Source organism: Rattus norvegicus, chromosome 1, assembly GCF_036323735.1.
Source record: "Rattus norvegicus strain BN/NHsdMcwi chromosome 1, GRCr8, whole genome shotgun sequence".
NCBI classification, from domain to species: domain Eukaryota; kingdom Metazoa; phylum Chordata; class Mammalia; order Rodentia; family Muridae; genus Rattus; species Rattus norvegicus.
Window position 1 is genome coordinate 42,848,910 of NC_086019.1, and position 288,358 is coordinate 43,137,267.

Genomic DNA, 288,358 nt, shown 5'->3' on the forward strand with positions numbered 1-288,358 from the left:
TGTCTCTGAATTCTAGCCTACCTTACTTGGGGACTAACAGAGTTACAATGTTATTCCCACTAGGCTTGGAAATTATAAACTCGGAAGACTCAGTCCTGAAGCCAATGACCTTAACCTGCTTAAGGCTACAAAACCAGCATTGCCTTGCAGACTCCAAAAACCACTTTTAGCCCTAGGCCACCTCCCACGTGATAAACCCTTCCTTCTGAAGGTCTAAATTGGATTTAGAGCCACAACTTCCTGCAGATAAAGTGAGCTTCATTATAAAAACCAAAGGTGGCATCAGGTTTTGATGTAGAAGGGCTGGCCATACAATCTCAGGGCAAAGGCTCAGCACCAAGCTGATGCTCCACCTCCTCTGCTTTGACTTTCTGGCAACTCCAACCAGCAGCCTCGCGTCCGCTGGCCCCCGCCCTCTTAACGTCACGGCCACTAGGTACAGTGCCCCCTAGGGGCCTCAGTTCCTCCCACGAGGAAGAGCCTGGTCGTTCCTGCTGCTGGTCCTTTACTGTGCCGCTTGGTTCTCTCTCTCTACTGCCTTCCTCGCCAACCAGGGGAGGAACTTGCAGCCGCATCTCGGTGCCTCCGGAGGACCAGTCACACCGCGCTCTGCAGCGGCATGAGTGCCCGCCTTCCTCTCCTGCTACGCCAACTCGGCCACCAGCAGCTGCCCCCGGGCCCGGCGTGTCGCCTCCGTGAGCTGTGTCGATCCGGCAGCAGAAGCAGCAGCAGCGGAGGTGGTGACCCCGAGGGGTTGCGCGGGCGGCGGCTGCAGGATGGCCAAGCCTTCATCAGCCATAGCCCAGGCAGTCCGGAAGACCCCGGGATGGACTCAATCGTTAGGTGAGTGTCCGATTTGTCTATGCGCAGGTCCCTAATCAGGGACCCAAGGATGGGACAACGGCACTCTGCGGCTGGGAAACCCGAGGGACCGGTTCGTAGGGCAGGAGGCAGAAAGTGCTTGGTGCGGACTTACTAGAGACGCCTTACGATTGGCAGAGAGGGCGTGGGGGGCAAAGGGAGACATCCGCAGTAAGGGACTCTGTAGATGAGGGCATCCCCCGGCCGGAGCGCGCCTCACGGACCGCACGCCCCACTCCACGTGCACCGCCCGCCTCCGGCTCTGATGCAACGGCGCCGGGCGTGGCGCCGACAGGAAAGGGGCGGTGCGGCCAAGGGCGGGAGAGAGGCAAGGAGGATGGCCCTGCCATCCCGCCACTGCTGCTGCACTGCTACTGGAGGAGGCGCGGGTAAAACCCGTTGCGGAAGCTCTCCAGGTCTGGGCATAGGGTCCGGAGCATCGCCGCTCAGAGAGCACACAGGCTGCGGTGTGGCTGTATCTGGAAAGTTCATTCCCTGTCCAGTAGTGATCTGTGCAGACGCCGAGTCGCCTGGTCAGGCCCTATACCCCGAGTAGTGGGTTTGTTGGGCCACTGCTCTGCAGAGGCACCTACCTGCCAAAGGCGGGAAAGCCATTTTTTCGGTTTGACTCCCAACTGGGGCTATGGAAAAGATTACATGAGCAAAAATTATCTGATCCCAGGGATTGTCACACATCTAGCCCGCCACAAATAGTCATCATTTTTACAATAACCTAAACTGAGCTCTGCACATTTGGTGTAATGGGCATGACAGTAAAAACTTAAGGTTTAGTGAACTAAAAAGCAGGATTTAAAATGTTACAAGGGTACTTTTGTAACAAGGAAAACAAAATTCTCACAGTTTTTTGATAAAATCCAACATTTTATGGACACAGAAGTTTCAGTTTCATGTGGTTTTTCACATGCTGTGAAATAACCTTATTCCTATTTTTTTCTTTTTCCCATTTTTATTGTTTAAAAATGTAAGCCAGGGGCTGGAGAGATGGCTCAGCGGTTAAGAGCACTGACTGCTCTTCCAGAGGTCCTGAGTTCAACTGCCAGCATCCACATGGTGGCTCACAACCATCTGTAATAGGATCCGATGCCCTCTTCTGGTGCATCTGATGACAGCTACAGTATACTCATATACATAAAATAAGTAAGATTTTTTTTTTTTTAATGTAAGCTCAGTCTAGGGAGATTGCCCAGTTAACAAGGTACTGGCTGGAAGAAACATGAGGACCAAGTTCCATCCCTAGTACCCATGTGGACATGGTGGCATACTCTTGACGCCTCAGTCCCTGGGAAGCAGAAACATCTCAAGGCTCACTGGCCAGCCCACGTAGCATGATCCAAGAGCTCTAGACCAATGCCAGATGCTGTCTCCAAAACCAAGGTGAGCAACTGTTGAGGGACAGCATCCAAATTTAACCTGTGGTATGTACAAAACAACAACACACACGCACTGGAACATACATACATGAACCCATAAGTAAAAACATGCATGTGCTTACATAAGTAAGAGTATGCATGTGCTCTTAGCTAAGGGGTGTTAGTTTCCCTGGCTTGGCTTCTGAACCAGAGGATTTGTGCTTAGGAATCTGATGCCTTCCTTTTGCAAGAAGCCTGTATGTAGCATCAGGTGTGTGAGCAGGGACAGGATATTGGTCTCAGCATGTTTAACTGCAAATGGAAACCATAATGCCATCTACCTCACTGAAGCAATTCTAAGATTTATACTAACTCAGTGATCCTAGAGTGTGTATCCTGAATACCTCTGGACCTCATATTGTTTCCCATCGATTGGGTCTTGTAGCTGCTGTAGGCCAGGTGGCCATTTTAGCCAATGTAGCACTGCCTGATAGGATTTGAAAAGTGGAGAAGTGATCAGATTGGATGTCACCTGTTTGAAACCTTAGGGTGGAAGTTCTCACATCATCCATGGGCATCAGAGATGATAATGGCATAAAATCACCAAGAAGCATAGTGACTTTTATACGGGGGCGTGGCTCGATGACTTGTGATTGGAAAAGTCATTTTTGGAAACTTCGTGATCTCTGATGGTTGTCTGTCATCTGATAGAATCCAGAAAGTATCAGCCCCCAAAACTCACCAAGTGGGTGACTGCAGAACTTGGCTGTTCACGGTTCCCCGTGGATTCATATGTTGAAGGCTTAGGCCACAGAATGGTGCTTCTGAGGCCATTCTGGGGTGGAAACTTTGAGAAATGGGGCCTTGTAAGAGACGCTTATTATAATGAGTATTCTAAATCTGCCCTGAAGGGAATGGTAAGGATTTGACTCAGTGTCTTCTCTCCTTTCTGGTTCCTGACTAGATTAGTTTTGCTCTGAGACACACCCCTTGTGACAATGGGCTGTCCTTGCTAGAGGCTACCAGATCTTACTGGAACATCTTCCTGGCCTTGAGCCAAAACAAACCTTTTCTCTACCAGTTAATTGCTTCAGACATTTTATTAGAGTAATGGGGCAGTGACTAATATACCTGTGGACAATAGCATCGTTTAAGGATTGCTATTTCACCAGAATTCTTATGATACACGGGACGATCATATTAAAAAAAACTGTCAAACCATAAAAATGAGATTTTTATTTGTTTATTTAAAGATTCATTTAGGAAAGTCAGATCCTCAATTCGAAGCTTGAGAATTCTTCAGTTTATTGTTTTACTTTTGATACATAGGATAAAACAATTTTTTTTGTCTAGATACCTTTAAAAATTCTTTAATGGAGTTCAAGAGATGACTCATTGGTTAAGAGCACATCCTGCTACTGTGGAAGATCCAAGTTTGGCTCCCAGCTCTCACATTGGTGAGCTGGTTCCCAGTCATCCATAACCTCAGCTCAGGACATGTTAATCCCTCTTGTATCCTCCATACATATACACTTAATTAAAAATAATTTCCATCAATACAATAAATATATTTTGGAAAGAAAAGAGTATGCAGTCATTTAACCAACAGCAGTTTTTTTGGGTTTTTTTTGTTTGTTTTTTGTTTGTTTGTTTGTTTGTTTTTTTAGTGGTTCATAAATTGGTGATGTGGCTTTCCTTGTCCAACCTAGATTTGATGGAATAATGTATATAAGACAACATTACTAATCTCAGATTCAGCTCATGCATAAAACTGAAAAAGAGCCATGATGCCTGTCCCCCACCCCCACCCCCGTTTTGCTGCTATAGCAAAACACCACAGGCCGAATAGTTATAAAGATTTCTCATTCTTTTGGAGGCTGAGAAGCCAAAGGGTTGGCATATGGCAAGGGCTTTGCTATATCACAACAAAGCTGAAGGCAGAAGGGCAAGGCAAGAGAGATGCAGATGTGAACTAGCCAGCCTTTCCATCATCCCATGACAACGGCATGAATCCTTAAGTCTCCAACACATAAGCTTGGGGGAATCCTCTCAAACCATAGCGAAACCCAAAGATAACATCCTAAGCAAAGGCTCCAGAATGGTCCCCAAGGTGGCTACTCATCACTCCTGATCTCTGGTCTTGTCACCTCCGAGCTAGTGAGAGATAAAAGGAGCCAGGTTGTGTGTGGTCCTCTTACTACACAATCCTTCTTGTGGCCAGAAGCTAATCACATGATCCCACCCAGCTGCCGGAGAGAGACTGGGAGACGTGTGTGGTTGAAACTCAGAATCTTATTATTGAAAAAGAGTTCAGAAGACTATCCGGAGGAAGTAGTTGGGGTTAGCTTTATTTTTGAAGATATTATGTAAGTGTATCTGATAATGGCCAAAGCAAAGAGTTATAAACCGGCTCTCCACTCTTTTTTTTTTAACCATGGACCATTTCTCTCAACACTACTGGCCATCTTTGGAGGAGTTGTCTGTGGATGTCAGCTCTGTATTCCTAGAAGGATCCTTCTTTTACCTTTGAAAGAGCTGAGAAGTTAAATGAAGACTTCTATTAACAAGCGCTTGCTCTGGGCACTGGGGGATGAGGATAAGGGTGCAGTGCATTGATGATATTCAGTAATGTGGCCAGCTGTTTTCTCCTACACTCAGGCGTGGTCACAGCTAGCCACAGGGAGAACGAGGAGGAATGAAGTTGTTAGAACAAGGCAGCTTTGTGCTCAGCTTGTAGGCTTAATGCAGTTAGCCAGGCAGAGGCGACTAAGCTGGTGGTGGGGGCAGAATTAGAGACAGATCACTCACAGGGGTCGTGTTAGTGTCATGCTAAGCTTAAACCTTTACCCACCAATCTTCAGTAACAGAAGAAAGGAGTTTTAGCTACACTGTTCCCAGTCAGAATTGAAGTTTTCTCCCCAAGGGCATAGACTCATCTTTGGAAACATTTCTGCTACTTTTTGGATCTTTGGGGCCTGGGAATGCTCCTGCATTGTTTATCTCTGGAAATATGATATACCCAGCCAGTTGCGGGTGGGTACCCCAGCCAATTTTAATGTTTAATGCATTGTTGGGCCGCCTTGTGTAGCTATTATCTTCGTTCTGCCCCTTACCTCATCTATTTTAGGTCTGACAACTGGTTGTTTGTCTTTTTAATTATTTATTTTTATTCTGTGTGTATGGGAGTTTGGTCTGCATGTATGCCTGTGCACCAACAATGTGCCTGTTGCCCTCGGAGGCCCTAAAAAGGGCATCCAAACCTGTGGACCTAGAATTACGGATGGTAGTTAGCCTCTGTGTAAGTGCTGGAAATGAAACAGTGGTCCTTTGGAAGAGCAAGTGGTACCCTTAACTGCTGAGCCATTTCTCTAAGCCCTTGATAGCTAACTTAAACCTAGTGATAATTTATCTATTGTAGTATTCCTTTCATTTTTTAAAATTGGGGCTAGTGATTTTTTTTTAAGTTTAGTTTATTGAGGGTGGGCAAGACTGGAGGGGTTTCTGTTATGAATTCTTATGGTTAAGACCATGACCAATCCCGACAAGGAGCAACAGGAGAGAGCGAGGGTTCGTTTGAGTTTATAGTTCAAGTGGACATTGTCTGCAGCAAAAGTATGGTGCTAGGAGCAGAAGGCACTTGGGCACGTTGTATCTGGAGTGAAGGGAAGCAAGAGTAAACAGAAATAGGGCCAGGCTATAAAACCTTCAGGCCCACTTCCTCCAGCAAGGCTCTGCCTCTTTAAAGGTCCACAACCTTCGAAGACAGCAGCAGCAGCTGGGGGTCAAGGGTTCAAACACATAATTACATGGAGGATGCTGCATATTCATACAGGCAGTTTTAGTCACAGGAAGAAGAAAACATAATAAAATAACAATAACAAAAAGGGGAAGAGACACTGAGATCTACCTGTTATGTAAGTGAAGATATCAGAATCTATAGACGTCTCCTCCACCCCCACGCCCCCCAGTATACTGCAGGCCTGAGTGCCAGGTATGGCTGTTTTCCACGGGCCATGTTCCAGAAACCTCTGGCACTTATTTAAAATGACCCATTCCTGGGCCCCAGCCCAGAATATTGAATCAGACTTTCTGAGATGAACCTTGATGTTGATCATGCTTCCCAGAGGATTCTCAGTCAGAAGTGCTTGGTGTGTTACCTCCTCTGGACCAAGCAAAAATATGGATTCAGCTGGGCCTAGAGTAGTTTAGCAGCAGGTCTGCCAGACTGGGTGACAGCGCAGCATAGAAACCTCGTCACCCATGGCTGGAGAAGTAATCTAATGTTTTCAGAATGGTTTCACGAATTAGCACAATTGAAGTTATTTCCCCAGGGATTGAACTGCCTCCTCCCAAGTGAATGAAACTAGAAACCAAATAATTGCTAACAGTGCACATTAGCCTGGCCCCTGACTCTGTTAGCCTCTGTGACATTACGAAAGTTAACTCCCATGCAAGTTTTGAATTCTTTGTGGTCTTCTGAGCACACCACTCCCTGCATCCCCTTCTTGTTTGGGGGCTCAGCACCTTCCACTCCACAATTCCTCAGCCACCACTCTACAAGGTGGGAGACAGTTGTTTTTTGTGAGTTACTATTAGCGTTACAGAGTAATGATTACTCTTGAAAGTTGTTAGGTGCATGTAATAAAGTTGTCCTGAAGGGCTGGAGAGATGGCTCAGTGGTTAAGAGCACTGGTTGCTCTTCCAGAGGTCCTGAGTTCAATTCCCAGCAACCACGCGGTGCCTCACAGCCATCTGTAATGGGATCCGATCCCCTTTTCTGGTGTGTGTCTGCAGACAGCTATGGTGTACTAGTCAATTAAAGAAAAAATAAAAATAAAAATAAAGTTGTCCTGAAGCCATTAGTCACTTGCAATACTTGTCCAGCTCCTGTTAGACCCCAGGCTTGCCCAGCCATCACTGGAGGTGAATGATGTTTTAACACTGAAACTGGGTGCTGCTTTGAGTAGCTTTTCAGTCTGTTCTGAGAGGCAGAAACAAAAAGCAAGCTGCTGGAGACTATGCCAGTACATGCTGCCAGCATCAGTAGTTCTTGATGCCAGGGTGCCCTGCCTTCCCTCACTCTCTGATCAGTCTCTCTGTTATCTGATTCGCTCCCAGCAGCAAGCTTTGTAAAGACACACATTGTGCCTGTCCTGTCTAATCATCAACAAAGAAATGACTGTGTTGTGTTTCTCTCTCTCTCTCTCTCTCTCTCTCTCTCTCTCTCTCTCCCTCCCTCCTTCCCTCCCTCCGTATAGAGACGTCATTCACAATTCCAAAGAAGTGCTGAACTTGTTGCAAGAAAAAAACCCTGCCTTTAAGCCAGTTCTTGCTGTGATTCAGGTAAGCTGTGAACATGGTGCTCTTTTAGTATTTAGGATGCAATTTAGCAAATGCTTATAAGCAGAGACCAGACGCATGTCCTGTCAGTGGCGAGCACTGTTATGTAGTTTTCTTCTGGTGGATTGTAGGTTAGGCACAGCTCTGTTAAGAGTCAGTTATCTTTCCGAGTGGTAGGTGACTCATTGAGGTCAGGAGGTAGGCACCGTAAATCGTAGGACACAGAGTAGTTACTAACCCACATGTACTTATGTATACTTGATATGGCTGGCAAGTCCGTTTCTCTCTTGTTTATGGGGAAAGACAAGTGGGTAATGGCATCTGCACATTAATGTATGACAACCCACATGCCAAAGGCACGAGTGTGTTGGCATTCTGTGTTTGTCCTTTGGCTGCTGCCCCTTAGTCCTGAGCTGCAGTGTTATTGGCATCCTTGTGTGGTGGCAGGTGCAGGGAAATAACAGCATGAGCCAGGCCTGGAAGCAATTTGGCCCAGTAGCTGATCTATTATTGTGATGCTTGGCAGGCCGGCCCAGTATCAGGATAGCAGCCTGTGGTATGTGGCCAATGGTGCCTTGGTTTGTGAGGTTGTAAGACTGTGTTTATGTAACCTGAATCCTTTGGGAAGCTTCCATATCCCCTCCTAACAGAGGAGTTGCTTTGGGAACTTGGGTTCCTGAGAATCTGGTTACATGTTGCCATTCAACCTAAGTACAAACATCCAAATTCCTGTTTTGTGGTTCACGCAGCACAGTGCTGGCTATGTAGCCATGACGATGTCATTTTTCTATATCCCATGTTTTAGTTACTTTTCTGTTGCTGTGACAAAACGCCATAACTGACCCTGGTAGCTTATAAAAGGAAGTAGTCGGTTGGGGTATAGTTTCAGAGAGTTAGAGCTTATTACCTAGCAAAGACAAGGAGGTATGAACAACTAGGAAATAACATCTTGATCCTCCACTAGGAGGCAGAGAGAGACACTGGGAATAATGCAAGTCTATTGAAACCTCCAGGCCACCCCCAGCAACACACCTCCTCCAACAAGGCCACACCTCCTACTCCTTCCCAAACAGTTCTACCAATAGAGGACCAAGTATTCAAATTTATAATCCTATAGGGGCCATTCTCATTCAAACCACCATAGCTTGTAACATGCAATCTATCATTTTTTAAAGGATATAATTTGTTAGTCTAAGAAGTTTATATGTATATAACTCCAGCTGCTAGCCCAGTTTTGATAGGCAATAAGAGTCTTTTCTGCCATTTTCTTATCTTTTTATTAAGACCACTCCTGTTCATTGTCTTCACAACTGTGATGTCTGTTTTGTGTTTGGTACACATTGTCAAGGTATTTCACACCATAACATTCTCCTTTCTGCTTCTTTGCCTTTAGGCAGGAGATGACCACCTGATGCAGAATGTGAACCAGAATTTGGCCAAGGAGGTGAGAGCCAGCGATTCTAGCAGTTCATTAGAATTCCCAACGGTGTATTCTCTTGTGGTGACCAAGAATCTTGTGTTCCCTTTCAGGCTGGCCTGGACATCACTCACATCTGCCTACCTCCAGACAGTGGAGAGGATGAGGTAATGTTGGCCTAGCTCATTTCCTTTCCTCCTCGGGCCTATGGGCATCTTCTGGGGTGGTGGGCACAAGTCCAGCCTTCTCTTGTGGCCTAGTTTCCATGGAGACATGATCTCCTTTCCCTGTGCTGTCGAAGCTCCTCATCACCTTCCCCTTGCAGTTGGTTTCTACTGGGACGTTATGGTGACTGCGGCTGTTTATATACAGTAGAAGCAGCAGGGTCTCATGAAAAAATTGTTGGGGTCAGGGGGTGTATTGAAACTCAGCTCTGGTTTTATTTACTCTGTTCTAAAAGCATCAACTTGGACCATTCCTTCGACATCTTAGGGTCAGCACAGCATTACTGATACAATATAGGGACAGGACAAGGTGATTGTCAAGGGTCCTCTCTAAGACTAACACTCTGGGACTCCTTCATTGGCATTTTGGAGACAGCTGAAAGACTCTCCATCCTGGATCACACGTTCTAGTCGTGTCTGCCAGCATCATTTCCCAGTGTGCCGTGGTCCTGGGCTGGGGCATGAGACCTTGTGACTAACTTTTTTCTGGCTGATTGCAGCAGGGAGACTTAGGGATAGGGTCAGAGTTAGGGTTAGACTTCCTGGGACAGGATCTGGATTGATAAAGTTTGATGGTTTGTTTGCAGGGATGGGGTGTAAAGATCAGATGGGAATGACGTTTGGAGATCAGTAGTCACTGGCTAGGAAAAGCATCCCAAAGTCAAGAGAGCTGCTGTACTTCCGTCCCACTAGCATCTCTGTAGTGTGCTGCCAAATTGAAGACTCTATCTGTCTCTATCTGTCATAGCCACATTCTCACCGGAGACAAAGCCATTCCGCTAATTATGGGCTAGGTACAGAGACTTATTAGATGAGGAACGACACCCAGCAGATACCTAAAACTGCCAGCCGTACAGACCCTACTACGTATGGCACGGTATGGCTTCTCTCTGGCTTAACTAAGATGGTTGATGCTCTCATGCTTTGGTATTGTTACTCAGGAAAAGAAAAGTTACATAAGCACTGACACTGTGATGCTACAATGCTGACTACGGAGCCCAAGTGACGACGCCCCCATACACAGGTGTAGATGTGCTAGACAAGGTGTCGATTCATGTCCGGTTGGTTCTAGGTCTCATCGCACTACTCAGTGAGGTGTCCAGTTTCAAACTAATGAATTGTTTATTTCTGGAACTTTCCCTTGAGTGTCTTTTTGTAACACAGTTGATGAAGGGTAACTGAAACCTTGGAGTGTGAAGTAACCTGTAGTCCCCTGTAGGGTTGGGCAGAAAGATTTTCATTTATAGGAAGGAATAAAAGCTTATGTGTAAGATGAGATGAGGCTCTCTCATGAGGCCTTGGTGATAATAGATCAGAGAAAGTTGCTACCCAGACCAGCCTGTTCCCAAGGGACACTGTCTTGTGTGTTCAGCCTGAGGGTGTCCCAAAGTTCAGGCATCTGGAGACAGAAAGCTTGACCAAAAGTTTGCTTTCAAACGTTTCTAGGTTTTGCTTGGTTAGTGGGAACTAGCAGTCAGTCCAGCCACGGAGGACATGGGAGTGTGCTTTTGTAGTCTGTCTTCCTGTGTTCTGAGGAACTGTCATGAACTGAGTCTTCTCTAGATCCTATGGGGAAAGATCTATATCTATAGATCTAGATCTATAGGTTGTGGGTGAAGGTCTCCAGTGTCTCTTTCCTAGCATCTCAGGTAAAGTTCATTGCCTGACTAATAAGGCCAGCCCCGCAGATGTTCTTCCCTCTAATGATGTTTTCTGCAAACCACAAATCTGTTCTGCTGCACCTACTTGTCTGGCCACACTGCGAAAAGGAGAAGGGGAAATGAAGTCTTAATGCCATTTAGATCATTTCTAAGGAAGAAGGGAAGCTAAGTATTGAACAAGCAGTTAATACTGTGTTTGACAGTTGTGGTGTGTACCAACCATGAAGGCACCAGCAGAGACAGAATCGAAAGAAGCAGGTCGACCATTTCCAGGACACCCACTGCACACCATCACATCTTCATTTCTTTAGACAGTTTCAGTGGCGTAGCCCAGGCTAGCCATGAAAACACTATGAAGCTCAGTCTGGCTTTAAACTCATGATCCCCCTGCCCCAGCCTCCTAAGATTATGGTTTACACCCAACATATTTTTATAAGGATTTGTCTACTCCCACTCCTTTGGTGTAGGGGCTGAAATTTCAGTGAGTGTGGAATTACTATGTTGAGCATCTTAATTCATTAAGCTTCTATATTCCCCATTTCGTTTTGTTTTATTAGTGCTTTCCTGCTCTCGTTATAGTAATGGCAAGTCCCTTACTTTCTCCTGTACTCTGCTTCCATGGATTCACCGACCACACTCACCCTGTGACTCTTCTCCCTTTGACCTGCTTTTTACTTTTTACATTGCCAATCACGTTCAGAACTTATATTATTACTACAATTGGGATGGGGCTTGCTTCCCTATTAGCAGATCATGTTTTCCACAGCAGGTTTGCTCAGAGCTAGCTGTTAGATACCTTGCTTAGAACTCGTACAAAGCTGATGCTTGGAGCGTTTGTTTGTTTGATTTAAGTATGTGAGTGCTGTGCCTAGGGAGCTCAGAGGTTCCTGAGCCCCTAGAGCTTGCAAGCCCCTGACATGGAAACGTGGGACAGGTCCTCTAGGGGAGCAGCTGAGCCTCTTCTCCAGCTCCCAGCTTCATGCACAAAGTTTGTTTTAGAGGCAAAACAACAACAACAAAAAAGTCGTCAATCCAGGCCCTTTAAAAATACTTTGGTGAAGACAGCAGACCAGTAGGTTGTAGCCAGAAATGCCAGTCTCTGCTATAAACCTCAGAGGCTCTCTGATGGCTGTGTTGAGACCTCTGTGTTGTCTGCTATAAGCCTCTGAAGGCCTCTGGAGTTGTTGGAAGCTACTGGTGTGTTACTACGCTCCGAATGAATGTCACCAGCCAGCCAGTCAGGAGGGTATTAGATGAAATAAACCCGTAGGCAGCAAACGGCTATAAAGGGGATTAAAGACAGCCCAGGATAATTTATCCCCGGATCTATTCCATTCCAATTCTCCACGATCATGACATTCTAACCACCCTTGTAGAATCTTTGACATGTTACTTTTTCCTGGAAACTTCAGTTCACAACTGAATGAATGAGACAAATATTCTTTCTGTACAGAATAACATTCTCCTTCTCTACCAGATGGTAGTAATAACATAGATATTGTTACTAAGCAATAAAATAAAAATGGCAAAGTGACACTTCCTTTGAATGGGACGCACATACACGGGATCTTTCTACTTCTGAGTCAGTTCTTTTGCTAAATGAAGTGAATCAGTCTGAGCGTTTGAGCTTCTTTCGAGGCCTCAGGAAAGGCTCCTTGTGCGACACTTGGACCCAGTGAACCAGAGGTCTGTGACTGGTTGGACTCACTGTTGGGAGACCTCTCTAGATCAAGTGATTGCTTGGACCCCTAGGTTCCATTGGACCTGTTTGGGGTCCTTGGCTGCCTGCTTCCAGATCTCCCTCAACACTGGAATGCTTGACTTCAAGTGGTCATTGGCAGGGAGTTTGGCTTTTGTCTGTTAAACTGAAGTAGCGGTGATGCTTTGGCGTTTTATTCTTTTCTGGCACATGGAGGGACCTTGGGAACTATGAAACCACTGAAAGCTTTATCCATGCAGGTTTCTTTGGGGGCTCCTCTAAGCATTCTGTAAAGAGGAAAACAGACTCTTCTCTGTACCTCATTCCTGAGGAGTAAAAGAAACTAATGGATATATTTTTAGGAATTGGTGTGTATGTGTGTATACACGCACAGGTGTCTGGGTGCACATGTGGCTGCAGGTGCACATGCACACATAGCCAGAGGACAAACTCAGGAGCCACCCATCTCTCTGCATTTGTGGCGCAGGATCTCTCATTGGCAGAGAGCTCACCTTGCAGGCTGGGCTGACTGGTTAGGAAATCCCAAAGGTCTACATGTTCTCACTTCCCCAGTACTGGGATCACAGGTCTATACTACCAAGGTCAACCTTTTTTTGTTTTAATAAAGTCACCAGTGAACACACATTTACCAATGTGCCACCTCTGGGTCTATGAGAAATCCTTTTTCTCCCTTATCAACTCTTTTTACTAGCTCTTCCTTTCACAGAGCTGTTTTCTGTTTAGATCATAGATGAAATCCTGAAGATTAATGAAGACCCTAGAGTGCATGGCCTTGCCCTTCAGATCTCTGAAGATTCATTGTGCAACAAAGTTCTCAATGCTTTGAAACCGGAAAAAGATGTGGACGGGTAAGAAAGGAAATAACCAGTAGTAGTCAATCTTACTGATAAGTAACTGTAGTGATTTTTTTTTTAATCTAAATTTCAATTTTTTGTAACTCGGTAATTAGTTTAAAAATCATTTTAAATAGCTTAGAAGGTAGAGAATTTTTAAGATTCTGTGGAGGAAAGTCATGTATCTTGGAAAATATATGTTTGTTTGGAGATAATCCTGCACCATCATAGCTACTCGAGCAAGCTCCTGTTTTTCTGACTGAGTCTTTAGCCAGAAATAATCTTCCCTAGGTAATTCTACCAAACAGTGAAAGAAAGACTGAAACCTGATTCCCCAGAGCCCCAAAGCATCCTTTACTCCTAGACTGGCTGAGGAAAAATAACAACGCATGCTTTTATTAATAATGCGAGTGTCTAATTAAATTTGAGGTGGGGGCAGGGATTATGAGACTTGGGTGTTTTGTGGAATGCCATGGTAAAATGTAAGTATCGTGGGATAGTGAATGTCGTCAGCCTACAATGGGGAAACAGTGTGTTTCCTAGAGAGTAAACGCTCTATTTTCTTATATGGAGGCACAGGAAATAATCCGACATGTAACTGAACAGCAGGGCTTTTTTCAGATGGTAAGGTTGGAAACAAATTTATAAGGTTAGACTTCTGCCTAATGTATCTCTCAGCAACTGGATTGAATGCTTGGTAATTCACTAAACTATGCTGGCTTATTGTCTTTCATCCTTTTTTACAAGGGCTAGACAGACTCAAACACGAGTTAGAATGTTGTGTAAGGGCTGGGCTGTAATTCAGTGGGAGGACGTGTGCATAGGTAAGGCACTTGAGTTCTCTGGAATGTAGATATGGATGGATGGATGGATGGATGGATGGATGGATGGATGGATGGATGGATGGATTGGATGGTTGGATGGATGGTAAAAGCTCCAATTCTATAGCAGAATGATCATAAAGGAAGAAGATGCGGTAGTGGACCAGGAAGCCCAAGGATATAGTTTCAGACATTTCATACAAAGAAAGAACCATAGAAATCTCCTGAGTGTCTTCGTTCTGTTACTTCAGAATGAAGTAGAGAACATCATCTTGGCAACCCGTGTAAGTTCTTTGTTCTAGACCTGAGTGGAGCAAAGCACACAGAACGCTCTGAATAGCAAGTGTGTGGTTTCTTGATGTTCTCCCTTCATTTTGCAAGGAAATTAATACTGAGGTTATGTGGAAGTTGACCTGCGAGCCTCTGGATTGAGAGACTCAATCCTGAAGTCTGAAAGTAGACAGCTGATTGGAGAGATTGTTGTAGCCATTGAAAGTGTCTCTGGGGGGCTGGAGAGATGGCTCAGTGGCTAAGAGCAGACTGCATTTCCAGAGGTCCTGAGTTTAATTCCCAGCACCCGCACGGCAGCTCACTGTAGCTCTAATTGTCTGTAATCTACTGTCTAGTTCTAATTCTAGGGGCTCTGACACCTTCAAACATACGGGCAAAATGCCAATGCACACAGAAAGTGTTTCTGGAGCTGGGAAGTGCAGCCCTGTGTGGCCTTGTTCTGGGTCCTAGGGAGGTTCCTACATTGAGATGAGAGAGGCCATCCTCCCATTTCCTGCTTCCTCTTCTGTCATGGCTTGCTCCTGTATGCCACCCCTGGATGATTTGTGACTCACATGTTCTCTTCCTTTCAAAATCAGGGTGACCGATGTCAATCTAGGGAAGCTGGTGCGAGGTGACGCTCCTGAATGTTTTGTTTCGCCCTTGGCCAGAGCTGCAGTAGAACTCATTGAGAAATCAGGTCTGAGATGATCAATTCTGTTTCTTGGGGCTTTTGCTTTGTTTTGTTTTTCAATAAGCATTTGTTGGTGGAAGACCCTAAATGAAAAATAGAAGAGAAATGCTATTTTCTACTTATAATTTTTTTTTAATAATGACTTGCTTCTGGAAAATTCTAATTGATGTCTTAGAGTGCAATCTAATGTTGGCTTTATTTCTCTCAGTTTTTAATTTGGATGTAAATGGGCAATTGTACATAAACGAGATGGCTGCAAATGAATGCTAACGTTAACATTGGTTTCTCTCAAAAAACAGTCAAAATAACCACAGTGAAAATGTCTCCTGCTTTAGCATGACTGTCACTGTAGGGTCAGGTAAACCTCACAGTTAGAGCGGGCTTGATTGAGCAGGCAGATTTTGCACGGAAAGATAAGTGGGTCTGTTTCGGTAGCCAGTGCTATTTAATTTCTTACATTCTTTTCTTGACCTCTCATTCTTGTGCCAGGAAAATAGACACAAAAGACGATTCGCCTTTTTTGATTACTGAACTTAATAATTGCTGTGTGTACTGGCTGGTGTGGTGTGTCAACTTGATACAAGTTTAGAGTCATCAGAGAGTAAGGAACCTCAGTTGAGAAAACGTCTCCATGAGACCCAGCTTTAAGGCATTTATTAATTAGTAATCAGTGGGGGAGGACTCAGCTCATGGTGGATGCTTCCATCCCTGGGCTGGGGGTCCTGGGTTTGATAAAAAAGCAGGCTGAGCAAAACCATGGGAAACAAGCCTGTCAGCAGCACGTCCTCCATGGCCTCTGCGTCAGATTCTGCCTCTAGGTCCCAGCTGTGTTTGAGTCCTGTCCTCACTTCCTCCAATTAATGGGCTGTGATCTGAAAGTGTAAACCAAATAAACCCTTTCCTTCCCAACTTGCTTTTTGGTCACAATGTTTTGTCACAGAAATAGAAACCCTAACTAAGACATTGTGGAATAGCTCATGTATTTAGCAGCTTAACGAAGACACTGTGGGACAGATAGTTCACATATTTTATGGCTTCCTAATTTGAGAACACAGGAGCTCAACTTTTCTTGATCCTAATTTGCAAAGAAAAGAAGCAGATGCCCATCTCCTAGTAGGCCTCAAACATTTAATGGTCAAAATGCAAAACATATATGGTGAAGTTCTATTAAAAAGTTAACTTTCAAGATGTAGCTTATAATCAGCAGCGACTGAGGTCTGTGAGATAGTCTGGTATGTCCTGTCCTGTAGGTCTTTGCAGAGACTCCTAGAGGCAAATTACAGCTGATACTATATTTGTAAAGAACTGTAAGTGAGCCATAAGACTCAGAAACAAAGCGTTCGTGAGGAGAATCCGGTTAGTCACGGCCTTCTTTCCAAGTGTGTAGTCAGCACCCTGTTGTTGAGACAACCACGTTCTGTATGTTTCTTTTTCTTCATTTACTTTCACTATCTTTTAATGCTTATTTTTCAAGTCCACCTCTTATTCTGCTCCAACTCCTCACAGACCCTCCACCCTTTAATCTTCCTTTCGATTTCATATTCTTTAAGAAAAGGAAACCTACTGAGTACAATTAGTGTTAACCCAAATGCTCATGGGCTGTCCACTGTAGCATGAACAGCCTACCAGGGCCCCCACTCCTGAAGAATACAGACTTTCTCTATCCTGGTAGCTATCAACTGCCTGTGTCTTCTTAACTAGAAAGAGGGCTTTGCGAGACCCGTTCCATGCTGGAACATTGAGTAGATTAGTCCTGGGCTGGCAACCACAGTTCTTAAGGGTTCCTGGTTGAAACTGTCTGTCACCTCCAGAAGGTACTGTTTTGCAGTAATCCTCTCTGACCCTCTGTTTCTTATCATATTCCCACTCCCTCTTCTGAGGTGTTCTCCAAGAAAAGCCACTGAGACGTTCTTTCTTAGTTAAAGCTACCTGGGCGAAAGTTTTCAGTGGTGTGAATTTTAATATTGACTATTTGGTCGGTAGGGATCACCTTGGATGGAAAGAAGGTCTTGGTCATAGGGGCTCACGGGCCTCTGGAAGCTGCCCTGCAATGTCTTTTCCAGAGAAAAGGATCCATGACAATGAGCTCCCCGTGGATAACACCTCAGCTTCAAGACAAGGTAGGTCTCCCATGGGACTCTATGACCTTGAAATCCTATGGTAAGAGAGGAAAGGCTGGGGGTGTGTCAAGTGAGCACTGAGCAGGATGTTAGAGGTAAGATAGAGGTGGATCCTGAAGGAGAAAGATGGTAAAAAGCAAAGCCTGGTTATGGTGGCTCATTTCTGCAACCCCACCATTTGGAAACCTGAGACAGTAGTTCAAAGCCAACCTAGGCTACTGATGAGGCAGCATCTTAAAAATAAAACAAAATAACAATGAGCAGTTGTTAACATGGTAGAAAACAAATGTCTTAAAAGATGTTCTTTCAGTCAAAGCTATCTGGGAAGAAGTTTTCTGTGGTGTGTATTATTAATTTCCATTGGTTGGTCGAGATCACCAAAGGATCTTTAAGAAAGCCCAGAGTTGGTTCTTGGAAAAGATAGCAGACAGACATACAGCTGACCAACACAAGACACAAAGAACACCAGCTGTAATAAGAAAGAAAAACCCAGCTACTGCTCTTGTCTCATTTCTGTCTCTGTAACAAATGTGCTGAAAAAAAGCAGCCTAGGGAAGAGAGGGTTTGCTTGACTTACAATTCAGGTTTGAGTCCATCACCGTGGGCAAGTTGAGGCAGGGACACTGCACATGATAGGCACAGTCCGGAGCAGAGAGCATAAATGCTTGGATCCTTGCTTGCTAGCTTTCTCTTCTTACAGTGTTCTGGACTCCCTTCTCCCCCTCTGCATAGGTAATGGCACCACCGATGATGGACAGGGTATTCATACACTAAGACTACATTCAAAAAAAGCTAAAAGGTGGTTACAAATTAGGGGTAGCTACAGCAAACATTCAGTTAGCAGTTGCTGTCTCATAAAAGGCTTAGAAGTAAATGAGACATTAACAATCTATAGAAAAACAGCAGATGGCCGTTTAGAGGCATGTGGTGAAAGCTGCCTAGTTCCTTATGATTTATGCTCACCAGCCGTGCTAGCAATGAGTAGTGACAAGTATTGATATTGACAAATTTGTCCGGAGCCAACATATTGCCGTAAAGACTTCAAAGTGAAAAAAGCTTTTCAAAAAGTCCTTTAATAGAGTTTAAGGTACATTTTTGACCCTCGTGTTTTCCTGTCTGAACATGTCATAGACAAATTCTTGGACATACACACAAGAAGCCATAGTCAGGGAGTCGGGAAGATAGCTTAATAGTTAACAGTTGCATTGTGTGCACATGGCCCTAGAACAGCATGTTTACTATAGAAAATAGGAAATCTGAAAGCATGTACTGGGACAAGATGGGCAAGGAGGAAGTCCAAGGGAACATCTTTCCTTTTCCTTTTAATAATAAAATCACTCTTGTTTTTCTGCATTAAAAGTTCAGCTCTAAGGTTGGAGAGAAAAGGTTGGATAGGACCAACTGCTGTGCATGCATGAGGGGGCTGAGTTCCAAACCTCAGGACTCACTTAAATAAAAATCTGGGCATGTTCCCGTGCACCCATCACCCCATTACTATAGTGACAAAAACAAGGGGGTCCTGCAGCTGCCAGCCTGGCTGCAGCTTCATAGAGAGACCCTGTCTGAAGGGAATAAGGAGAGTGATGGAAAGGGACAGCCATCCAGTGTCCCCTTGACTCCAAGTGTGCATAACTGTGTGCTTGAGCCCGCATGCACACACACGTGAACACACACACACACACACACACTCACACACACACATACGCTCACACACACACATCACTCATCTTAGAGTATCAGAGAAAAGAATGGGGTAGCATCTCCACGGGAATTTCTGTAGTCCTGAAAACCATTCACCCTTCAGCGTGGGAGGGAGGACTGGATAAGGCACTTTCCTTCCCCTCTGCGGACTTCTCCCCTCTCCCATCTCTTCCTCCCAGAGTCAGTCAGGTACTCACCCCAGTGGGATCATTGCTGAGCATCCTTCCCTGGGTTACGTGATGGCTGAGGGAGACAGTCAAGTCTATGGACAGCACTTAGCAGACTGCCTGGCTTGTTATGAGGCTCAGAGGGTTGGAACAATCTATCTTTTTATCTTTCCCATTTCCTTCCTTGACTTAGAGAGTTCCGTGTGTAATACGCTTAATATTTAACGTTTGTACATACTGAAGAAAAATATTAAGTGTTTTTTGCATAAGTTTATCTATGTCTGGGGTGAGTAAACTTTAATGAAATAATATCTATTATAAAGGGGAATAAGGGAGAGATGTAACTCAGTTGCTAGAGGGCTAGCCTTCGCCTGCACAAAGCCCTGGATTCGGTCCCCAGTGTGGCGTGCCTGGTGGTGCTTGCTTGCAATCCTAGCTTGCAATTGCTCTGGGGGTGAGAGCAGGAAGGTCAGACATTCAAGATCAGCTAGAGAACCTATCTCAAATTAAAGAAATCAAGCACTGCTATTTTTTTTCTTTCTTTCTTTATTAACTTGAGTATTTCTTATTTACATTTCGATTGTTATTCCCTTTCCCTTCACGGTTTTCGGGCCAACATCCCCCTAACCCCTCCCCCCCTTCTATATAGGTGTTCCCCTCCCCATCCTCCCCCCATTACTGCCCTCCCCCCAACAATCACGTTCACTGGGGGTTCAGTCTTAGCAGGACCCAGGGCTTCCCCTTCCACTGGTGCTCTTACTAGGATATTCATTGCTACCTATGAGGTCAGAGTCCAGGGTCAGTCCATGTATAGTCTTTGGGTAGTGGCTTAGTCCCTGGAAGCTCTGGCTGGTTGGCATTGTTGTTCATAAGGGGTCTCAAGCCCCTTCAAGCTCTTCCAGTTCTTTCTCTGATTCCTTCAACGGGGGACCTATTCTCAGTTCAGTGGTTTGCTGCTGGCATTTGCCTATGTATTTGCTGTATTCTGGCTGTGTCTCTCAGGAGAGATCTACGTCTGGTTCCTGTCAGCCTGCACTTCTTTGCTTCATCCATCTTGTCTAATTGGGTGGCTGTATATGTATGGGCCACATGTGGGGCAGGCTCTGAATGGGTGTTCCTTCAGTCTCTGTTCTAAACTTTGCCTCTCCCTTCCCTGCCAAGGGTATTCTTGTTCCCCTTTTAAACAAGGAGTGAAGCATTCGCATTTTGGTCATCCCTCTTGAGTTTCATGTGTTCTGTGCATTTAGGGTAATTCAAGCATTTGGGCTAATAGCCACTTATCAATGAGAAGCACTGCTATTCTTGATACTCATGAATGACCATGTAGAGTATAAAACTGGAGCAAAAAGGTAGCTAACCATCCACCCTTAAACTGGTAGTGGTTGTCAGCTTAGCCAAGCTCGTTCCCATGCTGAGTCCCACATCAAACATTTGGGGTAGGAACTGACTACCTGCAATTAGAAAGGAATGAAGAAGGAGCTGTGACCCATGGCTGTAACCCCAGTACCCAGGAGGCCATGTCAGGGAGACTAGCTCAGGGTTAGCCTTGGCTACATATATGAGTTTGGAGGACTCGTTTATAAATTTTAATTGAGACTTTAACATTACTAGAGCATATATATTAAGAGAGGAAGCATTTTATTTTTTGAGTCTTTGCCTGGGTGGATGTTTGTGTTCTACATGCTTGTGGTGCCTGCAGAGGCCAGAAGAGGGCATTGGTCTGCTAGGACTGGAGTTACCAATAGTTGTGAATCTCCTTATGGGTGCTCAAACCCTTTGGGAGAGCAGCCAACACTCTTAACTGTGGAGCCATCCTTCCAGCCCCAAGCATTTGGGTTCTGTTTTGTTTTGTTTAAGGTAGATTGATTTATTTATTTATTTATTTATTTATTTATTTATTTATTTATTTATTTTATGTGAGTACACTGTAGCATCTTCAGACACACCAGAAGAGGGCACTGGATCCCATGACAGATGGTTGTGAGCCACCATGTGGTTGTGGGAATTGAACTCAGGACCTCGGGAAGAGCAGTCAGTGTTCTTAACCACTGAGCTATCTCTCTAGCCCTACATTTGTTTCTTTATCTTTTTTTAAAATGTTTTTTAATTGATTATTTTTTATTTACATTTCAAATGTTATCCCCTTTCTGTTTCCGGTCCATAAACCTCCATCCCATCCCCCTCCCCCTTCTTCTATGAGGGTGCCTCCCCACCCTGACATTCCCCTACAATGGGGGGGGTCTAGCCTTGGCAGGACCAAGGGCTTCTCCTCCCATTGGTGCCCAACAAGGCCATCCTCTGCTACATATGCAGCTGGAGCCATGGGTCTGTCCATGTGTACTCTTTGGATGGTAATTTAGCCCCTGGGAGCTCTGGTTGGTTGGTATTGCTGTTCTTATGGGGTTGCCAACCCCTTGTTTCTTTATCTTAAGAAATTGTTTTAAAGTCAGGTATGGCCCTGACGTTTGGCTTGCTTTCTTTATCTGGACATTGAGTTTGTATTATCCTCGTGTCTTTCCATGTGTGAGATACTTATAGAGCTTTTCATTTTAAAACAAGAGCAGTCAGTGATCCCATCAAATACAACAGCGCCAGCAGAATCTTGATCGACAGTTCTAGCTCGCCCGTGTCAGTTCCCAGGATTGTTGGGAAATCCCACAACAAGCTCTTCATGAGTTTTAGACGGCGCCACCCTGAATAGCACAATGAACTCCTGAACCTGTGCTTCCCTTTTGCACTGGTGAATTATCTCTGTCTGACATAGCTTCACATCGTGAGCTTGCCCACCTGCCTGTCACTCAGTGGCTCTGCTGGGCCATCAGATAGTGTGACAGTGTGAAAGCTGAGCATTGCTCTATGTGATAAGGACTCCTAAGACATGAGAGTGGTAAAGCTGGTACTATGGATCGGGCAGAGAAGCCAAAGTAGAAACTCTAAAGAGCTTCCTTTGAGTGAAAAACATGCAAGTTATGAGTGTGCCTGTATACCCATGAATGGTATAAATGGAGTTAGCATAATCTGGCTTCTGGCATCAGCCCAGGATCTTAGAATATACTCTGACCCAGAATAATGGGGACTGCTACGTGCTGAATGATATCTAAAAATACATGTTACTTGTGCTAAGGGATAGGCAGTAAGGGGTAGGTTACAGAGCCCTACATGGAGGGCAGGGTCTCCACTCACCACTAGAATGGTGGCTTGGAAGGTGGAGCTTGGCAGGTTGATCTACCTGATGCTAAGCTTGCTGCTTTTAAGACAGAAATACACACTTAGATGCGCAGGAAAGAAATTTGTGTGTGTTTATAGTAGTCACCACACGGGGGCAGCCTACTCAAGAAAATTAAAAAACAATTGGCTTGCCTTGCCCCGCCCCTCCCTCTCTCAGACTCAAAACTTGTGCTTGCTTAGCTTGGCCATCACTGAGTTACGGCCCCTATTTTGCACACTGAGACCTAGAATTTCTGGTTTGGAAGCAGTCGTGGAAGAGGAAAATAAGCTGTGCCCTGTACTGGGCAGCTGTGGCAGCTAGAGAAGATGCCTTCACCATGGTTCAATGTTTTCACAGCTGTTGGAGACTGTGGCTGGTTGTATGTATATTTTTGAAAAACAAAGACTTTTTTTTAAGTGCTTTTTTATTATGAAAGTAAATCATCTAGACGCTTCTGCAGAGTGAAGCTCATCCCTACTTGGGTGGATGTGTGTGCACAGACTAGAGTACAACCTTAGGTATTCTTACAGGCCATCTGCCCTATGAGATGGGGTCTATCACTGGCCTGGAGTTCACCAAATAATCTGTGCTGGCTGACCATTGACTGCTGGGAATCTGTCTGTCAGCACCTCCTCGGTGTGGGATTACAAGCGCACACCACCTTGCCAGACTCAAGTACTCAAACCCATGAGCCCTTTGGGAGTCATTCTCAATCAAACCACCACAGAGGCCTTCAAAAGAGCTAAGCAGAAGCCAGCACTGAGCTCCTGAACCTGAAAACACAGAACCTGACTCAACCTCTCTTCCAATCTCCGGCGTTTCCTTACAGTAACTGCAAATGAACTGATATGCATTGCTGTCTGTACCTAAAGTCTCCAGGGAACGTGAGCAGGGAGAACTGAGGTCTGACATCATGGAGCCCTACAGAGGACAGAATGGAGCGGCATTCAGTGAGCAGATGGTTATGCACACTGGAGAATGTCACTGAAAGCTTACAAGTGTATTGAACATTCCATAGATATCCCTCAATGGAGGGGTGTGGAGGGAAAGTTAGCTGAATGCTGTCCACATTTCTCATGTGCTAATGAGTGTAGACCTAGGACTTGGCCATGTTCATTTGAGTCAGGCTGAGAAACTTCCTTCACCCCCACCCTGCCTCTTCTCACTTTTCTCCACATAAGTGTATCTTCCCAGGCCCCTTGGCAGCAGAGGAATGGGTTAGACAGACAACCCGTGTGTGTTTGCATGTGTGTAATCCTATTGTTGGGAATTGGCCTTGACTGGTCCCCTCTTTCCCGCTGAGGGTTTCACCTTGGTACCGACCCCATCTGCAGTAAGAGATGCTGGGTGCGGGGTTGGGGATTTAGCTCAGTGGTAGAGCAAGCTGGGTTCGGTCCCAGCTCCGGAAAAAAAAAAAAAAAAGAGAGAGAGAGAGAGATGCTGGGTGCTTATGCATCCTTGGAAGAGAGAAATTGTTAGGCATTGCAGAGCTCTGCTCCCTCGAGAGTCACACTGAAGTCGTGGTTAGAGCACAGCTGGAAGTTGCAACTGGAATAACCCTCAGCTGGCTTGAGTCCACTAGGTCCCAGCTGCATGCAGAAGAAATGGTTTAGAAATCAGAGATGGGTTTGAATTCATTTTTCTCTGAGAGTCTGATTTCTCTTCATTTCACAGAGACACTTATAAACAATAACAACAGTGTTTCTAGAAAAGAGGAAAACGTGGGTCTTTCACTCTTATGGCTGAGATTTTGGAGCCAAACTACATTACCATGTCATTTAAATTTAGCTCACAGTATGCCTAATAAAAGGGCTTTAAAAGTGAGCTGGAAATTTCTAAATGTATTGTGCTGTTTGTGTGTGTGTGTGTGTGTGTGTGTGTGTGTGTGTGTGTGTGTGTGTGTGTGTGTAAAATGGGGATAGATAGGGTTGGGGATTTAGCTCAGTGGTAGAGCGCTTGCTTAGCTCCGAAAAAAAGAACCAAAAAAAAAAAAATGGGGATAGATAGATGGATGGATGGATGGATAGATCGATCAATAGATCAATCGATAGATAGATAAGTAGACCTCCCACCTCCGAGCCTTTTAAGTGGACTGGGTCACCGAATTATACAGACTCACCTTGTAGGGAAACACTCTAAAGGAATAAAATCAGTCATGTCGGTCAATTTTAGTTGAGTGGCTGGTCACAGTCATGTATGCTCTGTCCTTTCCCTGGATTGTCTTCAATGATTTCAAGGCTCATACCCTTTTGGGCAGGACTAGCATGTCCGACGTGAGGAAACTGAGACTCAGAAGAGACTGCTCTAGATCATAACAGTTAAGAGCAGATGTGTGGGGCTGGCAGGATGGCTCAGCAGGTTGAGAGTGTGAGGACTCGGGTTCAGTTCCCCTCACCCCACACTCTCTACTGGCCTCCTCAGATACCTGCACGTATGTGGTGTGCCTAAACTCACACAAGCACATGTGCATACTCATACATAAATAAATAAATCTTTTGGGGAAGAGAAGCGACCATATGTTCCCCCTCTGTGCATGTAGCATTTATTCCAAATGTTCTGTGAGTTCAATCTCTGAACCCAAAACACTGCCCAACTCAGCCACCAGGGCCCAAGCCAATGGCCTTGGGTTGAGCTTACTAGTTTGTCATTCCAGCTCTTTTGGGGGCTCAGGCGGGGGAGGGGGTGGAGTGTTGAGACAGGGTTTCTCTGTGTAGCCCTGACTATTCTAGAACTTGTTTTGTAGACCAGGTTGGCCTCAAACTCAGGGAGATCTGCCTGCTTCTACCTCCTGAGTACTGGGATTAAAGGCCACTACACCCAACTCCCTCCATTCCAACTCTTTGTGATTCCCCAGAGACAACCTTACAAGATACCCAGTCTGAATGAAGTAGACTGAATGCAACTCTTTTTTTTTTCTCCATCTTTATTAACTATTCAATGGAATACTACTCAGCTATCAAAAACAATGACTTATGAAATCCATAAGCAAATGGATGGAACTGGAAAATATCATCCTGAGTGAGGTACCCCAATCACAGAAAAACACACATGGTATGAACTCATTGATAAGTGGCTGTTAGCCCAAATGCTCGAAGTACCCTAGACACACAGAACACATGAAACTCAAGAAGGATGACCAGAATGTGAATGCTTCACTCCTTCTTTAAAAGGGGAACAAGATTACCCTTGGCAGGGAATAGGGAGGCAAAGTTTAGAACAGAGACTGAAGGAACACCCATTCGGAGCCTGCCCCACATGTGGCCCATACATATACAGCCATCCAATTAGACAAGATGGATGAAGCAAAGAAGTGCAGGCTGACAGGAACCGGATGTAGATCTCTCTGAGAGACACAGCCAGAATACGGCAAATACATAGGTGAATGCAACTCTTAACCCCAGGCTTTGGATTTGCCAGAGCTTCCAGACCCCCTATAAGGAAACAGTCATATGTGCCCTTTGCAGGGGTGGAGATTAGCACCTTAGTCAGGGGTGCTGCCATGTTGCCCTTGACGTGCAGAACAGGTACCACATAACCTAGTGCTAAGTGAGGGTTTCTCAGGAGTGTTTGTATTGGTGGACTCCTGGGATAGTGGCCACTTAGCTGTCTTTAAGTGCATTCAGATGTTGGCATCCATACTTCACCCTGCCTTCTGCCTGATCATGTGACTTGTCAACGCCAAAGAAGGAGCTGATTGGTTTTTGTTTTTTTTTTTTTAAGCCAGTGTATCAGCCTGTGTCGAGAAAGGGATTCATGAGCATACTTAAATGAGTTAGCATGAGGTTGAGTGGAACCATGTAAATCAGCAGATTGACACTGAACTGTAGGGGTACTGCCATAGAGATCTGATAAGGAATTTGTGGGGCAAATGTAATGAAACCAGGACCTGTCTCCACTTTACAGTTGCCCCACTCAAATGCCCTCCCCCATCCTACAGGTTATTTTGACATCAGGCTGGGTGGGTGGAGCTGCAGATGCTTGAGCATGGAATGCGTTCTCTCAGAGGTAGTGTTAGCCATGGCAGCATAACAATTCAGAAAGCGGTTGAGCAAATCAGGAGTGTAATTGTGTTGCTAGTATTGTCTCCTTTGTGAGAAACCTGGATGGGGACCGAGATGTTTCTCCAGGCTGTGGTTTTGGTTCAGCTTTCAGACAGCCCACTCTACGGCCACCTGTGGCCAACCTCAGTCATCAGAGTCATCTGTGTCATCAGAGTCCACTGTGGAAGTGAGGCACACAGAGCACAGCAGAGTCCCCACATCAGTCCTGCTGGGCTCTGGGCCTGTGTTCTGCAGAAAACAGGCTGGGTGTGTCACCTTCAGACCACTGGCACATGATTTGTACTTCCCTTCTCCAGTGTGAATGGTTTCTCAGGACAAAATGAGAAGTTTAATGGCATGCTCTTGTACATATCTGTACCATCTATATAGAATATAGAGTCCTTTCCTTCTTTTCAGTATGCCTGTAAGTCACTAGAAACCAAATATTAGGCTCACCATGGGGCCTGGATCCTGACCATTGCTGGTAAGCAGCGTCTAGGCCCAAGTCCAGGTGTTGTGACTCCACCTGCCCTGAGTCTGGATTCCTCACCTCTCAGGGGAAGCAGCTTAGGCCCAGAGAGTTCCTCCAAGAGAGCAGATGCAGAAATCTGATCTGCAGATGTGCCCTGGGAGGCTGGGAATTGGAAAGTCTAAGTGCCAGGAAATGCAGAGCCTTGTTCCCCACAGCCCCAGCTGTCTGTGTACCTGAACTCTGAGCCTATTGTGTGCGTGAAGACTGTGTGGTCCGCATGAAGGTGCGTCTGAGGCCCACCTGCTCTGAAGAGCCTTCACCACAACACCTTCTCTCCCCTCCCTCTCTTCCCCTTTTCCCTCTCCTCTTTCTCACCTCCCCCTCCCTTTCCCCCTCTCCCCTTCCTCTCCCTCTTTTCCCTCTCCCCTCCCTCTCCCTCTTTTCCCTCTCCCTCTTTCCCTCCCCCTTTTCCCTATCCCTTCCTCTCTTCCCCCGCTCGCTCCCCTCCATCTCCCAGTCTCTCTCTTTCCCCACCCCTCCCTCCTCTTTCTATTCCCCTTTCCCTTCTCAGCATGACTTTTTTTTTCTCAAGAGTTGAAGAAAATAGTCATTTTTATAATCTCTGAAAGCATATCTACTACTGAATTTATGGCCATTTTCTTTCTTTTAATCATCTCGCCTGATTTTTAAGGTATTTGTTGTGGTGGTGATGGTGGTGGTGTGTGTTTACAGTCTCATGTTTCCCAGGCTGGCCCCAAACTTGCTTCATAGCAGCAGTTCTCATGACCCCTTTGAGGTTCAAATGACCCTTTCACCGGGGTCACCTAAGACACAGCAGATGTTTCTCATTCATAACAGTAGAAATACAGATATGAGTAGCAACGAAAATAATTTTATGGTTGGAGGTCACCACACCATAAGAAACTCTATTAAGGGATTGGGGATTTAGCTCAGTGGTAGAGCGCTTGCCTAGGAAGCGCAAGGCCCTGGGTTTGGTCCCCAGCTCCGAAAAAAGAACCAAAAAAAAAAAGAAAAGAAAAGAAAAGAAACTCTATTAAGGAGTCACAGCATAAAAAAGTGGAGAACCACAGCTCTATAACCAGGGGTAACCTTAAGCTTCTGATCCTCCTTGCCTTTACACCCCAAGTTTAGGGATTAGAGGTGTGTGCTATCGTGCTTGATCATATGGAACCTGGGTTCCCTGTATGCAGGACAGGCACACTGGCAACTGAACCATATCCCCAGCACTGCCTTAACTTTTGGATATATGATTCACTTCAAAGGAGATTAGCTGTCTTTCCTAGCATTCTTGGACATAACTGAATAACTTAGATATGCAATAGAATCATGAAATAAGGGTGGAATTTGGGAACACTTAGGAAAAGGAAGGTCATTTATTACCCTTCAGGAGATGTTGCTAGATATGTCATAATTCCCTCTTGTCCGTTTGGCTCCCAGTCCTTCTGCTCTATGCAATAAGTCTTAAGATTTTAAAAGCCAATAATGTGTTTTACTGATCACAAGAGAGCGTAGACAACAGAAATACACTCAGTTCCTGAAAGGAAAAAAAAAATTCTTGCAGCATGAGATCAGTGGGTGGACAGGGAGAGAGACGAACAGCTTTGTCCTCTCTTGCGGAAAGCTTGACATCTGAATGGAGCTTCTTGCACACTGACACCCTGACATCTTCATGGAACCTCTTACACACTGACACCCTGACATCTGAATGGAACCTCTTGCACACTGACACCCTGACATCTACATGGAGCCTCTTACACACTGATACCCTGACATCTGAATGGAACCTCTTGCACACTGACACTTTAAGTCAGCTCACTTCATGTTCTGTGCTTTACTAGTGCAGGAAACTGGCTGCTGACACAGGGCATAGACTTAGGGTGCTTACTGAGCCAGTTTCAGATGAGACCAGGCACGTTCAGTGTGGAATGACGCTGGACTCAGCTAATTTCAGATGTTAGCATTCTAAGTTTTAAAGTTTTATGAATAGACAGGGACTCTGCTAACAAAAAAATTGCACCAGAGTGAACGCTCTTTATGTAGCCTGCAAGTGCATGTGCCAGGTGTTGTTGCCATGGTAAAATTACCCATCAATTCCTAGTTGCCAGGAGTAAATTTTTAAATTCTACTCTGTGTCATTATTAGAGATGGTGCACACCTAAGCCACGCCCCTTTTTCTGCCCTGCAGGGTCACATCCTTCCTACCTTCATCCTGTGCTGCACCCTGTACATTTCCCATCCTTAGCTCCTCACTCACTAATTAGCACCAGTGACCCCCCAAAGATGAGCTTGGGAATCTTACTCAGCCTTCTAGTTCTACCTTTGCTCTGTATGGGGTGGGTCCCACATTTCCCTTGGCTCCCTGGTGAGTCTCAGTCTCCTTAGGTGTCTCAGTATCCTGCTCCCCTTACCTCCTTCAGCCCGCCCTAATCTTGCCTCCTGAGATCTTCCTGAGACAAATCGCATACAGTATAAAACCAGTCCAACTGGTTTCTGTTACATTACATTGAAGTTTACTGAGCAACAGTGAAACATTTTAGAATTATACCTTAAGTTTAAAAGAAGCAAGTTTCTAGGCTTTGAAATCCCTGGCTTGTTGCTCTTTGAGATTAGGGAGCAATAAATGAGTATTTATAGAAATTTCAAAATTACTATGTTAAAGCATGACAGTTGTCAAGGAGGCTCAGGTTACAGACCTCAAAGCAACAGCAAACTTGTCTGTTGCTGTTCTGTTATCTATCGGGAGGAAATGGAGTCAAATGAATTGTCCATCAACAGGTGGATGGATAATGAAATCTGGTGTGTACAGAGTGGGGGGAGGAGAGGGAGAAGAGAGTGATTTATTTCTAGATTAAAAGAAATCACAAAATTTGCAGGAAAATGGATGAATTTAGAATAATATCGAGGTCATCCAATCTCAGAAAGAAAAATAAAACACATTTTTCTCTCATGCAAATCCTAACCTATAATGTATAAGTGTATGTATGTAAACAAATGTATGTGAGGAGATAGTGTAACACTTAGAAAGGAGAACAAGAAAAGGTAACAGTTTTAAACAATCTAATGCTAGTATACTTTGTATCAAAAATCCCTGTCCATTGTTGAGAAGATGTCAGCAATTTTGGAAATATTAATATTTTCTAAAATGAAAATGACACTTTCTAGAAAACAAATTTGGAGTTCTTTTTAGGATAGTGCTAAGAGATGGGGAGGGAGCGTCCACACCGATGCTCGTGGGTACTTCGCGTCTCCTTACAATGGAGAGTCCTTATAGACTCTGTAAAGCCACTGAGCCTGCTGTGCCCTCTTTTTGCTAGAAGTTAAAAGACCAAGTCAGAGGCCATATACATTTGGCTGGTCCTCCCTGTCCCCTTGTGACAATTGGTGGCTGCCACAGGTGCTGGCTGGACGCCAATGTCTATCCAAACATTAAATACTGGTGGGTCTTACATTCCAAAATGCCAGGGGGAAAGAAGTCACTACTGAACACCTTTTGTTTCCTTCTCCTAACTCAGTAATTTGCCCTATGTCTCCCCAGTCTGAACACCCCAACTCTGACCTGTACACTCAGGGACTTCACACCCCTGCCTACCTTCAAAAGTGAAATGAGAGAGACTTTTTAATGAAGAATCCTAAATTTCATTTAGTCACACTATTAGTATAACTTCAAAAGTTTATCTTTGCTAGGGAAAGCAGTTATGTTTTAAGTAGCATTCTTAGTTTGAACATCATATTCTTAACTGCTCTGGTTACATTCAAGAGATGTGGAAGTAAGTTTCTTAACTCTCAGGTGCTAAAAAGCACTATTCTTTAAAAAAAAACTTTCAACTTAAAAAATTACACTTCTGTTTACTTATTGGTGGTGACATGGTGAGGGCTAGGGGACAGGAAGAAATCACCGAGCATGCATGTGGAGATCAGAAAACAACCTGCAGGAGTCAGTTCTCTCCTAACACCATGTGAGCACCGGGGCTTGAACTCAGATCTTTGGGCTTGGTGGCAGGAGTGGTTACCCATTGAGCCATCTTGTCAACCCATCAACTGTTTGGGGTTTTTGTTGTTGTTGTTTGGGTTTGGGGTTTTTTGAGGGTTTTTGTTTTGCAGGGAGGGCTAGGGGAGGAGGCAGCTTGTTTAGTTAAGTTGTTTTATTTGTTCCCCCTTTAATCTATCAAACCCAAGACCCATATTTATTCCACCTTCAAAACACATTGCACTAAATGTGTCCAGTCTAGCCCAATGACAGGGCTGTGCTAGCCACAGTCCCTGTCTTTAAATGTATTGCATCTGCTAAATGGAAAAGACCAAACCCTCATGGAACCTTCCAGATCACATCTGCCTTCTTTCCTCCATATTTGATGCCCCCCCCCCAACAGGGATCACTGAAATACTTTTCTTGTTACCTAAACCACACGGCACCCACATGTACCACATGCATGTCCATCTGTCTCTTACTATTGTTTTAACATTTGGTCCTCTGCCTGGGGAGTGGGCGGTTCCCTCTAAGCTACGCCACTCCAGTCTCCACAGAGAAAGCAATATTTTGTTATGAGGTAAAGTTTCAAGCCAGGCCCTGGCCAGAGCCTTTCCCATGTGGGGAGAGAGAAGTAGGAGCAGCCAGGAAGACGATAATTCTCCTTGAGTTTGAGCTCATTAAAATCTTATCCCGTCCTCAGTGGGTAATTTATTGATCTAAGCATCTTGCACTTTTTTTTTTAATTGATCTAAGCATCTCTCACGTTCTCTTTCCAGAATGAGTATCTATACTGCGATCATAGCTGGGGATGGGAGTGGCTTTTGTCCCTTCTGTGTAGGATTAACTGCCCCCTGGTTGCTTATTAGCACAGCTGCTTTAAAGATGTATGTAGGTACGTAGCTGAGGAGACGGAATAAGGTTCTCAAGATTTATAGGTAATGAAGAGAACAGGTTATATCAAAGACGTGACCTGTGGGAACCAGAGGATTCCTAGGGGACTGGATGAAGCTATGGTCCCTGGCTTTTCCCAAAATGAACACTTCATTGTTCTTCTATACATCCTTTCAATATGTGTTTTAACACATTCTGGTCTCGCCGTCTTTGTGCAGAAAAGCCTAGCAAAAATGATATTTCTTATCTGCTGCTCTGGAGCCAGCCTTAAGCATTTGCATTTCCTCTGGGGACCGCTGTGGTTGGATTTATGACAGTCATTTAAGTATGTAAATGAGGAGTGGCTTTTTGAAACAGATGTTTACAATTGTCTTCCCACCAGAACACTTTTCCCCTACACATAACATCACTGGCAAGTCTAGCTGCCTCTCAGATCTGTCTGCAGGGATCATGCACAGCTTGAACCGGTCAGATTCCTGGGGATGCTAGCTACACAGGTCTTGGTGCAGTTTAACTGTATCGTGGCTGCGTAGCCTAGAAGAAGAAGAATGGTTAGTTGGGCAATCGTATCAGCAGAGATATCGCTTATCTTCTTTCTATTTAAGTTTCTATCTATCTATCTATCTATCTATCTATCTATCTATCTATCTATCTATCTATCTCCTTGCCCTCTTCCTCCCTTCCTCCATGAGCATGTGTTGTGGGTGCGTGAATGTGTGTATGCACCAGAGTGTGTTGCGTGCTCATCTGAGTGTGAGTGAAGCCACAGAAAGCATGTGGAGGTCAGTGGCTCAGTTTTTACCTCACTTGACACGGGATCTCTTTGATGTTTTGCCAGTTGCATACCCCAGTCTAGCTCACCCCCTAGGTTCTGGGGAACTCTCCATGTCTCCATCACCGAGCTTGCCATTGGTTCACTGGGGTTACAGTCACACTGTCGGGCTGGTTATATGTGAGTTTGGGGATTTGATCTTTGGTCCCCATGTTTGCACTACAAGTTCTTTACTAACTGAGCTCTCCTCCCAATCCTCTTTCTGAACACAGATAATCCACGGAGAGACAATTCATCGAAATGATGCATATGTGTAGCTTGTAGCATATACACTGAGGTGGTTACCATGACAATATTTTTAAAGTTTCATTTTCTTTTAAGACATGCTAGTCATGTTCTGCTTATACTAAGATATGCTTGAGGACTGGAGGGATGGCTCAGCAGTTAAGAGCACTGGCTGCTCTTCCAGGGGTCCTGAGTTCAATTCCCAGCAACCACATGGTGACTCACAACCATCTGTAATGGGATCAGATGCCCCCTTCTGGTGTGTCTGAAGTCAGCTACAGTGTACTCACACACATAAAATAAATAAATCTTTTTTAAAAAATGCTTGGGTAGAATTGGTCCACAATTTAGAACGAAGCTCAAGGTCTTTTAAAATTAAAAGACTATATTAAAATTACTGTTACTTTGGAGTCATCAGACATCTGAGTTATTCCTGTCTTTATGCTTGTAGATTAATGTGTGTGCTTTTCTCTCTTATTCCTTTTAGCTTCGAGAGGCAGACATTGTGGTCTTGGGCTCACCTAAGCCCGACGAAATTCCTGCTGCTTGGATCCCGTCAGGAGCCACCATGCTCAATTGCTTCCATGACTTCTTGTCAGGTAGATGTCTTCACCTTGGTGGGGCAGGGCAATGAGTGAGGCAGGTTGGATGATGGTCACCTTGCTTCTTTGGGAGACCAAACATTCTTGAAATGCTGACTGCTGTAGGCGTGAGTGTGCAGAACAAGAGGCTGGACTGCTGGTGTGCCTACCTTTGGGGCAGAGGTTGTCAACCTGTGGGTCACGACCCTTTGGGAGTTGTATGACACTTTTTCAAATATCAGATATTTACATTACAATTCACAACAGTAGCAAAGTTACAGTTACAAAATAGCAGTGAAAATAATGTGATGATTGGGGGATCACTACAACAGGAGTTGTATTAAAGGGTTATAGCATTAGGGACATTGAGAGCCAAGGCTTTGGAGTTAATACCAGGTTCATATTATGAGCAGAGAGAAACCAAGAGATCAGTGGAGGTGTTTGCCCAAAATGCCTCTGCTGACCTGATATCTGCCAGATGTGACACTGTGACTTCAAGGGGCAATCTAGACATGGGTGAGGTAGACATGAAATGGTGTTTTTTTATACTCAAAAGCACACACACACACACAAATGTGATTTTTAAAAATGACAGTTAAAAGAATAAAACGCATGTTTCGTGAAGCTGGGGGATGTAGCTCCGTGGTAGAGGGGTTGCCTGACAAGCGTGAAACTCTCATTCCCATCCCTTGTGCTTCAAAAACAAAATCTCATAAAATACATGTCATATTTCCTGCAGATGTACATACAGTTTCATTTGTCCTCCCTAAGAAAACAATCTCTAACCTATAAATAATGACTGAAGCAGATTGGGCTCAGAATCTTAGATGAAGAACTTAGTTGTAATAACCCTCCTTCTCAAAGACTTTTATATTCTTTGCAAGATCATTTACCTGCTGGTTTTTGTTAACGTTTATATTGAGAGTAGTCTGGGCACAATCCTATCTGGAGACAAAATCTACTTCAATATTCTTTTGGACTGTCTTGAAGCTCTGTTTTAAAAAATGATATATTTTGTGTAATGAAAACTTGGTTTTCAATGTTTCTTTTAGAGCTCTTGGTTTTGATAAAGCTTTTTCTAAAGACATCACACCTTTAATCCCTGCACTCAGGAGACAAAGACAGGTGGATCTCTGACTTCTAGATAATCCTGGTCTGCCTACCAAGCTAAAGGCCACCCAAGAGCTATATAGTGAGACCAAACAAATGAATGATGGTAGTGGTGGTGACGATGATGATGGTGGTGATGGTGGTGGTGATAATGATGGTGGTGGTGGTGACTATATATGGACTGACCCTGGGCTCCAACCGCATAGGTAGCAATGAATAGCCTAGTAAGAGCACCAGTGGAAGAGGAAACCCTTGGTCCTGCCAAGACTGAACCCCCAGTGAACGTGATTGTTGGGGGGAGGGTGATAATGGGGGGAGGATGGGGAGGGGAACACCTATATAGAAGGGGAAGGGAAGGGGTTAGGGGGATGTTGGCCCGGAAACCAGGAAGGGGAATAACAATTGAAATGTAAATAAGAAATACTCAAGTTAATAAGGATGGAAAAAAAAAACATTAGGTTTTATTGGAGAGTTTGCATGAGATTAATTGTAAAATTCTCAAAGAAGAAGTAAAAAGTATTTTATTTTTGAACAAAACATTAGGTTTCAATGTTTCAGTACTTGCAAAGGCATAAAAGACTAGCAGCCTTCCACATTGGTTTAATTTGCTCTGTAAATAGACTAATTGCAGCTAGTTTCTTTTCAATTTTTCTGGCCCCTTTTGTTTCCTTGTTGGTTTTGGAATGTCATGTGAACAAGACGGTGCCTGGTCCCGTAGTGAACACTCAGGAGAGCTGAGCGTTGACCACGAGCAGGTAAAGCCACATCAAACCAATGGGTAGATTGTTTGGAATCATTTTTAAAGAGAGCACTCTAGGCCAGAATTTGAATACACTGTGACTGGGTGAAGGTGAGGGTCTTTAATGAGGTTTTTCAACTTCATTGTTCACCCCCACCAAGTCCCCACATAGGCAGGATCTGAGGGTTATGGTGCATTGATACCTAATTGATACCTACTCCTAGGAGAGATTTTCCTGATGGCTGATGCCTGTGACGGTATGCTCAAAAAACAAACCTGATAATCAGGTCTTTCATTCCGGTGTCAAATGAACTGAGTATGTGAAATTTAGACACAGAAATGCTACATTCTCATTCTGGCTATAAAATCCACTACTTGGAACTATTTTTAAAAGAAGAAATGCTGTGATCTTGAAGCACTTTGATTGCTTAAAAAACACACTTTGCCATAAGTGCAGCCATTTTGTATGCCATGTTGGAAGATAGAGGAACCTGTGTCCTGAACGGAACAAAGAAGCTGGTCTTTAGTCTTGGGCACAAAGAGCAGCATCAAACAGCAGCATCTTTGGGTTTCAGTGATGTTTGCAGTGTCCTCATGCCGAGAAAGTGGTGACTAGGGTGGAGAGAGAAAAATCGTGAACTATCTCTGGGGCTCAGGGTAGTAAATGGGGTGATCCAGAGGCATAGAGGGTTTTCCCTTCTGTGGCCCTGAAGGGAGACAGTTTGATGTAACAGAAAGGAAAGGGCGGACCTGGATCTGCAGTTATGTCACTCAAAGCAGAGACAATCATTTCATTAGTTGTGAGATTTTGTTTTTAAGACAGGACCTCGTTGTGTTGCTGGAGCAGGCTTTGAACTCTCAATCCTCCTGCCTCAGCCTCTGGAGGCTGAGGTTATAAGGCTATACCACCAAACCAGACTAAGATTTATTTTTTTTATTTTCCTTTTAATTGTGTGTGTGAGAGAGAGTGTGTGTGCAGGCGCTCCCTGAAGTATGAGACTTTAGATGCCCCTGGAGCTAGAGCCACAGATGGTTGTACGGCGTAATTGTGTGTCCTGGGTACCCCAGTCTTCTGCCAGACTAATACGAGCTCTTAACTTCTGAGCCATCTTTCAAGTTTCACCTGCCCACCAGCCCTGTACCCTGACTTTTGTTTTTTAACTCTTATTTATACTGCCCCTCTAGAATGTGTGGCTTTGAGAAAATCACTTCAGCTTCCACTCCTAGTTTCCTCCTGGATACATAGAACTGAAAAGCTCAGCTGGGAAGGATAAATGAGGTGGTACCTCAGGGCAGTGCCTTTTGCAAACCAGTGAATGTTGGTTTACTTTCTGCACGCCCGCCCACCCCACACACACAGACCCCGCTCACGGCGCCATATTGCCAGTGCACGCAGGCCATGATGTCACAGCTGCAGAATGTATATTCTTGGAAGTTTATGTCAGTGAAGTAAGAAGTGCAGGAGATTCGGAAACAATATGGCAGCCGCTTCAGAGAAGTTGGGCAGACCCGGGATTCAGTCATCCTGTGTGTTTAGAGTAAGATGAGGACGCTTCTTCTGACCCTTGAGCTTTATTCTGAGATCCAAGCCCGCTTTAGCCGGCTCTCCTCCTAGGTCTATCCCTGAGGTATCTCGCCAATTTTCTAGTTCAAATTTTAATTCATTCTCACTACATTTGGTGACTTTTTTTAAGGGTTGGGGATGTAGCTCAGTTAGAGCTCCTTAGTAGCATACATAGAGCCCTGGGTTCGATCCTCACCTTGGCAAAGGCATAAAATCGGACGTGGTGTACACTTGGAATCCCAGCACAGGGGAGGTAGAGACTGAGGATCTGCCTTAAATTTAAGGTCAACCTTAAATACATAAAGTCCTTCTCAAAAAAATTTTTTTTCAGATTATGCATGTAGTGTTTTGATTCCTCCTTAGTTTGTTTGGTCTTAGAGGTTGTAAAGTTATACAGGAAAATTGTAATGTTTACAGTATTTTAGTTCCTTCAGAACGTCCTTTTTTCAGAACCTGAATTGTATACTGCGATGTGAGGGGAGTCACAGTGTAAATGATGATGGCCACTCTCGAGGGCACTGTCGTAAAGTGACACTAGAGGATTTCTTCTGGCTCCCTTCACTGCACATCACCATTTCTCCTCTCAAATGTGCTCTACAGGACTGGGAAAGTAATGACAGCATGCTCTTTTGTTGACGGTTTATCTGTATTAATTCCCAGTTTTTACCTTGTCTGGATTTGGGGGACTAACTTGTCATCCTGGAAGGAAAAACTGTGAGAGAGTTGTCCGTAGAATCATAGGTTTGTAATGGAAAGCTGCCCCTGTGTCAGAGCCAGGCCCTGAACTCGGTATCTTGCTCCCTTCCTACATAACTTAGTGGTCTGCTAGACATCCAACTGTGGTCCAAGAAGGGACCCTTCTGACCCAGAGGTAGCAGAATAACACACATAAGCCTCAACTTTTCTTTGTGCATAAAGTTGTGGTTATCATCATTTTTAAAAATTTTAAATGGAATGCCATCTTTTAAATTGACTCACTCCTGAAGGAGCCATGAGTTAAGTGAGAGGGGTATTTGGTGAGAAATGAAAAGATCCATCTGTGCTTTGGGACAGGACCTACTGTTGGCTGTGGGCCAGGGGAGTCCTTCCTTCACCCCTAAGGAGGCTGAAACAAAGGTTTCCTTGCTCAGACTCATGAGCATTAAAATGTACTGAGAAAGTAGTCCTACTTCCCTGAGCCTCTCATCTTAATGGCTTCAGAGTCTCTGGGATCAATTCTGTCTCAGTATTTATCCCCAACTCCAGAAAGAATACAAAGTTTTATCAGAGCTAATCTGCCAAATGAACAAGTAAGTATACAGAATCAAATAAAAGTATCTTCTGACCCAATCACAAAAGCAAAGGATACCCCAAGCATTGCTAGAAGAGAGGTTCTGGCCTCTGTATGTAAGATTCCTGCAGTGTGCTGGTGTACGTTCCTGTGTGGGAAGGGCCTGCACTGTGACTCAGTAATACTCACTTGTCTAGTGTGTGAGATGGCAAGTCTTAGTCTGTCTCTTAGTGTCTAGAGCCGTGTGTGTGAACACCGACTGTCAGCTTGCCCAGCTGTGTGGGCACATCTGGTGCCCTGACACCTACAGCTTCAGTGGCATCTTTGGGTATTTGTTGAGTGCATTTAGGGTTAGGGTCGGGTCTCTGGATTTGACCTGGCTTCTGTTTTGTTATGTTATGCTGGGGTTTTGGCTCCCTCCACTAGGCTTCTCATCTCTTCATTAATCCCTGCTGGTTCCTTCCACAAATTCCTCCTGAGTTCTGGTCCCATCATGCCACTGTAGTCTCATCTGGGTTCATTTCCCTTCATTCAGCCGCCTGGGGACTGGAAGGTGTTCTGTTTCGCTCATACCTGTTCTTCATATACCTTGAAGTCACTGATGGTCTGGTTTAGGTGTAGCAACCAAAGCAACTGAAACCGCACCGTAGTCTCTCTTTTCCTGAGTCCTGTGTTGTGCAAGAGCCTAAAATGATGATAAAAATTCTTTTCTGTGCAACTGTGTCCCTTACGCTCTGGGAACATGCACTCACAAATTGATACCAGTCCCTGGAATGTAGCTGTCTTGATTCTCCATTGCTAAAAGGCAGGAGGACAAACAGTACTTTTTTCTTTTCTTTTCTATAGTAGTTGGACAGGATTTTAAGAGCAGGTCTCTAGTGGCTAACAGAAAGCAAAACAAATCTCTCCCATCCTTTGACTCCTGTCTTCTGGCCAGATGTGATTTACAGAGCTGCAGTGTTGCTGATCTTTAAACTGTACATAGGGGATGTGGTTTCCCAGCACCCTCACTGCATTTGACAGTAGAACATTACGGAACACATACCCTTAAGTGTTTTGTACGATTTCTTGTAAAAAACTGTCAGCATACTGGATAATTTAGGAGTCAAGTGGTCCAGAAACCTAGAAAAATTGTCTCTTAATTCAAAAATGTTGCTATTAGGAGTATTTTTTTTTTATCCTCTAAGAGAAGATGCACACCAAAGCATCTTAAATATGTGTTTTCTTTTAATAAATGTTATAACTGTTAACTAAAGGAGGGGAAAGGGAAATTCTTATTCATGCTTCCCAAATTTGAAAAATAGATGTATTTGTCAGCTTTCTGCCTCTGTGAAAAATTACTGAGAAAATCAACTGGTAATCATGGCTTGTAAGAGTTTATTCCATGTTGCTGTAGGCCTGTGATGGGGACAGTACATTCGGGCAGGAGTCGGGGCAAGGAAACCAACAGAAACTGGGAGAGTCTATGTCCCAGTGTCGACTTCAGGGCCATGGCCCCAGGGACGTCGCTTCTTCCCACTAGATGCCACCTTCTTAAAATGCCATTCATTGCACTAGAGCCGCAGGCTGATGAACCAGCCCCCTTATACATGTGGACCTTGCTGAACATTCCAGACCCAAAACAGCATCACGTAATCCCGAAAGTTAATGTCCTAAAACAGAATTGCTTTTGGTAGAAATTAGGTCATATTTCTATGACAGGAATTTTCTTCTGATGATTAAAAAAAAAAAACAACAACACTAAAAACAAGCTATGGGGGGCTGGAGAGATGGCTCAGCGGTTAAGAGCACTGACTGCTCTTCCAGAGGTCCTGAGTTCAAATCCCAGCAACCACATGGTGGCTCACGACCATCTGTAATGGGATCTGGTGCCCTCTTCTGGTGTGTCTGAAGACAGCTACAGTGTACTTACATATAATAAATAAATCTTTAAAAAAAATAAAAATAAAAATAAAAATAAAAATAAAACAAGCTGTGGGCTGGGCATATGACTTATTGGATAAAGTACTTGCCATGAAAGCAAAAGAAGCGGAATTCAGATCGCCATCACCCACATGAAAGCCAGGGGGCACAGCAGACACTGTAATCCCAGCAGCACCCTGAAGGCAGGACAGGGGATCCCTGTGGCAAGCTGACTAGCTAGACTAGCAGAATCAGTAAGCTCCAGCATCAACAGTGCACCCTGCCTCCATAGATAGTAACCAAGGAAGACACTTGGCGTCAACCAAGTTCATGTGTGCGTGAATATACACACATGCCCACACACTCGCATACCCATGCGTGAACACATTTGCACACACATTTGCACACACATGTGAATACATATACATACACACTGGAAAAAAAACCTCCACAATTAGAAGGCTGTAGTGGCTTACACCTATAATCTTAGAAGTTGGAGGAAGGAAGGCAGATGTCTGTGAACTTGGGGCCAGCCTGGTCTACATAGTGAGTTCCAGTTCAGCCAGGGCTACACACTGAGACCCTGTCTCAAAACAGAAACAAAATCTACACTTATGAAAATATGAATAGAATCTGCAAATTATACGCACGTCTTCTGACTCGGTCATGTTGTTTGATTAAAGAATCTGCTACATTTAATTTCTTTTAAGTGACTATGTTTGTATTAGATAAACTGACAGGTGTTGTTGTTGTTGATGTTGTTGTTGTTGTTGTTTAATGACCAAAGCTTGCTCTTTTCACAGCTCTAGGTTTATGCTCTGGCTGTTTTTTACTTCTGTCTGTGCCTTGCATTTGCAAGCAAATTCATGTCTACTATTTTTCTAGGGTTATGCTGTAAAGGTTCTAGGCCCCACTATGTCACATATTCAAAGGTTGGCTAACAAATATATCTGGTAATTAGAATGAACATCCTATATGGTACACAGCTCATGGACCATGCTCCATTTCATTCAGTTCACACAGTTCTAACAGGTTGATCTTATCCTTCATAATTAACAACTCATGCAGGGCTGGCTCAGAGGTGGAGGTGTGAACCTGTAATCTGCTGTACAGGCCACACTACCTCTACGATGATTATTGTGGATGTCTGTGGATGGGGGAGGGGCAGAGGTGTGGTGGGGGGCCTTGAACCAAGGGACTCAAGCATGCTGAGCAAACACTCTACCACTAAGCTGTATCTCTGTTCCTCTTACTTTTTAATATTAAGACAGAGTTGGATTCTCTTCCTCAGGCTGGCCCTGAACCTGTAGTGCCCCTGCTTCAGCCTCCTGAGTAACTAGGATTACAGACCACCAGACCAAACTAGAATTATCTAAAGCTACTATTATATCTGTATCTGTTCAATCTTATTGTATATTCTTGAGACAGGGTTATACTGTGGAGCCTAGACTTCGCTGTGTAGTCTAAGATAGTTTCAAACTGTCTATTCTCCTGCCTCAGCTTTTCAAGTGCTGCGTTTACAGGGCTGGGCTACCACATCCAGCTAATTGCATATTTGTTTTCATAGATCATAGTGTCACACATGGGGTTCTTGAAGAGCCTATGCCTAGATGTTTCTGTGTCCTTTGCCTCGGTGTGAGATATCTCCCATGCCTAGTGTGCCTTGTTAAGCCATGTCTCCATGTGTTCCCCTGGTTAACAGTTTAAATGGACATTGACATTCCTCTAATATAAAAATACAAAATAGCCCCAGCTGAGAGTGTCAAGGTTGAGCCAGAGGTGACTTGCCTATAGACATTTTCTGACCTCCCTACTAACTTCTTTGGTGATAACTGATGGACACCCAGATTTTTACACGATGTTGGATTTTTACAGAGGGCAATTGTTTATTAGTGAAAATATGCTTCAAGCCTTTTTCTATTCAATGTTTTTGCAGGGAAGCTGAGAGGAGGTTCTCCTGGGGTCCCCATGAACAGACTCATTGCCGACGAGAGCGTGAGTCTCCTTGCTGCAGCTCTGCGGGTTCAGGTTTGTTTGATGCGGCCATTTGAGTTTGGGCTTCTTAGTAGTAGTTGGTAATGTTTTACGAGTATCTTCTGCCTGTCAGGTAGAGTTTCAGACACTCCACACATAGGGTCAAGGCCATCTGATGGAAGACAGAAACTTAAAGCATGTTTTGTCTCATACATTTTCTGTGTCAGAGACCTGGGAGCTGGCTAGCTTCAAGCCTTTTAAGTGGTTGAAATCAAGATGTCAGCCAGAGCTTGGTTGAGGTTTGAGATGAAGAATCCATCCAAGAGGCTAGAAAGATGGTTCAGTCAATAAAGTGCACAGTCCACAAGCACAGGAGCCCGAGTTTGGACACAACACCCACATAAAAAACTGGAAGGAGTGGTATGAGCCTATTATCTCAGCACGGGGCAGACAGAGACAGGAGGATGTCTGGAACTTGCTGGGGAGACAGTATAGTTCCAGGTGCAGTGGGAGATAGTGTCTTAAAACTAAGATGGTGGGCTAGAGAGATGACTCAGTGGTTAAGAGTATGAGCTGCTCTTACAGAGGACCCAGATTTTTTTCCCAGAGATCAGCTCACATCCATCTGGAACTCCAGTTCCAGGGGATCCAGTGCCCTCTTTTCTAACCTCTGAGACATTCCACACACATGGTGCATAGATGATACATGTAAGAAAAATGCCCATACAATAATAATAATAATTATTATTATTATATAATTAATAATAACAACAGATTATAAAAACATATGTTGGAAAACATTAGAAGAAACCATACCTGATGTCAGCCTCTGTCCTCTATATATAAGCACGCACATACACATAAATAAATCTTTTTAAAACATACATTCAGAACAAATATATGTGCGGACTGGTATCTTTTATGAATAACTAAGCTATGTCTACAGACCCACAACAAAGCATGCAAGGCTAAGTGCATGGGCATCACACTGTTGCTTATATCCTGTGATAATTATCTTACTGGGGGATTCCTTCAGCTCCATGAGCCCCTTGCAGTCTTCCTGTAGTTGACGTGCGTTCCCTGTCACCCTCACATCTCTACCATCTCCCCCCCCCCCCGCCCCCTGAAGAACATGGTGAACAGTGGCAGGAGATGGCTCCGAGAGCAGCAGCATAGAAGATGGCGACTCCACTGCTTGAAACTGCAGCCTCTCTCCCCTGTGCCCAGGTAGGTGACACTGTGCTTGGCTTGTACCAGTGGGGGCTCACCCCACGGACACTATCTCTAGTCAGTCGCAGAATGGAGGCGAAACTCAAGGTTTTGAGTTTTTCTTTTTTTTTTTTTTTTTTTTGTTAGAGATTTTTTTTTCTTTGTTAACGTGAGTATTTCTTATTTACATTTCGAATGTTATTCCCTTTCCTGGTTTCCCAGCCAACATCCCCCTAGCCCCTCCCCTCCCCTTCTATATGGGTGTTCCCCTTCCCATCCTCCCCCCATTACCGCCCTCCCCCCAACAATCACATTCCCTAGGTGTTCAGTCTAAGCAGGACCCAGGGCTTCCCCTTCCACTGGTGCTCTTACTAGGCTATTCATTACCACCTATGAGGTTGGAGCCCAGGGTCAGCCCATGTATAGTCTTTGGGTAGTGGCTTAGTCCCTGGAAGCTCTGGTTGGTTGGCATTGTTGTTCATATGGGGTCTCAAGCCCCTTCAAGCTCTTCCAGTCCTTTCTCTGATTCCTTCAATGGGGGTCCCGTTCTCAGTTCAGTGGTTTAATGATAAAACCTAGTGTTTTATTTATCACCACCACCACCATCATTATCACCACCACCATCACCACCAGCATCATCGTCACCACCACCACCATCATTCATTTGTTTGGTCCCACTATATAGCTCTTGGGTGGCCTTTAGCTTCGTAGGCAGACCAGGATTATCTAGAAGTCAGAGATCCACCTGTCTTTGTCTCCTGAGTGCAGGGATGAAAGGTGTGATGTCTCATTTCAGTGGTTTGCTGCTGGCATTCGCCTATGTATTTGCTGTATTCTGGTTGTGTCTCTCAGGAGAGATCTACATCCAGTAGATGTAGATGTTCTGTCGGCCTGCACTTCTTTGCTTCATCCATCTTGTCTAATTGGATGGCTGTATATGTATGGGCCACATGTGGGGCAGGCTCTGAATGGGAGTTCCTTCTGCCTCTGTTTTAATCTTTGCCTCCCTATTCCCTGCCAAGGGTATTCTTGTTCCCCTTTTAAAGAAGGAGTGAAGCATTCACATTTTGATCATCCGTCTTGAGTTTCATGTGTTCTGTGCATCTAGGGTAATTCGAGCATTTGGGCTAACAGCCACTTATCAATCAGTGCATACCATGTGTGTTTTTCTGTGATGGGGTTACCTCACTCAGGATGATATTTTCCAGTTCCACGCATTTGCCTATGAATTTCGTAAAGTCATTGTTTTTGATAGCTGAGTAATAGTCCATTGTGTAGATGTACCACATTTTCTATATCCATTCCTCTGTTGAAGGGCATCTGGGTTCTTTCCAGCTTCTGGCTATTATAAATAAGGCTGCTATGAATATAGTGAAGAATGTGTCTTTGTTATATATTGGGGCATCTTTTGGGTATATGCCCAAGAGAGGTATAGCTGGGTCCTCAGGTAGTTCAATGTCCAATTTTCTGAGGGACCTCCAGACTGATTTCCAGAATGGTTGTACCAATCTGCAATCCCGCCAACAATGGAGGAGTGTTCCTCTTTCTCTACATCATCGCCAGCATTTGCTGTCCCCTGAGTTTTTGATCTTAGCCATTCTCACTGCTTTGAGGTGAAATCTCAGGGCTGTTTTGATTTGCATTTCCCTTATGACTAAAGATGTTGAACATTTCTTTAGGTGTTTCTCAGCCATTTGGCATTCCTCAGCTGTGAATTCTTTGTTTAGCTCTGAACCCCATTTTTAATAGGGTTATTTGTTTCCCTGTGGTCTAACTTCTTGAGTTCTTTGTATATTTTGGATATAAGGCCTCTATCTGTTGTAGGATTGGTAAAGATCTTTTCCCAATCTGTTGGTTGCCGTTTTGTCCTAACCACAGTGTCTTTTGCCTTATAGAAGCTTTGCAGTTTTATGAGATCCCATTTGTCGATTCTTGATCTTAGAGCATAAGCCATTGGTGTTTTGTTCAGGAACTTTTCTCCAGTACCCATGTGTTCGAGATGCTTCCCACTTTTTCTTCTATTAGTTTGAGTGTATCTGGTTTGATGTGGAGGTCCTTGATCCACTTGTACTTAAGCTTTGTACAGGGTGATAAGCATGGATCGATCTGCATTCTTCTACATGTTGACTTCCAGTTGAACCAGCACCATTTGCTGAAAATGCTATCTGTTTTCCATTTGATGGTTTTGGCTCCTTTGTCAAAAATCAAGTGACCATAGGTCTGTGGGTTCATTTCTGGGTCTTCAATTCTATTCCATTGGTCTATCTGTCTGTCTCTGTACCAATACCATGCAGTTTTTAATCGCTATTGCTCTGTAATACTGCTTGAGTTCAGGGATAGTTATTCCGCCAGAAGTCCTTTTATTGTTGAGGATAGTTTTAGCTATCCTGGGTTTTTTGTTATTCCAGATGAATTTGCAGATTGTTCTGTCTACCTCTTTGAAGAATTGGATTGGTATTTTGATGGGGATTGCATTGAATCTGTAGATCGCTTTTGGTAAAATGGCCATTTTTACTATATTAATCCTGCCAATCCATGAGCGTGGAGAGATCTTTCGATTTTCTGAGGTCTTCTTCAATTTCGTTCTTCAGAGGCTTGAAGTTCTTATCATACAGATCTTTTACTTGCTTGGTTAAAGACACATCAAGGTACTTTATATTATTTGGGACTATTATAAAGGGTGTCATTTCCCTAATTTCTTTCTCAACTTGTTCTCTTTTGTGTAGAGGAAGGCTACTGATTTATTTGAGTTAATTTTATACCCAGCCACTTTACTGAAGTTGTTTATCAGCTTTAGTAGTTCTCTGGTGGAACTTTTGGGATCACTTAAATATACTGTCATATCTTCTGCAAAAGTGGTATTTTGACTTCTTCTTTTCCGATCTGTATCCCATTGACCTCCTTTTGTTGTCTGATTGCTCTGGCTAGAACTTCAAGAACTATATTGAGTAAGTAGGGAGAGAGTGGGCAGCCTTGTCTAGTCCCTGATTGTAGTGGGATTGCTTCAAGTTTCTCTCCATTTAGTTTAATGTTAGCAACTGGTTTGCTGTATATGGCTTTTACTATGTTTAGGTATGGGCCTTGAATACCTATTCTTTCCAGGACTTTTATCATGAAGGGGTGTTGAATTTTGTCAAATGCTTTCTCAGCATCTAATGAAATGATCATGTGGTTCTGTTCTTTCAGTTTGTTTATATGATGGATCACGTTGATGGTTTTCCTTATATTAAACCATCCCTGCATGTCTGGGATGAAGCCTACTTGATCATGGTGGATGATTGTTTTGATGTGCTCTTGAATTCGGTTTGCCAGAATTTTATTGAGTATTTTTGCGTCGATATTCATAAGGGAAATTGGTCTGAAGTTCTCTTTCTTTGTTGGGTCTTTGTGTGGTTTAGGTATAAGAGTAATTGTGGCTTCATAGAAGGAATTCGGTAGGGCTCCATCTGTTTCAATTTTGTGGAATAGTTTGGATAATATTGGTATAAGGTCTTCTATGAAGGTTTGATAGAATTCTGCACTAAACCCGTCTGGACCTGGGCTCTTTTTGGTTGGGAGACCTTTAATGACTGCTTCTATTTCCTTAGGAGTTATGGGGTTGTTTAACTGGTTTATCTGTTCCTGATTTAACTTCGATACCTGGTATCTGTCTAGGAAATTGTCCATTTCCTGAAGATTTTCAAGTTTTGTTGAATATAGGTTTTTATAGTAAGATCTGATGATTTTTTGAATTTCCTCTGAATCTGTAGTTATGTCTCCCTTTTCATTTCTGATTTTGTTAATTTGGACGCACTCTCTGTGTCCTCTCGTTAGTCTGGCTAAGGGTTTATCTATCTTGTTGATTTTCTCAAAGAACCAACTTTTGGTTCTGTTGATTCTTTCTATGGTCCTTTTTGTTTCTACTTGGTTGAATTCAGCTCTGAGTTTGATTATTTCCTGCCTTCTACTCCTCCTGGGTGTATTTGCTTCTTTTTGTTCTAGAGCTTTTAGGTGTGCTGTCAAGCTGCTGACATATGCTCTTTCCTGTTTCTTTCTGCAGGCACTCAGCGCTATGAGTTTTCCTCTTAGCACAGCTTTCATTGTGTCCCATAAGTTTGGGTATGTTGTACCTTCATTTTCATTAAATTCTAAGAAGTCTTTAATTTCTTTCTTTATTTCTTCCTTGACCAGGTTATTGTTGAGTAGAGCATTGTTCAACTTCCATGTATATGTGGGCGTTCTGCCCTTATTGTTATTGAAGACCAGCTTTAGGCCGTGGTGGTTTGATAGGACACATGGGATTATTTCTATCTTTCTGTACCTGTTGAGGCCCGTTTTTTGACCAATTATATGGTCAATTTTGGAGAAAGTACCATGAGGAGCTGAGAAGAATGTATATCATTTTGCTTTAGGATAGAATGTTCTATAAATATCTGTTAAGTCCATTTGGCTCATGACTTCTCTTAGTCTGTCTACGTCTCTGTTTAATTTCTGTTTCCATGACCTGTCCATTGATGAGAGTGGGGTGTTGAAATCTCCTACTATTATTGTGTGAGGTGCAATGTGTGTTTTGAGCTTTAGTAAGGTTTCTTTTACGTAAGTAGGTGCCCTTGTATTTGGAGCATAGATATTTAGGATTGAGAGTTCATCTTGGTGGATTTTTCCTTTGATGAATATGAAGTGTCCTTCCTTATCTTTTTTGATGACTTTTAGTTGAAAATTGATTTTATTTGATATTAGAATGGCTACTCCAGCTTGCTTCTTCAGACCATTTGCTTGAAAAGTTGTTTTCCAGCCTTTCACTCTGAGGTAGTGTCTGTCTTTGTCTCTGAGGTGTGTTTCCTGTAGGCAGCAGAATGCAGGGTCCTCATTGTGTATCCAGTTTGTTAATCTATGTCTTTTTATTGGGGAGTTGAGACCATTGATGTTGAGAGATATTAAGGAATAGTGATTATTGCTTCCTGTTATATTCATATTTGGATGTGAAGTTATGTTTGTGTGCTTTTCTTCTCTTTGTTTTGTTGCCAAAACAATTAGTTTCTTGTTTTTTCTAGGGTGTAGCTTGCTCCTTATGTTGGGCTCCTTATTATCCTTTGTAGCGCTGGATTTGTAGAAAGATATTTTGAAATTTGGTTTTGTCATGGAATATCTTGGTTTCTCCCTCTATGTTAATTGAGAGTTTTACAGGATACAGTAACCTGGGATGGCATTTGTGTTCTCTTAGGGTCTGTCTGTATGACATCTGTCCAGGATCTTCTGGCTTTCATAGTCTCTGGCAAGAAGTCTGGTGTGATTCTGATAGGTCTGCCTTTATATGTTACTTGACCTTTTTCCCTTACTGCTTTTTATATTCTTTCTTTATTTTGTGCATTCGGTGTTTTGACTAGTATGTGACGGGAGGAGTTTCTTTTCTGGTCCAATCTATTTGGGGTTCTGTAGGCTTCTTGTATGCTTATGGGCATCTCTTTTTTTAGGTTAGGGAAGTTTTCTTCTATGATTTTGTTGAAGATATTTACTGGTCCTTTGAGCTGGGAGTCTTCACTCTCTTCTATACCTATTATCCTTAGGTTTGATCTTCTCATTGAGTCCTGGATTTCCTGTATGTTTTGGACCAGTATCTTTTTCCATTTTACATTATCTTTGACAGTTGTGTCGATGATTTTTATGGAATCTTCTGCTCCTGATATTCTCTCTTCTATCTCTTGTATTCTGTTGGTGATGCTTGTATCTGCGGGCTCCTTGTCTCTTCCTTTGGTTTTCTATATCCAGGGTTGTTTCCCTGTGTTCTTTCTTCATTTCTTCTATTTCCATTTTTAATTCCTTCAACTGTTTGATTGTGTTTTCCTGGAATTCTTTCAGGGACTTTTGTGATTCCTCTCTATAGGCTTCTACTTGTTTATTTATGTTTTCCTGCGTTTCTCTAAGGGAGTTCTTCACATCTTTCTTGAAGTCCTCCAGCATCATGATCAAATATGATTTTAAATCTAGATCTTGCTTTTCTGGTGTGGTTGAATATTCAGTGTTTGCTTTGGTGGGAGAAGTGGGCTCCGATGATGTCATGTAGTCTTTGTTTCTGTTGCTTGGGTTCCTGCGCTTTCCTCTCGCCATCAGATTATCTCTGATGTTACTTTGTTCTGCTATCTGACAGTGGCTGGACTGTCCTATAGGCCTGTGTGTCAGGAGTGCTGTAGACCTGTTTTCCTGTTTTCTTTCAGCCAGTTATGGGAACAGAGTGTTCTGGTTTCGGGCGTGTAGTTTTTCCTGTCTACAGGTCTTCAGCTGTTCCTATGGGCCCGTGTCCTGAGTTCACCAGCCAGGTCACTTGGAGCAGAAAAGTTGGTCTTACCTGTTGTCCGGAGGCTCAAGTTTGCTCGTGTTGCTTATGAGCTCTCCGCGGGGGCAGCAACCAGGAGGACCTGCGCTGCCCTTTCCGGGAGCCCCCATGCACCAGGGTCCCAGATGGCGTTTGGTGTTTTCCTCTGGAGTCAGTAATGTGTGCAGAGTGTAGTCTCTTCCGGCTTCCCAAGCGTTTCTGCCTCTCTGAAGGTTTAGCTCTCTCTCCCATGGGATTTGGGTGCAGAGAACTGTTTATCTGGTCCCTTCAGATTCTGGCGGTGTCTGGGCCACAGGGCTTGAGTTTTTCTTTATCTGCAACATGGGCTGATCTTGAACTCACTGTTGTAGCCAAGGATGCTGTGAACTCCTGATCCCCTTGCCTCTGAACCCCAAATACTGGGACTCTATGTGTGTACCACCTGGTTTTATGCAGTGCTTGGGTGCCAGAGATGAAGTCCAGGACTTCCTGCATGCCAAGCGAGCATGAAGTAACTGAGCTACGTTACCAACGCCAGTATTTGAATTTTGGTCATAGATAATTTTCTTTAATCGTCAAATTGAGGTGTCATTTTCACAAGTCCCCCCGATTATATCCTGGTGAAACATTCACCATAGTCTCTCCGCATTTTGTTTTGTCTCAGTGGCGTGTCCTATTATTAAATGGACACATATCGATTTCTTTCCTTCGTCATGTGAAAAGCAGTGCCTTTATGTCTGACGAATATGTGTCATGCAGCATTTGGAAAGTGTTGACGAGGTTAGTGACGCCCAGAATACGGAGCAACTTAGTGCTAAAGGCAGGTATTTTTCTAGTGTTAGGAAAATGACCAGATATGCCAAGGGCCATCACATGGAAGCTGCATTCAGCTTTCTTGTGGTGATCGGAATGGGCTTTTCCTCCAGCATCTTAATGAATCTAAGTTACCGATTCTATCTGAGTAATTTGGAAATACAGATATAACCTTAATATGTGATTTAGAATAATTGGTGTGATACCACATATGAGCCAGGGTCATTGCGACCTGCTTCATCCCAATGAGTTGGCCACACAGCCTTATCCAGGTGTACAATGTCAGAGCCCCAGGTCATTCCATTCCAGCAAAGATGGGGTAATACTGAGTATTAAATAGATAAAACCTACAGTAACCGGGTGAGTGTTTCACTTGGCTACTAACTCTTCGGGGGTTAGGGATAGCGAGGAGAGACAAGTCTTTCTGTGTAAGCCTAATCTTTCCTAAGTAGGTCAGGTGATCTCAAATTCACAGTAACTCTCCTACCTCTGCCTCCTAAGTACTAGAACCACAGGCAAGGGTGACTGTGCCCAACTAACAGTTCCTTTTCAGAAACCTCTTTCTCCTTGTTCAGTCACTGATTACTGTTTCAGCACATCCATGAAATTGTTTTCACTTTCACAATAGACTGTGTATCATAGACCTGCTTGCTTTGAAGCATTAACACAAAATCCAAGAAGGAATGCTATTCTTTAATCTTATCCCTATCAGTACAATCAATTTTGTAAAATATCTTCTTCGTTTTGTTGCTTTTTACCTGCATACAAATACAGTGTACTTGGAGGGTGGTAATAATAATGATAGACAGACAGACGGACAAATAGATACACAGATAATAGGTAGGCAGATAGATAGATTGATTGATTGATTGATTGATTGATTGATTTTTATCAGATTTTGTACCAAAATCTTCTATTTAGGGAGGGATACTTTATTTAGCCAATTGTGATTTCTATAGCCACAGAGGAAAGGAAGGCAGACTGTATAGTTTATAAATCACTAAAAAGTCAAAAAGAACCTATAATCCCAGCATATAAGACTGTTGGGGTCCAAGAATCAAATAGTATGCAAACGCAAAGAATGATTATTCAGGAAAACAAACCTGCATGCAGGCAGGAGTTTCCCCATTCAGGAATGGAGACCACAGTTGCACTCACAGACCTAGCTTTTATTGCCAATTAAGGGAATTCCGGGGAGGGATGTGTGCTCTTTACCTTGTTGGTCAGCTCTATCTCTAGGGGGTCTGACTGATTCTACAATTGGTTAGGTTCTGGCGACTTCCCAGGGGGTTGCTCACTTGTTCTATTTACCTATTCTTGCTTCAAACAAGATGACAAGGTGTCCTCAGATTGGCTGCCTGAGGCTGTGGTTGACTGACCCTGGGTTCCTGGACTGGGGTTTCATTTCTGGGAAAATGAAACTTTGGCCTAGTCTACCAAACTACCAGTTTGCAGCCTGTCATGGAGTCAGCTCGGTGCTGGCTAACTCAGTCCTCTCAAGATAATGAGGCAGGAGAACTGAGGGTTTTAGAACCAACCAGGTTCCCATCTCAACTAAACAAAAGTCAAAATAGATGTCACTGTGGCTAAGCTAATAAAAGGGAGAAACAAGAAAAACATCCCCAAGATTAAGATTTAAGCATTCTTCAAGAATGATCAACTGAGAGAAACAGGAGAAAAACTATAGTGTACTGACTGGTTTTGCCTGTCAATTTGACATAAGTTAGAGTCATCAGAGGGGAAAGAGCCTCAGTTGAGGAAATGCTTCCATGAGATCCAGCAATAGGACATTTTCTCAATTAGTGATCAATGGGGGAGAGCCCAGCCCATGGTGGGTGATGCCATCCCTGGGCTGGTGGTCCTGGGTTCTATAACGTAGGCTGAGCAAGCCAGGGGAAGCAAGCCAGTAAGCAGCATCCCTCCATGGCCTCTGCATCAGCTCCTGCCTCCAGATTCCTGCCCTGACTTTCCCCAATGATGGATTATGATCTGGAACTTGCTTCCCAACTTGCTCTTTGGTCATGGGATTTTGTCACAGCAATAGAAACCCTAACTGAGACACTGTAGCCAGCAAGACGAGATAAAACAAAATTCTAGAAGCTAAGGGTAGGTGAGAAGAGAAATAGAGAGCTATGATGGTGACCTGGGTAGGGAGTACCCTACAGGAAGCTCAGAGTTTAGGCTACACTGGCCTGAAGCATCACTTTCTCCTCCAAGCAGGAGAGAATTCCAAAGTCAGACTGCCCTGGTCCTCTGGTCTGAAGAGAATTGTAGAGTTGTATTGGGGTTGAGCAGGTTGTCAGCAGTAGCAACAGAAAACATTTCTGCCTTTAGCAGTTGGGGTGGTTTCCTGCCATCTTCAAAGACTGTTGTGTGTCCCAGGGTCATTGTCCTCTCTCATGCAATGCTCAAGGCTCTAGGAATAAGTGTGTCTTCAGTTCTCCCTCTCAGGCAGGTGTTTAGTGGGATAAAAGAACAGGCTGGCCCCAAATCATAGAGATATCTGGGCATGTTGGCCACGGCAGTGTTCTCTGGGTGGTCCACTGTACACATATGGGTGCTGAGAGCCCCTGTAATAACAACAACCGTGTGCTCACCTCAGTCAAGTCTGATGCCCAGTCATCCTCCAAATGAAGGTCCTGACTTTTTTTCAGTCTGAGATTGAGTTTCGGGTACTGCATCCTTTCACGGGCCATTACATAATTAATAAAATACTCTGCAATATTATTTTTGGACTGGAAATGGGAGAGAGAGAAAGTCTGGATGGAGATGAAACAAAATAGCATTTCCATATCTCTGAATAGCCAAGATACTTTGGCTAGCCGGTTGAGAAAGCATCGCGAAGTAGCCATTCTATCCTCCCCTCCCTCACAGAACCGCGTGCCCCGTAATGAGTTTGCCATAGCCACAGCATGAAGAACACAATTGGCCTCTGCGTGTGACATGGGTGTTAACTCTGTGCCTGACGCCGTTCTAGGGTCTTGGTGTTTTTGTAATAATATCTCACAAAGAAAAGGGGGGAAAGTCACTTTCTCATGCATCTTAATTGTTAGCAGTTGTGTTTAATTCTGCCTGGGAAAAGGGACCACAAAGCAGTTGGGTTGATTTAATGGTTGGCGGGGTGTGCGAATGCTTTTCCCTGGAGCTCCGACCACCTAAGCTGAGGCAACTGCCTCCGTCACGCTTCTTTTCTCTCCCTCCAGTGATATTGAGATCTCACGAGGACAGACTCCAAAAGCGGTGGATGTCCTTGCCAAGGAGATAGGATTGCTTGCAGATGAAATTGAAATCTACGGCAAGAGCAAGGCCAAAGTCCGCTTGTCCCTGCTGGAGAGGTTAAAGGATCAAACAGATGGAAAATACGTCTTGGTTGCTGGGTAAGACTTCACATTGACTCTACTGAGAAGACATGTTTCTAGAACTGTCTTCCATTTTACCTCTGTCCATATATATCCCTTAATTAAGTATATTGCACTCTCAGTTTTGACCTTGTCCTTCCTTTTTCGTCTCGACTGACAAGCCTCCATGTGCTGTGAGGTAAGTCTCCTCAACACCCATGGCTGAGCGAATTGACCTCTGTATTGTGCATAGAGTAACAAGCTATTAATTTTGCTGTTCTACTTTTAAAGTTACTTTTTAACTTGTGATGCTGGGGCTCACACCCAGAGTCTGGCACGCAACAGGCAAGGTGTCTACCACTGAACTGCATCACCAGCCAAAACAGGAGTTGGGGTGGCTTCTTTTGATGGTGCTGGAGAGTACACTTAGGACTTCCTGTATGCCAAGCAAGTGCTGTACCACAGAGCTACCCTCTCAGCCCCTGGTGCTTTGTTCTTCTACTTTATTCAGTATTACTACCCGAGGTTCAGTCCCCCTCACACCAAGTCATATTAAGTAGCCTGGGATGCCCTTGAATTCTTCATCCCCCTGCCTCTAACTCTTAAATGCTAGGATTACAGGCATGTGTGACCAGAACCAGCTGTCCTAAGCATTTAAATTCCGTTTTCCATGATTAAAATAACAATTAGAAGCACATTATTTTGAACTGAGTAAGTGCTTGAGGAACATGTCATTTTGTACTCTACCTTCAATTTAAGATATTTTTGTGAAATGTACCTTCTCTTGGTAATGTCCTTGGTAGTTCATTGTCCTACGTGGACCTACAAAACCTCATTATGTTTCAAACTAAGGTTGGGCCATTTTCAGTTGTATTGACTATTACATGAAAAGCAAATTGGTACTCTTTATGAAAAGGGGAGGGCTTTGTTGTTTTCTTTTCTGTTTTTTAAAAACATATTTGCTAGCTGAACTACTCAGTCAAAGATTTGAACTATTCTGCCATTAGAAACCTCAACACACATCTAGTCTTGCCATTGACTGTCGCAAATGATAGGTAGGTGGATAAATGGGTGGGTGGGTGAGTGGATGGATGGATGGATGGATGGGTGGGTGGGTGAGTGGGTGGATGGATGGATGGATGGATGGATGGGTAGTTGGATGGATAGGTGGATGGATGGATGGATGGATGGATGGATGGATGGATGGATGGATGGATGGATTGATGGATGTGTGGGTGGATGGATGGATGGATAGGTGGATGGATAGATGGATGGATGGGTGGATGGATGGATGGATGGATATGTGGGTGGATGGATGGGTGGGTGGGTGGATGGATAGGTGGATGGATGATAGATAGATAGATAGATAGATAGATAGATAGATAGATAGATAGTTAGATAATGGTGAGGCTTGAATCACAAAATCCATTTATCAGGCAGAGACATTTCTTAGCTGCAGACTTGACTCCTAGTTAATTTAGATTAACATAGTTGTCCGTGTGATCGCTTTTTGTTTTCATGTTGTTGGTTGTCCTGGTTGAGTTGGTTGGTTGGTTGGTTGGTTGGTTGGTTTTAGGGGGTGTTGTTGGTTGGTTTTGTTGGTTTGGGGATTCTGTGGGGGGGATGTTCGTTTTTTTGGGTTTTGTTTGTTTTTGTCAACTTGACACAAGCTAGGGTCCTCTGGGAAGAGGGAATCCTCAATTGAGAAAATGCCCCCATCACACTGGCCTATAGGCAAGCCTATGGGGCATTTTCTGGATGAATGATTGATGTGGAAGGGTCTAGCCTACTGTAAGGGGTACCAACTCTGAGCCACGTAATCCTAGACTGTGTAACAAGATGGTGGGAAAACCAGTAAGCAGCATTTCTCCATGGTCTTTGGTTCACTTCCTGTTTTGAGGTTCCTGCTTGAGTTCCTGCCCTGCTTCCTCGGTGATGGGGTGTGCCTGAGAGCTGTAAGATGAAGTAATCCTTTCCTCCCCAAATTGCTTCAGGTCGTGGGGTTTTATCATAGCAATAGAAAGCAAACTGAGACAGTTATAAAAATAATGCAGTCTTCTTTTTTAAAAAAATTACTGAAAATAAACAAGAGAATAAAATATCACAATTTCCCCCGTCCAGAGGGAACAGTTTCTCGGGTCAGGATAGTGTTCACACTGATAGGCCCTTCCTCAAATGATGTCATACCATATGTGTTCCATGGCTCACTTCTAGCAGTGAGCTCATGCACATTTCTCTTCTCAGAGCCCCATGACAAACATCCCAGTGTTTACATCTGAGGTTCCTAAATGCATGTGACACATCTTTCCATTGCCTCTGAGCTCCATTGTTTCCAATGGAGAACACGTATTAATGACGGCTCGCAATTACTAGTAAAGAGTGTCACTAATTCTAGTACACCCATTCTCAACCTGGGTGTCAAGGCCCCTTTGGGAGTCAAACAACCCCTTCATGGGGTCACCTAAGACTATTAGAAAACAGATATTTAAAGTACATTCATAATAGTAGGAAAATTAGAGTTATGAAGTAGCCACAAAAGTAATTTTATGGTTGGGGGTCCTCACAACATGAGGAACAGTGTTAAAGGGCCGCAGCTTTAGTGAGGTTACAAACCACTCTTCTAGTAGATTGAAACAGGAAGATGGCCTGAGAATGTGTCAAGGATGCTCTGCAATTGGAATGATACACGTTTCCACTGTTTCCAAGTTTGGGGTCACTGTAAACTGCTAAAATTAATAACCTTGGATTCCATATCTGTGTCTTCGCCCCTGTTGGAAGATTCTCCAGAATCTTCTGGATTCTCCAGAGGGGAAATAAGTTGTAATCAACCTTTACCCTCTGCCAGGGGATTAGTTCCAGGTGGCTAGAAGCAAGGAAGTCTAAAGTTCACATCCCTCCCATAAAATGTCGTAGTGTTTGTATATAATTTACGTATAACCTATTATAAACATTAAGCCATCACTAGATTGCTTCCAGGAGTTAATACAGTGTAAGGGCTATGCAAATATTTATTATACTATCTTGTTTAGGGAGTAAGGACAAAGAAGTCTTGGTCCATACAGATTTCCTTTTTCCAAATAATTTGCCGTAGCCCCTCATTGTCTTCTGATTAAGTGAGGCGGCTCAGGCTGCCAGAGTTTGCATCCCCACAGGTTCCTTTCTAACCTGAGAGCCCAACCCTTAAATTCTTACACCTGGGCATAGAGATGTCGGTCCTAGCCTCAGGTACCCTGTAGACCCTACCACCGAGAGAAGTGGCAGGAAGGACACAGTCATGTCTTGCTCCTCCATCTCAGTTTGGAGCGTCTTCTACTCAAGGTTGCTTTTAGGCAAGCATGCTTGATGCAAGCTTGCAATGAGCAAGCACATGTTTGGACACTTAGATATTTCAGAGCATCCTAGAGCTGGGAAAGGAGATGTGTACCTGCAGTGTATATGGTCGTCAATGGTCAAATGCCACTTTGCATAAATGTCATGTAAAAAAAAAAAAGAGGCAGAAGCATATTTAGGGCCATTTCAGAAATTGATGGAAATTCTGTTGTGATCCACAAAATCTAATGACTGTTTTTAAGTGAAACTCATTAGCAACTCAAATAACAATTTTAAAAATCACTCTTAACACAATGCAACCTAAAGATATACCAAGTTGCTACTTGTATGCTAAAAATGACCACTGAAGTAGATGGTCTCCCTAAAGAAGCACATGCACCCTTTTAAAATGTATCTGCTTAATACATGGATTTGCCTCCCTTCCCTGGGATTTCGGTAGTCTTGGCGGGTTTCACTGAGCTTTCTCACCATGGTTCAGTTCAGAAGACGGGGGACAGGAGTTGTCCCACAGTTATAGAGCCCTGGCCTAGCATGTGTGAGGCCTTGGGTTTAATCTCCAGAACCTTTAGGATAAGATCCAAGGATCTCAGGAGAAATGTGTCATCTGATAATAAAGGAAGATTCATGAAGCATTTTTTTTTTCATGAAGTGGTGGCGATATTCTCCATCTGGGGCTTGTCTAGTTTAGAAATAAAGCCCAGATCTGGACATGGCCCTGCCTTGAGCTAAGAACAGAGTTGACATGTCTTAAACAAAAGCTATGATGATATCGTTATCAAGTTCCCTACGTGGGAGTTAAACCATTAAGGCCTGGCCTCTGGCCACATGCTACATCTTAAGTCTGGAGTCATGTCTCCAAATGTAGTTTTTTAAAAAAGGACAAAAGTAAAGGAATTTTGAATGCATAGCCATTAGAAATTAATTCAGCACAAAGCACATAATATACCTGACATGTCCTTGGCAGTGTATACCCTTACTCATCATGTGTCTTGAATGTGCGACATCTGTGCTGGGCACACCATCACACCACACGACACCAATTAAAATTCCTGAAACATATGAGCTCACACTCACACTTTTAGCTATGTATACAGAATTTAATGTTCTGATAGAAATATGCTGGTTGAATGACTGGGGAAAGAAGACTTTTGATATTCAATACTTTCTTCCCAACATTTTAGCTTGTAAGTATCGAGTTGGTGTATCTTTAGGTTGTATTATATTAGAGGGTTTGATTTTTAAAATTGCTATGTGAGTTGCTAACTTGAATTTCATTTAAGAACAGTCATTAGATTTTGAGAATTAGACCAGACTTTCCCTCAGTTTCCACAATGGCCCTAAATACACTTCTACCAGGTTTTTTGTATGACATTTATGCAAAGTAGCATTTGATCATTGATGGTTATTAAATGTCTTTCAACTCTGAAAAATATTAAAGATGCTTTGTGTTCTGTAGTATTAAATATTCATCCATGGTTTAATTCTCATATAAAAAATTTGCACATCCATCATAGTATGCTAATTTGCTTTTCTTTTTATTAAATAGTAAACTTATATATTCCAAAGAATTAAGTTTTAAATTTATAATTTATTATTAATGTTTGAATTGCATACCTATCTTTTAAACATAAGATTGTACAAAAATGTCTTGGTTGAATGAATTCACAACAAAAATAGCATTAAGAAGCCCTGTGTTAAGCCATGCTTGGTAGTATGCACCTTTAGTCCAGCACTTGGACTACAGAGGCAGGCAGATCTCTGAGTAAGTTCCAGGACAACCAGGACTACACAGAGAAATCCTATCTCAAAGAAAAAAGAGAGAGAGAAGAAAGGCAGACCCTGTGCTAGAGACTGCTGGCCAGCATGGCTGACGGCACATTCACTTCAGTCCCTACTCATTAAAATATTGCTCCACACTAGCCCCTTGCTGGCACAATTATGTGTAGCCTATCTGTAAATACCTTGTAAATACAACTAAAGGCTAAACTTTGAGTCCTCAAGAGCAGATTAAGCAGCAGAAGAGCAATTGTTCTTTTTCTGAAACTAAGCCACAAGTAAAGTGGTCTTCCTTTCTCCTCTATTGAAAAACCACACAACACAGCAAAAAGCAAGCAGTGAAATGATAATGTTGAGCTCAAAGTATCCCTGGCATAAATCTACATTGTATTCTCTAAGAATAAACAAATTCAGGAGCCAGGTGTGGGGCACGCCTTTAGTCCTAGCACTTGGGAGACAGATGCGATAGAGTGGAAGCTTAAGGCCAGCCTGCTCCACACAGTGAGTCCCAGGCCAGCCACAGCTGCATAGTGAGTCTCAGTGAATTACTTCTCCTTTAAATACAATGTATTTACAATGTCGATGTGTTACATAGTTTTGGCAGCTGGTTGACGGACATCAGACACAGTTATAATCTAAAAAATAAAAACTAAATTTAACATAAAAGTCACCCCTCTCCCCCTTTTACTTCAAGTCAGATGAAAAGCCAGAGGAAAGTGATTATCAACTATTACATGCACTACTGCTTTTTTAAAAAATATAAATGACCCCTCAGTTTAGAGAAAAACTATTTCCCCCTTTTTGAAAGTCTCTTTTTATTCTGAAAATAATATTGGCTTATTGCGTAAAATGCAGCATAAAGGAAAGTCAGAAGGAAATAACTTATCTCATTACTCAGAAGTAGATTTCTTTTCTGTTTCCTCCCAGGATTTTACCTTTGTACCCACCCTGTTTATACTTAAGGATCGAGCTATAAATATTGTTTGTGTCCTGCCCTTTTCTCCAAACCCTATAATGTAAACATTCTCCCATGCTTTAGAAAATTTAGATATCCAGGGAATTTTTCAAAAAACCTAAATTGCCATACATTTGAAGGAAGTGTAAATGTGGGTTAGAAGAGGCTACACTGGGGTATATGAAAGAGTGAAGGTTTTATTTTTTTAGTTGTTGATAACTCAAACACAGAACAGATTAACACATACACCCTTTTTAAGCTGTTCTTCAGACTGTAGGGTTTCATCTTCTCTGGAAATCATGTCTCTCAGCTACACATAGCATGCTGTTTATACCTACATGCGGCTGTATTTGTTTTGCCTGACAAAACTAAAATTATTGGGAATTGCCCAGGGAAATATGCCAGAAGATTCTTCGATTCTTAGGGGCTCTTGAGTTTTACGTATTTTCCCAGTTACACTAGTGAAAAGGAATTTTGTGTAAGGACTTAACATGGGTTATAGCTCCTGGCCTTTTGAGTGTGCCTTGGGCCCTGTAGAAGATTCTAGAATTTCTGTGAATTCATCGGACAGAGTAGTTTTTAAAAGTCCAAGCTGCTCTGTGAATATAGACTGAATTTTCACTGGAGGGAAAAAAGATCCATCGCCTAAGTCTTGTTTTCCTTTTAGAGTGCCAAATACCTGATTTAAATTTGTGTGTTGCAATTTAGAAATAACTGTGCTGACTTTGTAAGAGTTTCCCTTTCTCCCTTAAGTAGCCATGTGAACATCTGTGAGGCTTTGTTTTGTTTTGTTTTGTTTTAAGTTGTACTAATGGCAGAAAAGGACATGGGTCATTAGGAGAAACTAGTACCAACAGAGCCTTTGAACTCTTCCCCTCAGTCAGCTGTAATGGGAATCACAAGCAAATGAGCTGTCACATTTATTGTCAGATAGTAAAGGCCTTTAAAAACCTTCCAAATCATAAAGGTACCTGGGGTGAGTGATTTATATTTTTTGCATGTTTGCGCATGTAACTTTGGAGTTCATGGCCAAGCAATACAAGGCTGGTGGTGCCCTGTTTGATATTGTTTGACAAAATTCAAGTTTTTAAATGTGCCTCAAATCTTAACCTCCTGTCTCTGCTTAAGAAATCCCTTTGACTTTCAAATAAACTTCTTTCCAGTTGCCACCAAACAACTTGGTCATTCACAGTGAGCAGTACTTATCATAAGAAAAGGTTTGGGCTGGAGAGATGGCTCAGCCTTTAAAGGCTAGGCTCCCAACCAAAAATATAAGAAAAGGCTTCATGGTAATGTCAGGTGATTTTTGTTGTTCACGGGTGCCCGGGACAAGAGACAGCAATGCAGGAAGTATGGCCACTTTTCTTCCCCTTAGCAACGGACATGTCAGAATTCTTATTATAATGTCATCTGAAAGGTCATAAAAAAAGAATCACGTGATAAACGTTGTAGATTCAGTCTGGCCACAGGAGTTTGGAGCCATTGAGAAAAACTCACACTCTCATTCCCATTAAAAAAAAAGAAAATAGCTTCACGGAGGCAGAAAAGAAAACTTAGCTTGGAGTTATTCCTTTTGAGACTTGATGCTTTGCGCTCTGAGCTAAGGATATGGGGAAAGAATTAAACCCAGTTTTGATATCAAATACAGAGATAGAGCAAACTAGAATTGTATTGTAGCCCTCCTTTTATTGCTTCCAATAAATACTTCCTACTTTGTGCTTTTCCTGTATTGTATTCGTTGGCAGTAAGCTGAGTAGTCCTGTGTTTCCAATTAAGAATTGGATAGATGGCTGAAGCTTGAGGTCATCGCTGGGCTTGTCTCTTTCAGCTCTGCCAGCATACCCTTGGGAGAGAAATGGAATCCCCCATGTGACATAAAGCACAGTGCTTATCCCTTGCAGCATCTTTAGGTGCATGCGCACCTTCTGCAAGATGGTGGCTCTGCGTGCTCCTTGCCGCTCTTATTACTATTGTGTCTACAGAAGTATGAGGTCAGCTCGGGGCCTTGTGTTGCAGTTTTCACTTTGACTCCACTCAATGCTGTGCTATTTAGACAGTAGCAGGGGGGCCTGATAAGCCCTCTTCCTGTGACCTGGGCATTTCCGGCTTAGTTCTTCAAGTAGTACATAATTGGTTCATCCATCTCTCTGCTAGGTAGTGGTTAGCAGCGGCTGCCTCCTCACTAAGTTCACCAGCGCTTCTTTGTCCTCATCTTTCTTCAATCCTGGGTGGCTCTTCATCTCTCCAGTGTATTCTGTCTTTCTTGCCTCCTTCTGAGCTATGTCATGACCTGTTTCCTTCTCCATGTTTCTGTCTGACTTCTTTTGGTCTCTTCCGCCTGTTTCCTAAAGGAAAACTCACCCAGTGTCTCTAGCCTTACCTTTATTCTTGCTGAGCTTGCTCTCCCCAGGGTCATCTTGCTTGCCCCTTCGGTCCTTTGAACTGTTGACTATAGCCACAATTTCCATCTGTAGGAAAACCCACTAAGGCAGATGAGGGCATAGAGAGCAGTGCCTTGTCTTCAGCTCACTGTGCCTTTCGGCTAGGTAAATACTTTTCTGGTGGTCATGTCCCAGCTTACATGTCAGGTCTGGAGGAAGCTTCTCTTGATGTTCCAAAGCAAGTGAAGCCTCATCGTGCATGCTCTTAATACGGTGCCTGCCCCATTTCCCCAACTTGGTGTTTATCACAGTTGCTATAATCACTGGGTTATCTCTAGTTCCCATCAGTTAGAAGTCCTGGGAGGGAGACACAGAGTCTGACATGGTCGTCTTTGTGTTCCAGGGTCTGGCCCAGTCCCTGACTCAAGAGAGTAGTGAGTAAATATTTACTGTAAGAGCGACTGACTGATTGTGACACAGGGGCGTTCTGAGTAGCTGGGGATAAAGATGGATCCAAAGGCACGCCTTCCTCCTTTGATAGGAGGTTTTGTAGGTTGGAAAACTCTGTCGTTAGATTTGCTGTGGCTAAGTTTCCTAGACACCCTGGCTCACACCATTTAACTCATAAAAAAGGAGGTTTTTGGCACTGAGGAGAAATTTAAAGAATTTTAATGATGGTTGAAGTGTGCTGCAGAACGGCGCTGTGGACAGTGCTTGGGAATGACATATCGCAAAAGCAGCAATTGAAACACAACATTGTCCTCTACAAAATTTAGCAAAGCACATAATTTAATTAAGCAATAACAATAATAAAACTCAGAGTGGTAAGGAAGTTCATGATTTTGTGCTGAATATGTGTCTATTCTGAGTAGGCAGTTACAGAGATTTGATGTCTCCTTAGGAACAAGAGATTTAACTATAAAATCTGTGGCTAAGGGCTAGAGGGATGGCTCAGCAGTTAAGAGCACTGGCTGCTCTTCCTGAGGTCCTGAGTTCAATTCCCAGCAACCACATGGTGGCTCACAACCATCTGTAGTAGGATCTGATGCCCTCTTCTGGTGTGTGTGAAGACACCTACAGTGTACTCACATACATAAAAGAATAAATAAATTTAAAAAAGAATTCTGAGGGGTTGGGGATTTAGCTCAGTGGTAGAGCGCTTGCCTAGCAAGCGCAAGGCCCTGGGTTCGGTCCCCAGCTCCAAAAAAAAAAAGAATTCTGTGCCTAGAAATGTCACCTGTTAGTGGTAATGAGCTTATGTCTGCCTGTTAAATATTGTGGCCTGAGCAGAAGCTGTGGGCGGATGGGGACTTTGGGATCCCTTCTAATCTGGAGAATCTGTCCCTGTCTCACTCACATAGCAACATCAGGTCAAGCTGGTGGTTCCAACTTTTTTTTTTTTTTTTTAAGATTTATTTATTTTAAGAATACATTGTTGCTGTCTTCAGACACACCAGAAGAGGGCATCAGATCCTATTACAGATGGTTGTGAGCCACCATGTGGTTGCTGGGAATTGAACTCAGGACCTCTGGAAGAGCAGCCAGTGCTCTTCAACCGCTGAGCCATCTCTCCAACCCTGGTTCCAACTTTTTTTTTTTTTTTTTTTTTTTTTTTGGTTCTTTTTCGGAGCTGGGGACCGAACCCAGGGCCTTGGGCTTCCTAGGCAAGCGCTCTACCACTGAGCTAAATCCCCAAACCTGGTTCCAACTTTTTTAATGACTAGCTGTGTGTCACTCCCTAAAATGAACCTCATCAACACCGTTAACCTAGTAACATTCCTTTTGGTTACATTGTCTTTCATTTTTTTATACCTGAGGCATCAGCTCAAATGTGGCCTGTGTGCTCTATCTGGGAACAATCCAAGAAACCATGGTAGCAAATATGTTGGGAGAATGTTGCTCACTGCCTATAAGATCGAATTTAGATTTGAAGTCTTAGTTTGGCTTTATTTACTAAAGTTGTCTTAGAAAGATAGTTAAATTCATCCCTCTCCCCCTCCCCCAAATTAGGATCACACCCACCCCACTTGGAGAAGGGAAGAGCACAGTCACCATCGGACTAGTGCAGGCACTAACTGCTCACCTGAACGTCAACTCCTTCGCCTGTCTGAGACAGCCTTCCCAGGGACCCACTTTTGGAGTGAAAGGTACTTTCCTTCACAACTAAGCTATTTCTCAAAGAAAAATTAGGGGGCGATGGGAGGGTGATAAAAATTCAGATTCAACGTAAAGAATAAAGATGGAGTCAAATGCTTTGCAAAAGAGCTGGCTGTACATTCATACCTCTACAACCCCTGAACACTGAGGACATAGCAGTCATGCCCTGTGTTGAATCTCTGTAAGAGGTTTCTGCAAGGTCAGGGCATCTTCCATGGAGTCCCCGCCCACCCACTCAGGAAGCTGGTCCCTTGGCTTGGTCACTCAGGCCTCCTGCCTCCAGCAGCGTCTTCTATCACCCCACCTCCTTCGCTAAGCGACTTGAAACACTGCCCGTCTTATCAGTGTTTTATCATCCCAGCCTCCATGAAAGGCCTCTTCCTGTACTCATATGAGCTCTTCGGGTCAGGCCCCAAGCTGCAGCCTGTGGGAGTTGTTGTGTGAGGCCAAGGAGCTCTGGAGACGAAGCAATTGGCTGCACACAGAGCTGTGAGGAAATTTCTCCCTGGCTTAGCTAAACTGATGTCTGGCATCTTCCCCTTCCTTGCGCTCCCTTGGCTGATTTATCAAGTCACTCCTCGGCCCTCGCTGTGGCAATTACCGCGTGTTCTTGGCAGTTTGTGGTCTTTAACTATATTTTATTTATATTGCTGATACAAATATTAGTAACTCCTAAGCCATTAAAAAAAGCCTCCTGGTGGGCCATGCCTTATGGAGCCGACTGCAGGTGAGACTTAGTGCAAAGAGGCAGTGGTTTTACCCATGGCTATGTCTCTGCAGGGTTGACAGCCAGTCTTAAAGTCGGTGAACCACATCTGTAAGTGTAAAAGGCCTCTAGTATCAGACACATCTGGCTATTATGAGACTCAGGATAACAGGAAAGAACAGGGCGCATTATAAAATGACATCTGCTTGTGAAAAACAAGTGTCTTCGGTAGAATTATTAATATACTTTTTGTCTAAGGTATTCATGGGTAAGTATTTTTTGGTTTTGTTGTGGTTCGGTTCTTCTCTTACTGAGGACTGAACTCAGCAACTTGGGGTATGGTCTCACTGTGCAGACCAGGATGGCTTGAGGTTTGTAGTACATCCTTCTGATTCTGGGTCCTGAGTGCTCTACCAAGCCTAGCAAGTAGTCTGCTTTATTTCATGTATGGTTTATAGCAAACATATAAGTATTCTGAAGTATAAACATTTTTTTGGTTTTGGTTTGGGTTGTTTTTGCTGTGTCACACAGCTCTGGCTGTCCTGGACTCGCTTTGTAGACCAGCCTAGGCTCAAACTCACAGATCTGCCTGCCTCTGTCTCCCAACTGTTGGGATCATATGCACCCCACACCGAGCCTTTTCCTTCTGGGTTTGTTGTTGTTGTTAATTGGGGGCGAGGGTTAGGGAATAAGTGCAGGTGCTCATAGGGCCAGAGGTATTCTAGCTTCCTGAAGCTGGACTTTGAGCCAGCTGGAGGAGGTGCTGAGAATCAAATTCAGGTCCTCTGGAAGAGCAGTGCATGTCTTAACCCCTAACCATCTCTCCAGCCCCTTCACACATTTTTTTCACATTTTTTTTAATAGCACTGACATTTGCTATATAGGACTTCATGCATACTAGGCTAGTACTCTACCACTCAGCTATATCCCAGCCCTTTATTCACAGTTTTAAAAGCAGACTTCTTGCTAAATTGTCCACACTACCCTGGTACTCACTCTGTTGCCCAGTAGGTCTTGAATCCATGATGCTCCTTGAAGCTTCCCTGCTAGTTGTGATTGGAGGTCTGCTTCAGCAAGCACAGGTCTTAGCCTTTCTTTGTAAACAAAGAAATAGAAGACCTAAAATGGCATCACTGGATAGAGTGCCCTAGTTTTGTTTTATTTCTGTTTTGGTTGGACAGAATCTCTGGACCTTAGCAGGCCTCATTGTTGAGTGCAAGTAGCATCCTTAGGTCTGTGTCTGTCCTGCAACTGAACATGGGGACTCACTTCACTGTACTTGCTGTGTTCTCTAGGAGGAGCTGCAGGTGGTGGATATGCTCAGGTCATTCCCATGGAGGAGGTAAGGCCATGAAATACCCACCTGGACACCTGATACTGGTGGCTACGTACGAATATGTGTGTGCCATTTGGTGTGAATACTCGTGTTCCATTCATATGCATATATTTTCCTGCAGCAAATAGGTGCTAACCTAGTCCCTGGATTCGTGTGTGTGTGTGTGTGTGTGTGTGTGTGTGTGTGTGTGTGTGTGTACGTGCGCACGCGCGCACATATCAAATCATTCTGCCTTTCTAAATTCTAAAACAATTCCATATCCCCAGGCTTCTGTGGACTCAAGGCCATCTTAGATAAGACAGTGTTGTCCTGGGTCCCCATCAGTCATCCCTTAGACTGCTAAATTCAGAAAGACATGAATGATTTGCTCTACTAGCGAGACCAGAAGAAAATCATCCCAGAGGAAGTGGGCAATAGAGTGGATGGTGTTGATTCTTATTTCTCCAAGAGCTCTTTCTTCATCTCCCTGGCCTCCCGTGCCTGACCAGGCCTTGTTTCCCTCAGCTGTGCCCTTTGCATCAGCATCACGGGTCAGTCCTGAGCTCTACAACTCTGGTCTGAGCAAGACCCTGTCCATCCTACCTGTCACTTCTCAGACCTGGCCTGAGAGGTCCTGGCAGGTCTTGGCTCCTGCTTTGTAGCTCCTTGGAAGTGCCTGACCTGTTTTCTCTTATGCATGGCGGCTAGTCTGCAGGGTCCTGTGAGCGCTAAGCATGCCTCATACCGTTGAGCTATACTGGCTCCCTGATTCTTCTTGACTAGAAGACTCTCCCATGCATGGGATTCTCTGCCCTTCCTGGTTCTCACTACACTGCCTGAGATTATGCTTCACTCCAAAATCCCCTCATCCCCGTCACAAGGTAGGAGAATCCAAGACCTGGGGGCCTAATCAGGATGAAGAGTGAGGAACAGGCCAGGGGAACAGTTTGAGGTTCAGCGCAAATATGGACACAATAATGGTGTACCTCTGATGAGTCTTCAACTCCATGGCTCAGTGTAGGGGTAACTGCCCTTCCACACATAGAGGGAGGTGGTTTGTCCCTTGAAGCTGGGACAAACTGTGTGTCTGCTCCATCTCTGTCCACAGTGCCTCCCATGTGGTGGGTGTTGGACAAACCAGGTGCCATCCACAGGCAGCAGAGACTCATAAAAAGTTGTATGGAGAAATGTCACAAGGAGTTCTAGGTGGATTGAAGGTATTTGAGGGAAGGCGTTCCCGGCCAGGGAAACTCTATAAGGAAAGCCCTGAGATAAAAAAGAGCTTTGCCTCTTCAGAACATCTGAACATGACAGAAAGTAGAGCCAGGACAGACAGACTCGGTAAGCTGAGACAGAGGAGCCAAACTTCTATTGATAATCACAAGGTTATGTTTGATTTGAAGTGTCATACTCAGCCATTAAAAGAATCTTGGGAGAGTAATAGGGTCGCACTGCGTTTTGCGTGACATTATTAATGACTTCAATCATGAAAACAAAACATAGGGTGGGATTTTCTACTTGTGGCCTCATGTGGATGTTTAAAAGTGGTACAAAGTTTGGAGAACTTTGGACTTCAGATTTGGAGGTTAAAGATGTGAAACCCATAACTTCCTCGAGGGTTTACAGAAGGCCAGTAAGTTGGCTCATCAGCTAACAGCACAGGCCAGCCGAGCCCAGAACCCAAGTAAAGGTAAAAGGACAAAACCAATTCTACAAAGTTGTCCTCTGACCACCGCACGCATACTTTGACATGCTCTCTCCTCTCCCTCCGCCATCTATACATTATATACCCATGTTAATAAGTAAAACTTGAATGAGTTCATTTTAAAACTTAAAGCCTCCAAATGATGGGGCATGTCAATTCTATAAATAGTAATTGTGTGTTAACACGAAGCTAGAGTTCAGTAGTGTTTGCTCTTATTCCATTTTTACTGTTTAAGCCTTGTTTCCTTCCCACATGTTATTTGTTATAGCACAGTTCCCCAAATACAAATAAATAACTGAAATGAAGAAATCATGAGAAAGGAAGTTTTAGGCCCATCGGAATGTGTCATCTTTAAGCAGAGAATAGAAGAACTCCTCTTGAGTTCTTTATTGTCAAGTTGGAGGCCTTGACCTTGATTTTCTGATGTAGGCCATCTTGTCTCAGCTCATGGTACAGACAGATAATTAGTGTACTGTTTTATTCATTTAAAATGTCCCTGGCTATATGATACAAGTCGAAAGATGTGACATTTGATTTCTAGTTCAACCTTCACCTGACTGGGGACATCCACGCCATCACTGCCGCTAATAACTTACTGGCTGCTGCCATCGACACGAGAATTTTCCATGAGAGCACTCAGACAGACAAGGTAAGGAGGGGCCCTTGTTAGCCATCTGAGGATATTTCCCTGGACTCTGTGAGAGATTCTTAGAGCCCATCTGCTCTCTAAAATTGTATTAAAAATTTGCTGAATTTTACCCATATCCTGACTTCCAGAGGAGGACAGCTACACTTTAATCAGATTCTCAGACTTATGATTGTTGCAGAACAATGGGAGAACTGTGACGTACTGACTAAGACATTATTCGAGATGAGTCTTTTCAGTCTCAAAGATCAGTGGCACAAGTGTTTGGTTTTACTGTGGTCATAAATACTTAGGTCCATTCTAAAGGAAATTGAACTTGGGTTTGTTTGTTTGTTTGTTTGTTTGTTTGGGAAGCAGTTGGGGCTTCCAGTAGGGGGACTTGAACCCAGAGATTTGTGCATGCTATGCAAGAGCTGTGGCATTAAATTGCCAGCCATCTGTAATAGTGAACTCACAGTCAGAAAACATGAGCCAGATTCTAGCTTCACATGCATGATATCCAGGAGCCAGCTCACACGAAAGTGACAGGATTCTAGGTTATTAATTCTTTACAGGCATCGGTCATAGATGAGAGAGGTACTTCCTGATGATCTGCAATAAAGGGCCTGACTTTTTCTATTACAATACCAATATTTATCTTTCATACAGATTTCAGATAACTATTTGATAGGTTGTAAGCCCACAGATCAAATAGACTTGCACGAAGTGGTTGTAACGTGAATCATTCCCACTAAGATTTATTAAAATGACAGAATTTAAGTCTAGGCTGTTTATATTAGCCTTATATACTAATAGAGCCAATTTGGTTATAAATGTAATGAATGATCCATTTATATGTAAAGAACATGTGCAGTTATCCAAGTTCATGGCTGAGCCTAAAGTTCTGGTGGATGGGTTTTTCCCCCTTAGGCTCTATACAATCGACTGGTTCCCTTAGTGAATGGTGTCAGAAAATTTTCAGAAATTCAACTTTCTCGGCTGAAGGTAAGGTTCCACTTAATAGTGCTTTTATTTTATTGTTTTTAAGAAGAGAACATTCTAGAAACTTGACTTGATCTGGATTTTCATATACTCCTTTGGTTATTAAACTCTAACTGGTTCTCAACCATCCTAATACCACAACTCTTTATAGTTCCTCCTGTTGTGACTCCCAACTATAAAATTAACTCATTTGCTACTTTGTAACTTTGCTACTGTCGTGAATCACAATGTAAATATTGGCTATGCAGGATATCTGATATGGGATCCTCCCCGACACAGGGTCAGGACCCACAGGTTGAGAACCTCTGTGTATTATTAACTCAGACTATCATGGTGAGATCCATAGATAAGTCCCTACACCAAAGTGCCAAGGAAGCAATTACGATCATGTGGTTAAACAGTTGTTTATGTTTTGTTTTACTTATTTTGTGTGTATGTGTAGAGGTCAGAGGACAGCTTACAGAAGTCAAGTATTTCCTTCCTCCAGGCCTTGAACTTGAGTTGTTGGATTTGGCAACAAGTACCTTTGCCAGCTAATCCACATTCCCATACTCCCACCCCAAAGAGTCCACTTTCTTAGGGCTTCATTTCCTGATGAGTGAGGTGGGAAGGCTGCTTTGCTAACAGTCTACAAGCACCCTTGTTAACCGACACACCTGTTCTTGCGTAGCCTTCCGTCTCCCTCTGAACACAAACGTTTTCCTGTTTGTAAAAGTTCTAAAGCAGAGGTTTTCAATCTGTGGGTCTTGACCCCTTTGGGGATCATGTATCAGGTATCCTGTATCTCAGATGCTTACATTACAGTTCATAACAGTAGCAGAATTATAGTCACGAAGCAGCAACAAAAATGATTTTATGAAGGGGGCGTCACCACAGCATGAGGAACAGTGTTAAAGAGTGCAGCATTCGGGAGGTTGAGACCCACTGCTCTAAAGAAAGATGGGACAACTTTGGGTCGCCATTTCTCTTGGGGTTTTTTGTTTGCTTGCTTGCTTTTATTTTCCTTCCTGGGCAATTGATACCACCCTAAGTTGAAAAGGCCATTTTATCTTAATTCTTCCCCTGTGCTTTCTGGTGCTATTCACTGCTTCTGTCCTATTTCATTATTTCTTTTCAAAAGATAACTGGGGTGGGGGAGGAGCCATCTTTATGGTATAATTTATAACCATTGGTTGTAAATATTAAAATATACATATTAATATATGTATTCTAAGTACATGTATTCTAAGTATATTAAATATATTAAATATATTCTAAGTACTTCTTAGAATATTTTCTTTACAGAATTTAATTGATTAAATCTTTGTGTCTTGTTTGTTTGTTGGTTGGTTGGTTGGTTGGTTGGTTGGTTGGTTGGTTGGAGGGATTTCATGTAGCCTTGATCCTCCTGCCTCTGCCTCCCAAGTGCTGGGATTGCATGACTGCATCGCCAACCCCAGCTTAATTTTTTAATTCATTTTTTCCAAGTAGAATGTATTCCTTTGGAACTTAGTATACTACTAAGTATAACCGAATATACCACTTCACTTGTTATCCACATGAAAAGGCTGATGGATAACATTTTTCTGGGTGACAGAGGGTTTAGCACCTCTGAGCTTAGTATGCAGGGCCACCAATTGGTAACACGAGCCACCCGGCACCAGGCCCACGTGTTCATTGCTTGCTCCTGACTGGACCCCATTTTCAGATGGGGTTTTAGGGCATTCACAGATCCCTGCTGTCTTCTGCTTGTAGAAGGCATTTGCTAACATAATTTCACTTAAGTCACAGTTCTGTGTTTTCAGGACCTTCCCTAATTATGGAGATAATTTTGTTCAGGTCTGTCTTCCTGTTTTTTCCTGTTCTTATGACATGTCTCCCCAATTACTAGAAACTGGGGATACATAAGACTGATCCCACCGCTCTGACAGAAGAGGAAGTGAGGAAGTTCACCCGCCTCAACATTGACCCCTCTACCATCACATGGCAGAGAGGTAGGTACTGGGGAGATGGGGAGTGGGGGCATTCAGATAATGAATGGATTTGAGCCCTATCTCTTAAAATACAAGTCCATCATCAACACTCAGTCTTCAATTAATAAAAACTCCAATCCTTGCAGCTGCCTCTCCTGGCTTCAGAACCTTACCATCTGGTTTCATTACTCTTTCTTTCCACTGCCTTTCTCTGGGCGAAGTCCCATTCCCTCTATCCTCTTTCAAATGGCTGAGGATGGGCTGCGGGGAGCTCAGTGAGGGGTTCTCATCTGGCACATGCAAGGCTAAACACCACAAAGCAACACTGCCTTTGTCCAACTGTGTAGGAAAATTCTCTCTCCCTTCCTCTTTCCATTTTTAAGACAAGATCGCTTCTTATCACAGTGAGTTCTCTTCCCCCAAGTCTGGTTTTTTTTTTCTCTACTTTTTTTTTTTTTGAGCTGGGGACCAAACCCAGGGCCTTGCGCTTCCTAGGCAAGCACTCTACCACTGAGCTAAATCCCCAACCCCTTTTCTCTACTTTTTAAAAAGAATATTTTAAATTATATATTATTCCTTTATTTACTTGTTACATTCAGGATCTCAATGTGGGAGGAGAATTGGGAATAAAGTCTACATTCTTTTTTCTTCATTTTTTTTATCATATGTTTTGCCTACATGTATGTGTATGCACCTTATATGTTCAGTGCCCATGAACACCAGAAGAGGACATCAGATTTCCTGAGACTGGAGTTAAAGGTGGTTGTAAGCTACCATGTGGGTGCTGGGAACTGAGCCTGGGTCTTCTGCAAGAGCAGTAAGCACTCTTAACTGCTGTGTGACCCCTCTTTCTAATTTTTGGTTTTTTGGTTCTTGATTTTGGTTTTTTGGGAGGTGTGTGTGTGTGTGTGTGTGTGTGTGTGTGTGTGTGTGTGTGCACGCGCGCGAGCACACATGGAGGCCAACAGTTGACATCCGACGTCTTTCTGAACCTACAGTTAAATTGAATGGCCAGAAAGCCCAACTGTTCCTTCTTTCCCTTCTTACCTAGTGCTGGGACATTGCTGGTTTTGGTTGGGTGCTGGGGATCAAATTCTGGTTCTCATGGTATGAGGGGCACTTTATCAACTGAGCCATTTCCCCGGTCCCTTTAGGTTTGAGACAAGTTCTTGAGATATAGCTCTGGCTGGTTTAGAACTCTTATGTAGACGAAGCTGGCCTTGGGTTTGCCTCAATCCGTCTTCCTCTGCCCTCCAAGATATCTACCACTGCACTGACTGGTTTTGTGTGTTACCTTGACACGAGCTAAAGTTATCACAGAGGTGATAAAGGAGCCTCAGTTGAGGAAATATCTCCATGAGACCCAGCCGTAAGGGATTTTCTCAACTAGTGATCAAGATGGGAGGACCCAGCCCATTGTGGGTGGTGCTATTCCTGGGCTTGGGTTCTATAAGAAAGCAAGCTGAGCAAGCCAGGGGAAGCAAGTCAGTAAGAAACACCCCTCCATGGCCTCTGCATCAGCTCCTGCTTCCTGACCTGCTTGAGTTCCAGTCCTGACTTCCTTTGGTGATGAACAGCAATGTGGAAGTGTAAGCTGAATAACCCTTTCCTCCCCAACTTGCTTCTTGGTCATAATGTTTGTGCAGGAATAGAAACCCTGACTAAGACACTCACTGTGCCTGACTGTCTCTCTACTCGTTTCCCAGGAGCTCTGAGCTCTCTAGTCCTCATGTACAGTGCTGGCTTTTTCTCCACATCTGGCAAGTGTCTCCAGCTGGACCCTCCCTGGGTGTGTATCACTATGGCAGTCACACTACAGAGAGCGGCTCAGTGCTCTCTCCAGACTTCCCTGCCTCTCTCTCAGTACTGATATCCCTTCCTTTCCAACACTGTCATTAAGTCACTTCAATGGAACGTGGGCAAAGGATCAACCATGGAATTTGGCTTAGAGAATGGCCCCACCACCCTGCTTAGCTCTGTGGCCTTGAATAGGTGTCGGTGGTCTGTGTTCATGGAGTTGATGGTGTCTGTACTTTACAGGAGTGTGGCAGTCATACCTATGGGATACAGAAATGATGGATGACATATATTCAGATCTATCCCCCGTTCTCCCACTTCTAGCCTCTTTCAGAATATATTTAACCAATGCCTGAATTAGCACATTCTCCTGTTCCCATGTCCGTTCCTTAATTCAGTAGGTTCCTAATACAGAGATCCTGGCTTATTGCTTCCTCAGTCAGCAGCCTCAGGAGCCCCCATCCTAGGCCTAGAATCGCCTGTAGGCAATTTGCCTTTCACAACTACTGGTGCCTAGTTTCTGTCTTCTGCCCACCAGGGGGCCTGCTTCATCCTTTGCCAGCCCTTTCTTGGCCATGGCCAAACCTAGCCTATCTCCTTCCCAGGCCAGTCTTCCTCCCAGGTTTAGCCATCATCCCACACTTCCTGAGCTTTTCCCCCAATACCCTATTCAGCCAAGCCAATAGCTGAGCCAAGAACTGAGTGTCTCCCAGCAGCAGACCTTGCAGCCAAGAGACAAACACCAAGCTACTTCAGACAAACCACTTCCTATGTTTCCCCATCTAGATAGAGTAGCCCTTATCCAAAGCACCCAAGACGAGCAGTGTTTCAAACTTCAGAAGTTTGGTGGTTTGGGCAGATAGCACAGTAATGACAGCCAAGTCTGAACACAAAGTTCATTGTTATATTTACATCTTCCACAGGTAGCCTGAAGGATATGCTATATAGATTATTTAAACAACTTCGTGCATGGAGCTGTTTCAGGATGTGGGATTTTTTTTCCCACTAGCAGTATTGTGTTAACACCCATAAAGTTTTGGATTTTGGACGCAGAACCTGTAGTAATACCAGCCACCCTTCGGGGAGGCTCCACTGAAATGTGAACACGCGCACTCAGACGTGCCTCCCCCGATCCTTAGAGCATAGCAGCTGTGTTATGTTATTTCTCTGCAGCCTTTGTCTCCTCCTGAGATTGAGTTAAAATTTCCTTGAGTGCTCTTGCAAGGATCCATTTTATTATTTTAAAACACAGAATACTGTTGTAAAGATCTTCATCAAAGTGCAACTTTTCACAACGCTAATAACTGCTAATCATAGTTTTTGGATCATCTGATTTTTCTGTTCAGCTCTATTACCATTTGTGTGTGTGCAGATTTTATTTCCTGCCCAATTCAATTATATCCTAAGGACGTTCTCCTTGGTTAGCTCTTTCTTAGGTTATTTTTTTTCACTTATTTATTATTTTTCATGGAACTAGAGATTAAACCACAGCCTTTGGCAGGCAAAACACGGGTGCTTCACCTTTAAGCTATATCCCCAGCATTTGAAGTAGTCATTTTAAGTGACTCTAGAATATTCCTTTGCAGGTGAGCCATGACTTGTATATTCCACAAGTCTAAATTAGACCAACATTCTGTTTAACAGCTGGCATGAATATTTTCTTTTCTTTTCTTTTTTTTTTTTTTTTTTTTTTTGGGTTCTTTTTTTCAGAGCGGGGGACCAAACCCAGGGCCTTGCGCTTCCTAGGCAAGCGCTCTACCACTGAGCTAAATCCCCAACCCGAATATTTTCTTTTCTAAGTGTATTTTTCTTTTAACCATAAAGATCCCGTTATTAGAATACCGTTGTTTGCAAAATGCGTAGTCAGCCTTTCAAGGCCCCTCTCAGCTCATGTTACTTTGTAAATTGGTCTAAGGGGCCTTTTTGGTCAAAAGAAAAATTAGGCATCGGAGATGAGTATATTTTCAACCATACTGAAAGAGAAACTTTCAGACCAACCGGCATCCTTGCACCTCCGCTCTTGGGCCCCATCCTCCAAAATCATGGCATATCACCTCTTCAGGGAGGGCCAACGTGCAGTTGGAACCTGTGTGCAAAGACAGGAGGGACTGGAATGCTCTGCGGTTACAAATCAACTTTAACGGATGTGACAGCTTCAAAAAGTTATCCCAGAAAAATAACAGACTTACATTACTGTTTGGGATGTTAGAGGAAAGCAAGCTTTATTGCTGAGGACAAGCCACCTGGGCCAGAGGAATTCGGGCTGAAATTTGATAGTAGTTTTGTTCTGATGAATGGGTTGGTATGAAGGGAGTGCCTGTATGGGCAGCATTTTCTGGCTTTGACTGAGAACTAGTATAGCCTAGACAATGAGTGCAGCTTACCATACTCATTCCAGAAACAGGTCACAGGCAGTGGGGAAGAATATCTACAGGAATGTATTGTCCCCTAATGGATAAGAAATAGGCTTTACAATATTGGACACCTCAAAACCCCAGTCGTTTAGGGAGCCCAACTTCCCAGAAACTTATAGACCTGCCTTCTCCCACACATGTCCATCTCTTTGTCACAGGCTAAAGGCCCACTATCCCTGTTCATTGCCAGTCCCTAGTCTCTGCTTTTCAACACTAAACCCACGCCACTCTGAGAAAGGGATGCCATGACTTCTACAGAAGGCAAATGGTGGGCCTGTCCTGGTATGGCACCAGGACCTGTGCTCTAGCTCTTGGCTGGTGCACTATCAATCAATACCATGGGCTAAAGGAACTACTTAGAACAAGTTACAAATAAACCAGTCCACCCCTAAGTTCCCCTGCCTTCCTTCCATGCATGCGCGCTGGTGCTTTCTCCATGTCCTCTGAGGACATGGAGAGTCAAAGACTGGCCCCTTGGGTACCTTCATGATCCTGCCCAACCAGTACAGGACTGAGCACAGAAACAGCCTTCAGTACCTGCTGCTCCAGGGAGGGATGAATCGGGAGTGTAGTTCTACCACTTAGATACCAGCTGTGTGTGTTCCTGTTGCTTTCTTTGGGCTCTGGCCACATCTGTCTTGAAGAGTGGGTTGAAGTGTATGTCTCTTGTCAGTGTCACTGGTGCTGAATTCATATAGCTCTTTCCCTGTGTGTATATATCCTGGTAGATCACAATGTTCTACTGAGGCATTGAGAAAGACTCCAAATCCAAGTGACATCCCAAGTGCCATTTGGATGATGCTGTAGTTTGATCTTACCTTGTTTGCTTATCTTCCCTTTGTCAAACTAAAATTTGAATTGTCTGCGATAGACTTAAAATACATCTGATGGGGAGGTGACCTCAGTCAGTAGCCAAGGGTGTGTCTATACTACACAGCTCCAAAGGAGATGTTGTATTTCCTGTGGTGGAGTGCCTAGCATCTTAGAGTGAAGGTAGTAGATGTTGATACTATGGAGGTGCAGCCTGTTAATCTTGTAGGTGTTAGTCTATCTTGAAAAATGAGTTGGGGGCTCAGCAGTTATGAGCACTGTCTGCTCTTCCAGAGGACCCAGGTTCAATTCCTAGCACCCACAGGGCAGATCACAGCTGCTATACTTTAATGCAGTTCTTCCTGTTGTGGTGACCCTTGACCATAAAATTATTTTTGTTGCTACTTCATGACTGGAACTTTGCCACTGTTATGAATCACAATGTAAACATCTGATATTCAGGGTATCTGATATATGCGACCCCAGAGAGAATGAAAACCACATGTTGAGAAGCACTGCCCTAGACCTGTGACATAGTAACGCTCTTCTGCTGTTGGCCACGCTGCTCTGGATTTGCCTACTTTAGATCCCCCACGGAGGAAAAACCAAACAGCATTTGCCCTTGAAATCTGCATAACATTTCAGATGTGAAGCCTGTCTTTTATAGCTGTGTAATGTTACATTGTGCGTTAGTCCAGTCATCTATCTATGGGAACTTTGGTTCTTTCTACTTTCTGGCCATTGCAAATGGAGCTGCTGTATGCCTGAGTCTGCTTAGGTTTTTTGCCTAACACCTAAGAGTAGAATTACTGGGCCATTTGGCTTTCAAATGTATGAGAAACTGAACTGACTTCTCCACGTGACTTAGGTGTCATTGGAAAATACACTTTCAGAACTACTTGTCTCTAATCAACTGCCCTAATCAAAAGTACCTCAGCCCAGCCCATCCTCGCCTGATACACCATCATTAAGACACTTGTCACTGGCATGTGTTTTGATTCCTCCAGTGAAGTCAGACCTTAACTCTGGTTTTCTGCTCCTTCCTCAGCGTCTCCCAGCACGGCCTATCTGTATTTGTTGATTAAATAACTTGCCCGTTCTCTTTCAGTATTGGACACGAATGACCGATTTCTGAGAAAAATAACTATTGGGCAGGGAAGCACGGAGAAAGGATATTCCCGGCAGGTAGGTGGCGCCATATTCCCGGAAGCGTCTGCTCTTTCCTCCTCACCTTGATGTGCACAATCTTTGATTTTTGCTCTGGTCCCCGGCTTGCAATGCTGGTGGCACTCCCAGTCTCTCTGGGTGGGATTCCAGCTGCTCTGATGACCTAGGAGTCAGGAGTGCATCAGGATTGGTCTGGAAGTAACAGTATCAGGAGACAGGAAGGTCCCAGTGTCCTCTTCTCTGTGTTTCTGGCTATGTTTCTGGGTGGACTCATTCAGGGAAAGTCCTGTAATAAAAGAACTGTATAACAATGGAAAAGTGAAAGTCTCCAGTTTCATAAACACTTACTAGGTGTAATCACACAGAGAATTTTTCAAAGGATCACAGCTTATAACTCAAAAGCAGACGATGTGGGGGCAGGGGAGTTATGAGCTCTGCCTTCCCTTTAATAGGTCTGTCATGTGGGATAGTGGCACTTAGGAAATATAAATTCATTCCATGATTTTTTTTAGCCAGGCTCAAAAGCCCTCTAATTTCCCTTTTTTAATAGTAAACTCTTTCTTTGGAAAGTTTTTAATTTATGGCCTTTTCATTAAATTTTTATTAGTGGAAAAGGTTACTTTTATGATAATAGCCATTTCTCATACTAAATAGGTTTCGGGAACTTCTGCTCTACTTTGTATTAAACAGTAAATGTGGGGAGATTGCCACACAAGTGTGAAGGTCAGAATTTGGGTTCCCGCACCCATATTTATGTTGGATGGACATGGTGAACCACCTGTAACCCAAGTACTTAGGAGACAAAGATGAGATACTCTGGGCCAGCTAGCTATAGTTGATAAGCTCTGGGTTCAAGTGATGGAGCGTGATCAAGGGAGACTCTCCTTATTTAACCTCACACATATGTATGTACGCATGCATAACGCGCGCACACACACACAAACACACACACACACACACACACACACACACGAAAGGAAGCTGACTTGTCTGACATTGTGTCCTCACATATATGAGAGAGAGAGCCTCAAGCTAGCCATCACCTCACATCTAAAGAAATAGACAGAATAAAGACAGACCAGGCCCAGGAAGAGGAGCTCATGTACCCAAGGAAACAAAATATGAGACCAATGGACAGAGACTGAATAGAGGGTGAATTCTCAAAGGAGTTAAAGAGCTGTAGAGCCCGAGGAGACTTCACTGGTGCTTCAAAAACTGTGTTAAGATCTAAGAACTTATACCATAGGATCATAGGGTTAAGTACACTAGAGAGGTACTTCTAGCCGAAGAAATCTTTAGAAGTGATTCTTAGAGGGAAAACTATACGAAATTTTGAGAAACATAAAGCACATATCTGAAAATCTTGAAGGCTGTAGGTCTGATTTCCAAACATTCCCACCCCTTCGTTACAAAGGTTCTAGCAGGACGTGACAGCACAGGACTATAATGCCAGTACTCGGGAGGCTAAGATAGGAGTGGTGCAAGTTTGAGGCCAGCATTGGCTACATAGTAAGACCCTATCTCAAAAATAGTCTGATGGACCAGGAAAGTGGCTCAGTGAGTAAAGTGCTTGTTATATATTTAATCATGAGGGCCTGAGTTCAGGCTCCCAGTACCCATGTAAGGAAAGTCAGGGGAGAGGACATGAACCTGTAATCCCAGCATTGGGGAGGCAGAGGCAGAGGAATCCTTGAGAACTGCTGTACAACAAGTGTAGACTACTCATGGGTAAAAAACAATTGAAGAAGACACTGATGCCAGCCACTGGTGTATGCACATGTACATGCATACACAACCACACACACACACACACACACACACACACACACACACACAAGCAAAAAGGTTTGGGTCAGAGAACTGAACCTCAGAACAGAAAGGGCACTCTATTCAAAGAACTAATGAGAAGGGATCTTCTCAGTCTGAGGAAAGCAGCATTTTCATTTTAAAAACAAATAGAAAACAGAAAGTGGGGAGGAAACATCAGGCTGAAATTTCAGAACATGAAGAAGAAACTCCTAAGTGCTGCCAGTGAGAAAATGTCCTGATGACTCACAAAGGAATAAAAAAATTCTCAATCAACAGCACCAACTGCCAGGTGGCCTTGGGGAAATTCATTCAGCATCCTGCAGGAGATGGATAATGGAAGCTTCGGCAGGAAGAGGAAACAGCAGCGCTGATATGGAAGACATGGAGAACTTCAGAGAATAGGGGACACTCCTCCTGGACCAAGACGGCCATTGACGGTCACTATAGAGAGGGGCTGTTGCTGACAAAAGGCAGAGACTATGCAGGAAACATCACTTTTGATGTGTCTAAACATTGAGCATAAAACAAACATTAAGGCTAGTGGTCATCTGGGACATGTGGCAGTTATTGTACCTAAAATAAGGACATTCAACAAGTAATACTCAGACAGGGCTCGTCCCCTGGCCATCTTATATCACACCAAAGGGTCCTATCCCCAAACTCGCCTCTCTTCCCCAACTAAGTCCTGCACCTGAATCCCTTCCTATCATGCTGGATTTTGTCCCCTCCTTAAAGCAGAGTTTTGGGTTCTGTATTCTATACTTACGGCAAACATTTGACACAGTAGGTGGTTGGTGTCAGTAGATTGTTGAACAAATAAAACAAATGACAGTTGACAGATATGAAAATAAAATAACACTGTAAAATGGTATCTATATTGCTACAAAGTAAGACAGTCGTGGGAGCTACCTGTGGTGCGTGCCTGTAATCCCAGCATTAGGCGGCAGAAGCAGATGGATCCCTGTGTTTGAGGACAGCCTAGTATACATAGTACAAGTTGAGATTACTTTGCCAGGCTGCTTATATTTTGTATTGCGTAAAGTAATGAAGTGTTATATTAGGGTGTTGGTTGCTTGGTATGGCCCTTAGGCCCTGTAGATCAGCGTCCTACATTAATAAAGGTAGAACTATATGTCACTGGTTTTATAGGCTACATCAGCTCATATAGATATGTCAACCAACTCATCATTTCTCTTAAGGACATGTGGGCTATTCACAGTGGTTGTCTCTCCTAAATAAATAGGCCATACCAAGCATGTTTGTGTTCAGATGTGTACTTTTCTGGTATGATTTTGAAGGTAGATTTCCACGGATGTAATTGTAGAGTTGGTGTACAAACCGTGTGGATTTCTACATTGCTTTCCAGAAATGTTAAGTCCACTCACAGAACTAGCAGTGTTGTCCACTGTCCTTTGTGTTTAAACATGTGGCTAATTGAGAAACAGTATGAACCTCATCCATTTATCCATTGTCAGTAGGTAGCTCAGGATAGCCCCAAATTCATGATCCTCCTGCCTCAGCCTCCCAAATGCTGGAGTTAGAAGAATCCACCGTGAGGCTGGCTTATAGTTTTAGAAATAAAGTAATTCCAAGTGAAGTACTTCTACACACATTGTAAATTCTACAAGATGCTTTCTACATAGCTCAAAATGCAAAAATATTTCCAGGCTCAGGTTATGCAGAGAAAACTGTACAATTTTTGTCATTTTTTTCATGTGATATTTACAGTGCTATTGGAACCTAGAATTCACGCAGTGAAAAATCACTTATGTTTTACATTGAGAGTATAATCATTTAATATAGCTGTATTTAACTTTCAGGCAATATTTTTTTCAGTAAATCAATAGTTAATACAATCTCAATCAGGAAGGAGCCAGCAAGCTCCTTCCTTCCTTCCTTCATTTCCTCATCTGTCAGTGATAGAAGTGAGTAATAAAATGTCTTATGAGGTGATCCCACATGGGTAGAGCCATTCTGTGTCTGTGTATCTGTGTGTGCGTGTGCATGCATGTGTGTGCGTGTGTGTGTGTGTGTGTGTGTGTGCGTGTGTGTGTGTGTGTGTGTGTGTGTTTGAGCCTGTCTGACTCACACTCCCCATGGGATCTGGAGAATTAAGCTAGAGCTTAAGGAAGTGGCTCTGTGCAGAAGTCCCCCAGTGTCTGGATTGCAAGCAGAAAGAAGTACTCATTCCTTGTCTCCACTCTTTGTTCCCATTGGACTCCGTACAACCTGCTGTTGAGCCAAGAGGAGGGAAGAAGAAGCCCTGGGAAGTTTTTGAAGAAAGTTAGAGCTCTCTGGCTGCCATTGCCAGATATGATGTGGCCATATCGTCAGAGAGCAGAACACAGAATGGTTCCTTGCCCTTCCTTAGCTGCTAGGCCAAACCTATGCTGAAATTTAACTGTTTGAGAAATGGGCCTCATGCACAGGAACTGTTATCCAACTCTCTTCTCATCCCTCATGGACACGTTTGCTTGTAATTACATATCAATGGGCCTGCTGCTGTGTGGTAGAATGCTCTAGTGGACATAAGATCCTGGGTTTAATTCCTATCTCAACAAAAAGAAGAGAAACAAGATCAGCAGAGTGGAGGGGAACAGAATGACAGACTGACTGCTGTGAATAGAGGTAACTATTAGGTCACTGACTAGTTCATTCAGGGTAGACCAGAAACCCCCTGGGTATTACAGACTGATGTCCCTGCTGGGCATCCAGAAGCAATCTTTCTGTGGTCCCCACCTTTGTGGCCAGACATTCTAGTGATAAAGCTCAGAAGACAGATAGTGACAATAATACTTTTAGGGATGAGAAGGAACCAAACCTGGGGCTTCATATGTCCCAGGTAAGAACTCCACCATTGAGCTGCACCCCTGTCCTCATAAGTACTCAACTGTTAGACCGAAGCAGACTGCAGTTATGTGTTCCACTGAGCAGCAGGTTTCATGGGCCTGACCCGGGTGACTCCTACTCAGCAGCAGACAATGTGAGCAGTCTACAGAGGCCACATGCTGTGCACTCTAGGAAAACCGCTATGAGTGTGAGCTGTTCCACAAGGGATAGGCCCCAGCTATGATTGCTAAAACCCTGCTCCTTGTGGAAGTGTCTAGCCAATGTCATGCCTCAGCTGACCATAGGATCTGCTTTGTGGTCTACAGGCACAGTTTGACATTGCAGTGGCCAGCGAGATCATGGCCGTGCTGGCCTTGACTGATAGCCTCGCAGACATGAAAGAGCGGCTAGGAAGAATGGTGGTGGCCAGTGACAAAGATGGGCAGCCTGTGACAGCTGAGGACTTGGTGAGTATCGCTGGTAAGCCCTGGGGAGCTTGCAGTCCATCAGGAGAATTAAGAGCCCGTGTAGAGTGGGGATTCTGGAAAGTTCTTCACTGCCCATTAACCTCTTCACAAGCCTTGTTGCTTCTTAATGTCTCCATTTGTATCAATAGGAGGTCTGAACCTAGCTGGGACCAGAACACACAAAATGTATTTTATAAGCATTTCATTCTCACCTGTCGTGATGCCTGGTTTGCCTTGACCAGTCTGGGTGGGGCAGACATTGGCAAAGATAGCATTCCCAGGGGCAGGGCCACCTAGAAACAGGATGGGGGAAGGGGACAAATCAGTCATGGCCCCAGTTCTGCTGATTTATGTATCTTTTTCTCACCTGTAGGGGGTGACAGGTGCTCTGACAGTTTTAATGAAAGACGCCATCAAGCCAAATCTAATGCAGACCCTGGAAGTAAGGAGTTTCCCTTTTTTTTTTGTTTATTTATTTTTATTGATTTATTAATGTGTATTGTTAGGACAGGGGTGCCACATGTACATATATGCATGCTGGGGAAGCCAGAGGCCAACCTCTGATATTATTCCGTGATTTTTGAGTCAGACTCTTTTCACTGGCCTGGAACTCACTGGCCGGCCAGCACCACAGTCTCCCAATCTCTCCCTCTCCAACACTGGGCTCTTTCTCTCTCTCTCTCTCTCTCTCTCTCTCTCTCTCTCTCTCTCTCTCTCTCTGTCCCTCCCTCCCTACCTCTCACCCCCCTCTCAAACTTCCATTGTTCAAACTCAAATCGTTCAGGGCAGGGACCCTGTTGACTGAAGAATCTGACCAGCCCTGATTTTTTTTTTTTAAATGATTGTTTATAGCGTAGCATTTGCCTTCATTAGACTGATGTTAGATTATAAGGCAGTATGAACTTTCCCAGCCAAGGAGAGTCTAGGAGGATGTCATTATAACTTCTTGGTCTTCTGTAAATACATACATACATACATACATACATACATACATACATACATACATACATACAAAGTTAAAAGTAAATTCGTCCATTCTTAGGTGTGACTTATATCTTGGCTTTGACTTACTGACTAGAAGTAGGAGCATAGAAATTAAATATCTGCCTAATACATCCACAGGCGGTACTGCCACATTGGCATGACTTTGCCTACTTCTTAAGCTACTTAATCTATCATGTTAATTATAAATTGTTTGCTTTGTAACTAAATTTTTTTACAGTAAATACTAAGAAATGATTTCTAAGATTTATTTATTTATTATACATAAGTATGCTGTAGCTGTCTTTAGACACACCAGAAGAGGGCATCAGATCTCATTACAGATGGTTGTGAGCCACCATGTGGTTGCTGGGATTTGAACTCAGGACCTCTGGAAGTACAATCAGTGCTCTTAACCGCTGAGCCATCTCTCCAGCCCAAGAAATGATTTCTAAGAACATGTTTTCACCTCACTTTTGTGGTGACACTAGTTTTGTAATCTTGTATACAAACAGTTAAATTTTGTCTTGGCCCCTTTGATTCAAATTGTTCTCTCTCTCTCTCTCTCTCTCTCTCTCTCTCTCTCTCTCTCTCTCTCTCACACACACACACACACACACACACGCGCGCGTGCGCGCGCGCGCACACACACACACTCTCACTCTCACTCTCTCACGTGTGCGCACGTGCACACACACACACATTACAATCTAGTTTCTATGTTCTGGTCTTATTCATTTGACCTAGCTGTTGTCCAGTCCTTTTCTTAGCTATCAGTTTCTAAGATTTGGACTAAAAGATGTCTAAGTTGGGAGGGAGTATCTGGATGATGTTGAACAAAGAGACATGTATTAGGCTTGTGAGGTGGCTCAGAACAGCACAGAGCATGATCTGTGTGTTCATAGACTACCTGGCAAAGATGTGAGAAAGGCTGGGGAACATTGGAAAATACTGCTCCAGGCAAGGAGACTAAACCCAGAGGGACCCACAGCCATGGCTCTCGACCTTTCTAATACAATTCCTCACACAGTGGTGACTCCAACCATAAAATAATTGTCATTGCTACCTTATAACTTCAATCGATCCCTGAAAAAGTGTTGTTCAACAACCTTTAGGGTTGGGACCCTCAGATTGAGAACTACAGGCCTAGGGTGAAACGAAAGTTACCAGCCAATGTGGCAGGCCTGTGAACCTGAGCTGGTGCTGACAAGTTGTGAGATGATTAGAAGGCATCCCTGGGCTTGGAGACAAGGGCCAGACTCCCATTCAACAGATGACTGTAGCCCCAGTTGAACAAGGAAGAGTCCTGAAAGTACCAGGCCTGCCCCCCAACTCTTCTATACATATACACTCCACTCTGCCCCAACCCTGTCACCATAGCCTGAACTCTTTCTCATGAGCACACAGATGTGCTTTAGTATGTTGTCTTTAGTCTTAGCAATCTCTGGATCTGGGGATATGCACCCGTGATCCCAGTACTTGAGAGGCAGAGGCAGGAGGATAAGAAAATTGAGATCAGGGACTGGAGAGATGGCTCAACAGTTAAGAACACTGGCTGCTCTTCCAGAGGTCCTGAGTTCAATTCCTAGCAACCGCATGGTGGCTCACAACCATCTGTAATGAGATCTAATGTCCTCTTCTGGTGTGTCTGAAGACAGCTACAGTGTACTTACATATAATAAATAAATCAGAAAGAAAGAAAGAAAGAAAGAAAGAAAGAAAGAAAGAAAGAAAGAAAGAAAGAAAGAAAGAGAAAATTGAGGTCAGTGTAGACTGCACAAAGAACTCCAAGTCAATCTGTTGGTTGCTGTTTTGTCCTAACAACACACTGTCCTTTGCCTTACAGAAGCCTTGCAGTTTTATGAGATCCTATTTGTCAATTCTTGATCTTAGAGCATAAGCCATTGGTGTTTTGTTCAGGAAATTTTCTGCCATGCCCATGTGTTCGAGATTCTCCCCCACTTTCTCCTGTATTAGTTTGAGTGTATCTGGTTTGATGTGGAGGTCCTTGGTTCACTTGGACTTAAGCTTTGTACAGGGTGATAAGAATGGATCGATTTGCATTCTTCTACATGCTGACCTCCAGTTGAACCAGCACCATTTATTGAAAATGCTGTCTTTTTCCCATTGGATGGTTTTAGATCCTTTGTCAAAGATAAAGTGACTATAGGTATATGGGTTCATTTCTGGTTCTTCAATTCTATTATACTCATCTACCTGCCTGTCTCCGTCCAATACCATATAGTTTTTATGACTATTGCTCTGTAATACAACTTGAGATCAGAAATGGTGATTCCCCCAGAAGTTCTTTTATTGTTGAGTATAGTTTTCACTATCCTGGGGTTTTTTTTTATTCCAAATGAATTTGCAAATTACTCTTTCTAACTCTATGAAGAATTGAGTTGGAATTTTGATGGGGATTGCATTGAATCTGTAGATTGCTTTTGGCAAAATGGGCATTTTTACTATATTAATCCTGCCAATACATGAGCATGGGAGGACTTTCCATATTCTGAGATCTTCTTCAATCTCTTCAGAGACTTGAAGTTCTTGTCATACAGATCTTTCACTTGCTTAGTTAAAGTCACACCGGGGTATTTTATATTATTTGGGACTATTGCGAAGGGTGTCATTTCTCAGCCTATTTATCCTTTGAGTAGAAGGTTATTGATTTAAGTTAATTTTATACCCAGCCACTTTGCTGAAGTTGTTTATCAGGCTTTGAGGTCACTTAAGTATACTATCATATCATCTGCAAATAGTGATATTTTGACTTCTTCCTTTCCAATTTGTATCCCTTTGACTTCCTTTTGTTGTCTGATTGCACTGGCTAGGACTTCGAGTACTGTATTGAATAAGTAGGGAAAGAGTGGGCAGCCTTGTCTAGTCCCTGATTTTAGTGGGATTGCTTCAAGTTTCTCTTATTTAGTATGATATTGGCTACTGCCTTGTTGTATATTGCCTTTACTCTGTTTAGGTATGGGCCTTGAATTCCTGATCTTTCCAAGACTTATGAAGGGTTGTTGAATTTTGTCAAATGCTTTCTCAGCAGCTAATGAGATCATCATGTGGTTTTTTTTCCTTGAGTTTGTTTATATAGTGGATTACATTGATGGATTTCCATTTATTGAACCATCTTTCCATCCCTGGGGTGAAACCTACTTGATCCTAGTGAATTATTATTTTGATGTGTTCTCAGATTATGTTTCCGAGAATTTTTTTTTCTTTTTTTTTTTTTTCTTTTTTTTTGAGCTGGGGACCGAACCCAGGGCCTTGCACTGGCAAGGCAAGCGCTCTACCACTGAGCTAAATCCCCAACCCCTATTTGCGAGAATTTTATTGAGTATTTTTGCATCAGTATTCATAAGGGAAATTGGTCTGAAGTTCTTTTTATTTTGGGGTCTTTATGTGGGTCTGTGAAGCGTACTGTGGCTTAATAGAAGGAATTCGGTAGTGCTCCATCTGTTTCTATTTTGTGGAATAGTTTGGACAATATTGGATGAGGTCTTCTATGAAGGTCTGATAAAATTCTGCACTAAACCCATCTGGTCCTGGGCTCTTTTTGGTTGGGAGACTTTTAATAACTGCTTCTATTTCTTTAGGAGTTATGGGGTTGTTTAGATGGTCTATCTGTTCCTGATTTAACTTTGGTACCTGGTATTTGCCTAGAAAATTGTCCATTTCATCCAGATTTTTTTTTTTTTCCGGAGCTGGGGACCGAACCCAGGGCCTTGAGCTTGCTAGGCAAATGCTCTACCACTGAGCTAAATCCCCAACCCCTCATCCAGATTTTCTAGTTTTGTTGAATAGCATATGTACCAGGGGAAGGCCTTGTTGTGCACTAATGGAAGGAGAAGCTCTTGGTCCTGCCAAGGTTGGATGCCCAGTGTAGGGGAGTGTTGGGGGAGGATGGGGAGGGGAACACCCTTATACAAGAAGGGGAGGGGTATGGGATAAGGGGCTTATGTCCAGGAAACCGGGAAAGGGAATAACATTTAAAATGTAAATTAAATAAACAAACAAACAAATAAATAAATAAATAAATAAATGAAAAAGAACTGCAAGTCAGCCTGAATTCTATAATGAGAGTCTGTCTTAAAAGAATCACAGTTCAGAGAGGTAGCTCAGTGGTACAGTGCTTTCCTGGGCCTAGCAAAATGATAGTAATTAAGTAAATAGATATTATTAAACCTTTAAGATATCTTCCACTCTGCGAGTCTAATTCTTTAATAAATGAGTTTGTTCTAAGCAATGCTTAGGACATTCACATCGTGTCTAATTTTCATCTATGGTATTGGCTGTTTTAAGATTACTTAAATAGATAATGTATATTAAGAACAAAGCATAAAATTTGATTAAGATGTTTGCATGCATGAACTCTTGATTCTTAGATACACATTTGGGAGAGGCTTCTGGAATCAGTGACACATCTGCATCCATGGACAGCCTAAACATCTCACTTGCAGGCAATATCTTGTTTTGGATACACCTATTGCTAGTGTCGTAGGAGAGCGTTGGGTACCTCCTACCTCACTACAGGTGGCCGATGGCAGTTTTTCATTGAGCTGTTCCTCAGAAGACTTTGGTAGATTCCGGGACACTGAATGATACCAAGTTCCGCCATAGACTAGGAAAAGCAGGAGTCTGGGTGACGAGGGTATAAGGCATGGATGTTCCTAGCAAACCTCTTCCAGAGCCAGACTGAGAACCTACTGATGACTTAACACGGGAAAGTAATCCTAAGAACTCAAAATATTCCCAAGCCACATAGAGCATTGATGAAGTCACCAAATATCTAGGGCTGTTGTGGCTGAAGACTGTATGCATTATTCCAAATTAAAGTTTAATAAAATTCAAAACACAGTCTTTTGGTTGCTTTGCCACATTTCTACTGTCACATTTATTTAGGTTTGGGAGAAAGGGGTACTAACTACATTTTAAGTCCTTTGCAGCCACACATGGCCAGAGGCTACAGTATTGGACAGTACAGTGGTCTAATACCCTGTCAATGTTCTGGTATCAACCAAGTAAGTCATTGAAGTAATAAACTTAGGAGCTTTCTAGAAAGACCCTTATGGAGACTATACATCAGGAGAAGCCAAGGTAGTCCCTATGTTACATTCCCAAGTATTTTGTGCACGAAACAAAAATCAAGTAAATACACTTATAGATTGTACTTTTTGTAGACAATATGTTTTTCTCAAAGTGGTTTATTTTATAGCTGCACCCACCATTAAATACGTGTCTTTGTCCTTCTGTTTGAGTGTCTGATAGCACCATGGTGATCTTTAATCTGCTCAGGACTCCAGACTGGGAGTTTCAAAAGCAGGACAGTAATCTTATTAAGGTTCTCAGTCTTCTCCTTGGCTTTGGCTACTCCTTGCTTCCCTAGACCTTGGGTTTCTCGAGTCAGGAAGAGGTCAGCTCTTGCCCTCACATTATTTGGTTCTGGGATTTCCAACTAAAGTTCCATCTACACAGAATTATAAAGGGCGGGGAGAGTGGGATGCAGGAAGTAGAATTGTGATCACCAGGCTGAAGAGAAGTTGATCAAATGGTTTGTGTTCAGTTAGATGGGAATAATGGGTTTTCCACATCTGTCAACTGTGATAACAGTTCATGAAATAAGAAACAGGAGGGGTGTCTTGCAGGGTGTGCCAGAGGACCTAATATAACCTGTTAGCTTTCGTTACTGTAACAACTATGTAAGAGTTTCCTCTAATATAGACGGAAGAAAGCTTTCTTTTGGCCCACCATGTTGGCCTTTTCCATCTGTATCTGATTGCCCTGTTGGTTTGGGGCTGAGTCAGATAGCACAGTTCTGATAATCAGATATTCTGCTCAGAAAATACATCAGAATAAACTTTTCTCCTCAAACGCAGCACATGAAGGCTGTACAAGAACAGGGTCCAATAGTCCTCTTCATGGAGATGCCCCTTCCCCAGGACCAAAATCCTCCTACTGGGCCCCATTTCTTTAGGCTTTTACTACGATTCCTTGTTGCCAAGACTATCACAGAGACTTTTGGAAGATAGTCAGGACCCAAACTGCAGCAACACATTTTATATTGCACACATATCAAAGTTGGACTCCTGAGTTTGCCAATTAAAATGTAAAGGCTGGAGACATGGCTCAGTGAATAAGAATGCTTGCTCTGCCAGCGTGGGGGCCTGAATTGGAATCATCACTGCCCACATAAGAAGCTAAGTGTGGTCATGCACACCTGTAACCTCAGCACTCCTGTGTGGGACGCAGAGAAGGGAGGATCCGGGGTCAGCTAACCTGGAATGTAGGCAATGAAAAACAAGAACCCCTGTCCTGAATGAAATGGAAGGCTAGGACCCAAACGTGAGGTTGTCTTCTGACTGCCACATGCGGACTGAGTCCTGCATGTACGTGCAGACACACACACACACACACACACACACACACACACACACACACACACTTTAGAAAGTGAAATAAAGACTTAAACCCTAAAACGTTTTTGCGGACAGATGAGTCATATAGCCTGGGTGATAAAGTATAGCTCTATAAAAAGGAAGATTTGGTTTAAACAGCAGCGCCCCCCCCACCCCCACAGGATTATTCCAGAATCCTAAAGCCTGTGCTTGTTCAGCCACAACCTGTCACCTGTGTCCCCTGGAGGCCAGGCCCACTACCTCCCTGACAGATGGCAGCAATGAGGGTTACAGTCTGTTGAGCAGACGAGCTGGCGGCCATCCAGGGATACTCTGTGACTTTGTCCTCGTTACATTTCTCCAGGGCAGAAGCATGCCCCAGGCAGCAGGGTTGGAAGCCAATGGAGACTTCAGGGTCTTTGTGAGATGTTTTTCTCTGAGCACTTGAAAGGTTTGTGTAGAGAGAAGAGGTGTTAATAAATAGTTCGGGAGGTGGTGTGCAGATACTAGCTGTGCATACGTGTCAATGAGCATGCTTGCTGGATTTTTTATAATCCTCATATGTTCACATCACCCTGACCTTCTCAGGACCTGTGTTACTCTCTCTCTCTCTGGAGGACTTGACAGAAACGCTCGGTTGTGAACTCACATGGTGCCTTTGAGAAGCTTTCTTCGTCTCAGACGGTCTTCCTGCTCTTGTCCAGCTTCTGTCTCGTCTTTGAACCATGTTCAGCTAATAGCCCATCATAGTTCATGGGAATTTTCCACACTCCCTGACTGCCCTGTCCCCGCCCCACATTGCTCCCTGCTCTCCGCTCTCTGCTATGTCAGCAAAGGGGCAGGCTGTATTTTCACAGGTGGAGCCAAGCCTTGCCTGAGCAGAACTCCAATAACCCAATGGGCAGTAATGAAGCCTGAACGTTTTCATGAGAAAATTATTTTCAGATAGATCTAAAGTCTGTTTTTATCAATAAAGAAGAAATAAAAAAAAAGAAAACACTCTAGAAATGACTATACTGGGGCTGGAGAGATGGCTCAGTGGTTAAAAGCACTGACTGCTCTTCCAGACTGGGTCCTGAGTTCAATTCCCAGCAACCACATGGTGGCTCACAACCATCTGTAATGGGATCTGACGCCCTCTTCTGGTGTGTCTGAGGACAGCTATGGTGTATTCATATAAATAAAAATAAATCTTTTTTAAAAATGACTACATTAACAAAGTTGGTTTTAAGGCTTTGAAAGCCTAGAATTTTTAATTAGTTCCTATTATTGATTTTTGTTTTATTTGTAACTAGGCTGATTGGTTTTATGTCAACTTGACACAGCTAGAGTTATTCTGGAAGAGGGAACCATGCCCCCCACCAGATCGGCCTGTGGGCGAGCCACTGGTTGATGTGGGCAGTACTCGTTGTTGATGTGGTTACTGTGGGTAGCATTAGTGTGAGTAGGCTGAGAACGTCAAAAGAGCAAGCTAGTAGGCAGCACCCCTCGTGACATCCGCAGCCGTTTCTGCCTTCAGGTCCCTGCCCTGACGTCCCTCAGACCTGAGAGTTGTGATCTAAAATAAGCCTTTTCCTCTCCAGGTTGCTTTTGGCTGTGGTGTTTTATCATAGTAATAAAAAATTAGTAAGAACTGCTCATAAACAAAGTACTACAGTGCACACATATTAAAGCATCACGAGGAGACCCATTGTTTTGCATGCTTTCTTTTAAAAAGATTTAACTTTAGTTGTGTGTGGTGGGTGCTTGGCTGCGATCCCAGGGTTTAATAAATAAAGACCAAGTGTCATCAGTTCAAAGATATCCTTGACTGTAGAGCAAGTTTGAGGCCACCCGGGGCTACATAACACACTGTCGAAACAACCACAGCAAATCGCTTCTCTCCTTCGTATACTTCACCCATGGTGGGCTGTCTTTTTCTTTTTGTTATCTTAATTGCCGGACTTCTAACATGTAAAATAGGCCATTTTAAAACATTTAATCAGACTTTATTTTAGTGAGAAGACAACTTTAGCCTAGAAATTGAAAACAAACGTAATAACCTAAGCTTGTCCTTTATATGTAATTGGCCTGTCCGTTTTTCATAATTCATGAGTTATATTATTTTTGTGTGCTCAGTTCTTTGTTAGGTTTGTTTGAGACAAAATCTCATATAAATCTAAACAGACATTGAAGTTCTAATCTTTCCTGCTTTAACTACCCAAATGCCAGCACTGTGGGATTTTTCTCCCTGCCTTCCTCTTCTCCCCTTCCTCTATCCCCTCATCCTCTTCCTCTTCATCTTCTTCCTCTTTTTTCCCCTCTTCCTCCTCCCCTTCCTCCTCCTCTTCTTCCTCCTTCTCTCCTTCTTCCTCCTCCTCCCCAGTCCACTATTCCTCCATCCCTCATTTTCTGCCTCGCTCCCCCTCTCCTCTTCTTACCATGTCGTCCTGATTAGCCTGGCACTCACTGTGTGGACCAGACTGGCCTTGTATTCACTGAGATCTGCCTGCCTCTGCCTCCTGAATGCAGAAAGAGTTTTGTTAACTTGACTAATTGTTCGCTGGAAAAAAAAAAAAAGCAGAACATTGAAGATATTGCTTAAACTATCTCGGTTTGATTAAATTATTTTTTAAATATATAGTGTAGAAGAAATGAGATGCAAAGCTTATTTTGTAATAAACAGGCAATGAACTTCAGCTTATCAAAATTATAATCAGAGGTGACTGCATTCTTAGAGATTTTATCTCTTGCTCAGCGTTAACATTAGGTTAATTCCGTCTAAGGAAACTTGAGACAGCACTTGGTGTCTGAGTCAATCAGGGTGTCTTTGTTTAAAGGTTTAAAGGTTTGTCTATTTGTTTAAAGGTTTTTGTTTGGTCTTTTTGTGTGTGTGTACTCACGTATTGATGGTGTTTATGTGTACATGTGTACATACATGGAGGCCTCAGTTTGACATTGGGTATCTTCCCCTGTTCATCACCACTTTGATTTTTAGTCAGTCTCCCACTAAACCCAGGGCTCACCGATTGGCTAGAGCAGCTGGCCTGCAACCTCCCTGGATCCACCTGTCTTGACCTCCATCCCCCTCCTCACTTCTCAGATGCTAAAGTTACAGGCAGACATCATCATACCAAACTTTTACTTGAGATCTGAGGATATGAAATCAGGTCCTTGTGGTTTCTTGGCATGCACTGACTGAGTCATCTCCCCAGCCCTGCTTTTATTTTTGGGTACCCTGTTCCCCAGGCTAGTTTCTAACCCTTTTGTAACTTGATGTGACTTTGAGCTACTAATCCTTGTATCTCTACCCCCAAGTGTGGAAATTACACCTTACCTAGCTCATGGTACTTTTAAATTTCTTGGTGTGCTTTGACTATGCAGTAAAAATTTGGTCTCCCTTCTTCTGTTTCCTTTGAGACTCTAATTTGTCCTCTTTCTTCTGCAGGGAACACCTGTGTTTGTGCACGCTGGTCCCTTTGCTAATATCGCTCATGGCAACTCGTCGGTGTTAGCTGATAAAATCGCACTAAAACTGGTCGGCGAAGAAGGGTTTGTAGGTAAGTGGTTTTGTTTTAAATTATTGATTATAAAATATTGATAAAATTGAAAAGATAGTGGCTGGGATCAAATTTTGACATGAAATCTCATCCTCTACACTTTCCTTTGTAGAGGGTCTCAGTGCTGGAGAACTCTTGTTCTAGAACAGTTACATTGTGTTTGACTGCAGTCAAGCACATATGCCTTTGATGGTCTAAGACTCATCGACTAGATGACCTTGGACATGGTTTTAAGTATACTGAATCTTGGTTTTCTTATTTGCAAAATGGTGCTAATGAAATTATTTTAATTAGTCATCCAATGGGTATATATTCAGAACCTACCACATTTGAAGCTGTGTGATGCATTGGTTAGCAGGACAGGTCTAGCAGCAGGCCTTGTGGAATCTCCTGTCAGTGGTGTATGCACAGGAAATTATGGTCACTGACTGAGCTATTAGCAGCCATCATAGGACTAGCATTAATTAAAATGGTTGTTTTTTTGTTTTGTTTTGTTTTGTTTTTCCTGGAATCCTGGTGTGTTATTTTTGTGATAGAAGTTTCCAGCCAATCTCTCAAATTGTCTTTGGTAGATTTATACTGTCTAGCGGTGTCAGGAGGGGGCATCTGCCACAGTGGTTGCCCCATGGTTGATAGCCATAATCTTAGGCCATAATGGTAAAGCTATGAAGAAATGAAAAACCCAGCAAGGACTGTAGAAGAGAACTTCCTGTGACACTCTGATGGTTTTGATATCATGATGGTTTTGTTATCAGATTTTCCCCTGCCAGCAGACAGTTCCCATTATCATGTAAATGCCCATAATCAAGTTTAACACTTACTTCCTGCATCCTTACCATCAGTCTTGTATCAAACTCAAAATTCAGATTTTTATTTATTTATTTATTTATTAGTTTAAAAAAATCTGCTGGGCAGAAGAACCTAGATTCTGTGACTTCCTAGGGTTCGTTTGGGGTCATCAAGACTGACTTAAGAACCCGTAGTAGACACAAAGACAGGGTCAAATGAGGATTTATGTAGTTCCACCCTTCAAAGATCTATGTAATTCGGCAGTCATGTACTCTGCTGCTTACCTACTAAGTCAGCGGTAGCGAGGCACGCTGTCTGGGTGGATTTGCTCTGCTGAGCATACGTAGCAATAGAGCTAATGGCTGAGGAGGCTGGCAAAAGGCAAATACTGAAGAGGTGGGCACTTCAGTGAAAAGCGTCAGAGATCTCGACTGTGGATAAAGGGCTTCCAGGATAAAGCACTCCGTTTTACGCTGACGGAGCTCTCTGCCCAATATTATCAAGCAAGTATTTACAGAGTATGCATCACCCCCCGCAAAATAACTTTAGAGATGCATATTGTTGGGGTCTGCAAAGCACATTAACCCTCCTGCGGCCCAGGCGAGACATTAGCCTCTGGGAGTGTTCTTTAAAGGCTTTCTTATTTAGACTCTGTGAAGGTGGATCAGATGGGGGCTGGGACACTGAGAGGTGGTGCTCATCCAGGCTTTGTGGTTGTGGAATAGGAGCCTTTTGGTAAGCATGAAGTAAGAGCTTTCCTAGGGCCCAACTCCCCCTTTGCTCTAATATTCAGTAATATCCAAGGGAAAATTGATTTGTAAAATAGAGGGAATTACGCTTATGTCCCCCATGCTATTTATTCCTCTGATCCCTTGTAGCCTGAGGGAAGATACCCGTAGTAATCATCCTGCCCGTAGGGAGAGTCAGAACTCTCTTAAAGTCGTGTTAACTCACTGTGCCTCAATTCCTTGTCTGTAAAAAAAGGTCTTTTAAAATATATATCATAATTGTGTGTGTGTGTGTGTGTGTGTGTGTGTGTGTGTGTGTGTAAAAGTGAGAGAGATAGGTGGAGGGGGTAGGAACAAGGCCATGACACAGATGTGGAGGTCAAAGGACAAGTTTGTGGCATTGGTTCTCTTTCCTCTTTAGTGAGGGTCCTAGAGTTTCAAACTCAGGTCACTAGGTTGGCTCAGCAAACACCTTACCCACTCAGCCATCTCACCAGCCAAAATAAGGCTCTTCAGAACGCTTTCTGAATGGATTTTAAAAGATTGTGTGTGATGTTGTGCTTGTCAAGTTCTGGCTGGACACCCACTAATCTTTAGACATTGTCTATCTTCCCCGTTATTGACACATGGCTAATAAAAGTTAAAGTCCTGTTTTAAATTGAGTTTATTCTGATAGTGATAACAACTTTCATTTTAATTTTTGTATAGTATACTTAGAGTGGTGTTTTCAACCAGTGGGTCATGACCCCTTTGGTAGTCAGACTACACTTTCACTGGGGTCCAATATCAGATATTTATATTCAATTCATAACAGTAGCAAGAGTGCAGTCATGAAGTAGTAATGGAAATAATTTTATGGTAAAGGATCACTACAACATGAGGAACTGTATTAGAAGGTCAAAGCATTAGGAGGATTGAGAACCAATGACGAAAGAGCCTGCTATTGGAACTGCACAGAAATATAGTCAGCTACTGCACACCGATTTGCAGAACCCTTTGTAATAAAACATGCCTGATTCCAGGTACGAGCCATCTGCTTCCAGTTTGCAGACAGACACATGGTTTACCCTCTAGTAAATAAGGATGTGGTAGGAAAGACAAACCGGTAGAGTCTCTGCAGACAGCGGGTTGCACTGGGGGAGCTGAGTACTATACTGATTAACATGGAACCTGGAAAAAAACAGGGCTGTCTCCTTTGTTTACTGCCGTTCAATATCACTTTCAGTTCTGCCCCAACATCCAGGCAAGGAATCCTTTTGTCTACCCAGAATAATTACTCTGAGATAATGGAATCAACAGTCCATTTGGCCTTACAACAGGGTGGTGTTTATTTAATTAGCTGCATGAATTTGTCAGATGAGCGCAGAGTGCTTCATAAGAATTTTAGAGGAAGCGCAGCGGCGCTTTAATGGCCTCTCTTCATGAGCCAGTGGTCCCCATGGGCGTCCACTCAACCTCTGTGTACTTTGAAAAGGCAGACTCCTCTTGGGCATCAAAACAAGTCTAGAGTTATTTTTTAAAAAAGGAAAAGTAACATTGACATTCTATGTTCTTAATTATTATCTCATTTAAAGTATTTGTAAGAATCTCAAAATTGTTACAAACCTTAGCTCGCTCTTTCTTTCTTCCTTTCTTTCTTCCTTTCTTTCTTTCTTTCTTTCTTTCTTTTGACTTCAATTTTGAGCTCAAGACTCACCTCTCCTTGAGAATGTGGACCTGAAATTGTACATGATCATCTCTAAGGGCCCGTTTAGCCAAAATACTCACAGCCACAGGAATCCATAGATAGACTTTGAAGGTCTACTTCTCCCCTCCTGTACTTAATTACTGATAAAATGGACCAGATGTCATGGCGAATGCCTGTAGTCTTGGAAGGCCAGCCCACCTCTCAATGACTCAACCATCCTCTACCTAAATCAATAAATAAATCAATGTAATTGTGATATGGTACTTTGCCAGTACATCTTCATATGTGCAGTAATAGGTCATATTTGTATCACCCCCAATGGTTCAGGATTCGCCATTTTCTATCACTGTAGTGCAGTGCCACAGACTGCGTCTTAAAAGAAGTCTGATTCGACTTTTGTTCTCGGCGTAGGATGGTTGAGGACTTATATCTTCTGATGCCCTTCTAACTGGCAGAGTTGGGAGGCCACATAAGAGACAGAGAGAGTATACAGGTGTGCATGTTGTGTGTACATGCACATGCCTGGGTATGGTGTGTGTCCGTGTGTGCATGCACGGGTGTGGGGTATGTGGGTTCCACTATGTACATGCATGGAGTGTGTGTGTGTGTGTGTGTGTGTGTGTGTGTGTGTGTGTGTGCGCGCGCGCGCGCATGCATGCATGCATGGGTGTGGTATGTGTGTGTGCATGGATGGGGAATGTAGGGCATATTTACACGCATGTATGGCTGTGGGGGGATACACATGCACTCATGTTCTGCCTGCTCTCGCTTGCTCACTCTCTTTTTTAAGTTTGTTTTATCTCTTGTTTTGGCGGGGGTGGGGGATGCCTTTTGCACATGTGAGTGGAGATGACTTAGGAGTCCAGAAGAGGGCATCAGATCCCATGAGCAACAGGTGGCTGTGAGCACACATGGTATTGGTACTTGGAAGCAAACTCAGGTCCTCTACCAGAGCAGTACACCAGAGCTCTTACTAAGGATCCATTTCTCAATCCCAGGAGAGAGCCTTTTGAGACAGGGTCTCGCTTGGAAGCTTTATTTGGCCTGGAACTCACTGTGTAAACTAGGGTAGCAGAGACTCTCCTAGCTCCGCTTCCTGAGTTCTGGATCACAGGCACCTCCTCATCCCTCTTCTAAAAAACCCACTAGTATTCCATCACAAGACACCCACCCTGGTGACCTCACTGAGTCCCCATCAGCTCTGAACATCAGAGCTTGGGTCAGGCTTCACCCTTTCATGCCTCATAGTGTCTATTCTAATAAAATGTAGGAAGGAAGTCTTGCCTCGAGTTTCAGAAGAATCCACTAAATAGTTACACCCAGCTACTGGCCTATTCTCAACATCTGTTTTATTGCAATGAAATGTTAAATACTCCATCATTTAGGTAGAAGAAAGCCAGACCAAACTAAACATTCCTATAATTTTGTCCACCCTTTTAAGAAAAAAATATCTGAGATCTAAGTTGAAGTAGTGTCCAGCTTCTGAGCTGAGTTTCCTGGAGCTCACCCTGTTGACATATAAAACTTTGCTCTTGGTCAGGGGCCTCGCTCTGTTATGAAGTTCATTCTTAGGTCTTGAGTAATCCTATATACATAATCACACCAGGGGTAAGAACTGGATTATTAGCGATCTGACTGGTGGGGATGTGCAAACCCAAGCAGCTGTTGAGTCCAGGGAATGGATTTTTAGACCGTGTACTTAGCAAGCCTCACTGTGGCAATGTTGATTCATGGTGTCCCTGGATAGCTTAATCCTGGAACTCCTCACCAACTCCCATTCTCCCACCTCTCTGTGCTGACCTCTCCCTGCCACACATGCTTCCATACAGACTAGACCTCTTTGTGGTTGATTTTGGTTTTAGTTTCTAACAGGTAGTCTTCAGCCTTTAAAAAATAAGAGAAACATTGAAGGAAGCCCAGTGCTTTTCCAGCGTAGCCCTGGGTTCATCCTCGGCACAAAGGCAAGACAGATGGCTTGATGGTTAAGAGCAACTGCTGCTTACACAGAGGACCTGGGTTCAAATCTCAGCACCCACATGGCAGCTCACAGCTGCCTTCAACTCCAGTTTCAAAGATATGATGCCCTCTTCTGGTATCACGTGGCATCAAACGTGTGGTGCAGGCAAACACTCATGTGGGAAAATGGAAAATAAGTAAATAAGATTGGAATATTCTAGTTATCTGCTACTTGGGAAAGTATTCAGATTAAGTTACCTGATCCCCGTCTTCCAGTCCACTTCACTAAGTCTTTGTTAGTTTGTTTTGGTTCTCTGTGTAGCTCTGGCTGTCCTGGAACTTGTTTATAGATCAGACTACACACACACACACACACACACACACACACACACACACACACACACACACACACACACACACGGGTTGTTATAAGACAGATGGAGATGACCTGGAAATAAGATTCCATGGCAAAGTCTAGCATGGGTAGAGCCTTAGCATCAATTCCTAGCACTCCAGAAGACATGAGAGGTTATCAACCCTCTGTGACATTTTGCTGCTGTGACTTGAATCATTGCTGCCTAATTCCTCCTTGCAACAATACTGGAAGGCAGAGCCTAGTGGTGAATGGATTAAAAAGCCTTGGTTTGAAGTTAGCTCCCGAGCTCAGAGACAGACCTGATTCCTCTGAGGTCACCCCTCCTGTCTTAGCTGTGTCAGGAAGTTGCCTTCTATGTGGGTCACCCTTCTACTGTGTCCCAGGAGATTCTCACATAAGCAGAACAGATGGTGACAGCATGCTGTTTGACTTCTAGGACTGTCAGCCAAAATAAACCGATTTTCTCTAAAAAATTTACCCCATCACAAACGTTACAGCAACAAGAAACTAAATGTGCCTTAGCTGCATCTATTTGTCTGGTTCTCTAAAGAAAAGCACTCTCCAGGTACGGAAGAGGTCGTGTTTCCAGGTGTGCAGTAAGACTTTTACCACAAAAGATGTACATCAATTAAACTTCTGAAACCTACTATGTTTACATTAGGGTACAATAAATTTTTTTCACAACAACCTAGACAGACCCAGAAATACCAGACATCTCCATTTATTATGTAACTAAAGGTCAAACAATGTAACAGCTATTTGTTACCTAATAATTTACTGGCTGTCTGATGGAATAACACATAGCAGTTGAAAGTAATACTGTATCATTCTTAAATAACCTCGGTACCTTGTTAAGAGGACACCTGCACCAGTCAAGTGCCACTGAGCTTCTCCATACAGGGCCTGCATTATTCCTAGGGCAACTGATCTTAGATTCACAATGAACAGGGTGTTGTTTAACAGACACATCTCTTGAATCATCAACCAACATCACAATAGTAGTGCTTGTCATGCCCAAAAGATCTTGCATACCACCTTCTTACCCTCAAACGTAAAATATCCTGGGCTGGAAACGAGGGCTCAGTGGTTAAAAGCACTTGCTGCTCTAATAGACCTGGGTTCAGTTCCCAGCACCCACATGCTCACAACTATCTGTACAACTCCAGTTCTAAGGGATCTGATGCCCTTTTCTAGCTTCTGAGGGTACCAGCATGCATGTGATATACAAAATGCAGACAAAATTTCTATCCACATAAAATTTAATAATAGTAGTAAATTATAGGGTTTTTCTTAATGTGAAGTATGTCAAGATGAGCTAACACCCACCTATCATCCCAGAACAAACCTCAGGCAAACTACCAAGGCCCTAGCTAGTCTGAGAATGAGGGAGGGAGTAAAAGTATCTCAATATTCTTTTGAGTTTTTTGAGATTTTTTTTTAATTTTTTATTTATTTATTTATTTATTTATTTATTTATTTATTTATTTATTTGAGGATGACAGAGATGGTACTTATAAATCAAACAGGCAGTTTCTGGCATTGATACATCTTTGCTGAGAACAACTTAGATCCTGAAAGCCCACCATGTGCCAGACACTGGATTAGAGCTTTGTGCCTGAGAGCTCACTGGCTGTCAGTAAGAGTCTCTGAAGGAGTTTAGCACTGCGCATGGCTTCCACATGAAAGGACTGAGGCCCAGAGTGAAAGAGTTTGTTCCAAGGGGACAAGCTTGGGCTAAAGGAGCAGCAATTTGAACCCAGTCCTCTGCCCCTGACCTGAACTCTTGCTTCTAGGTCTTACTGCTTGTGAATGTATACCTCTGGTCACCCCACCATCATCCAGCCCTGTGTTTGCACACAACAGGACTGTTTGTTGGATGAAAACCTAATAGAACACATCAGGTATATGAAAGATTTCTCCAATGGCAGGGTTGTCTGCAATACCAGTGGACTTTTTAATGGTGAACGTAAATGTACCTACCATGTGGTTTATTGAAGTAGCAAATAACTAAATTAGAAGTAAATGAAGCCTGCTGTAGTGGAAGGTGACTAAGGTCCCAGCTATTCAGGAGGCTGGAGCAGAAGGATTGAGTTCAGTAGTTCAAGGCCAGCCTGGGAAATAGAATGAGCTTCCTAAAGACTCCATGGAAGGAAGGAAGGAAGGAAGGAAGGAAGGAAGGAAGGAAGGAAGGAAGGAAGGAAGGACAGAGGGAGGGAGGGAGGGAGGAAGGAAGGGATGCAGGCAGGCACTGGAGATATAAGCAGTTGATACAGTGTTTACTTAACATAACTCCATGGGTAGAAGCCCGAGAGCCCCATAAAAACTAGATCTAGTGGCGCTTGCCCGTGTCATTGGCCTCAGGAGGGTGGAGGCTCAGAAGTTCGGCATCAGCTTCGGCTACACTGTGGTCCTAGGAAGGCTTGGTCTGCTTGAGACCCTGTCTCATTAGTTGGGAGCTTAAGAGACAGCTCAGTGATCAAGAGCGCTTGCTTCTCTTCGAGGGGACCCAAGTGGGGTTCCCAGCCTGCAGGGCCAGTGGTTCACACCTAACTCCAGCTCCACAGGATCCAACACCCTCTTCCGGCCTCTGCAGCAGGCATATGTACCCACATACACACTCACAAACACACATAGCCTACAAATAGAATAAAAATCATCCTGTTTTTAAAAGACATTTTGAACCCCAGGAATGCTCAACCTGGCCTTGACCAGTTTCTTCATGCCCGACATACTGCAAATGTGTTTAAAATAAGCTCTGTGACTCGTCCCTCTTTGGATTTTTATTTATTTATTCATTTATTTATTTATTTATTTAAACGTTCTCTGCCAGAATTTCACATTAGCTCAGAATTCAATTCAGTCTTTACACTTCTGAGGTTGTCACCTCATGCACTATAAACCCCCTCCTTTCTCCATCAGTCAGTGTGATGGCATCCACATGAAGAGCCCCATGGTTGGCCTCTTGTTCCCCTGGTAAACCAACTAGATGTCGATACTCCGCTGCTATAAGGCAAAAGCTGGGCTGGAGAGATGGCTCAGTGGTTAGGAGCACTGACTGCTCTTCCAGAGGTCCTGAGTTCAGTTCCCAGCAACCACTTGGTGGCTCACAACCATCTGTAATGGGATCTGATGCCCTCTTCTAGTGTGTCTGAAGACAGCTACAGTGTACTCGTAAATAAAATAAATACATACATCTTTTTAAAAAAGGCAAAACACCTAACTCAAACTCATCAGAAAAGGTGAGACTTCTGCAAAGTGCACTTTGAAGAAGAGGTACTTTTTGCTTATGAAAAGAAACCAGTGAATCCTCTAAGATTACTTACTAAAAGGGAGGATGTAACCGTTAACCACATGATTTAGAGTGAAGACTTTGGATGTTGCTCTGCTGATCCAGGCTGGTTAATACTCTTCTTGTTCCTCCTGTGGGCCCCCTTCACTGGGTATCACAAAGCCTTCATCTGTGGCATAAAGAATATCTACAGTCCTCTGCAGTCCAGGGTCATTTTCCCCCTCACTCTCCTGGCAAATCAGTTCACTGTTCCTTAGCTTTCCGAAGTAGAAGCCTCTCTCCTTCTCCAAGTCTTCAACAGTAAGCATCAACACTTGGACCTGCTGCTTCCATTCAGCTGCTTCACCATCTCCATTGCCCACGCCAGGATTCCTTCACAACATCCCCAGGCCAGCCTTAGGAGCTGCTGTAGTCCTCTGTGTTGCCATGGGTCTCTGTGGGGCTGCACTACCAGAGCCGAGAGATTTCTTCGGTTTACTCAAAGCTGGAGCAACAGGAGTCGCCATTTTTCTTTACCTTGTCTGGCAGCTACAGGATCAAACTCTTTTCCATCATAATTTAAGTCAAAAAAATTTTTGAACCATCGAACAAATTCAAAATTGTCCTGAAATTTTCCTTTTATTAATTTATCCAGGAATTATTTTGTCAACACCCATCCTCTTGAAGCCTGCTTGTAGTATTTTCAAATTCTGGATATATTCATTTTCTAGTTTAGCCTAAGTGATGGTTTGCATATGCTTGGCCCAGGGAGTGGCACTATTAGAAAGTATGGCCTTGTTGGAGGAAGTGTGTCACTGTGGGGGTGGGCTTGGAGACCTTCCTCCTAGCTGCCTGGGGATGCTCAGTCTGTTACTGGCTTTCGTAGAACTCAGCCCCTCGTGTACCATGCCTACCTGGATCTGTGGTGCTGCCACGCTCCACCTTGAGAATAATGGACAGAACCTCTGAACCTGTAAACCAGCCCCAATTAAGTGTTATCCTTTATAAAACTCATGTCGGTCATGGTGTCTGTTCACAGCAATAAGAACCTAACTAAGATAGCCTGGAATTTCACTTTCTTCAAGGCAATGGAGCTGGGGAAAAACATGTCCATGAACTGACAGTATGGAGCCCCTGAACATAACCGTTCTTGTCAGATTCAACTGCAGAGATTCAATGATCCAAGCCTTAGGATATCAACTTTGGTTATCACTGGTAACTGACTGGTGACTGATGTCAAGTACACATTCACTGCAACCTTTGGCTCTCACAGGACCCGTGTCCGCTGTCCGCGCGCCCAGCTCTGCTTACATCTGGGTCGGGTTCAAACCAACCGACCCTGCCTGCGCGGGATGACCTCACACGCAACCCACCATGACGCGCAGGCGCAGGGGCTCCTCCTCTTGAGATTTATGTGTATTCCAAACAGTGTGCTTGGAATATCGTCCTGCTTATCATCATAAAATGTGGAGTTCAAATACAGCCCTTGTCAAAACATCGTGATGCAGAGATTAGTGCTGTGGCAGTTGACATAAAATGACTTAAAAGTGCTCCTGAGGTAAGCTAGAGTTTTTTTAACTCGCAACTGCACGGACCTTCTAAGGGATTTTCTTTAATGTCCGTTGCACAATAGGTTTTCGTATTACGTTACACGACTGCTATCCTAGCCCATCTGGGCCAAGATCATCTGGCCTCGGGATGCTGGACAGGGGCCAAATTGCCTTTTATAGTTTCAAAAATTGCAATTATGTGAGGTTGTTTTCTACAGTTCTTAAGCAGTATTTGGTGCCATTACAATATTGTACTGTTCCTGTACAAGTCTTGTAATAGAATTTGGGACATGGAATGTCCAGAAACTTAGAATTCCTGCAGAAGTATAACTTAGTGTATCTTGTCAGGGATTTCTTTGCATCTTTAGGGAAGGGCATTCTGGAGCAGGCTGCTAGTGCTTTCTAAAAGCTTCAGGCCTCTCTCCACCTGTAACTGTAAATGTTCTCGTCATTCCCATTAATGTTTCTGTACAGAGGCTGTTGCTGCAAAGTCCACATAAGGGTCCGAGGTCCTGTGGCCTACTTGTCTTGCTCACCGCAGAACAGAGTTTAAAACATTTTGGAGGCAGAAGAGGTGTCTGAATGAAATGATAAAGGCAGACCTTCAGCAATAGAAAAATAAAACAAAATCAAAAGTAGAAACTAGCAAACGGCATCACAATGGATAGATATCACCCCTCTCAGGCAAACCTAGTCACGTGCCCAGAGGCTGACCAGGATGTCCACAACCACTGTTGATAAAGGAAAGGCCAATATGAAAGGCATAGTGTTTCTATTATTTATGTATGATCATATAGAGATAAAATTCAAGAAGCCAACTGAAAAATTTATCATAAGTAATAAAAGTTTTAGTTGGCCCAGTTGGCTATAGTATAAATATGGACAAGTCAATAGCCTTCCTTTATGTCAGGAATAAACATTATAATGTACAATACAATCCTATTTATCCATACCCGCCACACTATAAAGTACCTAAGAATAAATTTAGCAAGACATGAAGGCCGGGGGGGGGGGGGGAATACAGTCGTTTTTGAAACTGAGAGTTACAGATACGATAGGCCAGAGTGAAGAGTGATTCCCATCATTCTCCCCGGCAAACTAATCCCCAGGACCGAGCTGTGTTGCAAGACAATGGCAATGAGAGAACGAGAGCCTTTTAAAAGGGACTCCTTTTAACTCTTTAAAGGGGTATTTTATGAATGTTTTCTTTTTCTTAACGATTTATTTATTATTTTTGTTTTTAAGAGTACACTGTTGCTCTCTTCAAACACACACCAGAAGAGGGCATCAGATTCTATTACAGATGGTTGTGAGCCACCATGTGGTTGCTGGGAATTGAACTCAGGGCTTCTGGAAGAGCAGTCAGTGCTCTTAACTGCTGAGCCATCTCTCCAGCCCTTATGAATGTTTTCATCACATGACATCAGAAGCTCCTGAATCTCTTCATTTGGTATCTTTTATATCTGTATTTGTGGGTGCCTGCTTGTCTGAGGACTGAATACAGTCAATCCTCTAGGAGAATAGCAAGTGCTTCTCACGTCTGAGCTCCCATTTTTACACTTGATCTTAGCCAAAAGGCCGAGAAGCGATCCAGGTCCCATTTTTAATTTTTCTTTTAGACCCAGAAGTCCATGTGGCCCATGCTGGCTTCCAACAGAAGCTAGCCAGGAGCTGCTGACCCCCCTCCTCCATCTGCTTCAATTGGCTTCAATTGTCTAAACTCTAAGAGAATTGGGTTTATATGAAAAAAATAAATACAAAGAACAAACACTAAATTTACTACCTTTGGAAAATTCTCAGCCTGGTTCTTGTCTTTATTCAGGACAAGTGAGTCTGGCATGGGAAAATGGCTATACCAGTGGTTCTCAACGTTCTTAATGCTGTGACCCCTTAGTAGACTTCCTTTATGTTATAGGGACCTCCAACCATCAAATTATTTTTGTTGTTACTTCATAACTGAGATTCTGCTACTGCTATGAATCATAATTTAGGTCGGGCATGGTAGCACATGCCTTTAGTCTTCTTTTTTTTTTTTTTTTTTTTTTTCGGAGCTGGGGACCGAACCCAGGGCCTTGTGCTTCCTAGGCAAGCGCTCTACCACTGAGCTAAATCCCCAACCCCCTATGTCTTTAGTCTTAACACTTGGGAGGCAGAGGTAAGTAGAGTTCGAGGCCAGCCTGGTCTACAGAAGGAGCTGCAAGACAGCTAAGACTACAACAGAGAAATTCTACCTCAAAAAAATATATACACAGACATATACACAACAACAACAACAAAGTTAATTGATTAATTATTTGAAATAATAAAAATTACTATGATTCATAGCATTAATATCTGATAGTGCAGGATATCTTGACATGCGACCCCTCTGAAAGGGTTGTTCAACACCCCAAAGTGGACAGCCTGCAGGTTAAAAAACACTGGGCTATACAAATATTATCTGTGTGGCACAGAGCATGTCATGTATATATAACATTTTATTATACTTATTAGATCAGCAAAAGGTGTATATTACAAAGCTTTTCTTCTCTCCCTCCCTCTTTTCCTTTCCATACCTTTTTTTTTTTTCTTTTATTTTCTATTTTTTTCCAATTGGAGCCTTGTGGTATCCGGGCTGGCCTTAAATTCACTGTAACCAAGGAGGACCTTGAGCTTTTAATCCTCCTGCCTCCACCTCTTGGGTGCTAGAATTGCAGGTGTATCCAGTTTATACAATAGTAGTTAGGACCAAACCTGGTACCTTGTTCATCCTAGGTACCAACCTACCTACTGAGCTACATCCCTGGTCCCCAAATCAATGTTTCAGCATGCCTGTTGGCCTTGCCAAATCTTGGAGCAAGGTTCACAAAGGACAGGTTGAAGTTGTTCCCACAAAGATTGTAATTTCTTAGCTATACATTCCAGCTTTGGCATAATGAGGTCACCGTAAAGGACAAGTTCACATCCTGATCTTTTCAGTTAACTCAATGAGAAGAACTCTCCCTTGAGTCAAACATTTTTTAAATAAATCTCTTCTTTTAAGATTTATTTATTATCTATAAGCACACTGTAGAAATCTTCAGACACACCAGAAGAGAGCATCAGATCTCATTAAATATGGTTGTGAGCTACCATGTGGTTGCTAGGATTTGAACTCAGGAACTCTGGAAGAGCAGTGAGTGCTCTTAACCACTGAGCTATCTCTACAGCCCACATATTTTCTTTTTAAACGGGCATTCCATCATGGAACATTCCACTGTCAGAATAAGAAGTCTCCAACTTCTGCCATGCAGGCCCGATGCTTCTCTTCAGAGCCTCCACTTTGCTGTCTGCTCCAGTGGTGGGACATGTGCTCCCCTCAAAGTACCTGTCATGTTCTTCTTTGTCTGTCCATAGTGTTTAGTAATAAACCCCATGTCCCCCACAGTTTACCTCAGTGGCCCTCTTGAGTGCCATAAAAAACCTTTCAGAGTCAGAGGTCCCACCTCCTGGCCTCAAAACAAACCTTGCAAGGCAGCTGGAGGAGAGAAGGGAACAGATCAGAAAGATTCAGGAAGCTAAGGCAACTTACAGGGATGCTCTGGACTCTCTCAGGAAGCCGAAAGTTTCACCAAGCCCCTCCCTGGGATGACATCTGAGCAGTAAACAACCAGACTCTGTGGTGGGTGTCTCTTTAGAAGAGCTGCCAAGAAACTGGACGGTGAGCTCCAGTGATGCAGTTGTTCTTAACGGTCACTCACTCATGCTGGGGGTGGGAATGGGTGCTGCTCATTGATGCAGCTGCTAGAGAGTCCCCTGCGTTCCTCTCAGTAGCCACACCCAACACTTTGTTTCACTGACACAGGCTAGATTCCTTCTTTGGTTTACAGCCAGTGCCCTACCTAGGGTGGATCCCTCTTTGTTGACATCTCTTCAGGAAAAGGCACAAGGCAGATAGTCACACAGGTGACATGGCGTGAGTTTACTTCTGCCTGGAGATGCTTTCTGAACCATGCTACTTTCTGCTTGAGGGTGATCAGGGAGAATCACCAAAGGTTCTAACTTTCCCAGCCTCCTATCCCCCTCTCTCTGCACCTCTTTCCCTTTTTGCTCTCTCTGCCTCTTTCTATTTTCTATCTCTCAGTGTGCTTCTGTGTGTGTGTGTGTGTGTGTGTGTGTGTGTGCCTGCCTCTCTATGTGCCTTTCTCTCCTCTCTTTCTCTGTCTCTCTCTCTCTGTCTCTCTCTCTCTGTCTCTCTCTGTCTCTCTCTCTGTCTCTCTCTCTCTCTCTCTCTCTCTCTCTCTCTCTCTCTCTCTCTCTGTCTCTCCCTTTCTTCCTCCTCTCCCTCCTCTCCTCCTTCCCCAAGGCTGGCCTTGAAGTCATGCATCTGAACACGACCTTGAATTTCTGACTGTCCTGCCTGCACCTCTGGAGTGCTAAGATTAGAGACATGTGCTAGCCTCGCCCAATTTATGAGGTGGTGGGGCTAGAATCCAGGCCCTTGTGCATGCTAAGGCTCTACCAAGTGAGCCACATCCCCAGCCCATCCAGCATCTCTTCTGAAAAGGCCTTTCGTCCTCTTTCCCCACTCTTAGGACATTCAGTTATGATGGCCGGGGCTCCAGCAATCATTGTGGACCCTTGGGTTGGAGCAGCTGCCAATGATGGAGAAACTGGCGTACCAGTGCCAAGCGCCAACTGTGATCTTCTCTCAAGTGAGAGAAAAGTACGCTTTCATTGGAATTGAACCACTTCTTCATGTCTCCTTGTAATTGTGGGCAAACATCATTCCAATGGGTTCACTTGTGAAAATGGAGCCTACTTAACAGACATCCTAGCATTTTTTTTTTCATTTAGAACATTTCTCTTGTGCATTACTTGCAGGCTATGCAGGGTTTTCTTTCAGTGCAGAGCATTGACTCTGGGACTGAAGTCGAGGTGGCATGGCTAATTGAGGAGAGGTGTGGAGTTTACCCCAAGTTTTCCTGATGAAAGAACTGAACTTCTAGAGGCTGGAATGTGGTCAGAACTCTATGGGATGTGTGAATCCGTGTAGAGGTAGATGTTCCGTGTCTTCCCCTATTGTCCCCAATACTTAGTTTTAGAGGCAGGTTTGTGGGGGAGGCTGGACCTCACCCTTCCATCTAGATTTGCTGGCCATTGAGTCCCCAATGATCTACCTAGCTTGGCTCTTCCAATGCTAGGGTTACAAGCATACATGCCCAGCTTTGATATAGTGCTTGGGAACCAAACTCAGGTCCTCATGCTTGTGAGGGGTGAAGCATGCCCACTGAGTCATCTCCCTAGCCCCAGAACTCTAGGATTGATGCCTCAAAGCTCTGGATTCAGAATCAGAAATTTGAATCAAGAAAGCAGAAACTACTATTTCATATCAGCCTGGAGAGGCACAGGATAAATGTGTAGGACTCTGAAGGGTTTTCTGTCCCTGGTGTGTGAAAATCATTTCCACTCTATCTCTTTTGTTTATATTCTGAATGCAAGAAGTGGTTTTCAGAAGCAAACTATTTTCATGGTTATTTCAAATATGTGTAGAGGTTACACCGTGACATTGTTGCCTACTCTTTAAAATGAAAAGTTATCTACACTCATCTAAGATATTCATACAATTTTATAAAGCAAACCAAAAGAGGAGAAATCCACAGATGTGGGTGGAGTTGAGATTGCTCGCATTTGGAACTCAGAATGTTTGTACACATAAACACCCAAACACCCAGCATCTGGAAACTGTAGAATGTAGTTCTCATCTCGGTGCTGAGCCAGGAGTTAGAGGGGCACATCTGCCACTGTCATTGCAGGCTACACTGGAAACCAGTGAGAAATACCAGCCAGCCAGCGTCATTTCTGTTTGCACAGGAAGGCCTCAGCCCTGATCATACCTGATGCCTTTAGCTGGTTGGCTGTTGTCCACATCTGTTCCGCTCCTCCCAGGGGAAATGCAAGTCTGAACTGCTGTCCATGAAACCCAACAGCTTATGAAGCACCCAGCCTACTAATTCCTTGCTATTAACATTTATATTAAGCTCTGTGGACAACAGACAACAGCCACGCCCTCTGAAATTACCATCTGTTTTCCTCCTCTTCCCCTTTACCAAGCACACCAGACTGTGTCCTTGTGCTGTAATGCACCAGGCACTTAATTCTGGTCCTTCCCAAGTCACAGCCCTTGGAACCACAGACCCTGTTCCAATTGTGTTCTCATACATTTTGAGCATATACACTCAGGAAGAAATATGATTTGATATTGTATGCTGTATAGTAGACGTACAGATTGTCCCTGACTCAGAATTTGACACAAACTTTGTAATAGTACAAGAGGACCAATATTCACTGGACAGCATCCTGGAAAATTCAGGATCTCCATATTGGGGGGGAGGGGGGCTGGTGATAAGTGGCATGATGTTAGGCAGTCATCCCCACCATCACCAAGGAAACGGCTGATGGGCTACATTGTGCTGTGCTACTCCACTAGATTAGGGGCATGAATGAATGCACTATCAGCTCAATGTATTGGTAACTTAGCCTGTGTATATCAGGACAAACGAGGAGAGTCTTCGTATACACAGTGCTCTCCTGTCATGCATCTCTAAGCTCTGGCCTTGTAGCTTAACCCCCCAGATTCTGGTGTGAGCCCCTCTAACTGCCCAGTAGTCTTTTTCTGAGGACAGAACCCGATTATCAGCCAATTGTCACAATATTACTTAATCAGAACCCCCTACCCGCACACTCACTACCATATTGAAATACCACCTTTACTGGTCTCCATATCACAGCCTAAACGTTAAGGACAGAAACTCTTGCATGCGTTTTTCTGTGGCCCTCTTATTGCTGTGGCCTATTATCCCATATTGAATAGTGTTACCTGTTTTGCTACATAGTCAAGTAAGTCATCCATTAGTATTCTAGAAGTTCTCCTGGAAGTCAGCTGCTTGGCTCTGTTCCCTACTGAGCTGTAAAGATAAACACAGATTATGCTAACACTGGAATCACTGATGCTTCATGGCTTCCTCTGTCCTGGTACCAATGCTGAGCGGAATAGGCCTACATTCAATGGACAGCATCCTGGGATACTCGGAGTCTGCACTTTTCTTTTGGCTGGTGATAAGTAGCGTGATGCTAAGCAGTCATCCCCAACCATCACCAAGGAAACAGCTGGCGGGCCACAGTGTGGTGTACCAGGGTCTGCTGCAAGAAATGGGCAAGCCCAGCTCTTTTTCTCCTAGATAAAGATCACGTGTAGTAAATCTTTTTCCAGAGAAGATTTGACTAACCTCCAGAGGCAGAAGTAAATTCTCCTTCAGCCATATGTGTTCAAGAATCATCCCTAGGGTTCAGAGAGAGAGTTCCACCAGCAAAGCACCTACCATACATGTATGAAGATCTGAGTTTGAATCCCCAGCATGGAGGGTGGGGGAGGAAGATATGGCAGCCCTCTGGTGCTCATTCACCAGCTTGCCTGAGTCAATAAGTTCCAGATTCAGTAAGAGGCCCTGCTTCAAATTTAGGGTACAGGGGAACTAAAGAGATGGCTCAGCAATTAAGAGCACTGACTGTTCTTCCTGAAGTCCTGAGTTCAATTCCCAGCAACCACATGGTGTCACAACCATCTATAATGAAATCTGATGCCCTTTTCTGGTGTGGCTGAAGAAAGCAACAGTGTGTGTACATATATATATATATATATATACACACACACATATTTTTTTAAAAAAATAGGATACAGAATAAACCAAAAAGACCCCCAACTGAAATCACCAGCTTCTGTGCACACATAGACATGTATATACAAGCACATAAACACATATGCACTCCACACATGTGTAAATAAAAAATAAAAACTATACCCTTTAGAATTTACGTTTAAAGTATTTCCCTTCTGTCTTCATGGCTTCTGAGAATCTAGCAACTGTAAAAGGAACTTCAAGAAAAGCCAGTCTGTTTATTTGGTTTTCAGACTCAGTGATCAGAGTTTCTCTTGATACATTAATGCAGTCAAGTTATCCCAAGTTAGAATGACGGTGACTTTCAGCAGGGGCTTTATGGTAAGATGTGAATACCTCCACATTCATCCATTCATTCTTTAGCCATACAATGATAAGCTACTCTTAATAGAAAATGTTCTGTCCCGTTGTTAGGACATATTTGCTAGTAGCCAAGCCAGGTAGAATTCTTCGTTTTATTCTAAGACACAGCCTCACTGTGGAGCCCAGGCTGACCTGACTGGCAGTCTTCCTGCCTCTGTCTCCTGGGTGCCAGAATTATTGGTATGCCCAGCTTCAGAGCTCATCTCTGTGTGAAGAAAGCATACGTTCACACTTCTCACAACCTGCAAGGGGAAACTTTTGCCCCATACAGTCATCCAGAAAGCTAACTCTTCCAAGCCAGAGCACAGAATTTATTTAATGTGAGAAATAAAGCTAACACATAACACTGAGCACCATGGCACACACTTTTAGTCTCAGCACTCTGGAGAGAGGTAGATGGATCTCCCTAAGTTCAAGGCCATCTTGGTCAGTATATCAAGTTCCAGGCCAGTAAGGGTGACACAGTAAGACCCTGTCTAAACATTTGGTTCCAAATTTAAATTTCTCTTTGGCTAAAATCAACTTACAAAACAAGTTCCTAAATGAACTAACTATAACTAATTCTGGGGATGGTGAAGAAGGGGCAAGTTCTGAATCCTTCTTCTAAAGTACATTGGTATTTTTTTAAATTTTTAAATCATTGTTATTCTGTACACACATTTATTCAAGTGTCCCTGTGTCCTATTTATTTATTATTGGCTTTTTGATACTGGATTTCACTTTGTAGATCAGGCTGGCCTTGAACTTCCCAAGCACCTTGCCTCTGGCTCCCCAGTCTGAGATAGAAGGCATTCTTGGCCCTGTAGACTCATTATATGTTGTTAATGTCCTCTTCCCCTTCCCCAGAGTACACCCTGAATACTTTCCTCATGCTCTCTGCAGCAACCCCAACCTTCCCCAGTTTGTATAAATCTGGTCATCGGGCAAGAGGGACGGGTCTTCAAAATGATGTTAATTTGTGGTTTTACCCATCTCTTACTTCAGCTTCCAAATATGCACCCACTAAGTTGATTTTTGTATTCTCTATGGGAATTCAACTTTATTACATTAATAAAATCAAGGGGCCATGGATTGCACAAACAAACCCTACAGAGCAGAAAGGATTTTTGTTTTTAGTAAAATTTCATAGACCTAAGATGAGTTAGATCCTCATAATTCATGCAGTTTAAAGCAAGACCATTGTTGTTTTTTAAGCTGTAACAATAATGCTGAGCTTCTCTTGTGGTTCATCTGACAACTCCTCCCCGTTTACTTAGGTTCCCTCTAGTCACTGAAAAAATAACTAAAAGATCCTCAAAGCCTAACCCACCTTGAGCTCTAGTTCAGCAAGCATGTGCTTCACGGTGACTTTGAACTGACTCTTCCTGAGTTCATCTGCAGGCAGCTGCAAGGAATAACTATGTTTACACAGGGGCAGGGTAAAGGCTTTTCTCTGTTTCCTTTAGCTCTGCACAGAAAGTATAACCCACCGTGCTTGAGTGAAGCCTAGCTCCGCGTCGTGCCCCAGGTCTTTCTACATGTGCCTCCCTTGCAATCTCTCATTCGTCCTGAGAAAGTAAACCGTGGAGTGAATGCAGTTTCATTTCCCTCTCTGTTTATAAGAATTCACTTTGAGAATTAACCAAATCTGTCCTGTGCAGACATATTTCTTTAGCTCATTCTGAGCTAAGCTGGTTGCAAGGACTAGTACTATTAGAACTCAGTTCATAAATCCAAGCTTCATGTCCAGGAATAATGGGGGTCTCAATATTTTCAATATTATATGACTGCATTGTGTGCATCACACAGAAAAGTGTATCGCTATCAATCATAAAGTAGCTATGGAATTTGACAGTACCGATTTCTCATTTTATTTTCTGAGTGAATATGGGACAAAGGGCACTTTGGTGACATAACAAGGAGAAAATTAAATTCACAATTCTGTTGATAATCTTCGGGTGTTTCAAGTATGAGAAACTCAAGGAAACCCTGTTTTGCTTAAGAAGGGTTTCCTCAGTTGGAAAGCAAAAAATGAGGATTTCCTAACTAAACCGGTTTCCTTTTCCCCAGCCTATCTGCCCATTGGGTAAAGATGATCTAAGCTAGAAAATTACAATCACCCACTTCTCCAGCCAGTGGTGAGGAATCTGATGCCTGATTTAGGGAGATAAGTGGCTCTGGGAGACCACTTGTTTTTAAGGAGAGAACACCACAGTGTGCTTGTATGGCCTGTGTGCCTGGTGAAGTCCAGACAGACCTGGTGCCTGAAGAGTCCTCTCTGAAACCTTTCTTGATTCATCCAAAGTCTCATCCACCACCCCCCTGCCTAAGTCTCTCCTCTGTTGGCATGGCAACCAACAATTAGGAGAGTAAATGGGTAATCTGTACGTGAATTGCTCTAAGAGAAAGCAAATTTCCGAATCCAGAGAATGAAATACCCTTGAAGCACAAGGTGTTTGGACTTTTTGTTGCAAGCAATTCAGCTAAAGAAATGGATCAGCATGTTGGTATGGAGGAAACACATGAGCCTGGGTTTCAGTGCAGCTCAATACCAGAGTAACCTCAAGAACAATTATTGAATCCATCACAGGCTTTAAGCAAAGAGCTATGCTGGTCATGTGGCTAGAGGAAAGGAATTACCCTGATCACATTTCCCTGTGCTCATTGTCTTGATGCCTGAGGGCCCATCCCACTGTGGGCAGCACCATTCATAGGCAAGTGAGTTTGAGCTACATAAGAAAACTTCCTGAGTGTGAGCCAGCGACTGAGCCAGTAAGCAAGCTTGACTGACTCCTCTATGGCCTGTGCTCCAGTTCCTGCGTGAGTCCCCATCCTGCCTTCCCTCAATGATGGGTTATGACTTGGTATTTGTAAGCTGAAATAAACCCTTTATTTCCTAAGTTGCTTTTGTTCCAAGTGTATTAGCACAGCAAGAGAAGAAAACTGGAAAACAATGGCCAGGTAGAAATGTTCAATAAATATTCCATTTAGCCCCTTCTCATAACCAGTTTTTTTTTTTTTTAAATAGTCTCATACCTCCCAACAAATACACATTCTAACCATAAGGCTGACAACCATAGTCACCTGCACCTTCTGTGCTGAGTGGTTGCCCCTGGCCCCTCCTTCCTCCTTAGGCAAAGTCAGGACTCACCTTAGTCCCAAATTGCCAGTTGCGCTGACCCCATTGTTGTTGCAATACATCAAAGCTGTGCTGAGCGAAATTTTTCATGCGGATAATTCAGACCCCAGGATCTCAGTGGATGAGGTTACAATGATTAACATAATAAACTTGCACGATCCTGTTGGCTAACCTCTGGTGCATTCATAATATTCTCAGAGGGAGTGTCTAGAAAGTCCAGCGTTCCTTTGTTCTGCTTGACTCATAGACAGCAGTGAGCTTGCTTGTTTTTTGTTTTGTTTTGTTTTTGTAGTTTTGAACATTATAAGAGCCCTAGCAGTGTGTCTTAGTGAGATGCCAGTGATGACCACAAAAATATCTCCAGAAACTGCTGGGTTTCCCCCACCCCCACTAGTTGGAGAGGATGCAGGCAAGAGTTCACTCAAGAAGAACTCAATGTCAGTTTATGGTTTGTGATGCCACTGGGATAGGTAAAGGGGGTAAGGCATGAGAACAGCCAGCTCTAAGGATGACACGGGGTGGAATTCAGATTCACCTGCATACAAGTAAATAAGTAGGATTTCAATGCCAAGTGCAGGCCTTTTAATCTCAGCACTTGGGAGGCAGAGGCAGATGGATCTCTGTGCGTTTGAGGCCAGCTTAGTCCACATAGTGAGTTTTAGGCCAGCCAGGGCTACCTAGTAAGACCCCCCATCTAGGGGAAAAGGGGAAAATTGAAATGCAGAAGTCGTTTCAAGAAGAAAAGGCCACAGCAACATTCCATCACAGATGGGTTAGTGACCCGTGACAGCCCCACACAGGAGGCCTGTAGTCAGTTAATGCTGGCCTTGGAGGAGGTATCATATCTGGGTGGTATAGCTACATCACCGTTGCTTGCACAGCAATCATAATTAAATGTGGTAGGCCCCAAAGCAGATCCTAAAAATGATAACAAGACATGAAGAGAGGAAGGCTTGCTGGGGAGGAGTTTGGTGGGAAAGCAGAAAGGGGGGAGGTAGATAACAGGGAGGGGAAGAATATGGGAATTTGAAAGCAGAAGGAAGGCAGAGTCATGCTGCTTGCCCATTGGGTAATTTAGCCTCCCTACTTCATCACAGCAGTAAGGGGCAGCTGCAGGCCTACTTGCCTCAATAAATGAGGACATCTCCGGCAGGCAAGTGCATAGACACACCACAGGGCAACAGAGGCTCAGGACTTGTCAAGTAAGAAAAAAAAAATGAAAGTTTTTCCAGAATTCCTAGATGTACACATACTCTCTTGTAGAACAGTGGGTCATGCAATGTGCAGTGAAATCAGGGGCAACAGAGGAGCATGGACCCACAATGGGTTCCTTGTCCACTCTCTAGAGAATGTCATCCTTAAATTCCTCACAGTCCAGGCTTTTATGGACCTGTATTTGACAGGACTTCTCTAGGAAAAGGTAAGATTTATAAAGATGGGTGTTTACTTTGAAATCTGAGAGTTGTCACCCCGTTTTTCATTGCATACAAGGATCCAGAGATAACAGAGGGAAACTTGGTGAATAGAAGCTCCCTCCTTCAGGGGTTGTGTAGAGAGCACATGACCTGCCTCATGTTAGCAATGTCACATTTTTGTGGCCATCCTGGTCACTCCTGCTGTATGATCTTTACACCAGGGCTCTTGAGTGCTCTCGGGAGTTGTCATGGCTAAGCCAGCTGCCTGAACTTCAGGCCCCTTCTGAACCCAGAGCTCCTAGTCCCTTCTAGCTGGGACCCAATGGCCCTCTCTCCCCTTTTCAGAGCTGCTTGTAGGCTTTTGAAGTTTAAATTAAGCCATCCTGCAGGATAACTTCTGTGCTTTCTCAATGAGCCCATCCATCAGCATTTCCTGTTTTCATTCATGCTGTAAGTGAAAGAGCTATAACAAAAAGAGATTGCCAAGACAAATACTGGCTGGGCTTGCACAAATATTTTTTATCACGAGCCACTTTTAAAAGGGCAGCCTTCGGAAATCTACATTCCGTGCTTTTCAGGAAAGCCAAGTGATGCTAAGCGGACTAGGCTTCATGTTTTAATAACTGTTAAATTTGACATGAGATGGATCTTTGACTTGGCTCTTGAACGTTTTATTAGGAATAGCAAATAAGATAACGGAATGGGTTGCTTCTTTTAGGTCACCACAGAGGTTTAACTTGTTGGTGATTCTCAGGAAGTCCTGAGAAAGTAAAACCTACTACAGGAAGAGCAACCTGTGCTTTCTCACAGGCCCAGGCTTTATAGTATGGCCCTGCGGAGCGGGGCGGGGCGGGGCTGGGCTAAGACTGAACCCTGCAGTTGTCAATCTCCAAGTCAGCCACTGTCCATGCCTTAGCAAAGGGCTTCTGGCTTTAGTAAAGGTCAATCACCCATCAGCTCACCTTCTCCCTAGGCAGCCTGCAGCAAGGAAACAACAAACCAAAGAGCGATCACACGCTCAGAAAACAGAACAGTTTTCAAAGCATGGGAATCTGACTCTTCCCTGTTTCCTGTGCAGCGTTTTGGCAGCTGGAGTCCACGAACCTTCCCAGCCACAGCCCACTTCCTTCCCCTAACTGAAACTCTCTTTTTCTTTTTCTCTACTCTTGTTTATTTCCAATTTGTGCCTTAAAGTACGGAATTGAGCTTAATTACTCTGTTTAGATATTCGAGGCGATGATGTCATTCGTTGTCAGATACGTGTGGCATTTACACCGTTGGCATCCGTGATTAAAATTATCAAAACAGTTTTGTAGAAAAAGAAAGAGGATAGATGAGACAGACATGTTGTTCTCCCTATTTTAATGTGTCTATAATGTTGAATTGTGAGTTTATTTATGCACTTTTACATGTCAGGGACTGTGTTAAGTGTTGGAGACAGGCAAGAAAGAGCTAGCAGAGTGGGCTCACAAGGATGCAAATCTCAGGAGTGGGGGAGGGGGAGAAACAGTAGCAGAGGTGGAAGATGCCCTAGAGGACAAGAAGAAGGGAATTCCCCTGCCCAAGATCCAGGCAAGCTTCTAGGATGTGAGCCATTGAACTGAGGTTTAGCTGCTGTGTCTAAGGAGCAACAAGAAAAGAAAGGAAAAGAACAGCAGAGATGATAGTAATATAGCTGTTTCAGGAAGCGGGGTAGCTTGATGTTACTGCAGAATGTGTGTGTGTGTGTGTGTGTGTGTGTGTGTGTGTGTGTGTGTGTGCATGTGGGTGTGAATGCAGGTGTCAGTCCTCAGCATGTCACCTACCCACCCCAGCCCTTCTGAAGACACTCTCTTATAGGTCTGAAACTGACCGATGAAGGCTACACTGGCTGCCTATCCAGCCCCAAGGATTGACCTGCCTCTACCTGCCCAGTGTGGGATTATAAACATGAGCTACCATGCCTGGCTTTTTATAACATGGGCTCTGGGAGTCAAACTCACATTCCTGTGTTTATGCAAGCATTGTACCAAACCAAGTACCTTCCCTGCTCTGGAGTGTGGAGGGAGACAGAGTCGGGCTGGTTTACATGAGCAAAGCTTCAAGTCTTCATGACAAAAATGCTCAGAATTTTTTTTCCCTTTAGGTAACAGAAAATCTATGAATGGAAGAAAGTGTGGGGATCACACTGAGACTTAAGACAGAAGCTAATGCTAAGTAGAGGGATGGGTATAAAAGAAATCCTCTGGGTCTTTGAGCAGGTGTCTAAGAGCCCGGTATTTATGTTACCTATGTTTCCTGCTGCTGTGATAAAATACTGAGAAAAGCAGCAGCAAGGCAAACAGTTCGTTCTGGCTCCCGGTTTGAGGTTGTAGTCCATTGCGGTAGGCCAGGTTGGTAGCAGGAGTGGTTGGCACTTCATCCACAGTCAGGAAGCAGGGAAAGAGGAGTATCCTTCTCCGTCCAACCTCTCCTTTTCCTGTGGTCCTTCCGTCTCCAACGTTCTAGAATCTCTTTGGCATAATAAGCTTCACCTTCATAGCCTCTCAGGACCTCCTCACAGGGGATTGATCATCATTTCTAACTTTGCCCACTGTGGATGGAGTCACGAAAATGATCCCATCTCCCGTGCAAAGGAGGGGCATTCTTTCAATTGTTCTGCTATAAATCTTTTTGAAGAAAAATTAGTAAAAAATAGGGAGCAGGGAGGGCAGGCAGTAGGGGAGGGGAATAAATGGGGAAAAAAAGCTATGAAACCTATCCGTTCTATAGTAAGCTAAAACATTAATTTCAAACCATAAAATTGACTTGTCAAATGTGAATCAGTGGTCATAAAAAATGTTTTATGTCCATTGCCCATAACCTTGTCCTTGGAAATTTATTCCAGGAATACACTTTGAAAGAGATTGAAGCACACACATAGCACGGCTTCAGGTGTCTTTCTGTATGCTGGAGACTGCCCAAATGTTCAACAACAGAGGGGACAGTTTGACAAATTTTGGCACATCAATTTAACAAAATTGTAAACTACTGTTTTTATAATCACAAATTGTAAAGGTTTCTAGTACAGATAGAAAATTATACTTTTAAGTTTAAGGAGACTACAGAACTATGTGTATTCTATTAAAAAAAGACAGGTACATGAAATGCTAAAAGAGAATTGAGTATATATATATATATATATTTTAAAAATCACGTCTGAAAAAAATTGTTTTCATCAATTTTTGTTAAAATTTCTATTTCCCATGAACACTAAGGCCATATGTGTTGAGGTTTAAATCTTGGCTTGCGTCCAGACAGAACATACCAAACCAACATGGTTGCACATGGAGAGGTTTAATGAGAGAAAAAGAGTAGAAGAATAGAGGTTGGCCATGAGCACGTGGAGGGAAGGGGAGAGGAGAATGGGGAGAGAAGGGACAGAGGGGAAGAGCAGGGGAGCAAAGAGAATTGGGGGCAGCAGGGGGGTGGGGGTAAGAGCAGCCCTGTATATAGTGTCAGGCATAGCTGGCTGTTGCCAGGTAACAGGGGTGGAGCATACCTGTCTGTTGCCCCGTAGCTGTGGGGGTGGAGCTAAGAATACCACAGAATACCAACAATATGTTCATTTGTTCATTTTTTACTCTTCCTTGCCTCTGGGTCCTACTGAGGATTTGAACTCAGGAATTCTCTCATGCAAGACAAGCATTGTGCTACCTGGCTTCAACAGTAGCCCTTAAGTAATTTTGTAAGACCATAGTATATTCATTTACTTCTACTTCCTATCTGTACCATTAACTATGGCCTTAGTCCTGTGGTCAATAGATAGTGCATATTCCAAAATATTTTTCACATCAGTAGTATTCTTCCCAAATGATAATGGGCAATCATTGCACGTGATTGTCTTGTTAAGATACTGATTCTGCTGGGGCTGGAGATTTAGGAGCACTGGCTGTTCTTCAGAGGACTGTGTTCAATTCCTAGCACCCACATGGCTTACAACTGTAACAGGGGACCCATGGTCCTTTCTGGCCTCTGCAGATATCAGGCACACAAGTGATACACAGACATACAAGCAGGCAAAACATTCATGCACATTAAATCAATTCAGATTTGTTATTTTTAATGCTAGTTCTGGTTGAGTAGATCTCATGGGCCCAATGTTCCGCCTTTTTAACAAGCTCTTAAGAGATGCTATTGCTCTTGGTCCACGAATTACATGCTGAATACCAAGGCCCTGAAGCAAGACAGTACTACTGGCCCAGTATCTAACATAGATTTGGAAAGTAATACTCAAGTTCCAACTGTCACCTCCACAAATGGCACAAAAGCATGTCTTGGGGCATGGGATGGTTGGTTTCAGGTACATATATGTGTGTACGTGTGCTCATGTGCTCACAGAGGCCAGAGGAAGCTATAGGATGTCTGATTTCATCATTTTCTACCTTCTTCCCTTGAATCAAGCTCTCTCTCTCTCTCTCTCTCTCTCTCTCTCTCTCTCTCTCAGATTTATTTATCTATTATATACACTGTAGCTGTCTTCAGACACACCAGAAGAGGGCATCAGATCTCATTACAGATGGTTGTGAGCCACCATGTGGTTGCTGGGAATTGAACTCAGGACCTCTGGAAGAGCAGTCAGTGCTCTTAACTGCTGAGCCACCTCTCCAGCCCAAGATCTTTTTTCTGTAAACCTGGAGCTAGGGTGGTGGTCAGTGAGCCTCCGCAATCTTGTCTCTCCCCACCACTGTGTGACAGGTGCACACAGCCACATCTAGATTTTTTTCATCCATGTGGAGATTTGTACCCAGTTCCTTGCTGCTTATGCAACAAGGACTTGCTCTCACCCACTGCGCCCCCACATTACCATTTCTATCAATTGGAAAGGAATCTGAAAAGAGGAATATGATTCTGGAATCAAACTGCTGCTTTTCCTCACATCCCTTGATCAATATCCTTAAGCCATGCCTTCAACTTGAATTTTGCTCAGCAAAATTCAGAAAGGATAACATATGTTTGACCCTTTGATAAAGTTTGGAGCCTAGTTACAAAGTTGAAAATCTCATCTATGTTAAGAAAAGCCTTGGTTGGAGTTAATACTAGGAAGACAGCCCTTGGCCTTACAGTGAGTCCTTGTGGCCTATTGGGTCTGACAGGGGAGAGACCTGCCTTGTGTGATGAAGTTAAGCATCTTCCATTGTAGGGATGCCAGGTTACAGTTGTATAGACAGGAGACGCAGCGCCTTGTGTGGCAGGAGCAGGGACTCGTGAATGCTTGTACTGTTGTTAGACATTGATTGCCAGGACCTGCTGCTGTGTTCTGACACTAATAGCTCATTCCCTACTTGTTTCTGAACAGTGACTGAAGCTGGCTTTGGGGCTGATATTGGGATGGAGAAATTCTTCAACATCAAATGCCGAGCTTCTGGCCTGGTGCCCAATGTTGTTGTCCTGGTGGCCACCGTTCGAGCTCTGAAGATGCATGGAGGTGGGCCAAGTGTAAGTTCTTAGTTTCTTCCTAGCTTTAAAAAAACAAAAAGCCAGGGACTGGCAAGATGGCTCTGGTTAAAAGCACTTGCCACTCTTAAGATCTGGGTTTAGTTCCCAACACCTACATCACGTGGCTCACAACTACCTATAACTCCAGTTCCAGGAGATCTAACACCCTGTTCTAGGTTCCACAGGCACCTGCACAAACATAGTACTTATAAGCACACAGGTTTCACACACACATAATACATAAACAGTATACACACACACACACACACACACACACACACACACATATGAGCCGTAGAATTGGCTCAGTGGTTAAGAACACTCATTGACTGTTCTTCCAGAGGACCTAGATTCAGTGACCAACAATCAAATAGTGTCTCACAACTCTCTTGTAGCTCCAGTTCCAAGGGATCCAACACCCCTCCATACAAAAAGCATGCAGGCAAAACACCAATGCGAATGAATGAATGAAAAATTATATGTATGTATGTATAATTTGAGATGCTTTCTTCTTCTGCCATGCCTACATTTTAACTCAAACAGCTTTGGGCCTCCCAAAGGTTTAAAGTCTATCTGGTCTGATTTGTTCTTTATAAACTAAAGGAAGAAATCTTGGAGACACACGGAGACCAGCGGTAATAATATCACACCTTGGCTTAGGTAACTGGTCAGACTTAGAATTGACAGCCCAGAGTTTTTTCAGACCTCCATACTCTAAAAGTGCTCTGCATAATTTCCAGTCCTGATGCACATCTCCTTGCTTGTGTGTGCCCCATTGCCAGGCTGTGATTTCTTTCCAGTTATTCCTTTCTGCATCTTCCTTCCCTACCTAGTGCCTTGGTTCTTTTGCAGAGAAGGTAACACACGGTTCGGGACCCTAAGTAGAAACGCCAGTCGTTAAGTCAGTTCCCACTCCTAAAATGAATCCCTGATACTCAGCTCATACCGAGACGTGATTTATTTTTGACTCTTAGCTTTGTAAGTTGTGATCCTCTGGTCAGCATTTGTGCCTGAAGCAAGGCAGTAGGTAAGTACATCAGGCTGGGAGTCCAGGACAAAGCAAAACCACTCACCTCCTGTGTAGGGATGGGGGCGGGGGGAGGCTCCTGTATTTCCCCTGACAGCTCCCATTAGGCCCTCCTTCTAAGACTCTACCACCTCCCGATAGCTCTCCACCAGGAGAACATACCTCAACAAATGTGTGGAGAAGATTGAAGGACCAAACTGTCACATGAATGAGCGACAGTAACCAGGCAGAGCTGCGAAGGCTGGGCCCGGCCTCATGGTGTTCTGTGAGGATCTCTCCTCCTCAGAGTCTGATCCCCTTGAACTCAGGAACTGTCTTATTAGTCACCAGGCCCCCGGGGCCTAGCGTATTCCATATCCAGGAAATGTTTTCAGTAATTAAGTAGCAAATGAACTTTGATCTTCTAGTCCGATATCCATCTTAATCCACGTCACCCACCTCAGTGCATTTGCCTCTTACTCGAGGCAGCTCCGGGGTGATAGTTTTGATCCAGGACAATTTCTGCTTCCTTTCAACATCATTACACCAACAGCCATGGCTGCCTTGTGTCTGTTTACTCAGCTGAGGTTTGCGTTTTTAATCCATTATTTGGGTAGTGGAAAATCCTGTGACCTTTGAACCTGCCCATTTTTAACACAGTTCTTTCTCTCGTCGATGTGACCAAATACCTGACTAGAGGCAGCTTAAAGGAGGAAGGGGCTTTGCTGGGATTCATGATCTGAGACAATAGCATAGGGGCCATTGGTGCCAGGAAGGAACCGTGACTGGAGCATGAGGCGACAGTCTTAGGGTTTATGTCTGTGAACAGACACCATGACCAAGGCACCTCTTATAAAGACAACATTTAATTGGGGCTGGCTTACAGGTTCAGAGGTTCAGTCCATTATCATCAAGGTGAGAGCATGGCAGCATCCAGGCAGGCATGGTGCAGCAGGAGCTGAGAGTTCTACGTCTTCATCTGAAGGCTGCTAAGAATATTAGCTTCCAGGGAGCTAAGACAAAGCCCACACCCACAGTGACACACCTACTCCAACAGGGCCACACAGTCTAATAGTGCCACTCCGTAGGCTGAGCATAGACAAACCATCCTGAATCTACAGCGGGAAGCAGTGATGATGCTGGTACCATCTTGCTTTCTACTTCTGTCCTGTTCCCCTTTGTATTCAGTCATCCCAGCCCATAGACTGCTGCTGCCTACATCCACCGTGCCTCTTCCCTCCTCCCTTAAGCCTCTTGGAAACACTTGTTCACTTTACAACCCTCTCACTGCCTCCCCTCCTGATCGCCCCCTGCCCCCTCCGATAGGCCTTCCCCCATCCTCACCTCCCCTTCTCCTCTGAGAGATGGGCCCTCCCCTAGATATCCCTCACCCTGGCACTTCAAGTCTCTGGGAGACTAGGTGCTTCCTCTCCCACTGAGGCCAGACAAGGTAGCGCATATCCTAAGTCCAGGCAACAGCTTTTGGGATAGCCCTCACTCCAGTTGTTCAGGACCCACATGAAGACCATGCTATGTCTCTGCTGCATATGAGTGGAGAGGCCTAGGTCCAGCCTGTGTATGAAGATTTAACAGCTACACCACAGGCATTTTAAATCCATAGGCTGTCTTCCAGTACGCTAACCGCTCTTGGTGCAGCATAAGAACTGACATCCGTTTACTCTGAATCTATAGCCTTTTCTCAATTAATCCTTTAAGTGCACTACGGTAATCAGGTTTCTCGAGACAGGAGAAGTCACTGGGTGTGTAGCTATGTGGTAGGAGGTGGAAGGTAATAAAGCACCAGGTCACATGACTATAAAGTGTGCAAGTCCAGAATCCAGGATCCACAGATTCATCTGGGATCACTGATGGTGGAGGTCCAGTCTGCTGGCTGTCCACTGGAAATTCTTCTTGGCTTAGAGGAGGCCGGTCTGCGTTGCATATTCATAAATCTACTGAATTATGTGTATAATCTCATCAAAAATATCCTCACAAAATCGCGTACAATAATGCTTGACCAAATATCCAGACACCCTAAATTTTCAACAAGTCAACACATGGAATAAACCATGTGTTTTGGAGTATAGGGCATTGACAGGATTTAATATCAATTTTTTTTCCGTGTTAATAAGTAATTGCCTCCATAATACATCTTAAGTTGTTCCTGCCCTGCGCCCCCCACCCCATTTTTTGACCTAAGGTGGGATGACTGCATTTTCCCAATTGTGTGCAAGCCACTTTCCAGGATCTGCCTTCAGTTGATCTGATCTAGTTATGTCTCTTGGTGCAGGCAGATGCACTGCGGAGATCCAAAGCCAGGCAGTTCCTTCACGTGTGACCTACACGTGACCCTTTTCAGGGATATCTGCATTTTGCTAGTGGACTTTCTTTTTCTTTTGGGGGGTCTAAGGTATCTAGCTTCCATAAGACCAGCTCTGCATCAGTGAGCCACATGCTCAAACCCCTGTGTGTATCTGACAATCAGCTGGAGGTTCTGCAGGCCATCTGGGATTTCTACTCCAATGGCATTAGACATCTCTTCATAGTGCTGCTTGACTCTATTCCAATGGAAGTTACTGCTTGTTTCATAAAGATTGTCTGTGCCTTCGTACAGATCTGTTCCCATATGCTTTATGCCTTTAAATAACAGATTATTTCTGTCCTTCTATGTTATTTTGTCACTAACCTGTCTGAATTCTCTTAACTGTCGTACTGATTTAACCTACCAAGTCTTTGGGGGATTCTGGGCTGCCATTCTGTGCTCAAAATGAGTTCCTTTTCTTCCTTCCACTCTATGTCTGTCCCCTCGTCACTGGCAAGGGCTTCCTAACTGTAATGCAGCGTTGTATGACAGGTGCTGGCTGCAGGCGTTTTCTCAGTCCTCATCTTCAAGGGGGTTGTTAAGTACCATGCTTGGGATCCATTTGTAATGAAGACTCAGGGATTACCTTCTATTTTTAATTGGCCCAATTAGCATAAAAACCGAGGCAAGTTTTTCTTCCATCTTTTGAGATGACAATTTGGGTTTTCTCTTTAAGATTGTAAGTGTTGCTTAAATTATCATTACTTACAAGAAATTGGAACATGCCTGATTTAGGCAGCTAAATCTGCTTTACATATAACTGGATTTTACTAGTCAATTTTATGTTTTGAGTCGAGTTTTTTCCCCCATTTATATGAGTAAGATGTTAGCTATATATAAATTACAATTTTGAAGTATTTTTTCTTCTTAACTTTGGAAGGTTTGTGTAAAATTTACAGTGGTTTATTTACTCAAAGTTGAGTAGACTTCTCCTTTTATAGGAGGCCCATTGCTACAGGGAAGAGCACTGTTTTAAGTCATAGGATGGGTCTTAGTTTTTGTCTCTTTATTTCAGGTAACCGCTGGGGTTCCTCTCAAGAAAGAATATACAGAAGAGGTAAGAGCTAATCATTCAACCCAATCAATGATTAGCTTCCAGTTGACTGTCAATGAATGTACAACTTAGAAATGTGCTTTTTTTTTTTTTCTTTTCTTTTCTTTTTTTCGGAGCTGGTGACCGAACCCAGGGCCTTGCGCTTGCTAGGCAAGCACTCTACCACTGAGCTAATTCCCCAACCCCCTGTGCTTTTTTTTTTTTAAGATTTATTTATTTCATGTATGTGAGTACACTGTAGCTGTCTTCAGACACACCAGAAGAGGGCATCGAATCCCATTACAGATGGTTGTGAGCCACCATGTGGTTGCTGGGATTTGAACTCAAGACCTCTGGAAGAGCAGTCAGTATTCTTAATCACTAAGCCATCACTCCAGCCCAGAAATATGCTTATCTGGACTGAGGAGATGGCTCAGTGCATAAGCACCTTCCAAGCGAGAGAACCCGGATTCCATCCCTAGCATCCGCATCAAAAGCCAGGCATGGTGGCTCACACTTGCTTTCTCAACAGTAGGGAGGCAGAGACAAGTAGATCTTTGGGGCTCGATAGCCAGCCAGCCTTCTTCATGAGCTCTAGGCCAGTGAGAGACTCTGCCTCAAAAAGAAAGGTACCTGAAGAACAGCCAAGACTGTCCCCTGACCTCCACATGCATACGTACACGCATGTGCACACACTATAATTTCATTTTTTAAAAATCCCCAAGAAAATGAATGTGGGATAAAAGGATGAAACCCTTTCAGTTAACTCTTGAAGCTGAAGAAAAGATAGATGTAGACTTATTTGCTGTTCTCTTCTCACAAAACAGCTATCAAAGCCCAGAGATGAGTGAAGCTTTTACCTGTGTCTTCTTTTGTTGCAGCAAAAGTTGTCTCTTGGGAGATAATGCACACTTGTTTTTATGGCTTATAGGAGTGCACTCAATATCTATCCTGCAGATAAACTGATTAGCTAGTGACAGTACCACTCAGCTCCTACAGGTGGCGCCATGGGTTTAAACCAGAGAATGGACTGCCTAAGTTCTGTTAGGCAGTATAGTTCCCTGGCCCAAGTCTCAATACCTGTGCTTGGACCCACAACAGTTTGAGAACCCAACTTGAACGTGAATCACCTCTGTCTGTAGACATCTTTCTTGGAAACTCAAGATGACTTAGGTCTTCTTTTTAAACATTTTGAAGACAATAAAGTAAAGAAAAGATAAAAAGGAAAGCTGCCAGTGTGATAAGGCTGGTCTAGCTTGGGGGTTGGGGGATGGGAGAGTTAGGTAAGGCAAAATGACACAGAGACCCGTTTCCTTCCAGAACATTCAGCTGGTAGCTGATGGCTGCTGCAACCTACAGAAACAAATTCAGATCGCTCAGCTCTTCGGGGTGCCCGTGGTGGTGGCACTGAATGTCTTCAAGTGAGTCCAGCTTTCTGCTGTCTGTGGGGCCACGCTGGTGACTACATTTGTGTCCTGAGGGCACTTGGCTTTCTCAGTTTGATCTGAAAGACACAGAATTCTGTTTGTTTGATTTGGTTTCATTTTCCCAAATGTGTTCTCTAGTGTTACTGTGGAAATGAAACACACAGTAAATCACCATCTGTTTGGATTGGGGGGAGGCTATTTTGGTTTTTTCCCATTCTACCCAGTGATTTCTGTCTGATAGACTGAATGAATGATCAAAAGGAGCTGTTACAGAATTTTCTTGATTAAAAACCCATAACAAGGAGGCAGAGGCAGAGACAGGCAGATCTCTGTGAGTTCAAGGCCAGCCTGATCTACAGAGCAAATCCAGAAAAGCCAGGATTACCCTATCTCAAAAACAAAACAAAACCAACTAACAAAAGAACGTTTGAGTCATGTTAAAGGGGATTCGTTCTACATGCTTATTGTCAAGTCTGAGTTATTTAGACACAATGTGACCACATTTGATGCTCAAAATATATTCAGTGTTAGGGAGTGAAGTTCTGTATAAACCATTAGTCTTTCTTTCAAAACATTGCTAAGTGAATACAGATGCAGAATCCACAAACGTTCTCATCACCAGGACGGACACCCGTGCAGAGATTGACCTGGTGTGTGAGCTCGCTAAACGGGCCGGTGCCTTTGATGCGGTCCCCTGCTATCACTGGTCAGCTGGAGGAAAAGGGTCCGTGGACTTGGCTCGGGCTGTGAGAGAAGCTGCGAATAAGAGAAGCCGCTTCCGGTTCCTGTACGATGTTCAGGTAAGTCCCAGCTACCGTGATAACAGCGGAGTGTCGGCCCTTGTATCTTGTAGAAGGCCAGCACTTAAAGCACTGTTTACATGACCCATCTTGGGTGGCCTTCCTGGAGCTTCTACAGTGAAGGAAGCTCATGAATAAAGGCATTAGCTCCCCAATTTGCCATTTGCTGAGGGTAGATCATGCCCTTGCCCCAGACCTGTGCTCTTAAAGCCAAAGCTCTTCTTTCAAAGATTGGGCTCAAGGGATGGGACAGCTCTGGGTGGTTAACTCGCAGGTATTGACCTACCAGCAACAAGGCTTTTGAATAGTGTCCCAGCTACTCAGTGGAAGGCATGTTGCGTGTTTATATCTGCTGTGGTTCTTTTCCGCTCCTGCGTGCATGGGTGCGTGGGTGCATGTATATGTGTGATATATGTGGGCACACACACACCATAGCATTCATGCAGAAATCGGAAGTCAGTTCGTACAAGTCAGTTCTGACCCCCACCATGTAGGTTCCAGGGATGGAACCAAGGGTGGTGAGGCTCTGCAATAAGCACCTTTATCCACGGAGCCATCAGCCCTCATTGTGGTTTTCTTGCCCAATATCTTACATAGCTTTTCCTTGTAGTAAAACATATGTTAAGTTATGCATACATGTGCAGTTCAGCAGTTCTGAATACACTTACCTTACTGTGCAACCGGTTTCTAAGACTGTTCTCATCTTAGAAAACTGAAGCTTGGTCTCCATTTAAGCATTGGCCACACCCCCTCCCACAGATCCTTCAATGAACCACCGTCCTACTTTATGTCTTAGAATTTGACTTCTTAGACACCTCTTATGAATGGGATCTTGCTGTATTCATTTTTTCTTTCTTTTTTTTACCATGACTTGTTTCACACAGCGTAATATCCATGGATGGTGTCATAGCACATGTGAGAAACCTCATTGCTTTTAAGACTTGATGTATGCACCACATTCTGCTGACAGGCCTGGGTTGCTTCCACCACATGACTTCTATAAATGCTGCTGTGACTAGCGTGTGTGCGTGCGTGCGTGCGTGCTTGTGTGTGTGTGTGTGTGTGTGTGTGTGTGTGTGTGTGTGTCTATATCTTCAACAAGCTTTCTAGTTTGGAGGCTGTATAACCATCAATGGTAGTCCTAGGTTTTCTGGCTTAGTTTCTCTCTTTTTCTTGGGGGCAGGTGGGTTCCTGTGTTCAGTCTTTTGAAAGAAGTTCAGATAGTCCTAGCTAGTCTTGAACTTAATATATAGCTAAGGTTGGCCTTAAATTTCTAATCCCTCCTGCCCCTACCTCCTTAGTTCTTGGGTTGCAATCGTGTATCACTGTATCCAGCCTTAGAGTTCATTTTTAAGCTAATGTTGCCATTCAGCCTTAGTGGAAGAGGCACATTGGGAATTTAAGATTGCTCCGATACACAGTAAGTTCGAAACCAACAGTTTTGTTGTATTTTTTGTTTTTTTGAGACGAGGTTTCTCTCTGTGGCCCTAGCTGACCTGGAACTTACTGTTTAGACCAAGCTAGCCTCAAACTCAGAGATCTGCCTGCCTCTGCCTCCCAGGTGCTGGGATTGAAGGCATGCACCACCGCCGCCCACTCAGAGTTACATGGAACCCTGTCTCAGGAAAACAAAGTCTAAGTTTTAAAAAGTTTGACATTCACCATCACTCAAAGGAACCCTTCCTTTCTGCATGTGTATTTCGCTTTTATTTTACCTATTTTCTTTCCCGAGTATCTATTCCTTTTTAAAATGTGTCATATCGATATGTATTTTCTTGTAAGGTGCATTCCTACTGCACCGTTGACTTCAGGCAGAGTTACATTAGACCACAACTTCCTTCTCTGTGACACTCAAGACCTTCGAGTGGAATCATAAAAACACATTTTTGCAAAGCTCTAGAAGGATGACCCTGAAAGCTAACAAACAAGGGATTGAGATTAAAATTCCTCCCTGTGCCCTTCCTCTAGGTTTGCATACATTTTGAGGTGTGACCTTCACAATGAGGCAGGCTCACATTTGGTTTTGTTAGTCCTTCCCTGGTACATAGAACTCTAGAGCCTTTCTCTGGGGCACAATGGGAGCTGCGTGGAAGAAAAATCAAAGCACAGCTAGTCATGAGTTTATGAACGGGGACACTCACACTCCCAGCACCCTAGTTTAAGTCTGGTTCCTACTCTGCCAGCCATTTTCAAGGCAGAGTGTTTGGTTTTCTTGTTTGTTTGTTTGTTTGTTTGTTGTTTTTTTCTAGTTGGTTATTGAGAAAATCACTTCATTTTTCTTCAAAGATTCAAATTTAAATATATTCCAGTTAGCCTCAGGGTGGGCATTGTGACTTTTCTTGTCATTGAAACTTAAGGAATTTGCCACCTTTGAGGTAAAATCCTCAAATCTTATCTGCATAAATTTAAATACACATACACATGCACATGTGCTTACATCTATGTATATGAAGTAGGGATTTAGCATAGAGAGATGTGATTAACTTAAAGTCATTCGCTTTTAAATGTTCTTTACATACATTACTGTGCATATGGGGTTGAATCTGTAGAATTTTAAAGTTTCTCTTTAGGTCTTACCCACTTTATAGCCATTAGGGAAATAGGGGAGGGGACACATGCAATAAGAAAGGTGACAAGCCCCTTCTGTGTCCTCTTCTGTCATCTCTCCCTTGGGCATCTGTATCTGCATGGCCTTTGCCCTGTTTCTCCTTTCTCCTTTGTAGGTACCGGGCCCTGTGGGGTTGTCTGTGACAAGCTATCTGCATGTGTCCTAGATGGTTGCGTTTCCTGTTGGTGAAAGCTCCCTTTCTCACTTCTGTATCATTTTATTCTTGATTTCTTATCTGTGCGTCAGCTGCCTCTGCAGAGGCCCAGTCTTCCGTCCTGCCCATCAGCAGCCTTCGATGTGATTCATCCCCAATTCCCCACAACAATGTCCAGAACAGATCTTTCCCAACTCTGGCTCTTCTGATTCTCCTCTGACCTGCATGTGCCTCCGCAGCCCATCTGGTACTTCATTCCTATGTGCTAGTTGGCCGAGAGAGATCTGAGCCTCACTACACAAGAACCACCCTGGCTTTCAAAGCATCCCCTTCACTGTCCCATTTTAGTCTGGCAAAGCCCCTCCCATCTCTGTATCACTGATGGAGGAAACAGCATTTGGATGAGGAAGGTAAAAAAAAAAAACAAAAAACAAAAAACGGTGTGTCGTTTCATTTATGTGCCCTGTGAAAAACATCATCATCGGGATGGAAGTTTCTAGAAATATGCTATTCCCACTAATGCTATGAAGGACTCTCCAATGGCAAGCTGTGAAGATTCCACTACAAGTTGAGAGGCTACCATTTACCTCCCGTTCTCATAGGGCCTTTCTAGCTTAAATTTAAATATAGTAGCCTCATTGTAGGGGCTAAAAGTGGACATTAAAGATACCATATTATAAAATAGATCTTTTTTTTTTTTTTTTTTAATAAAATAGATCTTAAGAAAACAGTTCCCTTCAGATTCAGGGGAGACATCTCTGTGGACATGAAATAGCTTTGCTGTGCAGTGAGGAAAACCTAAAAGTACACAGGATCCTCTAACATGAAACTAAAATGGAGCCACTTTCATTGCTCTTACAATGTGCATTCGAGTGCACGCACACACACAAACACACCACATATCACACATACACAACACACACACACACACACCTTCTCACACACACACACATAAACACACACACACATACACACACACACCATACTTCCCCCCTCACTCACACACACACACACACACACACACACATACACACACACACCATACCTTCCCCCCTCACTCTCACACACGCACACACACACACACACACACACACACACACACACATTTCCAAGTCAGGTTTGTGAGGCACAAAGGACACGATACATCATGAACATACATGCTCAGGCAGGCATGGTGGTACACACTTGGAATCCCAAGCACTCAGGAAGCTGAGGCAAGAAGATCAAAGGTTCAAGAAAACCGGGGAGAAGACAAGGAAGTATTGGTAGTCCCTGCAGTGTCCTGTTTGAGCATAATAACCAGAAACATTACCCTTGCAAATCCCTTATTTGCAGTATTTCTCAGTGGCGAATGCAGATTGTCTAACAGTGAGACATTTATTCATTTCCCAGAGCCCAGTGTCTGTCACACATTGCACTTATCTTGGGAGGATGAGATTTCTCAGGGATTCCTACGTGAACCTGCTGCTCAGGGCGGATGCTTGGGATCCAGGCTTCTAGAAGTATGCACTCACCCCTCGGTAGCTCACTGTGCTAGTCTCTGTCACAAAGTATGGTTTGTGTCAGAGATACAGATCCCTGATGTTCCTAATAACAGTGACAGCGGCTCCCAGGACACCAGGTGGTACATGTGTCATGCAGCCCTTGTACCAGTGTGGTCTGATCAGTGCAAATGAACATGAACTGTTTCCAGTAGTACAACTGTCCAAGTTACCAGAAAGGGTGCCTGCCAAACCACATGTCCGTCGTTTTAAAATTCAAGCTTCATTTAAAATAGACTATGAGTAATTACCATGCACCTGGAGACTTACAAGTTATTAACTGATCCTTTGAATATTTTATGAGCATCAAAATACATGATTTCAGCATCACAGAATAAAAATGGTTAACCTACGTGCTTTCAGCTCTGTGGCCTTGGAGACACAAAAGAACGCTATCTTTTATTCTGTCTGTCAGGATGCATACCAATGAGTTTGTTTGGTTGGTGCAGCGCTGAAACAGCAGTAATGTGGCCTTGCTAAGATGTGGTCAGGGGTGGGTAGCAGAAGGCTGGATAGTGTTTTTAATCACGTGAAGGGGATTTTTTCCAAACTGCTGCCTTTAGCATCTGGTCTCCAAGGGAGCAGAAGCATAACTGTTTATAAACCATTGCTTTGGTTTTATTGTGTTGTTTTATATTGTCTCTGTCTCTGTCTCTCTCTCTCTCTCTCTCTCTCTCTCTCTCTCTGTTGCCTGCCCGTGTGTGTGTGTGTGTGTGTGTGTGTGTGTGTGTGTGTGTGTGTGTTAAACTACAGGAGGGATATGCATTTCTGTATGCGTTTGAAGGTCACAGGAAGGGTCTCCTGCTGAGTCTGGAGTCAGACAGGCAGCGGGCAGACTCCATCGACCTAAGCCTCTTCAGCACTAGGCCTACACACACACATTTTTTGCATGGATACCACAAATTCAAACTCAGTTCCTCATGCCTGCTTAGGAAGAACTCTTGACCACTGATATAGCTCTCCGGCCCCACAAAGCCTTTCTACATAGTTATTTCTAGAAGCCTAATTTTTATCCTTTAGTTCTATTTCACTTTATTTGTTTTTTTTTTAATTTAACTAAAATGTAATTACATCTCTCCACCCTTTGCTTCCTCTGACCCTGCTTGTGCCCCACTTACTCTTTCTCAAATTAATGGCCTCTTTGTTCTTAATATATATATATATTAATATTATATAATATTTATATATAATATATATGGGGGATGCATAAATATATAAATTCTATCAGCTGAGTTTCTTTTTGTTTGTGTATATGGTTTCAAGGCTGGCCTTTTTGTTTGTGTATATGGTTTCAAGGCTGGCCGCTTTGTATTGGATAATGGATTAAAGGGCTCATCTCTGAGAGAAGCTAATTCTCACCTCAGCAGTCCATTAGTTGCCTGAGATTCTTGCCTATGGGTGGGAACCCATCATCTCCCCTTGCACAGTCGAATTTCTATTAATGCTTTCATCCTTTAGGGCACCATTTTGAAGCAATACGGTCTCATGGCGAGTGTCTTGACCTTCTCACTCCTACAAGCTTTTGCCTTGCTCTTCTGTGATGTTTCCTGAGCCTTAGGTGCAGGAGTTGGGTTAAATATAGGTTTAGCCACGGGGCTGGGTTCCCCCAAGCCATTAACCTCTGTGCTGGGACCAGTTGTTGTTTTCTGTAAAGGCCTCTATTTGCTTCTGCTGAGGAGGACTGAGAGCCATACTCACCTGCGGGTCTAAGAGTTAAGTTTTAGAGCAGAGTTAGGAATTTGCTGGTAAAAGTGGATTCTCCTCTGAGATCCAAGATCTCACTAGGCCTGGATAGCTGGTGAGGTTTCCAGTACCAGGCATGGTTCTCTTCCTCTTGAGCATACCTACTATGGTGGTGATCCGGGCTGATAGAAGCTACTGAAAATATCACTTAATATAATATTATTCTGAAAAGATTCTGGAAATACCCAAAAAACTTGTAAAATCAAACTATGGAAAAACTTGGTTTTTTAGTAGAATAAAGCAGCCAGTACATCCCAGAAATGTATTTACTTAAACTCATATACATATTTTTTGTGATACACACACACACCAGCCTAGGCATGGTGGAGCATGCATTTAACCCAGCACATGGGAAGCAGAGGCAGATCTCTGTGAGTTCAAGGCTAACCTGGCCTAAAAGCAAATTCTAGACCAGCCAGGGCTATTCAGTGGTGCTCATGTTCAGTGGCAGTCACCAACAGCTGTCTAATTGTACCTAAGGTCCCTGCTGTTTGGGCCCAGGATTCTGCCTTTCACTTCCTGTACAATGATCGTTCTTCCTTCTGCTTGTTCTTTCTTGTTCTTCCTTTAGGACACTCTTCAAGTTGTTTGGGTTTTGTTTTGTTTTGTTTTTCCATACTGGGGATCAACCCTAGAGCTTTGAACATGCTGGGTATGTGCTCTACCATCGAACTACGCCCTTGGAAGTTTCCTTTAATGTCTGGCCAGCTTTTACAGATCTCCATGCAGTCTGCCCCCTCCTGACTGCCTCCATGTTTACTCAGAGCCTTGACAGTCAGGAGTGCCTCTCCTCCACACTTGTTTATTGTGCCATGGTTTGCACTCCATCAGGAATTCTTGCACAAAAGGTCCCCAAAACTTGTATATGACCTCTTGATGTTGTGAAAGTACTTGCCATAGATGGATATTTTCTTATTTAGCACGGGCTTGGGAGAGGCCTACTATGTATGAGCCACTCTGCTAGACACTAGGCAGATCAGAGTAAGGGAATAAACAGATTCATCCCCTGTGTACACAATCAGGGAAATGTTGACAAATGAATAAACACTCATAACTTACTTTATCATTTTATTTGTTTTCATAAAAGCCATCCTTTGCCTCAAAGCAGCTTAAGTGAATCTTAGTTCAGCTAAAGATCATTTAGACTGGGCTTGCTCCACCAGAGTTTATACTTCTCTTCACAACCAAGCAAGGAAATAATAGAATGTTCCTTTGCTGAAGACACAGAATATATGTCCTACCACGGGGAGGGTAGCACTCCGATGGGGCCATTTTCACACTAACCCTAAGCGGTGAGTTAACAGAGATGTTTTCATTTATTTACTTGTTAAACGCTGTAGGAGAAATCTCTCAGAACCTTGGCCTGGGGCTTCCAGTTCAGGGGGTTGGAGTGCCTGCTGAGGGCCACGCAGCTGTGACAGCGAGAACCCGAGGGGAAGAGACTTCCCCTATGCTCTCCCCTTCCTGTTTTGCCTCCCACTATGGATTCTATTGAAGTCCCATTTAGAATAGGTCACAAAGTCAGCCTGGCTCGGACTTGGTATTCCCAAAGCACTTTCCAGTAAACACTAACTAGCAAGGAAGATATTAGTTATTGGCAAAAGATAGCCACACTCATGCTTACAGAAGGTTCGAGTGAAAAGATGTATAGAAACTGCCTCTCCCCGCTTAAGGACCAGGGTTCCTGATGATTGACATCCTCCCCACGGCATTGTCCTTATACTTGATGAGAGAATTCTTATCCTCTATTGTCCTGTGAAATCCCACATCACCACCATGGAATGTCTGTGTTGCACATGTGTAGGGCAGAGAACAAATGTCAGGAGTTAGTTCTCACTTTGCTACCATTTGAGTCCCATAGATACAACTCCTGTCAGGCTTGTTGGCAAGTACCTTTACCTGCCGGCTCTGGACCCATGACATTGTTGACCAGAGGGAGATGGTGGTAGTTTCAGTATAGTGTCTGAAGCAAGCACTTCCTTGTGTGGTGATGTGCTGTGCAGGAAGTGAGATCAACGGTTCCTATATCAAGTCCTATTACCCCAGCACCTCCCTATCTGAGCTTTCCTGTTTCTTCTGGAACCCCTACACACCCAGGAGCTTGTGCTTAGATGACAGGAAATGTGTCATCCTTTGCTCACCAGAATACTAAGGGTTACTGTCCACCCCAGTGGCTGGAGTAACTTAGGTAAATAGATGGTATGGTTGCTAATAATGTCGACTTGCCAGGATCTAGAAGCACCTAGGAGACAGACCCCTGGGCATGTCCGTGAGGGAGGATCTTGATTGGGTTAACTGGGGTAAGACGACCCAGTCTAAATGTGGCTGACACCATTCCGTGGACTGGCATCCCAGACTGAATCATAATGAGAAAGTGAGGTGGGTGCTGGCATCCATGTATCAAGTATCATGATGCACTCCGTCAATGGTCTTTTCATACAACGAGGAATGCATGCCCTCCAACTGTGAGCCAAAAGGAACCCAACGTTATGTTGCTTCTCTTCAGATACTTAGTCACACTAATAAGAAAAGTACCGCTGGGCGGTGGTGGCACACACCTTTGATCCCAACACAAGGGAGGCAGAGGCAGGTGGATCTCTGTGAGTTCAAGGACAACCTGGTCTACAGAGAGAATTCTAGGATAGCCAGGGCTACACAGAGAAATTCTGGCTTGAAAGATAGAGAGATGATAGATAGACAGACAGACAGACAGACAGACAGACAGACAGACAGACAGATGATGTGTGTGTGTGTGTGTGTGTGTGTGAGAGAGAGAGAGAGAGAGAGAGAGAGAGAGAGAGAGAGAGAGAGAGAGAGACATGGTTGAAAAAAGTATCTGCTACAGTCCTTAACCTCAGAGACTTTGAAGCCCATCTTTACTTCAGCTAACATGAGCTTTGAGCTGTGTATGTTAGAAGTGTATGAGCTTTGAGCTGTGTATGTTAGAAGTGTACTGGGTTTCATGGCATAGTCCTTTAATCTCAGCTACCCAGGAAGCTGAGACCGAGCTTGCAAGTGTGAGACTAGCCTAGGCTACCCATAAGTTCAAGGCCAACTGGAGCAATTTACTGAAACCTTGTCTGAAGAAAAAGAAAGAAATCGGGCTGGCGTCAGTGGTGAAGCATTTGTGTAGTTGGAGTTCAGTTCCCAGTATTGAAAACAACACTACTCTCAAGCTTGTCTCTGTTCGCATTTATGCCACAGCTCTTTCTGTAAGGTTCCCACACCCGTTGTTCTTGCTCTGAGCTCCCAGAGTCTATGCCTACAGGGCAGCTGCGATAACAGAGGTTCTCCCTCAGACACTGGGACAGAAACAACTTCCCTGACCTCTGGCTCCACATTCTGCCATGCTGGAAAGTAACGAGTAATTAGTAATTAGTTGTCCCTTTTCAGAGATGAGCACTCACGTGGGATCTCCTATCGTGTGTGGTTTGTAAAAGCCACTTGAATCTATCAGTACCTCTGAATCCATCAGTCCTTTGAAGCATCATGAGCCTTGCCAGCAAACCCCTCCATCGGGGAAGAACACTACAGGTGCTCCCAATGTCAAAGAAGGGAACGCTGGTGCATAGTAATAATGTCCCTAATGCTGTGACCCTTTCAGACACTTCCTTGTGTTGTGGTGACCCTCCAACCATAATAGTATTTCATTACTGTTTCATAGCTGTACTTTTGCTTCTGTTGTAAGCTGTAATGTAAATATTCAGAAACGTGACCCCTCCCACAAGGGGGTCATGACCCACAGGTTGAAAACCCACTGCCCTAAAGGATTTGTGGGAGAGGTGGCCTTCAAGGTAGACCTGAGAGCTTCAGGGAACACGATGTTTGAAGAGGATAGGGAAAGAGGGAATCCCAGAAGCCAGGGAGAAGGAAGCAAGGACATAGGGTGCAGATACCTCAAGCAGGGTTGTCTCTTGGCAGACCATACAGTGTATACAGAGCAGGGTTTGTTTTGTTTTTTTGTTTTTTTTTCTTCTGGAGCTGGGGACCGAACCCAGGGCCTTGTGCTTGCTAGGCAAGCGCTCTACCACTGAGCTAAATCCCCAACCCCAGAGCAGGGGTTTTTCATGCTGAGGTATGTACTGGGGAGGTTGGACTTGCAGTAGGGACTGTTCAAAGTGAGGAGAGGCTACCTCAGCGATGAGCCAGCTGGTGCCCTCCCCAATCCTCTAACTGAGGCAAGGACGTGTAACTTCCTGCCTCTTCACCTGTACTTGGCACTTAACGTGTAGGAATTAGGCTTCGTTCATATTTTTGTTGTCAGTGTGGTTTGTTTCTTAGATGAGAGTGGGAGAGAGAGGAGGAATGGGCTTACGCATGCGCATGCGTGCTCGCCTGGGAGCCAGAAGTTGACCTCGGTGTATTCCCTGTCAACTTCCAGCATCAGTGTGTCTTCACACAAACCACAGTGTGGAAGTCAGAAAACAGCTTGCAAAAAGGGTTCTCTCCTTCCACCATGTGGGTCCTAAGGATCGGACTCAGGTTATCGGGCTTCACAGCAAGCTTCTTACCCATTTTGCCAGACTCCACCTTGTATTCTTCAGAGTCTTTTACTAAACCACAGCTCACTGTTTACCTAAGCTGGCAGATGAAGCGAGCCTGTGTCCACCCCCGCACTGCTACAAGTATGGGTGCATCAGAGCCGTAACTGTGTGAGAGCTGGATCCGAACTCAGAGCCTCATGGTTGTACAGCAAGCACTTTACCCACAGAGCCAGCCCTAGTCCATGAGTTAGTTTTCTTTACTATTTTAATAACTATTTTCTCAACTACTAGTGATAATTTTTTTTAATGTGGTTACTAGTTTTGCCCATTATTAAATGTCTTTTTATAGGTCCAATATTTAAGTTCCAGACCAAGGAATGACTTGACAGTAACCACAGTCTGCTGTACTGAAAAGCATGATTCTAAGCAGTTTGTGGCTTTATCAGGGTTGAGAAGGTAGCAAGCACCGGATTTTGGTGTCTTTATTACATAACTCTCCCGCCAGCAGAATACACCATGTGTCCTTTCTATGCACAGTCCATGAGGGTGTCTACACAGTGGGTGATGCTGTCCTTCCGGCAGGGTCACACCTAGGTTTCCCGTCCAGTATTTTCCAGATACCATGTGCGCATGCGTGCACACACACACACACACACACATATATACACACACACACACACACACACACACACATACACACACACACACACACACACACACTGATTTACTAGGATCCTTCGCTTTGCTTTTATTTGGTTGAAGGTGATTCATTGGTTGTTCTGTTTGGAAGGAGTTGAGAGTTTGTTTTTGAGAGATTTTATTGTAGTTATTAGGGGTTTAGTGTAGTGATAAATATTTAAAAAGTCTTAACCTTCTATCCCGTGCTAGCATCGGCACCCGTAGGGCCACATGGCACTGCAGAGTATCTTTATCTCTGTGACTCCACGCTGCCCCCACGTACTCTCAGACCCAGACTGTTCTAGCATGGCACCTTGCCACGTGGTCCCTAGAGTTAGTTCCAGCACCGGAGGGCCATCGGAACTAACCATAATTTATCTCTGGTTAGTATCTCTCCCAGCAGCTCTCTAATAGCTGCGAACTCTCTGGTTCCAGCTACCCGGTAAAATCAGGGCTCTTGAAAGTCCAGCATGGGACTGGCCTATCTCGGCTCCTTGTCATGAACTCTGTCCACACTCCCAACAACCGCCCCCTAATAATTAATGTATAACCTCCCAACTACCCGGTGATATCAATCAAGACTCAACAAACTGTAACTTAACAGTCAGATTTATAGGTTAATTCTCTATCCACAAGACATCCACACAATAAACTCACAATCAATTGATAAAGATATAAACCACCCACCTATGTAAGATAAAATTCCCTGTAGAAATCCATCCCTGGGGCTGGGGATTTAGCTCAGTGGTAGAGCGCTTACCTAGGAAGCGCAAGGCCCTGGGTTCGGTCCCCAGCTCCGAAAAAAAGAACCAAAAAAAAAAAAAGAAAAAAAAAAGAAATCCATCCCTTATGAAATATACAACACTACGTAGGGCCATTCAAGATCTCCCAGATCTGGGTCGTCCGTCTCCATTTGATTCTCTTCCTTTCCCCTCCTCTCCCACCTTACTTCTACTGTTTAACTGTCCAACCATGGACCTTGGCCTCACTTGTGCCAGCCCTCACCTGCATTTAGACATCAGCCTACACTCCAGTTCTGTGAGATAGCCTCCCTATGTTGCCCAGGTTGACTCAAAACCTACAGTACTGCTTCAGCCTTCCAGGTGCTGGGGTATCGGTATGGGACACTGCAGCTATTGCCACTTGCTGACCTCTAGTCTTCTGAGAGCTTCCCCTCACTGCCTGATTTCCCAGAGCTAATGTGACCAGAGTCAGTGTCGGCTCTCCTATGAAACACCCAAACGTATCAGCACTAATGTCTATGAAACCCAACTGTTTTTAAGAATGTTTTTTGCTTTGCATAAATCATTATTTTAATCTTGAAATGGATGAACATGGTTAACTAGGTTGAAGGCCTTCCATTGGTTAAACACCAAGGCTTCCTTTCCACCAGCTGACTTCTGATGTGAACATTTCAGGGCTTGGAAGGCAGAGGGAGAACAAAGAGCCAGTGGGAGGATTTTCAGTCAAAACTGTAAAATCTCACTAAGATTTCCCCTTACTTCTTCAAGCACGTCAAGTCCAGTGATTCTGTTGTCACTTGTGTTTCTCCAGCTTCCCATCGTGGCAAAGATAAGAGTAATTGCCCAGACCGTCTATGGAGCCAAGGATATTGAGCTGTCTCCTGAGGCACAGGCCAAAATCGACCGCTATACGCAACAGGTAAACAAGATCCCCGTACTCTTAGGTGGGGTAACTGCCTCGTAGTCTCCAAATGCACACCTTGATTTTAGGACAAGGAAGTTCCGTCTCTAGTTAAACTCTGCTCAATGACCTGAGGATCAACAGCAATTAAAGTAGTCACACTGGTAGCATTGATTAGGTAAAGCATCGTGATAAATACATCTATTCTCTGACTCGGGCATCCTTGATCTCTGAGATCATGGATGTGGCTCTGGTTTGCAGTGCCGGGGGTAGAACCCAGAGCCTAGCTCCTGTACTAAGTCAGCACTTAGCCTCTGGCCTCCATTTCTCCCCAGTGTATGTGGTACGGCTGTCATCCACGTTCACGTATACTTCCATTCACTCACCCAGAAGCATTGGGAAGTGTCCCTTCGGTATTGCAGAAGGAAGTCAGCCTTTGATTCTTTACAACACTTTCCTCCTCCTTGTGGGGCTCTACTATCTAAAATATCCTTGCATGCTGCCGGTGAGGTGGATGCAATGGGAGTCTTCAGTGAGGTTTGTGTGCAGGTGGTTCATTACCTTGTTCTCCGGGATTGAAGGCTCTACCATCTTCTACCTCTAGACAGGGACAAGGGCTGGTGAGCTGTGGGAGCGGCCGTGACCCAGACATACAATCTGAACATGTAGCTGAAAGGTCTTGGTACCTCAGATGCTCCCACCTGCTTAAGCGTTGTTACATAGAAGTCAGCATCACTGACTGCTCTTCCAGAGGTCCTGAGTTCAATTCCCAAGAACCACATGGTGGCTCACAGCCATCTGTCATGGGATCCGATGCCCTCTTCTGGTGTCTGAAGACAGTGACAGTGTACTCACATACATAAAATAAATAAATCTTTAGAAGTCAGCATCTCAGCTTGCTGTCAGAACACTACAATTACAAATAATGCTGTCGGCCTTTCTCCCTCCAACTCCTTTATCCTATTTGAAATATGTGTGATATCTTGCTAAATACTATCCTATCAGTGCCAAGTTAAATGTTCTCTGGGGTTTGATAAAAATAATTTTTCCAGCCAGGCATGGTGGTGTCTCACGCTGTTGGTCCCAGTGCTCAGGAGGCAGAGGCAGGTGGATCTCTGTGAGTTTGAGGCTGGTCTACAGAGTTGGTTCCAAGACAACAAGGGCTACACAGAGAAACCCTGTCTTAAAAAAAAACAGGGGTTGGGGATTTAGCTCAGTGGTAGAGCGCTTGCCTAGGAAGCGCAAGGCCCTGGGTTCGGTCCCCAGCTCCGAAAAAAAGAACCAAAAAAAAAAAAAATGTGGGCTGGAGAGATGGCTCAGTGGTTAAGAGCACTGACTGCTCTTCTAGAGGTCCTGAGTTCAATTCCCAGCAACCACATGGTGGCTCACGACCATTTGTAATGGGATCTGATGTCCTCTTCTGGTGTATCTGAAGACAGCTACAATGTACTTACATATAATAAATAAATCTTAAACAGAAAAAAATGTATATTTACCTGACAAGGGTAATACTACAATCATGAAGTCGATTTTCCCAGGGTGAGGCTTATCCACTGCACTCAGGATTTGTTGACCCTGTGATGTTCCCAACTGTGGGAAACTCGACTGCATAATTTGAGGTAATGAGGACTCCATTCACCCTGTCTCCTGGAGAAAAGAATGCTTTTTTCTTGCAATTTGAACGTGTGTTCTTTTGGTGTAGCTGGTTATGTTCTAATTTTTATTGTACTAGAGATAGAACTAAAAGCCTCCCTCACATACTCTGGCTGTACTCAATGCTGAGCTCCATTCTTGGCCCCAGCTTTTTCTTTCTTCCTTCTTTGTGTGCCAGAGTGTGTTTGCTCAGCTGGGAGCATATGGGTGTGTGCATGTGTGCATGTGTGCATAGACATGCAGAAAGCATGTCATGTGCTTTCTGTTATCGTGGTCTACCTGACTTCCTTGATGTAGGGTCTCTCACTGAGCTAAAAGGTAACCATTTTTAAAGATTTATTTATTTATGTATTTATGTATATGATGAGTACACCATTGCTGTCTTCAGACACACCAGAAGAGGGTGTCAGAGCTCCTTTCAAATGGTTGTGAGCCACTATGCGGTTGCTGAGAATTGAACTCAGGACCTCTGGAAGAACTGTCAGTTCTCATAACCTCTGAGCCATCTCTCCAGCCCCCAAGGTAACTGTTTTTGGCTGGGCTGCTTAGCCAGCATGCTCTTGGGATCTTCCTGTCTGTACTCACTCCACTCCCATCATGGTGGAGTTACAGGCATGCACAGCCATATATATTTATATATATTTTAGATAACATGTAATATTTGTTATATATTTAATATGTTGTATATTATATAATTATATAGTTATATACTATATGCAGTACAGTATATATGATTTTATATACTATTATATATATATATTTATGTTACATATTTTAAAATTATATATTATATGTAACAGTTTATGTTCTTTAATGCTATAATGTGGTCTAATAGCCTTTTTCCATTATAAAATATGATTTATGATGGAAAATGTTAATGGAATGACACATTTTTAAAATTTTCATAGTAAATTTTCAAAGGTTATGCATATAATTTTATAGGAATTATTTCAATACTCATTTTACAAAATCAGAAATTCTAGGTACCAGTTGTGATTGTTTTTTTCTTGCCAAAATCCTCATTAACCTGTAAAAGTAGGGGGTTCAAGGACACAGCACCTGCCCCCCACACACACAATTGCTAATGCTCTAAAATGTTCTAAATAGTTGTAGGTTGAATCATAGCAATTACATTCTGTCATCTGTCTGTCTACCACGGGAATATTCCTTCACGTTAGTGTCGAGTATGTGGTTGCAATTCATTAGTAAGGTCTCTGAAGGAACGCTATGTGCTGTGTAATTACAGCATCCTTCCCAGACACTGTCCTTTTTGTAAAATGCTGCACGTGACTTCCTCCCCTTTCACCTTTGGAATTCTGGGTCAGGCACAGACTTTGGTCCTTAAAAATAAAGAGGCTGAAAGAGTGACCTCATCTTAGTTCCTATAATGTAATCACAGATCAAATAGCCATGATTCATAAACCAGCACAAAGGGTCCTTTGCTTCCCAGCAGACTCCAAGAAGGCCAGGACAATGACACTAAGAACCTCATTAGGAGCCTTGTTCTTGTTACCTTTCTCCTTCCAGAATATTAATAGCCTCAGAAAGTACTTTCTACAGTGTTTCCAAGTGGGGTGCCTAAAAATAACCTTGCTTCATACACACACACACACACACACACACACACACACACACACACACACACCGTGCCTCCCCTCTAGGAGAACCTCCAGAGTAAACAGAAGACCTCACCCCCTGCTAAATAATGGCAGTATGAACAGAGATCCGGTCCTCAGCTGCGAGCACCCGCTAACCGCACCTGCTAAACCTGCACCGGCACACAATTGCGGCAGAGCTGGTGTGAACCAAAGATCTGGTGCAAGAAACCAGCACTCACCACAGTGAATGCAATTTCTTTTCACCTTACAGGGTTTTGGAAATTTGCCCATCTGCATGGCAAAGACCCACCTTTCTCTGTCTCATGAACCTGACAAAAAGGGGGTGCCGAGGGACTTCATTCTGCCCATCAGTGATGTCCGAGCCAGCATCGGGGCTGGGTTCATTTACCCTTTGGTGGGAATGGTGAGTACAGGGCCTCAAAGCCTTTCCTCCTTTGTGTTGCAGTCACATCTTAACCACTCTCTGCCAACTCTACAAATCGCACAGCTGGGAGGAATTTACGATATTTACTGCTTTTATAAGCACTCACCCGCCAATAGCAGGGTGAAAACACACCTCTGCCGTCTAGGGCCAGGCCCTTGTAATTTCGGATCATGTATTCAGGATCCATAGAGGCACAAATCGAGTTTCCTTCTGGGACAGAGGAGAGAGTGAGTAGCCTCGAAAGCAGTCTGCTGACTCAGCAGCAGTGTGGCCCAGTGACCGAATTCACAAACCACCGTTGTCTCACACATACCGTATTGTGCTTCTGTGGGCAAATTGGAGCTGGCTGTTCACACTAGCCAGGACCTAACAGCCACCCCAGGAGCTGGGGGAATCAGCATCCTACCCCCTAGTTCCTTCCTCAACAGATCTTGCATGTCCCTTTGGGATGACATCACACATACTCCTTTAAGTAAAAAAACATAAGAAAAGCCAGTGGTGTTCACTTTTAATCCCAGGATTAAGGAGGCCGAGGCAGACGGATCCCTCTGAATCCAAGGCCAGTCAATCTAATCTACATACTGGGTGTATGTACGAATGTATAAGTGTGTGTGTGTGTGTGAGAGAGAGAGAGAGAGAGAGAGAGAGAGAGAGAAAGAGAGAAAGAGAGAGAGAGAGAGAGAGAGAGAGAGAGAGAGAGAGAGAGAGAATTGAGTGTAGGGTCAGGACATAGGAAATAAATCTCTTAGAAACATAGATGAAGACAGGGAGATGGTCCTGGGGGTAAATCTCCCACCCACCACCTCCATGGTCAGGCTAAGACCAAAGCTGTCCTGGAAAATCAGTGTGAACTCTTTACCGCCAGCCTGTTCCTGGGCCTGGCTCTTTGACTTCTGACCTGTAATAAATGAATGCATGCAATTGCCCTGGAGCAGCAGCAGCTAGCAGGGTTTCCTGGAGTGAGCCATCTGTGACATTATCACTACTCTCAGTTCCTCCTGCGGCTGCTCTCAGGGACAGAGGGAGTGTCCCTGCCTGCCTGCCTGCCTGCCTGCCTGCACCGTGGTGCAATCCTGAAACAATTAGGCCTAAGGTGTCAGGAAGGAAGGGAGGCCTGAAGAAAAGGGGGTCCAGGAAGGCAGGACACTGTCACTTGGAGGCAGTGACAAGCCTGCTCTCTGTGACAGTGCAGGAAGCCATATGCAATCGAGGCGAATTCCCCCAAGGAGGCCAGGATCTCCAAATAAGGGTGGAATTTACTTTCTTTGACTGCACTCTGGGCCCTACCACAGGCTGCCGGAATGGGAATGCCTCTAACGTTCATCATGCCTTTGAGAGACATTGTGGTAACTTCCTGATGGGATGACTAAGGAGAAGGAATGGGGTGAGGGGGCAGGGGGCAGGGGGCGACACAGGGGGAACTGACCCCTGCAGGTGGGAAAATTCTCCACAGAATGAATCAGTGTTACGCTTAGTCATTCCACATTCAGTTGCTATCAGGCATCTGAGATTCAAGGCCATTTACTTCGACCCCACCCTACCCCCTAGCCCCCTGCTCCGGGACCTCACCATCAGAACAGCTCTCTGTTCTTCAATAGAAATCAGTCGTTGATTCATTCATTCATTCACTTATTCAGCAAGTCATTGATACGTACTTACAGCATGCATGGGGAAGAAGCAGATCCCGTCCCTCCCTTGTGTGCCTCTGATAAAGACTCTGATAAATAAATGTCCAACATAGACAGAATGCTGTAGGCTTTAGAACACAGGGGCAGGGGCCCCTCTTGGTATGTCCCGAAGGGTGGCAAAAACCCTTCTGTAACTCTGCTACTGCATGAGTCTTGAAAGCAAAGAGTTCCAACATAAGCCAGGCCACTCGGGAGTAATAACCATGTTCAGTTTAACTGGTGCTGGGAAGTCACATGGAAAAACTCAAGAAAGGGGTCACTTCTTTGTCCCTTCCGAATGTTAGCTATACTTCCCTTTTTCACCTAGCTGTCCCGTGTATTTTTGTGTCCAAGCTATCACGTCACGTTCTATTTGGTAATTGCTTTCATTGGTGCTGGTTGACAACACTCACTTCCAACGGTCAGTATATCACCAGTGTGGAAGCTTCTCTGGCCCATGTCACCTCTCCAGGCTTTTCTATAGAAACTCCTTGGCTCACTGGCCAGAAGACTTTGCCTTGGGGGCTGGGGGGGCAGGGGGGGAGGCATTCTACGGTTTTTTTAGGGTGGCCAAGTATTTCTTCCCACAGTAACTTTCTATGTTCCTATGTAAAAATGAATTTCTGGGCTGGCAAGATGGCTCAGTGGATAAAGATGCTTACTGCCAAGCCTAACAGCATGAGTTCAATCCCAGGGTATGGTAGAAGGAGAGACCCTGCTACTAGAAGTTGTTCTCAGAACTCCACATGTACATGCACACACCCAGACACAAAATGAATTATTGTAAAAGAATTTAAGGGACACATTCCCATGTGTCCTTGCTTTTGGAATGTCATTACATATACATTTTTCCCCAACATATTACTGAAAAGTATGAAATAATGTAAGATGGTCAGCTGGTACAGCACACCACTCACCACCTCTTTTCCTAAGAAATAATTTTCCAAATGTACTTTTTTTTGTGGTGGGGGGGCAGAAGGAACAGATACTTTCTTATAATTTTTCCCAACCTCAAATTTTATAAACTACTCTGTTCCTTGGAGCTGGCAGTTTCTAATAGCTGACGAACCCAAGCGCCTGTACAACTTCTCAGAAAACAATCTCATGCTGAAAGAAAAAAAAACCAAATATATAGCAGGTGGTCTCTGTCCTATCACGTTGGTTCAGCCTTTAATTACTTAAAAAGCCTGTTTAATCACTTGGCATGAAATATTTTCTCTGTAAGCCACATATGGGAGGTGATGTTGGAACATAAATTCCTTGGAGAAAGGACCAGAAAGGCCATACCAAACCCTTAGCATGAAGCAGCATATATCACTTTTATAACATGAAAAATATGATAAACGGGGAGAGGATAAACCATAAGCATTTAGAACAATATTTAACTTGGGCCAAACACTTTCGGGAGAGTCAGAGTGTCCCAGTGTGGGATATGACCCCATGTCTCCGTCTTGCCTGTTTGGACTGCTGTTGGTGTCCTAGGGGTGGCCCGGTGCGTTCAAGCAAGGGGACCAAGCTAGAGTGGCCCCAAGAGAAGTGTTCTCTGAGGGTGGTATGTCTGAATCGGTTCAGTATTTTTTTGCAAATTAGTCCCGGGCCCTTCTTACATTCAGTGTCCGGGTAGAAAGGGGGCGATGGACTTCTTTCTTCTCAAAGAGCTTTCCTAAGCAGTGACACATTTTCAAAACAGCATGGAGAGGTATCCAACCACGCTTGAATTCTTAGCAGATGTCCATTTGAAGTTAGTGTTTTCTGTGACTGTTTTGCTTTGACACCACATCGAGGCTGCGAGCAAAGGCTCCAGAGGAATTTACAGTGTGAGTCCTTTCTCTACGGCTGGTTAGGGGCCCCTATACATCCCAGGTTAGTCTTGAGCTCACAATCCCCTGCCCCGGCCTTCTAAATGCTGCAATTATTTAAGTTACTATGCCTGGGAAGAATTCTTTTATTAAAACACCGTGGGGTTTAGGACATGCAGGCTGTTCTTTTTTTTTTTTTTCTTTTTGGTTGAGAATTTTGCCTAGAATCTTGGGCTCTAACAATCTTACAGTTCATCCAGAAGAGATTAAGCCTTCTAGTGGTATTTCCGGGGTAGTCTGCACCATATAGGGCATTTCTAAGGGCCACTGTCTAGAAGACTCATGAGGTAAACATACGCTAAGGCAGGGACATCCATGACACCCAGTCTGGCATTGTGGCTGTCCATCTGGTTCCTTCTGTCATCTAGTCCATGCCCTCTGTGCCCTGCCTAAAGAGAAGGTTAAAAAAGATGATTCTGTATGCATGTACACACTGTTTTTATTCTCTGCTTGAGTGGAGGAGTGAAGGCTGGACCTATCTCAAAGTGAAAGTCTCAGGAACAAAGAACTAAAAAATCAGCTTCAACTTGCTGTAGCTTTTGTCTCTGCTATGGGTGGCCAGATCTGGCTACTAGGTGCACCCCTGATGTCATTGCCTTAGCTGGCCCCCAGAAAGCAGGAAGCTGCCAGAGCCAGTGGGGGAATCAGTGACGGCATACCCAGCTGACACTGGGTGGAGACTTACTGGACCTGGTGCAAGGGGAGGGGGTGTAAAAACAGCAAGCCCAGGCCTCACCCTCCAGAGGCATGGCCAGTTTGTTCTTTCTCACGTTCCATTGAACTCTATTTTCCCCTCCTCGCACTCTAAGTATGTACTGAATGTAGAGCTGCCTGCTGGGCTGATTCAGGTCAGTGATGAAGTTCTTTCAGCATGCTGGGGTGCATCCCCACCCCCTCAGCTTCAGGACGCATGATTAGCAGAGCGCTTTCTAAGTTCCACTGCCCGTGAAGATGAAGCCATGCAGACCTTGCAGATTTCAATCAGAGGGATGGTTTGTGGCATTTTCCAAAGATTGACTTTTATTTACACAGTGTGAAAAATCAAATACTCCCCAAGCTGTGCTCTAAGTGAGGCGTACGAACCATAGTAAAGAGTTAATCTTCCACCAACCCAGGTTGTCCATCAGGGGAGCTCAGGGCATAGTACTTCCTGCAAAATCACCTGCACCCCTCTCCCCTGTCTCCTGCCTCATAGATGAGTGGAGGAACTCTCAGCCTGCTTCACAAAAGTCTCAACAAAACATCTTCCCCTCTCTGGTGCCCCCAGCTCCTGGCATCTATACCCGAGTTTGAAATGAATCAGCTACTGCTCTGGCTTGATCCCTATGACCTCTAGCCCCTGGCTGAGCCCTTGGCAGGTCCCTCCTTTTCCCTACCCTTCAAGGTTTCACTTCCCTATCTGAAGATCAGAATTTCCTGCTTTCCCTCAGACACGGCCCTTGCATCAGCTGCTTCCTCTTGACGTGGTGTACTGACAGGGTGTTCTCTGCCTGCATGGCAGCATGCCTCCTTCCGGGAAATCCCAGGTGTCTGGCCAGAAACAAAGGAGACCTTCCCGTCTTTTCAGCATGGTATGTCCAAGGGAGAGGAAGGTGACTGGTGTCCTCAGTTTCCAAAAACTATTAACCAAAAAGAGGAGAAAGCTCTGTGACTCATTGTGATTAAAGTAACTGTGAATAAGTAGAGTTACTTTAAATGACAGCAGTTCCCTTGTTACCTGTGCATGGTGGCACATCCCAGCACTTAGGAGCAGGAGTGGGGAGACAATAGAATCATGAGTTCAAAGCCAACCTGGACTGTGGGGGAATAGAGAGAGGAGAAGGAAGATGATTCCTCCTTTTGAGTGGCAGACTTCCCTTTCTGTGATGCGTGGAATCCAGCCTTATACATGCTCGCCCAGCCTTCTCCCATTGAACTGTAATCCCATAATGGAGTTGAACATTTGTTCTTTTGCTTTCTGCCTATGTGGCTACTCTCTGCCCACCCTGCAATCAGCTTGATGAACCTATTGTTTTCCCTAGTGATTGATATGATCTAATTCCGTTCTCTCCCACCTCCACATACAGCCTCCTTGTTTTCATTCCCCAGGGTTTGGGGTTGGATTCCAGGCATAGGAATGTTAGCAAAAATATACCCTCGTTCATGCGAGTGCCTGAGAGACACCCATCAAGTCATCTTGCTTCCGGGATTTGTCATAGTCTGTGTCTCTTTATCACACTTCCTTACTCACAGACTTTGCCAAGAAGCCTCTAATCAGAAGCAGGAGGCTGGTGGGGGGAGGGGGCATTTATGCAAATGAAATAAAATTAAAGCCAAAAATGCCAATGTTGCAAAAAATAATAGGCCACCCTCAGAGCCTTCCGGAGGGCTCAGTGGGAAGAATGAATGAAAACGAAAAGATAAACTCGTAGGAAAATATCCTTCTGTAAAACTTGGATGATGGTAAGTGGAGAAATTTAACTGATCGAATCTGGAATTCATGGCCTTTTACAAGCTGAACTGAGTATGTGTCTGTTAAATGGTCGGTTGAATAGGAAATGCACTAAACCCACTAAACCACTCTTGCTGCCTTCTCTGATGATCACTGAACGTACAGAGCGTTTTATTTGGCCTAGCTCAACTCAGTGATGGGAAATCAAAGGACAACTATAAATGGGTTTAGGAAAATAATTTATATCAGTTTAAATGATCAGGACTATAGAAGACCCAGAACAAATTGAGAACCTCTTCACTAGCCCCTTGTAAGAACTTACAAAGTAGTCACATGAATGCTTCCCGGGTCATCCATTAGTAAAGGTACTCGAGTTGGCTAAAAAAGAAACTGAGGGCTGGGAGTTTTAGACACTGCACCATTGTGATGTCACTCCAGTTGAGACTGGGCACTCCCTCTCCTAGCATCAGTTGTGGGGAGTAGGATAGCACCCATGTCTGTTTGTACCTCCCAACATTCACCTTTCATTTTCCAAACATATCTGTTTCTCCGCGAAATACAAAGCTACTGCAGCTCCCAAGACTTTCCCAGGATGAGAGTGAGAGTGGCAGCCTTGGGGAAATGCTGTGAGAATGCTTGTTCTCCGAATGCTCCATTTCTCTGGCAAGCACACACATTCGTTCCTCCCGCTACACCCAGATGAAGCATGTTACATGTGCTTCCCTTGGGTAAGCTCTTAGTCTACCAGATCACCTTACCCAGTGTCTCCTGTTAATCCAAGCCCGATCCCCCGCCTCCCCACCCCCCTGCCCCACCCCCATTCGTCTCTTGGTTTCAGCTCTGTGCACCTTGCTGCAGTGAGACACTCCATGTAGGACCATAACTTCACGGTGGATGAGGGAGCCTTTAGGAGCCTTCTGCCTTGATGATCTCACCAGCACTGCAATCCTGAGTTCAAAACAGTCTATAATAGTCTAACTAAGGAGTTAGGAGTACAGGATTATGGGGGTTCACAAATCCTATCTGTCCTGGTACTCCTCACCCAACTAAGTGTTGCCATAAAACCAGGTCCAAATTCATGAGCCTTACTGATGTGTTCAAACAGGAAGCTACATATCAGGGATCCCACTATAGAGGAAGAAGCAAAGTGAAGTATGCTGTCATCCTGCTTCTAAAATAAACACTGACCAGCTATGAGTATGTGCATGACAAGTTCAAAACCAGGGAATACCAAGTACAACTCCATCCTGTAATTCTATTTTGAGACTGTCTACCTATAGATCTTGTTAAATGCTATAGGATGAGGCTCAGATACTTGTGATTGGGCCTCTGAATGACTGGCCGACTAAAACCATTGTTCTACTACGCTCTTCCTAGCTTCACTTAGTCTGCTAGGATGACTTAGAACTGGGGGTCATGCCCGACTGCTAGGGGTCATGTTCTGATTGCTGTGAATGAGATGGGTGAAGACGAGATGAGTCAGGTGCTGTCTGGAAGGGCCTTGACTGCTGGAGCATCTGTTCCTATGGTATTCACCATGCTCAAAGTCTTCCAAGTTTATTCTAGAGTGCATGTAGTGATCAATCCCCATCCTGCCTTTCCTAGAGGTACATGGGTGGATGGGACTAGAGGTTCCAGTCTAGCCCCCACCTCTTTTCTAGTGATGGGGACCAACTCATGCCAATATTCTACAACTGAGCTCCACGCCTGCCTTACGGTCCTGTTACTGTCTGTTTCCTAAGCAGGTTCATGTCTGCCCACATTCCAGAAATTTTATCCTTAAGAGAACAATTGTAGGTAAAGAGAAGGTTAGAAGAGATGGGAGCCCTTCAACTCAAATCTACCTCCTCTGAGATGGAGTTTAGAGATATTTATGGCATTAAGAACCAGAGTGTGGGGCCTGGAGAGATAGCTCAGCAGTTAAGAGCACTGGCTGCTCTACCTGAGGACCCAGGTTCAGTTCCCAGCAACCACATGGCAACTCACAAGTGTCTGTTAATCCAAGAACTGACATTATCATACAGACATGCATGCAGGCAAAACACCAATACATGTAACATAAAGATAAATAAATTAAAAAAACTAGGGAATGTGCTGAGACACAGAGAACGGTGGTCAGAGGGAGGAGAATGTAACCCAACTCTTGAGTGGTACATTAGCATTCACTCCAGTCGAAGCTTGCCCTCTGGCATCAGTAAGTTACCCATGGAGCCCTTTTTATGGGACCAGTAAAGGGGAGGCAATGTTTCAGCCAGTATTCTAATTGAAAGTCAGTGTTACCGAGGTGAGTGTGAACCTGGACCATTGCCTATGGCATTGTTGCCCGGGACCTGCTAAGGTTGTCTAGGAATTTCAAATGTAGAGAAGTGCTTTTGATTTTTGAGTTTGAATTTGATGTCTCAGGCCTCTTACAAGAGGAAAAAAAAATGTGAATTTTCCTATAGCGAGTTGGCTCCATAGCATTTGATTTTCCTTGTGACCAGACCCTTCTTATGCCTCTCTAGGAACCCCAGTGCGGTTGCCTTGTTAACATGAGAGCGGTGTTAATGGAAAGACATTGTTATGGATATTAGAACTAATAAAAAATGTTCTCGTCACTCTGGAAATTCCATGGGTTTTAGGAGCCCTCAGGACTGCAACTGAGGAGAACCACCAAATATGTATAAGCATTCTCACTTCCATGGGTGGAAGATACTGGGGGTGAGGGGGTTCTTTTGTTTGTTCATTGTTAGTGTTTGTGCTGAACATGCATAAACATTTTCTCTTATCCTTCCCTAAACAGCACAGAATAGCAACTGTCTAGACCTTTTTTACATTGCTATAAATATTGTAAGGAATTTAGAAATAGGCTCTATTTATGTAGGGGAGGATCTTGTAGGTTATCTGTAAGTCCAACAGCATTTCACAGACAGAACTTATGCACCTGTGGACTTTGGTATCCATAAGTAGGGATCGCATCCCAGGAACCAGTCTCCTGCAGATACCGTGGGATGCCTGTATTCATACAGTACCCCACGCACCAAAATGGGACCCTGAGCATTACACCTTTCTGTCTGTAATTTGTGTCAATGCGTTCATTGCATTAGTTATTTCAGACTTTTTTTTTTACTATCAACGTGTCTATGTGAGCATATGTGTTCATTGTGTTTTGTGTTGCAGTGTGTGTGTTGGGGGACGGGGGGTACATGCTCGTGAGTATGCATAGACCTCACTACCTGAGAAGCTGGCAAGGCTGGCTGGCCTGCGCATTCTCAAACTCCCCTATGTCACATGCACAACCAGTGATCGGAACAGCAGCCGTGTCTGGCCTTCACAGATGTGCTACAGATTCTAACTCAGAGCTGCTCATTCACCGTAGACCAGAAGCCTCGAAAGTTGTCTCAGACTATATCAACACCAATTAGTAGAGCTGTCAGTGTCCATGAAGATGACGCATCTTCTGGCTGAGGCCCTTCTCAGTAGGCCTGCTCTGTACAATGATACATTTTAATTTCCCATTCTCAACTCTCTAGCTGTGATGAAGGCCAGCCCAAAGCCACTGGAACACTAACCTGGTTCTCCATCAATTCTATTTAAAGGGGTCCCAAGGGCTGAGAGATCAAAGCCATAGTCACAATGGCAGATGACAACTTCTCTCCCCTGCCTGTGTTTATAGAAAGCAGTGCACATTTCTCCCACTTTGTTCATCTTTTTTTCTTTAAAGATTTATTTCATGTATGTGGGTACACTGTAGCTGTCTTCAGACACACCAGAAGAGGGCACCAGATCCCACTCCACATGATTGTGAGCCACCATGTGGTTGATGGGAATTGAACTCAGGACCTCTGGAAGAAGTCAGAGCTCTTAACCCCTGAGCCATCTCTCCAGCCCAAGGTCACTCATCTTTAAGAGACAAGTTTTACCTCTCATTCCAGGCAGGAAGGCCTCAAGGCCAACCTGAGCTACATTAGCTACACTGTGACCGCCCATCTCCAAAAAACAAGGGGCAAGTCTATTGTGACCTGATTTGTAGTGTGTCTTCTACAAGGACTCACCCCCTCAGTCCTCTCCACTGAGAGAGCATTGAGCATAGCTCCCAAGCCCATGAGGTCATTGATGTTCCTTCCCAAGTTACTGAGTGCCTTCCATACAAATCAAAGTCGTTGCACGGGTAGCTATAAGTTCTTCACTATTTAGTGTCCTTGTAACTGATTCCCCCCAAAGCTGTTTGACACTGGAGTCTGTTTTCATTTTGATGTTTGTCATAAGGAGTGGAATGTACTTCTGTTTGAGGGTTGGGAACATTTTGGCAGGGAGAGAGAAGAGAAACTGCACCCCACACGACGAAGGGAATCCCTTTCCGCTTTTATAGAAGATCCTGGTTTTTCTTTTGAGGCATAAGCTGGAAGCTTGTGTCTTTGGGGTAGGAAGGATTTCAGGAAAAAAAATCCACTACTGGGGCTATGCTGCTAGAAAAAAGAGGAATCTGTTCTGTGCAGGAAAACAGAAGTGGCTTTCCCAACCAGAACTTCAGAGTTCTTTTCCTTGGGCAGTAAGTAGTTAATGGCATATTACAACCACGGTGGGGAATGTTGGCAGCACTTTTTGTAAAATATGCCCATAAATCCTCCCCCAAAACTCCTGAGATCACAGATCCAAGCTGAAGACAGTGATGGAGCGGTGGTGCAGTTCATGTGAAGTGCACTGGTCCACTTAGCAAGCTGGGACAGCCAACTCCCCATCCTCCCTTCCCCCCATCATCAGTATACAGCCTCAGCTCCCTGTACAGTTCCTCTCAGCAAAGACTGCCTGCTATAGTTGAGTGAATCCTGAGGTCTGCCGTGGAAGTGAGCTTGCTTGCTTTGAATCCTTTTTTTATTTATTTTCAGTGTGTGTTGATGGGTAGGACACACATGTACTACAGTACCGTGTGGAAGCCAAAGACAATTTTAGAGAGCCAGTAGTTCTCTCTTCCACCTTTGGTTCTGGGGTTGAGTCAGGTCATCGAGCTTATGGAAAACACTGAACTATTTCAGCAGCTCCCCTAGATCTTTACTCAACCCATGAGTTTGCTCTCTTTCTGGCTCCAAAAGAATCCCTTTTTTCACAAATATAATATATAACTTTTTCCAGATAGTTTCCAGCCAGAAATTATTGTTTTTAAATATATCTTATGCTGGAGAGATGGCTCAGTGGTTAAGAGCCCCGACTGCTCTTCCAGAGGTCCTGAGTTCAATCCCCAGCAACCACATGGTGGCTCACAACCATCTGTAATGGGATCCGATGCCCTCTTCTGGTGTGTCTGAAGACAGCTACAGTGTACTTAAATATATCTTATGATTCCATGTCTAAAATGTGTTATGACTTAGAAAACAAATTTGTGCATAGGGAGCTAGGGATAAGGTTTCATGGTATAAGAATGCATTCAAGTAGCCAGGTGCAATGGTACACACCCTTAATCCCAGCACTCAAAGGTCTGTAGGCAGGCCTACATAGCACATTATGGCCTTGACAGAGCTACACAGTGAGACTCTGGTTTTTTGTTTGTTTGTTTTGTTGGTTTTTTGGTTTTTGTTGGGTTTTTTGTTTTTTTTTAAGATATATATATATATATATATATATATATATATATATATATATATATATATATATATGCTGTTGCTATCTTCAGACACACCAGAAGAGGCATTGGATCCCATTACAGATGGTTTGAGCCACCATGTGGTTGCTAGGAATTGAACTCTGGACCTTTGGAAGAGCAATCAGTGCTCTTACAGTGCTCTTAACTGCTGGGCCATCTCTCCAGCCCAAGGCTCTGGCTCAGTGGTTGGGAGCACTCACTGCTCTTCCAGAGGTCCTGAGTTCAATTCTCAGCAACCACATGGTGGCTCATGACCATCTACAATGGGATATAATGTCCTCTTCTGGCACATAGATGCACATGTGAGTAGAGTATTTATGTATATCCAATAAATAAAATAAATCTTTAAAAGGCAATGGATGTGTAGAAGCAAGCTCAGGAATTTGCCTAGCATCAAAGAGACCCATCTCATCAATGCATCCTGGAAAAGGGGCATAGAAAAAAAGGGGAAGAGAATAAAGGGATGCTTAAACCAATCGCAATAAAAAACTATCATCAGAGCTAATGTTTAGTGAGCACTTGCATGTGTCAGGCAGTGCTCAGAGCTGTTTGTGTGTACTGACTCTTTTGCTTTCCCAGTGTCCTTTCAGAAGAATCACACACACTGCTATGAAAGCCCAGAGGACTTAAGTCTCTTACCCAGCCATAGATGGCAAGTGGTAGGTCAGGATCCATCACTGTCTTTCCTTCTTAGAAATGTCCTGCTGCTAGGTATATGGTCCTATTTTCTGTGGGTTAGTGAAATTAAACTTTGCTTCTGCCAACCAGTTAGAAAGGGCAGCTTCAAACTATTTGCCCATTATGTGGGTAGGCGATGGCAAAACCTTTGTGCCTAGCATACAGTATTTCCATACTAATTAGTGAAATGGGCCAGCAAGTTGGCTCGGCAGGTAAAAGTGCTTGGCACACCAGCCTGAAGACTTGAGTTTTGATTCCTGGACCCCTCAATAGGAGAGAACTGACTCCTGAAAGCTGTCCTTTGACCTCTACAGAGTCAAATGCCTTTAAAGGTCAGGGGAGATGGCTCAGCCAGCCAACTACTTGCCAGTCAAGCTTGAAGACCTGAGTTCAAACCTCGGGAGCTCACATAATAAAGTGAGCATCGCAGAGCTCACCTGGAACCCCAGCCTGCACTGAAGGAACAGATCCCTAGAGTTCAACAGGTAGCCTCGACAAACCAGTGAGTTCCATATTCAGTGAGAGGCATTATCTCAAAATAAGGTGGTGAGCAACTGAGGAGGACACTCAGTATCGCCCTCTAGCTTCACACGTGTACCACAGACAGTCACACAAATAAATTTCATTGTGAGAGAGGCTTTCCCAAACTCTTAGTTGAGCCCTCCCTAACCCCCTTTCAGGGACTGACATCTGAAAAATGAGAAGGTGACTTACAAATGGCAGTGGCACTTCCAAACCCTTTTACACCAAAGAGACAGATTCTCCTCACCAAGGAAAACATCTATACATACACAGTGAGATGGCACTCTGTCCTGCCTCCTCTCTTCACAGTAAATTAAGACATGCCAGGGAACCGTCACATTATGAGGACAGCTGGACACAGGATGTTAATTTCGCTGTGTGTCAGGCACAGCCTGTGGCGTATTTATAATGAGCTGAGGTGAAACCTCTTGTCTCAGTTCATTTCCATATGTAATAAGAGCAGGCCTAGCCAATCTCCCACATTAATTGAATGAAATAAATAGCTTTTTGCTGCAAAAAAAAAAAAAGTAAGACTGGGGAAGGAGGGCTGGAGAAATGGTTCAGCGTTTAAGAATACCCACTGCTCTTCTAGAGGTCCTGAGTTCAATTCCCAGCAACCCTATGGTGGCTCACATGGGATCTGTAATGAGATCCGATGCTCTCTTTGGGTGTGTCTGAAGACAACTACAGTGTATTCATATACATATAAATAAATATTTCTTTGGGGAAAAAAAATAGTGGGGAAGGACTATGGCAGGAACCAGCATGAGTGGCACCAGAACTTGGAACAGAGCAGCTGGTGAGGACACCAATGGCTTGTATTTTACATAGCCTGCACTCCCAGTCTTCCGAAAGTATAGAAACATGATTCATTTTGTTTTAGAGATGCCCTGCCAGTGACAGCCAACCAAAATCATGACTTGCCTGACATGTTTGCAGTTTTCTGCAGGCTGGATGACTCTGTGTGTCTACAGAGTCTCATGGATCCCACAGGATATCATGAAAAGAATTATTTATAGGCATACATATAATTTGCCTTTGTGAGAAAGGAGAGAAATGACTCAGGTGTGCCCTCCCTTAACCCCATGCCCTTAATGCCCCACCCCCTTGCCACACTTGTAGTGAGGCCATGGTTTTCCTCTTTGGAGAACACCTGTCCCCACCTGAATATCTTGGCCTGCAACTGTTTAGTACATCCCTACTGTCCTCCCAAGATAAGTGTGTGTGTGTGTGTGTGTGTGTGTGTGTGTGTGTGTGTGTGTGTGTGTGTATTTCCTCTATACTTTTCCTTAGTCACCACTTCCTGACCCTCAAACTATTATTCTCTCTAGCGGTAAGCACATTGTGAGACTCAAGGCAATAGTATCTTAGGCTTAGTGTCCACCTCTGTGTAGCTGATACCTTCATTCCTGGGTACGCTGATGCCCTTCCACTCCACTTCTGTTTTGTGCTTCTGTAATTCTGAACTAGATGTAATTGGTATTATTATAAAATTAAACTATAAACGTTGGTGGGTATTGGGGCTTTGGTTTTGCTGTTGCTTTTTGTGACGTTGACAACCTCTTGAACAGAAAATGCTAGAGTTTTGTGCGTCCCATTTTGTTGAGTAAATTCCCCTATTGAAAACTCTCCACAGTGGGATACTGTTGCTACCTGGGCCACCTGGTGATTGGCATGTCCCAGGGCGCTTTCTAGAGCATGGGTGCTGCTGCACACTGTACCGTTCACTGGAGGCAGCTGTGCACAGCGCTTGTGAGCACGCCCAGCTCCCTTTTGGCATAGTGAGAAAGGATGCTTCCTCGGGATATTGCATAATACGCTGGGGAGTCAATGCTTTCAATGGATTTTTGGCTTTACTGAGTTCCAGACTGAAGCCTTTCCTGTGTTGCAAAGGAAGGTTCACTAGTCGCTCAAGGAAGGACATAGGAGTTCATCACAAGGCAAAGCAGGCCACAGTTGGCAGGGAAACACCTCCAACGGGAGGCAGTGCTGTATTCATGGAAAAAGGTACTAAAACTACTCAACCAATGTATTTAGATAGTAGAGGCTTCAGAGTGTCTTCCTTGGCATGGGATATGCACCCTAGAGGGAGCACTGAAGATTTTGGCACTAGTCCAGGCACTAGAGTACTCTCCCCCAGAATGGACTAGCCCTCTTCTATTAGATAATCCATCCTGAGGCATGTGGGAACATTCATTAAACCAGTGGAGCCTAGTAAACGTACCCCATTGCACACAAAATGCCAGCAGTCTGATTCACTTGTTCAGCATATATAGAAGAATGTTGGGTACGAGACCAAGAATAAAATAACCACAAAGGCCTGGACCTTGCCCTTGAGGAATGAACAAGCTAGTGAGATACTTAAGCTGTATATGGAGATGACTGAGAGCCAGGGCTTTACAGCAGGGTGAGGCTGATAGGCTCCAGGGGCCTGCGAGCCATGGAGAGTTTAGCCAGGTGATACAAGACAAAGAGGCAGAAGATACAAAACTTCAAGGCCTGAAACAGTATTGCTAATAATGTCCTTGAATATGCCAATCCTGTATAAGCTTACAAGAGTTACAAGTGTTACGACACTGGGCAGGAAGGCATGGCTCAGGTCACATGGGACTGAATATCAAACCAGCAATTAGAGTTTATCTTACAGAGCCTACTTATGTTCACATCTTCAGAAAGACCACATGATGGGTAGAACAGGGAAGTTAACCTTGTTAAGATGGTAACTGTTACCATGGGAAGTGGGGGCACACACCTTTAATCCCAGCACTGGAGAGGCAGGAGCAGGCGGATCTCTGTGACTTAGAGACCAGCCTCGTCTACAAAGAAGTTAAAAGACAGCCAGGAATGTTACACAGAAACTCAAAAAACTAAAATCAAAACAAACAAACAAAAAGATGGTAACAGTTACAAAGACAAAGAACTACATAAGGTTAAGTGAGCTAGAGACAGGAAATCAGGTAGGAGGTTACAGAGGTCCAATAACTAGAAAAAAGGAAAAGGAATTCTCCGTGTCCTCTGGCATGGTCTATTGATGATGGAGTTATTGTTCCCCTAGAGTTTCAGTAAAGGGGGTAGGACCATTTTAGAGGAAAGGTAATTCTTTGGGGGATCCCCTGGATCATTTATAGACACAGCATTCCTTTAGGAAGACTTACAAAGTCAGCATACAACGTACTATGGTTTATTGCAGCAGGGGAATACAAAACAAAACAGAAGGACCCATCCCACAGGCTAATCTAGAAAGGAAACCAGGCAGCTCTCCATCTGGAGTCCCGCTGTGAATTACAATAGTAACTGAAATAGATCAAGGAAGCTCATTAGAGACTCAAAGGTCTTTACTGGGACTCCTCCAGTGGGCATCTTCTGTTTAGCCCATGTAAATCTCAAAAGGAAAGCAGACACTAAGATAAACCTAATTGTTGTTTTTTGTTTGTTTGTTTTTAAACAGCTTGGACAGAGTGAGCTAGTATTCCTACTTAGAAAATAATGGGAGCCCCACCTTCAACCACATCCCCAACATCATTCTTACAGGCAGTTTCATGAGGACCATGTTCTCCCACCTGTTACAGTATCCCAGTCCTGCACAACAATGCATTTCTGTTACAAAAAAAAAATAATAATCATGTTAAGAGAAGCAATATTATATTGTATATTCAAGTGCAGACACCGGGACACTTGGTTTGAGGTTCAGTGATAAGATCTGTTCTCAACCTAGGGTTCTGGAGACATGAGCATCTCATGTAGGCATTAAAAACAAGGTTACGCTGGACACAGTGGTACACCTATAATTCTAGCATTCAGGAGCCTCTGACAGAAGGAGTCTAGCAACAGTCTCTCCTAAACCAGTCCACAGAAAGTCCAACTCCATACCTCCTCTTCAGGCTGTTGTGTTGGAGACTGTGTAAGGGGAAGAAGCTTAAGCTCTACCACGTGGCTTACACTGTTTCCTATTTCAAAGAGCCTATTCCTTAGACTTTTCACAATAGAGCTGGTCACATCAAGGCTCCCACCTGGAAGGAATTTCTACCCAGCCTTTGAAGTCAACTGTTCATGTTCAATCAACCCAGTTGTCAAAGGATAACTAAGATCACGCTTCTCTACTCTTGTTACCTGACCAACACTTTTTTAACGTTTCCAGGTACTGTTAGCCACTAGGAAGAAAAGATAGATGCCCTCAACTATTTGTATATTCAAGGACTGGGAAAGGGATACCACATACATCTCGGGAGTGTGTGGAGAGCAGAAACAGGGTGTGTGGCTTCTTGGATGCAAGGAGGGAAAAGGTCAAATAAAAGTACATGAATTTTTGCATAAAACTCGGTGAAGGATACAATAGAACTTGAAAACTGAAACCTCTCAGCTGATAAGGGGCTTGCCTTGTGCAAGCATGAATTCAAGTAAAAAGCCAAGTATGATGGCACACCCCTGTAGTGGTAGCATCGAGGAGGTACAGACAGGCAGATCCTTGGGGCTTGCCAGCTTATTTGGTGATGTGCGGGCCAATAAAAGACCCTATCCCCCTCCCACCAAAAAAGGTTGGTGGCATCCTTTGGAGCAAATACAAGTTTGACTTGTGACCTCCACATGAGTATGTGTACGCACACATGCATGCGCACACACGCGTGCGCGCGCGCGCGCACACACACACACACACACACACACACACACACACACACATAGTCTGAAGAGGGAAATCACTATTTATTTAGTTTGGAATTTCATTCTGGGTGGCTTTAACTTGGATGGAAGGCTTAGAATAGCAAGTGTCTCCAGATAGCATGAAAAAAATGTGCCAAGTCAAATGTAACAATAGAAAATAAGTTGCAAATTGCAGCTCTTCTATATAGTCTCGAAGTATATGTTTAAAAAAAGTAGGAATTCTTCCTTTGGGTCCTTCTTCCTCTCAGCTTTCTTCACTGTCTCAGGAGTCACCCACAGCCTTTGTCCTGTTAGCCTTCAAACATGATTCATTGATGCCACTGTGCAGCCTAGCATCAGGAAAAGCCTGAAGATTTTGTAAGACAATTCATCTTGCTAAACGCCAACCTTTCTTTTCAACCTCCCTGGCAAGCATGGCTTATGCAGATGTAGGGGCGATTTGTTTGTTTCCCTGTTTAAATTTGTGGCTCTTTAGCATAACATGTTTCCTTTCCATGAGGCTAGCCAAAAATAATATTGACAAACCCATGAAGGCTTCCATCTGATACTGTTGCAATCTTATGCAAATGTATTTAGACAGTTAAGTGAATAGAATAATAACATCCAAGACCGGCAAGAATGGAGTGGGGGTGGGGGATAGGAGGCAGCACCAGCTGTCCTCACAGCTCCTTGTTGGCACTCAATGAAGCATTTGAAAAATACACCTTTAAAACTGAAGGTCTGGGTTGTGCTTGGTTGGTTTACTGTTGTTGTTTTGTTTATCTGGATTTTCGTTTTTGTTTTCAGACTTAAACAGAGCACACTGTAGTGATAGGAAATGACTGGCATTTTAGGGAACCATATTTTCCTGCACATGCCATCAGAAGTTTAAAGGACCCCCATTAAATGCTTCCACTGGGACCAGGCCACTCCTGGATGAACTCACTCAAGAGGGAGAGGCTTGCAAAATACAAAACTGAATTGTTTGTCTTTAAAAATATGCTGTTTTAAAGTCTCCAGAAAAATCCAAGAATGAGAAGAGTCTAATACTTGGCAAAAATAGTCAAATTGCGGAGTTGTATCCCAAAGCCCTCTGACTTTGCTAACAAAGCTGGCTTCCCAAACAAATTCACATTGTATGTGATAAATTTGAAACGTTCCCTCTATGACATCTTTTAAATTCCTGAGAGATATCCAACTTGGAGATGGAAGGTTTACTTTTTCCAATTTAACAAAAATTGGTTTAAGATTCGCTATCATCTCCCCCCCCCCAATTTTTTTTAATATTAAAAAAAATGATTGCCTATCCCTATCCAAGGCAGCAAATGTCTGCTCACTTTCTGACTTTGTGCTGTCGTTTTTCAAGGGAGCAATGATGTTGCCTGGGCTGTCTTTTCTGAAGAAAAGGTCTGGTTAGAGCTCAGGCAAGGCCCTGCCGTCCAGCCCTAGGTTACCCATGGTCTTGATTCCTTGCTAGCCTGATCCAGCACTGCCCCTTCTCCAAGCTGCTATTTCCTGCCTTGCGAGGACTTAAACTAGACCTGTTTGTCAACTCTCCTGTGGTTTCAAATAACAGAAACTCCACTCAGACTTGGACAAAGAGGAGGAAGAAATTGGCCCATGTAATGGAGAAGTTCTGCAGTTGATCTGGTCTCAGCCACTGCTGTAGGCAGGCTGGTGGCTTCTGTCCTCTGTTCCTCAAAGTGGGCTTCACCCACTCCACCCCTTGTGCCTGTCACAGTGGCCCACCTCAGCTAAGATTCACAGTCTCCGGAAAAGGGACCCCTCCTCTACCATTGCAAACCAACCAATATTCAGCGTCCCTCGGTGGTCCTATTTGTCAGGCCAGTCTGGCACCATTGACATGACCCACCAGCAGGGATACGCCTGGGCCTGATGGAATGGCCTCCATGACTGTCATTGTCGCTCATACTAGACTGCAGAATTAAATCAGAGATTTCCCACTAGCAGAGACTACTGTTTGCTCTGTTGGGGGAGGGGCGGTTGGAATGCATGAGATAAAAAGTCATTTGCCGCACAACTTAATATATAACAACAGATCCTTCTCATCGTGTGTTTTCTGTGTTGAACAGAGTCTGCTCTATGAGACTTAATTTTCTTCTTCAAACACAAGTTGCAGACATCAATAGAAAGCCTAAGACAGAGGGCTCTCAGACTTAAACTGATTCTGGTACGAACATGAACTTCCTACCGTTGCCCATCTTGTTTCTCAGCACATATAAGCAGTGTAGGTAGACCAGTGTACTCCATTTTAGTGTTAAAACTAGGATAGCAAGTTCTATTGGGTTGTCCAGTTAAAAATACCAGAAACCATTCCGCCATTTTGAAACCTGGGTAGCTGACAACTTTGGGCATGTATGCAATGTCCTTTGTTCATCCTCACTCCCCAGCACCATCTCATCCACGTCCACTAAGGCCCTTGTTGTCTCCAAGTCTCCCTCCTATTTTCCTGTCTGCTTTGTTTGTTTTAGTGTGTGTATGCGTGTGTGTATCCACACGTTCGTTTTACTCAGTTTAATTTGGGTTGCTTGTGAACATGGCTAGGGATTTATTTATTGGAACATGGACAACTTAACAGTGGTGACATCATAACTGGTGGATTCCACATTTTCAGTCTGAAAACATCAGAAAGAAATGATGAAGTGTGGTGGCAAGTAGTGTGATCCGGACACCCAGGAAGCAGAGTCAGGAATTCTAGAACATCCTCACTTTCAAAGATCAACTCTGGTACCTAGAAACATGCTAGTAAAGGAAAGCCCTTAAATTTGAAATTTTATATGTATTTATTTATTGAGTGCATGTGCACGGTGTGTGAGTGGAGGGGGCACATGGTTGCCAAAGCATATAGTGAGATTGAGGCTGACTTGTGATACCTAAAATTTCATCTTAAAGAAAAAAAAATTAAAAAATAGTGGTACAATGCCTACTGGGTAATTCAAGGCCCTGAATTCAATCTTTAGCACTGTAGGATGGACGGATGGATGGGAGGGTAGATGGATGGAATGGATGGATGGGGGTGGATGGATGGATGGATGGATGGATGGATGGATGGACAGACAAGTAGATGGATAGATGGATTAGAAGCTTGCATTGCAGATAGTGACATATAAATAATGTGTTTTCATTTATTCATGGTCCATAATTGATCCGTCCAGTGGCAGGGCATTGCTGTGTGGTTAATCCTTTACTCCCAAGTTGGAACAGGACGGCAGCCTGCCATCCAGGCTTCACCATTAACTTCTTCCTGCCTGCCAATGCTGTGGGAATTCCAGCCAATGTATTCTGATGTACCCCATGTTTTGTGGTCTTTCTGTTTGCCTGAGAACCGTAGGTGTGTTATAAACATTATAACTTCTACAGGAGACCTGAGAAGACGTGAGAGTCTCATTTGCATAATAAGTTTGTTCTTGGACATGATACCATGAAAGAGATGAGCTACATTAACCAGACAACTCAGCTCTGATTGGGGCCATTGGCCACCGAGGAAACTTCTGTGTGAACCTAAATAACAGCTAGAACACAGATCTGACGGCAGCCCCCATGTTTTGGTTAAATCAAAGGATGATGAAGAAAAGCTTATTCTGGTCCTCTCATGTATAGTAACCAGGGCATGCCTGCAGGACCACACTGGAGTAGGTTTAACAGAGCGAGGATGACTTTTGTCTGGTGACCCATCGAAAGGAACTTTAGCCAAGATTGTATCAGTGATAGAGATGGAAACACCTCAGGATCTTCCAGCGTTGTTTTTCACTTATTTTGTTCTTGGACCTGATTCATAATGCTACCAGGTCTTTGAATCCTGAGGCATTTCCTCAGGGCTCTGAGTTGCAGCTTTGGGTCAGCTCCTTCTTGAACTGAGGGTTTCATTACAACATCCATACGCTTCCCAGCTCCCTCCCTGACCTCCCTCCCCAGCCCCTCTTCTTCTGGACTATTTTGGCTTTTTCATGTTTCTACCCTCTAATCCCAGAAGAGTCTCTTAAGTGTTTGGAGTGGACCGCCCAATCATTTCTCAAAAGCTAACTTAATAGAAATTGCTTAAGTTTGATATAAATCGCCTAAACATTTTAACTTAACCCCTTATCCCAAGACAGCTTAACGTGACAGTATAGAAAAGGTAGGAAATTTAAACTCTCGCAAGATGGCAAGAGTATTACCACTTTGCCCGCATTTGGCGTTGTCAACAAGGGTCCATTCACTGGAGGGGTCATCGGTCTCCATAAAGACAGCACCAGTACTTGTCTACAGCTGCGTTTCCTTTGAACTCCTCTACGTGTCTTTGAAGCAATGATCACAGTCTCCAGCTTTGATTTTGACTCTATGGACTTGTGCCAGTTTTCCTGAGTTCATTAAATTTTTGGAAAGAACTGAAACTGTGGTATCATTTTATTGCAGCTTTCACATCAATCATAATTTGGAGCAGTCTTGGTGAAAGACGAGGAATTCAGACTGGGAGGCTGGAGAAGTGGGTCCTGGGGCAAAGGGATAGAATGCACTGTTTACTTCATCTGAGTTTAGCCACCTCGCGACCTTGTGGATTCTTAGCTGGCTTTATTCTAAAGCAGCTACAGCCATATGGCCCAAATCTAGTTATGTAAAAAAAAAAAAAAAAAAAAAAAAAAACACATAATTTTAGTGAGGCCTCACTCTATTTTCCTTCTCATCTCTCTGTTCTCCTCCTCTCTCCTCTCTCCTTCTGTCTTCTCTTTTCTTCTCTGTCTTCTCCTGCTAGCTTTCTCACCTCAGCCCTTTCCCGCTTTCCCTCTCTGCTGGCTCAGTAGGCCAGAGGACCTTTGTATGCTGGTTGTTCATGGCAAAGCTAAACCCAGAATCCATCCATTAGCTTCTCCTTCACTCTGCTTTCTCCACTCCCCACCCTTGAACCAAGTCGCCATGGTGGTGTTTTCCTCTGCTCTGCTTTTATCTTTGGAAACCCAACCCCAGTGCCTCCAGTTCCTCTTCCCAGAGGGCCCAGGGTTACCTTCATCAGCATCCTCTCTGTCCTTGGTCCTATGTACCAACTTGTCCAAAATCATTTTCTTGTCAAAGTGTCTTCTCCAGGGACCCCCTCACCTTGCAGTCGATGAAGGCATTTGAGTATGCACCATTTAGAGGGACAGTGGTAAGGACAGGGTCATCCCCTGGTGCCTTCTCAGAGTTTTCCAGCAGTACACCCCTCTGCAGGTCCTGAGGATATACTGAACATGACGTAGACTTGCTTTTCCTATTGTAGCCAATAGTCACAACAGCAGTTCCCAAGACAGCCAACAGAAACCACACTTTGATGTCAATAGAGAGAGCCCAGCTCTGGACTGATACTTTGTGACAGGACCGGACTTACTATGTCTGCACAAAGTGACATGAAAAAGTTACTGGGGCTAGGAGCACATCCCCAAGAACTTAAAGGGTCTTTATAGCCCTGTCAATGAGATTCCATATAGGTTCCACTTCCTTAGATCAGGAAGTAGTGGTAAATGTCTTTAGTCCCAGCACTCAGGAGGCAGAGGCAGGTGGATCTCTGTGCGTCTAAGTCCAGAGTATCCAGGGCTACACAGAGAAACTCTGTCTCAAGAAAAAAAAGTACTTTGTGTTATTCATATATATGCACATATACATACATATCCACACACATGTATACACATACATACATAAAAATGTTGATGACTTAAATCCTGCAAATAGATTATCAGTGAAAAATGCTATGGTGGCCTCTCACGTGTCCCAGGGCACTCCTGCTGTACCAAGTTAATGCCTCTGACTTTTGCCTTGCTAGGATGTGTGTTCTGTTGAAGCAGTGTCGGTGGACATCTGCACTTCATTTGGCCATGGCATCTTTAAGGAAAGAGAATACCCCTATTCTTCCCTAGCTCTTGTACTCTCTTGCTTTTAAACCCTTCAGTCTGTAACATTGTCTCTTGGCACAAAGATTGAGATGCAGTTCCTGTGAAGGGACCAAAAACAGATTCATGAACCAGACTTAGACGACCCAGAGTGTCTCCATCCTAACTGCCCAGCTCCACTGTGAAGGCGTGACTGTCTATGTTCTAATAAAGCTTTATTTGTTAAAAAACAAACAAACAAACAAACAGGCAGCTAGCCAGATTTGGTTATTGCAGGCCTTGTGTTGCTGACTCAGAAAGAGAGGTTCATGTGACGTTATGTTTCAGTAGTAACTATGCAAAACTGCTCCAGAAAACCCAGCATGCCCAGGTGCAAGGTGAAAGGGGCTAAGAAAGCTCCTTCTTAAAGCCAGCCATGGTCCTTTGCCTTTGCTCATGGTAATCCACGACTCTAGGGCAAGGAGGCAAAGCATTAGCAGAGAATTATTCAGAGAATTCCAAGAGCTGTTCTGTGTCACTGTCCCTAAGTTCCAGAGTGGGAGAAGGACTGGAAGAGATGCCCCCACCTCTGGGAGGCTTAGAAATACCGTGTCCACACAAGCGTCAGATTTGCTGTAGGCGTGTGTCATAATTCCTCACAGTGAATAAAATGACCAGCACTGGACTGGAGGAGGCAAAGAAAGTAAAAGTGACACGTTAGCTGAAGTTGAACACCATTTCACTACCATCCAAGCTGTGGCAGGAGGCATGCCAAGAGAATGTGCACCCCACCCTCCATAAAGTGTGCTGCCATTGGTAACCAGGGCCTTATGTGTAAGTAAAACTCTACCTTTATTGGCCTGATTTCTGTGGGAAAATACCTAATGGACTGATGGCATCCGTCTGCGTCAGCATGCTAGAGAATTACTCAGATATGTGTCAAATGCCTGACCTGTGTTAGAGAATGTGCCCTGGTAGGAAGCTGTCAATCATCAGGGTCACCGAGAGGGCAGCAGAAGGAGGCACCGTCTATAGCTCAAATAGAAAATGAGTGTACCCTTGTTTGCCTGCTCATTCTTACAAATGTTTTAGGAATTTTTGTATTTTGAGAAGACTCTCACTCTGTAGTCCTGGCTAGCTTGGACTGAGAGAGAGAGAGAGAGAGAGAGAGAGAGAGAGAGAGAGAGAGAGAGAGAGAGACTTGGCTGACCTTGAACTCAGAGACTTACTTGCCTCTGCCTCTCAAGTGCTGGGATTGAAGGTATGTACTACCATACCTAGTTCTAAGTATTGTTTCTATTTTTTTAAACATATATATTGTTTTAAACTACATTTTAAGTATAGACTCTCTTGTGCCCTGTTCTAAGTATCACGAACATTTTATCTGGAAAGACTGCGTTCTTGTGTTTATTTTATGTTAGTTGGGTGTTGCATACCGGAGCTTATTAATGTAATTTTGTTCTTGGGGTCTTTATCTTAACATCTGATTTCCCAGTGTATCATGTTCCTTATAACATTGCTCTCTAATTGGGGGTTGGAATTAGAGTTAACTTGAAAAGCTCCACGAGCCTATAAAATTTACACACACATTCGTAAGACAATATTATCTCCCTTGATGGGAAATAATACTCTTCAGGGTGCACTTCGTGCTGCAAAAGGTGGAGTCACAGGAGTAAATTGAACCTCTTCCTGAAATAACTAGAAAGTTGAAAGAATGCGAAATATCATACCTAAGACACTGAGTGTTCGCTGGAATAGAACCCTAGTCTGCAAAGAGTAGCAAGCTGGCAAGGAGAGCCCCAGGACTAATGGTCGTCGTGCTATCTGGAAAAGAGTTCCAGGCTAGTGTGTAAGGAGAATCCCCGAGAACGGGAGCTCAGCCTTTTCCCTGGTTGAAGAAACAGAGAGGGTGTCCCTCTGGGAAATCAAGGCAGCTAGCATTTGTATGGAGGGTCTCTGGGAGGAAAACTGACTTCCTAGACCACTCAAGACAGTCTGATCTGCACACATACGGAAACACTACCTGACAAATCCAGGGGAGGGGTCACCCAAAAGGATTAAGGGAATCGTGTGTGACTTCTGTGAAGGCAGGAAGAGGACAAACTTGTCAAAATATTCAAAAGGCTTGCCTTGGTGGTAAGGATAAAATTAATCCCAGACTAAACATAACTCTAGTTCTCCCTAACAGAGATTAAAGGCAAAACCCAAAAAGGTCAGCCTGTGTTGGAGTGACTAAAAGTAACCTAACTGTCCCAGAACAGAATATAGGAATGTATATCCGGGCCAGTGAGGTGGCTCCTCAGATAAAGCCTGCAGGCAAGCCTCATGGCCCGAATTTAACCCTCAGGACACACTTGGTAGGAGGAGAGAGCCAACTCTGACAGTTTGTCTTATGAGTGCTATACACATGCACACATACATACATACATACATACATACATACATACATACATACACACACACATACTTGTAATAAGTTTTGAATAAACAGATATAAAAACAATGAATACACAACAAAATAAAACACCTGGCACCTATTCCAACAAAGAAAATACAAGCATGTCTTATGTTGAAGAAAGCCAATCAAAATTAACCCATTCGTTTTACAAATGTTGCAATTAGTAGACCTAAAAACAGCAGGCATGAGCACTCATTGGCTGCTCTTGTAAATGACCCACGTTTGGTTCCTAGCACCCTTGTAGTGTCTCACAACTTTTGGGGGCTCTAGTTCCAGGGGATCTAATGCCCTCTCCTAGACTCTGCAGACACCAGGCATATATGCACACACAAACTTACACTGAACCAAAACACCCATATGTATAAAACTTTTTTTTTAAGTTACATGAACATGGACTCTCTCAAAGGATCTTATCATATTGTAGTGTGCAAGAGAAGGTTGGAGGGCAAACACCAACAGTCATCCAAAGGCAGGTGGGGCTATAGAGCTCTGGGGAACAGCATGGGGGGCTGGAGGAGATGGCTCTGTGGGTAAGGCATTGGCCACACAAGTGTGGGAGTCCCAGTTTCAAATCCCCAAAACCCATATAAACCTGGACACAGTACGTGTCTGTGATCTGAGTGTTCTCCAGCAAGATGCAGAATGGAAACAGGAAGAGTCTCCAGAAGCTTGTAGGACACCTGCCCTGTTTCACACAGTGGTGAATACCAAGGCAGCATCTCAGAGATCGTGGAAGCTGTCCTCTGACATCCATACATGCACTGTTATATGCATACCACACACACACTCACACATTCACACACACACACACACTCACACATTCATACAACACACATATTCACAAATCAGACACGATACAAAAATTTTTTTAAAGTGGCATTTTTGTCAACAGACATTATAATCTTCTGTCTGTTGATAAAATAACATTTTCAATATACAGGAAGTGAGGTTGGAGTGACTTAGGATTTACTGCTGTGAACAGACACCGTAACCAAGGCAAGACTTCTAAGGACAACATTTAATTAGGGCTGGCTTACAGGTTCAGAGGTTCAGTTCATTATCATCAAGGCGGGAGTATGGCAGCATCCAGGCAGGCATGGTGCAGGAAGAGCTGAGAGTTCTACATCTTCATCTGAAGGCTGCTAGCAGAATACTGACTTCCTGGCAGCTAGGATGAGGGTCTTAAAGCCCACGCCCACAGTGACACATCTACTCCAACAAGGCCATACCTCCTAGTAATACCATTCCCTGGGCTGAGCATATTCAAACCATGACAGGGGTTCATGAAGGCAAGTCCCCAAGTAGAGTTAGACAATTTTGAACCCCACTCAAAAAAAAAAAAAAGGCTAAAATCAATAAAGATGTAGGAGGCTTCAATAATACTACAGTTGCACTTGACCTAATTGGCAGTTCTAGAACACTCCTCCCAACAGCAGCAGAGCACAGAGCCATTGCAAATGTACATAGAACATTTGCCAAGACTAGCTATGGTCTGGGCCACAAGACTGGTCTCAGTAGATTTTAAAGAATTTGGATCACACCAAAGTATGTTCAGTAACCACGGTGGAATTGAATGAGAAATCACAACTAAAAGACATCTGGGGAGCCTCCAAGTATTTGGAAACCAGACACACTTCAGTGAGAGCTGTATTCACTAGTCATCTCTTGTAAGGACGGCTATTCTGGAATTGAAGGGAGTAAGAGAACTCAGCGCAGTGAGCCTTTTTGAAGGGATTGTCTTATTTCTTGTTGATAGTGCTTTTGTTTGTCTTTGTTGTTTGAGATGGTTTCTCTGTAGACCAGCTTGATAGATGCCCCTGCCTCCATGCTGAGATTGAAGATTTGGGGCATCACATTTTATTCAATTTTTTGGATTTGAGTGTTCATAGCTGCTGTTTGTTTTCTTGCGTATACTGACATGCAAACCTAAGTCTTGAGTGTGCTAAGCAACGAGTCTGCCTTTGATCTACCAGTTTGTTTATATGCTAGTGAACCCTATTTTTATATTCAAATGTACGCAGTTTATTACATGCCAAGTTTTCCCAATAAAACTGTTGGTGGGGTTGGGGATTTAGCTCAGTGGTAGAGCGCTTGCCTAGGGTTCGGTCCCCAGCTCTGAAAAAAAAAAAAACTGTTGGTGATGCAGTTGGGTTTGCAAGCAAGTTACAGGAAGCCTTCAGGAGGCTAAAGCAGAAGGATTACTCCATGTTCAAGGTCAGCCTAGTCTACATTTAGTGCATGACTCACCTTTTATTTAAAAAAAAAAAATCCATGATTAGAACTGTCTAGTAAACCTAACATTCAAATAATTAGAAACCAGTGAGTCAGTTGAAACCAGAGGGGAAGTGTCAAAGTCTGAATGAAATAATCTTCCTCCCTGGGCTTCTTCCCAGAATTAAAAGTTTATAGCCAAAGGGGTCACCAAGATGGATTCTTAGTCTAACACCTTATCATGAAAAGGAACACTGATCAGAGAATAAAGGAGAATAAAATCACAGTGACATGCACCTTCTCAACAGCGGTGAAGAAACGTGACTATAAAAGAACATTATATCCACACTCAGAAAAAACAAAAAAACACTTCCCTATATCTTTATGCCCAGCCAAGCTATCTATCAATGTACTAATCATTAATGTAAGTCTTTGTGTTTCTCTTCTGCTGTTAACAGATGGCCACAGAGGAAGTAGATTAAAGCAGCTAGAGTTGATAGTAGCCGCAGCCTAAAATTCTGAATGCAGCCTGGCTGCCTTCTCTGTTTACATCTTCAGTGCTGGCATCAGCTGGCGGCAGGACCTCATCCATGGCCTGGGGTCCATTTTTATGCTCGTGGGGTATTCACAGAATCTATGCCCAGTTTTTGCTGGCTGCCAGTCACCCTCGGTCGGGTCCTAGAGGACACAGGATTGTTGCCAGTTGGCCTCTTTGTTCCTGTTTAGTTTCTGAAAGCCAGCAAGAGAGAAAGACTTTCTCTTGACTATGTTAGGAAGGGCGGTACCCTATTCAAATGTGACCTCTGCTGTTAGACACCAGTCAACCTCCATCAAAAGCTGAGGCCAACTGGGGTCATCATAAGCATGTCTGCTACAAGATGGGTCAAGGAAATGGAAACTCCTGGGAGAAAAGAAAGTTTCTATTGATTGTGGAAATAAGAAGGGCCCATGATGGGGATTATTTTATTAACCCTACAGGAGGATGCCGAGGAAGGATGGCATCAAAGAAAATTCATCTTTTTCTTGACTGCATTAAGAGATGAGTTGGAGGGCTGGAGAGATGGCTCAGTGAAACCTGAATTTAGCTCCTGGCACTAAACATTAACGCTGCGCATGAGCTTAATCTAAGCACCAAGGAAGCCAGAGACAAGAGGAATAGATCCCTGGCCAGCTAGGCAAGCCAAATTAGCATGCTTGCAGGTGTGTGGAGAGACCCTGTCTCAAAAAATAATGGGGAGAGATTGAAGAAGAAACCTGAAGCAGGCATCTAGCCTCTGCATACATATAGTGTACACAGAGGACAGTGTTGTGGCAGGGGTGGGGGTGTGGAGGGGATGACCTTAGGCCTCCCAGAAGACATGTTGATATATGGAAGGCAGATATATAAGAAGCACAAGAAAATATTAGCTCAGAGACAGAAGAGGTACAAGGGGACGTGATTGATAAGCAAGATGGCCTTGCTTTACATATTTGCATATCCTCGTCCATTCTGACCTAAGGTAGTTCTTAGTTAAAGACACAAGAGGCCAGTCATGGGGCATGTGGGGTTCTCGATCCTCCTCTTCTATGTTAGAAAGCAGTAGATGAAACCTGGATCTGCAAAGCAGAGTAAGTATAGGAAGAGGAAGGTTTCTTAGTTAAGGTTCCATTGCTGTGAAGAGGCTCCATGACTGCGGCAACATTTATGAAGGACAACATCGAATTGGGGCTGGCTTACAATGTCAGGGGTTTAGTCCATTATCGTCATGCTGGGAAGCATGGCAGCATCCGGACGCACTCATTGCTGGAAAAGGAACTGAGACTTCTACATCTGAATCGGCAGGCATCAGGAAGAGAGAGAGAGAGCCCCTGTATCTTTTATGTATGCAAGCAAATTATTGAGGTGTTTTTCAGCCAGTGATCTGGGGAAAGTTGTGGGGGTGGGCAATGTTGACATTCCCCCTATGATGTACAAGGGTTGGAGATGGTAAAAACACTACCGTCATTCCATCCTGAGGAGGCCAAGGTAGGAAGACTGTTAGTTCAAAGCCAGCCTGGGCTAGATGGTAAGATCCTATATCTATTTAAAAAATTGAAACGAAGCAAGTAAATCAGTCCCAGACCCAGACTGGTATCTTGAAAAGTAGGCTGTATGGCAATGCAGACCACCTACATCTTTGACAGTTAAGATGGGCTATTGGTGGTCCCTGATCCAGCATGTGTCAGCTAGCCAAGTTTCTGGTTGGTAGACATGGTCTGAGGTCTCCCACCTCTCTTTCTCTTCGTCTCCACCAGACTTACATGCACACACACCCTTGGCTCCATGAGCAGGCAGAGCATCAAGGACGATTCAATACCATGAACCTTCTCTCCATCCTCCTGTTAAGTCTGTCAATTTAGCAGCTTTTTAAATCTCCATGGAGGAACTTTGCTCAGTCTAGAGGAGAAATGGAGGAAGAAAATGAGAGAGGGAGAGAGAGAGAGAGACATTAAACTGCTGAGGAGATGTGCCTCCCTGGTACAGTGCTTGCCTGGCATGTGTGAGGCCCTAAGTTTAGCACAGCACAAGGGAAAATAGTAAATTTCTAGCAGAAACAATCTCCCTTCCTCCCTCCCTCCCAGCTCCCGCTCTCCCCTTCCCTCAAAGGATGGTGTTTTGGTTACCAAGAGGATCTCTATTACTATTTCAAGGGAGGCACTCTTCAGAAACCTGTTATTAAATCTGTTTGTGTCCCTAGAGTTGGCAGAGAGTCTCAGGCATGCCACCTGCAGATCAAATGGCTGGTGACTGAGTTCAGTGCCAAATGGCAAAAAAGACCCACAAAGGTGGGTGGCAGAGGCACCTCCACTCTGGGCCTGCGTACAGTGCTCACCTGGGCAGCTCAGTTTAGGATCACACGTTGTCTGATTTATAATTCTACTTCTCTGTCTTGATCAGGGCTGTCCCCACCAGCTTAGATATTTTGTATCTTGGTTCTTGAGTTCACCCTAAGGTTTGACTGTGGTAACTTGAAACTATGAAAAGTAAGGAGTTGGGAGCTAGATCCCCTGCTGAGATTGACTTTCACATAGCAAGGAAGTTTTCGGGAAATGTCTCAATGAGCTCTATTGCTCTATTTGTCCTGTAAAAGGAACGCAGTCATGGACCAGGTTTCCTTCTGCGTTTCCTATGTCTGTCTCTACTATAATTAACAGTCTTGTTGTCATTTGTGTGTATGTGTGTATGTGTGTATATGCGAGGGAGGAGAGAGAGATAGTAAGGAGCACACATGTTATCACATGAGGTGGAGGTCAGAAGTCAACCTGAGTCATTTCTCCCCTACCTTCATATGGTCCAGGGATAAAACTTAAGTCATCAAGCCAGCACAGTAGAGCAGATACTTTTCTACCTGCTGGGCTGTCTCTCTAGCTGCTCATTTCTTATTTCAACACAGGAAATAAAATAACATGGAATGCCTAGATGGGGCCTACTCTGGCCTTAGCTCACCCTAACTTTAAAGTCGAGTCCATAATATAGACACTGTCACACTGCACTTACAAATCACTAATGAAGGCTCAGTGAACTAACTGCTCAGGGGCCACGCCCCTTCCTGTGATGCAGAAATCCTGATCTGGTTCCCATAGTTACCCGCCCCTCAGACTGTCTATTCACCTAAAACCAAGGTCCTTGCAGATCCCCCTGGCTGGTACCAGGAACATGATACAACCGTAGTGACCATCACCACATCTATGTCCACATCTAGAAGGGGATGGGAGAAAGTCTATCGGCCTCCACCTACCTCAGGGCTCTGAGTAGTTCAGGAATGATGCTCATGCTGGCATAGGGAAAGGCCAAAGGGGTCTCTATAGCAATGGGGGTTGGGGGAAAGAGCTACATGTGAATGGCTTACCGCTGTGTACTGGTGATCTCTGTGGATCTCCTAGGGAATGGACAAAATACAACACGTGAGCAATGAAGAAGCAGTGTGTGTGTGTGTGTGTGTGTGTGTGTGTGTGTGTGTGTGTGTGTGTGTGTGTATGTGTGTCCTTGCCTTAGAACTATCATCCTTAGGTTTTGCTAACCCTCTAGAGTCAGAAGGCAAAGCAGCATTGCAGCCTCAACTATAATGGTAATTCCTTCAGCCTCCCAAAAAGGCTGTGTGTAGGAGTGACTTGGGGAGGGAATCAAACCCAGGGCCTAGAGTAAGCTAGCCAGGGAAGCACTCTACCACTGAGCCACATCCCCAGCCCAGAAAATTATAACTGAATGTGTAGGTAACTCTTCAGTGAGGTCATGTAAGCGAGAACTGGTTACAGACTTCTCTAAACAGTATCAATAATCCATGTTTAATCTAAAATAGTAACAGGAACTGAGTGGTTTCTGGGTAGTTTCTCTATGCATACCACTTTAGAAATTTTTTTTTCTCCATCTTTATAACTTGGGTATTTCTTATTTACATTTCAATTGTTATTACCTTTCCGGGTTTCCAGGTCAACATCCCCCTAACCCCTCCCCCTCCCCTTTTATAAGGGTGTTCCCCTCCCCATCCTCCCCCCATTACCACCCTCCCCCCAACAATCACGTTCACTGGGGGTTCAGTCTTGGGAGGACCAAGGGCTTCCCCTTCCACTGGTGCTCTTACTAGGATATTCATTGCTACCTATGAGGTTGGAACCCAGGATCAGTCCATGTATAGTCTTTGGGTAGTGGCTTAGTCCCTGGAAGCTCTGGTTGGTTGGCATTGTTGTTCATATGGGGTCTCAAGCCCCTTCAAGCTCTTTCAGTCCTTTCTCTGATTCCTTCAACTAGAAATGTTTTCTATTCATAAGGTAGTCTCTACTCTATGCTGGGACGCTTTTCTAAAGATGACCTTTGTTAAGCTTCTGGCCCTATTGTAAGCTAACACTGTTCTCTTGTTGGGGAGAAGGAGGATGGTAATTTTATGACAAGGTCTCTCTATATAGTCCTGGCTGTCCTAGAACTTGCTACGTAGATGGAGCTGGCCTCAGACTCACAGAAATCCACCTGCTTCCTGAGGGCTGGGATTAAAGGCATGGACCACTATTCCTGGCTGCTAACACCATTCTAAAATGGCCATTAAATTTGAAAAGGAATCAAGACTAAAACTATAACTTCCTTCCCGGGTCTTACTCCAGGCAAAGATGCCCTTCTGTTTCTCTCTCTCTCTCTCTCTCTCTCTCTCTCTCTCTTTTTTTTTTTTTTTTTTTTTTCCGGAGCTGGGGACCGAACCCAGGGCCTTGCACTTGCTAGGCAAGCGCTCTACCACTGAGCTAAATCCCCAACCCCTCTCTCTTTTTTTTTAAGATTTTTTTTTATTTTTATTTATATGAGTACACTGCAGCTGTCTTCAGACACATTAGAAGAGGGCATCAGATCTCATTACAGATGGTTGTGAGCCATCATGTGGTTGCTGGGAATCGAACTGAGGACCTCTGGAAGAGCAGTCAGTGCCCTTAACCATGACCCATCTCTCCAGTCCTCCGTTTCTCAACATCTTATCTTTTTCCCTAGTTGATCATATTTGCCAAGGAGTGAGCCCATTGGAATTATATATAGAATGGGCCCATGGTATTATTGTTCTTCTCTCTCTACTTCTCTTATTTAGAAAGCACCCTCCACCTCATTACCAATTTAATCTCCATGACAATCAAATTTCAGAATTAGACATGTGAAATAGGGGCCCACATGTGGGGGTGCCCATGTGTAATCCCAGCACTCAGGCTCATGTGGTTTCCCTCATGTTTGTGAGTTGAGCAGAGTGCAGTCTCTGGTGAAGCCTTGCCAATTTCGTCTGCTCAGGGGTTTTCAGTGCCCTGAGCAATTATGTATGCATCTTGTCTGCATGTATGACTGTGTACCATGTACATGCCTGGTGTCCGTAGAGGCCAGAAGAGGGCATTAGCTCCCCTGGAACTGGAGCTATAGACAGTTATGAGTCACCCAGATCCTCAGATTTGGTAAGTGCCTTTACCACTGAGTCATTCCACCAGTCCTAACGTATGTTTCTAAACATCGTTGATAGAAAGTGTGATTCCTTATGGTTAGAAAAAAAATGGGAGATTAATCATAGTTAAAATCAAGGTCATGAAAAAAAAGGTTTTTTTTCTTCAACCTTTGCACAAGAATCTATTAATGTGGCATGACAAGCCCAGAGATTTAATGGCTCCTTGTTTATTTTAAATGAGACAGCATACAATTAGCACAGAGCCCCACTGACCCCAGGCCCGTGGCCAGAGGTCAATTCCCAGGTGCTCTTTCTTCTGTAGTGCTGTGTGGAATCTAGTCTAGGAGCTACACCCTGATGACCATTTGGTACAGAGTCACAGTCGTAGTTAACATAACTCCATATCATTCTTCCTCAGCACGGAAGCTCTTGCTCTACACAGCCTGAGGGTTCTTGTCTGCTGTCCCTTATCCCAAATAAGTAGCCTCGATTCTCAGAAGCGATTACTGCATCGTTGGAAAGGAATGCGGAAATTTTGCCATTCCATTCATGTCTCTCCTGCTTAAATAAGCTGAAAACGGAAGAAAGATTTCTCTCGCTTCCTGGCGCTTAATATCTTGGCTAGTTTTATGTCCCAATATTGTGACAGAACTTAGAATGAGTCTACCTTCCTTTCAATAGAGTAACACAGTAGTAACCAGAGAAACCTTGATTCCATGCTAGAAGCATGCCTTTTAAGAAGGTAAGCTTTAAAATACAGCAGGGCCCCAGCACTAAGTCAGGTGCCAGAGTCTACATTTAGTTCACTGTTTGAGATCCAGAGTGTCACTGCCCACCCATGTGTGACAAAGGGGGCCTTATCCCCAGCTGTGCTCAGGGGTCTTTGTAGCCGTGATCCTCCTTCACTGCAATCCTATGCAATTCTATGTACCTACCACCATGTGTCGGGCCTTCTCCTTGCCCTGCCTCAGCCTCCATACTCCAGAACCTGCAGGGCAGAGAGTGGTCAGTGAGAACTGCAGGACATGCCCATGGGCACCCCACCTGGCTAGCAGATAAAGGAGATTGGCACTGAGATATTAAGCTCTTCTGAGCTGAAGGAGTCACCAAAAAGGACTGTGGGCATCATGTGAACCATGGTTTCTATGCCATAGTATGTATCTGTCTCGCTGGGGACTTGCTATGGTCCCAAGCGCCCATGTGGCAGGTCTGTGGCTTTGAGTTTCCACCACACTCCTGCTACTGCTGCTGCTCCACCATAGCCCTGGCTGACTGGAAAGAGTCTATAATCAGAGAAGGGAATGAGAGAAGGGAGCAGGGGGTAAGAACTACATTCCACTTTAGTTCTCTGCAGAGAATTGTTGTGGGATGGGAGGAAGCAGAGCCACTCTGCAGGCCAGTGCTAGCCCATCACTGCTTCATCTTATCAAGAGTGTCTGGGGACAGGCAAGGTATCTGCAGGACACAGAATTCAATCTGGCAGGGGTTGGGGATTTAGCTCAGTGGTAGAGCGCTTGCCTAGGAAGCGCAAGGCCCTGGGTTCGGTCCCCAGCTCCGGAAAAAAAAAAAAAAGAACTAAAAAAAAAAAAAAAAGAAGAAGTCAATCTGGCCTCTGAAGAGCCAGAAACCGGTTCCTCTGCCTGATGGATGGGCAGATGCGACTGGAAGATGGGTGCCTGTCAAGCACCGCAGGGGAGCCTGAATCCTCGAGTCTTGGCAGTGCAGATCTTGGGGAGCAGTGTGTTAATATGGTAACCTGTGTGCTCTCCTCAGACACCGGGGCCTTCCAACACGGGACCAGGCACCCTTGATTCAGCAAAGCAGTAAAGAACCAGACTCTGCCCTCAGCTAACCATGTCCCCGAGTGCTTCCCTTGATAACTTGGCCTCTCACTTTGCTGGACATGGACCTGTGATCTGAGGACTTGGGGGATAGTCACAGATGATCATGAGTTCAAAATCATCCTGAGCCACATGAAACTCTATTTGAAAAAAAAAAAAAAGCAAAAAAGATAGATAGATAGATAGATAGATAGATAGATAGATAGATAGATAGATAGATAGATAGATAGATGATGGGTGGATGGTGGATGGATGGACGGACGGGTGGGTGGATGGATGGATGGATGGATGGATAGATAGATGGTAGATGGTCAGGTGAAGGCAAGTATCCATGTCAGAAGGCTCTGGAAGGTGGCTCAAGCTGGCTGTCATCCATGTGAAACACACAGTACCATTCCAAGGCAGTGATAGGGAAATGAGTAACGTGTCTAGGAAAGTCCAGAGGCCATGTGGTACTTGCTACCTTAGCAACCTTGACCATGTAACTTAACTTCTCTAGATCTCACTACCTCCCCTGTGTACCCTGGAAATAAGAAAAATACCTCTTCAAGGTGTTGAGAGAGTAAAATGGGTAACCCCCTCAGCTCTATGCCCAGTGCTAACCATAACAACACAGGAGTTCGTGTTGGAAGGAAAAGTAGATGCCTGTTAACTAAGGACTGGGCCTGGCCTCTAGTACAGTCTGTAGGCTTTTGCTTTGATAAAAATACATGCATGGGGCTTAGTGAGGAGGCAAGACCAGCCCCAGCAGAGGGGCTGATCTTGGGTTCTATATTGCAAATTAGACAAGCTTCGAAAACCATTGGTGGCTGCTCTGTGCTTGTGGGACCACAGGGGATGGTGAACGAGCTACATTCAGGGGGAGGTGACATGCTTTCTGTCTATATTTGATTTCTTTGCAGAGTGTGAAGTCAGGGGCAGGCCAACAGGGACGCCCGTGTCCATAACATAATGTTATATGTGACTGTAGTGAATAGCATGGTTGGTTTGTGTCAAGTGGACTGTAACATGATGAATCACTTCGTGAACTCTGCTCATGCACAGTGTTTTGTTTTCTCTTCCAGATGAGCACAATGCCAGGTCTGCCCACCCGACCCTGCTTTTACGATATAGACCTTGACACAGAAACAGAGCAAGTTAAAGGCTTGTTCTAATGGAATCGAACTCTCACAGGACTGGGCCAGGTGAGCTACTGTGGTTTGGGTCTTGTTGTCAACTCAAATGATAGCTTAGGCCATTTTTCTCGGGTTTGTTATAAATGTGTAAATTGTTTCCTAGGTCACTACATGTTCATTCCTAATAGCTGCCTGTGACTTGGGTCCCCTCCCAAGCTCAGACATGCCCTCTGTGTACCTGGATTGAATCCTATAGAAGTTGGATCGTGAATGTAAACTTGAGTGGGGTGGCTCTGGTTGTAACAAGGGCTGGTATCCACCTTCTTTTAAAACTGACTTCTACCTTATTACCCCACATCTGGGTACAAAGTTACAGTTGTGTTAGGAAAATCTTGGGTTTCTTTCCCAGGGCTGCAATAACAAAGTACCACAGCCTGGGTAGAACAGAGCTGTGACTTGCTGTCCTATAGGCTAGAAGTTCAGGGTCAAGGTATCAGTTGAGCAGGCACCCTATACCCTCTGAGGGGTGTCATGGCATAGTCACCACTGTGTACTTGTGTCCCTACTGTTTCTCTCTAACATGTCTGCCTATGGTTACTGGTCTCCTGAGCCCTTCCCTTGTCCTTTTTAGTTTGTATGTATATGTGGTATAACTGCTGGTTGTTTTCTAAGAGATTTGAGTTTTTGAGATGAGGTCTCAATAGCTCAGGCTGGTCTTGAACTCATGATCCATCCCCCTGCCCTACTTTCCCAAGTGCGACACTTACAAGTACCCACCACCACACCTAGCTCTTTGTCCTCTTCTAAGGATCCCAGGTAAATCAGATTCAGGCTCTGTAAGATTTTGGAGGAGGGGGAGACAAGGTTTCTCTGTGTAGCCCCAGAACTCTGTAGATCAGGCTGGTCTCAAACTCAGAGAGGCCCACCAGCCTCTGCCTCCCTAGTACTGAGATGAAAAACATGAACCACCACCACGGGCTTTAAAGACATCTTAACTTGATCATTCTGCCAAAGACCCTGTCTCCGAATGCAGTCTGTCACTGTCACAGGTGCCCGGGGATAGTGCTCCCACATACCTTTGGAGGAACATAATTACATAATTCATAATTCATAATTCTTGACTGGTTGGGACCCTGCTGCCTCTGGAAAGACACATACAGATGGACACAGGTCTTGAGAAAATGACTATACTTCTAATCTTCCTGCAGCTCCCAAACAGAAGTTGTGAAGGCTTGTAGCTCCCTTTATACCCCTAGATCAATGTATCCTCACTGTATTCCCAGATCCCAGTCTCCACCCCTCCACCCCAAACGTTCAACTCCATGCCTTAGCCCAGAAGCCCCTTTTCTTGGCATCAAACCCTCTTCTGGGCCTTTGGGTGGGTTTCTTTGACCTAAATACCCTTCAACACTTGTGTGTTGGGACCCTAAGTTCGAACTAAGATTTCTTTTCCTTTGATTGCAGCTAACAGTTTTATGGGGTTGAGGGAAGCTCATGCTTATGGAAATGAGAGGACAACCTCTGAGATCCTCAGGAGTTATCTAGAGTCTTGCTATTGTGCGCTCTCCTACTGACCTACAGCTTGCCTGAAGGCCAGGAAGCCCCGGGGTTACAAACACATATCACTATATCTGGAAATTATAGGTTCTGGGAATCAAACTCAGACCCTCATGCTTGCAAAGCAAGGACATTACTAATTGAGTCATATCCCAAGTCTCCTTGCTGTTTTGCAGTTAGGGAGGTTCCTTATTTGATTTTAGGGGTTTTTTTTCTATATGATTTTTTTTTTAATTAAATTAATGATGATCTGGACTCTGGTGCAAAAGATAAGTGAGGAGCCACTTAAATGGCCTCGTATAGAACTGAGGTGTGGAAATGCTGTGAGAAGGACGTAGGTGCCTGTGCATGTGTTTGTGCGTGCGTGCATGCGTTGCTGAGAAGTGGGAGCCACTGTGACACTCAGCCATGTGGTATATCTTCTTCATCTTCCCAGGATGCTGGGAAAAGAAAACCAAGAAGAAAATCAGATGAGTAGTTTAACAAAGGGATCCATGAACTTAACCTTTGGTAACAGTGCTATTTTTGGTCTTTTGTTGCGGCTCTCGTCTCCCAGCGAGGCCTTGGGAAAATAACAGTATTGTTTTAGACCACAAGTTGAACTTTTCACTAATTAATTTCTTTTCGTGTCAAGAATCCTATATATGGCATATCTGCCATTTGTCTCCAGAACAAGTATGTGCAAATCTCTCATCTCTAATGAATATTTTTTCAGACTTTTGACCAGTTTTCATCTGTTCTCCAAGTGGACCATATGAGCCCAGTTATACTTTAATTATTGTGGTTAAGATTGAGATAATGTCAGGGATGCTATACCAGTGCGTACACCTAAGTAAATTTCTTGTGACTTGTCACCTATACCTTCCCTGGCAAGCATCCTTCCAGATTTTTCACTGGAGATGAAGCAATCCAAGAATAGCCACACAAGCTTTAGTTAGCCCTAGCACTTTGACAGTGGAGGTAAGAGGGTCAGGATTTCAACGTCATCATCTTGGCTATGTAGTGAGTCTAGGTCACCCTGAGCTACACAAACCCTATCTTAGAAATAAGTAAGGAGCTGGAGGGATAGCTCAACAGAGGTCCTAAGTTTGGTTCTCAGCACCCATATCAGAGGGGATGAAAAAACACTTGTAATCTAACTCCAAAGGTCTACTGCCCTCTCGTGGATGGGATGGATGGACAGATGGACAGATGAACACACACACACACACACACACACACACACACACGAATCTTAAATTACATAACTAAAATGGATCAGGGTCTTTGGGAATGATCTTCTGGCATGTCATACTGCACTCAGCACCTCGCACTGCTGGTCTTAGCACAGCAGGTGTTGTCCCAGTAAATCAGAGGCTTCAGGAAGATCCTTCCTCTCCACATGGTCACAGAGGGATGGTGCCTGAGGGCAGTCTGCATCCCCAGTGCTTAGCACTCCTCTCTTAATCACCAGCATGTTACTGTTTTGCTACCCCAGTCAACTAGTGTAGGGATCCAGCCAGTGAGGTATTGTGTTTCAGGGCTGTGTCAACACAGACCCAGAGAGATCAACACACCACACAGCTACCAGCCACAGAAGCCAAGATCCAACCCAGGTTAGCCAGCTCACACAGTGTGACACAGCCTTACACCCCATTCCCTACATGAGCTTAGGCCCATTCCAAAAGATGGTATCAGCTGGTGAATAAGTGTTGGCTGTTTTAATAAAATAACAGAAGATAAGTATGTGGGTATTCAACCCAAAACTCTCGAGTTTATCAACACTCGGGGTAAAAGGGACCTCAGTGTAGGGGACAGCCTCTTACCTCACCCTCTCCTTAAATGGCATTGCTTCTCATCTATCTGACACTGAATGTGGAATGACTAAATACGATTGTAGGCATGCTGGGCAGTAGGTCAAAACCCATCATCATTTGACACTGCTGGAACAATTGAAAAGGGAACTGGTGGCCTCAGACAAAAGCTTTTTACAAAACCCACTCCTCCTTGGCTCCTGTAGACATCTGTTTTCCGTGACTCTCTGATGTGGCTGGCAGTCCAGAACCTCTTCTATCAATATGCAGAGAGGGCTGTGGCCGGTGAAGATGCATAAATAAAAGTGTTGGACCGTGTTCCAGCATCAGAAATATACACGCCTTGCCTTGTCAGATTTTAGTGGCACAGCAACATGGTGTTGAAAGCCTCAGCTGCAGCAAGGCACAGTGTGGTCACCGTCCTTACAGTGGGCACTTGCACCTGTGCCCCACTTGGAAACGAGGGATGCTAATGACTACTTTTGCTTCCTCCCCTTTCACACCCTTCCTGCCTCCCTCACTTTCCCTCCAGGAGACATCTGAGACTGAATGTGAACGTGAGATCCCAGGAGTCCCCAGGACTTGAGCTCAGCCACCTTGCTTTGTCCCAAGACTTCCCTGTAGCCCTTTTGCTATTGTTAGCATGAGCCATGACTCATTCTTTTGGATGTCACTAAATAGAAATCTTTCAAATAAGGTTTGGCCTCATGAAAATCATCCCATGCTTCAGTGTTTTGATACAAGGTGTTTGTGTTTCGTGGGGAGGGGTGCTGTGCTCCCCTCTATCCATCTGGGTTCTCATTCTCCACCTTGATCATATTTCTGAGCCTCCAAATGATCTGTACAAGAAAGTCCAACAACTTACTGAAGAACCAGGGCCGCCAACCCTCCAACCCGCTGTGCAATGTTTTATGTATTGGGAGCCACTATGGTCCCATTGTAGATGCTGGTATGTTGCCAGAAGTCTCTTTTGTAGAGTTGCACCTGTAGAAAGAAATACCATCTAAGCTCATTTCTTCCCTAATTTGCCTTTAGGGAGGAGAACTTCCAAGATACTCACTGATCAGAAATTACTTGAGTCAGGTAGCCACATGCATGCCTTCCCATGGACAAACCTGATCAACCCTAACTCCCATATCAAAGGGGAGCCCACAGTAACACCTCAGCCCTATGATTTGGGTTTTGGAAATTTATCTTTTTGCTCCACCACTACGTTAAGCACACATATATTCTTTTCCCTCTTCCAGGAAGTCCAAGGAAATAGTAGCCCTCACTACTTAAGCCTTTCTGGCATCTGATAACTATTGTGACTGAGTCTTCCATATCTAGGTTAGGTACCAACTGTGACCTTCTTAACTCCCCTTAAGAGGAACCTTGGGGCACAATACACTTACTGAAATGCTATATTTCGTAAATATTGGACTGGGCATGTAGCTCGATAGTAGACCACTTGCCCAGCATAAGCAAGGCCGCAGGCTCCATCTCAACATCACAGGTGCAGATTATTTCATATATTCCTCTTCTAAAGTATGTTCCCAGTGGGAAAACTGCAAGGTGTTTCTCCTTATAGAATTATTCTTATAATGATTTTTTGTTGTTGGTTTTGTCTTGTTTTTCAAGGCAGGGTTTCTCTGTCTAATAGCCCTGGCTGTCTTAGAACTGGATTTGTAGGCCAGGCTGACCTCAAACTCACAAAGATCCTCCCACGTGCTGGGATTAAAGGCGTGCACTGCCACATCAGGCTAATAATAATTCATTCTACATGAATGAATAATAATTCATTTCTACATTTTCATTAAATTTTACATTTTCACCTTAGCCCTCTTGTGTTTCCATCTATGATTAGACTTCTGTGGGGCCATTGCAGATGCTGTAGTGCATGCCTGTCATCCACATCTTGAGGAGGCTGAGGCAGGAAGGTTGCAAGTTCAAACCTGGGTTAACATTGCTCCCAGGTTTCACAAAAGAAACGTGGAAACATAGACTCTTCTATACCCAAACCACAGGGCACAAGGGCAGTGGCTTAGCCAGCCAATCTTCCAGTCTACACCTCAGCAAACAATTCTTACAGTGCTGAAGGTATGCCCAGCCCAGAAGCAGGCCCCTTTGCCCAGCCATGCCTTCCCTCCTCAGGATTCTCTGGTCACTACAGTGAGGCTGCTGTGTCCCTGGGTGAAGAGCCAGGGCCTGCACCAGACAGCCCTCTTAATGTGACATGTTTTCTTTCTGTTCGTGGTTGTTATACTTGCTGTGTTTCTGTTTTCTGTTTACTTGCCTGACTTGGACTCTGGTGTTGGGGGGTATTTGAAGTTCTGTCCTCCTCTCCATCACTGTCTTCTGTCTTTAAGCTGCCTGGGCATCTCCCTGTCTCCAGACTGTGCAGTTATCTGTGGGAGGCAAATCTACCCAGTTTCAGCAGAGTGAACTCTCTTGGCCCACAAATAAACCCCTCTGCATGTAAACTCAGATGAAAGGCTACATACTGGCGTTTACATTTTTCCTGGAGTGGGAGCATGTTTTCTTCTGGGACTTGGTTGTTTTGCTTGGTTATTGTTTTTCAGATATAGTCTGGTCACTTTCTCTTTCTAAAAGATCGCAGAGAACTGGGCATGTGGAACATGTCTGAAATGACACAGCTTCAGAGGTGGAGGCAGGGGAATTGGGATGACAGCGTAGACTGTAGCAGCTTCAGGGAGAGCCCGAGTTAAGTGAAACCCTATCAAAAAAAAAAAAAAGATAAATGAATACACTTTAAAAAGTTAGAGGATTTAAGTTCTGCTGAAAGTTATAACATTGAGAAAAGGCAACAGATCATCCAAGTCCTGCTTCTATTAATTCCCATGTATCCCACATGTAGTCTTATAACTTGCTCTCTATGCTCTCCGTATTGAACAGGAGGAGAAATCCAAAGCAACCAGATTGTTACTCTAAAACCTGTAATAGTCAGTCCCTGGATCCTGCATAATATATAGATCCAAAATCTGCAACTCATAGAAACTGTGGAATGTCTGGGAAAGTGAAGAGGCTGCCTTGTGAGATGACACTGATGTGGTTGTGGAGCGCTACCTCCAAGTCTCACTGTGTCTTTGTGTGGGGGTCCACTTATATGTGCATTTATACACGCATGTGGACGTGGAGTAGAAGACTACTTCTGGTCTTGTTCTTCGGCTGATATACTAGTTTTTTGACACAGTCTCTTATTGAATTAGACAACTTAGTAGGCAAGGCTGGCTGGCGAGGAAACTCCAGGGACCCATGCGCATCTGCCCTGATTCTCATTTCCCACACAGAAAACAGCTCACACACGAATCCCAGCCTCGACTTGTGAATGCAGCCCTTTCTCCACTCTTGGATTTTTCTTTAAAACCACAACACAAATATGAGTTTAACACCAGAGGAAGAGGCAACTTGGCTTTGATACTTTTTCTCCTCCTGTTTTTCAGAGTCTTCAAACAAAAAGGTCTCTCCTTGCCTTTTTGCTGCAGTTGGAGAAGAAAATGAATTTTGAAATCTGCTTGTTATGCAATGCTGGAGAAATCCTGAGACAGGCCAAAGACTGCTTTCCTCATGCAAGATGAATTCTGCTTCCAGCCAAGCGGTGTTCAACAGAGGGACCTGCACCACATCTGGAAGGAGCAAAGTTACTCTCGGTTCCGATAGCGTTTACACCATTTCTGCTGCTTTTACTTTAGAAAGTTTATTTTATGGAGGCTAGGGGATTGCAGGAGTGTGAACTAAAAACTAATGTTTCCTTCTGTGGGGTTTCCTCTTTCAGCTTTTTAGCTCTCCCTTCCCTCACCTGTGTTGGGGATGGGAGGCCAGGCCTCGGATTGCACTGTCCAGCACTGTGCTGCCAAGCCAGTTTTTGTCTTTGAACTGGAAATAAAAGTATTTCTAGAAAACCACCCTAGCAATGTCCAGCGAATCAGACCACTCAACAGATGTCACTGTCCTTGTGAAGCGGTGGGGTTGTCACGTGGCACATTTGTGGAGGAGATTGCAAGTGCATTTGGAGCTTTATAAATGACGAGAAAACAATCATGTTGAGAAAAATGTCAAGGCAGCTGAGACTGTGGAAGGCTGGCTGGTCTCTTGGAACAAGGTACACTACCTCTCCACAATGACAGTCGGGTCTTAGTCACTTTACCTAACCGAGCTTGTGAGTTTCTTCCACTCTGAATGAATCTCAATGGCCATTCAACTTTCTGAGCCCACAAGGGTAGGAGAGTGCCTCTTAAAGGTCAGGTGTTTGGCAAATGTTTTTCCTTTGGCCCAAATGAATCCAAAACAGGGAACGTTCTATGACCCGTTCCCTACTTTTTGACCCTTCCTTGTTCCTCTCATTTCCCCTCTTACAATGATATAAAATTATGTAAAACTTAAAACAAAACCAAGGATTCAGAAACAAACAATAAGTAATTGTCCTCAAAGCAATATAAGTAAAATTGTCACCATAAATATCCTAAATATCCCCAGGCACATCCTGCGGGATCCTTCCTGTATCCCTTTACGATACCCATTCCAGTGACCCTGCTCAGCTCATAATGTGTCTTTATGTACCAGTTTTGCTTATTTCAAAACACTGTTTGAAAACCAAAAGGCCCACTCAGTCAGTGCCTTTCCCAAGTAATTTTGCTTAGTGATTCTAAGGTGTCCTTCCATGTCTCTGCCCTTTTTTGGGGAGCCCACCTCTCCAGAGTCACACTTACCCTGTATTCTCAATAGCTGCACCCATGTGATAATAAGTTCTCTACAGAATGCACCCAGAAAACAGCAGCTCATGGTGAGCTCATGTTTAAGGAGTCCCAGTCACAGCCTTCCCCAACTCCCTGCACACAATATGGCCGCCACCTGCTGTTATGCCTTCCCTGCTATGTGGACTGTGTTCCCTTCAACTGTAAGCCAATATAAATCCTTTTTCCCCCCCCTTAGGTTCCTTTGTAAGGAATTTAGTCACAAGGGCAAAAGATACCTCTAATCCAATCTCCTATATAGAAAAACAGTTTGGAGTCAGATTGAAAAGCTGAGCAAAATGTCCATAACTTACCAATTTCCAAAAAACAGGTTAGTGTCCACAGGCCTGGGCAACCAACACTGGGCACCACAGAAGGGTCAGAGTAAACTAAACTGTGCCTGCTCCCAAAAGGCAAGATCCCCAACTTCTTATCAGCTGTGTGTGGGGGTGCTGTCACAGGTAGTCCATGTTCTTTTTTTTTTTTTTAAGATTTATTTATTTATTGTATATACTGTAGACACTGCAGCTGTCTTCAGACACACCAGAAGAGGGCATCGGATCTCATTACAGATGGTTGTGAGCCACCATGTGGTTGCTGGGAATTGAACTCAGGACCTCTGGAAGAGCAGTCGGGGCTCTTAACCACTGAGCCATCTCTCCAGCCCGGTAGTCCATGTTCTAAACAGAACACATGCATGTAAGACAGACAGAGATGGCTTTTCCAAGGGGCCATTTGTTATAACGACTGCTTGACCTTCCTTAACATTTGCTTCCTGAAATGGAAGAAAAGATGTCACAAATCAGAGCGAGACCTCCGTTGCGCCTTCAAGTTGAAAACTAAATCAAATCTGAAGCAAGGTCTCCCTCCTGTGATCTTAGCTTTCCTCCTGTTCTTCTTTCTCTGTGATACTTAAACCTTAGGCAGTTCCACAGGTCCAGAGTATCCAAACTTAGCATTGCCTCCCTGAGTCCAAGGTTATGAGTGCTCTGTTTTAGCTACAGTGGTCTGTTCCATGAGGCAGCAGTAACTGATCAGGCCCTGTGTGTTTAAGCTGTTTGCCACCAATGTGGTGAGTGAACATGAATAATCTCTCTGGACTATTAACAGCAGAACCTTCCCCCCAAACACTTGGGCTAATGTTTACATTTATAGGAGCTTTACAAGCATTGCATTAGAAAAGGTGGTTCTGAGACCATCTTTATTAGAATTACCAGAGCTCCTTTTTTAAAGTGTAGCTTTTTCTGGGGATGTGGCTCAGCTGGTAGTGTGCCTGCCAACCCATTCTGGAAGCCCTGAGCTCCATCCTCAGTACCACACAAAACCAACTCTCAAGAGTAGAGATGGGAGAATCAGGAGTTCAAGGTCAACTTCAGCAAGTTTAAGGCTAGCCAGGGCTACATGAGACTATCTCAAAGATAGATAGATAGATAGATAGATAGATAGATAGATAGATAGATAGATAGATAGATAGGCAGACAGACAGACAGACAGATGGATGAAGCTTTCCTCCATATGCTCCTGGGGATTTTTATTTTTAACATGTTTACTAGATGATTATTCTCCAAGCTGAGGATTAAGGATTAACCTGACCTCCCCTTCGCATCATCACTGAGCCAGCACAATACTAAACACACGAGAGGTCTAAGTAAATACTCCCTGAAAGGTTGAATGGTCACCAATGGTAGCAATGTCTGGCCCAGTGCCACCCCTCTGATAGATGTCCCTGTTACAGCCTTGTCCCTTTCTCCCTCCCCTTCAGAGCAAGTAACTCAAATGATTCCCCGGGCTTTCTTCTCTAGGCTACCAAGTCCCCCGAGTCTAATTCTTCTACATGTGTTTGGCACAGGGATTCACTCTGTAGACCAGGCTAGCCTGCAACCTGAGATTCTCCTGCCCCTGCCTTCCACTGTTGCCCATACCCAGCTCCTGGTTTACTTATGTGGCCCCTTAGGAAGATGTATTTGACAGCAATGGAGAGATGAGGTCATACAAGTTCCGTATCTCCCATCCCCCCATCTCCGAAGCTTGTCTAACAAGCCACCAAGAGCTGAGTACACACTCAGACAGGACATCAACAGAGCTGGGAGGATAACAGAAATAAGGCTGAGGAAAGACTCCCCAGAGATGGCTCTAGAACCCACGAAGTGAGTAGCAGGAGCTCTCTCAAAAATCGGAGGCAAGCAAGGCTTCGTGCCTACCTGTCAGAGGATTCCCTCCAGGTTTTGAGTTCATTTTTATAAAAATCATATTCTGGTAACATGAAATGGACAGACAGTCTAGCTGGGCCTCTTAAGTATCCATGTCATGATTAAGATTAGACTTACAGCAGATTTGTTCCAAAAATGGACCTGTGCCCGTCTCTGTTTTGGGACAGTTGAGCTCAGAGGAGAGCGCAGGAGCACTCTGCCCTTGCCTGAGGTTACAGTGTTTATGTAACAAATCAGCTCAACTTAAATATTTCTCATTGCGCGGTCAGGGCTGCAGACCTCTGCCCAGCACATCAATGTGAATGTCACATGTTTATGCAGCCCTGTGTGGGCATCTATGTTTATGCAAAAGGACCCGGAGAGTTCAAAACCAGTTAATATCTTCAAGCATGCATCACGCTGCTTGCGTGCTCGCTGTAAAGATGGTAAAGAGACAATTTCTCAAAACCGCCAGACTGAGTCTGTTTGCACGCACATGCTTAAGAGCAGAGCCATTTAATGAATGTGTGCTTGGCAAAGTCTTACAATTAAGGCATTTTTCTTCCTCGATAATTGCCTAGGTCCTGATAATTCTCCTCTAAGTCAGTCTCCTGACAAGGCCCCGCCTTGATAGAGACAATGTGTACCAGACAAAGAGCAGAGACAGACTCGGTGAGAGAACATACAGGCTCTCCTGGGTTCAGGACAAGCCAACTACAGAAATGCTTTCCAATTTCAGTATGGAGTTTGGAGCCAAAGGAGTTTACAGGGACCAGGGGAAGAAGAGCACTCAGCACAACAACCCCTCCTGCTGAGTTTCAGATGCATTTAGGGCCTCCTTTTAAGATCTGAGTTCCCAGAATATCCCAAGGACCCACCAACCTCAAAAGTGAGCGCAGATATTATTCCAAAGTCGAAGAGAAATTATTTTTAAATTATTCATGCTACCTAGCTCATCATTAGGACAGATAATTGAAGTAACTGTAAATATGTATAAACAGACGTTGACAGGAAGGGACTCATCCACAGCAAACTGCAGATGGACAGAGAAACCCACTTAAGTGCTACATAATTAGGGAGGCCTAGAGCCAAGGATGGGGGGAGGTCACTGGGGAGACTGTCGCTGGGGAGAGCTGGGACAAAGGTGGGACAAAGGTGGGACCCTGGAGAGGGACCTGCTGGTGGAGCAGGGGCTGCGAGTGCAAGCAAGGGAGCCAGGCTGGTGCAGGGAGAAAGCCGTGTGCAGGGGGTTCTGGCTTCTGACAGTTCCGAACTGAGGGAGAAGTGACAGATAGGGCCTCTTGACAAAAAGCAAGTGCACGCTGCAGGAGACATCTCAGCTGTCCAGCCTGGACTGGCTGCACTGCAGAGCTCTACAAAGGTTCTCCAGAGAAATGGCTGGCTGCCCTTGCTCTGCCGTGTAGTGTATGGACTTGGTATTTCAGATCACCAGTGCGGAGCACGGTGAATACTCCCAACCCAAAGAACGGAGAGTGGTTGTGTGTGTGTACATGTGGCGTGTGTGCATGCATGTGGTTTGTTTGTTTGTTTTTCAAGACAGGAGTTCCTTATATCTTGAAACTCACTGTGCAAACCAGGCAGGCCTTGAACTCAGACATCCATCTGCCTCTACCTCTGGAGTGCTGGGATTAAAGGTGAGCACCAGGGTTGGGGATTTAGCTCAGTGGTAGAGCGCTTGCCTAGCAAGCGCAAGGTCCTGGGTTCGATCCCCAGCTCCGAAAAAAAGAAAAAGAAAAAAATGAATAAATAAAGGTGAGCACCAAGACTGCCTAGATTACTTAAAAGGTTTTTTTCTTAATTAATTTTTAAAGCTAATGTGTTCCACGTTGCTAAAGTTTTTTAAGTTCATAAACATAAGTCATATAGATAAATGTCAGCGGTGGCTATCCCTGTGATAGCCCTACTGCTACAGATGGAAGAGAAGGTGGGGACAGGGGTAGACTGGTCATAGGGAGAGTTGGGGATGGGAGGGGAGGGGACAGAGAGAGACAGAGAGAGCACTCAAAGTAGCCATTTTGTACACAAGTTTTAAAGGTGAAAGAACACTGTGGCCCTCCAAGTTCTCAGCCTCACCCAGGACCTTTGCCCACCACAGTGTGTTCTCACTCCACAGACGAATGTGATCAACCAAGAGAAACCCCGCTGTAACCCAACATCATCAGCAAACGACCTGAAAATGGAAGTCCAGGATTAGCCAGTGGTATTGATCCACATGGAAGGGCAAATGAAATTCGAAAGGCTGTGCTTTTCAAGATCTCATTGGGAGCAGAGTCTCGGGCAGCTAAGCCTCAGTGGCACAGGTTCCCAATTCCACAGATGCCCAGAGACTGCATACCCAGGAGCAGTCTGCATGGAGCGCTCAGGGCCTGCAAACACTAACAGGAAGCAGGAAGCAAGCTATGCATGTGGGCAGCTATTTCGTCAATGCCTTCTAATAGTCGTCAGCATTACTGATAGTAACATTATTGAAAGATAAACTGCCAAGAGCCATGCAGACGTTTTGCACTTATTATCTAAGGAAGCAAATACAAGGTTCATATTTTCCTCATTTTCTAGTTCAGGAAATTGAGTCTGGGACAGGTAAGGGGACCTTACCTCACGGGGGGTGGGGGTGGGGGGCTAGGACCTCACAAGTGACACTTCTAGGACTCAGCATGGTCTCTCTGACCTTAGAGCCATGCTTAACCCCACTGAACACTTCAGCCTGGATCCAGGTTGGGATAAACCTGTGTTCAGAGAGGTGAAATTCCATTAAGGTGTTTGGACTAAGACCAACCTAGCAGCTTCCAGTAGGAGTTGGAAACAGAGGGGAAAAAATGTCACCTCTACACAGATGATTTGAAGGCCTATTAAACTACAGAAGCCAGGTATGGTGACATAGACATGTAATCCCAGCACTCAGGAGGCTGAGGCAGGAGGATTGCTATGTTTGAAGCCTGGGTACTGCCAGGGTCATGTAATAAACAAAGGGGGGGGGGTGTAAAAAATCACCATAGTGTGAACTGCAGTACAACACTTCACAGGACCCGTGGTCAGTGCACACCCAAGGAACTCGACTATAAATGCCAGATCGTCTCTGTGAAGCACAGCCTGCATGCTAGGCACTAAAACAGAAAAACCTTTTAAAAAAACTTTGTTATCACCAATTTGATTCAGCCTAATTAAACTGAAGTTTTAATAGAGTTTCACAGTCAATTGGTGTGTGTGTGTGTGTGTGTGTGTGTGTGTGTGTGTGTGTGTGTGTGTCTCGTCAGCAGCCTGGCTCAGCAAGGTACTATGGTAGGTTTTAATATCAATTTGCTGAAAGTTAGAAACTTTTGAGTAGGAAGCCTCACCTGAAGAACTGTCGCAATTGCCTTGGGATTGATCCACCGCAGTTGTGGGCGGCACCTTCTGGCAGCATCAGTGATAAACTCCTTGAAACGCTGTCCTTAATCTCTCCGGTTGCCTGCTCGGCCTCCCTCCTGCCACCCTGTTGATTTGCCCTGTTTCTGCTGCTGCTGCTGCTGCTGCTGCTTCTTTACCAGATGACAAAATCAGCATTTCCAAGCTGTCATCATGGGAATAAGGACCGCCAGCTCTCCAGCAACTTTCTGGTCCTCCTGTGTCAGACTGGGACTACCAAGAAACCTGTCTTGTGACTGAGAAACTGTGAGTTCTATTCCTTTAGAGAATCTGCCCAATTACTGACAACCTGACTTCATTCATAGTCAAAGAAAATATCAATTTTTGCAAGCTGTCCTTTGACCCCACATATGTGCCATGCCATAAACGTGCTCACCCTACCATAAGTTAATTAATTTTGGAGATTAAAAAATAGCCAAGTATAGTGGCCGCACACATCTTATCTCAGGATTTAAAGTAGAAGCAGGAAGATCAGGAGTTCAAGGCCAGCCTCAACTACATATGGAAACCTTGCCCCAAATAACAGGGGAAGAGAAGACTGAAAATACTTTGCCAAGAACATGATTGACGGCTGAGTTGATGGTACGTGTATGTAATACCACCATTCAGGAGGAAGATGCGGGAGGATTTGAGATCAGCCTATGCTGGCAAGATTCTGTCTCAAAAAAGCAGACAAAACCAAAAATCTAACTAACCAAAAACCAGGGTGCTTGCACACTTGTAATTGCAACACTCCCAAATTTAAAAGCAAGATAATCAGAACTTCAAGGTGACCTCTGACCACATAGTGAGTTTAAGGCTAGACTCAAAACATCAGAATAAGCCAGGTGGTGGGCATGCACCTTTAATCCCAGAACTCAGGAGGCTGAGAAGTGGGTGGATATCTTTGAATTTAAAGCCAACCTGGTCTACATGCAAGTTTCAGGACAACCAAGGCTACACAGAGAAACCCTATTTAAAAAAAACAAAAACAAAAACAAAAACAAATAACAAACAAGCCACCAGGGGTATGTGCACATAAGTGCCTGCAGAAGCCAGAAGAGGGTATTAGATGTTGGTATTGGAACTGTCTTCAGCAGCGACACCATTCGGTCACTGTTGCCATGGCAACGGCCATACATTCCCAGAAGACCTTTTGGGACTCAATTTGCAACCCCACCTGGAAGCAGTTATGTCATATTCCAAATAAAAGGCAGACAGCTTCTGTTCTCTCTCGCTCTCGCTCTCGCTCTCGCTCTCGCTCTCGCTCTCGCTCTTATCTTCTCTTCACTCTTTTCTTTCTCTTACCTCTTCTCCTTGTTTTGTTCTCCCATTAAGTCTCTCCACATGGAACCATGTTGGTGTTGGTTGGTGTGCTCTATCTGGACAGATGAGAGTAGATTTTTAACAACAACATTAGATCTCCTGGAGCTGGAATTACAGATGGTTTGAGCCTCCTAACATGGATGCTGGGAACCAAACTCAGGTTCTCTGCAAGAGCAGTATACCCTCTTAAACACTAAGCCATCTCTCCGGCCTCAAACTATTATTGTAATATTATCAGAAGAAAATTGCATTATTTCAAATGAGAGACTAGGCTTTAGAAAACACTTTTAAAAAAAGAGTCAGGTGGTAGTACATATGCACCTTTAATTCCAACACTTGGAAGGCTGAGGCAAGTGCATCTTTCTGAGTTCAAGGCCACCCTTGTCTACACAGTGAGTTCCAGGACAGACTGAGCTACACAAAGCAACCCTATCTCAAAAACAAAAAACAAAAAACAAAAAAAAAAAAACAAAAACAACAACAACAAAAAAAAAAGACTAAGAACAGCTAACGGTTCCAAAGACAGATCTGAGGAAAAGCCCCCATGAGAAGAATACCACCACACTAGCTCTCACTCTTGTACCTATGGCTAGCCCAGAATTCATTATGTAGACCAGGCTGACCTTGCCAGTCACAGAGAACCACTTGCCTTTTCTTCCAGAGACTGGGGGGGTTTGCTACTTCCTGTCCTGTCCTGTATGTTAATTATCAACACCTCCAGAACTTTTGACTCATCGGACACAAATTTGTGTCTCTATGCTTAGCAATGCTATTGCCAGGATTCAAATAACCCTGGTTCTGTTGACAAGGTTCTAACGCAAGCTAATGAAGCTGCCTTGAGTAAGTCACCTTAATGAGTATGACTCCTTTATCCAATGAGGAATGAATGCCTACTATGTTTCCAGTAGTGCTGAGATTCAACCACAACTGCCATGTACAGGGTTTCTGTTACCTGTATTATCAACAGGATGTCCCTTGCAAAGGGCCTATGACTGATATAGATAGCCTCTTCTGAGATACAGGAAGCCAGGCCTAGAGAACTTCAGTTACTTGCCCATGAGCAGCTATCAGGTGGGTGAAGTGGGCTCTGGAGGAACCCCAACCCCATAATCTTAGCTGTTGCTTGATTGTACAATAGGAAGAATACCAGAACCAAACTAATCACAGGCTTTCTATTTGGAAAGGCAACCAGCCTGGTACAGAACAGTCTAAAACAAGCAGCCATTTCTGCTATGCTTCATGTCCTATTGAGCAATAGATAATTAACTCCCTTTGGGGATGAAGGGTGACAAACAGGGCAAGCCTGTGTGCCTATGGCTCTTTCTGAACCAGATCTGCAGCATAGACTTCCTTATTTTGCTCTAAGCACATTGAAACAGCCCTCCCAAGATTAAGCACTACCGTTATTTCAATATAATGAAGATGTATATGAGGACACAGCTTGATGTCTTACACCTCCCCCACACCCCCATCTCACTCCCCATTCCTACCATGATGTAGTCAAGCCTCAATGCCCTCTAGCAACCAGGCCCGGAAGCAGACATCAGCTAATTCCCAGGCATGCAATGAAGATCAATGGATATTCAAATATTTTCTATTTTTTTCTTTCTCCCTAAACCTCATCCAAAATCAGGGCTCTTATTGAAAAGCACACGGAACATGTCCATGTGTTACCCAGTCATTCCCAGGAAAGAACTGAGGCAGAACCACAGAAGAACCATTGACTGCTGGTTACACCATGTATAACAAAACCATGGAACATCCACCTCTGTTGATTAAAATTATCAAATTAGGGGGGAGGGGAAAATTATCGAATTAGATAACAAAAATTAAAACATCCATAATTGAGATACTATATACCCATGAAGAATGAGTTAGACCTCTCAATGTTCAAACCAATGAACTAAGTTTTGAAAAATGCAGTCAACTTGAAAAATAATCATTTGGATGTGACAAAGACAAATCTGAAAACAGTATTAATATACATAACCAAGCCAGGCATGGGGGCAGTGGGGGGACACACCTCTCATCCCAGCAACTGAGATGAAGACAGAAAGATCAGGAGTTCAAAGTCGGACCAGCTTCATAGTGAGTTCCAGACCAGCCTGGGCTACAAACAAAGGGCTATATTCTTAGATTAATAGTAGCCAGTGTTACAACAGTGGCTAAAGAACAGTTCAGGATAGAATGGAGAAGCAGCCTAAATACAAACAGGGACCTAGGCACCTCTCCACACACCCTTCCTTCACCACAGAATTGGCCAAAACTCGTGGCCATTGCAGTAATAATTCCGCTGGCACACAAGCACACACGAACACTTACTTTTCTCTTTTCTTTCTCCTTGTTGAGGTTGGATTCTCATCCTCTCAGATAGGACTTGAACTCACTGTATGGCTGAGGTTGCTTCAAATTCACAGCAGTCCTCCATGAGAAGAACACCACACCACATGTGTAAGAGTGTAGAACACAGAAGCATCTCTGGGTGTGGCCCTGCTTTGGGAAGTGCAACTTTCCCTTATAATACTCTGTTGTACCCCTGAATTCTGTAGGGAAGTACCCCTGGTACAAAGGCTTCATGAACAAGTCTTAGATTTTTAAAAGACCATGATGGGAGGGAAGATAGGATTACAAAAATGTGTTGTAAAGAGGGCATGGTAGCATATGCCTTTAATGCCAGCACTGGGAAGGCAGACAGGTAAATCTCCATGAGTTTGAGGCCAACCTGATGTACATAGTGAGTTCAGGATAGCCAGAGCTACACAGAGAAACCCTGTCTCAACATTGAAAAAAGAAAAAGAGGAAGGAAAGAGGGAGGGAAGGAGGGAAGGAAGGAAGCAAGCAAACAAGCAAGCAAGCAAGCAAGCAGAAAAAGTGTGCTGTGGCCCAATTTCAGAGGACATGGAGTCACATGGGGTCACTAGAGTGCTCCAGAAGCATTTTTCTGCAGAGATCACAATCATGGCCCTGAAGAGGATGGCTTGGAGAAAGGCTAGCAAAGAAACAGGGAGAGCATTAGGGAGAGAAACTCTTCAGGAGAAAAGCAGTCTAGACAATGGCATTTGTCTGCAGCCCTGAGGCACTAGTCTGGACCATTTGTCTATTTCTGTTTCTGAATAATTAGAAAAGAAACTAGGACCCAAACAGTTGCAGCATCTAATATGAATGAACTGAACAGAGTTTTAATCTGTTTTTGTTTTTGCTTGTTTTTTGCAGTCAAAAGAATTGAACCCAAGGCTTCATATATGCTAAGCAAGTGCTGGCTATACTGCTGGGGTATATCCCCAGCTCTCTTTATTTTGGTGTTGTGAGACAGTATCTTACTTAGCTTCCCAGGCCATCTTTAAACTCATTCTTGTAGCCCAGGTAATCCTCAAAGTTGTAATTCTCCTTTCTCACCCTTACGGGTAGCTGAGATTACAGATATATATCAACAGGCCCAGCATACAGTTTTTTTAAATATCCATTTGATATATAGTTTTGCATTTGTGAGAATAAATATATCACTAAAAACAATTCGCCTTAAAATTGTACTTACTTGGGCTGGAGAGATGGCTCAGTGGTTAAGAGCCCCGACTGTTCTTCCAGAGGTCCTGAGTTCAATTCCCAGCAACCACATGGTGGCTCACAACCATCTGTAAAGAGATCTGATGCCCTTTTCTGGTGTGTCTGAAGACAGCTACAGTGTACTTATATATAATAAATGAATAAATCTTAAACAAAAATTGTACTTACTTAACATGGGGCTAGACAGTCTTAGAACGCATTGATTTTTGCTCATAAGCCCCATCCATTTGCCTCCTGCCATTTATTGAATTTGTTTTTAATGTCTCATTCAAACACAGGGCTTCGGTCCTTCTGTCTTTTGCCGACCTGGCTTGACCCCTTAGCATAAGCCAAATATCAAGAGGTAAATTGTGTCCCTGGCTCTCTGGCAAACAGGACTGCTGGTTGAGCTATACTTCAGAAGTTTGAGAAAACCATGGGAGAGACGGGGATCGTCCCAGGCACCCTGAAGAATATGAGAAAAATTCGCCTGGGAGTTTGTTTTCTCTTGAACCAAGAAATAGCTCTGGGGTATTGATCTGCATCCCCGGGTCCTATGAGTCAGCCGTAAATTGTCACCTGCGTTAGGTTAGAGTACCCACAGGCCAGCCTGGCTCCTGAGAGGGATGTTCTGTCTGAGCTGAGGCTCCAGTTCATCCCTTTGAACTGAAGAGTCTCAGAGCAAGGATGGTAATGAGCAGATATGCGCTGGAGGCGATGCACTGAGGTGCTGGCCATCTGCTCAGTCAAGCCAAGACAACGGAGCTGCCCTTTAACCTGGCCCTTTTGAAGCGCAGTAACAACGGTGACTTGCAGATTAGCTCACTTTTCTTTGGTTTACTAGAATATACAATCTAGTTATATAAAAACACCTCAGCTTTTCACATTTGCTATTCTTTCTTAAAAACGTTGACTCCTCCTCATTTTTTTTCTTCTGAAACAAACTTTAGAGTCTAGACTTTGTCAGGTTGATACATGAGTTTGGGGACTGTTTATACAGAAACCATATACACATTCCAGAAGCCTGCTTTGTTACTGATCTGAAACCAAGGTGATGAGCCTTAGACTCATACAAAAAGCTCACCCCAGGGGCCTTATAACCTGTAACCCCTGATCTACTGTATAAAAGTGGCATAGAGAGACAACTAAAAACTCACATTGTTGCTAGAAAGAAGACGCATTTAGAGAGAGCAACTGTAGATCAATGTCTCATGGTGGAAACTTCTCCACAATGAAGCAGGTGGGGTGATCTCTAAACACCAACTTCCCGCTGTAGGGAAGTACAGAACTGTTAGACTATCTTAAAGAAAACAGTGTGGAAGGAAAGAACAGGGATGTCAGTCAATTAAAAGAGTATTTGCCTTGCTCACAGGAAACCGTGGGTAGAACTCCAGCATGTCATATGTATAATGCAGGTCTCCTCAGAGTCCAGAGGGCATCAGACGCCCTGGAGCTGAAGCTACAGGCAGTTGTGAGCCACCCAATATTGGCGCTGGGAACTGAGCTCAGGTCCTATGCAAGAGCAGCACTTTCTCTTAACTGCTGAGACATCTCTCCAGCCTCCTCCCCAAAGAACAACATTTCTAAGCTTTGAAACAGACAAATTATGCTCATTAAATCAGGGCTGGGTAGCTGCTGCTTTGTAGGGCAGAAGAAAACACACCTAGGAGCACCGATGGTTTGCTCTGCCAAGCTGCCAGACTGCAACTCCTGAGAGAGGTTTCCAGAAGCTCAGGCCTGGTGCACACGAGAACCCCATCAATCCTAAAGCATGATGGTGTCTGGAAATCACAAGCAAGCCTGACTGCCCATTCATGATATGGTGCAGCCCATATGGTGGTTCCTGCCTGAAACCCCAGCATTCTGGAGGCTGAGGTAGGGCAGAATGCAAGTTTAAGGCTAGCTGGAGCTCATCTCAAACAAACAGCACCTCATTTAGAGTAGCACTTGACAAGGTCCAGAAGCTGTACCCACCTGACCACTTCTTCCTCTTGTGTTAGCTTGTGCATACTGAGAGTACTGAATTCTTTATTTAAGACAAAGTGTGAGGAACATTAAAAATACCATCTTATACTGGGGTCTAAGGCAACTGCTTGACAGTATCAAACATTTGGACACTTGTTTCCTCAAAGGGATTTCGGACTTTCCAAATTCACTTTAAGCAAGTACGGACATTTAACTTGCATCCAGTTAGATCATCAGTTTTCAACCTGTGAATCACGACCCCTTCAGGAAGTCAAACAACCCTTTCACAGGGGTCACATCAGATACCATGCATATCAGATATTTACATTACAATTCATAACAGTAGCAAAATTATAGTTTATGAAGTAGCAATGAAAAGAATTTTATGGTCAGGGGTCACTATAACATAAGGAGCTGTATTAAAGGGTCACAGTATTAGGAAGATTGGAAACCACTGAGTTAGGGAAAGTCAGGTAGAGCCTGGAGCCCTAATAGTCCGGGGATACACACAACAGACATGGCTCAGAAAAATGTGTTTTAGCTCTGCCACTCTACAAACTGGAGCACATTCTCTGCAGTTTAAAGCTAGGGGACTTTCCATTGCTAGGTAGTTCATAAAATATTCAACATTACAGATCTGCCCGGCTCTTCAGAAACATGCTTTTTTTTTTTTTTTTTTTTTTTAGTGGCAGAGCGATATGGTCGGTTTCACATTGTGGAAAGATCATATTTGATGCTGCCCTGGGGAATGAACTAGGGGAGAACAGATGGGCCAAGAAGGCAAGATTTAGAACAAGCCATTTCATAAGTGACAAGGGCTGAGGATGTTGGATTGCGGCAGAGGACACTTGATCAGTGGAGTGCCAAGAGTGGATTGAGTATTGGTCCCTCAAAAGATATCTACCCAAAATCAGATGAGTGTGACCGTATGTGGAAAAAGATCTCCAAAGATCCAACTAAGTTAAGGGTCTTGACATGAAATCATTCTGCATTAACTTACAAGAGGTGGGAGGGAGATTGGAGACTCACGCAGAGGAGAAAGCTGTGAAGGAAAAGAGGCAGATACTTCTATCACAAACCCAGAACACTTAGAAGCAAACTAGCAAGGGTGTGGATGGGGGCTCCGCCATCTTTAGGGAGGTCATGGTCCTAACAAGAAAATGTGCTAAAATCCAAGACAACACCAACATAAGAGTGGACAGCTATCAATATAAGAGTCAACAAAGGAGGCTGGAGAGACGGCTCAGCGGTTAAGAGCACCGACTGCTCTTCCAGAGGTCCTGAGTTCAAATCCCAGCAACCACATGGTGACTCACAACCATCTGTAATGGGATCCGATGCCCTCTTCTGGTGTGTCGGAAGACAGCTACAGTGTACTTATATACAATAAATGAATAAATCTTAAAAAAAAAAAAAAACAAAGGAAACAGAACTAAGGGTGTTTCAGAAGCCAAGAGCGGGCAAGTCTGTTGAAGGAGACCACGCTGAAGAAGAAATCAGGGAAATGAAGAGAGGTACAGAAAATACATACTGGGTTCGGTCACCAGATGCTGACTCTTGACAACTGGGGAAACTGGATGGGGCCTGCACTAGTTTGTTTTCTATTACCATGACCAAAAAGCTACTTGGGGAAGAAAGGGTTTACTCGCTTATACTCCAGATCATAGTCAGTCCAGCAGGGAAATCAGGGCAGGAACTTAGAAGCAGGAACTGAAGCCGAGACCGTAGAGAACGTTACTACTCAACCTGCTTTCCTGTACAGCCAAGGACCATTTGCCCAGGGATAGAGCCACCCACAGTGGACAGGACCTCTCATATCAACCATTTAACTAAGGAAATCCCCCTATAGTCTTGCTTACAAGCCAAACTGAAACAGGCAAATTTTTTTTCCTTTTTCTTTTTCTTTTTTCTTTTTCCGGAGCTGAGGACCGAACACAGGGCCTTGCACTTGCTAGGCAAGCGCTCTACCACTGAGCTAAAATCCCCAACCCCAACAGGCAATTTCTCAATTTGAAATTCTCTCTTCCCAGATGATTCCTGCTTGCATCAAGTTGACAAGAAAACCTAAAGCAGCACAGGTTCTGTGGAAGAAGCTACAAATATAAAATAAGAGGAATAAGCCTGAAGAGGGGGTGGACTGAGAGGGAGAAGGATTGCTTGAGAATGTTTGCAGAGACTCAACCTTGAACACCAATAAACCACCCTTTCCAAGTCTCAGACTGGGGAGGCATTAGAAGAACTGTGTGGATGTAGACAAGTTGGAGTGGTACAGGTTGGACTCATCAGAGAGGAGAGAGCTGGGAGTCTACTCAATAAGGATGGTCTTGATTTTCACACAGGAAGCAAGAATTCATTTGTTTCTGAAGGCTGCTAAAAGAAAGCACCGGAGACCGTGTGGTTGACAGCAATGGGAACATATTCTCTCACACAGAGAGAGACAAACCAGAGCTATGCTTCCTCTGAACCCCCATAGGAGAGTCTTTTTTCTCTTCAGCTTCTAGTGACACCAGAACTCCTTGACTTATGGCTGTCACTTCAACCTTCGTCTGTTTGCTCATTCCCCCTGCACCTCCATCTCTGTCTTTTCCTATAAAAGCTCTAGCCATGTTAAAATAAAGCCCGCCTAAATTGCATCTACCATCAATTATGAAGTGATTGCCTAGTACACCCAGACAGCCTGCATTTTGCAGGGTAAATCTGTGAAACCTGTACATGGCTGTTGAATGAAGATGAGACCATCTGGACGCCACCCTCCACCCTAATCCAATAAAGTGAGTTAGCATTCCAATAGAAGAGAGATATTTAACTACAGAATGCATACAAATGAGTTGAAACAATACAAGGTGAAGGTTATGCAGAATCCTAGGAGAGAGCAAGGGCCTGACCCTTCCCTCGGATCCTTAAAAAGGAGCCACCCCTGCTGACACCACACTGTCAGACCCTCAGCTGCTAGAATTATAAGACAACAACCCATATCTGTCATTTAAGCTATTTATCACGGCAGTAGTAGCAAATGACTACAGTTGTTCTGCAATAGCCAAAGGGAATTGGGTTCAGGACACATACATACACACAGATACACACACACACACACACACAGAGAGAGAGAGAGAGAGAGAGAGAGAGAGAGAGAGAGAGAGAGAGAGAGAGAGAGAGAGGCCCATCTCAAACTCCCTTGATGCTCAAGTCTGTCAGTAAAATGGTGAAGTATTTGCATTTAACCTATATACTTTGAATCTTGTACTGTCTCTGGAATTCTTGGAAGACAGCACAGTGTAAATGATATGTAAATAACTGTTTGCCATGTTGTGAAAAAATTAACAAGAACAAAGGCTGTTTGCGTTCAAACCTTTTTTTCCTGAATATTCTGACCAGCTTGGTGAAAAGCACAGAGGTGAAATTTAAAGATACACAGGCTTCTCTGCACAAAGGACCCTCGGAGGAATCATTTACAGGTTTCTGGAACTCTTCTCCACATTCCTGGCTCCAGTCTCACCTAGTTAAAAGAATTAGCCTGTGGCAAGTCAGCAAGTCACTGACCTGGTTCTCAGGGCTCTTCCTCTTCCTCTTCCTCTTCCTCTTCCTCTTCCCTCCTGGCAAATGAAGAATCCTTTTCTGACAAACTCCATGCAGTCATAGACAGGGCGGGCCGGGAGACACAGCAGTAACAACACAGGATGCTCCAGGACGAGCTCTGAGAGTTTATAACCTCACCCCACTTCCAGTTCACTCTCTACTTTCTTTCTTTCTCTTTCTTTCTTTCTTTCTTTCTTTCTTTCTTCCTTTCTGTCTGTCTGTTTAATATTTTTTATTTATTTGAGTATACTGCAGCTGTCTTCAGACATACTAGAAGAGGGCATCAGATCTCATTACAGATGGTTGTGAGCCACCATGTGGTTGCTGGGATTTGAACTCAGGACCCCTAGAAGAACAGTCAGTGCTCTTAACTACTGAGCCATCTTTCCAGCCCCCTACTTTGTTTCTTAATTAGCTTATCAAGTATCGGGTCTCCTTAAGGCTTTCTTTTCACACATCCTTCATTTTAGTTGGCCCTTGCTACCACCACCTCCCTTCTTAAACCTTTCTACTTGAAGCAGTTTTTGCACACTATCTAAGCATATCCCTTTCCTCTAGCCTACTCACTCAGCTCGGCTCACCACGTCTACAACTCTGACCCTAGTTTCAAATAGAGTCGAATGATATTCCCAGGAGGATGTGAGTTGAGTAGTGACACTACTCAGTGTGTCTGGACAGCAGCCATCATGATGAAGGGATGATTACAGAAACCGTGTGTGCAGAGTGGCTTCCATCATCTTTAAAGTTCCCTTAATTCTATGCTTTAAATGTAAACGTTTTTATAGCTTATTTTGGCAAGAATCTTTATGGCGTTTTATATACATTATTTAATTTGAACTTTACCACAAGTCTATAATTAACCTCATTTTAAAGATGAAAGAAAGAAGCCGCAGAAACCATATATGAAATTGCCCCAAGTCAAACAGGAAGATCAGTGGAGAAATTGAGAGAAAAGCCAAGCCCTCCCAGCCCAGTGCTCGGCAGAAAGAGCTGACTTGTAGCTGAGTGATCACGGGGTCCCAGACTTCATCTTATTAACCTTTGCTTCCTTCTCCTTTTGTTCTTCCTCTCCCTGCTTCTCTTTCTTTGAGATGAGTCTTCACTATGAGGCATATGCTATATAGTCAGCATAGGCTGACCTCAAAGTCAAATCCTCCTGCCTCAGCTCCCTACTAGCCAGAGTCACAGGTGTGTATCCATCAGCCATTTTCTTTTATGAAATTAATGTACCGAGTAGATTGCCATGTCCCAGGCATCATGCTAAGATGGGTGTCAGGTGACATCCAGACTTACAGACTGTCTGACCTGCCTAATGACACTCAAGGAGCTGGCAGTTCAGCAGGAAGCTGGTCATTATAGCATTGTGTGTTCAAGGAAGTGGCAGGGTGATGAAGAGATCCAAAGGCCACCAGGCTATGCAGCCACCTCAGACCTTGACAGGCAGGAAAAGCTACAAGAAGTCACAACTGAGCTCGATTAAGAATTGTCAGCCGGAACAAGGACACTGGAAGAGGTACAGACTTCCAGATAGTCATCCCTGCTTCAGGTCCCACTGCCTTCCAGGTCAGCAGAGCCAGTCTCTGTCACCAGTGCCTGCTGTGGGCAGCCATTCTCTAAACCTGGCCTCTAAAGCCGTGTCTTAGGGGAGAGAGCTATTAAGAAGACAAGAGGTCCAGATCTGCTAGACCAGAGTGGAAGGTTGTTTAATGCCCATGTCTCCCTGTTGACAAGGTACGCACACCAGAACTTGGACAGTGTCTGACTCTTAACAGCTGGACCCCCAGTATTCACCCCTGTGCCTAGTAGAGAAAGCCATCTGGATGTCACAGGGAAAAGGACTGAACTGGCATACTTCCTTTAACACAGGCCATTTCCTCATGCCAGGAAGGATAAGAAGGAACCCTATCATTGGGAAGCTACCATAGCTAAAGCAGCTCTGGGAGCCATTGAGTTCCCCCAAAGACGTCTGTGCTCTCTTAACTGTCTCTAACCACCAGCCCCCAGATGAAATTATGGCTGCCCAAAGTTCGTTCTTCTCTCAGGGAAGAAACATCTGGTTAAACACAAAATACAGAAAATGGGGCTTTGAGACCAACCCAGCTGAAGCAAGTGGTCTCCAATGCTTATCCACTAACTGGAGTTTCTGCTGTCAAAGCTGTGCTTGCTCTCTGCATGGAAGGAGAAAGGTGCACAAATGCCTCCATCGATCAGTGAAAACCAATTGATGAAGAGCTGTGTGGAACATCTGGGCCCCTAGGGGAGAGTTTAAGACTAAAGCCCTTCTCTCTGAAAACTCCCATATGACAGGGAAGGTCGTTTAGTCCTTGCATTTTCTCCCATTGTCTTTCTTAGCTTTTGAGCCAAAGTTGAAGGCCACGATTACTCTAGTTGGGATGATACGTGAGAATGGCCATTGTCCAAACATAAAGCTGCTTCCAGCTGGTCTGACTGTTCCAGATGTTTCTTTGTAGCATACCAAATCCCAGAGACAGGAGATCAACCCACACATGGTACCTCAGAGACTCCTGATAAGACCAGCCAAGTAGAATCTCATCTTCTTTGTATGATCCAGCTTTGATGGTCTCAAGGGACAGATGTAGCTCTTGGGCCAAAATATCCATTGCCAGGGGAGAAAAAAAATTTTTTTGAAGATTGTCTAATAACCCAAAACAACTTGGGGAGGAAAGGGTTTATTCGGCTTGTACATCCAGATCACAGTCCATCACTGAGAGAAGACAAGGCAGGAACTCAAGCAGGGCAAAAATTTGGGAGTAGGAACTGAAGCAGAGACCATGGAAGAACACTGCTTATGGGCCTGCTTTCCCTGGCTTTTCTCTGTCTGCTTTCTTATCCCACCCAGGACAGCCTGCCACACTGGGCTCACCTTTCCCACCTCAATCAAGAAAATGTCCCACAGATTTGCCTGCTAGCCAACCTGATGGAGACGATCCCTCAGTTGAGATTCCCTCTTCCCAGATGGCCCTCCCTTGGGTCAGGCTGACAAAAAACTGACCATCACTAACCAAGCATTTACTGTGTACTGGACACAGTTACTTAACACTTAATAATACACAAGCCCTAAGAAACAAATGATGGGCATCATCTTCTTTATAAATATGCAAAAACTGATGTGTAAGGAGTTTAGGTCACTCGTCTACAATGTGGCCGCACCACATTCATCAGTTCATCAGTTTTTCTGTAACTGTAACAATATACCTGAAACAATGAATTTACAGAAAGAAAGGGTTTGGTTTGCTTTTGAGCTCAGCATTTCAATGGTTCCAATCAAAAAACCATTGAGCTGGTTGCTTTGGGCCTGTGGCAACCCAGCAACATGGAATCATGTGAGTCGGAGAACAAAGACAAAGAGGAAAGCCAGGAACCCAAAACCCATCTGGGCACTCCCTGGGGACTCAAGGGTGTCCCACTATGCCCAGTCTTCTCAACGTTGTACTGCTTCCCATTAGTAGCACCCTATAGGCTAGGGCCTTAGGGGACAGTGAGCATCCGAACTGTAGCCTTGTTACAACCATTAATGCTTTGCCGACATACAAAAAGTCAGTCTTTAGACACCTGAGTCTCCAGCTCCTTCAATCTTGAATTGGAAGCTGTCAAGGCAGGCACTGTCCATAGATGCTCATTGTCTTGTTACTGGAACAAATACCCTGACAAAAGCCGTTTAAGGCAGAAAGGGAGGTTTATTTTGACTCACAGTTTTACGGCACAGTCCATCATGGTGGAGAAGGCATCATGGAGGGAAGGCAACCCAAGTATGGGGCAGTTAGATGCATTGGATCTGCAGGAAGCAGAGATGAATGCTGGTGAGTACTCAACCTGCTTTCCCCTTTATTGTTTAGTCTTAGACCTTCCACCCATGGAATGGTACCAGCCACAGGTAGGGGGAGTCCACCCCAGTCCACCTAACCCAGGAAAGCCCTCACAGACATGCCCAAAGTCTCATCTCCTCAGCTCTGCTAAGGTGTAAAGCTATTGACATGGGGGTCTGACTTTGCCCCCAACCAGTTGCTGTGGAAACAAAGAGGTACCGTTGAATCTGCAAGGTGTGAAGGCCATATGATCAAGGGGGCTTAGATGGAGCCAAAGATGACACCAGGGTTAGCTCGTGTCATATGCAATTGCCTATGCAACAAGATGTCAACCTGCTGCCTAGGGTCCTGCCCTGGAATTGCCTAGATGTCTGTGTCCCAGATAGAGAAAGAGCCAAAAAAACAGGTGGACAAGCTTCCCTGAGACAGAGGAACATACTGTACGGGCTTTGTTGGTGGTATAGTTAGCATCCAAGGTAAAGGGCTTCATCATCTCATTCTAATGTGTACTTTGTTCTTGCTCCCTCCACTCCCCTTTCCTGCTACTCCTCTCATGTTGCCCTCCCCTCCCTCTCCCCTGAATTTCCTGACCTTTAGAATATGGAGATCATCAGAGGAGGAGTTTGAGGAAGCAAGGGACAGAGAAGAGGTACCCTGATGCTCTCAGGCTACAGAGGAACTGGCCTAGCCATGCAGGGTAGTTGGGTTCTCTGGGGCCAAGTGAACAGGTGATAGCTGCTATGGAGTGAAGAGAGAAATGGAGTCAGAGCCATAGAAAACTATCAGTCTCCCTTGCGAAGGTACCTAGGGCTGTCCTTCCTACTAATGTCCCCTGCCCTGTAGAGACAGGAAGGACAACAAGGAGAGGAAGGGACAACAGGAAGAAGGGAGTCAACAAAGGCCAGGACTTTAGCCAGGAACAGGGTGTTTGGCTATAGGGCAGGAAATAAAATGCAGGAGTTTCCTATCGGGACAGGATGTCCCCTCACATTCCTTCAGGAAAGGGCCCCCTGTGTCCTGTACAGGGTGAGAGATGGCATCCAGCCCCTGCCTGTGTGTGCTTGATCCCTAAGGGGCAGAAGAGAAGGTGGGGAGAGGGATCCAAATGCTTGCATTTTCAACTGTTAATTTGTATTTTTATTATTTTTTTTGAGACAGGGTTTGTGCAGCCTGCACCGACCTTAAGTTCACTGTATAACTAAGGATGATCTCCTGCTTCCACCTCGCAAGGACTAGGATGACAGACTTGTGCCTCCATGTCCAGTTTGAGAGTTCTGTAGTTAACCCTATGCTCAATTTGAGCAGGAAAAAGGAAACTGGCTAAGTCCCCTGATAAGGAAGCAGCAGTTTGCAAAGGGTGATTTGGGAGGCCCTCCTGAATAGGGCGGTGAACACTTGCGTCAGCAGGAAATGATAGTGAGCATGAGATTTATCCTCTCTCTCTCTCTCTCTCTCACTCTCTCTCTCTCTCTCTCTCTCTCTCTGTGTGTGTGTGTGTGTGTGTGTGTGTGTGTGTGTGTGTGTGTGTGTGTGTCTTTCTCTCTCTCACTCTTTCTCTCATAGCACAGGCTGGCCTTGAACTTGCTATGTAGTTAAGGATCACCTTGAATTTCTTGAACTTCAGAGTGCTGATGTTATAGGTATGCACCGCACTCCCAGTTTATATGGCACTGAGGACAGAACCTGGGGCTCCTTGCACATTAGGCAAGTACTTGACCAACTGCTCTGTAACCCCAGCCACCTCTGTCACATGAAGACACATCTTTGGGGGTTGACTTTACAGAGCCATCCAAATTGTCTCAGCTCAACATCCCGAACTCAATTTCAGTACAAAGATATTTTCCCAACTAAAGTCAAATCAACAATTCCAAGGGGCATTGTAAGGACATAACAGGCACCAAGCCACACACTGTGTCCTTCCAACTATAAGGGGTAGTTTTCAAATTGGTACACACATGCATGCACACATGTGAGCACACACATACACACATTAATAAAGTTTCTAAATGCAATCTCATGTGGTACCCACACTGAAGCAATGGAGTCTAGGTATTCAGCTAGGGATGGGGATGGACTGGAACTATAATGGATTTAGCACTCAGGTCCCAGAGGTCTTTCTTAGGAGGTCAAAGGAAGGACCTGTTGTCTTTGCTGTCCTTGGAGACAACTTCCCATCCATCTCCTCCCTTCTCTAGCACTGGCCTTCAATCCACAGGGGTTGGTAATCTGCAACCAGGACGAACACCCAGAGGAGTTTCTATGCAACAGCAGTTGGGATGGGCAAGGTCATGAGGACACACTGATTTACAAGTTTTTGAAAGACAAACCACTCTCCTATGCCAGCAAACATTCTCATAAGCCATTCCTGAATTTCAGTGGAAAGAAAATGAATTGATTTATGAGGGCTCTCTGCGTGTCTCCAGCCTGTTGACTGAGTACAACTACAGTAGCTCAACCTTATCTATAAACTGGTCTTTGAAGGTCAACCCTAGTAGTTCAAAAAGCCTTTCCTAGACTTTCTGGCTAGAAAGTCCTAACCTTAGAGATCTCTGGATGGGGATAGGGACTTGGAGGGTTATCAGAGTTCCTGGTCTAGATCTTGAGTCTCACAGAGCTCCTAGACTCTGTCCTTGGGCCACCTGGGCATGGAAGGGTTCCATAAAGAGAGAGAAGCAGAGTATGGTAGAGCATGTGCAGGCGCTCAGTGTCAGGGGTGTTTCCGAGGTGGGCTATGAGGTCAGAAGTATCTGAGATGTAGCTAGTCACCAAGTAGAAAAAGCCAACAATTGAAGTAAGTGTGTGTGTGTGTGTGTGTGTGTGTGTGTGTGTGTGTGTGTGAATGTGTGTGTGTGTGTGTGTGTGTGTGTGTGTGTGTCCCCAGAGGAAGTTGTAAGACAAGCCTGCCTTTGCTGCTGCTATCCAACTAATGATAACTCAAAGGTTGGGTAGAGATCTTAGTATATTCATAGCCTAGGGCTGCTGGCCCAATATTCTACTGACTAAAACAACAGAATTGCTTTGTCAGTTCTAGAGTTCCCACAATTCTTAAGTCTGGAAATCTGATATAAGGTGTCACCAGGGTTGGGCTCCCTCTCCTTCCATCTCTTGGTTGGCAGCCACATGACTCTGTTCTCTGCCCTCACCCATGCCATACAGTCTGCCGTCGATATCTCCTTGGTTATATGTCTCCTCTCTTCAAATAAGGACATTCATCATCTGGGATTTGAACCCATCCTAATGACCTCATGATCTGATGCTGTCTGCAAAGCCCCTACTTTCCAACAAGGTGAAGAGACTTAAGATGTCAGCATATCAATACCTGTTTTAATTTCATTTTTGTGGCAAAAACAAAACAAAACAAAACAAAAACAAAAAAACAAAAAGGCAAGAAGCAACTAAGGGTGAGTGGGGTTTTAGAGTGCAGGTTCCAGCCTATTCTACAGCTTGAAGATGATAGAATTTAAAACATCATGCCCACATCAAGAGGAGAAATGAATGCATGCATGCTTACTGAGTAACAAGTTTTCCTTTTCTTCTGCAATCCAAGGTCCCAAACCAGGGAATGGAAATGCCCGCTTTCAGACTGGGTCATCCCACATCAATTTAAGGCCATCGAAACAATCCCCACAAGCAAGCTCAAGGCCAACCTGACCTACCCAACTGAGGCTCTTACCAGGTGACTAACTAGGTCATGTTAAGTTGACAAAACTAAACCTTCCTTCAAATAAATCAACAATTCCAATCACTCTTGGAAAAAAATCTTTCAAATATGTGAAGCTTTACAATATCTTAAGGGTTTCATGCCTTAGCCTTTGGCTAGTGGTTCACAGCCTGTGGGTCACAACCCCCACACAGGGGTTGTTGCTTCTTAGATATTCCCATTTCAAGCATAACAAAAGCAAATTACAGTTATGAAGTAGCAATAAAATCATTTTATTGTTTCTGGTCACCACAACTTGAGGAACTGTATGAAACAGTCATTGAGAACCACTGCCTTAGGCTGACCTGGAACTCAATATATATAGCCCAACCTTGCCTTAAACTCTTAATGATCCTCCTGCCTCAGCCTCTCAAGTGCTGGGATTACAGGCATGAACCACCACATCTGGCTGTTCCTAAGTTTTAACAAGCGTCGGCATTGAATGGTACACAGGCATGGTAGCAATGAACTCACATAGGGTAAATAAATGCCTATCTACCTACCCCTGACCAGAAGGAAGGCAGTAGGCTGGGAATGTTTTAATGAGCACTTTTCCCTTGAAATCTTCCAACTGACCTTGTACGAATTATTAACCTGGCCTACAGATGATGAGGCAGACCACATGTAGTTAGATCCTATAGCTGGAAGGGACAAGGTCCAGAAGAGCTGCAGTGAGGCTTCACTCCTCAACTCTGGTCTTAAACAATGACACCTTCCCCCAACCCCCAGACAAGGGCATAAAAGGCATCCCAAGTTCAGGATCAAAGGTTATCAGAAAGTCAGCATAAACTAGGAATAGGTAGCTGGCGCCATTTTTCTGAGACACGGGATCTTGGTAGGAGAATTTGGCAAGATTTTGGGGACGTGCCCACAGATCTGGTCTTTATTCTGTGTCTAAGAAGAGTCACTGAACTAAGCCAAGCCTGGTAGCACCGGAGCTGAGGGAAAGATGGCCAGTTCAAGACGTGCCTGGGCTGCAGAAACAGTTCAAAACCAGTCTGAGAAACTCACTGACACCCTGCCTCAAAATAATCAGAAATAAGTAAAGAGAAGACAGCAAAGCCAACAAAATGGCTCAGTGGATGGATAAAGGTGTCTGCTGCCAAGCCTGAGAATGTAGGTTCAATCCCTGAGACTCACACAGTCAAAGGAGACAATTGACTGGTACACATTTTCCTCTAATTTCCACATGTGCCAACACACACTAACTTAAAATATAATACTCAACTACTACTTCACCTAGTTCAACTTGAAAGACTGAGTTTAATCAGACAAGAGATCATATGTAGGAATAGAAGACTGTCCTGAGACCTCTATCCACCTGCTTAGAAAGCAGCCTCATGTGTACAATTAATGGCTTGGGCAGCTGCCTGTGACCAGCCAGACTCTCTCTAGTAACAGTCTAGAAACTAGACAGTGAGCCCTGGGCCAACTGCTCCAAAGAGATGGGACTTGATCCAGGATAGCCAACTTCAGTGCCTTTTGACCCTACTTCCAACTTGGGACCCAAGGAAAGCCAAATATATAGAGTCACATAGAATACTCCTCCTCCCCCCATTTCAGTAGCATAGCAGCCTACAGCTAACATAGACTGAAGACCAGTGGCTTTCTCGAAACTCTCCAGGCCTTCAGCCCCAGATCGAGTCCAGTTTCATGGACTGACCAGCCCCTCCAACATAGAATCGGACTTTGGTTAACTCTCTAGCTCCCATCACAAAGGCCAATCTAATAAATTCTACTTTATAAATGATATTCGTTCTTGCGGTTCATTCTAGAAAACATTGACTAGTCCAGCAAAATTCCTAAAATAAAACACTAGGCACCAAAATGGATGTTTTGTCAAGGCCATGAGGATTAGAGGTAGACTTGAACACAGACATTAAATGGAGGTGTTGGGGATGTAACCAGGGCAATAACATTTTTAGGACAGTGGCTCCTTGATCCTGGTAAACCTCAAATGCCCTCTGGATTTTTAAAACACATTCAGCCAAACCCTGCCCCCATCCCACCCCCTCCCATACCCCATCCCCCAACCCTGTCCCCAGATGTGCTGACTCAGCATCTCTGGGAGAGCCTGAAGTCATTTATTTAAAAGTCTCTCTGGTGATCCTGATGCTTAGTCTTGGCAAGGGTTGCTGCCTGGAGTTGGGTGGATGATTCTTGGATAGGTACCAGAAGGCAGGACCAGTGGGAGAGAGAATCCTAGGCCTCTGCTTCGTCAGCCAGGACCAAGGCACTGGCACTGTCTGAGGGAGGGAGTACTTTGAGACGAGAGCAGTAGCTAGCTGCTTTTGCATGCCGAGGTGACTGCAGACCTGCAAGCAAATGAGCCTGACCTTGGGGCATCTGGGAAGCAGCTGGAGCTGACGAGAATCTAATCACTTCCGACCTTTAGACTTCGACATTTGGGTAGGAAAGAGAGACGTCCCGGCATGATCCCACGCTGTGTCCTTCATCTGGAGGATGTGAGAATTACTGTCGGCGACTCTAATTGATTTGGCTGGGTGATCAGCAATGAGCATCTGAAACAGATATGTCTGTGTCCCGGAGTGACTGAGCATCTGCAGAGCAACCTGCCCTCTCACTCACACAAAGACTGAAAGAACGTTTCTAGTGGTGTCTTCTATAACCCTGCTCTTTGCCAGTGGTCACGGCTTGACTCCAGTGAGTGTTGCTAACTGACTGGAAAGCCTGTTTTCACAAATACATCCTAGATCCGTAAGATATAAAAGGATCTTTGACCCCCACTCCAACTCCCATACTCCCAAAAGGCAAAATCACGTCTGCGAAAATGCCTGACCTAATCAATTTTCAAATTAACCTGAAATTGCTATTTAAGTCCAAATGGAGTAACTGTCAGGAGTCATGACTCTAGAACACAGACATGAGGCTGACCTGGTAATTGGCACAAAATAGAGAACAGAGTGATTTTTTTGGTGGACAGGGACAAGCATGAGCCCATCTGGGCAATTTACATGAAAATTTGTTTTCCCTCAAAATTCCTGCCTCTCTGAGACATAGGCACCATAGACACTGCCTTATTTCTAAGTGTTCAGGCATCCTGTGCTCTCTGCTGAGAGCTCTCTCTCACCAGGGGCATCTGCCCTTAGGATCTGGCATAGGAGGCAGTCCTTCTCTCTCCCTTTTTTTCTTCTGTATTCTTATTCTTACTTATTGATCAAGTAGGTGGGAATGTGGCAAACTTAGAATAGGATGTTACAGTAGAATCGGCTGAGATCACCCTGACATAGAAAGGACAATAAATGCCATCTGAGAGGAGAGGAGATGGAACGAAGTAGGGAGATGGTGATGTAATGAGACAGAGGGCGAGAGGGCGGGAGGAGGGATCTCTGAGTCCAGGATTGGGGTAAACATGATCCCCTGAATGTCCCCCAGCTCCTCATTCCCCCAATCACCCTGTCCCCAGGTTTCCTGGGCCACATGGCTGAAAGGGTGCTGTTAGACTTCCAGACTCAAGAATGGTCAAGCTGCTGAGATCTGCACGGCTTCAGGGATTGGTGTAACTGGGGTCCTGAGGGAAGGAATGCTGGACAGACACACAGACAGAAAAGCTGGGGACAGGTGGGCTGTGCTTCTCTGAGAGAGGGCACCAGCTACAACCTGGAACTTCATTTATTTTATGCACCCGAATAGAGGAGGCAGGTTTATTGGATAAGCTGAATGAGGAAGGAGGCAGGTTTGTAGCGTAGCACTGAACAAGGAGGCAGGGTTAGCTGATCTACTAGGAGGTATCTTTGGAGGTTTCTTCACACACTGTCAACATTCACCTTTGGACTGGAGGACTGGAGGGTGGCTTTACCATCCCTTTGAGCCTCACCTGGGGAAGTTTTTGCCACTCCACGGGTCTGAGTAAGTCCCTGGGGTTCTTAACATGGCTGTGTGTGTCCAAAGATACACATCCACACAGGACTTCATCTTTACACAAGCACTCGAGGCTTGGTCTCCTCCCACAGCAGACAGTTGACATTCGTCATCCGTTCCTCCTTTGTGGGAGGTGATTTCTCGGTACTCTTCACTGACAGACTCTGGATACTGTCTCTGGAGACCCTGTATAGCCTGTCTCTGCTGTGTAGCTTTGTGTGCTCTTAGAAGGTTGCACCAAAGGGGCAACGAATGAATTTAAAGCTCTTTCCCCTGCTCTGCTTAGGAAATCAATGTTTAAATAAAAGGGACTGGAGGAGTCAGCACAATGAAGCGGGACTAGGAATAGGGAGGCTTTCTGTGCAGGACTTCAGAGTCAGCGGCCGGCACTCAAAAGGGGTAGGGTGAACGAAATTATAGAGTGCTTCAGACAGCAAGGTAAGCTTTCCACCTGAATTTATGAATTCTAGCACAATGGGAAATACTTGGAGAGAAATGCTAGTCTGCACCAAACAGTTCTCTCTTTTGTTGTTGTTTTTAACCATTATTTTGTAAACAATAAATCCAAAACCTGTTTATATCCCATTGTCTTAGGGTTTCTGTTGCTGTGAAGAGACACCATGACCAGAACACCTCTTATAAAGGGCAATATTTATTTGAGGGGGGCTTATAGTTTCAGACGTTTAGTCCATCATCATCATGCGGAAAAACATGACAGCACAGGCAGATGTGGTGATGGAGAAAAAGCTGAGAGTTGTACACCTTCACCTGCAGGCAACAGAAGGAACGAGACTGTGAGCCATGCTGGCCAGACTTGAACTTCTAAGACCTCAAAACCTGCCCCAACAGTTGACACACTTCCTCCAACAAGGCCACACCTCCTAATAGTGCCACCCACCTTGGGCCAAGCATTCTCTCTCTCCTTCCCCCCCTCCCCCTTTCCATGTCTGTCTGTCTGCCTCTCTCTCTCTCTCTCTCTCTCTCTCTCTCTCTCTCTCTCTCTCTCACACACACACACACACACACACACAGAGTCTATGGGAACCACTCAAGCCACCATACTCATTTATGTTGTATTGTATATTGCTAGTAATTTAGATGATGGAGAATAAACAACAGGAAATACCCCAGTTACCCACCAAAAACACGCCATTTCCATGGGACTGGGTACACACAAAGTAGATTATATGCCTGGGGTCCTGGATTCAATACCTCCCTCCCCTCAATATCAGCTAACACAAAGCAGACTCTCAAAAGACCACTTTCCTCCTGTGCTTGAGGTAGAAGAGCTGGAGGGATGCGGGAGGCAGGGAGGCTTGCGGTGACCCCCAGAGGCCCCTGCCCAACCCCACAGACCTTACTCTCATTCATGAAGATGTTTTGCCAAAGTGCAAAGATGTAAAAGGTCTCCTTTTTCCAAAGCATGCACTCAGAATGCCTTGCTTTATCCAAAAGGCAAATCCCTCTTGGTTTGTGCTGTGTTATCTCAACCATAGAAAAGCCCAGTTGGCAAAAAAACAAAAAAACAAAAACAAAAACAAAAAATCCCACAGCTGCTGCCAGTTGCCCCAGACAGCAACTTCTTGTGCTCTCTTTAGTGTTTTGTAACTGAAGAGTGATCACACACACCTTTGCGAAGACAAACATGGAGAATGTGTGTGTGTCAGGGCAGGGAGCAGGTATCCCTCCTGTGGCTCACTCTTTAAAACCCTTGGTTTTTAATCCACTGCAACACAGGGAGCTGACTGGATGTATTTGCAAAAGACAATGTGATTTTCAACAAGTTGAGTGTCGTCCACATTGATCAGGAGTAAGCTTACTGGAAATACAGCAACTTTAAAAGGGGGGTAGGGGGTAAGGGTGAGGGAGAGACCTTGATGCAATGATTGAAAGCTTTGTCCTTCTATATAATTGTATTTTTAGTAAGAATACAAAATAATGAGTTTTGCATTGACACTTTCATAAACACACTCACACACATGCTCACATACACTCATACACACTCACTCACACATTCACACATTTACACTCACACACACTCACATACTCTCACACACACTCACACACACACACATGGTGTGTTCTACCTAGCTCTTATTTGTCTCTCTCTAAACCATCTTGCAGTTTTCCTTTTCCCTTGACGATGTCTCTTTTCTTCCTCTAGGGTTCACTTCATGCTACGTATGTGGGTGTGCAATATAGTTAGGTCTAGATCGAATATATAAGAGAACACATGTGGCCGGGTTGGGGATTTAGCTCAGTGGTAGAGCGCTTACCTAGGAAGCGCAAGGCCCTGGGTTCGGTCCCCAGCTCCGGGGGGGGGGGGGGCCGGGGGGGGGAGAACACATGTGACATTGGCCTCCCCTCCCCCACACTCTCCTGTTCCCCTTCCCCTCCGTTAGACCTCACTGCCCCCCAGAATCATCTTTCTGCTTTCATACATAAATATAAATGTACATTCCTTAGAGAGAACGTGCGGGATTAGTTTCTCCGAGTCTGGCTTACTTCACTAGTTACATCCATTTTCGTCAAATGACATAATTTTTTTTCTTCCCCAAGGCTAGATAAAGGCTGTTGTGTGTATGAGTATAGCACATTTTTATTATACATTCCCTTGCTGATGGATACCTAGGCTGCTTCCACAGGTTGGCGGGTGTGAAAAGTACAGCAAGGGCATTGTGGTGGGGGCTGGGGTAGGCATGGTACAGCTGGGTCAATCTAATTTCTATTTGTTGAGGAGTCTCCACCCTGACTTCCCTAATGGCTGCTCCAGTTTACACTCCAACCAAAGGGGTCTGAGGCTTCTCCTTTCCCGGAATACCTTTGAGTGTTTCTTGTCATTGTCTGCCTCCCACCTGGCTCTGATGAGTCAGAGTCTTACAACCATCTTCATGTGCTTTCCCCTGGTGGCTATGGGCATCGAACATTTTCTCATGATCTTATTGGACATTAGATGTTTTTTTCCCCTTTTGAGAAATGTCTGTTCAACCCGTTTGCCCAATCATTACTTGTATGCTTTGTTGTTCTTGTGTTTTTAATTCTACCCATGCACAGCCTTTTTCAATATTTGCATTTGTTTCTGATTGTGTTGGGTTTTGCCAGTTGCTCCTCTGCTTGAATCTCCATCTCCTTACTTGCAGTCCCTTCTGTTTTGCTGGTTTCTGGCTTCTCTCTGGATCATGGATTGGTTTCCTGTCTTCATTTGAATAGTTTCTTGTGTCCTCTTTGAGGCCACTGATTATTTTCTAAAGATGTTTTTATTGATCTAATGTCTATGTGTGTGAGCCTGGGTGAGTATACGGGCACCGTGTGCATGCCAGAGCCAAAGGTGGCCAGAAGAGGGCATCAGATTTGTTGGAGACCGGGACCGGACTGCAGGACAAAGCAAAGCTAGAACCCTGCCCTGAGCAGATTCCTGAGAAGGGCTTGACCTTTTCAAAGAAAGAACTTGTCCCCGGAAGACTGTTGCCTCATTGTCTAAGGAGACTATCTTGCAGTTTAATGATTCACCTTATGTCCTTGGGCACTTCCCAGTACTCCCCCCCCCACCCCCCACCCCCGCCTAAGCTTCAATTCCTGCTTCAGAGTGGTGAAGTGGTTAACTCTTTGCCCAGCTTGCTCACTAACTAGCATGATTACTTCGAGAACATGGAACAGACTGGAGCAGAGCTGGTATGGAGCCAAAGTGGACCCAATGGGACACAGCCATGAAAGATTCCAGGTATAGCCTGCCTAACGAAAATGTCAACTACATAAGGGAGACTTGGGGGTTGGTTTTGGGATTTTTTTTAGTTTTGTTTTTCTGAGACAGAGTTTCTCTGTGTAACAGCCCTGACTTGCTTTATCGACCAGGCTGGCTTGAACTCACAAAAGTCCTCTGCATCCCAAGTGCTAGGATCAAAGGCATGTATCGCCATGTCTGGCCTGATTTTGTTCTTATGTATAAGAGAATTGATTTCCTGGAGAAAGGTGATGCTCTTGTGTGAAGACCTGCCCATGCTGAACCAATCAATTGATAGCCTTTGTATAATTTCATTGGTCCCAAAGGAAATTAGGTAGAAGTTAATATTTTCTCAGAAAGAGAATAGATTGGGGCTGGGCGTGCCCCTCAGTTGGTAGAGTACTTGGGCTTGCATGAAGCTCTTAGTAAGTCTCAGCTCTAAGTAAACTGGTCATGGTGACGCCCACTCCAGTTCTCAGGATGAAGTAAGAGGAGCCTTGGTGCTGTGGGAGTTCAAAACCACTTCAGGCTACTGGAAATCTGGAGAGAGAGAGAGAGAGAGAGAGAGAGAGAGAGAGAGAGAGAGAGGAGAGAGAGAGAGAGAGGAAGAAGAAGGAGGAGAAGGAAAGAGGGAAGGAGGGAGGGAGGGGGGAGGGAGGGAGGGAGAGAGGGAAGAAGGGAGGGATGGAGGAAGAAGCTGGAGTGATAGCCTATGCTTTAATCTCAACAGGGGCAGGCAGATCTCTGTGACTTTGGCTTGGATTACACAAGGGATTCCAGGCCAACCAGGGCTACATAGTGAGACCCTGACTTAAAAAGAAAATTTAAAAAGAAAGAAAGAGAAAGAAAGAAAGAAAGAAAGAAAGAAAGAAAGAAAGAAAGAAAGAAAGAAAGAAAGAAATCTCTAGGACGAGGGGATTAGGGAAATAATGATAACATTTAAAATGTTATAAAGCTATAATAATTTATATCACACATAACCTATGCTCTAACACTCTCTAATACCACATTGTTAGATTTTATTTTTTCCCCGCCCCACATTGTTAGATTTTATAACAGAGCAATGTGATAATGGTGTTCAGCTAGATGGATCAAAAGAACGTAAGTCTAGTGATAAACTTATTAAAAGTTAAATGTGTGATAAAAAGTCGTCATAAAAATCAAAGGGAAGGAAAGAAAAACAGAACGTTCTTTGAAAATAACAAATAAGTCATCTGGAGAAATGAAATCTTATCAGCTATTCACTACAAACCTGCACCTCAATAAATTCCAGATGATCTCTGTTTTTAAATATAACAAAGAATAAAATAGAATTGGATACGTAGTAAACATGTGGGCAGAAAAATGATGTTTTACATTAAGAAACAGTTGAAGAGATTTTAATAGCTATGATGTCAATTTGCTCTAGGTAAAAAGCAAAAATAAAACCAATAGCCAAAAATAAACAAACACTTTCAGCGGGGGCAGGGGAGGCACTAAGAACAATGTAACACAAAGGGATCTCACTTTTCCAAGTTTTTGTTTGTTTTTTGGGTATGTTTGTAGTTTGGAGTACGTGCAACTGTGTGTGGGGATTTATGAATCTTGTGTACACATGGAGAGGCCAGGCCACAGCAGGATGTCCAGGGTCTTCCTCTACTGGTCTCTACTATGTATTTTGAGACAGGACTTTCACTGGATAAGAAGCTTACTTGTTGGTGGCTAGCCCACCAGCAAGCTCCTGAGGTCTACCTGCCTATATCCCTCACCACCCCGCAGCCACACTTCACTTTTATGTGGGTGCTGGGATTTGAACTCAAGTCCTTTGGAAGAACAGCAAGTGCTCTTAACTGCTAAGCCATCTCTCTAGAATCCCATTTTTTTCCTTCTTGCTCGTGTAGCCCAGGCTTGCCTCAAGCATACTATGTGGTTGACGATAATTTTGAAGTCTTGATCTCTACTTCCCAAGTTTCAAGGTTAAAGATATGGGCCTTATGGGCTGGAGAGATGGCTCTCAGTGGTTAAGAGCATTGACTGCGGGGTTGGGGATTTAGCTCAGCAGTAGAATGCTTGCCTAGCGAACGCAAGGCTCTGGGTTCGGTCCCCAGCTCCCCCCCAGCTCCGGAAAAAAAAAAAAAGAAAAAAAAAGAAAAAAAAAAGAGCGTTGACTGCTTTTCCAGAGGTCCTGAGTTCAATTCCCAGCAACCACATGGTGGCTCACAACCATCTGTAATGAGATCTGATGCCCTCTTCTGGTGTGTCTGAAGACAGATATAGTGTACTTCTATATAAAATAAATAAATAAATGTTTAAAAAACAAAAGATATGTGCCTTTAATCAATTAAAGTTAAAGTCATTAAGAAAATTAGAATAATTTCAAGATCATCTCCCTAAAAGTACAAAGGTAATTTAGCAAATAAAGTTAATGAACACATCCATGGAAAAATGTCTAAACAAAATCAGGCTAAAAATTATAGACAATGCCAGGCGGTGGTGCACACCTTTAATCCCAGCACTCTTCAGGCAAAGGCAGGTAGCTCCCTGATTTTGGGGCCAGTACTAGAAGGGGAATTAGAGCTATGGAAACTGTAGGTAGCTGTGAGCTGGGGTACTGGGGATCAATGAGCAGCAGGTGCTCTTAACCAGTGAGCCATCTCTCCAGCTTAGATAATGTTGTATATAAAGTGATGTAAAATAATTTTATACTGAGTAGAGGCCAGGTCAGATATATTCTAAGAGTAGAGGTATGATTCAGTTTTGAGCACTTAACTAGCGTGTTGAGGACCTGGGTTCCGCCTATAAAATCTAAAAAAACAAAACAAAACCACAGAACCTCTGACTTTTTGGAATGCTGGGCTCCATACCTGTTTCCTAGGAAGAAGCATGTGCATGGTAAAACCTTGTACCATCTGAAACAAAGATTACATAGAGATAAAAGAACGAAAACATGTGTATGAATAAGTTTGGCATAATGACGCAGGTACCACTCGGCAAATGTAAGAGGGTCACAAATTCAAGATCCACCTAGGCTGCAGAAGGTGTTCTGGAACAACATGGGTAATTCAGTGCCTCAAAACAAAACGTTAAGAAAAAGCTGGGGCAGGGGGTTGGGGGTAATTTGATCCCAGCATTCAGGAGGCAGAGGCGGGCAGATCTCTGTGCGTTCAAGGCCAGCCTAGTCTATAGAGTGAATCTTAGGACAATAGGACTACACAGAGAAACCCTGTTTTGGGGTGGGGGGGGGGAGGAGGCAAAAACAGAAGAGAGAGGGGGGGGGGCAGGGATGTAGCCTATGTTGGACTGCTTGCCTGTCATGTACAAGACTCAAAGCTGAAAAGGAAGGAAATATATATGTGGTAGGTGTACGCAGTCATGAATGTATTTACATGTATTGGTAGTTTAGAAACTATTCTTTTACTGTTTGCTACATTTATTTCCTGTCTTCGTCAAAAACTGAAGAAACCATGTCCCAGCTATGTCATGGAGATGAACTGACACTGTTTATTGAGCTTTATATTTAAACGGGAATCTTCTATTTTTATTTGCTAAATCTAAAAACCAACCCTACTTGGTATCAGACTTGATTGCCTTATAATTAATGTTTTCTACTTGTCAACAAACCACTTTCCTTGGGGAACACTTAACTGCAAATATATGGCCCTTTTTTCATTCTGAAATATATTGGTTTGTTTGTTTGTTTTTTTTTTTCCTACATAGAAAAGGCACGAAGAGAGAAATCATCCCAAATCTCACTACCGTATAAATTTGTCATTTCCACATTATGTAGGACACGTTATGCATATGTATATAGCTACACGTTTCTACATCATTTTGTGTGCACTTGTAATCACACCATATATGCTTTTCTATAATCGCCATTTTTAGTTTCTTTTTCTTTTTTAAAACATTTTTATTTTATTTATAGGTACATGTCTGTGTGCATACGCCTTGGGGCTTAGAAAGTAGATTTTGAAACAATCGCTAGAGGTTACTATGTGCTAATCTTTGCTCTCTTCCATGTATTTTGACTTATTTTAGGCATCAAACCAGCTGGAACTATTCATTTTAGCTTGATAATCAGAAATTCCCCAACTGATCATAAAGACCCTGTAATAAGGGTGCCGGGGAAGGCAATGCCAAGGAAATGCATGATTGCGCTCCATTTTATAACAGCTGGTGATAAACCCGAATTCTGCTTCACCTGAAAAACAACATGGATTCGGTGCAGCTTTGCAAATCTGCGTTCCCACCTGCAGTTCCGTGGTCATGCTCAGATGGATTTATCTCTGGGCTTATCTCCAGGAAAGTTTGGGCATGACTGGATATATGTCCGTGTACAGGTGAGCAACAGCCCCAGCCTCTTAGATGTATAACTGTCTCCATCGACATGAAAAATGTGAACAATTTGGCTTCAAGTAATGAGGCAGTTTGATGTGAGCAGATTCGCAAGCAGTAAGAGAGAACCTTTTAAATTGGGATTGCAGGGCCCGGGGAGAAACGCGCATGCTCGCTAGCGTGCCGTGGCGTGTGCGTTAGGTCCCTGGAATCCAGATGCTCTACCTGAAAGTAATGAGGCTTCTCCAAGGGTGTGGGTGCCCGGGTGCTACTTAATTTCTTCTCATTCTCTTCTTCTTGTCGAACAAAATGAATCATAAAGTTGTTATTCACGTTAGTGCATATACTAAAAGTAAATCGTATAAAGTCATTGATGTAATGAAATCAAAGCGCCTGTATCACAATTACTGTACAGACGTGCTGCTGAATCCATGAGTTGAAGCCTACCTTTTAGCTGAGCCAACAAAAACAGACTTCAGGCTCCGGGGAAAGGAAAGGGCAATGGTATATTTCAAATGACTGCTCTGTGCCCAGCCCTGTTGTTCGAAGGTACGTTTCTTGGAACACTTCGGGGTGTGCGTCCAGGTTGCCACACAGGACAGTGGACACTAGAACTTCCTGGGCACCACAGGGCTCCAGCTGTGCTTGGGGGATTGTGAATGATCACGTGCTAGGAGCCTCTTGCATTTCCCGAGGAGAGCATTCTTGCAAGGGCTTCTTCGGAGACTGGCACCGAGAGATGGCCTGGGAAGGTCTTACTACTCCCATTAAAGAAAGAAAGGTGAGCTCCTTTCCTAGCAAAAAAAAAAAAAAAAAAAAAAAAAGCGCTATTCATCTTGACATCTGTACTTCTGAAATCCACTCCTTGGAGTCTTCTCCACAGGCCAATGGGACAGTTCAGTGTGAAGTCTAGACCAATCGGCTGCTGGAGGCAAAGCCACTACTCTAAGGCAGAACCACCTACTGGCCCAAGGGGCTTTATTCCGTCTGGGCAGGGAGCAGTTGGGGGTCTATCTTAGTGACAGATCATTTGCTTAGCATGCTTGGGATCCTAGGTTCAACCCAAGGAACTGAAAATAAAATGATAAATCTTGTAAGGTTCAAGGCATAGCGGTACAACGGAACCTAGCATTTGTGGGGAAGAGACGGGAGAACCAGGAATTCAAGGACAGCATCAACAATGTACTTTGAGGCTGGGTGGTAGCCAGCACTTGGGAGCAAGGGGTAGGTAGATCTCTGACTTCGAAGCCAGCCTGATCTACAGAGCAAGTTCCGGGGCAGCCAAGACTACACAGAGAAACCCTGTTTTCAAGTAAAACAAAATAGCTGGGTCACCGTAACGCACTCCTTTGATCCCAGCACTCAGAAGGCAGAGGCAGGCGAATCTTTATTAATTTGAGGCCAGCTTGGTCTATAGAGAGAGTACACAGAGAAACTGTGTCCCAAAAAACCAAAATAAATTTAATTAATTAATTAATTAAAAATTTAAAGATTACAAAAGAACTAAGAACGGTAACATACTCCTGTAAAACCTTGGGAGAGATGCCCAATTTGACAGGTGGGCTATAAGACCCTATCTTAAAAGAAGTGAAAACAGGAAAAGAAAGAAAGAAAGAAAGAAAGAAAGGAAGAAAGAAAGAAAGAAAGAAAGAAAGAAAGAAAGAAAGAAAAGGGAAGGAAAGGAAAGAAAAGGGAAGGAAAGGAAAGAAAGGAAGGAAGATGTACAAAGAGTTATGCCAGACATTGTGCCTCAAAGCTGTTATCCCAGCACTAGGAAGGCTGAGGTTAAATGATTGTCAGGAATTCCCAGCCAGCTTGGGACCCCCACCTCAAAACCCCAAAGAAGAGGAAGAAAAAGAAGGAAAGGAAAGATGTGGGGGCAGGGAGCCCTCAGCAGCTTTTTCTTGCCTTGCTGGACCTGCTGGTCTGCTCTGGTGTGGTTTCTGCCCTGAGCACTCACTTGTAAGAGCTCTTGTTCCTTGTAACTTTAGAAGCAGTTTCAAAACAGAATCCACACAACGCTGCCAGGCCAGCAGCAGGAGGTGGGCTGTCTTCTAAGTAGACAGAACGAAAGATAGGGTTCCCAAGTTCCTACTGTCAGACAAAAGGGCAAGATGTCACCCGGGACCACCCAGGGAAAATTAAATACAGATCACCCCTTGATGGCTTATGTTAACGCAGAGAGATGAGAGTTTTGATCTCTGAGAAAACAAACAGCAAAACTTTCCACCATAAACCACTGTTTCTCACACCCTAGCTGAGAGTTGTAGAGTAGCAGGAGCTGCTAAGGACTCAGACACACATGATTGGGAAGGAACTTCTGTTCTTCCCATCCTTCAGTCTGTCTTCCTAGACTAGAGAGCCATGCGAGCTGCCAAGAGAGCAGCCTCAGGGGTTCCCAGCCATTGAGCGTAGATGAGGACGGGGTCTTCCATGGGTCAGCTCCCTTTCCCAACTCCGGAGCCCAGATCAGAGGCCACCCTGGCTGAGCCAGGGTTGGGGGGCAGCCCACCCACCTCTGCCACCCACACTGCAGCAGAGAGGTCACGAACAGGCTCTTACGCACCTGAGGATCACAGGTGGAATGGGATAGCCTAATTTTAGCATCAGCTGTTAACTTTCCAAACATTTTTATGAGAAAAACGTCACACATATTCACAAGTAGAGAGTGTATTGGAGTGGACCCTGACAGTCAACAACAGTTCTACATCTCACTCAAGTTTCCTTGTTTTCTATAGCTAGTTTCCAACATGGTGTAACTTTATCCCTTTTTACCCCAGGATGTTTCTCTAAAATCACATGATTCTTCCACACACATGATACCCTGTTATGCTTAAAACACTGGTAGCTGTTCTCAGACATTGTCTAAATCACAATCCATCAGGGCTCCTCTCTCAGAAACTGTTTTCAGTTGGTTTCTGTGAGTCAGTAAGGGATCACTTGACTGTTGAGGTACACGAGTTTCCTTTGGTGGTTAAGCCTTACTTTTAACACATAGTTATAGGCGGGGGAGTCGGCCCAGTTGGTAAACTGCTTGCTCGCTTTGAAAGCAGGAGGATTTAGGTTTGATTCCCAGAAATTAAAAGAGAAGCTGGGTGTGGTAGCGGGTTTGTAATTTCCAGGACACACATATGTAAATGAAACTTTTAATCACATGTTGTAATTGTCTTCTCCCAGGCTCACTGCCTCTGTGTGCTAACCTAGCCCTAGTCCTGAAAGCTTCTGACCTCCGTACAATCTAATGTGGGCCTAGAATGCTTTCAGCTTGAGACTTATTGCTGATTAAGTCACCCATTCTTATTCTTTCTCATCTCTGGTTGGATGATTCAACTCAGCTGTACTGGCCCAAATTCCTCTCCAAACTGACTGATTCAGTCTGGCTTCTCTCGCTTTCTTACTGAATCACTCTGCTTGGCCTCATACTGTCTTTGGCAATATGTTCTACTTCTCCTCCTCATTCTCTGGCTTGTTCTGTCTCCACTGTCTGTCTAGCATGTTCTCTCTCTGCAACATGTCTCTGTACATCTGTCCCAGTAAAACGGCCTCCTCCCTCTCTCCTCTGCACTGCTCTCTTTTTTTTTTTGTTGTTGTTTGGCTTCCACACACAGAAACACATTTTCAGTTCCTTCTTCACTTTTAAAAATCACATTATTACATTGTTATTTATTTTGTGCATGCATGTGTGTGGGTGGGTATGTTTGTGAGCACGCGTATGAGTGTGTGTGTTCATCTTTTCCTCTACCTCAGATCCCCATCTTTACCTCCTACTCTGACAGGAATGAACTTGACCAAGAAGGCATCAACTGTGAGAACCCCTAGTCCAGGAGAGAGAAACTTAGCATCATGCTGTCCCAATTTGCCCTTTCTCAAACAGGACCCACAATAATCGACACATAGACTTCCACTTTAGCCAAACCTAGAGCTAACTATGTAGACTAGGCTAGACTCAAGCTCTGAGAGATCTCCCTGCCTCTGTCTCAAGTGCTGGGACTAAGGGTGTATGTCACCACACCTGGGCCTAACATAAATCTTAAGCCCAGAAGCAAATATATAGACATTCATGGGAGAAATAAGACTTACTTTATGGGTGTGGGAGAATCACTTTAACTGTCTGCACAATGGCTCAATCTATGATGTTTTGCGTTCTAAGTTTTTGTTTTGTTTTGTGAGCATTTCATTCAGTGAGCATAATTTACAAGGCTTTAAGGTTAAAGAATGTTCTTTAGTAAATAAGGTTGTAAGATGGATTTATGAAGGGTCTTGTCCAGATTTAGGAGTTAGAGGGGGGTGTTAGAAACTCGAGGTTATAGGTCTAATTTTGAGCCCAATGTAAACACAGTTGATTTCTTATCTTTGACATCTTTGTTTGAGGTGTCTTTAGAAAACTCTCGATGAGGCAGTTTTGCTTTTTCAGTAATGTCTAAAGCTTCCTGCCTCTAACAACAACAAAGTAGACCAGGTTCTGGGAATGCAGTTTCCTTCCTATGATTCCCTTCCCATGGCATCCTGTCTCTTTATCTTGCCTCATCTCCAGTTGCCATTAAGGCACATCTCCAAAGCCAGATGCACCGGTGTAAGCCTGAAATACCAGCACTCTAGGAGGGGGAAGACTGGAGAGTGGCAAGTTCAAAGCTGGCCTGGGCCACATGTGAATTCAAGTGTCAAAACCACAAGAGCTGAGGCTGGAACTCAGTGGCAGATACCTGTGTGTGAAAGACCTCGGGTTCCATCGCCGTTACCGGAATGAAAAATAATCTGGGGGATTGAAGTACCAACAATCGAATGATACAGACAAGCATTTAAAGCACATAACTCCCTTCTGTTAGTGCGGAAGATGATCTAGGGCACGTAAGAGGAAGCCAAGCATTCCTGAAATCCCAACACTCAGGAGGTAGAGGCAGGAGGATGAGTGGTTCAAGGCCAGTTTTCGCTGCGTAGTAAGTTAAAGGTAAGCAGTGATCTACATTTTAAGGCCCGGACTTCTGCCCGCCCCTGCACAAGGTGGGAAACCCTGTCTGCTCTTCTTCCCCCAAACCCACCCACAGGGAGAAAACTCCAGCTAACATGTCATCACTCCGCGCCTCTGCATTTCCGGCAACCCACCCAAGAGTGCCTGCAAAGGGACTCAGTTTTTGACCGAATGTTGACACAATCCCAGCTCCTAGCTAAGGGATCATTACTCCTCACCTAAACTCTATAAAACGCCCTTGCTTATCCTGCGTATGTAACTCCATTGGCATCCTCCTGTGAAATCAGCAAACCCAACAAGAGCTGCCTCCTAATAAACCCACCCTTGCAGTCTTGATTCGGCTTGAATTGGCTTATTACTCTGGTAGAGAAAACCTATTATCTATGAGACCCTGTCTCAAAACAAGCAAACAAACAAAACAAGCAACAAGGGTTGGAGACATAGCTCAGCATTTAAGAGCTCTGTCTGCTTTCCTAGAGGATTTGGATTTGATGACTCATGACAGTAACTCTAGTTCAAGGGAATCTGACACCTCTTCTGGCTTCCTTTCGCACTGTACATACATGATGCATAGACACATGTATGGAGAAAATATCCTTACACATAAAATGAAAAGTACAATAATATCGACAACAACAAAAAGCAAATGGACAAATAAAAAAGAATGTAGTAGTTAGATGCTAATAGTACAGCCCTTCCCCCATGTAAGAATAGAGCATCTGCAGATATTAGCATCCAATGTGATCCGGGACCAAAGACTCTGAAAGGTAGGTACCAAGGGCAACTGAATTAAGATGGGTAAAATAGAGCCAGGTGGCTGGACAGACAGCTCAGCCCTGAGAAGCCCTTGCTGTTCTTCCAGAGGATTCATGCACCCATGCAGTTCCCAGCACCCAGTTGAGTAACTTACAACTGCCTGTTCTCCAGCTTCAGGGAATCTAACACCCTTCTGGCCTCTAAATGCACCTGTGGACATGTGACAGACACTCATAAAAGATTTTTAAAAAATGTTTTTAATAGAGCCACATATGGTAGCTCACAAGAGGCTGCCCCAGAGTTGGACAGGGATCCAGAGCTACACAATGGGTTTCAGGCCAGCCTTGACACAGCCTGAGACCCTGTCTCAAAAAAGAAAACACAAAGAAAGATGGGTCAAGTGTAGTAAGAGCATGTTTGGGGTGGGAATGGTTGAGGTTGGATGGAACTTGTGTGTTAGACTTAAGCTTGAGGTGCCCATTCAACAGCCTTGGCAGCATCTATCAATGTGTCTGGCATTCAGGGGGAAGGTGGGGTAAAAGCTGTGAATCATCTGTTAGTCTTCAAGTGACATTTACAGCCAGAGATGGCTTGAGATCACTAGGCAGAGCTATAGAGGAAAAACAGAACTCAACCTGTAAATACAGGGAGGAGCCAGCAAAGACTCTGAGAAGAACTAGAAGTCAGAAGAAAGGCACGTTAAAATAGTCAAGATGGGCCAAACAGTGGTGGCACTCCTTTAATTCCAGCACTCAGGAGACAGAGGCAGGTAGATCTCTGAGTTCAAAGCTGGACTGGTCGGAGACAGTGAGAACTGCATAGAGAAACCCTGTCTGGGGGAGGGAGGGCGTGGCAAGCCAAGACCAGGCTGCAGAGGGTTCTTTTCTACAAAGAGGACACACAACCGATTAACCTCAGGTCTGGGCAAACAAGGAACTTTGACAATAGTAATTTCAGTGAGTTGAGGAGGTGGTTAAGCAGTATCTATGGAGTAAGTCTTAAGGGCACAGCTCAGTAAAACTAACCAGAGTTTTTTCATCATTTTTAAATAGAAAGTCCGGGGCTAGAGAGATGGCTCAGTGGTTAAGAGCACTGACTGCTCTTCCAGAGGTCCTGAGTTCAAATCCCAGCAACCACATGGTAGCTCACAACCATCTGTAATGGAATTCAATGCCCTCTTCTGGTGTGTCTGAAGACAACTACAGTGTACTCATCCACATAAAATAAATAAATCTAAAAAAAAAAAAAAAACCCAGAAAGTCCATTGGGCATCATCACTCCCTTCCCATGTCCTGGCCCTCAGCCAGTTCTATTCTAGTTTGCTACTTATTGGTGAGCTTTTTCTACACAACATTTATCACTGACTTATTCACTTGGCGCAGTGTTTTTGAGGTTCGTCATGTAGTTAACAGTAGAATTATATTCCTTCTGATCATGACTGTTCTTGATTGCTCGAATATACCATATTTTACTTACCCTTTAATTTGGGGGGAGGCTATGCTTGTGTGAGACTGGTCATAGTTATCCCAGGATGACCTCAAATTCTCACTCTGAGGTTACTGAAGGTAACCTTGAACCCTTGACTCTCTTCCCAAGTGCTGAGATTACAGGCATTCACAGCCACCACAGACTTGGCCTTCACCTGTTAGTGGATATTTGGTTTGTCTCTGCTTTGGTCTCTTATGAACTCTGTGGTTCATTCGAATACCTGTTTGAATTACTGCTTCAGAAAGTGCAATGCCTTCATCTAAAAGTGATGCCACTAAGAGCCTGATCGGTTGGTTTACTGACTAGTTGATTGCTATGAAGCCTACCTAAATGGCTCTAAATGGCCATGAACTTGGGATCCTCCTGCCTCTGCCTCCTGTGTGCTAAAATTAGAGGCAGGAGCTACCCTGCCCAGCACAAAGCCTTTAGTTTTTCTTTGATTAAAAACAAACAAACAGGGGCTGGAGAGATGGCTCAGCGGTTAAGAGCACCCGACTGCTCTTCCAAAGGTCATGAGTTCAATTCCCAGCAACCACATGGTGGCTCACAACCATCTGTAAAGAGATCTGATGCCCTCTTCTGGTGTATCTGAAGACAGCTACAGTGTACTTATATATAATAAATGAATAAATAAAAAAAAAACAAAAAAAACAAACAGGGGTTGGGGATTTAGCTCAGTGGTAGAGCGCTTGCCTAGCAAGCGCAAGGCCCTGGGTTCGGTCCCCAGCTCCGAAAAAAAGAAAAGAGAAAACAAACAAACAAACAAACAAAAACCCCACAAATATGCAGTCTTCAGGCTGGGCCTTGTTCCCTTCCCTTTTCCTGCTGTGTGAATTTGTGCCCTCTCAGCTTCGAGGCAGTCCCCACACTGACAGCTTTCGCTGTCATCAGGGTTGGGTTTCTCCATTAGCTCCTCGGCGCCAGCAGGTCTTCCATTGCAGCTGCCTTTGGAGATTGCTGTCTCAGGATGAAGTCAGTGTAACGTGTCACGTACATGCCTGTATGGAAACTTTTCTTTTAATTTAACGACAGGGTCTTATGTCACTCGGACTTGAACAGCAAACTTGCTGTGTAGACGAAACTGGTCTTCAGATTTCTGTTGTCTTCGTCCTCTGCTTGTTTGTTTTTTGAGACAGGAGTAACCTCCCAGGCTGATCTGGAAGCTCAATTTGAAAACCAGGCTGGTCTCAAACTCAGACATCCACTGGCCTCTGCCCCTGAGTGCTGGGATTAAAGGCATGTGCCACCATGCTGACAAAGATGGTCTTGAACTCAAAGCTATCCTCCTGCCTTAGTCTCCTGAATGGTATGATGACAGACTTAAGCCACCACACTCAGCCTTGTGAGTAGACTCTTGCTTATTATATCTGACTAGGAACCTAAATGTGTCTTCTGAAGTTGTGCAGCATTAGGAGAGAGCTAACCCCTGACATTCCCAGGTCAAACCCTGGCAACAGTGCAGATGGCATGAACCTTGGCTACTTTGAACTCATCAAAACAATGCTTTAAGGGAGACTGTTGGGCTATCTTGATAGAAAGGTGGAGCTGGGGAATTATTTTTCATGAACAAATAAAAACAATGTTTTAGTGAGTCAGATTTTCTGCCTGCTATTCTAGTCGCAGGACAGCCCCTTTAAGATAGAAAATTATCTCCCCATTCCCAAAATAGCTGATCTGAGCATTGTTTCCATAACGTCTGCCTTAAAATAGAATTTTACTGTCCTTGTAAAATGTTGAGCTCTGCAGGATTCTTCGGATTTACTTTTATTTACAAAACTCATCTCTGGAACAAAGGTGACTAATGACCCGGGGGGGATTGAATTCCAAACGAAAATAATTAATTAAAATAAAATAAAGGGGCTAGAGTAATGGTGACTCAGCAGAGAACAGCCCTTACTGCTCTTCCAGGGGACCTGAGTAATAGGTGGTTCACAAATACCTGTAACTTAGCCCCAGAGGATCTGATACCTTCTTTTGACTTCTTTAGGTACTTGCCCAGAATGGCATATACTCATACATACATACACACACACATACATACATACACACATACATATGCATACACATATACATACACACATACACATATACATACATACACATACACACATACATATGCATACACATATACATACACATACATACATACACACATACATACACATACATAGATATATACATACACATACATAATACACACATCTTTTAAAAGTAATTAAAACAAAAACTAAATCATTTCTTTGGTTTTTGTTTTGGCTTTTGTTTTTGGTCTTATATGTTTGTTTTGTTTTGACAGGGTCTCACTCTGTAGCTCTGGCTTTCCTGGAACTCACTATGTAAACCAAGCTGGCCTTGAACCCACAGAGAGTTTAGAGCCTTGCTTTAAATTTAGTGAGTTTAAGTTAAACTCACTTAAGTCTGTGCACTATGAGGTGCCCCCTAAGTTCTTTTTTTTTTTAGATTTGTTGATTTGTTTTCTCTTTAGTTATGTCTACATGTGTGTGCAGGAAGGAGCATGTGCACGTGAGTGCAGGTCCCCAAGGATCAACAAGGTTTCAGATCCTCTCTGAGCCATCTCTCTAGCCCCTGAGTTGTTTTTGCTTTTAAAAACTTCTTAACTTCCTTCCTTATATTGTGTGTGTGCGTGCATGTGTGTGTGTGTGTGTGTGTGTGTGTGTGTGCATATACACAGGTGTGCTGTGACTTGCATGTCTTGCATGTGAAGGTCAGAGTACAGCTTTGAAAGCCAGCTCCCTCCTTCCACCTTGTGTGTCCCAGGATCTGCCAATGGTCAGGAACTCTCTGAATCCACTGGCTGACAGGAGAGCCCCAGGGATCCGCCTGTCCCCACTCCTCCTCCCAGCATTGGGATTCCAAGTAGATGCTCACCAACCTGGCCTGTCAATTAAACTCTACTCCTCAGATTTACAATGCGAATATTTTGTGGACTGCACCTTTACCCCACTCCTTCCTCATTCTCTGAGCTTTGTCGTCTTTTATTTCAGTGCTGGGAATTGAGCCCAGGGCCTTGCACATGAGGGGCAAGTGCTCTACCACTGAGCTATGTACCTTTAGTCCCTCTCATTCCTTTGAGATAAATATAATTTTAGCTTTCAGGTTATATTGTCTTCAACTTTCTCTATAAAACTAAGTCTTCAAAAATCTAGTCAAATAGAGGATGAATCATTGTTGGGCTTCCAAACACTTGTATTGGCTTCATGTTTCCATACTCAGTTCTCTGTACTCCAGAGAGTCAGTGGTAAAAATTGCCCATAGCATACCTTATGTTACACGCTTGTACAGAAACGGTCTTCATTTACCCTAGTGAAGGTCCTTCTATGATATTGTATTAGTTATTTTCTCATCACTGTGACAAAATACTGATAAAAGTAATTTTTAAAGTCTTAAGTTACAAAAATAACTTAAGGAACGAAGTGTCTTAGGGTTTCCTTGCAATGAAGAGACACCGTGACCACAGCAACTCTCATAAAGGTAAACATTTAAACAGGGCTGGCTTACAATGTCAGGGGTTTAGTCCTTTACCACCGTGGTAAGAAGCATGGCATCCAGGAGGGGGCTGTTCTACACTGGATGGAGCTCGAACACTAGGAGTCCTCAAAGCCCACCTACACCGTGATGCACTTCCCCCAACAAGGCCACACTCACTTCAAGGCCACGCCTTCTAATAGTGCTGTCCCCTATGGGATAAGCATTCAAGCACATGAGTCTGTGGGGGGCCATTCCTATTCAATCTACCGCAGGAAAGGTTTATTTATTTCAGCTCAAAGTTTGAGGTACAGTCCAGCATGGTAAGGATGTCACTGTGGCAGAACATGAGGTAACTGGTCACGTGGCCCCTATAGTCAAGAAGCAGAGAGAGCTGAATGGTGGTGCCTGGGTCACTTTCTCCTCTTATGTTCCATCCAAAGGCTGAGGTAGTTTGACAGGGAGGTACCCCACAATTCAGGCATTGAATCCTTGATTCCTAGTTAGTGGTTTGTTAGAATACAATGCAAGATCAGAGTCATGGTCCAAGAATGGAGTTATAGCAGGAGAACTCTGAGTGCTTGTGAGAAAACATCAAGAAAGCAAGACAAGAGTCTTGTGACCTCAGTTTTTTCAGAACATGAAGTTGTTCTTAGAATGTGCTCTCATGCCCTCTCAGGTGTAGCAGAGAGGAGTGAGTTCACTTCATATTATTTATTGTAACTGGCTATTATTGTTTATAAACCTCTATGGGAAACATGTTTTTGCTACATGTGGCAAAAACTGTCATCTGTCACCTGCTCCTTACCCTTGTGATTATACACTTTACTCCCATGACTCTCTCTTAACCCTCAGAGTATAAATTGTCATATGCTCTGAATAAAGTGGGATACTGTGTGAGACTGTAGTTGGCCTCCTTTTTAGCCTTCATCCTCTCAGGTTCAACCATCTTTGGACTGGTGAATGGTGGTATTTGGGAAGGCTTAGTAGGTGTGGCCTTGCCGGAGGAAGTATGTCACATTGAGGCAGGCATTGAGGCTTCAAAAGACTCTAGTTATTGAGTTCTCTTTCTGTTTCCTGATTGAGGTTTGAGATGTGAGCTGTCACGTGTTCATGTGGCTATGCCTGGTGCCTGCTGCCATGCTTCCCCCAGTGATAACAACAGATTCCTACCCATCTGGAACTATAAGCAACACACACACACACACACACACACACACACACACACACACACGCACACGCACAGAGCCCAACCCTTCTTCCTATAAGTTGAATTGGCCATAGGGTTTTATCACAGCAATGGAAAAGTAAGACTGGACCCCCACCCCATGGAATGTGGTCATCCACATTTAGGGTGGGCTTTCCCACTTAACAAAATCTAGGACCCTCACACATAAACCTCACACTCATTCCCAAAGTTTTGTTTCCATCGTGAATCAAAATCCTACCACGTTGACAATACTAACCACTGTAGGTTTAAATTCTAATTATGGAAGCCTTTAAAATAACACTTGTTTGACTGAACAGGTGGAGCAGGCTAGTTGGGAGGATGAGGCAGGAGGATTGCAGGTTCAAAATTAACCTAGACTTCGTGAGTCAGTTCCAGTCTAGCCTGGTGAGGTTTCTTCCAAATACAATGTCCCTAAAGTTCTTGGTGGTAAGATGTTTGCCTAACATGGAGTAAGCACTGGTTTTAAACCTCAGTACTGCAAAAAAAAAAAATAATGCTTATAAGTTAGAGATGCTTCTTTTCTACTGAAGTCAGGCATGCAATGAGAATGGTCCTGTACCATTATCAAGCAACACACTTCTGGAATCTCTGCCAATTATTCCAGAGCAGAGAAGCAAAGAACCTCAAGTATAGAAAGAAAAGATAAAAAAAAGGGCAAGATAATATCAAGGTGGGGTTGTGGGGTTGTATCACCATGGCAAATACACACGATATGTGCTTGGTATACACAAGCCTTGGGCATCAAGCAACTAGTCCATCAATAACAATGATGTGACACCTTTAATCCAGCATTGGAAAGGCAGAGGCAAGTGGATCACTGGGAGTTTGAGGCCATCCTGGTCTACATATTGAATTCCAGGCTACTGGGGCAATCCTAGATAATTCAGGAGTAGGATTTTACAGGGAGAGAGAGAGAGAGAGAGAGAGAGAGAGAGAGAGAGAGAGAGAGAGAGAGAGAAAGAGAGAGAGAGGCGTTTTGTGGCCACATATGGTGGCTCACAGCTTTAAGTCCAGCATGGAGTCCGAGGCAGATGGATCTTCATGAGTTCGAGGCCAGACTGGTCTATCTACATAGTGAAGTTCAGAAAAACCAGAACTACAAAAAGTGATCCTAACTAAGAAAAAAGAAAATGTGTATTTCTCTAGCAGAGGACCCAAATTGGTTCCTAGTACCAACATTAAACAGCTCACAACCATCGCTAACACCAGCTACAGGGGCTTGAACACCTCTGGCCACTGAACACAGCACACATGTACAGAAAGATAACCACACATGTACACATGAGTGCAGATAGAAACAACATGGAAATTTTCCCTAACCAGGGGCAGTGGTTATAATGGGTAATTTGGCTTATTGTCACAGTTTTCTACATATGTGTACATTTGTATCTACATAATATATGTGTCTCCGGGACCTCATACCTTTCTGTGCTGCCATTGAACTTCAGATGAACTTATGCAGAGGCTTAATCTGCCTTGTGTCCTCATCTGCAAAGGGGTCCCTCTTAAGACAAGGGTAATTAGATATTCTGTCCCTTTTATGTTATTATTAATCTGCCCTGACACCCTTTGGTTTTTGGAATCAATCTTCTGAGCAGAACTTGTTTATCTCATTACTCTGAGCTATTTTTCAATGGCCATGATCCAGGCCATTTTCATACAAGCCTATACTGGTTTTGAGCATATTTTTTTCACGCCACTCCTCACTCTTCATCACCTTCTCTTCTCTTGTTAGCCCCGATTGTTGCCCTAGAAAATTTTACTTCCGTTTATATGTATCTGTACATATATGATCTTATGAACCTATATAAAATGTAAAGATGAGCAAATAAAAGAAAGCATTGATATTTGTTTTCCTGTGATTTAATTCACTTATTAGATTACTTATTTAATTCATATTAGATTATGTCCAGTTGTGCTCATTTTCAGGTAACGACGTAACTTTATTCTTTTTGGCCAAGAAAACGTTTTATCCCCACCTAGAGAGTATGATGAGGAAAAAGTATTTTCTCTGGAGCAGTGTAGGGAAAGAGAGAAGGCATCGGGCGTGAACTGCTCTGCAGTGCCTTTGCTAAATGAGACTCCTCTTAAAATACTGAAAGGCGCTGGGTGGTGGTGGTGGCGGTGGTGGCGGTGGTGGCGGTGGTGGCTGCGCTTGCCTTTAGTCCCAGCCCTCAGGAGGCAGAGGCAGGCAGATCTCTGTGAGTTTGAAGTATGCCTGGTTTACAGAGTGAGTTCCAGGACAGCCACGCCTACACATAGAGAAACTTGGTCTTCAAAAAAACAAAACAAAACAAAAACCAAAGATACTGAAAAGCAGCCTGGGGATACAGCTTGAGGGTAAGAGGTTTGCTTAGCTCACAGGAGGTTCAATCTCAGGGGGACAAAGGAAGAAATAAAGAGGGAGGGGGAGGGGCACGGATTGTAAGCAGCAGATGTTTAAGCAAGTCCACCTTTGGCCAGGTCAGTAGAAAAGAACAATCTTGGAAGTAGCTCCTTGTTCTAAGAAACTTCTGTCTCCTTTGTGAATTGTGACAAAGTTGTGACAGATATAGACTCTATGGATACAGCACTGACTGACCTAAACTATAGAAAGAACTCTTTGGCAAGGAGAAAAAAAACAAGTCATTTACACTCTGCACGTGTTAGATGCTTCTTGATGCCCTGATAATAGCTAAGAGTATCTAAGAAAAAATCACCGACTGTCCTCCAGGTTTTGTGGCACACACCTATGTTCTCAGAACTTGAGCAGTAGAAGACGGGAGCTTCAAAATTCAGGCTGGAGAGATGGCTCAGTGGTGAAGAGCACTGACTGTTCTTCCAGAGGTCCTGAGTTCAAATCCCAGCAACCACATGGTGGTTCACAACCATCTGTAATGGGATCTGATGCCCTCTTCTGGTGTGTCTGAAGACAGCTACTGTGTTCTCATACACATAAAATAAGAAACAATTCTTTAGAAAAAATTCAGCTACACAGTGAATCTGAGGCTAGCCTAAGGTATACAAGCCTTGACTCAAAATAATAACAGGGATAGAGAGATGGCTTAGGGCTAAGAGCTGTTGTAGAAGACCAAGTTCAGTTCCTAGCACTCACATGGTGGCTTACAACCATCTATAACTTCAATTCCAGGAAATCTGAGGCCCTTCTTCTGACTTCCAAAGGTACCAGGCATACACAAGGTACATGGACATACCTGCAAGCAAAAGACTCAATACACAAAATAAAGTAAATCTTGAAAGATAACAGTAACCTACTGTCTCAAAGAAACAGTAAAAGAGGCAGTTAGAATTCTGGGTTTCTCCCATTACAACTGTGATGTCTTAGAGTTACAGCAGTAATAACTCTTGAAATAACTTCTTGAAAGTCTCTGAGGAAATGATCTGTGTTGTTTCAGAAGAGGGAGATGCAAAGGCATTGAGACAGTAACTGGGATGTTACTGAATAATTAACTATAGTTGCTGCTTGCAAGCCACCATGCAAGGAAAGGGCCCAATTGACTCAGCCTTCCCAATCCCCTGAGTGAAGCAAGCTGCTTCTTGCTTAACGTTGTGACTCGATTTGGAATCATCCTTTGTTTTCCTCTTGAAGGACAAAGACTGAATCTTAAAGGCCAAAGTTACAACACCCAAGACACACTTCTCACACCCTGGAGTAGCCTCCGCCTGCTGAGTTGGACACACGCACAAGGCTATCCAGCTCTTGCCTGCTGAGTTGGACACACGCACAAGGCTATCCAGCTCTTGTCTGCTGAGTTGGACACACGCACAAGGCTATCCAGCTCTTGCCTGCTGAGTTGGACACACGCACAAGGCTATCCAGCTCTTGCCTGCTGAGTTGGACACACACACAAGGCTATCCAGCTCTTGTCTGCTCCCATCCACTATCACATACACAGGGACTCTGGGATGGGAGAATGGCTCAGAAGTCTAAAGCACTAATGGCTCTGGCAGAGGACCCAGGTTCAAGTCTCACCACCCACATGGTGGCTCACACTCATCTATAACTCCCATTCCAGGGAATCTAATACCCTCTTCTGACCTCTGTAGGCACCAGAAATGCTTGTGGTACACATACATGTATGTTGGCAAAATACACATACTCCTGGACTGGAGATGTGGCTCAGCAGTTAAGATTATTGACTACTTGTCCAGAAGACTTGGGTTCAATTCTCAGCATCTATATAGTGGCTTACACCTGTGTGTACCTTTAGGTCCAGAGGAGATGCTGCCCTCTTCTGGTCTCTGGAGGCACTGTGCACACATGGTGCATATGCACACATGAAGACAAACATTCATACACAGAAAATACTGTGGGGTTCCTTCTTTTTTTTTTCTTTTCCTTTCCTTTCTTTTCCTTTCTTTTCTTTTAAAGAAAATAGACTCCAAAAGCTGAGACTTGGTTTTCCAGGTCCATCAACTTCTGAAAGGTAAATTCAGGATCCTAGAACTGAGCTAACTTCCAAGCCTACGTGAAACTGTAGACATGGTGCCAGCATCTCTGTGGCACCTGCTGAACACCTTGTAGCTGCCTCAGAGCAGGGCCCAGCAGCTGGGAGTACAGCTCAGGGGCACACTGAGTTACAATATGTATGAGAGCTTGGATTTGATCCCCAGCACCAAAATAAAAAATAAAATAAAGTAGGTGGCTAAAAAATGGCTCAGGGCTTAAGAGCACACACTGCTCTTGCAGAAGGCCCAAGTTTGGTTCCTAGTGCCCATGTCAGGCAGCTCCCAACCACCTGTAACTCTGGTTTCAGGGGATTTAATGCCCTTGGCCTCTGAGAGCACTGATAAACACACACACACACACACACACACACACACACATACACACACACACGCACACACACACACACACACAAGCACGTGCACACACGCACGCACGCACCGCACACACACACAAATAGATATGTGCGCCTGAGAGCACACAGACACATAATTAAAAATAAGCCTTTAAAATAAAATGGCAGCAGAGGGCATCACAGAGTGAGATAGCAATTCAGCTAACTCAGATTCCTCCTCCTCCTCCTCCTCCTCCTCTTCTTCCTCCTCCTCCTCTTCTTCCTCCCCTTCCTCCTCCTTCAATTTATTTAATGTATGTGAGTACACTGTAGCTGTTTTCAGACACACCAGAAAGAGGGCATCAGATCCCATTACAGATGATCGTGAGCCACCATGTAGTTGCTGGGAATTGAACTCAGGACCTCTGGAAGAGCAGTCAGTGCTCTTAACCACTGAGCCACCTCTCCAGCCCCCGGATTTCTCTTCTTTTAAAACCACAAACACCAACACTGGAGTCCTGTTCTGATGACCTCATCTAGTACTCATAAGAAGGGAGGAATGGTGGGGACCAACTAATGAAGTCAGCAACCAACTTTGAAGAAGTCAGCCTCAGACAGGGATTCCAATGGGAAAAGAACAGTTTCTTTCTTCCCTCCCTCCTGCCTGCTAGCACTCTGTACAAGGTACATTTGGAAATGAGTCACCTCTCTGTGTGGCGTTTTGAGAAGGAAGAAGCCCTGTGTCTGACTCCATGTCCCCAGGTCACACCTTTGCCATCTGGCTGCCACTTTCTATTTTGGGTGAAGGGAAAGTAAACTTCTCCCTAGGTGAGGCCACTGTGCTTTGGGAGGTACTCCTGTAGGTCTACTTTTTATTCATTTGTCTGTGTGTGCTTGTAAAGACCAGGAGACAACTTATGGGGCTTGAGTTTTGCTCCCCACCTTACTGAGGTCAGACCTCTGGTTTCTGCCATTGCATGGCTTGTTACCCAAGTTCTGAGGATTGAACTCCGGTTGTCAGGACCTTCATGCCTGGCACTTTCATACTCGCTGAGCTGTCCTCCCTGTCCCAGGCTCAATATGGGCTGTTTTCCTCCCACTCCAGCAATGTGACCTTCAATAAGTGACTTACTGTTTCCCAGCCTGGCAGATAGAGCCTTGTAAGATAAGAGTAGGGGCCTGGAGAAATCAGGTGGAACTCTTGGCCCATAATGCCAAACATCGCTGGGAGAAAAGAGGCTGATGCAGGGGAGTGATGAACTCAGAGTTTCTGTGGATCTGACAGTGCAGCATCTGTGGGACAACTAAAACTGTGTGTCTCAGATAATCAGTTCTCTGACAAGTCAGAGGCCAGAAAACCTTGAGCTCAAATAAACGATAAAGGGTAAAGATACACGTTGTCGAATGGAGGCCTTGAGGAATAAATTCAATCAATACAGATACATGTCCAGTGAATGAATTCAATCATGTATTTAAGTTGACATCTTTTACTTTCAGGTTATGGCTTAAGGTAAAGTTAGTTTAATCCTGCTCTACAAAGGAAGAAGAGAAGAAAGGAGAGAGTGGGGAGGGGGTTGGTGGTTGGATTGTGTGGTTAAAAGAACTAAAGGTCCTGCCTCCCTCTAGCTGCCATCTTGCCTCTCCTTGTGTGTGTGGGCCTCATCTCAGCTGGTCTGCCCGAGACTCCCTGAACATGAACCTTAGTTCCCCACGAAGCCCCATTTCCACTTCAACAAGACGAAAGAAACGATCATAGACCAGGAAAAGCTCGCCAACTGCAGGCACAAGTGAGCATTGATGGGAAAGCAGGGGAAATTTGCAAAGCTAGCAAATCCGAGGGAAAGGAGACTGACACCGAGAGATGTGGAGGTTATTTATTGGGGGGGGTGGGGGAGAATGCTCGTAGAAAGAAGGTGGTTCACAGAACAGCCACAGCAGACAACAAAAATAAACAAACAAACAAACAAACAAATAAATAAATAGCTGCAGTTCTCCTTAAGAAGTTAGGAGTAAACAATAACACTGGTATGAAGAGATGAACATGTTTACAAACCAAGGAACAGTGATCCATTTTAACAACCCTAAAGTTCAGGCATCTCTGGCAGCAAACACCTTCCCCGTTACAGGCCACACCGAGTGGTTGACAGAAATGCTTCCCGGCATCCTCAACCAGCATGCTGCAGACAGTCTGACTAGTTTGAGGAGACTGACTGAAGCTCTGCCCGAAAAATCTGTGGATGGAAAAGCACCACTTGCTACCGGAGAGGAGGAGGAGGGTGAAGTTCCAGATCTGGTGGAGAATTTTGATGAGGCAAATTGAATTGATGCAACTTCTGAAGAAGGTGACACTTGCAGAAGCTACATACAGGAGCTGCTATTTTATGTCATGACTGCTTTTAAAAAAATTTTTGTTTGATATGGATATGATAAAATCTAGATCTCTAATATTTTTTAAGCCCAAGCCCCCTGGACACTACACTGCAGCCCTTTTCTGGTTTTGCTTATACCTAATTCATTCTTTGATGTAGTGCCATGAGGGTGTAGCTTTGGCTGTGCTCCCCCAAGCTCCATGCATTTCATAAGCTGAGAATAGCAGCCAGTGCTCTGGATGAGAATCCCATCCGCTTAGCAACCCAGCAAAGAAGGCCTCCTCCCCATCAATAGAGCATGCCCCGGCCCGTGAGACTATGTGCACTCCTTTTGCTCAGATAAATGTAGTAGCATTGGGAAGGACCATCTCTAATGGTTTCTCCGTTCTCTTTGCTGTGCTAATAGTATCATGAGCTCCTAAGTGCTGGACCAAACTTTCGGCATGTATATCCATTAACTATGACTTTATTTCATTTGCTCTGAGGCTTTGATACACAGATGAATCTTGTTCACCCACTGCTTCTCCCAGGGTTAGTGAATTCCTAGAAATAATGTTTCATCAATAAGGCAATGCAGCAACCTAGGGTCAACATTTTAACCCCCTCCCTTATTCTACTCCCCAATACAGACACACACACACACACACACACACACACACACACACACACACACACACTCTCCAGCCATGGTACAAACATGTTATCCCAGCAGCCCAGGTACAAACAACCAGTAACAGGCCCTGGTTCCCCAAAACTGCTGAAGCGACTCAGAGCAGCTAATTCTAAACTGCTTATGTGGCCTCATGTGGTTCCCCCCCCCCCCCACAGAAACCACATAAGAGACCACAGCTCCACCTTGGCCTCCAACAGCTCAGGTGCTTCTTCAAACCCACCATCCCCACACATGGTATGATGAAACCCTCCACTTGGAACTGTGAGGACCATTTTAATAACAGTCATGCTATAATCTGTTCACCTTCAGTAGATCAAAATTTCCAGGAAAACACCGCGCGCGCGCGCGCGCGCGCGCACACACACACACACACACACACACACACACACACACACACACACAGTTGCATAAAATCACAGGGCTCTTGTACACTTGAGTCTTTCTTCCTAACCTACACAGCGACTCCCAGAAGGTTGTGTGCTTTTCCCTATCAGGAGATGGTTTGTTGGACATCCCATTATATTTATCTCCAAACTGGAGGCAATTATGAAGACAAAAGAAAAATTGTCAAGCTCACAACACATGCTGCTTACCCAAGCACTATTGTCTTTTTTTTTAAAAAAAAGATGTATTTATTATATATTAATTACACTGTCTCTGTCTTCAGACACGCCAGAAGAGGACATCAGATCCCATTACAGATGATTGTGAGCTACCATGTGGTTGCTGGGAATTGAACTCAGGACCTCTGGAAGAGCAGTTAGTGCTCTTAACTGCTAAACCATCTCTCCAACCCCACAATTGTCTTTTAACAAATGGATTTTGTATGGAACTTGTCTTAGTAAGGGTTTCTATACCTGCACAATCATCATGACCAAGAAGCAAGTTGGGGAGGAAAGGGTTTATTCAGCTTACACTTCCACATTGCTATTTCATCACCAAAGGAAGTCAGGACTGGAACTCACACAGGTCAGGAAGAAGGAGCTGATGCAGAGGCCATGGAGGGATGTGAGTTACTGGCTTGCTTCCCCTGACTTGCTCAGCTTGCTTTCTAATAGAACCCAAGACCACCAGCCCAGGGACAGCACCACCCAATGGCTGGGTCTTCCCACCTTGACCACTAGTTGAGAAAATGCATTATAGCTGGGTCTCATGGAGGCATTTCCTTTTCTGTGATAACTCCAGCTTGTGTCAAGTTGACACACAAACCAGCCAGCACAGAGCTCTACGTTTGTTGGAGGTGACAAATGCTAAGGCAACAGGGCCAGCAAGCAATGCTTTGTCCTTACTTCTCACAAAGGCAGAAGGAAGCTAGGTGTCCTAGATATCTGTGACCCCAGCTCTTGGGAGGTGATCGAGGGTTCAAGTCTTAGCCTTGTTTACAAAGCAAGTTTGAGGTCTTCGTGTGTGTGTGTGTGTGTGTGTGTGTGTGTGTGTGTGTGTGTGTGTTAAAACAAAATCTCACTATGTAGCCTTAAACTTTTTGGGTTCAAATGATTTTCTGCAGGTGTATATCACTAGACCTAGATATATTCTCAATATATCTAAGATAAAGAAATATTTCATTGCTTAAATAACAGAAAACCCAATTTTCATCACCACTCCCAAAAGGAGGTAGGCTGTGAGCTGAGAGTCATGCTAGGGCTGGTAAAGTCCTCATGACCCAGTGTCTTTGTCTATCTTCTGCTCCCTGACTTAAAGCTTACTCTGGGGCTCAAGTTTCCTCCATCCAAGCACAGAGAGAGACCATGCTCAACCCCAGACTGTATAGGAAGAATCGGCAGCCTTACCCCCGGTGCTCCAGCAGGCCTCTGCACATGGCCATCCTTGATTAAGAAAATTGTTATGTTGGTGAATCTGGACCTGAGCCAAATGACTTCTCTGTGTCCACGAGGCAGCCAGCTTCCCAGAAAGCACATGGACAGGGAGGAGCAGGTGTGGGTGCTTGAGTGAATCTTTGTGACCACAGCAAGAAGGAAGGGGTGGAACGTGTGTGTTGAATGGCAGTGATTCCAGTGTAGTTACAGAACAGCAAAGAAATAGGAGAGATAAAGACATGGAAGGGGGCAGGGCTGAGTGGAAGTAAAGGGTAGTCGTGATTTCAAAGGAGAGGAGGCTGGAGACATGGCCGAGCTGTTTAAAGCACTCAAATCCAGAGACCTCGGATTCTATTCTCAGCATCCTCATGGAGGCTCACAACTGTCTGTAACTCCTGTCCCCAGGAAATCCCTCAGTCTCTTCCGATTCAGACATGGACAACGTGCACAGACACACACATGCAGGCAAAACACTCATACACATAAAATAAAATTTAAGAATTGTTAGAAAAGGGAGACATACAAAAAAGCAAAAAACAAAAACAAAAAAACCCAAAACGGAGACAGGAGGATTATAACAAACACAGGTCAGCCTGAGCTGCAGTAAAATCTTGTCTAAAAACAACAAAAAAAGAAAGAAAGAGGTGACCAATCTGAACTGCTAGTAAAAGATCCCATATTTGCAAGTAAAATCACCTGGCACTGATGGCTTTAACTATGAAACTCTAATTCTGAGGTGACTGTACAGCTAAGGAAAGCCACTACGTTTAGCTTTTCATTTCGGCCTCACATTTACCGTTCTTGTCTCCAAAGGTCGGGAAATTGATGAGCAGAAGGGTTATGTGCTTTTATGGCATAATGGTATTTAAAATGTCAAGAAGAAAGAAGTGGGGGGTGGGGGCCATTTAGCCTGACGTTTTGATCTCCTGGTCATCTGTCTTCAGCAGCTTCTTGAACTTCACCCATGCATACAGATACTCCTTCACACACATGTGCACAATTCAGTCCCACAGCCAGCAAGAAGCGTTGGATGGGGAAGGCTAATCTAATTGTCTAGTCTGGCAGTATTGACAAAACAGAGGGAGGTTATTTATAGTCTGTGTTTTGAACAGAAGAACCCTCTTTTCTTCTTCCTTCTTCCTTCCTCCTGGAACTCACTCTGTAATCCAGAACCCAGAGACCTCAGTGCTGACACTAAAGATATGCTCTGTCCCACAGCTTGGCTCAGATTTGCACCTCCCCATGTTGTATGTGACAGAAGCTGCCCTTCCCTGTGTGGCCACATACAATCACTGGGCTCTTGTACAATCACACTCCCTTTCTGATCTGCACAGCAACTCCCAGAAGACTGCGTGTGCCTTTCCCCATCAGGAGAGGGTTTCTTGAACATTCCACAAGCATGGAAATAAATCTGAATATTTCTTTCCAAGCTAGAGGTCATCATGAACACAGAAGGGAATTTATCAAATTCATAAAGTATGCTGAATAGCCTAAGCACAGTTATGTTTAATATATGGATTTGCCTGTCATTTTTTTTGTTTGTTTGTTTGCTGGGGCTAACTTCCCATGACAACAGAGCTGGCAAACAATATCTCATCATTATTTCTCAGAGAAGAATGAAGTTGGGTGTGGTGCATATCTGTGATTCTAGCTCTTAGGAGCTGAAGACAGAAAAGAGTGGGGGTGGGCTGAGGTTCAAGATCTAGCCTTGGCTACATAGCAAGTTTGAGCACTGCTTGAGCTACCTGAGATCCTGACTCAAAACAAAACAGGAGACTCTAATGACACCACATTCAAAATCCTAAAACAGTATCTTTCTTTCTGTCATCGTTGTTTGCAAGTTACTTAAAAGATAAAAAGGATCCGAGCCTGGTAGGGCTCACCTGAAATCCCAGCATTCTGACCCCTGAAAGAAGGTCAGAAGTTCATGGGTGCATTCTGAATTCAAGGCCACACTGGACTACATGGACCCTGATTCAAAATTCAAGCAGAAAGGAAGAAGAAAAGAAAAGTGTCAATAAGCAAATATAATGACGTCATGATGTACTGGAATTGTCTGTTTCTAGGTATTCTAACATGCTCAGGTGGAAAACCAATCCTTCATGAGTGTCTCCACAGTCCAAAAATCAGTCTACTTTCAAGTCACTCTGTGTGTGTGTGTGTGTGTGTGTGTGTGTGTGTGTGTGTGTGTGTGTGTGCTCTTGCCCTTGGAAGCACAGAGACCTCTAGGCTAACCCAGGTTAAACAGGGAGACATTCAAATCTTTTTCATTTTGGATATGTGAACGAACCTTGCATCTCTGGGATAAAACCAATGTGGTCATTTGTATGTTCTTAATATGTTGTTGAATTCAGCTTGCTAGTATCTCTTTTGTTTTGTTTTGTTTTTAAGACAGGGTCTCTCTACCTAGATATCATGGAACTCATTCTGTAGACCAGGCTAGCCTCAGACTCAGAGATCTGCCTGCCTATGCCTCCAGAGTGCACCACCATACCTGGCTCTTACTAGTATCCCGTTGAGCATATATGCATCTATGTTCAATAGCAAGATTGGTTTGTGCTTTTCTTTATTGTATTGTAATGTCCTATCTGGTTTCAGTATAATGTTAACGATGGTCATAGAATAAGTTTGGTTGTGTTCAATCCCTTTCTATTTTATGAAACAATTTGAACAGTATCACTGTGTGATCAACATTTGGTAGAAATCAGCAGTGAATCCATCTGATGAGGGAGACTTTCAGTTACCTCGCAAATCACATTGCTTGCGGTGGATCTCTATAAATTGTCTAATTTCCTTGGTTTAAATGTGAAAGGTCTCGTGTGAAAGACCATGCAGTTCTTTTAGCTTTTTCAGCTTGTTGGAATATAAGTATTCAAATGTTCTCTAATGGTCCTCTGGATGTCATTGGTGTTCATTCTAACAATTGCCTTCCATTGCTAACTTTATTAATTTTCTACTGTCTTTTTCTTTTGGCCAATTAGCAACAGACTGACTTGTTAGTCTCTCCAAAGAAACTGCTCTTTGATTCTCGGTATTGTTTCCCTACCCTCTCATTCAATTCCGCCCTGAGCTTCGTTATCTCCTGTGGCCATGTTTGCTCCCCCCTATCATTGGGATCAGTGGCTTGAACTGGTTGAATTCCTGGCAGTGCTGTTCATCCTCCCTTGCCCATGTCAGGAGTTTGTTGGAAGTGATTGATATCTTCCCAGTTCTTATGCTCATTGGTTCCTCTCATGAGAGGTAGTGATGTCATGAATAAACCTACCTTTCTTCTTCTTCTTCTGTGTAGAATATACCTTCAGAGCTGGCATAGTTTTTATAATGTGCCTTGATTTAGGCTACACACACACACACACACACACACACACACACACACACGCATGCACACACGCGCACAGTGAGACAAGGTATCTTACTTACAGTTCCATTGGTGTGAAGAGACTTTGCCTTGTATACAAGGCAACTTACAGAAGAAAATATTTAATTGAAGATTTGCTCACAGTTTCAGAGAATGAATCCATTATCTTCATGACAGAGAGATTGCTCAGTGGTTAATAACATTTGTTGTAGAAACTCTTGCAAGGGACCCAGCTTCAGTTCCTAGCATCCATATGTAATTCTAGTTCCCGGTGTCCAATGCCTACTTCTGGTCTCTGTAGGAACTATACACACACACACACACACACACACACACACACACACACACACACCCTGGTACACATACATACATGCAGGCAAATACTTATATACATAAATAAATCAAAAAACATTTTTTAAAACTCACTCTTTAAAAAAAAAAAACTGATCAAAGACTGGTGAGATGGCTCAGCAGTTAAGAGCACTGGCTAATCTTCCAAAGGTCCTGAGTTCAATTCCCAGCAACTACATGGTGGCTCACAACCATCTGTAATGGGATCAGATGCCTTATTTTGGCATTCATATTATATGCAGTAGAACATTTATACATTAAATAAATTTTAAAAATCTATTTTCAATTGAAAAAATGTCATAATAAAACAAAACTTTTAAAAACCGATAGAATTGGATAGAATCTAAAAACTATATATATATATATATATTTACATTTAGTATTCTTTGTAACTTTTTTTAAAGATTTCTTTTATGTATATAAGTACACTTTGCTTTCTTCAGACACACCAGAAGAGAGCGTATCACTTTTATGTGACTTGGAAAAGTCATTTTGTTTCTCTCAAACAGATCTCCACTGGAGAAATTAATCCTTCTAAGACTGTTCTCAGTAGATAGATAAACAGATAGATAGATAGATAGATAGATAGATAGATAGATAGATAGATAGATAGACAGACAGACAGACAGAGCCACCAACATGTCTATATAGATTTGTAGTGTGGTGCAGTGTGTCTTGAGTCTGAAATGTCTCTACAGGTTCATGTTTTAAATGTTCTGTGGTTAATATGACTGAAACTCTTAAGGTCGATGTGAAAGGTCACTGTGGGCAGTGCTGTCCCTGGGCAGGCGGTCCAGGTGTGTCTAAGAAAGCCAAGTGAGCAAGCCACGGGAGCAACTGGTAAATGGTACAGCCACATGCACACACATACCCACTTCCCACACAGACACATTTCAAATAATTTCAATAATAAATCTATGTACAAGGTAAGAGTGGATATTATCTAGATGTTAGAGTAGCATTTGGGGGCCCAGGGAAGGGTGATAGCCATGAGCTGGGGGCTAGCTTGGGCTACATTATGAGTTCTAACCAAACCTGAGCTACAGAGTGAGATGCTGTCTCAGAAAACAAGAAACAAACATAAAAATCCTGTCTTCTCAACACATACAAACACACGTGAGACAATAGCTGTATCGTGATGATCTCTTCACCATGTGTAGCAAACATCTAGTTGTATGTCTTTATACATATATTGTGTTACGGTCTTACTATGTATCCTAGTTAACCTGAAACTCATTGTGTAGCCAAGGCTGGCTTCGAACTCACGGAGATCTACCTATCTCTATCTCCTGAGTGAGAGATTAAAGGCAAGCATCACCACGCCCAGCTGCATATAGGATTTCCATAAATAAGTTATATGAAGATGAGAAAACAAAGGCTGTCACTGTTTCAGTATTGGCCCAGTCTGGACTCTGTAAGGGGGAGGTGGGGGTAGGGGTCGGGCGGGGGCAACATGTGAACTTGAACTAACTAAGGCCAAACATGGAATTTGTTTGCTCCCAGATGGCAAAGTGGGGTTGAGCAATAAAGCTATAGAGGAGAAGGCACACAGCTGGCCCACTGCAAAGGGAGCAAGTTTCAACATGTTAGGGGTTCTTTCCATCCCGCGGCTGTCCATTCTCAGGCCTGGACCCTGCAGTGGGCTTTTTAAATTTTTGCAAGAATAAAACAGAAACTCTTCTTGTTGTCCTGCCCAAAGCCTGCTTCTGAAGAGGGGGGGTCCCAAAATGTCTATTCCCAAATAAGGGCACAGTGCTGGTTAGTGGCCGGCCGAGAGGCTCCCCGCTGGTTGTGGCTACTGAATCTTTTCCTGGAAAGAAGCACCTTTGAATGAAGAAGCTCTTGGAACCATGTTCCTGGAGTCGACCACACACAAAAGGCCAAGTCACATGAGTGAGGGGCAGCAAGGCAGCCTTCCAGGGTGGTCAGCTTGACGTGCCTGGAGAGGCTCCTGACAAGAGGTTGGTGCATGCTCCAAATGCCCACTCTCAGCATAGTAAGGATTTTAATTTCCAAAGTTTTAAATATTGCTAGTCATTGTTAATTAATGCTTACTTAATGTCTGCACCTGGGAGCTGAAGTAGGGGGATTGCTTGGAGTTCAAGGCCAGCCTGAGCTACATAGAAAGACGCTGTGTCAAGAGGTTTTTAAAAATGTAGGAGTTGGAAAGATGCTCAGTGGTTAGGGACACTTACTGCTCCTGCAGAGGACCCGGGTTTCCCAGCACCCAGCTCACAACCTCTGTTACTCCAGTTCCACAGGATCCAATCATTTTTCTGGCCTCTGAGGGCACCAGACTTGCGTGTGTGTGTGTGTGTGTGTGTGTGTGTGTGTGTGTGTGTGTGTGTGTATGCAGGCCAAACACACAAACACATAAAATAAAACTAAAAAAAAATTTAGAATATAATTTTTAAAAAGAGGTCTTTTCTGCCATTAAAATGAATCCCCACCCACCTACACCCAGTTCTACTTCTACTCTTACTGAGAAGGCAGCATTTCTGTCTGTTTTGAGGCTGTAATTCAAGGCCAACCTGGGCTACATAGTGGATTCCAGGCCAACCTCGGCTACAGTGTCTCAAAAGATTAAAAATAAATAAATAAAATAGGAAGCTGATCAGCTCACACCTGCCTAACATCTCAGTACTGGGAGCGTCTGACTCCTCTGGCCCCTAAGGGCACATGCAAATGCCTGCACACAGACCCACAGATACGAAATTAAACACAATAATAATAAATCTTATAGCAAACAGAAAAAACAGGCTCAGGGGAGAGGGGAAAGATAGCTCAGTGGTTAAATGCTTTCCGTGCAAGCCTAGGGACCTGAGTTCAAGAATCCACTTAAAACTGTGCCTGGGCCCAGAATAGCCCCAATGCTAAGGCCGTGGAGGTGAGCTCTGGGGCCTTGCTAGGCGGCCAGTCTGGCCTAATTGGTGAGTTCCAGACCAGTGAGAGGTACAAGGTGGACAGCTCCTGAGGAACCATGGCTCTGGGCTCCACACACATGCACGCACGCACGCACGCAGAAAGAAAAAACAAGGCTCCTGATTTACCTTTAGGCCAGGCTGAGCAGTAAAATTATTCATTCATTTCTTCTGAGAAGAGGGTTTTGTTTTCTTTGTGGGATTTTTTTAAAAAAGATTTACTTATTATATATAAGTACACTGTAGCTGTCTTCAGACACGCCAAACAGGGCATCAGATCTCTTTACAGATGGCTGTGAGTCACCATGTGGTTGCTGGGATTTGAACTCAGGACCTCTGGAAGAGCAGTCAGTGCTCTTAACCACTGAGCCATCTCTCCAGCCTTTCTTTGTGTTTTATATACATCCAATTTCTTCAGCATTTAATTCCAGAGTTTCCTTTAGGCACTAACCAGAAAGAGAGAAAGAAAAATCTTTTTTTTCCATTTTGCTGCATAGTTTCACCTAGAATCCTCATCTTTTCCCTCTGTGACTGCGGAGAATTTTTTAAGTCAATTTGCATATAAATGCAAATATCTCTTCCTCCAGGTTTTTCCTGCAGCTGTTAGGAAAGATTTTGGAAATGTCTTTTGTAATCTAAATACAGCGGCACCCACCTTGGAGGGCAAGACAATCAAAGTCACCACTGGCTGCACAGCCTGCCAGAGGCTGGCTTGGGATTCCCGAAACTCTCGCCCAGAAAAATGAAATTCTTCAGCCGAAAGGACGGTTTAGTTGGGAAAGTGTCTGCACAACATACATCCGTTTGCCCTGGATCCCATCCTCTGAGGGCTGAGATTGACAGGTATGTGCTCCTGCCACTCCTGGTTTTATGTAATGCAGAGGATTGCCCCAAAATTCAAGGTCATCTTGGACTACAGAATATGACTCTCTCAAACGAACAAGCAAAGAAACCAAAATCTTATCTTTGTTATTTTTTTAGTATATTTAATATGTGAGTGTATGTGAGCATGTGTGTATGTGAATGTGTGTGCGTGTGTATGTGTGTATGTGTGTATGATTGTGTGTGTGTGACTCCGTGTATGTGAGTATGATGTGTGGGAGTGCGTGAATTTGTGTGTGTGTGTGTGTGTGTGTGTGTGTGTGTGTGTGTGAATGAGTATGTGTATGACTGTGTGTATGACTCTGTGTGTGGGGGAGTATGTGTGTGTATGACTGTGTGTGTGACTGTGTGTGTGGGAGTGTGTGAATTTGTGTATGAGTATGTGTGTGTGTGAATGTGTGAGTATGTGTGTGTATGACTGTGGGGGTGTGTGTGAATTTGTGTATGAGTATGTGTGTGTGTGAATGTGTGAGTATGTGTGTGTATGACTGTGTGTGTGACTGTGTGGGGGAGGGAGTGTGTGAATTTGTGTGTGAGTATGTGTGTTTAAATACATTTTTGCTACAGCATTCTTGAGGATGTCTAAGGACAAATATGGAGGTCAGCCCTCTTCTTTTACTATGTGAGCGCCTAGATGGTCAGGCTTTGTGGCAAACATCTTTACCTATTGAGCCATCTTGCCAGCCCGGTGGTGTTCTATTTTGATTTCATGTGGTTTTGGTTTTGAAATAGGGTCTCACTATTTAACCAACCTAAGCTCAAACCCAAGGACCCCTTGCTTCCTTATCTCCAGTCCTAGGATTAAGGTTCAGCCCACCATACTAATAATAATAATGTTTATTGCTGGTGTTAATGGCTTCAACAAACAAGCAAGCTAAGAATCAAAAGTTAGAAGTCAGGGAGCCGGAGAGATGGCTCAGTGGTTAAGATCACGTATTGCTCTGGCAAAGGACCTGGGTTCGACCCCTAGCACCTATGCTGTGGCTCACAATTCCTGTAACTCCCGTTCTAGTCTTTTCTTCTGGCCACTGCCAGTGCCTAGCACACACATGGTACACATACATGCATGCAAGCAAGCAAAACACATTAAAAAAATTAATAATTTTTGATTTGGGCTTGAAGTGGGAAGGGTTGTTGAGACACAGTCTATTAGTATAGTTCTGGCACTCTCTGTGTAGACCAGGCTGGTCTTGAACTCACAGAGATCCTCCAGCCTCTGCCTCCTGAGTGCAGGAACTAAAATTGTATACCGCCACACCCAGGTTTTTTGCTGTTGTTGTTTTGTTTTTACTTAGAAACCATATATACCTAAGAAGCTCTGTGGGTGGAGCACCCCTCCTGCTTGGATGAGGAGGACCCTGGATTAGGATTGTTTAGAAATGTTAGCATTCCTCTAGGCTCCACCTAACAGTTACCTGGCAATAGCCAGGGTTGGCCTGGCTTGCTGCAAAAAGACTGTTTGGCTCCTCCTCGCTCTCTGCCCCTTTTCTTTCTCTGAATCTCTGACCCCTTTCTCTCCCCTTGCCCCTCCCCCACTCTCTCCCCATGTTCCTGAGTGGCCTTTTCTCTCTCTCTCTCTCTCTCTCTCTCTCTCTCTCTCTCTCTCTCTCTCTTTTATTCTCCACCCCACTCCCATCCTCAAACACAAGCCTCCTGGCATGGTGATTAGCAGCTCAAGCCAAAAAAATAAAAACAAATCATTTCTAGCCCAGCTGCAGATCAAGAAGCAAAAGGAACAGCTGCAGAGGCCTGGCCTCTTGGCCTCACTTTTCTTTGGCAAAAGAAATTCCCTGTCCAAAATGGTTCTCACCCATCTTAAGGTCCTTTACATTTATCCCCTTCCTTTCTCTGTCTCCGTTCTTCCTTTCTTTTTTTTTCCTTTTTTTCGGAGCTGGGGACCGAACCCAGGGCCTTCCGCTTGCTAGGCAAGCGCTCTACCACTGAGCTAAATCCCCAATCCCCGTTCTTCCTTTCTTAAACGTCGTTCTTTTCATTAATTCAAGAAATATTCGGAGCAGGTGGGGACTACTTTGGTAGGCAGTGTGAGGTTGTGTTTAAATAAATAAATTAAATAATAATAAACAACCCCATCACTTAGGAGGCTGAGGCAGGAGGATTGCATGAGTTCCAGGCTAGCCTGGGACACAGGGTAAGATCCTATCTCAGAAATCCAAGCAAAGTGAGGGAGGAACTGGAAGACAGCCTAGCAGTGAGGAGCACTGGCTGCCCTAACAAAGAACCCAGGTTGAGTTCCCAGCACCCCCATGACAACTCACACCCCATAACTCCAGTTCCTGGGGATCTTACACCTTCTTTTCACTTTCTTGGGCACCAGGCATGTACTTGGTACAGACACTAATATAAGCAAGCAAAACACTCCTACCTATAAAAATAGGTCAGTCAGTCTTTAACATTACTTGTTTTTAAAAAATGCAAAAAAGAGAAACCAGTTAAGATCCTGTGTTTTTTAGTCTTTCAGTTGCTCTGGGATCCTGGACAGCTCAGGCTGTGACTCACTCTAAAGAAGCAGGGGGGACTAGCACCTAACCAGGCCAGCAGCCTGCCACCAAATAGGACGATGTGCTTGTACTCAGACTCAGGTAGACTGGCTGCTTACATCATGACTTTTCAAGCTTTCCAGTCCTGGCCTGTGGCTCTTTCACCAGGGCAGCTTGTGTCCTGTGTGAAGCCAGGGTGTAAAGGAGGCACACCCATTGCCAATGCTGTAGGAAGGAGCCTCAGAGAGAACCAGCCTCCTTCAAGCCCACAGGCAGGAGGGAAGGCATCTTTAGCCCTCCCAGCACTCGGGAGGCAGGAAGTAGGTCTCTGAGTTCGAGTCCAGCCTAGTCCACACAGTGAGTTTTGGGATAGCTAAGGGTACACAGAGAATCCCAGTCTTGAAAAACTCAAAAGGAGGAAGAGGAAGAAGAGGGAAAGGAGGAAGAGGAAGAAGAAAAGGAAGAGGAGGAAGAGGAAGAAGAGGAGGGGGGTCAGATTCTGGGCATAGCAGGTAACCCACATGATGGGGAGGTAAGCTTGGGAAGGTTTCTTGAGGGAGACCACAGAGTTCTGGAGTAGATAAGGAACAGATAGCCTAGGGCTGGGTAGCCCTCCTCACTCATCCTCTGCCTTGTCTCCTTCACTGAATTCATCTTGTGCTATCCAGATGGACTGATGGAGGCCAGCCAGCTAGAGGCTCCTGGAGTGGGGAGTGGGGCTGGATCCCTGCCGGTAAGGATTTACTCTGTCCCTTCCAGGAAAATAAACAGAAATGAAAGAAGAATACTGACATAAAAAAAAAAAAAAGCTTCTTGTCCTAGCTGGGCATAGGCATGGTGGTATATGTCTGTTATCCTAGAAGGTCAAGGACTGAGGCTAGAGGATCCTGAAATCCTGTGTTCAAGGGTAACCTGGGCAACTTGTGAGACTCTTATCTCAATTTTTTTTTTACATTTACTTTGTGAGAGTCTCTCTCTCTCTCTTTTCCTGTGTATGTATGTATGCATGCATGCGTGTATGTACAGAGGTGCATGCATGTGTGTGCACCTGCATGTGTACCACAGAGCTTATGTGGTAGGTCTGAGGGCAACTCACAAGGGCTCCTTTCCTTTCACTAGTGTAAGTTCTCTGGGATTTACACTGAGTTTCTGCGGACAGAACTTAGATCTCATATCGTCAGGTTTGGTAGCAACTGTCTCCTGATGAGTCATCTGGCCAGCCCTCAATTTCTTTTCAAGGTTCTTCTTGATTTGTGTGCATGAGTGTGCATGTGCACGCCCCTGTCAGTGCCCAAGGAATCTAGAAGAGGGTGGGAAATCCCGTGGAGAGGGAACCGAAGACAGTTGTGCTCTGCCCCGTGTGGGTGCTAGGAACCAAGCTTGTGTCCTTTGTACCAACACTATGAACTCTTCTAAGACATTTTCCAGCTCCAGCTGTTGAGATTTGGTCTGTTGCTGTGTCGTAATGCTTAATACTGGGGCCCAAGGTCTGCTAACCTCCAAGGACCAGGAAATCCTCACATAAACCAAATACTATGTAACCTTGTCCCCAAGTTATCCTGATTGGTCAATAAAGATGTCTATAGCCTGTAGCTAGGCAGAAGAGAGGTAGGCGGAGCTTCAGTTTCCATGATTGGGGTCTAAGGAGAGATCGCAATTGGGAGAGGAGAGAGGAGAAGATGCCAAGGGATAAGTGAATCATAAAATCGTGGCCATGAGGGCTGGCTGGCTGGCGTAAGAGCAGCTTGGATGGAACGTGGCAAGTTATAACTCTGGGTTATTGTCAGGGAAGTAGGCAAAACAACACAGAAGGCTGATTTCTGCTCAGCTCTAGTTCTGCTAAGGCACATTATAAATATAAAGGTATTGTGTCTTTTATTTGGGAACTAAATGATCAAAGGTAGGGTAGAAACCTCCAATTAAATATTTACCATGAAGCCCAGCCTTTAATTTTATTTTTGATTTGTTTTAAAGTTAAAAGTGGGGTAGGAAGTTAGGGATATAACTCAGTGGTAGAGTGCTTGCTTAGCACAGACAAAGACAAGTTCAATCCCTAGCACCAAAAGACAAAGGGGGAGGGGGAGAGAGAGAGAGAGAGAGAGAGAGAGAGAGAGAGAGAGAGAGAGAGGGAGAGAGAGAGAGACTTAAATAGATCTGAATGCACACATGCAAGCACACAAACACAAACACGTACACACACACATACATACACACACACAATGAATCAATATGAGTGCATTTGATGTTTAGATTAGAAATGGGATCGTAGGTTTGGGGAAGATTTCTCAAAGGAGGCAGGAAATAGAGAGGGATGATAAAGGTGTCAGGGAAACAGAAGCAGAGAGTAGCTGGGAGAAGAAAGGGAGCCAGCTAGAGGGGGAGGTGTAGAGAGCGGCGCGGCGAAACAAAGATGGCGCCGACATCCAGCCTTGTCTGGATATAAACGACTTACTGCGCATGTGCAGGCTTGTCTCCTTGCTAGGGCTCCCTCTAGTGGTGAACAGCGGTACTGCACATGTGCGGTTTATTCACCAGGTGTTAGTTGACCGTTAATATGCTAATGAGGTGATTCATTCTCCGCCAATCCCTGGAGGACAAGTAGTGGGGTGATCCAAGCCCCACCAATCCCTGAGAGATAATTAGCATACTGTTGTCTATATAAGCCGAGCGATTTTGCTGCTCGGAGTCCCTGTTCAAGAGAGCTGTAACACTAAGAGAGCTGTAACACTAAGAAGAGCTGTAACACAGTAAAGGCTTGCTCGCAGAAGAATCCTGTTGCCGCGCGTCGTTCTTGCTGGCGGGACATTGGGCGCGCGACAAGTGGTGCCGAGACCCGGGAACCAACATCGCCGGTGCCAGGGGACCCTTCAGTGTGCTGAAGAGGATTCAGAACTGCGAGAAGGTAAATTAAAAGGTAAGCTTCGAGAGGCATGCCCCTTTTTGGAAGAGAGCATGTCAGAAACGGAGCAGAGTGAGAAATTAGGCTTCGAGAGGCATGCCCCTTTTTGGATTTAAGAGAGCATGTCAGAAACGGAGCAGAGGCAGAAACGGAGCAGAGTGAGAAATTAGGAGCTCAAATTAGGAGCTCGCAAAAAAGAAAAAGGTTACTAAAACAAAAGTGAAAGAGATACAAAAGGCAGAAGAAACGCTGCCAGAGGAAAAAATAGGTATACCCCGGAGGACGAAGTACAAGTCATCCGGAGAGGATACTTTGTATCCATTAAAAGAATTAGAAGCCTTAGAACTGGCTGGCAGTGACTCTGAGCAAGAGTTGTCAGAGTCCGAGGAGGAGGAATTAGAGGAAGAGGCAGCCATATATGAGGAAGAAAGATATGGGCCTCGGTGGACAGCCACTGTGAAGAAACCTAAAGTTATGGATCCTTTGTGGGCAAGGCTTGTAATTTTGTTTCTTTTTTTCTTTGTGTGGGATAGAGAAGCCACAGACGGCAAGCTTAAGCCCGGACCAAAACCTCTTTGGCAAATGGTCCCTGCCTGCTTAGAGGATAAACAATGTGAGGAAGCCGTTAGAGCCGTTAGGACAGATCAGAGGGTCCTTGCAGAGCAACAAAGTATGTCAGAGGGAGAAAAGGTCTCCAAAGAAAAAAAGAAAAGAAAAGGAGATAAAAGGAACAGAGAGAAGGCAGAGATAAAAAAAGAGGATAATCAGGACCAGGAAACAAATAAGATGTATTCTTTAAAAGCCTTGACCTTAGAAATGTCAGACAATCTAGAAAGCATCACTGACAGCTTAGAGAAAGTGAAACTAAAGGTAGAACCATCGGGTCCCGGGCCTCCCGCAGAGCAACAAGGGAAGCGCAGGACTCGACCTCAGTTCGACCACCAGACTCATATTGACCCCTGGAATAGGAACTCAGGTGGTGGATACAGATTTTAAAGGCCCCAGTAAGCAGAATTCAGAAGGATCACAGAAACTGAAAGCATGTGCAAAGATAAAGATTTGGGGTAGTGGTAGTGGACAAGGTAATAATGGTAAAATGTTTTTGTGTATGTGTTCTTTTAGAGTTATATTAAAATCTAGAGAAGCAAAGTTGATTCTCATAGATGCTTCTAGTCTTTGGACCCTGACTAGAGACAGTTTACACCGTGGACAAGAGAGAGAATGGGGTTGAGAAAAACATTCCTCCCGAACTCTCCACAGATGCTTTGGCAAAAGAAGGAAATGAGCTTAAACTTTTTGGAGCTCTCCTGGGAACAGAAGGAGGTGGGAGACGTCTTGCCTCCTTGCTGGCTCCTATTGGAGAAGTGCTTATTTCTGGTTCTGGGTTCTTTAGGTAGGATGTTTGGGTCCTTTTGGTGGAACACCATCTAGTTCTTTTCCTCTGTGTCTATTGTCTGTCCTTGGTGCACCAAGCTGTCCATGTATGTCAATTTATGTCTGGGTTTTGCTTCTCCTTGCTTGAATGTTTTGTGTTTCATGTTTAAAAGAAAAGGTTAAAATTTTAAATGCTGGTTGATTCACCCATTGATGTAGCTTTAACTCCTTTCAAGAAAGGAACAAATAAATAAAAAGTTTCAATTGGCTTTTGGAGCCTGCATCTGTAGCTAGAAGCCTAAGTCGGCTGGGCAAGCTCCCCAGGGGGCTGGCTAAATGTTTACACTAGCCGATCCTAAAGACACAAGGAGCTTCACAGCTTCTAAGGTAACGGAACTGATCGCTGTCTCTCTTAGAAAAATCTTTGACTGTGATTATTGGACTCAACAGGTGACAAGGTGTTTCTCTTAAAACTACAGCTAGAAAAAGTAAAAATGGTGATTGATTTAAATATTAAAGGTATGTGTAGCCACTTCATTTTTGTTTTCTGATTGGTTTTAAATGAATGAATATTCTCTACATGCCTTGGTTATGGACTATTGGCTTTTAAGTTATTGGATATGGTTTAAAAAAAAAATGTAACATTGGAGGAAAGTAGAAGATTAGAAAAGGCAATGCTAAGAAGGTACAAGGAAAAGGAAGATCTGCTTTTGTGTATACTAAGAACCTTTTGTCAGCATACAGGAGTGCTATGGCAACAAGGTCCACTTCTTTGGATTTATCCCCATACTTCTCCAAATAAGACCCTTGAATATTACACTTCTGCTGTTGCACAGCTTGCTGTGTTAGGCGTTAAATCTTGTATTCAGCATTTTGGTATTTTACCCAAGAAAATTATTATACCATATACAACAGCTCAAATAGAAACATTGTGTGCCTTGATAGATGATTGGGCCATATTACGCTGTAGTTTTGATGGAGAGTTTGACAATCATTATCCTAAGGATCCTTTGCTACAATTTTTTTTTTACTGAACATCCAGTGATCTTTCCTAAGATCACTGCCTCAGAGCCTTTGCCAGAGCCTTTGTTAGATATTTATACAGATGGCTCCAAAACAGGTGTAGGTGCCTATATGGTTGATTCTCAAGAACCAGTATTAATTCAATACAGTCCAGGTACCCCCTAAATTACAGAATATAAAATTGTATTGAAAGTTTTCAAAAGATTTCATGATTATTTTAATTTAATTTCTGATTCTGCTTATGTAGTTAATGCTGTGCACTCACTTGAAATTGCAGGGCCAATTTGGTCGAGTAGTACCGTATGTCAAATTCTTTTAGAATTACAAAATTTGATTTGGGCCAGAAAAAATAAAATTTTTATACAACATATTCGAGCCCATACTAATTTGCCTGGTCCCATGACCAGTAATAACACCCTGGTGGATGCTAGTACTCGTAGAGAGTTTATTTTTCATGCCACTCCGGTTGATCTCGCTAGAGGATTTCATCAAAAGTTTCATGTACCTGCTTTTACTCTTCAACAAAAATTTAAAAATCTCTAGAGCTGCAGCTTGTGATGTGGTGTTACGTTGCCAAAATTGTGTTCAATTTCACCACCCTCCTCATGTGGTATTAACCCTCGTGGTCTGATCCAGCTAAAACTTTGGCAGATGGATGTCACACACATATCTCAATTTGGAAATTTAAAATATGCTCATGTTTCTGTTGATACCTATTCTGGTATTATACATGCTACTCTGATGACTGGTGAAAAGGCTCGTAATGCCATTAGCCATTGCTAAAACTTTGGCAGATGGATGTCACACACATATCTCAATTTGGAAATTTAAAATATGCTCATGTTTCTGTTGATACCTATTCCGGTATTATACATGCTACTCTGATGACTGGTGAAAAGGCTCGTAATGCCATTAGCCATTGCTTAGAGGCATGGGCAGCCTGGGGAAAGCCTGATAGTCTCAAGACAGACAACAGGCCTGCCTACACTGCAAAGTCCTTTCAGGCATTTTGCCAGACAATGCAGGTCAAACATACTACAAGATTGCCATACAATCCCCAAGGTCAAGGAATTGTGGAAAGAGTACATCGTACCTTAAAAGAGCTTATACAAAAACAAAAAGGGGGAATTGCCAGCAGCTGAACACCAAAAGAACAACTTTCTTTAGCTCTTTTTACTCTAAATTTCTTAATTCTGGATGCGCATGGCCGTTCTGCCACGGATCGCCATGCTGCTACTACACCTATAACTAATGTAGAAGTAAATTGGAAGGATGTCTTAACTGATGAATGGCGTGGCCCAGATCCCGTGATTTCGAGATCTATGGGGAGCGATTTGTGTTTTTCCGCAGAATCAAGAAAATCCAATTTGGGTACCTGAGCGTTTGACTCGAAAATTGCCTTCTGCTCTTCCTGAAGATGAGACTACGAACCCTACTATTACTACTGGGAATGGTAATACAGGTTAATTCTCTCACCCTGTGGGCTATTGCCAGATCCTGGCCAGTACCCATGCCAGTTCATAGCAATTCTACTGTTTTGAGAATAAGACTGACAAGCATAATCTCTGGTCTTGGTTTCAATGGGTGCTGTCCAATGAGCAAGGGGCATATACATCCCTGACCTCCTTTGCTAGGTTGATGGGAGAGAACTTCGTGCTGTATAATGTTTCAGCTACCAGAAAAAGGTGATACCAGGTTGATCAATATTCAATATAATAACCTCTTGGTAAATAATACTGCCACTAGTACTTCAGTATGTGCTAGATCACCTTTTTTCTGATAAGCACTAATGTAAGCAGTGGTGCTTTAAATTGTAATAGCTCTGATGTAGTCTGCTATTTAGCTGAATGCTGGGATGGCACTAATGACACCGCAGTGATGGTTAAGATTCCCTCCTTTGTGCCAATCCCAGTGGAGGCAAACCCAGATAGCTTTCCTATTCTTAATTTGCTGAGAGCCAAAAGAGATTTTGGAATTACGGCAGCCATAATTTCAGCCATTGTGCTGTCTGCTGCTGCAGCTACCACAGCTACAATTACTATGACCAATCAAATACAGACGGCTGAGACTGTCAATCAGATTGTAGAAAGAACTGCAGAGGCACTAGAGATACAAGAAAGAATTTAATACCCATTTGGCATCTGGCCTTCTATTAGCCAGTCAAAGGATAGATTTAGTTCAAGAATAAATTGAAGCACTGTATCATATGACACAGCTGTCTTGTGTTTCCTCCCTTAGAGGTTTATGCATTATTCCTTTGTGAGCTAACTTTTCTCAGCATTTTCAACAGAGCAAAGAAATCTCGAATTATCTGAAAGGAAACTGGTCCATGAAAGCAGAGCAACTATCAAGACAATTGCTGATGCAGATTGCTGTCCTCAACAGCACTAGGCTGGACCCCATCACAGTTGAAGACTTTACCTCATGGGTTACCAATGCTTTCTCCCTTGTTAAGGAGTGGGCGGGCATGTTTGTCCTGGGGAGTTATTGTCCTCCTGGGATGCGGAGTAGGTCTCTGGCTTATTGGCTGTTTAAAAAGAGAACATGCCAGACACAAAGTGGTTGTTTACCAGGCTATGACCACCATTAAAAAGGGTGCTTCTCCCAACATATGGCTGGCCTCTTTGAAAGATCAAGAGTTCGCCCTAGATCATTTTTGTCACAGTCATGTGGAGTCATTGTATCCAGGGACGGGCAACTTTCCTCGAACTCGGACCAACCTAAGACACGGGGCCCGGTGGCGATAGGGTAACTCTATGACGGGTAAGGCCGAGTTTGGATGAGAACGACCTAAGACAGGAGCAATGACAAGATTGACGTGACACCCAGATCTAGACCAGTCATTTTATTAAACAAAAAAGGGGGAGATGTAGAGAGCGGCGCGGCGAAACAAAGATGGCGCCGACATCCAGCCTTGTCTGGATATAAACGACTTACTGCGCATGTGCAGGCTTGTCTCCTTGCTAGGGCTCCCTCTAGTGGTGAACAGCGGTACTGCACATGTGCGGTTTATTCACCAGGTGTTAGTTGACCGTTAATATGCTAATGAGGTGATTCATTCTCCGCCAATCCCTGGAGGACAAGTAGTGGGGTGATCCAAGCCCCACCAATCCCTGAGAGATAATTAGCATACTGTTGTCTATATAAGCCGAGCGATTTTGCTGCTCGGAGTCCCTGTTCAAGAGAGCTGTAACACTAAGAGAGCTGTAACACTAAGAAGAGCTGTAACACAGTAAAGGCTTGCTCGCAGAAGAATCCTGTTGCCGCGCGTCGTTCTTGCTGGCGGGACATTGGGCGCGCGACAGGGAGGGGCAACAGGGAGAGGGGGAGGGGAGGGCTAAGAACAGAGGAGAACATTATGTGTGGGACAGTGGACCATGCCAGAAACTTGGTAAGGTTGAGTAGGTTTGGGCCCCTGACTCCCAGGCACCCCTACCTGAGATGGTAGGCATCTCCCTGCTCCCTACTAGGTTCCTGGCCTGGAACGCATGACCACACTTCCCACATCGGTCACATAGCCCAGAACAGAGTTCTCCATGCTAATGAGGTGTCTAGATGGAGGTTTAGCCAATAAGCTTCCCTTCCCAGACATTCTTCCAGCAAAAGGTAATTAATCTCTGGTCCACCCTGAGGAGTTGGTATACACCCATTTTCCACGATGAACAACCAATAAATGGTTTGGAACCAAGGATGGTCTCTTTCATCTGTGGAGAGATGGAAAGCCTTCGACTACTGAACCACACTACCTAAGCCTTCTGCAGAAGGTCCCCCTCCATTCCCAGACAACCTCCACCAAGCTAAGGACAACTGCTAATGAGCTAAGCAGGAGTTTCCACTTCCCAGGGCTCATTGTTGTCTTCAGCCCAAGGGTTCCCAACTCTGCTCCCAACTCTTCTCCATCAAGCAGCACCAGGAGTTTGGCAGCCTCATATCACGGACTCTTCAACCCTGGCTTACGCCCCCTACATCTTAGACTTTGTTTTGCCATCCCCTGAGTGGTGTCTTGGAGCTTCCCTAAAGCCCAGCACAGGGTCAAGCAGTCAAGCACTCTGTTTTGCCTGCCCAGCTGCGTTCCCACCACCCCAGGGGCAGGGCAAACACTGACCCCCACATACGTAGGAAGATTCTATGATGGAAGCTTCTGCCTTGTAACTAATTTAAATTTTTGTTTGTTTGTTGTTTTTGAAACAGGGTCTCTCTCTGTAGCTCTGGTTGGCTTGGAATTTGCAATGTAGAGCAGGCTGGCCTAGAACTCACAGAGATTTACCTGCCTCTGTCTCCTGAGGGCTTGGATTAAAAGTGTATACCACCACCCTCAGCCTTTTTGAAACATTTTAAAAAGCACACTCTGAAGGAGATACTGCATTTCTATATTCACAGAGGCACTTTTCCCAATAGCAAAGAGATGAAGTATCTCAAATGTTCACCAGTGTAGCAATAGACAAGTAAAATGTAATACACACATGTGGTGGAATATATCCATTATATCAACAGATAAGAAAAATATAGTATGCACATGTGGAAGAGTAGTATCCCATGTACCAACAGATAAAGAAAATATTGTGTATACATGGGTAGTATCCATCCTTCAGAAGAAGGAAAATCCATACATCATCATTGAGGTGGTTTGAATAAGAAGAACCCCCATAGGTTCATATATTTGATGGCTTTGTCATCAAAGAGTAGCACTATTTAAGAAGGATTAGAAGGTGTGGTTGGAGGAACTGTGGCCTCCTTGGAGGAAGTTTGTCAGGGGTGAGTGTTGAGGTTTCAAAAGCCCAGTTCCAATGACTTTCTCTCTTCCTGCTGCCTATAGATCCAAGCATAAAACTCTTGGCTCTTTCTCCAGCACCATATCTGCCTGCACACTACCATGCCTCCTGCCATGAAGATAATGAACTAAGCCTCTGAACTTGAAAGCCAACTCCAACTAAATATTTTCCTTTGTAAGAGTAGCCTTGGTCATGGTGTCTCTTCGCAGCAATAGAAACCCTAAGGCAGCAGTTGGTACCAGGAGTGGGGTATTGATGTGATAGGCCTGAGTTTCTATCCTGACTTCTCTCAGTGACAGAGTGTGACTTGGCAAATGTAAGCCAAATAAACCTTTTCCTCCTCAAATTACATGTATTCATGGTCTTTATCCTAGCAATTGAAAACTAATTAAGACATGCTACATGTGCATGTGTATGGCTGACTACCCCATGAGTATTAAAAAAGGCAAAGAAGAATGCTCTCTACCTTAGTCCTTTGTTGAAGGTCTCTTACTGAATTCAGAGCTAGACTAAAGGCAGGTAGGCCCAACCCCTCCCCCCAACACACAGACACACACACACACATACACAATACACAGAGCAATGGGGTTACAGGCACATGCTACTGTGCACAGCATTTTACATGGGTGCTGAGGATTGGAACTCAGGTCCTCATGTTTGTATAGCTAGAGATCTTTCTTTCCTACCAAGTCATCTCCTCAGACCCTTAAATCCTTTTTGACTTACAATATTTTCAATTTACAATGCATTTGTTACAATGTAACCCTATCACAAGCCACAGAGCTTTTGCTTACACATCAGTAAATGTCCTAAATGTAATAAAAAAGCCTTGTAACAAATCCCTTTTGGGGGTGGAGAGACAAACAGAAAGATTTGATATAGGGCCTAACTCTTAACTCAGGTTGACCTGAAACTAACTATAGTTAGTCCCAGTCCCAGGCTGGCATCAAACTCCTGAATCCTCCTTGGGATTAGAGACTAGAACTTCTGTGGTGAGAGGATCCTGAAAGGTTGGAAGCACAGGGCAAGTGAGTGGAATCCAGTAATGCAGATGAAGCCCATGGAGATACCAAATTCCCAGTCTCCTCTTCAGAGACAGTAACTGATCATATCTGTACATTACCTGGCTATTTACCTCATAGCATATTCCTAGATCATGTGTGTGTGTGTGTGTGTGTGTGTGTGTGTGTGTGTGTGTGTGTATGTATGTATGTATGGGTCTCAATGTAGTTCCAGCTGACTTCAAACTTCTCTGTGAAGCCAAAGAGAACTTGGACTTCTGATCCTCCTGCCTCCACTTCCTAAGTCCTGAAAGGACAGGGATGGGAAGAGGATCCTGAGACTGTCTGGCCATATGTTATGTGGGGCAGAATTTGTACACTTAGTTCTGTGCCTTCATCTTCATAGCTAGCATATCAAGCAAGGTTAGCAACCAAATGCACCAGTGCAGAGCCCAGCCCTCCCGAAACCCGGTCTTCCCTTTCCCCTCCCTAGCTCTCTCCAGCTGCAATAATGGAGTTATTCCATTACAGGAATAGCCAGAACTAACATTTATCTAGTGGATATAATATCTATAAACTAAAATAATCCTTTGAATAATGTAGTACAAATTAGCTTTAAATAAAAAAAAACTTTTTTTTTGGTAAGCTGGGTGGCACACCCCTTTAACCCCAGCACTCAATAAGCAGAGGCAGGTGGATCTCTGTGAGTTTGAAGCCTCCTGGGCAGGTTTCAGGACAGCCAAGGTTACACAGATTTGATATAGGGCCTAACTCTTCTCAGAAAATAAAATAATGAAATTTTTTGTGTCTGTGAGTGTGTGTGTGTGTGTGTGTGTGTGTTTTGTGAGTGTGCATGTGTGTGTTGTGTGTGTTTTGTGTGTGTGTTGTGTGTGTTGTGAGTGTGTGTGTGTTTTGTGTTGTGTGTGTGTGTGTGTTATGTGTGTGTGTTGTGAGTGTGTACAAGTGCCCACTTACTCCAGAAGAGGACGTCAGATCTCAGAAGCTGGCGATACAGTGTTATAGGTGCTTGTGACAATCCAAGTTGGCCTGGGCTCTTGACTACTGAGTCATCTTTCCAACCTCTGGCCATTATCATCATCATCATCATTGTCGGTGTTGTTATTATTATTATTATTACTGGGGGGGTCATCCACTTCTGTACGGCCACACCCTTTGTATGGTGCACTTGTAGAGGTCAGAGGACAATCTTTGGGAGTTTCTTCTTCTACTACACCAGCTCTGCTGTAAGCGCTCTACCAACTGAACCACCTCAGCAACCTGCAAACTGACTCTTTACTCCTGTTAGAGAGTGTAACCAGTGAATGAAGGCTTGGAGACATGAGGTGATTCAGCAGTGCTGCAGCCTGCCTGAGAATGGAGGCTGGCTTCCTTTGTAACAACGGGACTTCTACTCATCTCTCTCCCTGAAAAGCCATTCATTCCTTGGACACGCATGCCTTCCCTGCTATTGTCCTCACCAAGCAGTTCTCTCTATCCATTTCAACCCATGAAAGAAGGATAAACTGACCAGGGGATCTAAAAAAATCTCACTAAACCATAGTATATGTGGGGGAGGGAGGAGGGAGGCGGCTTGAAGGAGCATAACCCAGCCACTGTGTGTGTATTGGGGGCAGAGGTACTTGGACCTGCATAACCCAGCCCGTGTGTGTGTGTGTGTGTGTGTGTGTGTGTGTGTTTTGCGGGTGTTTGTGCTTGTATCTGGATAACCTGGCCAGTGTGTGAAGATGGTGGGTGGCTGGGGGGGGGTGTCTTGTACCTATACAATCTCCTGGGAAAGAAAGTGTTTCTTCCACAGAGAGGAGGAGCACAAGCTAGGCTGCTGAAGTTGCCATTGTTTTATTGAAGAATGAGCCTTCCTATGGGTGTCTATACATTTGATTTGGAAATGCCACTGATATACAAGGAGCCCAAACACTCACTGAAACTGTACTGCAATACAGTTAAAGAGCACATACGTGCAATACAGTTAAAGAGCACACTCGGAAGAAATTAAGTTCTACCCACCCAGATTTTACTATAGTTTTTTTTTAAAAGAAAAGAAAAAAATAAAGCTTAGGATAATTGCTTTTTAGAAAATGGGGCTAAGGTGTTCTGAAACCAGAAAAAAATATTTCAACCCCCTGTCCCCCTCCGCTTGTACCCTTGTTAATCATGATAATGCTTCCAAGCCCCACCACAGCTTGTGAATTAATTGGCCACATTTTATGACATCCAGAGCACACATATACGGAGGCTGGGAGACAAAAGATAGAATTTGAAAAACAAAGGCATGCAGCTAGGCATGGTGGCTCTCGCCTGCGAGACACATAGATACCCAAACACACAGAGACACACACACACAGAACAGACACACAGAGACACACAGACACATGCACGCATGCATGCACACACACACACACACACACACACACACACACACACATAGCGGAATTATTATGAGTTTAAGGCCAGCCTGATAAGAAAAGGAGGAAAAAGTGGGGAGGGACAGAGCGATGGTATAGCCTCTGACCCTTCGGGATTCAATGCTCTAAAGGTCGAGCAGGAGACTGAAAGTCTGAGGCTTCTAGCCTGGGTTACATAGTCAAATAGTGAGAATTTTCTGAATGGAAATAGAGGAGGAGAATTGAAAGGAAGAAGGAAGGAGGGAGGGAGAAAGGGAAGGAAGGAAAGAAGGAAGGAGGGAGGGAGAGAGGGAAGAAGGGAAAGAAGGAAGGGTGAGGTAGGAAGGGAGGGAAGGAAGGAAAGAAAGAAGGCAGGCAGGCTCACTCTATCCTATGCATCCTAAGTATGTCTTTAGGGCCTCTGCAAGAACAGTAAGTGTTCTTAACCACCGGGCCATCTCTCTCGCTCTCTGGAAGACGTTTTTAACAAGGCCTTCCAACTTTTGAAATCTTGTCTTGATGGTCACTTGAATGAGGCACAAGTCAAATTACCTAATTTGACTTTAAGATGCTAAGTTGTTAAAAACCAGTTCTTCCAAAAGTGGAGAGATCAGATCTGGTTGCCCAAAGACCTGCAGGGCAGAGCCTGAGGTGAATCATAGCCCTGGCTTCCGTTGTACCACCACCCATTGCCCTAATGACTGGGGACTGACCTCAGCTCCAATACAGAGATTCTAAAAATTTGGCAGCCAGGTCAAGACTCAACCGGCTACAACAGGAAGGCTTTTCAGCCACTCCCAGAGAGAGGCCCCTTCAAGCTTCTTAGAAGGAAAGAGAGCCTGGTGTGAGGCTATTTGAGGAACAAAAGCAGCTGCCCTCTGGGCTTCTTTCTCTCTCTGTCTCTCTGTGAGCAGCCTGTCTCTGTTTCTTTCCCTTGTGTCTAAGTGTCCTTCTTTCTTTGTCAAAAGGATGCTTTCATCGATGCTGAAAGGAGTGTGTACCAGAAGCCCAAATTCCAGGTCCAGATGCTCTCCTGCTAGGGGAGGACCTGGCATCCTGCCCCTTGAGCAGAAGTCCGTGAGTCAGAGAAGGAAGAATCAGAGACAGAACTGACTGCTTGTGTAGAAATGAAGAAGTGCAAAGATAGGTTCAAGGGTTGTCCTATTGGCTCTGACGTTTGATCCACAAGACTCCAGGGATAAGGTGAGATGGAGCAGCAGAGAGAGGACAGAGGAAAGCTAGTGCAGATCCCAAAAGGCTTGGCTACATGGCTAAGGGTTAGGACTATACTCTGAAAGTAGAGTATAGTGAAGAATCCCAGTCAAGAAACTCGTATGTCCCAATTTGTTTTGCGGAAGATAGCTGTCTAGGAATAAGGGGACCAAGAACATTAGGTCCTTTCTTCCTTCCTTCCTTCCTCTCTTCCTTCCTTCCTTCCTTCCTCCCTTCCTTCCTTCCTTCCCTTCCCTTCCTTTCCTTCCTTTCCTTCCTTCTTTCTTTCTTTCTTTCTTCCTTCCTTCCTTCCCTCCCTCCCTTCCTTCCATCCTTTCTTCCTTCCTTCCTCCCTCCCCTCCCCCCCTCCTTCCTTTCTTTTTCTTTTTTTCTGAGACAGAGTTTTTCTGGGTAGCTCTGGTTGTCCCGGAACTCTGGCCTCAAACTTAAAGATCTACCTGCTTCTGCCTTCTGAGTGCTAGGATTAAAGGAGTGCACCTCGACACCTGGCTGAGTATTAGGTCTTACCAGGCTGGCTTCTAGAGAGCCATGGCCAGGTCCCCAGTAAGGTACAAAGCCTCTAGAGAAGCCACATTTAGCCAAGCAGTTGCTATATCTACTCCCAAAATGATCACAGTGATTCTGCTTCAGGGCCCTTGGTGGGGGTGGAGGGAGGCCGTGGGAAGGGCTGTGGTATGGTTGTGGGTGTTGTTGCAATCTTTGTGACTGCTGTCACCTGAAGGAAGCCATTTTTCTGAGGTCTCAGTTCAGCCCTCTCAGGGGAAAGCAGAAGAGCCCTATGTTGGACAGTAGGCTCTATCATTTTCTTAACTGTGGGGGTGGAGCTTAGTCAGAATGCTAAGACCCTATCCTTGAAAAGTCTTTCCCAAACTGTGACCCTGGAAACAGCCACAGTCCCGAAACCACTGGCTTTCACAAACTTGCTGAAAATCATCAAGTTCTTTTTGTTTGATTTTGTTTTGTTTTGTTTTGAGACAGGGTTTCACGTAGCTGGGAGTGGCCTCAGTGTCACTAAATAGCCAAGGCGGACCTTGAACCTCCGATCCTCTAGCCCATACCTCCCAATAGGCAAGCGGAACTTTGTCTGTAAGGTCCACTTTTTCAAGCACCAGAAACTCCCATAGAAGATGTTAGTCTCTCAAATCAGGGACAAGAGGCTGAAGTGCCTATTTAACATACAACCTGAGGTTCACTCTCAGGTTCTCCCAGCATCCCTCAGTCCCTACTTGTTACCCAGTATCCTAACTCTAAACCCTAAACTTCTCCAGCCCAGAGAACTGTGCTGCCCTTCCCTGTATAATCCAGCCATTTTGGTTACCTGGCCTTTGGTCTATCCCTCACCCTCCGGGTCTATGCCTCTTGGTAGGTGGCTCCTCTTTCCCTCCCCTCCTTATTTCCTCACATAAGCCACTCAGTCTGTTTATTCTCACTCTGGATTTTCCCAGGTGTCCCTGCCTCGACTACGCTGTCCCTCAAATCTACAGTTAACTTTGTCTTCCACCACACCTAGGAGCAGTCACGTCCTTTCCTTTTTTTTTTTTTCCCCTGGAGCTGGGGACCGAACCCAGGGCCTTGCGCTTGCTAGGCAAGCGCTCTACCACTGAGCTAAATCCCCAACCCCTCATCCTTTTCTTTTTTAATTTTCTTTTTCATTCTGAATTATTTGTTCAGGGCTCACAAACACACAGCATTTAAACGGAAACAAGAAGAATCCATGTCCTTTCAGGGTTTCTGAGGACCAGGAACCAGGAAATGGCTTGTTTGGGCTGTCCCTCTTTAGGGTCCCTGGAGGTTGCATTCAAGCTGTGTGAGCCAGGCTGTGAGTTTATAGAAACACTGAGAAAGTCTCAGTCTTAGGATGTTAGCGTTAGTGGGAAGTTATGGCAGGCCCAGCAGCATGGCAAGAAGAAATAATCACATGTAAAAATAACTCTTGAGTAAGTAGTTTTCCTGGGGGTAGTGGCTTATACCTCTACTTTTGGAACTTGGGTAGCAGAGGCAGGCCATTCAGTGCTACATAGTAAGGCCCTGACTCAGAAGAGGAGGAAGAAGAGGAGGAAGAAGAGGAGGAAATTCAGGGAGGGGGAGACTCTCAAACCTGGGGTGTAGTCCAGCACAAAAGAAAAGGAAAAAAAGAAAAGAAAATACCATCACACATTATCTCATAATGTTCTGAATTCTAAAAATAAATAGGTTTGATTTCTGGGCTTTTGATTTTGTTTTTTGTTTTTTTGTTTTTTGTTTGTTTGTTTGTTTTTGGCAATGTTTTCTCTAAAAAAAAAAAAAAATAAGGTACCCAGAGGGCACGGTGGGGAGTAACTTTAATCTCAGCCTTCCAGAGACAGAGATAGAAGTACTTCTGTAAATTTCAGGCAAGCCTAGGCTATTCTGGTCTAGCCTGAGCTAGATACCCAGTGAGACTGATACGTCTTAAAGACCATCAAATGTCTTCCTTGATTGTTCTTGAATTATTTTCTGAGGCAGGGGCTCATACTGAGACCTGGGGCTAGATGATTAGGTCAGGCTGGCCGACGACTGGTAAACGTCTGACACTCAGCATCTCTCCAGGACTGTCTTTGTTGTTTCAGGCAGGACTCTGTGACATAGGCTGTCTTTGACCTGGAGTTCCTGATCATCCTGCCTCCAACTTCCTAGCTACTAAGATTACAGGTGTGAACCATTGGCCGGTTCACATCTTGTCTTAACTATTAGGTTTTTATAGACAAAACTACCTTCAATGATAAAAGCCTTTGTCTTGTCTTTTCTTCTGTTTTCTTTCTTTCTTCCTTTCATTCTCTTTCTTTCTTCCTTTCTTTCTTTCTTTCTCTCTCTTTCTTTCTTTCTTTCTTTCTTTCTTTCTTTCTTTCTTTCTTTCTTTCTTTCTTGTATAGCCTTGGCTGTCCTGGAACTCACTCTGTAGACCAGGTTGGCCTTGAACTCAGAGTTCTACCTTCCTCTGTCTCCTAAGAATTTCAATTAAGGATGTGTGTCACCACTGCCCAGATGAAAGCATTGTTTTTAATTGCACTTTTTATTTATTTATTCTGAAGGAGGCCATGAGCATGGTGTGGCAGGGTGTTCTGTAGAGGTCAGAGAACAATTTATATAAGTTGCTGCTCACCCTCTAACCCAGTGGTTCTCAGCCTTCCTGATGCTGCAAACTTTTAATACACTTCCTGGTGTTGTGGTGACCTCCAATCATAAAATTATTTTGTTGCTATTTTATAGCTGTAATTTTGTTACGGCTATGAATCACAATGTAAATATCTGATATTCAGGACCTCCAAAGGGGTCCTGACCCACAGGTTGAGAAGCACTGTTAATCTATGGGGCCAGAGATCTAACTCAGGACCTCTGGTTTAGCACAGGCACCCTCACTTGCTGAGCCATGTGGCTGGTCCTAAGATGTGTACATACATACGTATGTATGTATATTATATGTGTGTAAAAAAAAAATATATATATATATATATATATATTGAGACAGGGTCCCACAATGTAGCCCTGGTCTAATACCTAATTTTTATTTTCATTCCAGTTGCCAGTGAAATCAATGCTTAGTTTCTCATAATAGAGAAGCCAAAACAAATTTTTTAAAAAAGCAAAAGAAATGTGTATCCCTCCAACACGTCGTCTGGAAGTGGCTCGGGCTGGAAAGTGTTCACCTCACTCACGTTTTTTTTGGACTCAACATATACTAAGGGTCATCTGGGAAGAGAGGATGGAAATTAAAGAATTACCTCTGTCACACTGGCCTGTAAGCAAGCCTATGGGGTATTTCCTTAATTGCTAATTGATATGGGAGGGCCCAGTCCACTGTGGGCGGTGCCATAGGAGGGCCCAGCCAATTGTGGGCGGTGCCATCCCTGGCAAGAGGATCTGGGCTAAATAAGGTAGCTGAGCAAGCTGTAGTGGGGTGGAGAGGGGTGGGGTGCAGCTGGGGCTGGGAATGGAGGAAGGTGTGGTGTAAACCAATAAGCGATATTCTTCCATAGTCTCTGCCTTTCCTGCCTCAGTTTCCGTCCGTGATGGAGTGTACAAGCAGCGAGCCGGGTAAATCTTTCCCTGTCCCAAGCTGAACTGGGTCCGTGCTTTATTATAGCAAAAGAAAAGAGACTTGGACCTCTGGCATGTGCTAAGCTCTGGGTTCAATTCTCTGGACCATGCATGAGGTAGATGGGAGTCCAAGATCTTCTGCTCAAGTTACCAAGGACCCAGAGAGATCAAGAAAGGCCAGAGTTTCTGAAAAGAGGAGGCTTTCTCAGGTTAGTCCCCAGGGAGGACCTGATGTTTGTCCTGGAGTCCCTCAGGCCCCAGGAATGCTGGAAAACCAAGAGTGCAAGGAAGTCCAAAACAGTACAGAGTGGAGATGGATGGCTTAAAAGATTTCAGACTCACGGTGAACCTGGAATGGGGTGGGGGTGAGGTGGGAACATGCAAACTGAAATGTTACAACCTCAGAAAGAACAGAGATGCCTCCTTAGCCCAGTAGATAAGGTGTTAGTCTTATAGAAAGAACTAGAAGAAACTGTTCTGGGTGTGGGGTGTCAGCTGATCTCAAAGAGGCAGCTTGTGGTTTCTTTACTTGACTTCCAGATTTTTTTTTTCAGCTGGCTCTCAGAATGTATCCTAGATTGGCCTGAAACTCCTTACCTAGACTAGGCTGACCTGAAACTCTCTACGTAGACCAGGCTGGCCTCCAACTTGTAGTGGATCCCCCTGCCTCAGACACCTCTGAGCTGGTTATGCTGGCCTGGCCATAGCTGTCTTCACTTTTGGGGTTTGTCTCCTCCCTTTCAGGCCTTTCCAAGCAGGAGAATGTGGAAATGATATTGGCCTAGAAGACTGCCGGTGTGTGGCTTGGTGGCCATTGTGACACCACGCCTGGGAGTAACAGCTGGGCAGGAAAAGCATTGTTTTTGTCTTGGGTGGAATCTGTTTGTTTCAGAGATAACAGTTTATAAGCAAAACAAAACCAACCTATTAATTGCTGACACCCAACTAACTCATCTTGGTTCACGTCCCAGCTCTGGGCTGGGTGTGGAAAGCAATATTCTCTAACCCTGACCTACAACCCCAGCTAGTGTCTTCACTAGCACAGGAAGACACACTCATATCCACACATGTATGCTCACACAGGGCAATGTATATATAGATACAGATTAGACAGTTTTTCCCTCTTGTGTTCATTGCAATTGTGAGAAACAGCAACCATGAGCTCTAACACACCCTTCTTTCCATCAATGGCAACATTTTACAAAAACCACCCAGCAGCACCCCAGCCAGCTCATTTACTTTGATACAGTCAAGGAACAAAGCGTTCTCAACTCAAGAAGATCCTGCTGCTATCTTACAGCCACACACACCTACATCCCCTAGCCCTATCTTCTTGGCCACCACCAATCTCTTCAATTCTGTAATTTGTCATCTTAAGGTTGTCATAGAGCAAATAATTAGAACTTTGGTGTATTGGTGAGTTTGTTTTGCAAACTCTCTGGTTACTGCATATGAAAACACTTGTTTTCTCTTGTTGTTGAGTATGCACAATATGCTTTTATAGACCAGACTGCATCTGTGATCTTCCTTATGCCTCTGCTTCATAAATGCTAGGATTATAATTCTGAGTGACCAAGCCTCACTGTGGTCCCAGCACGGCTTGTTAAAAGGCAGCATTCCTTCCTCCATGGAATTGCTTTTTCTGTCAAAAATCACTGGGCATATTTGCAATGGTTTGCTGTTTCTCCGCCAAATTATTTTATATTGACTTTTTAAGTGTTTACAAGTCATTTGAAAGACATACCTGTTGGACACATACCCAAGAAAGGGGTCTTTCGGCCTTGGTGACATGTGACTGTTCTCCCAGTATTTGGGAGGTAGACCCAAGAGGGTCAAAGGTCAGGGACATATTTAGCTACACAATGAGATCCAATCTAACTTCAGACCCACAACACTGCTCACAGCCAGGTGTGGAGACACAGACCTTTGACCCTACCACTGGTGAGGAACAGACAAGTGAATCTCTGAGTTTGAGGCACTGTCTGGATAAAAGAAAAAGAAAAAAGAAAAAAGAAAAAAGAAAAAAAAGAAAAGTTGGTTAAGTCATCAAGTCATAGATTAATTACATTGATTAAAGACAAATGGACTTTGATTAATCACATTTCCCTTTTTAAAAACATATTTCTATTAGATTTTACTCATTTTGTAGGTAGGACTGCATGGAGGTCAGTGAGATGATATGTGGGCATAGGTCGTTTCCCATTACATCGGTGTCAGGGATGGAACTCAGCTGGATAGTCTTGATGGCAATTCCTTTTACCTCCACCAAGTCATTTTTTTTTAATAAAAGGTATGAGTACTCTGTCCTTATGCACATCAGAAGAGGGCATCAGATCTCATTACAGATGGTTGTGAGCCACATGTGGGTGCTGGGAATTGAACTCAGGACCTCTGGAAGAACAGTAGTGCTCTTACCAGCTAAGCCATTTCTTTAGCCCTAATAGAAATAGTTATTTATTTTAAGATTTCCACCATGCACATGTTTCTGGTTATCACTGAAGAACAGATATTCAGCTGGGTACTTAGGAGGCAGAGGCAGGTGGATCTCTGTGAGTTAGACCTCAGCATGGTCTACATAGTAAGTATTCAGTTACATTTTCTTCAGTTTTGGGTAATAAACCTGTGGCTTGGAGAAAGCACTCTACCAGCAAGCAACATAGCACCTTATTAAAGGCTCAATGCAAGTCATCAGCTGCTTGACAGGAAGTGAGGTTTCAGGAAGCAAAGACCTGGACTTCAAGGCACACAGTAATTGGGGGCAGGGAGGTAACCATTTTCTGTCTGTTTCCAGATAAGGTCTTGATATTTAGCCCAGACTGGTCCCAAACTTGAACGCAAGATACTCTCTGGTACTGGAATTACCGATTAGCACCACCACACCTTTGGGGGTTTTCTAGTTATTGGTTTTGTTCTGTTTTCAGACAGGGTGTCCCAGTGTCACCCTAGCTGGCCTGGATTTTATATGTGGCCCAGGGTAGCCTTGAATTCACAGAGATCTTCTACCTCAGCCTCTTAAGCGCTGGAATAGCAAGGCTGAGCCACTCCAGTCAGAGTGTGCAGTCCTCTTATGTTAGTTCTGTATTTACAGAGTAGCACTAATACAGTAGTGGAGCACCGCCAGCCACCAAACGTGTTCAGTACTGTGGATATTGTGATCACGTGCTAGGTACTATTGTCAGTAATGAGTTGTTTTCCCTTGGAAAGAAACCCATTAATTTCACAGGGTAACATAATTACTGTTTCAAGTTCTGCTATAGAAAGGGAAATTCAAACTGGGCCTGGAGGTTCTCACCAATAATTCTAGTATACGAGAGGCTGAGAAGCTGAGGCAGGAGGATCACTGGGTGTTTGAGGTCAGCCTTGCCCTGAGTGAGACCTTGTATCAAAACAAACACCTGAATAACAAACAGGGCCAGCAACATGGCTCACTGCGCGGAGGTAGGAGCGACTGAAGCCTGATGAGCCAAGCTAAACTCCCAGAACCCACAGAAAATCAGAGAAAAGGGAATCCACAGAGTCGTCCTCTGAACTCCACCTGGACACCATGGCATGCCCACTAATAAACTCAAAATTTTAAATGATATAGCACAAAAGAAAAGAGAGGGGAAGAGATGGGGTAGAAGAGAGAGAGAGAGAGAGAGAGAGAGAGAGAGAGAGAGAGAGAGAGAGAGAGAAAGAGAGAGAGATTCAAAAGTCTGGGGATTTAGTTCTCAGGGGTAGAGTTCTTACCTAGTATGTGTACCAATAAAAAGAAAGAAAGTGAAATTCAAATAATTTCTTTCACCCAACTCTCAAGAACACAGTAACATTGAAAAGACACATATTTTGGAGTTTTTCATGTAACTGAGCTCCCAGGAATATTGTGATGAAGTCCAAGATGGGGAGAAAGGAGACAAAGGGAGAATCCAGTTTTATTACAGATTTGATTTGTTTTGGTTTTTTGAGACATTCTCACTATGCAGCCTTGGCTGGAACTCACTATGTAGACCAGGCTGACCTTGAACTCACAAAGGCCTACCTGTCTTTGCCTCCAGCTGGGACTAAAAGTGTATGCCACCATAAAAAGCTGATTTTTAAAAAAATATATTTTATTTATTCCTAAAATCTGGGCGTCTTGTCACACAAGTTGACTTTGGTTTGTAGCTGATGGTTTCCCAATTCTGATCCTCCTGCCTCTACCTCTCTGGTGCTGGGTTAGGAGTTGAGCAACCCCACACCTGTTTATGTGGTGTTCAGGATGAAACCCAAGTCTTTGAATACGCTAAGTAAGCATAATCCATCACACCCAGTTATTTAATTTTTCTTTCTTTGATGTAGTTATATAGTTACACTTTTAAAAAATTATTATAGGCCCAATGTGTGTGCCTTTAATCCCAGTCCTAATTCAGTTTTTTGGGAAACAAAGATCTTGCTTTTGGTCCTTGCTGGCTGGGAAGCGATGAACCTCCTGCCTCATCATATCCAGGGCTAGGATTTCTGGCTGCGGCACCACACCCTGATATCTTTTACTCTTGTGAGAGTGACAAGGGAAACAATAACAACAGAACAACAAAACAAAACCAGAAGCAAACCTAGTTGGTAAAAATGAGATCAGTCCGCAGGAATGTATCTTTATCAGGACACAGATTAGGTGGGAAAGCAAACAGGTAGGACAAAAAGGTCACATGATCTGTTGTTATCCAATGAAAATAATTCTTCATTACTATGGCTGTCAACCTGGCTTGTTTTTTGTTTAATTCATTTTAGTTCGTATCACCTACTATTTGCTGTGTGTGTACCCACCTGTCCACATACATGCCTACATGTGTGTTACAGACAGCTGAGAGTCATGGCTTGGATTCTGGGAACTCAACCCAGGTTCTCTGCAAGATCAAGAAGCGCTCTTAACCAGCTGAGTCATCTCTCTGGTTCCTTGTTTCTTTCTTGAGACATTCTCTCATACTTTCACTCAGGTTAACCTTGCCGCACTGGCTATATCTGCCTTAGCATTCTAAGTGCTGAGGTTCCAGGCAGAAGTTCCTGCACTCAATTTATTTAATTCACTTTAATTTAAACTCTCCTTGGACAAAATAGTTGCAGTTAGACTGAATTAGTTCTCCATAAATAATTGATCCTATGAAAGATTGGAAACCATCTTGGGTTGGAAAACGTGTGAAAAATATTGTTTTCAGATATATATGTATATATACTCATAATTACACCCCATTTTTATATATTTGTGAAATAGAATGTGATATGTTGATTTATGAATACCTATTCAAGTAATCAACTTGGGATAATCGGCATACACCTCACCTTAAAGTTTTGTCAGTCTGAGCTGAGGAATGCTTTCTACAGTATAGAAACCTCTGGGCTTGATCCCCCCCTCCACCCGTACTGCATAAAACCAGGTATGATAAAACCACCCCCATCACCCACATTTGGGAGGAAGAAGCAGGAAGCTGAGTCATGGCCAGCCTTAGATATACACACAGCAATTTGAAGACCAATGTAGGGTATGTGAGGCACACTCACTTCCTCCCTGACTCCCCTCCCCTCCCCTCCCCTCCCCTCCTTCAGCAGTCCTGAGGAATTGAACTCACACTAGGCAATTGCTGTTCTACTGGGCTACAGCCCCGGTTGGGAGACCATATCTAAAAACTAAAATGCAGTAAGCCTTATCGTTTCTTCTTGGTGAGTACCTTCACATTCTCTCTAACTATTTTGAGCTATATAATGTATTCTTGTTCACTGCGTTCAGCCTGGCATCCTATTGAATAATGCCACAGCACTGAGTGTTTTAAGTCTTTTCTGCCTATACCTCCTTTAAAATGGCAAGTGTGCACACAAGGTGTTCAGGCAGTATTCAACACTTTCTTTTAAATGTCATGTGACCAGAATTTCTGGAGAAGTAAATTTACACACAAGTTCAGCCTGCTCTACAGGCAATGTGTATTTGTTTTTGAGAAATCTCTAACTGTTTTTGATGGGAGAATTAACCCCCTCGGGGAAAATCTTAGTCTCTTACTGTCCCACGGGAGAGTGTGGGGAGGACACCTGTGCCCTGTGGTGTATCAGAAGATGCCAGGGCTTGCTAGACAGAATCTGTGTAACTGACGCTTCTGAGGGAGGGGTGGAAACCAGGGCCAACTGCCTTTCTGTTCCACTACAGAGGACAAGAGAGCAAGTCCTCAGATATTTCCAAAACCCAACAATACAAGGCAAGCCTGTAGGCTTGCATCTGAGCATCCAGTGGTAAGCACATGAGTAGCTGTGTTTCACACAGGAGGGGCACTTGAGAAATGTGTGTCGGGTGATGGGGATGTTGCTCAGTTGTTAAAGTGAGCATGAATGAAGCCCTAAGCTACAAGAGTTTTCTACTTGCTGGGTGGTGGTGGCACATCACTTTTATCCTAGCACTTGGGAGGTAGAGGCAGGCTGATCTCTGTGAATTTGAGAGCAGCCTGGTCTACAGAGTTCCAGTACAGCCAGCACAACACAAAGAAACCCTGTCTCAAAGAACAAAACAAAACAAAAAGAGTATTCTTCTAGCACTGAATAAAAACAAGCAAGCAAACAAACAAACAAAAAAAAACAACAGCAACAACAAAACCCGAGCACAGTATCCATACATGGAATCCCAGCACTAAACAGGCAAGAGGACCAGAAGTTCTAGGTCATGCCCCATAAAGGGTACCAGGCTAGCCTGAGCTACAGAGGCTCTGGATCAAACATCAGAATTAAGAGGTAAAAGAAACAAACAAAGGGTAAAAGCTAACTCTCTAGAGTAGTGGTGCTGTGCACCTTTAATCCCTGCACTCTGCAGGCAGAGGCAAACAGATCTCTAAATAAAAGGTCAGCCTGGTCTACAGAGTTCCAGGGCTACACCGAGAAACCCTACCTTGAAAAAGAAACAACCCACTAACGCTACGGGTTTTGTTATGTAGGCCAAGCTAACCTCCTAATTTACTATGTGGCCAGGCTAACCTTGGACTCAAGGGAATCCTCCTGCATCAGGCTGCCTGGTGCTGTGATTATAGGTATGTGCCACCAAGCCTGGCTGAGCCTCCTGGCTACCAGTATGAAGGGAGAGAGAGGAGAGGGGGTAAGAGAGAGAGAAAGAAAAGCGTATACCTGCTTGGAGTGGGGGAAGCAGCAAGGAGGGGTGAGAGGGGATCTGTGGGAGCAAAATGTTTGCTAATATAGGGAAGAGCCTCTGGGGGAAGGGCAGCACAGCCCCTGGTCTGTAAAGTTCAGGGTCCGGTGCTGGATATACCAGGTAGGGACAGAGGGATGCTGGGAGAGCCTGGAGGCCAGGTCTGCTTTGATATGTAAAATATGCACCTCCATCCCTTGTCCTGGGGTCAGAAACCAAACACCTAGTCCCTTAAAATACAATTTTACTTTTAATTTTTCTGTTTTGTTTTGATGGGTTTTTTTTTTTTTTTTTGGTTCTTTTTTTTCGGAGCTGGGGACTGAACCCAGGGCCTTGTGCTTCCTAGGCAAGCGCTCTACCACTGAGCTAAATCCCCAACTTTTTTTTTTTTTTTTTAAGCCAGGGATTCACTGTGTAGTTTATGCTGGCCTTGAAGTCACAATCTGTCTCAGTTTCACAAATGCTTTGATTGCACGGATGTGCCACCTCACCTAACTGTTTTGTGTTTTCCTTATTTTGTTGAGTGGGGTGTGTGTGTGTGTGTGTGTGTGTGTGTGTGTGTGTGTGTGTGTTCCAGGGTGAGTGTGCATGCACACATGGGGTCACACGGGGCCATGTAGAGCCAGAGGTCTCAGCAGGTACCTTCCTCATTTGCTCTCCAGGTGTTTTGGATGGTTGGTTTGGTTTTGTTTCATTGACTTTTGGGTTTTGGGTGTTTTTGTTTGTTTTGAGACAGAGTCTCACTGTGCAGCTCTGACTGGCCTGGAATAGACTCCCAAAGATCAGCCTGTCTCTGTCTCCCAAGTAGGAGAATCAATAATCCAAACTACAAAAGCTCAGGTTTTTGTTTTTGTTTCAAACATGGTCTCTCGCTGATTTGTCCAGGCTGACCAAGGTTCTCCAGGGATCCTCCAGTTTCTCCTCCATGCTGGGACTACAGGTCACAAGCTCCCCTCACCAGATGTTATGTATGTGGGGATCTGAACTCAGGTCCCCGGGATGCTTCCACAGCCTGACTGGCCCATCTCCTCCATTTTATTTTCAAAAATAAGAAAACAGTTTTTTGGTTTTTTTTTAACAGCATGGAAAAGAAGCATAAAGGAAGCAGCTTGTGTTCTAAGTAGGCACAAGCAAGGTCTTCCTCAGCACCAGTTTGTATACTGCTAGCTGGAAATCTTTGACCTTGCCATCTTTCTGAACATTTCAAGGCTAGTGGATGTGAAAAGCTTTGTCAAGAATTTCCCAGGAACTTGAATAATACAATCTCACAAAATGGGGGAATGCTGATAATATTTGTATCAAATCCGTAGGACAAACAGTACCTCCTCCTCCATTTTCAAATGTGCTGACTTTATTGTTCTCAAGTTAAGTCCCCTCCCGGCTTTGGCTGAGGGGCTAGAACCCAGAGCGCGTGATCCCGGACTCTGCATCAAAGCCACGCCCAGGTTGTTTCAGCAGCATTTTCAAGTTCCTACCATCCCGAGATCAAAATGATTCGCTTTCGCCTACATGCTTGAGAGAAAGGGAGCCCACAATGAAAGCTTCATGCAAAAGGAGGAGGGTGCAGTTTGGTGGTTGTGTGTCGACCTTAAAATCACGTGCTCATTGGATGCCTTGCTCACATTCAAGTATGAATCCTTGGATACATAAACTTTGACCTCTTTGGTTAAATCCTCTTCCTTCCTCTATTGGTAATCTCAAGACGATGATGTGATGCACGTCGTTGGGTAGTTCTAAGCATTACATGCGATGATCTACGTAATTTTTTTTTTAATAGTACCTGAGACAAAATGACAAGGCTCACGTTTGGGCCAGAGCTACAGTTCAAAGCTAGAGTGTACGCCTCACATGCACAAGGCTCCACGAGGTTCCAACCCCCACCCCTCAGCACTCTAAGGGGTGGGGGAGGGGAGATGCTAATGTTCTCCAAACAGTCCAAATTTAAATTGAAGCAGGGTGTGGTCTCGCAAGTCTGTACTGTCTTCCCTCCAGGGACTGAGGCTAGAGAGCTTACGGCTAGCCTGGACTAGATTGTGAGAAATTCTGTCTGAACAAACAAAACAAACCGAGGTAGGTGACATACTTACAAATAACCAAAAGCAACTTGAAAGTCTGTTACCAAATGAATAAACCCTAAAGAAATTGTCCTTCGGAAATAAATTGAGAAAACAAATTTTATCTCGAAAAACGAGTGGTCCCCAATATGCATTGATATGACAGCTAATAAGGACTAAATGATAATAGCTAAATGAATGTCTCCATTGACACTCAAGTAATCTGTAATCAAATCTGGAGACGAAATATTATCTGGCATCTAGGTTCAATGCTCTTACTGGGTTTAAATCATTAATTCCTTCATTCATCCACAGAGTCTTGCATTGTGGCTCTGAGGCTCAATGAAACTCATTATCCAAGCCATGCTGGCCTCAGGCTCAAGCTGGACCCTCCTACCTCGGCCACTGGAGCACATCAGGCTCACCTGACATCAGTTCATCTTTTCTTCCTAGCCTTTTCATGCTTAATGACGGGTAATCTAACAAAATTTCAATTTAAGTCAAAGACTTGTTGGCGGCTGTGTTAATACAATGAGTACTTAATCGAGCGGAGGAAAAAAACAGACAGGCTCCTTCTTTGAATTCTTTCAAAATCTTCAATGTTTTGATAGTGGCAATGGCGACTAAGCAGACCTAAGTCAACGTGGTGTTTAAGCGTCGGGAGAGAAGGGTGGCCTGGATGTGTAACCTTCAGCATCAGACGCTCAAAGGACAGGCACATTTCCAGTAACAGCTTCATTTCCCCGCATTCCCCCGGGAAAGAGGGCGGCGAGTTCTGTTGATGGCATCAGCTGACATCACTGGCTGGGATCATGGGGACGCTGGGCCCACCTCAGCGGTGGCCTGACTGCATCAACCTCTGGGTTTCCCAGCCCCTGCCACGTGAGCCGCCCTAATATGGCCAGGCTCAGGAGCAGCCTAGGAGCGCTTCCTTTCTCCCGGCTGAAGGAGAGAAAGCTAGAACAAATGCTTAAAGTCAAACACAACCTGAAGAAAAGCAAATGGGGATTTAGATTCGCACCAGGTCAAATGCAAATCCATGGGCTGCAGAAGATCCAACCTTGGGTTATCAATCATTAAATTAAAAAAACAAAGCTTTTGCCTCCGCCCTTTCTTTTGCTGCTCCTGAACCTTCTGCAGCCCCAGGACAGACCCCAAAGCTCTTGTTCCCTTTAGTGACCTGAGAAGCCCTGGGGGCGGGGTGGGTTGCTGGGGGCCTGGTGGCGGAGTCTCTGGTCCTAGCTGCCTAGGGGGAGATGCTGCAAGGCGTGTCTGGGCTGTGCTCATGTGATGAAGGGAGGGAAAAACAAGGAGGGGGGAGGAGGCTACGAGGTGGCTTTTTTTTTTTTTTTTTTTTTTTTTCTTTTAAGGAGTTTGCCACGAGCGCGTCCCCTTCATTCTCAGTCCGGGTACGTTCTCAGCAGGATCGCAGAGAGCCGGAGCTCTTCACCCTTAGTCCCTGTGGTCCTGGGCGCACATCCTTGCCCTTCTGCGTCTCCGCGGTCCCAGGAAGGCAGCTAGCCGGCGGGAGTAGAAGAGCCACTGAGCCATGGGCGCAGGCAGTTCCACCGAGCAGCGGAGCCCCGAGCAGCCGGCGGGGAGCGACACGCCGAGCGAGCTGGTGCTCAGTGGCCATGGGCCCGCAGCTGAAGCCTCGGGAGCAGCTGGAGACCCCGCCGACGCGGACCCCGCCACCAAGGTAAGCTGCGGCCACCTGCCCGGGTGGGGCGGGATGGAGATGGGGCGTCCTGGCGGTTTCCGCCTGCCACAACTTCCCGGCGTTGCAGCCCATCTGCAAACTCGAGCGCAGCCCTTTGCAGTCTCTGGGGTCTTTTGCACCGGGGCGGGGCTGGCATCTTTGTGGAGGGTTTCTAAGGGCGGCGACCTAGCCAGCCCTTCTGCAGCCAGCAAATCTGCCCCTGCCCACTGTTCTCCAGTCTTTCTTCTCTCTTCCGGTGGGCTTGCAGCCTGCGGGGGTGGGGAGGGATGACCCGTGGGGCATCCATAAGAATTGACCGTGGCCGGGCATCTTAAGCCACTTTATACACCCCCTAGATCCCAGAGAGGGAAAGTCGGGACCTGCTTTGAAGCAGAGCAAACCTAGGTCCTAGGGTCCCCGCCCAGTGTTGGCCTTGATACCAGCCTCCACCCGGGCCACCAGGTTTGGTACCCAGAGTCCTGCGGCAGCGCCTGGGACACCGCCTAGCTGATGCAGAGAGCAGGCGTGTAGAAGAGAGAACCGGAGCAGAAGCACCAATGGAGAGATAGGCAAAGCTGGAGTCCTGTCTCCCTTTCTCACAGTTTGCTGTCTGTGGACTCAGTTGGATAAACAAACATAGGAGTTAGAAGTTCTGCATGGATGCGGGCAAAGGCTTAAGTGATCGTTCCTTGCACTCTTTCTGTAGAATTCACTGTAAAGCTCTAGAAATATGGCATTTTATAGGATGCTTGGCTTGAGCCTGGAATATTTGACCCTGCCCACCACAGCCTCACGTTGTGTCTTGCTCTCGTTATTGTGTTTTATTTCTGTCCCCTTGTTATTGTTCAGGGTTGTTAATTAATTTGCTCACTTGTTTTAAGACAGGGCTTCACTCCGTAGCCCAGACTGGCTTGGAACTCACTAGCTAGCCCAACTAGTGGCAGTCCTCCTGCCTCAGCCTCTCAAATGACTTTGTAGCCACACCCAGCTGGCAACGTATTTTAGCTATTTCCCTGCACGTGTTTGTGAGCAAGACCTCGCTCGGGTGGATTTATGGTAATCGTACAGAAACATGTGAACAACCAAACAACTTAAACGAAAAAACCACCAATTGCTGAATTTGGTGATCAAGAGCAGCGAGGACCTTTAGGAATGGGTCAGGAAGTGTAAACATCTTTGTGTGAGGACAAAACATTGAGATCCAGGTAAATCTCACAGAGATGGGATCTGATAGCTTTGAGTTCTTTAGTTGCCTAGTATAATGTAGGCTGAGTGGCCTATCTTTAATTGTTTCTGCCTCCAGTTTTTAACTCATCACCACTTGTAAAATCCAAATAAAGTCCTCCCTGCCTCAGACGCTCAGGTTTTCTGAGAGGCTTCTGACACACAGTCTCCATCTTTTGGATGGTTTGGTTACATTTTAATATTTGTCTAACACTCCTTTAAA

At 44.2% G+C, this 288,358-nt stretch overlaps 2 protein-coding genes, 2 long non-coding RNA genes, 1 other non-coding gene and 2 pseudogenes across 5 annotated transcripts in view; 6 read left to right on the forward strand and 1 right to left on the reverse strand.

The window, feature by feature from the left end:
• Positions 1–514: 514 nt before the first annotated feature.
• On the forward strand, positions 515–189,404 carry Mthfd1l (methylenetetrahydrofolate dehydrogenase (NADP+ dependent) 1-like). Its single transcript, NM_001108462.2, has 28 exons — positions 515–843; positions 7,490–7,574; positions 8,965–9,015; positions 9,102–9,155; positions 13,317–13,441; positions 15,117–15,217; positions 17,195–17,331; positions 33,346–33,457; positions 41,961–42,052; positions 43,128–43,225; positions 53,516–53,689; positions 64,103–64,239; positions 66,251–66,297; positions 68,517–68,624; positions 69,531–69,605; positions 71,473–71,575; positions 77,684–77,760; positions 82,707–82,847; positions 83,221–83,289; positions 93,657–93,768; positions 122,033–122,172; positions 126,556–126,597; positions 127,894–127,994; positions 128,623–128,800; positions 141,563–141,670; positions 145,175–145,327; positions 182,102–182,221; positions 188,946–189,404. The coding sequence occupies exons 1-27, from the start codon at positions 620–622 to the stop codon at positions 182,189–182,191; spliced, it is 2,934 nt and encodes a 977-aa protein (NP_001101932.2). The 5' UTR covers positions 515–619; the 3' UTR covers positions 182,192–182,221; positions 188,946–189,404.
• Positions 102,460–108,712, reverse strand: Mapre1-ps1 (microtubule-associated protein, RP/EB family, member 1, pseudogene 1; annotated as a pseudogene).
• Positions 143,141–143,302, forward strand: LOC120100178 (U1 spliceosomal RNA). The gene has a single exon (XR_005499969.1). It is a non-coding gene; the product is annotated as a U1 spliceosomal RNA (small nuclear RNA).
• A 31,804-nt stretch (positions 189,405–221,208) lies between the features above and the next one.
• LOC134484989 (uncharacterized) lies at positions 221,209–230,968 on the forward strand. Its single transcript, XR_010062861.1, has 3 exons — positions 221,209–221,369; positions 225,387–226,464; positions 230,218–230,968. It is a non-coding gene; the product is annotated as an uncharacterized LOC134484989 (long non-coding RNA).
• A 12,178-nt stretch (positions 230,969–243,146) lies between these two features.
• LOC134484125 (transcription factor BTF3-like) lies at positions 243,147–244,714 on the forward strand (annotated as a pseudogene).
• A 13,687-nt stretch (positions 244,715–258,401) lies between these two features.
• LOC134484990 (uncharacterized) lies at positions 258,402–265,814 on the forward strand. The gene is made up of 2 exons (XR_010062862.1): positions 258,402–264,012; positions 264,850–265,814. It is a non-coding gene; the product is annotated as an uncharacterized LOC134484990 (long non-coding RNA).
• Positions 265,815–286,605: 20,791 nt separating this feature from the next.
• The window catches only part of Akap12 (A-kinase anchoring protein 12), an 89,731-nt gene continuing 87,978 nt past the window's right edge, over positions 286,606–288,358 (forward strand). The window contains exon 1 of the mRNA NM_057103.2: positions 286,606–286,911. Within this exon, the coding sequence (NP_476444.2) occupies positions 286,762–286,911 (150 nt within the window). The 5' untranslated portion in view covers positions 286,606–286,761. The remainder of the gene's footprint in view (positions 286,912–288,358) is intronic.

Excerpts from the sequence above, each read along its gene's own strand:
- Mthfd1l (NM_001108462.2), top strand. The coding sequence starts at position 620 with ATGAGTGCCCGCCTTCCTCTCCTGCTACGCCAACTCGGCCACCAGCAG. Across the intron at positions 68,625-69,530 it reads AGAGCACTCAGACAGACAAG|GCTCTATACAATCGACTGGT; the intron begins GTAAGGAGGGGC and ends TTTCCCCCTTAG. Across the intron at positions 77,761-82,706 it reads AGAAAGGATATTCCCGGCAG|GCACAGTTTGACATTGCAGT; the intron begins GTAGGTGGCGCC and ends TGTGGTCTACAG.